The 202,179-nt window shown below is 44.8% G+C and overlaps 5 protein-coding genes across 11 annotated transcripts in view; 3 read left to right on the top strand and 2 right to left on the bottom strand.

Moving 5' to 3' along the window:
- Positions 1-3,296: 3,296 nt before the first annotated feature.
- Positions 3,297-22,128, bottom strand: UTP25 (UTP25 small subunit processome component). Of its 2 annotated transcripts, none has more exons than XM_066595592.1 (12): positions 21,971-22,128; positions 18,798-18,837; positions 18,341-18,572; positions 14,629-14,820; positions 14,201-14,289; positions 12,327-12,734; positions 10,559-10,775; positions 9,012-9,214; positions 8,623-8,805; positions 6,985-7,097; positions 5,179-5,424; positions 3,297-3,713 (listed from the first exon to the last, which is right to left on the bottom strand). In XM_066595592.1, exons 1-12 carry the CDS (start codon positions 22,108-22,110, stop codon positions 3,467-3,469), a joined length of 2,310 nt encoding a protein of 769 aa, XP_066451689.1. In that variant the 5' UTR covers positions 22,111-22,128; the 3' UTR covers positions 3,297-3,466. The 2 variants fall into 2 exon arrangements, with proteins under 2 accessions (XP_066451689.1, XP_066451688.1); XM_066595591.1 differs by having other exon boundaries at positions 3,298-3,713; positions 14,629-14,823; positions 21,971-22,127.
- Positions 22,129-22,209: 81 nt separating this feature from the next.
- On the top strand, positions 22,210-23,590 carry TBCC (tubulin folding cofactor C). The gene has a single exon (XM_066595593.1). The coding sequence runs from the start codon at positions 22,287-22,289 to the stop codon at positions 23,253-23,255; it is 969 nt and encodes a 322-aa protein (XP_066451690.1). The 5' UTR covers positions 22,210-22,286; the 3' UTR covers positions 23,256-23,590.
- A 4,829-nt stretch (positions 23,591-28,419) lies between these two features.
- On the top strand, positions 28,420-50,635 carry PRPH2 (peripherin 2). Its single transcript, XM_066594505.1, has 3 exons — positions 28,420-29,112; positions 44,066-44,312; positions 49,705-50,635. Exons 1-3 carry the CDS (start codon positions 28,532-28,534, stop codon positions 49,927-49,929), a joined length of 1,053 nt encoding a protein of 350 aa, XP_066450602.1. The 5' UTR covers positions 28,420-28,531; the 3' UTR covers positions 49,930-50,635.
- Positions 50,636-58,461: 7,826 nt separating this feature from the next.
- UBR2 (ubiquitin protein ligase E3 component n-recognin 2) lies at positions 58,462-140,947 on the bottom strand. Of its 5 annotated transcripts, none has more exons than XM_066595586.1 (47): positions 140,854-140,947; positions 135,413-135,672; positions 128,875-128,953; positions 128,319-128,429; positions 125,746-125,876; positions 122,707-122,845; positions 122,554-122,616; positions 120,829-120,949; positions 120,202-120,309; positions 120,020-120,108; positions 116,346-116,444; positions 111,225-111,388; positions 110,351-110,450; positions 109,026-109,154; positions 108,594-108,777; positions 108,396-108,457; positions 106,791-106,901; positions 104,273-104,338; positions 103,646-103,768; positions 103,471-103,534; positions 102,675-102,799; positions 97,539-97,591; positions 97,352-97,454; positions 95,681-95,729; positions 94,815-94,969; positions 92,334-92,436; positions 89,826-89,935; positions 89,622-89,702; positions 88,166-88,347; positions 86,329-86,531; positions 85,940-86,033; positions 84,581-84,742; positions 83,373-83,470; positions 83,226-83,292; positions 82,222-82,370; positions 82,092-82,147; positions 81,803-81,899; positions 80,944-81,011; positions 79,916-80,051; positions 78,653-78,743; positions 75,391-75,521; positions 72,711-72,819; positions 71,276-71,332; positions 68,932-69,009; positions 68,285-68,455; positions 65,334-65,435; positions 58,462-63,829 (listed from the first exon to the last, which is right to left on the bottom strand). In XM_066595586.1, exons 1-47 carry the CDS (start codon positions 140,932-140,934, stop codon positions 63,688-63,690), a joined length of 5,256 nt encoding a protein of 1,751 aa, XP_066451683.1. In that variant the 5' UTR covers positions 140,935-140,947; the 3' UTR covers positions 58,462-63,687. The 5 variants fall into 5 exon arrangements, with proteins under 5 accessions (XP_066451683.1, XP_066451684.1, XP_066451682.1 ...); XM_066595587.1 differs by having other exon boundaries at positions 86,329-86,528; XM_066595585.1 differs by lacking the exon at positions 116,346-116,444 and adding an exon at positions 116,177-116,275.
- A 16,367-nt stretch (positions 140,948-157,314) lies between these two features.
- TRERF1 (transcriptional regulating factor 1) overlaps positions 157,315-202,179 on the top strand; it is a 138,672-nt gene continuing 93,807 nt past the window's right edge. For both annotated transcript variants that reach the window (XM_066595584.1, XM_066595583.1), the window contains exon 1: positions 157,315-157,479. The gene's annotated coding sequence lies outside the window, so the exon portion shown is untranslated. The remainder of the gene's footprint in view (positions 157,480-202,179) is intronic.

The following is a 202,179-nucleotide window of genomic DNA, read 5'->3' as shown; positions in this document are numbered from 1 at the left end:
CCCCCTCTCCACCCCCCACCTCAAAACCGCAGATAAGCCACAGACCGGTGGGCATAGAAGATCCGACAGATGCCACAAGTGGGAGCTGGAAGCATGGTTCGCTTCGATGCTGCAGGGTGCCAGGGAAGAAGAGCTATGATGGCATGACCCCCATCAGGCAACAAAATGAAGCAGGCAGGCGGCAGAGGGGGCGGAGCCCTGGACATACATGGGACTCCTACCAGGCAAATGGCAAAACCCCCTTTGGGAGGAAGGGTGTGGCGGAGGGAATCTGCCCATGTTTGAACTGCAACCGGGGAGTAGAAACAAGGATAGTCAGAGGTGTGAGGTCCATGATGGTGGCATGGAAGCACCGCTACAGAGGGTGGGTGTGTGTGTTGGGGGGGTGCATAATTACCCATCTGCAATACTCACCTGTCTACTGAGGTTGCTGTTGGTACTCCAGCAGTGTGCGCCCCTAAGCTCACTTGCCTTTGTGGAGGAAGGGAGTGCTTCGGTAAATGAAGGGGGGGGGCGGAATGCTATGGCTGGTGGGTTGCAGTCCACTTAGAAGACAAGGAGGCATAGTCTATCAGCAATTTTATAGCACATTGTGACTAGTGATGCCCCCTTAATGGACGGATAGTTAACCATTTCGTGGAGGACCTTAAGACTCACTTTAATTTTTTACACGGTGCGAGTTAAAAAAAGACATTGTGCAGCATAGTAGCAGGCACGTGTTCAGTGTGGTTCGGAAATTGTACAAAAGATGCAATACAACACCAGACTGAAAGCTAAACCTCATGGAGGGATTCTAGAATTAGAACATTTTTAAAGATAACCAATTAAAAAAAAAATCAATTGTGAAGGTTTGAGTTTTCTTTTGGTATATCAGCATTTTTATAGCACATAGAGACTAGTGAGGACCCCCTAGTACAGATCAGTCTGCCATCTAGTGGCAAGTTGTACAATCAACAGCTGCTACACCGTGAACCAGGACTGTACACATATATTTTCAGCAAATGTAACTTCTGAAATCATACAATATTTCAATGCAATCCAAAAAGTACAAAGTATTGAATTACTACATTTTAGGCCTCCTGCAAATGGCCGGGTCGGATCCTGCTGTGAGAATTCTCGCAGCGGGATGCGAGCCAAGCCCCTGAAGTGAACCCCGCGGCTTACCTCCTTCCCAACGTCTGCTCTGCTATGTGCCGGCTGCCGCCCAGCCGGCGCGTCGGAGGTGACATTTCTGTGCGGGCCTCCGTGAGGCTCGCAAAGAAATAAGACATGCCGCAATTACTTTACAACGCGTGTTTTCACGCAGTCAAATCGTGGCTGTCTGCATAGGATTGCATTATCTAATGCAATCCTATGGCAGCGGGCACAGGTGGAAATTCTGCCGGGAATCTTGCTGCAGAATTTCCACCCGCGTGCAGGCGGCCTTATATAATAAAAATTAACCTTGGCCTAATAATTACTTACATGTTCCTCCTATTTCTATTTGCACTCAGGTGTTCCTGCGCTCAGTAATGTAGCCAACATAAAGACTGCCTTTCTCTGGTTCTTTTTTTTACCTTCCTCCAGTATTTACTATTACAATTAGCAAGTGATGGCACAGTTCATCAATTAAACCTAAACCTTCGATTTCCCTATGGACGGTAAGGTTGTATGGCATTTTCTGCTGCTACCATCACAAAATCATATCAAAATAGAGAACCAAGACCGCTGTAAAATGGAACATGCTTTTTTTAAAAACGGCAGCATTTTATAAAAACACTTCCTTGGGTCGTGTTTAGACGTGGTAGCTATTTTTTATGTATTCTACACCAGCGTTTCTCAACTCCAGTCCTCAGGGACCGCCAACAGGTCATGTTTTCAAGATGATGACGATTATCTGCTCAGTCGCATCTGACCTTCGGTCACTCTATGGATCAATGTTCTCCACACATTTCTGTCTTTCACGGCTTCTTTCAGTTCGGCGATTGACATGTTGGTGGTGGCCTTGATTGTATCTAGCCACCTTGTTCTTTGTCGTTCTGATCTTCTCTTTCCACTGACCTTGCCAAGCATCAGTACTGTTTCCAGCGAGTTAGCGCACATCACGGGGCAAAAAAAAAACAAAAAACAAGAGCCGCTGTTTGAGGATTTTGCCCTCTAGTGATATTTTCAGTGTGACGTGATCTAACACTGCCTTGTTCGCTGTCATGGCGGTCCAAGGTATCCGTAGCATTCTCCTCTAGCACCAGAGTTCAAACGCATCAATTTTCTTTCTGCCCATTTTCCTGAGCGGCCAACTTTCACAACCATACGTCGTTATGGGAAAGATGATTGCACTGACCAGTCTGGTTTTAGTTGCAATGCTAATATCCTTGCTTTTCCATTCCCTGTATTCCAATTCTACCAAGTGTAATCCGTCTCTTGATCTCAGGTCCAGATTGCCCGTTGCAATCAATTTCGGATCCAATAAAAATGAAATCTTGGACCGACTCGACTTTGTTCACTGTACCGTTGCCTACCGAGGTCATGACTTCCGTTTTCTTGGTGTTGAGGTACAGTCTCATGCGTTTGCTTTCCTTTTCCACTCTTAGATAAGGTATTCCAGGTCTCTTTCACTTTCCGCAAGCAGGTTGGTGTCATCTGCATATTGGAGGTTGACATTTCTGCCACTGATTTTGACTCCGTTTTCTGATTTGTCCAGATTGCATCGCCTCATGATCGTTTCTGCGTACAGATTAAAAAGGACTGGTGATAGAATGCAGCCTTGCCGTACGCCTTTCTCGATTCTGAACCAATCCATGTTTCCATAATCTGTTCTGTTTTCAGGATATCCTATAGTAAGAACACCTGTGGTAATGTCTGAGGCACTGCCAATAATTACATCACCTGTGCAACACTGAGGAAATCCTGAAAACATGACCTGTTGGCGGTCCCTGAGGACTGGAGATTGGAAATACTGTTCTACACCACACATCCACAGCCAATGTGTCATGGACTTTCAAATCCATAGCATGCTAGTTCTTGTGAGCAAATGTGAGATGTTACAATGCCGCAGCAGCATCACCAACTAGAAGGGGACTCTCTAATAGACTGGGAATAGAAGTGAAAACCAAAGACTTCTCCAGAAGGAAAGTATAACCATGTACGGACATGAAGATTTTGCAGCACAATCTTGCCTTTCATAATTTGATGAAAACTTTCACCCACATCACCATGCATGGCACATTTGCACTATTTGCATTGGTGTATAGAAAGACCCAAGAACAACTTTCACACAATAATATGTGAGAACTTCACATTAACTTTAAGAAACTTTTTTTTACTTCAATAATTATAAATTAAGCTATGAAAACAGCAATTTAAAGAAAAAAAAATACATAGAGTCCAGCAATATCATTTAACAGGTTACCAAATAAAACAATCCTGTACAATATAGAGCATTATTTCAGGGAGTTTTAGTCCATTTTTGTTAAGGGTGGGGGGGCATTTAGTTATTTTCGCCCGTGACAAACAGGTGCACGTTCTTCTTAGACTGCAGCATCTGAGCGGTCCTCTCTGCGCCCACTACTGCGGCCAGCCTCTGGGCGTCATACTTGGAGTACAGTACTGTGCAGGTCCAGGTGGCTTCCTCGCCCTTATTCCATGCCTTCATCATGTTACACATCTCGCTGTAGAAATGAGGATAAGTAGGGAGCTCGTAAAAGATCAGGTTCCGAATGCCCCTCAGCATGTACCTAAGAACATAAGGATTTCCAATCAGTGTTCATTTAAGCACTTTAAACTCAATTCACATGAATGTAGCAGCAGTCACGAGCATGCACTAATGCTCCAGTAATCTCTTACTGAATCAGCAATCACTGTTGAAGACTTCCAAGTACCGCGCTTGTCCATCTCCGGCAGTCCCATAGAGATTAATAGAGTAGCAGCACACATGTGTGACTGCAGCTCCATTTATACGAGGGAACTCCAGATCCGCTTTCCCATTACCTATGAACATACCAGAGGTCGGACTCCTACCGATCAGACATTTACACCCATCCTATGAACAGGATTTAAGTTGTTATGTTGGGTCAACCTCTTTGCCGTCCTAATGACGTATCAATTTTAGGCCCCGATGATTGTGATTGTAAATTAAATTTTTTTAAACTTTTTATTTTGGTCCCCCTAGTGGACTTGAAATTCATAACTTTTAATTGATGCTATAATACACGGCTATACTTCAGTACTGCAGTGTGCTATATTGGTTTACGAGGCTCCGCCATATAGGGAACTGTAGATGGCAGACCCAGAATCCATCTTGAAGCCTCCAGGTGCCACAGCAACCCATTGGAGCCCCACAATGACATCACAGGGAGTCTTGATGGGTGACAGAGGAAGTATTGACAGCAGCATGTGAGGGGTGAAACGACTGATGCCAGACGTTCTCCATTTTTAAACCTGTGCTACCTTTTATTTTTTTCTAATAATAAAAAAAAAAAACTTCATTTTTAAGCTTATTTCCCACCTTTTTTTTTGTCCCCATTGGGAACTTGAACCTACAATCATTTGATTATTCTTATAGTATAATGCAATACCACAATTGCATTATACTGCATTCTGACATGCAGTCTATCGAGACGTGCCTTGATATAAAATCATTCATGGCAGCCCTGGGGGCCTTCAGAAAGCCCCATGCTGCCATGACCACTGATCAGGGCATTAATGGATTAACAGCCCTGATCGGTCTGATCATGACTGTTGCCAGCTGTCAAAGATGACTGACAACCTCTGTGTTTGTGTTGGTCTCAGCTACTGAGCCTGCTCCAAAGACCTTCGACATGCGCTGTACATGTTTGGCGCACGTTGGGAAGAGGTTAAGAGATGGGCAAACCTCAAAATTATCATATATAGGGATTTAGTACTTAAGGCCTTGCAAAGATAGCAAAGTAGCTCTATGTTGCTTTCATCTCTCAGCCTGAGGGCTCACAGGGAGTCCCAGGTATTTCTAGAGGGAGTTTCTGCTTCAGGGAATTTACTGAATGGCGGCCTATAGGGCATCAGTGCTGCGTACGACCATAAGGTTTGTTAAAACTCATGTGGCAAAGTATGTAACTCATCTTCATATTAAACACCTGGGCTACGGCATTAATGAGGTGCACTAACGAGGACCCCGTCCCTCGGGAGAAGTTAGGCTTCACAAACAAGCTGCAATCTCTTCACCTCTTGTAGAAGTGAAACCTCTCCGTGACCAGAAGGAACTGTCTCTCCCCCTTCAGAAAGAACTGGCGCGCTCTGGAGATCCCCGCCTTGTCAGTGTATTCACAGATGTGCGTGAAGTTCAGCTCTTCCTTCTTGAAGTAATTTCGGAGCCGCACATAATCGAAGTAGGAAGGGATGTAGATCAGCGTGTGCGACATGATGGCGTCTCGATACTGCGGCAGGATCTTGCCAGTAAAAAAGTTAAATCTATAGGGAAAAAAAATGCATTAAATTGAGGTTTTTTTTAAAAAAAAAAACACTTCGTACTGGAGAACTGCATATGAAGAAACTCCCAAAGAGAGCGGAAATCATCCCATTATGGGGGTCCTCATTTGTGGACATTATACAAAAAGGATTCCGTTTGCATATATAGAGACGCCTCTCTACTGCAGGCACCTTCTAAATACTCAGCTGTTCCTACAGCAATTGGCCACTTTATTAGAGACAACCATCTAGTAGCATGTTGGACCTCCTTTGCTGCTGCACCAGCATTGTTTGACTGCGCACTGGCTGTTTGTCAGAATGATTCCGGACATCTTACTCGGACCCCTTTTAGTGACAAGTCACTTCCGTTCGCAGGATTCCCTTTCGCTGGATGTTTTTCTCAATCCCACAACCCTCTGTATACTTTCCACATTATTACACAAGAAAACCTTACATGGTTGGAAGTGTATGAACTCCTGGCCTTGACCCTGATGACCAGGCCTCATTGGAAGTCAATGAGATTGTTAGAATTCGATTCAAACTCACTACCTTCATCCATAAAACTCTCCACAGCACTGCGTCGCCCTACATTGCCTCCCTCATCTCAATCCAATACCCAGTCTGTGCCCTCCGCTAATGAAATCAGACTAAGTGCCCCTTTAACTCGAACTTCTCATTCCCACCTCCAAGACTTCTCCAGAGCAGCACCAGTCCTCTGGAACGCGCTACCCAAAACTATGCGGGCAATCCCTGACACACACAACCGCCACCATCAACCGGCCCCTGCAGTCACACCAATTCAGCTACCATACGGCTCAAGTTTGACCATCGTTTATGTGTAAAGCATCCCTCACTCTCCACTTCACCATACTGTGCACATCTCCAGCCCCTTTACCTTCTGTATCACCCCATTATTTGTAGTATGTAAGCTCGTTGGAGCAGGACCCGCACCCCTATTGTTTCCATCAATTGATTACTACATGTAACTGTGGTTTTTGTATCTTTGCTTTTTGTATCTGCCCCCCCACCACCCTGCTCTGTAAGCACTGCAGAATATGTTGGCGTTATATAAATAATAAATATTGTTAGATTCTCACATTCTAGTGTGGATTCACACTAAAACTGATCCAAGGAAAACTTAGCTCACTTTTTATGCTGCACTCCGGGGTCACAGGGCTAAATCTCCATACAGGGAAGCTCCAATCGTGAAAGGGCTAGCTTCTCTAATAAAGTGGCCAATCAGTGTGCATGTACTGCTCACTGTTCTAGATGGTAACCGCATGCAAGCAGGTAGCACAGAACTCATGTTCTTGGGATCAGGAACGATCACATTATTTGGAATCCTAGGAGCCGCAGGGAGGACAATTGAGTTGCCCGTTGATTCCCTAATACAATTTCATGATGGAGTGATTCCAAAAAAATAGTGTAGAACAGCAGAAAGGGGTGAAATCTCCATTGATCTACAGCCAGCTGACAGAATAGGTCTGCCATACTTACTGTTCATTGCATGATTCAGTTATACTGCTGGCACGTTAGTGCCTGTAATCAGCGTCTTTGCCTTACCGTGCATCAATTACAGAAAGCATGCTCTCTGCCTCCAGGCGCTGGAAGACGTGAGGAAGTTGCACCAACACCTGACTTATTGAGCCCGTTACAGGCATGTTTCTTACAGCAACCTGTATAGGGACAGATATAAAGCGAATGGTTAAACTATGGGCACGTTGTAGCCAAGCAAAGAGTGTTGAAATCCAATGTGGTTAAGGACCCTCTTCCCCCCCCATGACACCGCCTTTAACCCGTTAGCACCACGGGGCATAAGTTTACATCCTGGCAGAGTGGTACTTAACCCAACAGGACGTAAGCTTACGCCCTATGCATAGCACAGGATTAGAAGGGAACTTGCACAATCGCGCAGCAGGAGCCAGCCTCCCTCTGCAACAGCAGGGATACATGAGGACAGTGACCCCCGCTGTGAACCCCTTACATGCCGCGATCTATGTAGATTACGGCATGGAAATGGTTCACAGAGGGATGGCGCTCCCTCTGCGATGTCATCGGTCCCCTGCCATGTAATTACAGAGGGCTAACAGGTTTCCATGGCAACAGGACACCAGTTACTAGTGTCCCGGCTTGCCATTGCCTATGATCGCTATTACAAGCAATAAAGCATTGCAGTACAGAAGTCCTGCAATACCTTATCATAGCTGTTATGGTTCAGGTCCCATACAGGAACAAAGAGTGTAAAAAAACAAAAAAAATAGTGTAAACACAACGCAACATTTAAAAAAGACAAAAAAAACAGACTTTTTTTTACGGATTTTTCCATTTGTATGAAAAATAAAAAATGTAAGAAAAACCACAAATACTTGGTACCATCATGTCAGTAATGACCTGTAATCTAATTGAAGGACACCATTTATCCTGTGCAGCTAAACCCGTTTAAAAAAAAAAAATAAAAAAAATAAAAGAGAGACAAAAAGCTTATTTTATTCGTTTTACCTCCCAAAAAGTGCAATAAAAGCCATTTAAAAAGCCACATGTACCCCAAAATGGTACAAATAAAAACTACAGCTCGTGACGCAAAAAAAATGGCCTCGAGCTCCGCCTTTGAATGCAGCGATGTAAAAATAATTGAAATACTAATAATTCCCCAAAATGGTACCAATACAAATTATAGTTCACCAGGCAAAAAACAAGCTCTAATACGGCCGTGTCGATGGTGAAAAAAAGAAAAAGTTATGGCTCTTGAAAAGTGAAGATGAAAATCCCCCCAAAATTGTTGCATCCTCATGGCCAAACTAGGCCATGTCCTTACGGCATTAGACTATCAGGCTGTCCCCATATACTTCAGTCCCACTGAAATCAGCAAGCTCAGTTGCCCTTCATCTAAATGTATTTGACCAACGAGTTATATAAAAGTTATGTCACACTGTGCTTTTTGTATCCAGCGCCAATTCGGAGACCTCCGTCCATCAGTCTTTTACAATGGATACAAGAGCACTGAACAGGACGCTCTTCTGTCCAGTGTAAAAGACTAAGGAGGTCTCACACGTTCCCCCTGTGGTGCCGGAGTAGTCCTGTTTCGGTTCCTCTCCCCAAGCAATTTTTTGCACAGAGGACAGAACCAATGATCAAAACTATAGTGTGAAACCAGCGTAGTTCATGCACACTTACTGTACAGACGGTTGACCAGCCACTTACCTGTCCACTGTAATTAAAGCAATGCTTATTAAACACGGAGTTTATCTGGGGGTCCTGCAAGGCACTAAACAGCAGTGTCTGCCGATAGTACTTCGCCCAGTCGCTGAGGTTCCACATGCGAACGCGGGAGAAATCCACGCCGTGAGAGTCTGTTGGCTGGAGATTCAGATGAGACATCATGAGCTGAAAGGAGAGAAGCCAAAATTAGTTCTACAACTACAAGTATTGCAAAAGAACCATGTAAGCATTTAAATGGACCTGAATAGTCTCTACTCATTGTGCAAGATGCACATAGGTAATGGACATGTCACAATAATACCAAAAACAACAATTCTCATGTTTATTTTTGACTCAATGAGGAAGATCTGGAGACAATGATGCTCACTCACCAGCACGTGCTCCCAGTTCTGCATCAGATAGATATCTGCCTGATCAATGATGAGGACCTCTATAGAAGAAAGAAAATCAAAGTCCCTCTTCTTCTCCCCCTCACTGCCGATGATGGTGCGCAGACCAAGAGGGGAAGCGATGAGAATGTCAGAAGAATAGAAAGGTGAATACAGCCTCATGCTCTTCTGTAGAATGGACACTCCTGTTGAAGTGAAGTGCGGAGATTTAGAGAAGAGTATTTCGGCTGACAGCAGCACCCAACAGTCCACACGCTGCAGTATGTCGGGTGCCGCTGATCAGCTGTCCTAACACATAGAACGACCCCCTTCTTAGTAGGGAGTGGTAAATATCAACTACTTTGTTAGGTTGTGCCATGGGGGACGCGTTTGTAAAACTACTTTACCTGTGACAACCCTTTTAAAAGGGAGTATTCACACGTGTTTGTAAATATTTCTGGAGGTTCATAGAAATAGAAGATAAAGGTAATGATCGGGGCAGTCATGTTTTTTGGATTAGTGAAGTGGAGGATGATTAGATACCACTGCAGCTTTACAGGCTAGTGCATTGGGTGTACAGTACTGTATGTCCCAATCTAATGCACCGAGACCCTGACCGTGCATGGAGTCCATTGAGAAACGGGTGCACTGTGAAGGAGAGAAGCCGTCTGCAGTGCAGATAGCTTCTCCTTACACAGCAGCGGACACAGAAGGCTAATAAAAGCAATGCTGGGGTACAGATTATGGGGACACAGGTTTGAAAATCACTAAAATATAACAGCAGTCTGGAGCTCCCTCTTCAGCTATGCAGTTAGCTATGAACAGATTTCACAGCACCATCCTCACATAGCTGCGTAACTGAATATGGGTTTTATACAAACAAAAAAAAAAAAAAAGTACAGGGTAGGCTAAAAAAACATATTGCAAAAAATGCTTAGAATTGCTTATTCTGTGCATTTTAGAAATAATAATTTAAAGCGCAGTTACTCTTTAATAATCCCTCCCACAGCACTCAAGAGGGGTATCATCACTCCTTAAGGAGAGCGAGGGGGACTTCTAAAGCCATTAATGCTCCTCTGGGTAATATATGCAAATAAGGAAGATGGAACAATACCTCTGCAGCGCCACCTAGTGGATGGCTGCATTCCTGCAAATGAATGTCCAACCTTTTATACAGGTCTATGTAACAATGATTGGGAATTGAGAACCAAGCCAGAATCCATACACAGACAGCTGTTCCTCATCAGTGTGCAGTAGGATTATAGCTTGGCTAGCGAGAGGCCTGTGACATGGGTCACACAGCAATGCTATGTGTACAGACCTTGTATGACCGCACACAGACACCATATTCTCCTACTGAAGTAATGCTTCCAGGAGGTATTACCTGACTACAACATACAATAGAGCATGCACTCATTTCTTCCTGGCAGATTCTGTATACAGCGGTACATACAATATGGGCCAGTAGCAGTCTATGGGTATTGTTTTAAAGACCCACAATACACTGGTGTGTACTAATCCGTATACCAGTTCTCTCCTTCCAGTCTCACCTATCCTAAAATGGTCATCGATGTTTCCAGCAAATATGGCTTCATAATCCTCGGGCCTTTTTAAATTGGGAGGTCTCTCTTCTGGTTCGGATCCAAATTCATCCTTGAACCTCTTCTTGTTGCTCACATCCACCTTTTTACCCGGGACCTCCATGAGACTAATTAAAATCTGCACCACGCGCAAGGCAGATTCACGGAACGGCACGACTATAAGGACCTGAACAGATTAGAATAGTTTAGTCTGAAATGAAACAAAGGCAGCACTTTATGACATTAAGGCCAGATCCACATCTGTGATGGAACCTCCAGCCCGTTGTCGCTCTTATGGTGTTCACCATTCAGTAAACATAACATAATAACTTTCTTATACAGATTAGCATGATTACTACGATATCAAGTGTATATAATTTTTTTTTCCTTTTTACTACTTTTGCACAATAAAATCTTGTTTTTAAGGAAAAGCTATTGAATTTGCAGCGCCACACTCTAAAACCCGTAGCATTTTTATTTTCCAGCAAAAGAGCTATAGGAGTTCTTGTTTTTGTTCGGGAAGAGTTGCAGTTTTTATTGGTACCAGTTTGAGGTGTTTGTGACTTTAGGATTTCGTTTTTTGGAAGGCAAACAAAAAGAAAACCAGAAATTCTGGTCACCGCAGTAATACCTATTATGTGCCGCTTTTTTGAATATTTGGGGTGTATTGTATTCGTTTAAAAAGTGTTTTTGTGGGGAAAAATATATAGTTTTTCTTAAACTGGATTTATTTCTTTAAAATAAATGTTATTGAACTTTTTTCTTTTCTTTTTTTTTTTTTTTTAAAACGTTATTTTTTAGTTCCCTAAGGGGGCCTTCTGAAGATGCAATCGTTTGATCACTAGCATAGTACACTGCATTACTTATGTAGCGCATTCTACTAAGACTATGACAGCAGGCTATGAGACTCTTCCGGAGGTGGGGCTTAATAGGCTGGAGTCGACAGGGAATTATTTCCCCAAAATTGGGTAAATTGGCTTTAGCCTGATTGGGTTTTTTTTGCCTTCCTCTGGATCAACAAGGGGGAATGGAAACAGGCTGAACTGGATGGACATTTGTCTTTTTTCAGCCTAACATATTGTCAGGCTTCCAGCTGCCATGGGAACCATTGGTACCTTGCAATCACACTACGGGATGCCAATGGGTGACAGAAGGAGCCCCTTCTCCCTGTAATCTGCTTACATGCTACAGTTGCTATTGATTGCGTCATGTAAAAGGGTAAGACTGCCAGGATCTGAGGTTTCTCCGCTGCTGGTGGTTAGACCTGGAGCCTGGTTATCAGTAGTCAGCCAAGCCACCGCCTTAAAACGATGTATGTGCAGGTTTATAGTCTAATAGTCAGGCCAGTAAAAAGGCGTATTGGCTGTCAGTAAGGGGTTAAAGGGAGCCTGTTACCACCAAGTAGCAACATAAACTAAGTTATGGTGCCATTTGTAAGGCCCGCGTGCTGTTTGAAAATTTGACTCTTTTCGGACTGCTGCGAGCGCACGCTATGGGAGAGCATGCGCACAGTGGTCTAAAAAGGGTCAGATATTTATACCTTCTACAGCTTTACCAGTAGACAACTGCGGGGTGTGTGTCTTTAAAATAAAAAACACATCCCCGGCTCCCTGTCATCTCAACAAACAGCATTATAACTTAGTTTATGATCCTGCTTGGTGGCAACAGGTTCCCTTTAATATTGGGACAGCCTAGTGAAGGAAGGCTTTGAATATCTATCGAAATGAGAAAAAGTTACCTTGGGTCTAGTAAGTCCTTGGTCCCGGAGATGGTCATCATCATCAAGTCCCGTCTTCTGATCTCTCCTTCTAGCATTGTTGTTGAGCACTTGAGAGTTGGCCTTGAGCACATGATTGAGAGCATGAAGACAGTAGACATGTCTAATCTCTTCTCCCTGAGCGGTTGCCATCCTGGATGGATAATACAAGTCCTTGTACGAGTTCATTATGGTGAACAGTTCTCTCTGGAGCGGAGTGAAGTTGGGGTCGCTCTGACCAGTGAGAAAAGAGCCGTTTGCTTTGGGCCATGTGGAATCCAGAGGTTTGCGGAGACGCAACTTTGTCAGGTCAGTGTCTTTCTCTGGTTTGGATAATGGATGGACCTTTGTTAAGGACGAGGAAAACGCCAACTGACCCAGCATTGGCCACTAAAGAAAAAAAATAATTGTTAAATCTAATTAACGCAAATTGCTACAGCTCAAAACGTATCAGATCAGAAGCCTTAAAATCAGTCAAATAGTTTGAGATATTGGGATAATTTGAACTTTGGACATTTAGAAGAAATTTAGAATTTTCAGCTTTTTCCTTGCGTATTAAACTGAGGGATAAGTTACAGGTAATGGCTGTAATTGGTTAATCAAGCGTTGTCTTTCATTGGCTAACGCGGGGCTTGATTAACCAATCAGAGCATTAGCTTGCTGGAGGTGGGGTATTTAAGCCCTGCTACCAGGAAGAAATGCTGTCAGTGTTCAGGAGGACGCGGAAGCCTGCAGCAGCGCAGCAGCCCAGGGCAAGGGACCTGAACGCCAGCTGCTACGTGAGTATCGTTTGTGTTTGTTTTCTTTTACATCTAGTTTAGCTAGGGCTTATTTTCAGGGGGGGTGTCTGTCTGTCTACCCCCACCTGAAAATCGTGGAAGGTCTTATCAGGGAAGCACAGTAATAAAAGGTACCTATGTATGATGCAGTCATGGGGACAGCAATGTGCTAAATGGCCACGTACCACATGCTGCCTAAGGATACATGCACACTAAGCATATCTGTTGTGGGCATTAAGCAGCAGAAAACCCGCAGCAAATATGCTTTAAAGGCGTTGTCCACTTAGAATAGGCTATCAGTAGTAGGTTAGCAGGTGTCTGCCGCCAGGGACCCTCAGCGATAAGCTGTTTTCTGGGCCGATGCACTCTTGCATGGAACAGATTTCTACAGAAGCAGACAGCGCCGTTCCCACTGCAGTGGCCAGACTTCACATTCAAAACAGTTGTGGATTTGTAGCGGGAATTTTATGCAGCATGTGAAGGAGATTTTATGCCTTGTACTGTTAAAGGGGTTGTCCCGCGCCGAAACGGGTTTTTGTTTTTTTTTAAACCCCCCCCCCCCCCGTTCGGCGCGAGACAACCCCGATGCAGGGGTTAAAAAAACCACCCGCACAGCGCTTACCTGAATCCCGGCGGTCCGGCGTCTTCATACTCACCTGCTGAAGATGGCCGCCGGGATCCTCTGTCTTCATGGACCGCAGGGCTTCTGTGCGGTCCATTGCCGATTCCAGCCTCCTGAATGGCTGGAATCGGCACGTGACGGGGCGGAGCTACACGGAGCTACACGGAGCCCCATTCAGAAAAGAAGAAGACCCGGACTGCGCAAGCGCGGCTAATTTGGCCATCGGAGGGCGAAAATTAGTCGGCACCATGGAGACGAGGACGCCAGCAACGGAGCAGGTAAGTATAAAACTTTTTATAACTTCTGTATGGCTCATAATTAATGCACAATGTACATTACAAAGTGCATTATTATGGCCATGCAGAAGTGTATAACCCCACTTGCTGCCTCGGGACAACCCCTTTAATGCTGCGGAATGTCCACTGTGCGTAGACGGTCTAAGGGTTGTGCTTTACCTTCATAGAGGACGTGGTTTTAGGGTTGCTTGTAATTTGGTTAATTTCGTGTTCCTCTAGTTCTCGGTCAACATGCTGTTTAAATGGATCTAAAGGAAGAAGAAGAACATTCTCATTATACAACACTAGTAGCTAGCATGTCCCAGGACAGTGACTGCCGTCTATATACGGGGCTATTCAAAAATAAAGACGGAGAAGATATGGGGATAGAATTACAAACCAACTACAAAAGACGGATCCACAATCCGCACATCACTGAAAAGAGGAAGGGTCAAAGCTTTTTAGAACAGACCAGTAAATTCTATTTTCTGCCACATTTTCGTGAGGAGTGGTGAGCGATCAGTGCTTTTCTGTTTGCATATACAACCAAGTTCAACAAATTTTGAAAGTTTGTAAACGTCTTCCAGTAACCTACCAGTCATCCCTACCTGCAGAAACTATAACGGAGGGCGCTGCAGGCTCATTCTCAGGGACTTCAGCATCATCTTCCAAGAAATTTGTCTCTAAACTAAATTTGGATTCGTGCTTATTGTCTGTGAATTGCTCTCCGTCCTCCAGAGTCGGATCTCCGGGTTCTGTTGGCTCTTCATCATCGCCCTCTTCTTCACCCTCGCCAACGTCTTCTGAAACAATACATGCAAAGTTACCACACAATACACCAGAACCATATATTATACTCTTATCCCCATGTAACGTCTGGCAGACACCTTGAGATATGGCTACCCAGCATTTTATACTCATGAGCGCCGTCAAAAAAAAAATCATCTCCGTGGCTAAAAGTCTGACCCAAGCAGAACACAACTTCTCCTAAGAAATCTCAAGAAGTACAGAATTCATATATACCACTTATGCATATATGCACATATCTTCACCAAAATCACCAGCCCTGAAGAAGCCAAAATATCAGCGGTCCAGAGGCAATGAGCTTCTGAGCCACAGGATCACAAATAATTAGATAATTTCCCACTTCGCGTTTTACCCCTTTGGTAGAAAGAAAAATGTGTATGTTCACATGGTGAAATGAGACGCAGAATTTTCTACCTGAATTTTACTACTTCTGGCTTTCTGCTGCATTTTTTGGGGTGAATCTGCACAAGGATTTAGCCTTGCCAATAGGCAAAATCGTACGGAACTCCAATGTGGAAAAGGGCGCTTCCACTTCAAGCGAAATGTCACTTCTTGATGCGGAAATGCAATCCTCCGTGTCAGGATTCCGCATGTAGATTCTGCCCATCCGTGTGTGGATCCACGACAAAAACCACGTCAGAAAGACCTTTTTATTTTGTTGTTTAAGAAAAGGCTTCCTTCACGCGGTCTTTTTCTAATATTCTTTTGATTAGTAGAACTTTAAAAATTGCATGAGATGTTTTGATGCCCGTTTTTTTCTTTAGGGCACACACTTGTACCTGCCTGTGTATTTTATAGCAGTATACCAGTAAGTATGGCCGCCTTCTGTGATTTTTGAATGTTTCTGTCCTTTTAAGGCGATTTGTACCAGCCTACAGCAGATATTTAGATCAGCGTTTCCTGCCCTTTAAAAAATAAAAAGTAAAGAGTATGCCAAAAAATTTAAAAAAAATTTAAAAACTGCTTTTGCAAAAAACAAACATACTGTGTCACACCAGCCTATAGGTGATAATCGGGGAGAGCATACCTTCTTTCACAGGGGCAAATAGCAAGAAAAGTTTCTATGTAACCCCCCCCCCCCCAATGGGGTCACTGGAGGCTGTGAAAGGGAACGGAGGACAGTGACAGCATTTTAGTTCTCCTCCCTCCTTATGGAGACACAGTCATCGCACTAAGATGTGATCCTGATATAAGCTGAAAGTGAAGATTCTGGACTGTAAGCAATTAGAATGATTAAAGCTTAGATCTTGCTTCATCTTAAAGCCACAATATATTACATATGTACTTGGCAGTGAAAGGGTGTATCCGTAAACCCAGTGATATAGGATTCCTGCTAATCCAGCATGCAGCAGATGGTCTGCCATGTGTAGGGCGCAGAAGCGGGTGGAGTAGATTCACTCCATTTCTGAGACCTTTATCCACGAGTAACAGAAGTCCTCCGACATAAGATTCTGCAGCCGATGCAAAACTGGCAAGCCTTAGGCCGCCTGCACACGGGGCGGATCTGCATTGGGGAATCTGGAGCAGGCGTCTGCCTCCGGATTCCGCAGCACATACCGCCCATAACATGCTATTGAAAAAAAACTTTTTTTCTGAACACAAGCAGAAATCTATTGTGATTTTCCGCTCGTGGGGAAAGAATAAGAAAAAAAAAATTTAAAAAAAGGCACCATGTTCTATTTTTGAGCAGATTCCACGGGACGGCTTCCATTGAAGTCAATGGAAGCAGTCTGATCCGTGGCCCTTCTGCAATGATATTGCGGAAAGGACACGGATTCCGCATCATCACCTAGCGATGACACGGGAAAAGCAGGTGTTTCAGAAGAAAAATCTGTACTGCGCATGTCCGACGGCTCGCTGTGTGGACTATTCGCAGTACAGAAAAGGCATGTACTCACGGATGCCAGCCGGGCACAGGGTCGGATTCTACTGCGGGCTCCCGCATGCGGAATCCAACCCGGTCGTGTGCAGCCGGCATTAGTGAACAGTTCCTGAGACCAGCACCCTCATTGCCAATGACAGAGAAAGACTGATGCAAGTCTCTACAGCGCTCACCGTCACTGGTCACACCACAGCCGGACATGCAAGGGACGGCACACAAGTACGTGATGCAAAGTACTGCAGACTTTAGATCACATCTCCAAAAATCACCAATGAAATAAGCAGTGACATTTTGGGTGTGAAAACCTCTTTTACAAGCCAAAACACATAATGTAACCAGATCTGGCAGTAGCACCACCACATAAATTATCTTGAAAAAAAAAGTTTTCCAAGTCCGAAACGTCGCTGCTTATAACACTGGCAACTTGTCGAGCTCCAGTAACCGCTAATATTGTACATCACTTATTTGTTGGCTTTCCCGTCATTACTCTGCATGATCGTGTGATCAGAGTGAGGAATGGGAGATTGTGTAATGCCTCTGGAGCGCCACCTATCGGAAGGTAGCACCCCTATAAGTCTATGGTTCACCTTTTAACAGGCTGGGCAACATGACTAAGGGGATATTCACACGAGTGAATATCCCGTGAGATTTTCTGACCCCAAAAAAGTTAAAAATCTGACTGAAATTGCACAGAAACAGAGGACATTGATTGCAATGCGTATAGTCACACAGATAGATGTCTTTTTTACTCACGGACAGTTAGAGTACAAAAATAAATAAATAAAAATAAACACAGTATGTCCTATTTTCTCATGAAAATGGCCCATTGAAGTCAATGGAGATGTAAAAAAGAAAAACAAAATGATTTGCACTCATTTGATGTGATTTCGGTCCGTTTTTTTTACTCATGTTACGATAGGGGCCATTCAAAAGAGAATACAGCATTTTAGGGAATGAGGAAATATAGAGTCTGTACAATTATATGATTTTTTTTTTTTTTTTTTTTTTTAACGCACATGAAAAACGGATGCAAAATGGGTGGAAATTGCATATGAAAATTGCACAAACGCAAGGGGAAAAAAATGTTAAATTACATGAAAAATTGGATTGATTTATCAGAATTGAAAATAAAATGCTGCACTATTCACAAGGGGCCACTCACACGATCGTAATTTTAATTGACTAAATATGGATACAGTATAGACTCATAATTAAGTTAGTGTATTCAAATGTGAGGTTTTTTTATATGGAAAAATATTGCACGCAAGAAAAAAAAAAAAAAACACGTCCTATTTAAATCCATATTCGCAGGCCAAAATCATCCGTTGAAGTCTATAGGTACCCAAAAAACAAAAAAGCAGTGAATACGCATTAGCATCCATATTCACAACAGGCTTTTTTGCGCACCTTGTTTTCTGAGGGCTGCGACAAGGCTGGCATTACTGGGGCCTTCTTTTTTTTGGAGCACATGAAAAACACAATGAACATGGATGCAACACAGACTTACAAAACCACATAAGCACCAAATATGCACTAAAAGATCCATATACACGTGCACTGAAGAGGGCGAGTTTCACAGACCAAAACTGCATCCAGCCATGTGAACGAGGCCCGAGGGTACAAGATATTACCTTCCTGGACAGCCTCATCCCCTTCTTCACTGTCCTCATCTACGTCAGAGACCAACTGTTCATTCTCATCCTCCATCTGTGCCCCATCATCCTCCTCCTCATCATCATCATCTTCATCATCATCATCAGAAACATGCTTCAAGGTGGCCAGCAGCTGCTGATACATGTTGGTGTTCTCTTCTTCACTCTCAGCCTCGCTCTCCGAATGGGATTCATTCTCAGAACTATCAGGCTGAAAAATAAAATCATTGAATAATGGAATTGCTTCATGTCTGGTTAAGTAAACAGTGATCCCCAACCCTGCCGTTTTGTGCATACAGCTCCTATGCAGATGAGTCTCCATGGTTACAGACTACAAACAACCCCATGTAGTCAGATCCTGCAGTCATACTGCCTTCTGAAGCGCTCACAGAGGGTGACTATGTACTGGTACACAACAGACGTTACATCCACTCACCAGCTCCACCTGCTGCGTCCTCTCCTGCACGTTAGACACTCTGGAATACGAAACAAGGAAAACCGTTACCAGTATTGAAATGCTATATAGCAGGTTTTTTAATTTAGTTAAAATCATATTTTCAGATGAATTTTGCGTTTTTAAAACCCCGAGAGAACCTGTCAGGGTGGTTTCACATCTGCGCTCGGGGTTCCGCTTTCCTGCTCCGTACGGGGAGCAGGGAAGGGGAAACCCCCCACAGCCGAACAGCACTGCTTAAGGATGGAACTAAACAGCGCCGGGCGGACCCATGGACTATAATTGGGTCTGTCCGCTTTCCACCCAGCTGCCTGGCTTTTTCTTCCGGTATTTTGAGCCAGATCTGTGATGGAACCTCCAGGGTCCCGACGCAGATGTGAAACCGACCTCATTTGTGTCCCTATGAAATCCCATCTTTTCTCCTGGATCAGAGCTCTGCGCGGTGCAGTTCTTCTGTTATGTCTTCCATAAATGTACAAGTTGACACTCTTGTCAGGGTCAGGTCTTTACACACAAGGCCAGCATATAAAGGCAATAAAAAGTGATCACAGAAGTTAGGGCTCATTCTCACAGGCATCTAAACATTAGCAGTAGAGATGAGCGAGTATACTCGCTAAGGCACATTACTCGAGCGAGTAGTGCCTTAGCCGAGTATCTCCCCGCTCGTCCCTAAAGATTCGGGGGCCGGCGGGGCAGAGCGGGGAGGAGTGGAGGGGAGATTTCTCTCTCCCTCTCTCCACCCTGCTTCTCACCTGTCACCGGCGCTGCCCCCTGAATCTTTAGAGACAAGCGGGGAGATACTCGGCTAAGGCACTACTCGCTCGAGTAATGTGCCTTAGTGAGTATACTCGCTCATCTCTAATTAGCAGCCATACACGCTGCCGGTACATACAAGCAGCAGCATCACTGCGTCACCAAGACCCGTGGGAGCAGCAGCAGTAAGCAGTGGGGCGGATTTTCAGGATAGCGGTATATATTCACATTTCCGAATTTATTCACAGTCCGATTTTAGGACTAAAAAAAATCATTGCGAAATCGGACAGAAATGGAACAGTCCTTTCAATGTGAAGATTCACACGGGCTTTATTTATTGAGACCGTGTGAGCAAAAATATAAAACTGCATCATCCATGGGACGGTTGTACTTGTCATCCCTTTCCCCGCCCCCACAGCAACCCTCCTATTCCCTTCCCGCCTACTTTTACCCAGCTGTTAAGCTACTCTTTTGGCAGCCTGCACATGGCCGGATCGGATCCCGCTGTGAGAATTCTCGTAGCGGGATACAACCCGTGCCCTGGCATTCATCTTATACTCACCCGTCTGGCGTCTCCTCACTCTGCACTGCGATGTTCTGGCTGGCGCACAGCCACGCATGAGCAGTGCAGAGTCGGCGTGTCACCAGTGACATTTCTGTGCGGGCCTCTGCGAGGCTTATGCAGAGATAGGACATGCTGTAATTTGTTTACTGCGCGAGTTTTCACGCGGTCAAATCGCAGCTCTCTGCATAGGATTGCGTTATCTAATGCACGGGTGGAAGTCCTGCGGGAAATACAGTCACGGAATTTCCGCCCGTATACAGGAGGGCTTTGGTATATTATTTTATCCAAGTAATTCCCTCCCCCCATTTTTTCCCCTTTCCTTTGTGTCTCACTCATTTGTTTTGGAGCTTAGACCAATACAATCTACTAATGAAGATAATCCGGCACTAACATGGTTAATTATTTTCAGACCGTTTGACATGCTAGAGACAAACCAGCAGGCACATTGCAGAGAGAGAAGACACCGGGGGGAGGTGAGCCATGGGTCACATCCCACTGCAAGAATTCTCTCAGCGGGATCCGATCCAGCCGTCTGCATGTGGTCCTGGGAGACCTCATTGTTATTTGTAAACAAAAAAGGTTTTCAATAAAAACAGGATTGAACATGAAACCGCATCGTGTCCTATTTTGGTGCGATTTTCATTCAAAAATCAACTATTTAAAGGGGTTGTCCCGCGCCGAAACGGGTTTTTGTTTTTTTTTCAATAGCCCCCCCGTTCGGCGCGAGACAAACCCGATGCAGGGGTTTAAAAAAAAAAACGGGTAGTACTTACCCGAATCCCCGCGCTCCGGTGACTTCTTACTTACCTTGCGAAGATGGCCGCCGGGATCTTCACCCTCGGTGGACCGCAGGTCTTCTGTGCGGTCCATTGCCGATTCCAGCCTCCTGATTGGCTGGAATCGGCACATGTGACGGGGCGGAGCTACGAGGAGCAGCTCTCCGGCACAAGTGGCCCCATTCAGAAGGGAGAAGACCGGACTGCGCAAGCGCGTCTAATCGGGCGATTAGACGCTGAAAATTAGACGGCACCATGGCGACGGGGACGCCAGCAACGGAGCAGGTAAGTGAATAACTTCTGTATGGCTCATAATTAATGTACGATGTACATTACAAAGTGCATTAATATGGCCATACGGAAGTGTATACCCCAACTTTGCTTCGTGGGACAACCCCTTTAAGTCTATGGCTGCATTCCAAAACACAGATTGTGCTCACACGATGCAAATGCGATCTGTTTTTAAATGCATGTTACCATAACTTTTTTTTAAACGCACATAAAAGTTGGATAGAAATTGTGCATAAAATTTGTAAACATGCAGGAAATAAAATAAATAAATAAATTTAAAAAAAAAACGAATGCAATATCGGAACGATTTTTCAGGACTGATAAAAACCGCCATTGTGTACAGGACGTTACGCCGGGTTCAGCCAAATGTATTTCCGCAGCACATTATGCACAAAACAAATTGCGCGCACAACATGCAGTGAATAGAAGCCTTCACATCAGTGGGCTTGTCCAGATAAGTAGTTTTTGGGGGTGCATTTTTATTAGCGCAAAACAATACGTAGCACGCTCCATTTTCCTGCGTATTTGCGCAGAGAAAGAGCACATATTGAACTAATTACACTAAATGCCCATTTTAATGAACAGGAGCAGGAGTTTTTGAGGCACGCAAAAAGTACATTTGCTCAAAAGTACACAACGCCCATTGCGCACGATATATTTACGCCCGTGTGACACCAACCTAATAAATATTGCTTATCTTCTTCGCTTAGTTCCTCCTGTGTTACTTTAAATGACCCCTTTAAATACTCCACTCTGAGTTCCCCACTTACGGGTCATAGAAGGGGTGCTGCTCCCCGAACTCCTTCAGGTGCTTCTTCTGTTTCTTGCTCAGGTTGCTGACCTCCTCCTCTCTTCCCCGCTTCCTTCTCTTCCCCATGTTGAGTTCTATTCCACGTGGGTCACCGCACATGCGCAATAGGATGCCGCATCTCGCTCGACGACGTCATCGAAAGAGTCCGCACGCACAGTCACGTGGCGCGCGTCAAAGCCTTTGAAACCCGGAAGAGAACGCGCGCACGCCAGTCATGTGACCAGCCGTAAACTGCGGCCTTGGATTCCCATCAGTCCCTGCGAACGGTTGTCACTATGGAGACGGCAAAAGGTTCTGTAGAGCGAGCCCGGTTACCGGAGAGACTCCAACGGAGGGAGGAGCAGAGGCAGCGGGAAGTGGAGAAGAAGCGGCAAGAGAAAGACGACCAGGCCGTGCAGGAGGAGAAGAGCGGATACTTTAGCTCCAGCTTCGGCCTGGAGAGAGCCGCCATTGAGGAGGTGTTGGAGTCCGGGGTTGAGGCGGAAGCTTTAGACGAGGTGTCCGGCCGGCTTCAGCGACTGCAGAAGCTTGTGAATGACAGTATGATGTTCCTGCCGCCCTATGACCTCCGGCAGGCCCAGGACCACCTCGCCCGGCTGCAGGCTGCGCTGGAGGCCAAGCGCCAGGAGCTGCAGCCCAAGAAGAAGTTTGCATTCAAGTCACGGAAGAAGGAAGCATCAGCATCCGCCGCCACCATAGAGCCTCCTCAGGGGCCACGGGCCAAGGAGCTCCCTGCAGACCCAGGGGCCCAGTGCGGCTTACAGGGCCTGAGCGGGCAAGTGCTCTTCATGGAGGCCGACGACATCCGCCAGAAGGACGTGCAGCTGAGCCAACTGCGCGACTGTACCGTCACCCTGCCGGGCAGCCCCGCCACCCTGCACATGCGGGAGCTGCGCGGCTGTAAGGTGCTGTGCGGCCCGGTGGCGTCATCCGTGTTTGTGGATAACTGCGCCGACTGCATCTTCGCCTTCCCGTGCCAGCAGCTCCGTACCCACAGCAGTAGGGACAGCCGCTTCTACCTGCACGTCACCAGCCGCGCCATCATAGAGGACTGCCGCGGCCTCCTCTTCGCCCCCTTCACTTGGAGCTACCCCGGCATCCAACAAGACTACGAGCGGGCCGGCCTGGACCAAAACCGCAACAATTGGGAAACTGTAGACGACTTCAACTGGTTGGCGATGGACGTCAGGTCTCCGAACTGGAGTATCCTCCCCGAGGACGAGAGGATCACCCACTGGAACTGAGGCCCTGCGGACAAACCCCACTAGAAGTCAACGGAGCCTCATCGTATGCCTTGTACAGTAACCGTATCCCGCGGCCTCAGTGCGCCGCGCCGCCAGGAGTTTATTTATTGCCGCTTTACAGAAAACGGATGATGCCAAATATGATTTTGGTGCTTATATGGTTTACAGACTAGGACCCGCCGCTGTGCCACCCTCCCTGCCCAGGGGTGCCCGTATCACAACTAGGGTTGATTTCAGTGACTCGATCTCGATGTCTTCTAATGTTCGGCCGGATATATCATAGAACATAAAAATGTAACTTCTGAAAAACCTCATAAATGAGTAATTAATACTGAGTGACGTTACTTCTTTGTACGGATTTAGGGCCTGTTCGCGTTTCGTTATTGATTCTGTCAGGGCGTATGGTTAAAATCCCGAAAAAGGGACCCCTGGACCTCTCTTGGGCTTTATAGAGAATCGGAGCATAACAGGTCTATGTTTTGGCAGGTTGGCGGTCATTTGCGCCATTCTGTGCCATGAAGAAAAAATGTGGAAGACTGCGCTTTCCTTTCTGGCAAAGGAGCCGTAGCCTGCCAAAACGGAGACCGATTAGGCTGTATTTACACGGGCTACTTCCCGTGCGAGTTTTGATGGCTATGGAAAGGGGCGGGGAGAGGGTGCTAGTTTAAATCTGCCCATGTCCCGCCCCTTTTCAATAGCCATCAATGGGAGGAGGTAGGGCAGGCAGGCGCTGAGCTCTGCCCCACCCCTCTTCAATTGTACAGAACGAGTGGGGAGGAGATGAGAGGTGAGCCTGCACGCTGCTAAACTCCCTCCCACCTACGGCCGCTGCTATGGGCTCCCATAGGAGCCCATGCAGTGGCAGACATATTCCAGCCCAAAACCTAGTTCCAGGACTATCTTTTGGGCCCGATGTAAAAACGCCCACTGCAATATTGGCCGGCCGGGCGCTTTTACGTCTCAGCAATACGCCCATGTGATCTGATGCATTGGATCAAAGTGCATATCAGCCAGCCAATATGCGCTCGTGAAAAAAGCCTGAGTGTGATGGGAATGTATTTTATATTTTTTCATTTTCCTATTGAAAAAGGATGCACTTTGCGAGAAAAATCGCATTGTGTCACGCTCTCATGTAAAATCGCAATTTTACACGCACAATATTGGTTCCTCAGGCTGATATCGCCCGTGTAAATGCAGCCGGAATCTCTGGTTCAGCAGGTTTCTGTAATCCCCGCGATCGCTGCTGTCCAAGGATTCCCTTGTTGGGATTTTAAACGTACCCCTGGATGGAGCCTAAGGCCGGCTCGCACAATTGTAAGATTACTGCGTATTACACGTGCGCTGTACATGTGTGTGTGGTACGTTGCCTTACGCAGTTCTGCTGATATTTGCGTGTATAAATTACGCAATCGCAAAAAAGAACGCAGCATATTCCGTGAGAGAGCCCATTGTTCACTATGGGTGCGTAATCCACACCGCCCATAAACAATTACATGGCGTATGAGCGGCGTCTATACGCGCCGTTGCAAAGCGGCAACATGGAAAATTTAAACAAAAACAGGAAGACTTGCATGACCGCGTGCGTTTGACACGGTCATGCGCAGTACAATTTCACACGGCCGACCGTGATATTAAGCAGTGAAATGCAGCGGATATCGCGCTCGGGAATGTGGGATGTACCTGCGAATGCAAAGTGTGTCAGAACCGCTCCCCATCACTTCGGTACAGTCGCGGTCCTGCGGTGTAGTCTTCAGCTGCGTCGGAGGATCAGCAAGGGTTTTCCAATTCTTTACAAGGAACTGCAGAGGTAGTCTCGGTGCAGTGACAGCTGACCCTGGCAGGGCTGATGCACCGACACACAGTACCAAAAGGACAGAATGACAGGCAGAGTTCATGCAACATGGTTAATCGGGCAGGGTTTGGGAAGGGTGGGTACACGGGCAACAGGGAGACAAAAAGATACAGGCACACCTTCACAGAATCACTAGCAACATAGTTTCCTGCACCCTCCATTGGACGAAGGGCGCCTTAAATAACCCGTGAAGCAGCTGGATAGGCTAAAATCCGCCCGTATGCATAAGCCTAATTAATACCTTTTGTTTTACTAGAATTAGTCATAATTGTATGTAAGGTACTGAACTATTGCAGGTTATTTCCAGCAGATGGCGCCATTCAGACATCACATGGCGGCAGGCAGGGGTTTACATCACATGCAGATATGTCTCCTGGATCTTCCTTTTATAGAACATACAAAACTGTCAAAACAAAAAAAAGTCAACCACGAGAACGAAAAAAATAATTATTGCAAACTGCAATCAATGAAAGTGCTGAAAAGGAGCGCTCATACATACATATACAATATACAGGGTACACACCGGCGGTGGATCTAACCTTCTGCATTAGCCTCATCAGTGGAGATGAATTCAGTCTATGACAAGCCTCCTGTATCGATGCATTGATGCAATATCTGCTTGCTATTAGGTCATTAGTCGGCTGCAGCGGTTACTTATCTGTCTCTGCACTAATCGCACACAGAATCTACTCCAGTCCCCGGGTTTAGCCGAGGATAGATTACTGGCGTCCTCGCTGCAAGGTTTCCACGGACTTAGCATTCGCCGCTGTATGTAATGTTTGTGTCCTACTCGTTCTCATTGTCCGTTCTACGTCGTGTAGCACAAGGCCAACGGTCTGGGCCGAAAATAGCAGGAAGTGCAGAAATTCTGGCTTATTGTATGTGTTAACGAAGGCTGTTTCTTCTAGCTATAAGTGCGGCTTCACATGAACGTATTTGTGTGCGCAAAATTTGTGCGCGTGTTATACGGAGATTAAAACCCATTGATTTCAATGGATTCGTTCTCATTTCCTGTTACGCATGTGCATCTCTATTTCTGTGCACATTAGGCACACCAGGGGTCCTTATAGAAGTCTATGAGAGGTGCGCAATTCCGTGAAAGGAACACCACACTTCGTCCTTATTAGGCTAAATAGCGTTATAAATCAGGGTGTTATCGTATCGAGTGCGCAAAAAGTACAGTACAATACACCAATATATTTTTAAAAGAGCCTCATTCATGGCGCAAATACATTGCACTGGTTCATGAGCAATTGGGTTCTTCGATTTGCCTACAAATTCAGACAGCGATGTTGTGCCATGCGCAAAAGTTAATATAAAAGTATTTCCTGTCTGACATAAAAAAAAAATATCCTGCCGTGTTCCTTTGCATACCGTAGTACGCAGTAGCATTGCTCAACATAAAAAGACATACACAGCAACACCATATAGTAAGGCGAGAAAGCGAAACCTTGGACGCAGGTATGAAACCACCCTTAGGCTAGTTGACCACACCCCCGAAAAGAGTGTCTTCCAAAACCGGCGGAAAAGAATGGAAATCTGCTGAAATGGAGTCTGAAGTTTGCACCTCAGGACTTCTTTGCCTTATTAAAGGAGTTTTCCAGGACTAAAAAAACTTAGAGGCGAGCAATGGTGTAAAATAGAGAAAAAAGCCATGCTCCTATCTTAAACTGCCGCCACCACCACCACCACCATTCAGCACAGGAGTACCAATTCCCACCACTCCGATCCTGCAAGAAGCTGCAGCAGTACAGCGCTGCACATGACCACTTAGCCAATCACAGGCTTCAGCGATGATTTTGCCATGAACAGTATGTCAGCTGCGTGGTCACATGCACAATAAATGGCCGCCACAGCTTCTTCCACAATCAGAGTGGTGGGGACTTCTGTGCTGGATGGGGGGCACTGAAGGAGCTGAATAAGCTATATTTCTTTATTTTATACTATTCCTACCCCTAAAATTTTCGGCATGTAACTAAAAGACAGAACAAGTGCTGCATGCGTAGATTGCCATGGATAACTAAGGTCGGTTTCATATCTACTTTGGAACCTCCAAGTGAAGGTACCAATACAGATCCGGCTCAAAATATGCAGCGCTTTTTCTTCCGTCCAAAAGCCGGGCAGATGAGCGGAACCGAATAGACCCCATTATAGTCAGTAGGGCCTGTTCAGCGCTGTTCGGTTTTATCGTGAGACGGAGTCGTTCAGCCCCGGGGATTCCCCATTCCTCCTACCCAAGTGGAACCCCGGGTGCAGATGTGCAACCACCCTAATACAATGATGCTCACCTGGTTAGTCATGAGTACACAACATATAGGCATGACCAACAACCTTCGGACCGCTGCCGACTCCATAGACGCCTAAATTTCAGATAAAGAGATTGTGATCCAGTTCTACAGCTAGGATGGAGCAGATCCTAAAAGAAGTAGTTGAAAATTTTTTGGTAACCTTTATTGAGAGCTTTCACTACGTGTTTCAGATTCGTACCCGATTCTTCCTGAGGTGTGTCTATAGTGTGATACCTGCATGTATACCGGAGGAAGAATCTGGTACGGAAGCTCTGTGGTCAATAACTGAAAAGCCATTTTCGGTGACTTCTGTTAGGACCTACACCGGATTGTACTCCATTCGAGCTGTAGAAACTACATTTTTTTAAGTCCTGGTAAACCCCTTTAAAGTGAGTGGTTCCACGATGGGTTCCGGTTGAATAACCAAAACTGTTTTAGGATATTCAAACCCTGATAGAAACCTGATCAGAGATCTAGAATACAGTCTGAACTTTACCTCTTCTGACCCCAATCAGTCCAAACAAACTCTTGTGTCCTGAATGGCAAAACCTGGAGCCATAATGCGGTCATCCCATTTTGTTCTTTGCTCTGGCCCCCTCTTTTCTACGTATGTTACTCTACTCAATCACTTACAAAGTTTTAAACCATTAGGTATAATGTAAGTACTTTTACTCATTTTGCAAATAATATTGGCTGCCGGGCTGTAAAATGCATCACCCTATGTAGAAGGAGAAATCCAGTAACCAGTAAAACGAGGATTACATCTGCTGATTATCAGGTTGGCAGAGATCCTTACAAATGGGATGAAGGAGATTAGAGGTATTTAGGTGACGTACAGCACTTGTAGGTTTAATCATCTGAAACTTTCAAGCTTCTTCTCCTTCGGTGGGAAGTAGGCCACCAGAGATAGTTGTAGGTCCTCTCGGTTGATAACATTTCAGACTCGTGCTATTACTAGCACTTGGATCCCACATAGGAACTTTCTTCCTCCATCTTTAGAGTAGGATGGTCAGTATGAAAGGGCCAAACCCCCTGCAACCACTTATGGACTGACTGGTGTCCTCAAGGTCAACTTCTTAATCCAGTCAAACAACCATTGAAATTTCGAGCAAAGCCCCAATCTTCAGGAGATCAACATGGCGATGATGAAAATGAAGTTCAACCTTAGGAAACGAGTCAAATTGGCTCAAGGGTTATGGCTGCTGAATTGGTGCAGTGTTTTAGCCGGCATCGCCCTCTTTGCCATGGGATTGTTCCTCAAAATCGAGCTGAGGAAGAGAAGTGAGGTGATGGATAATGCTGAAAGCCATTTTGTGCCCAATTCCCTTATTCTTATGGGGGCGCTGGCCTGTACCCTCAACGCATTTGCTGGGAAAATCTGTTACGATTCTTTGGATCCGGCAAAATTTGCAAAGTGGAAGCCGATGCTGAAACCCTACCTGATCATCTGCCTGTTCTTCAACGTTTTCATGTTCTTTATTGCTGTCTTGTGCTTGGTGACCAGGGGGTCTTTGGAGAGCACATTGTCACATGGGCTAAAGAACGGGATGCGTTACTACAAGGATACAGACACCCCAGGGAGATGCTTCATGAAGAAGACCATTGATCTGCTCCAGATTGAGTTCAAGTGCTGTGGGAACAATGGGTACAGAGATTGGTTTGAGATCCAGTGGGTCAGCAACCGATACCTGGACTTCAGTTCCAAGGAGGTCAAAGAGTAAGTAGACCCAAGCCGCACAATGCATTGTCAGATTGTCTGTGCCAAATGGCTAATTCAGATCTGCTATACAGTTTTTATAGGAATATTTTTATCTATCTCCAATATATATATATATAATTGCGCTAACCTCACTTATTCTTTGAGTTGAGTCCTATATATATGCTATATCCGTCCATATTTGAGGTTGTCATTTGGTCTACCGGAGTAGTAACTTCAAGAAAATGCATTATAGTGTTAAATCCTCTTACAGAGGTTATACGTTTATTGGCTAACCCACAACAATTATATACGCACGCCCTTGAAGCTACTTAAAGCTTCATCAAACAAATATTGTGTTGACATTCATGTTCTTGGACATGGAGAATACTAAAGCTGCTTTTCATCGCGGTTCTGTTCGCACCAATAAGGGTATTCAGACCTTTCTGCAACTGTCCTATTATTCTTCATGGGGCTTGCAGAAATCCTTGTATTCATATGTGGGGAAGGGATAATAGATGTATTACTGCATCACACTTTCCTGTTGTGGATTTAGTGTCTACTTTATGTGGATCATGCTAGGGTAGGATTAAGGGAGCTGGATTATTGGTAGAACACATGAGGCCGATGTCCCTGGTCTTCAATATTTAAGGACCTCAATCGTTTTAACATCTAGGTTGAGGGACAGAAGGTCCATGAGGGTTGTGGGGTCTAACAGGCCTGAAACATCTCAGTGAAGAACGTAGAATGCTGTAGGGACCTATACAGTTGCATTACTCATGAGGAATCGTCATTATCAGTCTACATGGCTGGCTATGAGGGTGGCCTGCTGATTTACTGCAGTGTATTTATTGCTTAAACTGTAGGTTGAGGGACAGAAGGTCAATGAGGGGTTGTGGGGTCTAACAGGCCTGGACCATCTCAGTGAAGAACTTAGAATGCCGTATGGACCCCTAGTTTGCTGCAGTTGCGTTACTCATGAGGACTCGTCATTATCAATGTAGCATGGCTGCCTCTGAGGGTGATGTGCTGATTTACACTGTGTATTTACTGTCATATGACATTATTGTATGGGTACAGTATGGCAGTGGCGTTAGGTTGACGTCACAACACAGCATTTGGCAGCAACTAACAAATTTAAGCACTGGGGGAAAAAAAGCTCTAGCAGAGACCCCTTCCGTCTCCCAGCGGCCCACTCCCCATCTCACCTATAAGTCTCTATTAGGCATTGCAAGCTATTTGATGTACCAAATGCAGGTTGTGGAAATAATGATGTTCAGTTGTCACTTGATCCCCATCCTCCATCTATATGGAAGAGATAAAAAAAATAGACCAATACCCATATGTAGTGTTAGCCAGGGGTTCCTCTAGAGGAGATGATTCAGAGGTCCAGCTCCATCTATACAAAACACGTTCATGTCCACTTTTAATGCATTGTAACCTTTTGTAGTTATCATTGAATATAAAGAACAGATCATCAATAACATCTAATAGGCCATGTGTGTTCACCCCATATGAAATAGACCTTAGAGGTAAGTGATTGTCTCTTGAGTCACCTCCAGATGGGGTTTTCTTTGGGTGGACCATTGTTGGCCATTGTTGTATCCGAGCCTCGGCCTACTGGAAGAGGCTCTAGCGGTCACTCAACACTAGTTACCGTTTCATTATACTACAATATATGTCTATGACCAGCTCATGTCATTTATTGGGTATTTATATCACTAGATGGACTGATAGGTTTAAAAGTTTGTCTCTGTTGTCCGGTACTTGGAAATGCTTGAACCAAGTTTGGTGATATTATTAATGTCCTATAATATATTGCTGTGCCCCATGTGGCAGAGAGTTTAAAGGCAGCAGAAATGCTCTCGCTCATGACCTGAAGGTTGTGGGTCCAATTCCCCAGGTCAGTAAAATGAGTACCCAGCTTGCTGGGGGGTAAAAGATGACTGGGGAAGGCAATGGCAAACCACCCCGCAAAAACAGTCTTCCAAGAAAACTTGATGCTTGCATCCAGGAACTTTACTAGAGATGAGTGAGCATACTCGCTAAGGACAATTACTCGATCGAGCATTGTCCTTAGCGAGTACCTGCCCGCTCGGAAGAAAAGGTTCGGCTGCCGGTGAGGGTGAGAGGTGAGTTGCGGCAGTGAGCAGTGGGGAGCGAGGGGAGAGATCTCCCCTCCGTTCCTCCCCGCTCCCCCGCCGCTCCCCGCCCGCCACCGGCAGCCGAACCTTTTCTTTCAAGCGGGCAGGTACTCGCTAAGGGGAATGCTCGATTGAGTAATTGCCCTTAGCGAGTATGCTCGCTCATCTCTAAACTTTACCTTTACCTATATTATATATGGCTTTGGTCATATAGCATATGTTGTGTTTTGTATGGTGGGTATAAGTTACAAATACTGCAACTAAACTGCCCAAGCCGCATTATCTCTGTATTCTCCTACGTGGTTATGGTGTTGCTCGTTAGTGGATATTACGTCGTGACGCCAGGAGCCTAGAGGAGACGGCGGTGCGGAGAGGCCATGTTTCCGGGTTATATATAGCACAGATCTGGCTTATTAGCTCACTATTATCCATGTTTAAGGATTGTGGACCTGCAGGTTAATCCACCAGAAAATACACACACTCCATCTTAGCACAATCTCCACTCGCTGAGATAATGTTCGGAAGATGGATTAACCCCTGGGTGCCAGGCCAGTAGTGTATTCTGTGTTACTGCCTCTTCCACGCATCTATTAGCCAAATTATTATGTTCCTATTCTCCACCCAGAGAAATGGAGATTATCCCTAGACCCAAGTAATAATACAATGCTTTCTTAGGCATTTATCACCTGCGGTGTTGGCCTCATGGTGGCCGAGACAGTACTGGCGTCCTGACAAAGGGCAACATCTGCATGGAGTTTGTATGTTCTCCCCAGGTTTGTGTGGGTTTCCTCCAAAAATATACTAAGAAGTGAATTTAGATTGTCATCCCTCGCTGTCCCCGTTTCAACTCACAGACTGTATAGAAGTATAGTTAATAGCCTGGCAGCATTACAAACTCCATCCATCATAGGCGGACATGTTTTTTCTGCTGCAATATGTGAAAATACCCTGAGGCCCAATGCTTAGCAATGGCGCAGCATTATCTGTACTGCGCATGTGCGTTGACGTGATGGCCAGCACATTCGCAGCACACATAAAAAAGACTGCGGACGGGAACGCGAGGGTACCCGGCCGGGCACAGAGTCGGATTCCGCATGCGAACGAATGTGAACGACTGAACGATTCTCATTTCAATGAAGCAAACGATGTATCTGCTGTATAAACGGGCGGCCCGAGCGAATGATGATGTCGTTCGCTCATTTAAGCAATATATCGTTTGACGTAAATGGACTTAATTTCCACGGACAGCCCCATTATAGCCTACAGGGCTATACACATGGGTGATTATTCACATGGACGGCGTGAAACCTCATGGGAGGTCCTACTCCTATGGACGAGAAGTGGGACCCACCAATGCATGTGAATGTGCTGTGTCCGTGTATATCAGTATGCTGTCCACAGGCAAGTTGCGCCTAAGTTTCTTGGAAAGGTGTTTGCTGCCACTTGTACCTATGTGGTGGTATACAATAACAATAGGATGATGTCCACCGAACCGCTCAAACTTACCGAAGGCTATGAGCATTATTGACCATTAGGCCTCCGGCACACTTCCCATGCGTGCGAGTTGCGCCTCAGAGACTTGGGTGCGGCTTGCATTGGAGAGCGCACGCTCACCTGTCCGGTGGTCTGATTTACACGCGGGCCGCACATTCACATGTATTCGTATTTTTCACAGGGACCATTGGTCTGTGTGAAGAAACATCAGTGTCCTTGTGGCCCTATAATGGGGAGTGTGCTGTCCGTGGCCCCAAATACACCAGTGTGCCGCGGGCCCGACACGAACATTATTTGCTGCAGGTAATGTTTGCTATTTACCGGGCTGTGTCGGAAAATAGTGGTAAATTGCAATTAGTACTTCTTGAGGAACTCTGAACAGCGGGTATAATTGCTGGCAGAACACATTGGGCGCCATTTATGAAAAGTGTCCAACAGTTACGGCCGTCCTTGTTGCACATAACAACCAACCAGAGCGCAGCTTTCGTTTTATAAGCAGCTCAGGAAAAGTGAAAGCTGAGCTGTGATTGGTTGCTATGGGCAATAAGGACAGTCTTACTTGTAGACAGATTTCATAAATGAGACCTGGTGTACGTAGTGCATTCTGTACTTCAATATGGATTTTAACCCCCTTAATGCCACAGGCTGTAATCTTACGCCCTGTGGGTGGCACAGGTTCAGAAGTCATCTGTGCCTTCCACAGCGAGAGACGGCTATGACTGACAGCCGCTCTCCAGCTGCAACAGCGGGAATCGGTGTTCTCAATGTAGATCGCAGCATGCAAAGGTTTTATATAGGGAGCCTACACCCTCTGTGACGTTACCAGTCCTCTGCTATGTAATCGCGGAGGGGACTGATGGGTTGCCGTGGCCACCGGACCCCAAACAGTGGCATTCAGGCCTGCCATGGCCTGTGATCATTACTGTAAGCAATAATGCATTGCAGTACAGAAGTACTGCAATGCATTATCATGCAGATCATAGCTTTTCTGGTTCAAGTCTCCTACAAGGACATAAAAAGGGTTAAAAAAAAAAAAAGTGACTAAAAAATACAACTTTTTTTTGCAACTTCCCTCTCTTTGTAAAAAAAACAAAAACAAGAAATTGAAGAAAACCCATCATTTTCATAAAACAGAGCCAAAATGCTTATTTTGTTTATTTCATCTCCCCCAAAAAACACAATGAAAGTGATTTTAAAAAGCCGTATCTACCCAGTATGGTACCAAGAAAAACGTATAGCTCGTCCCCAAAACACGAGCTCCAACAAGGCTCCATCAAGGGAGAAATTTAACAAAAATATATAATTTTGGTATCATCAGAATTGTACCAACCGGTAGAAAAATGCTTCATGTCATTTATGGTGTGTAGTTTCTAAGGATAGTTTCACACGGGCAATAAAATCGCGTGATGTGAGAGTGAGTAAAAACGCAGAATTATGAAACCCATGATTTACTTCACATGTGAGATGTTTTCACTGATGCAACGTTGTGAGAAGAAAAAATGGCCGCATTTCATCTCCCATGCTTCCCTATGGAGCCTTCATTTTATTGCATCACAACGCACCAACTTGTAATTAGAAAGTCCTATTGACTTACGCGCTAAAAAAGCGCTAGAAAATCGCAAGTGACAGTGATCCCTAAATCCCTAAAAAAAAAAAAGATGGGATTTTGTCTCAATCGCCCGTGTGAAACTACCCTTAAAATGAAAAAAAACAAAGAACAATGGTGCGTTCACACGTTGTTGATTTGGTGCCGATTTAGGTTTCTTTCACACGTGCGTCGTTTTGACGCTGAATAGGTGCATCAAAAAAGCGCATCTAAAAGAACCTACGGTTTTCTATGGGTTCTTTCAGATGAACGATTTTTTGACGGCCCGAAAAAAATCACGTCAAAAGAAAGTCGCGTTTTTTTTATGCCGAGATTTCTCTCCGTCAAAAGAAAGGACAAGTCTTATCTTTTGCCGGCTGCTCTCTTAGACTCCTATGGGAGCCGTCCGGAAAAGGGAGGTGATGAGGGTGGAAAGGAAGGGAGCGGCATACTCACTAATAGAAACCGCAACGTGTTTGCAGCTGCTTTTCGTTCACCCTAGTTAACGCCCAGATAGCCGTGCTGTTTTAGCGCGGCTCTCTGAGTGTTAAATGACGCTCATCTAAATAAGCCCTTTTTCACAGATTTTGGTGCAGATTTACTGCAGATTTCATCCCTTCAATTTGAATTCAATTGAAAGAGTGAAATCTGTTGCAGATCTGCACCAAAATCTGCAGCAAAAAAGCGACGTGTGACCACACCCCGAAGGGATTCTGTTATCAGATTAATGCCCCTCAAACCACTGCGAACATCCTGTAGAGCACCTACATGCATGCCGAGACCTATCTTGCTATTTATACGCTCTTCATTTCCAAGGAAATAAAGTCTAATGTCCTAAAAAAGGAGCTGGTTAATGTTCTGGGGGCGTTCCCATAGCGCAAAAGCTACGGTTCTTGATGCATAGCCCCTCCCTTTTCGCTGAGCGACGGCTTTGTAATCAGAAGACATTTGTGATCATTCCAAAAGAAGAATGACGTCAGCATCTCCGCCTCGTATGTTATTGTCCCAAAACATTGTATAAAAAGTGCACCGCTTCAACTCTTATGAGCCTTCTTCAGGCATAAGCTGAAACATTGCAGTTTTGTACATTGTTTTTGGAAAATAAAGTACCGTATGGAGATGGATTCTAATACCAGGGTGCTTCGACCTGGCTGGATTGTCTTTTGCATTCCAGCGGTGAGCTTAGAGGTGACAACTGCTGCGGTTTACACATTTGGATATGGTTTGAAAGACATTAGCAATGACATCTACTTCCATACAGAAATCTTGAGCAGGCTGCGTTCTGAGCCCGACATACATGCAGTGCGCTCGCTGCTGTTGATAGCTTGGCTATGGAAGTACTGCATATACGTTGGACTACAAACAGTGCATGCGCAGGAAAGAAAGAGGAAGGAGGAAGACAGAGAAGGGACTGTGCATTTTCATGACGCCTCGGAGACTCCGTACTAAAATAATAGCTACCTCGCTACTAAATTGGCTGCAAGAGGAGGCTGAGATCAGGAACGTAAGTGCCCGACAAACGTAGAATACATACAGGCGGACTGTAAATGCTGTGCATGTAGAAGCCACATGGAGGAGATTTCGTAAAGTTTCTTCACAAAGTGTGGAAAATTTGCGCAAAAAATCTGCAGCGTTTTTTAAAAACACTGCAGATTCTAAATTCGCAGCATGACTTTATGCTGCGGCATCCAACCCTGGAATTACAAGGGTTAAATCCCACAGCAGATCCGCTTCAAAAACGGCAGCCAATTCCACAGCATTTGGCCACTGCGGTTTTTCAGTGTAATTGCTGCGGGTTTTCCATTGCGGAACGCCTGCGGCGGTTATACGAAGCCGGCCAGGAAATGTATTCCACAAGATAAGGAGTTGATTTTTCAGCAGAGCTGTGATGTATGTTCACAGCGAGGACTATAAGCATAAATTATGTATTTTTCGCATTAAGGGCGGCGTCATACGGCTGTGTTTGCGCAATTTTTTGCGCACGTAAAATCTGTGTGCGCTACACACAGAGAATAGAACCCATTGATTTTAATGGGCTTGTTCTCATAAGCATGTTTTGTCCGCGCATTTCGTGTGTGCGCAAAAAAATTGTTCTTGCTATCGTGTAGCGGGGATTGGTGGCACGCTGGACTCAGCCGTGTGTAACATGTCCATTCAGTTCAGCTTGTTTCCACCCTCCTTGTTGATCCAGAGGAAGGCAAAGAAAACAATGAGGCAGACGCCAATTTACCCCATTTGATGGAGAAAATTCCATCCCTAAACCATAATGACAGTCAGAATAATCCCTTGATCATCATTTGAAAGTTCCTGCCTGACCTAAGTCTATTACTACTTTCTAACACCGGTGGGGCACCAGTGTATTTTGACCATAGTTTTGCATTACAGTGGTATTCCGGGACTTTGTCATCCAAGCAGCATTAGCTCTATATCAGCTCAATACAGCCATGACTAATGCACCTTGTGTACCTATATTGTGCTCAATTGCCAGTTGCCCGGCACGTGACTCGGGACACCATGTCCATGCTCTTTTCGTAAGTGCTTCTCCGGTCCTATTCATGTCTTCTGACATCTGGCCTAAATTCACATTGTAGGGGCGGGTGATCGGGACCAAAAATTGCACCGAATCCTCCCAAGAATGCACAGCCACATCTACCAAACCTTCAACTGCGCATGGTCACTCGCTCCAACGCAATGTGTGTTGGTACACTACCGTTCAAAAGTTTGGAGTCACATTGAAATGTCCTTATTTTTGAAGGAAAAGCACTGTACTTTTCAATGAAGATAACTTTAAACTAGTCCTAACTTTAAACAAATGCACTCTATACATTGCTAATGTGGTAAATGACTATTCTAGCTGCAAATGCCTGGTTTTTTGTGCAATATCTACAAAGGTGAATAGAGGCCCATTTCCAGCAACTATCACTCCAGTGTTCTAATGGTACAATGTGTTTGCTCATTGGCTCAGAAGGCTAATTGATGATTAGAAAACCCTTGTGCAATCATGTTCACACATCTGAAAACAGTCTAGCTCGTTACAGAAGCTACAAAACTGACCTTCCTGTGAGCAGATTGAGTTTCTGGAGCATCACATTTGTGGGGTCAATTAAACGCTCAAAATGGCCAGAAAAAGAGAACTTTCATCTGAAACTCGACAGTCTATTCTTGTTCTTAGAAATGAAGGCTATTCCATGCGAGAAATTGCTAAGAAATTGAAGATTTCCTACAACGGTGTGTACTACTCCCTTCAGAGGACAGCACAAACAGGCTCTAACCAGAGTAGAAAAAGAAGTGGGAGGCCGCGTTGCACAACTAAGCAAGAAGATAAGCACATTAGAGTCTCTAGTTTGAGAAACAGACGCCTCACAGGTACCCAACTGGCATCTTCATTAAATAGTACCCGCAAAACACCAGTGTCAACATCTACGGTGAAGAGGCGGCTGCGGGATTTTGGGCTTCAGGGCAGAGTGGCAAAGAAAAAGCCATATCTGAGACTGGCCAATAAAAGAAAAAGATTAAGATGGGCAAAAGAACACAGACATTGGACAGAGGAAGACTGGAAAAAAGTGTTGTGGACGGATGAATCCTAGTTTGAGGTGTTTGGATCACAAAGAAGAACGTTTGTGAGACGCTGAACAAATGAAAAGATGCTGGAAGAATGCCTGACGCCATCTGTTAAGCATGGTGGAGGTAATGTGATGGTCTGGGGTTGCTTTGGTGCTGGTAAGGTGGGAGATTTGTACAGGGTAAAAGGGATTCTGAATAAGGAAGGCTATCACTCCATTTTGCAACGCCATGCCATACCCAGTGGACAGCGCTTGATTGGAACCAATTTCATCCTACAACAGGACAATGACCCTAAACACACCTCCAAATTGTGCAAGAACTATTTACAGCAGAAGCAGGCAGCTGGTATTCTATCGGTAATGGAGTGGCCAGCGCAGTCACCAGATCTGAACCCCATTGAGCTGTTGTGGGAGCAGCTTGACCGTATGGTACGCCAGAAGTGCCCATCCAACCAATCCAACTTGTGGGAGATGCTTCTAGAAGTGTGGGGTGCAATTTCTCAAGCTTACCTCAACAAATTAACAGCTAGAATGTCAAAGGTGTGCAATGCTGTAATTGCTGCAAAAGGAGGATTCTTTGACGAAAGCAAAGTTTGATGTAAAAACAATGTTATTTCAAATACAAATCATTATTTCTAACCTTGTCAATGTCTTGACTCTATTTTCTATTCATTTCACAACGCATGGTGGTGAATAAGTGTGACTTTTCATGGAAAACACAAAATTGTTTGGGTGACCCCAAACTTTTGAACGGTAGTGTATTTATAGGAGAGCCAGGATGTAAATTATGTCAGCAGAAGAGAAGAATGCAAGCTACCGCGTAGGTTGGCCGGCGTTCTCTGTACTCAACTATTACACTAGGTAGTATTAGTGGAACACTTTTTTAAAAATTTGGTCACATACTTGGAAAACATCTTTAATATTAAGTCCTGGTGACGATGTGGAAAAACAAGAGCTCCATGGTTACTAAAATGTAAGCTGTACTTTTGTAGACCCTGGCTAGACCTTCCCCATCTTTCTAAGTTCCATAACTTTGAATTAACTAACTCAACCACCTGGTTGTAATGCGCATCCAACCACTTGTTTACCAGCTTTCCTGTGCCCGGCCAAACTTATGCAGATTGGGGTTCACTATATGTGTGTAATACATACATACAAAGTTTGTATTACTAGGTATGGGTACTACCAGAGTAGTAGATGGGGGCCCACTTCTATGATTACAGGGGTTGTCCCACCAAAATGTTATCTTCTATCTACAGGATAGGGCTTAACTAAATGATCGTTGGAGGTCCTACCTCTGGTACTGGGGAATAGAGTCAAGCGCTGTATTTGGCTACCTCCAGTAGTCCTAAATATATGAGGCACAGATGCCTGACCACCGCTCCATGTATTCAAGGAGCATCAAAACTCACTTGGGACAAACCCTTACCTCAGTAGGTAAGGACAATTAATAATAGCTGTTACTCCAAGGATAAACTGGGACTTTAGGCCAGAGCAGAAATTTGGACTCTTGATTCATTGTTATATAGGCTAATGGGTCAAATGATATGTCATCAATAGATAGGGGTGTAATTTAGGAAATTATTGGTATTGGTGGGTGAAGGGTAAAGTACCAAGTCAGAAGCATAACTAGGGTACTGTAGAAGCAGAAGTTCAGTAACTTTACCTAGTATAAGACTAGGTTTTTGATATATAGTTTGATGCTTTTTTGATTGGTTGGGTAGTGGGTACTGGGCAAATGGGTATGTTTATTACACCTGTGTATAGTACCACTCCTTCCCCTGTCCTTCTGTGTGGCACATAATTCCTTCCCCAGCTCTCCTACGTGGCAGGCTACCTATACCGGGCACCTCGGTATGCCAAATGAATCATTTCTTTGCTCAGCTCAACGGCAGGCCTCTCCCTCACCAGCTCCGTTGGGTATAAGACCACTCACATCCATCAAGGTCCCAACATATCTGTGCATCCGATTGATGTCAGTGGGCACCATGTAGTGCTCAACTTTCCCTGTGGTCGATCTGCAAGGAAACTGAACTGGGTTCCCCTCCAGATTACACCTGATCACTGGCAGCCCGAGCAGCGGGACGCCCTGTGATCAGCTTACTGTATCTGTGCACCATCTGTGAATTAGATTACACAGGAAATCCTGTGCTACAAAATGATTCGAGCTTGAAAATCTTAGTGCGATTCGCCTGCCAAGTGTGAAAGCCACTTGAAGGGGTTTTCAGGGACTTCAATTTTGGTGGTCCATTCATAGGGTAGAATGGTCCATTCAATATCAGACCGACATGCTTCATAGAGGCTGTGCCTGGTACTGCAGCTCACTTTGCAGCTCACTATCAATATCAGACCGGCATGTTTCATAGAGGCTGTGCCTGGGACTGCAGCTCACTGTTTCTGAATACCATTCAAGCACTGGCGTAACTATAGGAGATGCAGGGGATGCAGTTGTACCCGAGCCCAGGAGCTTTGGGGGGCCCATAAGGCCTCTCTTCTCCATATATGGAGCCCAGTACTATGAATAAAGCATTATAGTTGGGGCCCTGTTACAGGTTTTGTATTGGGGCCCAGAAGCTTCAAGTTCCGCCTCTGCATTAAGGGGTTAAGAGAAGTTGGGTGGCCCCAAGATAAACTTTTGCACCCTGGCCCTGCACCCTGAATGGGACTAAGCAATACCGGGCACAGTAGTTACAAAATATGACACTGTGCTTAGTGGACAATGAATAGGTGGGGGCCCAACTTCCCGCACTACTAGAATCGGTTGATTGAAGGTTGCTGCAGTGCTCAGATGATTGTTGGGGTTGTAGGGAGCCAGACACCCACCAATCTCATATTGATGACCTATCCTAAATACATGGCCAGTTACATGGATCTACATGGAACAATCACTACATTAGGAACAGCTTACACCTTGTGATCAGTAACGCAGCACCATGTGACATCCGCATCAGGAATTGCTCTCGGATAATGTGCTGACCTCTTCTCTGCACAGCAGAAGGCAATATTGGGCAGTCATGGGTAAATGTAATGACTTGAATGACTTTGAGCATGGGCAGATTGTTGGTACCCGGAGATGTGGTTCCATTATTTCTGAAACAGTCACACTTGTTGGCTGTTCCCGGTATCAAAAGTGTACCAAAACTAGTAGATCCATGGACAGACAATCACACAGTGGTTGATCCTAGAGGTGAATGCCAGGTGGCATGTCTGGTATCTCAGCAATGAGGTGCCACACTAGACCACCTGATCCAACAGCACAACAGCTAGGAAGTTAGACAAATATTCACAATGACCATGCAACATACCTTCCATTGACTGGAGTTCAATAGCCGAAGACCACAAAAGATATCCCTGATGTCCCCATGTCATCGCCAAAAATGCATCACATGGGCTCAGGAAAGGCATCAATAGATCTTGGACACAAGGCAAAAGGTTGTCTGAGGTGATGAGTCCTGTTTCGTGCTGAAGCCAAATGGATGGTTGGGTCTGCATCTGGCATAAACATCATGAAGTTGTATTCCATGGGTGGACAGTTGGGGCTTAATAGGCCGGTGGTGGCAGTGTCATGGTCTGGGGAGCGTTTTCTTGGCATGGCCTATAACTGTTGGTCATCCTACTGCAATTCTTGAATGGTGAATGCTACAGAGACCTGTTAGCTGACCATCTGCATCAATATCTTCAGGAAATCTTCCCCGACCACAGTGCTATCTTTCAACAGGACAATGTCATCAAGCTTCCATCCAAGAGTGGTTGGAGAAACATGACAGTGACTGTAACCACATTGAACATGTCTAGGATATTCAGCTTTGAGATCTGCTTTCACTTATCCACAAAATGTGCACCAACTAATGGAGTTGCTGCAGCAGGCATGGGTCAAGTTGAGTAGGAGGATGTTCACCACCCTGCGGAATCTGTTCTCTGACGTCTGAAAGACGTGGGTTAGGAAAGAAAAAAAATTGATCACGCTCAAGGAGTGACCTACAACCCATAATACTGATTGTATGTATGGAATAAAGTAAACCTTTCACTTACTTCACCAGGTTGATGTGAGGGACCAGACCAAGTCTCCACAAACCCCTGTATCCACATAAACTGGTGAAGCCAAAGGGCAAATGTACACACTGGTAATGAAGATGTCTTATCAATGGAGAGTTTATTGCCAAAGGATAAATATGGGTACAGCTCTGTAACACATTTTGGAGGGAACATATCAGGAAAAGCCCCCCTCCCTCTCCACCACCCAAGCAGTTACAAAAGGTAAAAAGAGTACTGTATATGTAATACTAGCTGATATACCCGGCTTCACCCAAATTAATTTGGTACAGGTATCTATCTGTTGTTTACACGGAAATTTTATAAAGTCATGGGTCCTTCGAAAGAACCGAGTAATAAAATAGGTATACACATAGAGGAGCGTTAGATTCTCCTCAGACGGAATGTACTGATGTCCTTCTACAAAATGTGCCACACCTCCCACTCTCCTCACTTTTTACCCTTAAAGGTAATAGCCCTTTTTATTCAAATTTACCCCGAGACTTGAAGTTGCAGCCCCTTCTTAGCCTTAAAGGTATGCTTCATCCCTACAGTCCATGGCCGCTTCCTTATGTACTTTACAGCCTTTCAGTATATGCACACAGAGGTCAGTTAGATTCTTTTCAGTATATACACACAGATCAGTTAGATTTTCCTCAATATATACAAACAGAGGTCAGTTAGATTTTCCTCAGTATGTACACAAAGAGGCGAGGTAGATTCTCCTCAGTATACAAATAATTTCCCTAAGCTCTATGGCTTATGAGAAAAGAACTCTCTCATGTATTGCAGATTTCTGCAGTTTTTCACACTTTGAATTGAATATTGAAGTTGCGACTCCTTTACTTTTCCTATTCAAGAGGTAAAGGATGGTCGTGGCAAATTTCACATTTGTACAGTACACGTGTGTTATTAGTAACATTACATAGGCGGTCACTTTTCCTATTTAGGACCTAAAGAATGGTCGTGGCAAATTTCATGTTTGTACAACACCAGGAAGTTAGAGAATTAGTGGCGAGTCAGTGAGTGAGTGAGTCAGTCAGTGAGGGCTTTCGCCTTTTTATATATATATATATATATACATATATATATATAAACATTTGCCTTCATTGGAGACAGTGGTGGGTGTTGTTCGAAAAAATGCACACCAAAACACGCTCGGGCTTCAGAAATGCACGCCAAAGTACGCTCAGGCCACATCATATTCTTTAGCAGCATGTAGACTCGTCCTTTGGCTTTACCAATTTTCGTGGATACCGGTGGTTGTGGTGACTTGGTCTAGTCATACATTACCAGTATTACTGGTTGGAGGTCCCTCCCTGAGCGCGATCCTTCATTTTTTCTTTCCCAACCCATGCTAATCCCCCGAACCTTGGTATTAGGCCTGTGATTGGTGCTCTCCAGGACCAGAAGTCCTGAACAGATGGGGAGTGCTCTCTTTTCATTGAGGTTTTATAATATAAGATGATCATGGCTATAGGCTGTAGGGGCCGACCTTGGTTTTCCATGACAACCTCAATACAGCAGGTAAGTCTGTTGCGTGCTATTCATTCCTTGAGAGCGATACCCATCTCTTTTTTCCCATCTGAAAGCCGTGATTGCCAAAAAAAGTAGAGCTCAGCAGAAAAAGTTGGCGCTATACAAATAAAGATTATTATATTAATATAGAGCAGGCTGCTATTGAGTAGCTTTTCCTAATGCAGCGATTGTTTAATGTATAATGTGATATTTTAATGGCTTCCTGTCTGTGAATTGAAAGGCTCAGAAGGAAGAGGTAAGTGACCATTGGATACCAAAGACTTGACATTATCTACCAGATCACCGAGGATGTGGGTTAAGCCATAGCGTCCTCAGATTCACTAAGTCAATGAGACTTTAGGCTCAGGATGCTATGTGGTCACCTGAAAGTAGACGCGTGTCTGCTAGGCCATTAGGCACCAAGGGCTATACCATAAGGTCATCGGGTTTAGGATTACATCTCAAGGGGGTCAACAGGGAGCACGAAAGCATGGGCCAAGAGCCAGGGCTACATTGGAAATGAAGAAGATGGTTGGAGACTATGCTTTCACTGCCTGGGATAATAATGCTGGTTAGCTTTATCATATTTGAGCATTGTGTTGCATTTTTTTGCTGATTTTATATTTTTTTCTTTGTAGTCGAATTAAAAGTAACGTGGATGGCAAATTCTTGATTGATGGAGTACCATTTAGCTGCTGCAACCCCAACTCCCCCCGACCATGCATCCAGATGCAGGTGACCAACAACTCCGCTCATTACAGCTACGACCATCAAACGGAGGAGCTGAACTTATGGAACAGGGGCTGCAAGGAGGCTCTGCTTCACTACTACACCAGCATGATGAGTTCCATGGGGGCTCTGGTCTTACTCGTCTGGCTAATGGAGGTAAAACAGGAAGACATTTAGGAAATGCTTGTGTATTTGGGAACATTGGTAGGTTTTAAACATGTCATTTTGAGGATATTTGTTTCTACGGTTTCACGTGAATAAAGCTTAAAGGTGTTCTTTGTTTTGGACAATCCCTATTTGTAAGGGCAATATAATTATTCGCAAAGTGTGCCACTGATAAGACCCCTAGAGATCAACAGTAATCAGCGGAGAAAGAAACCTGGCACTAGGTGTCCAGTTTTCCTGCAGTGCCCCCACAGGAGAAATGAAGCATTACATCCATTCACATCAGTGGGTTGTCTATGCAGGACAGTGAGAGATACTCTTTATAATCTCCCTCCACTGTGACCAATAAATGAGGATCCTGAACAAAGGACCCCCCCTCTATTAATTCAGAATTATCATAGGATGTATGAAAATGGATTTTCTAACCTGGACAACCCATTTAATAATGCCATAATGAAAAGCTATGCTATTTTTTTTATACATTTTATGTTTTGAGTCTTCACCATTTTCAAGATCACTGCTTGTAGTCAATGAATAGAAAAATGCATTAACTCCTTCTCGACATCCATTGTACATGTACGGCAGATGATGGGTGACTGAGCATGGCACTCTCAGGACCTGAGCCAGTTCCATACACAGCAGATGCCAGCTATAAAATACAACCGACACCCAGTGACCTGGATTGGAGATAAATCCTATCCTGACTATTTAACTACTTAGAGGTTGCAGTTACTTTGTCCCCCTATGCCCCCTCCCCACAATGAGACTGTAATGTGCCACTTGCTTACCATGGTATCCTGGGGCCTAGTGAAGGCTGCAAGGTCTACCATGGTTTCCAATTCCTATTTAGCTTGCCGGTAAATGTTCAATATACTGAGGTATTGCAGTGTATTGTACAAGTGATCAGGCAATTGCAAGTTCAAGCCCCCTGTGAGGACTAAAGAAAAATATAAATTAAGTTTAATAAAGATTTTTTAATAGAAAAAAATGAGTGTAGAAAACTTATTTTGAAATACTTTCTTAAGGGGGTTGTTTGCCCTTTTTTCACTGATGACCTATCCTCTAGATAGCCCATTAGTAGCTGGTGTCAGTGCAGCAGGCTGGATATTTTCATTAGCTATCAGCACAGGAAGTGCCAGCGCCTGCTTCACTCCCCTTGAAATCAATGGGAGTGCTGCTCCACTTCCTGCCTCTCTGGTGGTCTGGACATCACATCCAGTCCTGACCAGAGCAGGAAGTGCTGTAGCAGAGCAGCGCTCCCATTGATTTAAATGGGAGTGAAGCCTTTGTCCACTCTTCCTCCCCAATCCGCAGATGACAACATCTGGCCTGCTGCACTGGACAGCAGGCCGAACAATCAGCTGATGGGTGGGGGTCCCATGTCCAACTATTGTTGACCTATCTAGAGGATAGGTCATCTGTAACAAAAAGGGCAGACAACCCCTTAAGGATCTCTGAGTTTATAGAGTAGGGAAGGGGTGCACAACTCCAGTCCTCAAGGCACCCAAACAGGTCATGTTTTCAGGATATCCTATAGTAAGAACACCTGTGGCAATGTCTGAGGACCGACAATAATTACATCACCTGTGCAACACTGAGGAAATCCTGAAAACATGACCTGTTGGGGGTCCCTGAGGACTGGAGTTGGGGAACCCTGGAGTAGCATCTCCCACATAGGACCCTCATCTATTAGGACTCATTAACACAACCCTGTTTTCACATGGATTTTCATTGATCCGTTCACAATAGCGTGTAAACTCTGCATGTAGAAAAAGATCGCCGCCTGCTCTGTTTCACCGCATTTGGCGATAACTATTCTTTTCTATGGGTAGCGTATACCAAGCTGTCCTTATGCAATACATTGGGTATGGGCGACAATACGTACGCAACTCCGCTATGAGACAGAGTGGGGAATTAAAAAAAAAAAAAAAAGACAAAAGTCACATGCCAGCGTGCGTGAAATATGCCGCCATGCGCGGTGGTAGCCAGGTTGCACAGGCCGATAAAACGCTGCATGACCCACACAGCGTTTCGCGCATACAGTCGTGTGAATGAGCCCTTAGTCAGAGAACTGCTACAAAGTGCTGCTCAATCAGGCGTTAGACAGACAATCCGTGTAATGCACTATTCTTCCTGTGACGCTGCGAGTGGAATGCAACAACTGCTGTGAGAATAACTCACACTTTAAAGCTCATCTTTGGGGGTCTCAGTTAGCTGGGCACCCTTTAATCGTAGCATCAGGGGACGCTTCTAACTAATAGGGGTTGTCCAGAGATCGCAACCCTTTTAATACAATACCATCCCATAGTTGAGATTTGATAAATCAAAGTGAAGTATAGTTTTGAGGGAACTGTGTGCAGATATGTCCAATATGGTGACAGGAAGTGATGATTGGGCAGGTTGGGGATCTGCAGCGGTCCTCGGTGCCAGACCCTTACCATCTTTCTGTGTAGTAGGAGATCCCCTTTAAACTGAAGCTATATCTTTGTAGGGGTGGTTTTACACATGCTCCGAGGGTTCCGCTTTCCAGGAAAGGGGAATCCCCACAGCCGAACAGCTCCGTCTCAGGACGGAACCGAACAGCGTCGAACGGACCCTATTGACCATAATGGTGTCCATTCGGTTTCCGCTCAGCTGCCCAGCTTTTGGACAGAAGAAAAAGTGCTGCATGCAGAAGTTTTTCTTCCAGTATTTTGAGCCGAATCTACGATGGACGCTCCGGCCCGAGGTTCCAACGCAGATGTGAAAACGGCTTTACTAATTTAATCTCATGACCTTCTGTCATGTTTTACTTTGTTTAGAGTTTCTTTTTTTCTCCTGAGTACATAGAAAGATCAATAACTTTCTGTCATCAGATGTTATTTTTGTTTTTCTCTAATTAATGCCCTATTGTGCGTCTGATTAGTTCATTAAAGGGATATTCCCGTCATAAACATTTCTACATATCTACAGTATATGTCAAATGCTCCCAATCGGGAGAACAGCATAATGCCCAACCACCAAATCTGGTGTACTTCCATAAGTCAATAAAGAGATGGCAACTCTTGTACTCTGCCTTCTTCATTGAAGTTTACGAAAAGAGACAAGAATTGCTGGAAATTAATTAATTAGGTAAGTAATCTCAATCATTCGTGCACCAGGACGTTTCTGACTTGGTGCTGTTTTGTGCATTAATGAGGGCCTCCAGGTAATCAGGTATCACTCTGCATCAGCTATTATTGAGCTGAGCTGTCCTGTATTTTCACACAAGGCATAAAGTTATACAAAAACCAAAGGAAGATTTAATGACAGCAACTTGTTGACAGTTTTCAGATAGTAATCAGAACTATTATTCCTTTACTGCATTATGAAAAAAATGTGAAAAGAATAAAAATGTATTGAATATATACTGCATTGCAAATGATAGATTTTATTTGCTGACTCTGCTACTAAGCATTTGTCTGATATAACAAAAATAGTTTGGTACCGTGTTCCCAGCAAGAGAAACCAAGTACTCTTGTAGATATGATACATTTTAATAGCTAACAAAAATACATGATGTTATTGTGAGCTTTTGAACCTACTTCTTTGACACTATCAAGAATGGACTGAACCTAGGAGAGGGCTTTTTGCAACAGTGGAGAATATGAGAAATCTGGAGCAGAGATAACACACTGGCCTGGTGACCCCCTAACACCAATTTAGAGACCATATAACTTTCAAATCCCTTATTAGTGGACTAATCAAATATTTACTCCTCTGCTCATCCTGTTCTGGCATTTTTTAAAGTGCAAATTACTCACACCATGGCTGTGCCTTGTCATGTGTATGTGTGTGTGTGTGTATATGTATATATATATATATATATATATATGTATATATCTTCTGATCTATTTTATTATGCCCGAGGAAGAACCCTGAGTAGGTTGGAAAGCTCGCTATAACATCATGGTTTTTTTTAGCAATTAACAGGTATCGTATCTACAAGATTATTTGGTTTTTCTCACTGAGAACAATCCCATTCTGATATAACAGTCATAGTAGAAATCACAGTTTTACTGTAACTTGTACACAATCTTAATGGTTGCTATGTGAGAACAAGTTATGATCATCCTAAGTTACATTTGACATTTTCTCTCACAGGGAAACATTGAGGTTGCAGCAATATTGTCATTGTACCGGGACGGGTGCTGGCTTTAAATTAGATGGAGCCCTGTATCAGACCCATCTCATAATAATAAATACCTGCTCCAGAACCAAGCTCATAACATGGATACAGCACCAGAACAGTGCAGTGGATAAACACTATGAGAACTAAGCGCATAACATAAATATAGCACACGAACCAACCTCAGTAGCTAGATACAATACTAGAACCAAACTGATACAGAAGCACAGCCATAGAACCAAGCACATAAGAAATAAAGAGAAGTAAGCAATTTTGTTGTGGGGGCACTGATAGGCTGACAATGATGAATCATCAAATCGGAGGAGACGGGACCTTTTGTGCAGGATATGGCTGGTAGGATTCTGACTTTTGGGACCATCACCGATCCTGAGAATGAGCAACGCTGCACACTACCATCATGTCTTCCAATCTTAAAGGGGTTGTCCAGTTGTAAACTACTAATGGACTCTCCTTAGGCTAGGCCATCAATAGTAGATTGGTGGGGATCCACTGCCTGGGAGCCCTGATCATCCGTTCACTAAGCTGGTGTGCTTGTGCACTAAGCTGATTTCTGCAGGAAGCACATAGCTCCAAAGTGACAATTTTCCGGCTTGGTAAAGACAAAGTTCCCATTCACCTCAATGAAAAATTTGCTTGTAATACCAAGTCTGACCAATACAGTGACAACAGAGCTATTTGCTTGCTGCAGAAATCAGCTTAGTGCAGGAGCTCACTGGCCGGGAAACAGCTGATTAGTGGGGAGGCTCGGATGATAGACCCCTATTGATGGCCTATCTTCAGGCTAGCACACTAATAGTTTACAACTGGACAGCCCAATTAACAGCACCGAGATAGTTATGAGATCCATTTTCAAACTCATCCCAGTTGACCCACTGACTCATAATGCGGTCCGTAATATTTCTGCTGATGTGCCTTCTTTTCAACCACAAGGTTACAATATTTTTGCAGTCAAAAACACCAGAGCTCTGACAAAACAGAAGACACTAATGTGAACACACTAGGTATTCTGTAATATGATGCCCTCCATAACCCGTACCTCCCACTCTCGTCTTCCAAGACTTTTCTTGAGCTTCACCAGTTCTCTGGAATGCGCTACCCCAGACAATTAATTCCCAATATCCACATTTTTAACCATGTCTATCCCATTCTCTAACCTCTCTTGTTTATATCCCTCTTGCGTTACTCATACCTTTTTTGGTTTAATATTTTCTCCAGGTGGCTGACATGATCGGGCTCCGTTTCTTGCACACGTGCTTGGACAGCATAGCCAACCCTGAAGATCCTGAATGTGAAAGTGAGGGCTGGCTGCTAGAAAAAAGCCTGAAAGAAACTGTCACATCTGTCTTGAGTTTGCTGAAAAGTATTTTTAAGTTGAACAAGGTGGAGAGCGCTGAAGGCGACGGTGGAGACAAGACCCCAGCAGTGGCAACCGTCAGCTGAACATCAGGACTAACCAGGACTTTCTTAACAAGTCGTCTTTTCAAATGTGAAAATTGTCACTTTGAAAAAAACAATTCCAAAAACAGATGTGCAAACCTTCAAAAAAAATCATAGATTTCCAATAACCACGAATACACCCAGGTATATACTGCTATTATTATACACGTTTGATGTGTATAGATGGAACACACACTAAATTACTATTGATTTTTACCCAAATTATTCTATAAAGGGGTTAGGACTAATAATATGAATTGGATTCTGCCACTTTAAATTGGTGCACATACCTTACACAGCGATAAGGAATTCTCATAGTGACAGGCTTTTATTCCAGGCTGAAAAGAAGGCTTGCTGTACTGTGCTACATATATACTGTACATATATACATAGAAAGAGCTCACGATGGGACCTGAGGCAAGAAGCGAGATGTTGGTAGACTCTAAACGGATAGCTGGCTGATCTAGAACTGTATTGTGTAAATTAAAGCCCCCTAATAATCCCAACGACAGTCGTTCGATGCGTTACATACAGTAGAAGTGCTCGCATATAAGCTGAAGTGACCGTACAAGTCGGTTCGGGGCTTGAAATTTATTAGCCATTTTGACCTAAACCAACTGAAATATGATTTTGCTTGTATATTTTATAATTGGTGTATATTATAGAATGACAAGCTGAACATGTGTCAATTTTGTGCAACATTGTTTCAAACTGTCACCAATGAATCTTTCTGAAATGTCAATATAAGTTTAGTCAAAGACCCGTCTGATCAGGTCGGATGTTTATGCCAATGCAGGCTTTATACAATGTTAGTGACAACAATAAAACGAGTACCGATGTAAATAGAATTGACTGCAACTCAATCTAACCTGTGCTGTGTTTGTAATCAACAAGCCCCTAGTGGTTTCTGGCTTGAACTACAAGAAGGCAATATGTCGTAATTACAGCGGTTGGTTGGTTGAATTTTCATTTATCTGGCCGACTATGCCACAGAACGCCACATGAGGTAAGTAAATATAACTTTAGGAGGGGTCACAACCAAAGTCTAAAAAAAATTGTCATGTATTAGTAAATCATAAGTGAAAGGAGCATTTTGTAATTGAGTTTTAGTGTTTCAGGTCAAACTTTGTTAAAAGGGCAATATCTGCATGGAGTTTGAATGCTTGTAGAAACCCACACTGACATCCATGCAGATGCTGTCTTTAGTCAGATATGAACCTAGGGTACTGCTAGGCAACAGTTGTAGCCACTGAGCCACGTGTATGATGAAGATGATCTTCGCCTCCTTTTGAAGAAGTAGCATGGTGGCTTTGTGGTCAGCACTGTTGAAGTTATATGCTCAAATCTGTCCAAGGACAACATCTGCATAGTGTTTGTATGAATATTTGTAGAAATCCATACAAGCATACAGGTGTTGTCTTTGGTCAGATTTGAACCTACGACGCCAGTGCTGGAAAGCAACAGTGCTAACCACTAGGGGGAAAGGAGTAGTTTTATTGCTCTTTTATACACCAGTTTTAGGGGTATTGATGAAGTTCCAGTTCAGTTCTGACTACTGTAATTCATACCGATTCTACTTTTTTGCTGAAATTAAGCAAACTGGCCGAATCAAACTTTTCAAAAGCGCACTTAACACTGCAGTTTTTTTTTTTACATTGTTCTGTTACGTTGCTGTAGTCATGAAGTTCAACAGTATTGGCTGTTGCCTTTCAAAAACTGGCATACAGTTTACATCTAAAGCAATTCTCCACAGGATAGATGAAAATGTATGTTTGCTGAGGGCCTTACTGATCATTAGAATTGAGTCAGTCCCACCCCCTCCGCATGCATCCTCACTGAATGAGTACTATGGATCACTTACAACCCTTCCTCCGATTTCCCCAGAAGTCATTATTTTATCACCTACCCTGGGAAGGTACTGATGCATCTTGTCTCCACCAGAAGTATGGGTGAAGACATAGTGATTGATTGTATCTGCCCCGTTAATGCCCCCAAGCTCCTAATTGGCTAGGGTTAGGCTAGGGTGGGGGTTTGCCGTGGCTGGAGGGCTAGGGTTAGCCATAGGGTTAGGGTTACAGGAGTAGCAGGACTGACGGAGCAGGCTTCAGGAAGTGGCCGAGAAGCACTGCTGCATTGTGGATTGGAGCTGCGCCATGTAGGGTGAGAGCACTGTTTCCAGCGGCACCAATGCCAGCTGGGGAAGGCAGCGCAGGGTTAGAACGGATAGACAGAGAGTGGGGCCGCCTTCTTGGACACAGGGATAGCATGAGATATTGCAGGGAGTACGGTGGTAAGAGCAACAGCGGTGGACACTGCAGGGAGGCCAGTGGTGACGGAAGCACCCTTGCCACCTTCTGGAGCTCAGATGGCAGCCTGGCATGCCCACATTGACCGCGATCCTAGCAACGGGGCTAGCAGTGGCCAAAGGAGTACCGCGGAGAGCTTACTTGGCAGAAGGCCGACAGCTCCCCTAACAAGCACGCCGCTTGCAGCTGAGAAAGGAGGGCATCGGGGAGTTTACATGCCAGAAGTACGACAGGGGAGAAAGGAGGGCAGCGGACAGCCGAGACAGGAGCTTAGCACAATCCCAGGCCTCCACCAATTGTTCTGGTGGAGACAAAATGCACCAGTAGCCCCTGGGGATAGGTTATAAACATTTTTCATGGAATAACCCCATTAATCATCATGTTAGATAATATGGACCACCCTTGTACTGATTTTTTTTTAGCTGTTCATTCGCTTCATAAATGCTAAATTAAGCAACTTTATAGTCTTCATTAAAAGTTTCCTACCATCTTGCTACTGTAGAGTCTGTTTAGCTTCTTCATCTAGCTAGCTTCTGACAGCATACTGCTATTGGTTGTATACAGGGCAGATCAGGGTGTGGAGAGGAGGAAAGCATCTAAATCGTCAGGAAGGGCAGATCACACTGGCTGAACTATGTCAAAGTGAAGATTGGGAGTAAAGCACGCACACACACACTGGAAGAGATCAACAGACTAGTGAAGGAGGATTACACACTCTTCAGCATCAGTGTCTGTCAGGAAAAGAGATCCGTCATGAGCTTAAGGGTTCTTTCCCACGAGCGTAGGCACTTTCACGTGTGTCTTCTGGCACCATGAAAACGCATGAACAAGCGCACAAATCTAACATTTGTGTGCCCGTTCAGACGGCACGGGCCCAGCGCATATAAGCCAAGGCCGCAATGCCATTGCCTCTTATTCTTTCCCTTGCCGACTGTTTGCAATGGGAGTGGGCAGGATGGGGGCGGACCTAAGCCCCTCCCTGCAGCCAGCAATGGGAGGGGCACAGCAGGATGGAACTTAGCTCTGCCCTCTCCCATTGCAAACAGCTAGAGGTGAGAAGAGAGAAAGGGGGAGAGAGTTTAGCAGTCACACTTCTCAACTCCCTCCCACCTCCCTTCTACGGCCGCTGTTATTGGCTCCCATAGGAGCCTATGCAGGGGCTTACGTATTCCAGGCACAAACATAGTTCCAGAACTATCTTTTCTGCCCGGTTTAAAAGCACCTGGTGCTATAATGCCTGGCTGGGCGCTTTTATGTCACGGGAATACACTTGTGTGGTCTGATACCTTGGAATCAAATGCATCAGATGGTAGCGTATATCGACCGGACTTGAAAACGGGAGCCGTTATGCGCTTGTGTGAAGAAGCCCTTAGAATGTGATAAAGCTGTGCCAATGTATGAGAGCAAGTAAAGGCAGCAGCATCCGGGACACACAGACCCGACAGCTAACATATATTCCTGAGAGAGACATGACTACAGAGGGAAAGTTTGAAACTAGGCTCAGGCTGTAAAGTGTGTATTAGCTGTAAGGTTGCGTTCACACGTAGCTAATTTGCTGCAGATTGTGGTACAATCAATTGAAAGGGTGAAATTTGTGTAGATCCATGACAAAATCCCTAGCAAATCAGCTCTACACGAACGTACCCTAAAAATGAATGAAGGAATGAGGATTGCAGCCTGAAACTTAGTGTAACTTTGTAACTAAGTAACCTTTAACCAATATAAAATTCATTTTTTCCCATGTCAAAAGCATCCATAGCCATTAAGCAAATTTTCAGCAGAGAGAAGATTACTAGATACAATATCTACTTCCTACTGTACCTGGTGTGAAGAGTGAATACTGCATGTGCATATTGGGGGACATTAATGTACATTTCAATTCACACAAGGTCTCTATGACCGCATTGTATCTGAAGTCAGAATAGGAAAAGTCATTTTTTCTGTCTACAATTCTATATCAATATTCTTTACTCATTTCTATACTGTTTGGGCTCAGTTTTTCTTATACAAACCTCCAAATCACCTATATAGGTATAGATAACATTTTGGCTGCCTGCAGCCACCACTAGAGGGAGCTTAAGAGCTTACTGTATACTCTACTATTAAGTTCAATGTATAATAGTATATATTTATTACCTGCAGTGCCAGCAGGTAGCCAGCGTGTTATCTTTTAAATCTATATCTATGCTGGGGATTTGAAGCTCAGTGTCAGAACAACTAATCTCCAGCTACATAAAGAGACAGTATCACTGTCATAAAGAGCTGTCATCACTGCCTCACAGTGGGGCAACTGGAGATTTCACTCCTCTCGCTCCCCCGACCCTCTCCATTGACTTAACATAGCGGCCATTCAGTACTGAACGGCTGCTATCTACACTAAGTGATCAGCTGATCGTCCATCGTTTATGCAGCATAAATGATGGACAATGAGCTGACCAATCATCGTTCAGTGTAAATAGCCATTCAGTACTGAACGGCTGCTGTGTTAAGTCAATGGAGATGGGTGGGGGAGCGAGAGGAGTGAAACCTCCTGCAGCCTCCCCACCCCTCCGCTGGCCGCTCCATGAGCGAGCCAGCACTTCTAGCTCCCGTGCAACAGCAGAGGAGCTAGTATGTGCAGGGACGAGTGTTGGGCATCAACATTCATCCCGTCCAAATGGAGCATAGTTCAACCCTTTTTCACGGACTAGACCATAATGGACTCTGAGATCATAAAATGTGTTTGTGAAGATGCCTTGTCATCTTGTGTGATGTCTATTTTTTCCCTCTCTCCCATTTGTTTTGTAGGCATGACAGGTAATATCTAGAGATTAGGTCCTGTTATGACAGGGCTTCTCAAATTGTAAGGCATGGTCCCACTGGTGTGGCACCTGCTAGTTGTTGAAGTGCAGGTGGAAAAGCACCTTAGGAGAAAGGACTAAGCTTCTGATCACTTCTGTCAAAGTACAGCAATCTCTTGTTTATCAACTTATTTGACTATTTCTTGGCTTATTTATAAAGTCAGGATAGGTTCAAGATACAAATAAAAGGGCGATATTGTCAATGATAGCACAGGCTTCAAATGTCAGGGCTCCTCCATCACCATGTTCACGCTAGCGAGACCCAGATAGAAGAGGGAAAGAGGAAAAAAGCCCTTCTGCATGGGGTTCTCTTTGTTAGGGCAGGAACTCCACTTTGGTTCAGCGTTACCACTTTGCATTTATACTTGGCCCTTCAGACAGTCATTTGTACTAATGAAACTAAAATTATTGAACTGATTTTTTTTCACATGCCTTAAAACCATTTTAAAGCGATTTGTTAACCTATAAACTATTGCTGGCTGATCTTCGGATAGGCCATCAATAGTAGATTTGCGGAGGTCCACTCCCAGAGCAATACTGACTGGAGCAGATTATGGCAGGAAGCAAACTGCTCCGATCCTATTGTAGTGGCTTGGCTTGGTATTACACTAAAAATTCCCATTCATTTCAATAATACCGAGTCGAGCCACTGCAATGACATCGGCGCTGTCTGCTTTCAGCAGAAATCAGCTCTGGTCAGTAGTACCGCCACACAGCTAATCTCCAGGAGGCCTAGGATGGTGGACCACCCACTGATCTAGCCTATGTGCTTTTCTAAACAATCAATGTTCCTTAAAGGAGTCCTCCAGCACTTTGGATATTCCAAAGGTGGCTACCTATTGCTTGGGATCCTCAACAACTAGCTGTTTGAAGAGGCCACAATGCTTGGGTTAGCGCTACAGTCCCTTCTCTAGTCAGTAATGTCCCATTCATTCATCACATGGCCTTACAGCAGCTTAGGCCCACTTAAGTGAATAGGATTGAGGTGCTAGACCAGACACAGCCACTCCAAAACGTACAGCGCTATACCTAGTATGCAGTACTCGCCCAAGTGCTGTGGCCTCTTCAAACCGCTGATCATCAGGTGGCCCAATTGGATACTGATTACCTAATCTGTCACGTATATACCGAAGGGGCAGTTCACATTAGGATTCTCATGTTAGCATGCCTCCACATTTCTAAAATGAATACAAACCAATGTTTTTTCCTGTGAAATGTTTTCTTACCAAGTTTTGAAGTTGAACACTTTTTCCCTTGAAGGTATTTGATAAAAACATATGTTAAAAGTACGGAAACGTACAATTATACATTTCTGTTAACTGGAAAGTTAAAAAAAAAAAAGTATACATTTCTATACGCTTTATGGGACAGAAAAGCGTAGTAGCCTATACTTTCCCATCTCATAAGTTCACAAAGTATTTTTGAACTAGACTTTTGCTGCAAAACTCGGCATGCTTTTACATCCAGGCAGATATGCAAATGATTAGAGTTGTGGCGGGATTAAATGAATGTTCTTCCACCCTTGGCCTGTAAAAAGGTCCTTGGAGGCTCCTTGTGTGTAGTGACCTCTTCTTCCGCATGTGTAGAGCTTGTTGACCACTAGACATGGGTCTACGACGCAGAGAAGAGATCTCACCCCGTTACCAGAGCCTGAGGGGGGCACATTATTGGGATGCGATAACCTGGATGGTTGTATTGACGAATAGTCGCCACCTGGCCGTTCTGACCGGACTGTTAAAAGGTGTTGGGACAAGTGGTTGCATGCATGAGGGTATGCACACAAGGTAACTGGGCTCAAGACACACCACCAGTAGATAGGATCATCTGATCCAACAAGCAGGAACGGTTTCGTTGTCCACCATCAAGAGACAGGCGGCACCATCGTCAGAGACCGCTGTCTGTCAGACCCATTTCCAGGTGTTTGGCTGATGGATATTTGGTCTCACGGCACCCATTATCTATATTGCCTTTGACACCCACTGTTGACTGTATGTGCATTGGTGTCGTGAATGACAAAACTGGATGCTACAGAGTGGAACCGAGTTGTTTTCAGCAATGAATCCAGGTTTAGTTTGGGTGCTGACGACGGCCGTGTTAGTTTCTGGAGACCTAGGGGTGAGCGCCTCAATCCTGCCTTTGCTGTGGAGCGGCACACTGACCCCTGCTGGTCTGGGGGGACATAGCATATGACAGTCAGTCACTCCGAGTAGTGGTACAAGGGACAATGACAGCTCAGCGATATGCTCGGCCGCACATACAAGGGCATCACAGGAATGTCTCCACAACATTGTCACACTTCCGCGGCCTGTCAGGTTGCCAGAATTATTGCCAATAGAACATGTTTGGGACCTACTTCGACAGCCCACAAGTTTGAACGATTTAGAGACTCAGTTACAGGAAATGTAGAGTGATGTGCCGCAGGACACCATATGGAACATGTATGCCGCTATGCCCACTTGTATCACATCTTGTATCCAAGATAGAGGCGGTACAACAGGGTCACTGCCGAAACCCCCACCAATCCTGAGAACAGGGGTCCTGTGTGCCCCTCTCATCACTGTGGGGATACTTTTCCCACCTGCAGGGACGTCAGAATGAATGGACTGCTGGATGAGCATGTGTAATTGGCCAACCATTCATTTCAATGTGGCTGATGGAAATACCCGAGCGCTTGCCACTTAGCTATCTCTGCAGTCCCATTGAAAGTGAATGGAAAGTCACCCTGCTTGCACAACCAGCGCCCCATCCTGTCTCCTCCTCACTGCAGGGAGTGCAGTAATCCAGCAGTAAGGATGACAGGAGACGCAAGATCCTTGTTCTCTGGATCAGTGAGAGTCTCAACAGCGAGACCCCCACTGATCAGCATACCATCCCCTATGGATAGGGAATTGCTTGTACTTTTAGTAGAACCCCTTTAAATACTAATGTGAATGGCCCTCGAATTCCTTGAAAACCCCTTCAACATCTTCAAAGTTATTTGAAAGTTGAAAATTCCTGCAAATTTCCAGGTAAGAGGATATTGTAACACTGGCAAAATAGAAGACATTTAGACCTAAGGAGATCTTGGGGTATATGTTGTAAAGATTATGTGTAAGTGTGTACATATGGCCACAACATACAGGTCTACTCCAGCGCACTTGGCACTGACCCTCTAACAACCACCAAAGTGTCTACTCTGCAGTAATTCGTTAAAGTGATGAGCAAGCCTTACCTGGCTCTTATTAAGACTAAGATCATAATCACCTTTACATTCCGGTCCTACCTGCCCATGATACAAGTGTCCAGGTAATCCTCAGCTTAGAGCTGACATATCTGGGCTACTTCAACCCTGAGCCTGTAGCATTCTAGTCAGCAGGAATAGAGGAGGTCAATAAGAGCACCAAGGCGGCAACAGCTAATGCATTTATTTTGGATAAGTCGCATGGTTTTCGTTTTTTATACATATGTTACATTCAAATATTACAAGAATTTCATGTATATTAAAGAATTAAAACTTTTCCAAATTGAATTCCATTCATACATATTTTTACATGAATATTTCTACATTAAACATAAATACATGCTGAGCGAGAGGAAGATGAGTATCCAAGAGTTAATAATGGGCTGAATAACAAAAAAATAGATTTATTTAAAGGGTTAACGCAAATGTGTCATCCCGGATGCAGCCATATTGTTCCAGGACTAAATTATTAGGAGTCTGTACTCGATCGCATCATTAGGAACTACAAGAAGACTAAAAGTCCAGTGGCCTGCCGTGTCACCATATAGGGGTTCTCCAATAGTCTCCCAAGCAATGGGTTGTACGATGTTGGGGGCTTCTGCAGTATATTTACACCATTGCTGGGGCAGTAAGACCCCCACATTTATCAGATGCAACCAAAACAGTAAACAGAGGATTAGTTCCACCAAGTTAAAGGGTTTTCTCATAACTTAGAATTGCTTTGCAACCACTCTATCCTTCCTGGTTGCTGGTGACCAAGACATGTGACTGCTACGGACAATCACAGGCTATAGGTCACTGCTGTGGGTAGTGATTGGCTGCAGCAGTCACATGTCTTGGTCAGCAGCAACCAGTGAGGACAGAGTGGTTGCAACGCAATTTTAAGTTGTGGGAAAACCCCTTTAGATTTAGACCCTTTCCGCAGTATAGGGGATAACTAGCTGATTGGTGGAGTCTGACCTGTAGGAGGTGGGGTGGGGTGGGGGGTGAGGGACTGCAGAGACCGCCCCACTGATCCTGAGAAGCTGCCCACATGAATATAGCGGCGGTTGAGCACAACCACAGTGTTAATACTCACCCACTACTGTCATTCATGCAGGGACTTTTGAGACTCCCTCTTTTCAAGACCAATGGGGTCCCAGCTGTCGGATCCCCACCAACCAACTAGTTATTCCCAAGATAGGGATAACTTCACTCTGTGAGACAAGCCCTTTAAGCTTACATAGAAATGTGGGGGTCTTACTGCTCCAAGCAGTGGTAGAAATACTCTGCAGGACCCCCTAGTGAAATTAATAGGTGTCCACTGGTGTATTTCGAGCTCAGTGGTCCTCAACTGATAAGAACCATGCTAGCTTATGGAACGGAGCCTTAGGGTACTTTCACACGGGCTGAGTATCGCCCAAGTGTTAGCTCAAAAGAGCAATTATGGGCAACTGTTGGCCTGTGTAAATAAGCAACCCGCCTGGACAAGTGAGCTCACCTAAAAACTGAATGACTGTCGGCCCATGTAAACAGGCAGTTTATCTATGAATGACTGCCTGTTTAGTCTGAATGCAGGCGGGTCGAAGAGATCTCTGATGCGCTTCACCTCTATTCAGCGAGCGTCACAGAACTGATAATCGTTGGGACGGTTGTCGAGTCTCATGTAAAAGTACCCCCTACTATATTAGTTCAAGTTGCCCTTATGAAGTAGTCTCTAACCTGTGGCTCAGCAGCTGTTGCAAAACTGCAACTTCCAGCATGGTCAGGAGAACCACCAGTTGGAAACCACCACCGTAGGGTTTGTCTGACAATAAGTATTCAGCCAGATCAGAAAGGGGTCCTGCAAATTGGAGTTATCCCCTATGTACAGGATAGCGGGTAACTACCTGATCAGTGGGTGTCTGACCGGCTGAGACCTCAAATTATCTCAAAGGTCCCTGAATGAATGGAGTGATGGCCAACCATGCATACTGCCTCTACATTCATTTCAATGGTACTGCTAGAGGTTGATGGGCACTTGAATGCAGCTATCACTAGCAGCCCCACTGAAGACAATGGAGCCACAGTGTGTTCTTAAGGGTCCCAGCAGTCTAACCCCCACCAATTAGGGATTTATTGTTGCCCTACCCTATGGATAGGGAATAACTAAAATTTCATAGGACAACTCCTTTAATTCTACATCTGCTTTAATCATTAAGCCAGACCAGAAGAATTTCCAGACTACAGAAATCTTGCAGTGGTGCCACAATGGAGGCATAAGACACAGCGACCCCATAATTGTTGCCGCCGACACATATATGGTTGCATCCGGTAAATGTACTATTTTTCAAACCGAACACATTTAGCCAAGGAGCGTGTCCTTCTACACGTCACACCACTACAATTCATAAATGACTACAAATCATCCAAACGTTCACAGCTATAATCACCAAGGTGGCAAATTTCCTAGCAAGAAACCAAAGGGAAGAAGAAGGAAGGGGGGGGGGGGCAGGGGGGAGTAGAAGATTACCGAGCGGATGAGAAGAAAAAGGATGGACAGATTCTAGAGGATTAGATCCCTTTATGGAAAGTGACCCCGGATTAGGATGTTATGAACACAAGTAATAAAAGTAAGACTACCTGGTAGTCAATGATATAAAGCGTGTTCTAAGGGAATCAGCTCTGCATCTGGGTGAACTCGGAATTATTTTGCATATCAGATACAGGCTGAGACGACTGAAGAAGACCCAAATATCACTAGAAGTGCCTGCAAATTGCTCTAAAAACTCGAAAATCTTTACTCCATCACTGGGCAGTACACTTCATTATGCATTAACATGTTTCTCGTCTAGGTGGCGCTATCCAATGGCTACTATAGCATTACAGATGGTGTCACCTAGAGAAGGAAGCAGCACTGGAATACATTTAACCCCTTGTAAATCGAGCAACATCTTTTGTAAAGCCGAGAGTCAAGATCTAATATAGTAGAAATGAAACAAAAACGATGGGTTTTCCCATAGATCTGCCGATGGCCACGTTTATATTTGTAGTATATAGTGGATACTTAATGGGGTTATGGTAGAGTAGAAAAACTTGGCTGCTTTATTTCAGAAACAGCGCCGCTCTTGCCTACAGGCTGCATCTGGTATTGCATGCCCATTAAAGTTAATGGCGTTGAGCTGCAATACCATAAACAGTTTATGCATGAGAATAGCCATAATTTTCTAATCTCATACAACCCCTTTACAACAGGCAAGGAAAAAAAAAATCAAAATTTCACATACAAGACAAAGATGTTAAAGTTCTCAAAAGTGCAATTGAAATGCAAGCGCAGCAGCAAAGAAGAGGCAAACAAAGTATAGGGATCAGGGATCATATCTCCAGCTGTGTTGTAGTTCTATTTCCACCTTCCCTATGGTAAAAAGTAAACTATCGGGTCATCCTAGAATGTGTCCTATACAGATATCTGCATCTCTATGGGTCAATACAGGGATGAGGAAGCATCTTATTTCCACAATGCTATACAAGGAGTGGCCACTGTATTATAGACTCCGGCCGTCTTACGATTGGAGCTTCCCAGTATGGAAATTAGACCCAGAGTGCAGCAGAAACTCAAGCAAGTTTTCCATGATCAGTTTCAGTGATCCAAGTGATTTGAGCAACTTCCAACAAGGCCTGGTCATCGTAGCTAGACTAGCCGGGGCCAGGATTTCATATACTACCAACCCTGTGGGTATCGTGCCACAGAATGGGAAACAACCTGTCGATAGAAAGGGGTCAGAGGAGGATGTCAAAAATCATTCTGACTAACAGGTGGGGCATAGTCAAACAAACTGCAGCCGAATACAATGCTGGTGCTCCAACTAACATGCATGAACACACAACTTCGCGTTCCTTAGCACAAATAAACTATAACAGCAGACAACTTTTTCCAGCACCATTACTGTTTTAGGAGAAACAGAAAGGTGAGACTAGTATAAAAAACTGGAAAATAAAAAGTGGAAAAACATCTCCTGGTCAGATGAATCCAGATTTTTGTTGCACCATGATGGGTTGGAATTTGGCACAAGCGGCATCAAATGGATGAACCCTTCCTGTCAGCTGGTCAGAACACATCAGCACCTTCCATCTACTCTTCGGCAACTACAAGAAACTTCCTGTCCGCAGGGGCCAATATTCCGGCAGCAGAATTTCAACACCTAATGGAATCTATGCCCCGATGAATTACTGCAGCTCTGAAGGCCAAAGGAAGCCTAATGTCCTACTAGATGGTGTTTGTAATAAAGTGGCCATTCAGTGTATATCTATACCTCTATAGGCGAGTACAGGGAGGGAGAAGCATTTTACATCTATATTGCTATATACCCATATGCAGACAGGGATACATTATATCTATATAGGACAAGTTATAGGACACCTAATCATTTACCTCTTCCACTCTTCCCGGCAGAAGTGTAAACTGCCCCTTAAGGCCGGATACACCACTCATTTAATAGCTTATCACCTCAATGGCTGCAAAGTATTACAAGGGCATTCCACGTTCAGCAAATGTTAGTTTTTGTATGAGTTAAGACAATTTTTCAATCTACATTCTGCATCAGTTTCTCATGGATTGCAAGATCTCTGCTTGCTGTCATTCCATAAGAACCTTTGGCTAGTTCGATAGCTTTCAATCTGCCCGGAGCATGTGATGAACCTACGGGCGTAAACAACGCTGCTCATCAATTAGTGGGAGCAAAGATCTTGAAAATTATGAGGGATTGATAAAGTATGTAGAAAACTGTATAACTTTTCACTACAGAATGAACATTCCTGACACCAGAATACCCTTTTAAAGCGACCCTCTGGTCCCGGAAACAAAATATGTCCTGGGGGAAGGGGGGGGGGTTAAGGGGGTAGGGGGGCGTTGGAGAAGGAAAAATATTGCTTGGCACTCTCCTTTGTGCTGCCGTTTCAGGACTGGAGGTTCGCTATTAATACAAAAGTTAGTACTTTTGATGGCTATTAAGCTCTTTTAAAGGGACGCTACCAGTAAAACTGGAGCGGTGGCCGTAAGTTATGTACTAAGTCTACGCAGCTGATATGATGATGTCCCTTATAGGAATTTCTCTGACAAATTTCACGCCTTCTTATAACGGAAGGGTAAAATAAGAGACTTGAGAAATTCGATGTAGATATGACGTTTATAGTGTTTTAAGAAAATGTTGCTTTATTCCATAAACTAGACAATGAAATATAAATTAAAGATCTGCACTGTTTATGCAACAACTGAAAAGTTAACAACGGAGGTTTTTTTGTTTTTTTTTTCCATCTTTTTTAGAAAATGGGGCTGCTAAAAAAAAAAAAAAAAGAATGAAAATAAAGACAAACAAAAAAAAAAAACCTAAAAAAAGGACCGACAGGAAAAACAAAAACAGAACACCATATGCCCGTATTATAAATGCTGCCATTCGATGCCAGCGAGCGTTTGATTAGCTTCCTGTGCGTGTCCTATCTCCTCCGTGATGCTGTGCTGCTGCCAAAGCTTCTGGATCTTTTTGAAACGCTCTTTGCAGAGGTGAAGAGGATTCCCGCGTCTAAGGAGAGAGAAACTTTCATGTCATTACATAGCAGGCATACTCCAGTGATCAGCAGGTAGCTGCCTGTCCGGCTGCAGACAACCCCATAGCAGCGGTTAAGGGGCTTGTACATGGAACGATCATTGGTTCAGGGTAAATGCATGGACTGGACGGCGAACGACGTATCCTTCAGTGTAATTTATGAACGACTGCCTGCTTACTGTACATGGAGGAGGGCGGGCTGGAACGACCTCCGGACTGATCCGCCTCCATTCAGTCAGCGATGCCCTCTTCCTGTATAGAAGCACAAGTACAATTGTCTCGGGGACCAGCTGCCGGGCATCGTTTGCCCAACAGCTCACCCCGTGTAAAAACATCCTTCCAGTACATTCACATGTGGGACTGCGAATTTCCACAGCAGATTTGCGTACAAAAGCTTTGTGTGTTTTACAGCATCAGCCAAGTGACTGAGATGTCAAGAAAGCTCATCCACACTGTGCGTAAATAGTTCTGTGGTATGGAGCTTAAAGAGGTTATCCAGCTGTAAACTATTGATGGTGTATCCTCAAGAAAGGTCATCAATAATGTATTAGCAAGGATCTGTTCTCTTGGCCGCTGCGCTCAGCTGATTCCTGCAGGAAGCAGACAGCTCTGTTTCCACTGCAGTGGCCAGACTTGGTATTGCAGGTATAATCACAACTGAAATTAATAGGAACTTGGCCTGCAATTTCAAGCCCAGAGTACAGTTGATCAGTGGAGATCCTGGGCGATAGACCCTTACTGATCTATTATTGAGGACCTATCCTGAGGATGCATCATCAACAGTTTACAAGTGAAATACCCCTTTTTTATGACGACTAAACTATAGGTCATCAATACTTGATTGGCGTGGTCCACCACTTGGGTTCCCAGCCAGTCAGCTGATTGGAGAGGCCACAGCGCTTATGTGAGTGCTGCTGCTCCTTCTCACTCCTTTGATTACATGTTCATTGTTAACAAGTGAATGGGGCTGAGCTGCTATACCAGGCATAGCCACTATACAATGTATGGCACTGTGCCTGGTATGGACTGAAGTTACAGTGGCACTTATCTGACCACTGCCGTCGCTTTAATCAGCTGATTGTCAGGGATCCCGAGTAGCAGACCACCGCCGATCATTACTGATGACAAATCTTAAGGACAGGTCATCAAGAGTTTAGTGCTGGAAAACCCTTTTAAATCTGCAACATGTCAATCTATGCTGAGGATTTTGACAGTAGATTTCACCTCTTCTACCGAGGAAGTGAAATCCTCATCAAATCAGCAATTAAAATCTGTGGCGGCTCCGCACGCAACACATAGATTTTGCGGATCTTCTATTGCAGAACATGTCCCGTGGGGATGTACCCTCGCAGACAGGGATAGTCACAGGCGATGTAAAAGGACAGGTACATGGTAACATTTCTCTTGCCCTGGCTACATTTGTGTTCTCTGAAATATACCGGCACTTGTACTAGTATTAGTAATGAACCTTCTCACATACCGGAGTCCTTGATCAGTCTCTCCATAGTCATCTAGATAAGGAGGAGGATAGAAACAGCCCTTGGTTTTACCAGCCAAGAAGAGGACCTGACATTCTCGTACTCTGCAAAAGCAATTGCTACAATTAACAAATGCACACAGTGACACAAGAGTAACAATGACACTTACAGATGTGAATTTGTGTAACGCTTCATCCATCTGACTTTTACTGACTTCTGAAAGCATTTTTTAGCGAACTGGTTGAGGAGGCAGGACAAGAACGGGCATCCTGAGAGGTCGGCAGTTGCCTCATCATACTCGTTCTGCTGATGGCATAGGCATATCACGTGTGACCGTGCGATCAATTGCGAAGCAATGGCTGATCCTCTGATCTCCACCATTTAACTCTTTGAATATAGTGATCCACATTCAGAAGGGAGGGCCCATACCTGGTATAAGCAGGCAGCCCAGGAATCACTGAAGGACCTCATGACTGACTCCATTCCCTGTTAGGACATATTTAGGTACGCCCCAATAATTGCCTGTGTTCGTATGAACCATTAGTACAATGGATCATGTACTGTATATAGAGGATGTTCCAAAAAATGTACACAAACTTCAATACTGGTAAAAATCTCACACAGGATAAGAAAAAAAAATTGATAAAAAGAAAAAAAAAAAAGTCTGTAAAAAAAAAAAAATATTAATTTTTATGTACAAGAATACGGCACCTAATTAAAGTATGGCTCATTTTGCAAAAAAGAAAAGCCTCATACAGCTATGTCAAACAAAAGCTGCAAGAGCTGGAATGCAAAAACATACATTAAAAAAATTGGTCTGGTCACCGAGGCCAAAACTGGCCCCCTCCTGAAGGGGTTAAAGGGATCCTATACTTACAATGCGGTATTATGCACATCCATTTTCCATCATTCGCATATATATGGTATATACAGCCTGACTGCACTAAACAATGCCAGTACTTGTATGAATGAGCACTCTGCTAGTGTTCTCAACCCCATCATCAAAAAAAAATATCCAGCCCCTAGAAGGAGTTGTTGCTATGCTGCAAAACTCGGCATACAGTTCCATCTCAGAAATATGTAAATGATTAGCGTTGTGGGGTGATTAGATGAACGGTCTTGTCACCTGAGACCCTAAAAGTTGCTCCACCCTCCGCCTATAAAAAGGTTCTCAGAGGCTCCTTTTCCACTTGTCTAGTGGTCAACAAGCTCTACACGTCTCTACGACGCAATCAAAGATTTCACCCAGTTAACAGAGTCTGAGAGGGGGGCATTATTGGGATGCTCGTATTGATGAATTGTCCCCCACCGGGCCGTTCTGACCAGACGGTTAGGTATTGGGACCAGCGGATGTGTGAGGGCACACAAAGCGACAGGGCTCAGGACGCCCTCAACAGACAACCAGTAGAGAGGATCCTCTGATAAGCACCAGCAGCTCCAACAGTTTTGTTGTCCGCCGTCCAGAGGCAGGTGGCATCATTGGTACAGGCTCCCGTGTCTGTCAGAACCATTTCCAGACCCTCGGCTGAAGGACATTTGGTCTCATGGTGGCCATTATGTGTACTGCCTTTGATATTCACTCACTGTCACCTCTGTTTGTGGTTATGTTGTGAAGAATGAAACTGGACTGTTAGAGTCCAGTTTGGGCGCTGATGACGACAACCATGTTTGTGTCTGGAGACCTCGGGGTGAGCGCTTCAATCCTGCCTTTGCTGTAGAGCAACACACTGCCCCCTGCTGGTGTGATGGTCTGGGGGGCCATCGCATACGACAGTCAGTCACCCCTAGTAGTGGCACGAGGGACAATGATATGTTCAGGACATTCTGCAGCCAAATGTGTTCCTCTCATGGCGGCTTCCAAGAGGCATTTTCCAGCATGATAATGCTCGGCCGCACACACAAGGGGGTCACAGGAACGTCTCCACAACATTGTCACACTTCCATGGCTGCCCATTCACCAGATTTATCACCAATAGAACATGTATGCGACCATCTGGGGTGCAAACTTTGACAGCCTAAGTTTGCACAATCTAGGGGCTCAGTTAACGCAAATGTGAATAGATATGTCTCAGATTAACATACAGAACCTGTATGCCTCCATGCCTACCCGTATCACATCTTGTATCCAAGCTAGAGGTGGTACAACAGGGTCCTAGAGCCTCCATGCCCGCCTGTATCACATCTTGTATCCAAGTTAGAGGTGGTACAACAGGGTACTAGAGCCTCCATGCCCACCTGTATCGCATCTTGTATCCAAGCTAGAGGTGGTACAACAGGGTACTAGAGCCTCCATGCCTGCCCATATCACATCTTGTATTCAAGCTAGAGGTGGTACAGCAGGGTCCTAGAACCTCCATGCCCGCCTGTATCGCAACTTGTATCCAAGCTAGAGGTGGTACAACAGGGTCCTAGAGCCTCCATGCCCGCCTGTATCGCATCTTGTATCCAAGCTAGAGGTGGTACAACAGGGTACTAGAGCCTCCATGCCTGCCTGTATGGCATCTTGTATCCAAGCTAGAGGCGGTACAACAGGGTACTAGAACCTCCATGCCCACCCGTATCACATCTTGTATCAAAGCTAGAGGCGGTACAACAGGGTACTAGAACCTCCATGCCCACCCGTATCACATCTTGTATCAAAGCTAGAGGCGGTACAACAGGGTACTAGAGCCTCCATGCTCGCCCGTATCACATCTTGTATCCAAGCTAGAGGTGGTACAACAGGGTCCTAGAGTCTCATTCAAGTGGTCCGTTTTCTGCAATAAATTATGCCTTTGCTCTGATACTGTAATTGCTAGAAAGTTTCATTCGATTCCGACAACTCGTGGAGAATGGATTATCTTTTTGGCAATGAGTGTATTTCGACACATACAGAGGAGGACACATCACATCTTGATCTAACTGTAGAACAACTGTTTAATCGGTCTCACTACCGGAGTTGGCTACTACCGACCTGAGAAAGATCCCCATCCCTGAGCCACAGACGTAGGTGTGTGCAGTGCAGGCTCCCACGTCATCCCCGTCCAGATCAGTCTGGCAGCAGTAACTCTGAGAGCAAAGCATGGCGCCACAAACCAGGCACAGAGTGGGGGCTCTGCTCTTATCTCCAGCCGATTTGGGACATCTAAGTTAAACACAGATGAACGTAAAATTAGAAGACTTTTCTTAAAATCACTTTAAAACAACCCTCCAGAAATAGGGCCAACATTACCCTCCGCTCTCCCTTTGTGCCAGTTCCCACTCCCTCTCTTCACTCTTCCAGGATGGCAGCTTTCTCCTGTCACCAGGGCATCGGCCTTCACACTGCTGTGGTTGGCCGGTGCTGCTCACTTGAGTAAGGCTGTCCAAGCAGAACTGGGTCTTAGACTACTAATGCATCACCGGTGTACGGTATGCATGGGGTAGTCCTAAATGTGCAGCGGTCACCTTGGAAGAATGAAGAGCAGCCCTGGAAACCAGCAGATCAGGGTGACAACAGTACAAGGGAGGATATTCCCAGATATTCCCTTCCCAATCCCTCGGGACAAGATGGCCGCTTTAAACATTGGGCCTCCAATAACCACAAACTCAAAAGGGACATTTTATTGATTTCGCACTTACGAAAAATTTGAAGCTTGATTAATCAGACTGCTGTAATCTTCTGGCAGATCTATTAGTTTGTTGGATTCTCGGGGGTAACTAGGTAAAAGAGAAAACGGATACATCATAGTATACTACGCTCACTGTGGCTTCATTTCCACTGAAAAAACCTAGTAATAGTGGAGCCATTACATCTTTCCTCATAGCGCTGCGTTGCTTCTTAGTTATCAATTTATCCAAACATTTCCAGGAGGAACAACAGAGTGTTAACATTTCCCATGTCAAAAAAAGGTTTGTTCCTATAAGGGCCATTTACACAGGACGATTACTGCGCAAAATTTGTTCAAAAGAATTCCCACACTCCACCTTGGTTTTGGGAAAAAATTCTGGCCAAGAACTGGAGGTGGGAGGGGGTATAATTTCCTGTAGTTGATCTTCTCTGCCGTTGCTTCGTTCCACCGGTTTGAGCAGCCAAGATGGCCACTGCCATTCTTTAACTACCGAATACACACTTTGGACTGCTCTGTGATTGGCCAGTACTATTTTGGACGGCCGAAAACAGAGTTCCGAAATGCTGGAACGGCACACAAGATCAACTACAGGTAATACAGCCCCTCGGGTACTGGGGAATGGTGGCACTCAGTTGTCAATTTAATCATAAATTTCCAGTTGGCATAATGGAGTAACACCGAAATGCAGAGTAGCTCCAGTATTGTTATGTTATGGGGATTTTATATTACTGCTGTTCGGCAGTTCAGTGTATAGGGTCAAAAGTGTGGAAACATTCATATAGAAGAAAAATTGTTTGGCAGACAGTGATCCAATTTTGCATACGAGCTCCAGAGGAAGGAAAAAACCTCTTTGGCCTCGTCACTAGAAGGACAGCCATTTTGAAGGAAGCCATTTTGGATTGAACTCTGATTTTTCCAATGGGGAGGTAGGTGTGATATATCAAACTGGCAGAGAATTTCACAACACGAATAATGGTGTGCTTCATTTTAACATAACTTGATTCGTTCTCATGTTATCCTAGTGTTTTTTTCTTCATTACAGGCAATGTGAATGATGGAGTTATCTGAAGTTGCTGTTTCACCCCTTCTGGAAATTCCATCTGATGGCCTGGGTCATCCTCTTGTTAGGTTGTTGCAACATCAACAATATGTAAGGATGCCATTTATGCATAGACAAAATTCCCTGTATGGAAGTACACATTCTTGAGACAGACGACAAGGGCTACATTGTGAGCTCTTGCTGAACGAAGCCAAGTCAGCAGTTGCTGATGCGTCTATCAGTAAGGGTTTTTGTTCGTCCAAATTTTGCCTCCTTGGTGACAGAACCAGTTTCTTGGAACTTAGAAAGAAGTTTGGCAACTGCACTGTGGATAATGGAAAGTCTTATTGGGTCGTGTTGATGGAAATCAGCAGTGATGATGTGTGCTTTGTTCAACTGACATAAGGTCAGTCTCAACACGTTCTGCTTGAGATAACACCATCATTCACATTGCCTGTGATGATAGGAGAACAAAAAAAGCTATGTTAAAATGAAGCATACCATTTTATTTTTGGTGAAATTCTCTGCCCGTTTGATTCATCACACACCTACCTTCCTACTGGAGATGAATCCAAGATGGCGGCATTCAAAACGACTATTCTTTCGTTCACACGGCTTAAGAGGTTTGCCCCTTTCCCCACAGCTTGTATGCAAAAAAAATGGATCACCCTCTGCCTTAGGCCTCATGTCCACGGGTGGGTTTGATTTGCGGAAACCGCTCTGGACACCCGCAAATCAAACCGCTCTGGCCACCCGCAAATCAAACCGCCAATAGGGATGCAAGGGTATCCGCAAATCAATTTAAGCATTCAAATTTGTTTTGAGGACTTTTGTCCAGAAAACAAATCGCAGCATGCTATATCTTTCTGTGGATCCCGCAGAGACGGCTTCCATTGAAGTCCAATGAAGCCATCCGATCCGTGGCACACCGGCAGCTGACGCTGCAGAAGTGCCATAGATCCTGCAAGAAAGCATAAGATTTGAAGAAAACAGAACACTGTACTGCGCATGTCAGACGGTGCACCATGAGGAGCATGTGAAGTACAGTGAACCCGGAAGTGGAGGGATCCCCCCGGATGCTGGAGATCCCGCTGCCAGGAAAATACAGATAAATCGGGCTCACCAGCCGTGGGCAGTGCCGATTCCGTGGCAGGATTCCCTGCACGGAGTCCAACCCGCCCGTGGACATGAGGCCTTACAGTTTTCATTCTATATGGGTGTTACGACATTTTTAAGAAACTCTGTACTTCTAACAGCTTGCTGGCAAAATGGATGATCTTCACAAGCTATGAGGATAATGGTGAATAGAGCTTACCTGATGGCTGTCTGCTCCACATCCAAAAACCTTTTCACCTCCTTGTGTTTACACCAACTTACACAATTTAAAAGAAAAAAAAAAGTTGAAAATGAGAAAAAACATACAAATACAATTAAACACACATTTGCATTAAAAGGATTCAATAATCAGGTTCAGGCTGCCTGAAGCATGGGTAAGCATGAAGCCGGGACAGCTATGCCCATTGCCCCTGTTAAATTCTGAAATGCTGCAGTTTTTTAGAATACCTGTTAAAGTCTGATCCAGAGCTGAGCTCCGAGTCACAGAGGTGGCCGCAGCAGCCAGTCGCTGCCCGCAGCATGCAGGGCGATGGCTCTCTCCCTGCTTTTGTTTTGGGAGAGAGCAGTCACTCTGCATGCCGCGGGCAGGGAGAGGCTGCTGTGGCCACCTCTGTGACTCGGAGCTCAGCTCTGGAATAAACGCTAATGCATATTTATTCTAAAAAACCGCAGCATTACAGAATAAAAAGTACTCGGGGACCGTGGGCAGAGCTGTCCAGGGTTCACTCTGCCTGTGCTTCGGGCAGCATGAACCGGATGATAGAATCCCTTTAAAGGGGTTATGCAGGGTAAAGTGATGGCTACCTGTAGGATACCCGATTGTGGGGGCTACTCCACAGGGGACTGATTGAAGGGGCCGATGTATTTGGATAAGTGCTGCAGCCCATCAATGTTTTTATCAGAGTACAATCCTATAAGTGATCACAATGCCTATCTTGAGGACAGGACATCAATTTTTAAAGCTTAAATATCCCAAAAGCTTGCTATTTCAGTGATGATCTGCCGAAGAACTCCCTCTACCAGTGTTGACCCTTGCTACAAGTGTGTCGGGTAGTGACTACTGTCATATACACAAATCGCCATGGGTGGAATGGTGGTCACTAGAAAGTGGATATGAAAGTGACTACAAGACGTAGAAGAAGAATTGAGACTTGTGCAGGTGAGACTAGAGAGGCGGAGGACACATGATCACACAGAACTAGTCATATAGTACACAAGTAAGGGTGGCTTTACATGGGATGACAGTTGTCCCTACTACTATCGCTCCCATGCTTTACACAGGGACAGTAGTTCAGTGAATGGAGGTGGAACGCGCCGAAGATCTCTTCCAACTGCCTACCTCCATTCACTGTGAACAGGCAGTCATTCAAAGATGGACGACGGCCTGCTTGTACTGATTGATCAGCTGAAACGAAGAGACTCCTGAGCAATTTCTCACTCCGTGCCCTGCTGGATCCTGCGTTTACACAAGACAACCATTGCTGAGAATCGCTCATTCAGCAATTTTTCAGCTGATAGTTGTCCTGTATAAAGCCATTCTAACATTTGTAACATATCTTTGCCAAACTGTCAAAAAGCATGGATTACGTTAATTACCTATTGATGAGATTATCCATATAGATTACGTTAATTACCTATTGATGAGATTATCCATCACTTGTGGATTTTGTTGAAAAATACTGATGACGTTGCTGGGTAAAGAGAGAAAACTGCAAAGATGGTCGATCTGGCTCAATCCACTGACTAAAGATAGAAAAATAAATATCATTTGGCAACAATGTCCATCTGCTTGTCATGGGACCTTCTATAGAGGACGTGAATAAAGTTACATAAAAAAAAAAAGTTAAAGGGATATTTTTAACTTTAAAAAAGAGCTCTCCTTTCAACCCCCCCCCCCCCCCCCCATCCCCGCTCCAGTGCAGACAGTCCCATGGCCATAACCTGTTGTATCAGGATGTACATATTGCCGTCATAGACTGGCAGTGATGCTATACATATATATGGCACTTGACTGTTGTGGCTGCAGAGGTCAAATGTCAGTACAAGTCACTGGGGCAGTGATGTAAACCGACTAGAACGATCACACAGGGGTGGACTTGAAATGCCCCTTTAATCCCTTCACTACTAAACCATTTTTTGCTTGCTTCATTGTTGTTTTTTACATTCCCACCTTTTCCAAAAGCCGTAACTTTTGTATTTTTATTGACCAAAAACTGCAATTCTGGCATTGTGCAATTATATTTTTAATGAAAAAAGTTTGGTACCGTGTTAGTCAGCAGAGCAAAATGTGATTGTTCCCAGTTATTTTATTTTTATATATATATATATACATATATATATATATATATATATATATATACACACATACACACACACACACACACACACACACATATGGTGGGATTATTTTGCACTTGAAAGGATATTACAACAGGATGACTAGAGAAATAAAGATTCGAAGGTTGTACGGACCCTGAATTAGTGTTAGGGGGTCACCAGGCCAGCAGTATTATCTGTGTAATAGAGGTCTCATACTTCCCATTCACACATGAATCGTCTTGAGGAATTTACATTTGTGTGTGAATGAGAAGTATGAAGACATCTGTAGCACAGATAACACTGCTGGCCTGGTGACCCCCTAACACTAAAGGCCCATTTACACATAATGATTACCGCTCAAAATGTGTTCAAACGACAGAAAATGAGCGATAATCATTACATGTAAACGTGGCCATAATGCACTTTTCGTCTGAACTTTAAATCCATCTTTGAGCTGCAGATAGATCAAGTATCTCTCAATAGACCGCATGCTGTATTCTTCACGGGAGTCAGGAGATTACATTGTATTCTGCTGACAGCCCCGAGGAGAACAATGCAGCTGTTTGCACAGCGGGGCGTGTGATAAGTCACACACTGGGCTCTGTAAACAGCTCATGGAGGCCCATTTACATGCAAATGAAGATGATAAAGTGTTAACGGACATTAGTGTCCATGAACACTATGCAAAAAGCTTGCTAAAACTTTCAGTCATTTGAAAGATTATCTTTGCGTGTAAATGGGCCTTTATTCAGGGACGATAAAACCTTTTCATCTTTACACGGGGGACTTTTTATGTATGTTTTACTTTTTCTACTGATCCTGTTGTAGTATCCTTACAAGTGCAAATGAATCACATCCATGTTATTAGATAGGTATTTATATATCTATACATCTATCTATATCAGATCTATTTCATTATGCCTGAGGAAGGGCCCCCAGAGGCTTGATAGGTATTCTGCCATGACAGCCCTGGGGCCTTTCAGAAGGCCGTTGGCTGCCGTGACACCCGCATGGATCCCTGCGATCTCACTGCGAGGGGCCGTACAGGACCACCAAACATCGTTTGGGGCATTTAAATGCCTATCAGAATTGACATTAGTGTTTAAAGGGTTAACAGCTTTGATCAGCCGCGCGGCTGATCAGGGCTGCTGCCGACAGGTGTCGGGTGTATGAAACGGCTGGCGCCCGCGGCGTTTGGTGGGAGATTGCCACATGATCTCCAGACATACATACCCCAACGCTGCAGGACATAAATGTACACCCCGCAGCAGGAAGGGGTTAAAAATGTATCATTAGTGGTTTCTCTTGCTGGGAACAATCCCAATTATTTTTTTTAATCACTTTCACCACCTAGGACAAGTAAATAATGCATTATTTTAATAGTTTTGACTTTTATGGACACAGTGATACCAATTATGTTTTTGGTTTTATTATTAGTTTGTTTTTAATGGGAAAGGGAGATTTTTTTTATTTTTCTTGAACTATTTTAAAAAACATTTATTAAAAATTATATTTACAATTTTTAGTAGTCTGCATAGTGGATTTGAACCTGCAATAGTTTGATTACTTGCACTAATGACTGCTTATTTGCGTTCCCGGGGGGAGAGGAGGGGGGGAGTAGAGAGCGCCCACACCCACCCACTGGCTCACATGCCACGGTCAGCATTGAACGCGGCATCTAAGGGGTTAAAAAGCAAGGATCAACACTAGGGCTGATCGCGGCCATTGCTGGTGGGTGTCAGCTGTTGAACACCTGCTGGGTATGAAGCAAGGCAAGCTCCTAGGCAGACTTCATAAAGCCCTCGGCGCTGGAGGACATACCTGCACAACGTCTTATGTGAAGGGGTTACTGGAAATAATAGTATACAATGCACAGCAATGTCCGGAAATTAGTGTTACACAATCTCATTACCATAATGTGGTAAATATTCTGTATTGTCAGTAATAATAAACAGCAGCACAAGGATATAACCGGTGTTACTCCTACTAACATACCTGGCAGTTCAGTTGGCGCCGGGACTCCATTTAGGTAATGGAAGAACAGAGCTGAACATCTAAGGAAGGGCAGGATGGCCGTTTTTATTGTCCTGTACAGATGCCAGCCGGAGGACCACCGCTTCAACGTGCTTTAAAACGAGAAGGATGTGAGGTTAACAAAACTCTAGACACAATATTGTTGGTCATCAGTCAACGGAGTACAAGCGTTACACCAAGCTCTTCTAACTTGTCCATTTAAAGTAGTATTCCGGGACTTTAACCATTGATGAGCCATCCTGTAATGCGGAGCTGGAAGTGTAATGGGAGGCATCGCTTCCATTGATTTAAATGGAAATAAAGCAGGCTATTACACTTCTTGTGTTTACCAGCCCATCGACTACGTGCGGCCCGCTGCACTTACAGCAGGCCGAATCATCAGCGGTGATTCCAAGCAACTACTGAAGACTTACCCTGTAGATAGGTCATCAATAATGAAGTCCCGGAATACTCCTTTACATAGATACCTACCTTATCCACAACATCATTTGGGGACATCTTACTAAGACATCTGATTACGCCGTTCCTTTGCTATTCCTCATTGAACTGTATGAGCGAGCAAACAAGTGGGTGTTCCTCTTCCTCCTTCTCAATAAAGTGTGTCCCTACATACCCCAACCACAAGATGAATAGTAACACCCAGTTGTCAATTTATTCATACAGTTCCAATAGGAATAAGAGGAGTAGCAAAAACAAAATACAGAGATCTAAGCACAGATGCCCAGAATTATTATTTTATGAAGAAAACAGATATTTAGTAAAGCAGACATAACACTAATCTTCTGCCGCCCCAGTGCTGATGATCCGGTGGTACCCATTGGTCATTTATTTTCCTGGAGCAATGACATGTTGTACATCCACGTACAGCCAAACACTTGGCTCAGAGTTATTGCTAGTATATCCAGCATGGGACCAGGAAGATAAAGACCACCAGGGACCCCACATCAGTGCTCCAACGTCAGGGGATTTAACAGGTGATTAATCTTACTTTAACTAGAGGCAGAAAATGTTTGCGAATTAAACTTCTTAAGGTTTTCTTTCCTGAGACTGAACTATTGATGACCTGTCCTCTGGTTATGTATCAATAGTTGATTGGTAGCACTTGCAATCAGCGGTTATCTGGACTCTTGTCAGCGTGTCTAGAGCCGGAAGCTAACAGCTCCATACATATCACAGTGGCCTGGGTTGGTAATGCAGGCATGGCTCCCATTGAATTCAATAACAGCTGAGCTTCATCCACTCCGTCAGCAATTCGAACAACAGCTGACTGGCGGAGGTCCCAAGCAGTGGATCTATCCTGAGGATAGGTAATAAAATAGCTCAGTCCTGGACAACCCCTTTCGGTTTTTCAATTTTTGGAGTATACAAATTGAAGGATGGACCTCAAAAGGCCAGCTTGATGGCTCTCGACACCAATGCACAATCCTGTATAATGTTCTGCCTGTGTATTGCGCGCGTACATACACTATCTATCTATATATACATATATTATTTTTATTTTTTTCAAAAGACGAGAAAAACTTGTCCTTTGCAGTTTGTCACTAAAGCTGCCTTTACACGGGACGGCTATCAACCGCATAGTTGCTCAAAAGAGTCCCTCAGTGTAAATATGCGAGTGATAAGTCGCTAGTTGTTTTGTTTCTGCTCATCACAAAAATAGTTGATGGATCAAAAGTAGTCTGGTGTAAAGTCACAGTTCGTATTTGAACGACATGTGACGAATTTGCATGGAGATCCCCTCTATGAATGACATCTCAGCAAACAACTAATGATCACCACCTTGTGTAAAAGCAAATGAATGACTGTCGATCAAACTTCCAACGACTTTTCTGAGCAACTCTCTGAATAGTTGCTCCGTGTAAAGGCACCGTAACATTCACAGCTTTAGGCTGGGTTCACACAGGGCGCAGCATGTCCATTCTTCTGTCTTTTCCGCAGCGCTTTTTGTCCATAGACCTTTATGGACGCAGCAAAATCTGCTGCAAAAAGTAAAAAGCGCTGCGGAAAAAAACGCTTGCGGAAAATCCGCAAGACAAAAATATCCTTTGAAGCAGTTTTGCCGCAGAAGCAGTTCTTCTGTGGCAAAACCGCAACGGAAAAACCGCAGCAAAGCCGCAACAAATCCGCCCTGTGTGAACCCAGCCTAAGGGTTGCAGTCTTGTTTCTCCTTTCATATTCTCACTTACTTTGTACGCTAACATTCATACACCCTACGAGGTCAAACAAAAGGTAGTATGTGGGTGGCAAAGGGGCTAAAGACCTCCATACTATCAAGAGCAGCTCCCACCATTTGTAGTCATGAATAAGCAGCCACTCTCCGCTGCAATGAAATCAGCAGCAGACGCAAGAGAGTCTCCAAAGTGGATATTCCAACTCTTTAATTGTTGGCGGCCTTAGTAAATACATTTAAAGGGGGTTTTCCAGGATAATACCATTGATGACCTATCATCAGCATAGGTCATCAATAGTTGATCGGCTGGGGTCCGCCGCTCAGGGCCACAACCAATCAGCTGATCAGGCGTCTGTTCGTGCTACTATCCACAGTGGTACAGAGTGAAAGTTGCTGCTCCGTCGCCTTTGTGTTTGCCGACACTTGTAAATGTAGGTGCAGCTCTCACTAATTTTAATGAGCTGTGCCTGCAGTTGCAGGCACTGACAGAGGGCACCCCATCAGTGTGCATCGGCACTGACAGAGGGCACCCCACCAGTGGGGACCCCAACCAATCAGCTACTGATGACCTATCATGGGGATTGGTCATCAATGTTATTTTTTTCAAGAAAACCCCTTTAAATTACATCCCAGACATGGCTATTATGGAGCAATAACACTTAATCAAACTTGCAAAGTGAAGCAACACACACAAGCAGATTTCCTTAGACTGGTCTAAGTAGACACTGCTGTAGTGTGAAGTGCGTCAAATGTATTAAGAGGCATATGCTTTCAATACATTTGGCACATCTTCAGGTCCTATGTGCGCCCACTATGAAATCTACACAAAGTATGAGCTGGCATAAATTTCAGCTGTATTTTACACCAAATTCTGGCATAAAATGAAGTAAATGGGATGGAAAGTTAGAGGCCCTGCCCCCAGATACTGAGCTATGCCCTTTAAATGGCAGGACTGGCATACCATACCAAAGAATTGTACATTTTGGTGCACAAAATAGCAAATGTGCGAAAACTGGTGTAAAGAGCTCAGTGATTCTGCCCAAAGTCTCTCACCTTCCAGTGTACTGGCAGATCGTGCTGTACAATGCTAATGCAGCTAGTTCCTCTTCTCCATCTGGACATTCCTGTTCCATCCCATTGTCATCTATGAACATATTAAAGAGGTTATCCCATGGATCATATTCACAGCAAAAGTCATGAAATGGCTATAATAGCTGTTCAAGAGTTTAACACCCAAAAAACAAAACCACATTTTAAGTATTTTTTCTTCCATGTGTCTCTGGACAGAATCAGTCTCCTTCCCCCTCTGGCAGCTGACAATATAGTCCTTTCTTCCTCCCCCTGCAGAATACGTCTTTTCAGCAGAGACTTTCTTCCCTAAAAAGTATGTTAGAAAGCTATTTCTATTTGCTGCTCTGCGGTCACTACACAAAGACCTGATTGGCAAAGTAGAGAAGCAAAGCTGAAGTATAAAACTTGGGGGACGGACACAACAGCAGGTTAGGCATCTCCTGATGCTTGTGGTGAATTGAGAATCAGACTACCATAGACTCCAGAAGGCATTATGAAAACCTTTATGTATGGTTTATAGCTCTACCCCTATAGCAAACACCAAATGTGTTTATAGCAAAGCCAAGCCCCCTGACCAAAAGGGGCATACCTTGCTACATCCAAACTCCGCCCGTACAGCATCGAGAAACTGCAAGCACCTAAAACAGATGGCTCTAAAAATCAGCAGAAATAAGAAATTCCGAGGGTTCATGAGCAGCAAATAGAAATAGCTTTCCAGCATGCTTTTTAGGGAAGAAAGTATCTGCTGAGAAGACTTAATCTGCAGGGGGAGCAAGAAAGGACTATATTGTCAGCTGCCAGAGTGGGAAGGAGACTGATTCTGTCCAGAGACACATGGAAGCAAAAAATTTCTTAAAATGTGGTTTTGGTTTTTGGGTGTTTTAAACTGCTTAATGTACCCAACCGTAAAGAATGCCCACTATCAAACACAGAGATGAGGGAACCTGGGTACTACACCATAATGGAACATTAAGAGAAAGGGAACCAGCATTTTGTCTCAACTTGACAAGGGCTATCTGCCATGTACTAGTCACTTTTTAAAGAACACCGATTTTTATACTAAAAAAAAAAACAAAAACACACACACACACACACATATTATATATATATCCGTGTAACAATTATTATATAATTCTTTAGTCCTAAACTTAGCGTCCCCGTTAAAATGTTTGATTTCCCATGGTCACTGTGCAATAAGCCATTATGCTGGATAAACCTACTGCATTTATTACGAAATCTACTTACCTGGACTGGATGTGAGCATAATCTGAATGATATGTGCCATTGTTACTAAGTGAAAAAGATGCAGGTCCCCAATACCTAAGCTGTACCCTGAAAAGTCCTGGCACTGTACTGCAGGAAAAGAGAGCACCAGGCTGACCTGCCAGGACAAATAGAGAGTCAATAAAGATAGTCAGATTTACCCAAGAAAAATACATTTATAGCTAAATAGCATAAAGCCGTTCAGAAAAAGTTAAAACCTGGCTTAAGAGGCAATAAATAGCCATGAGTGAACTTTATAAAAGTTAGGTTTGACTGGTTTGCTGAATTTAGGCAAAAAGTTTGGTTCAGTCCCAATTAGTTTTAACTGGACCTGAATGTCTCCAATACCTCGAAAACCGATGTATAACACTGTAGAAGGGGGAAGAAGCGGAAGGAGAAGTGGGGGGAGAAGCAAAGGAAAGAGGGGGAAAAAGAAAAAGATGGTTCGGATTTGCGCCGAACCGAACTTTTAGCAAAGTTCATCTCAAACCAAGGTTCTACTATTTCAGTTCACTCAACACTAGTAATAAACATCCACAGCTCTTGCCATAAAGGTCTGATAGATTTAAGTCCCACTTTGCACCAGCACCTATCTCCAGAATGAAGGTCCCTCAATCTCATCCCAGCTAATAAATAAGATGGCCATCATTTGCTGCATACAGGCTGTGATTCCATTAAAAGGTGGCTGAAACTGTGAAGTTGGCTGTGATACGCCGTTTCCATACTTCCCATTTACTTCTATTCAAAATCTGTAATCTCGCCCAGCGCTCAAAGTAATCGCAGCCCGGGTGCGAAAGTCTGTGGCCGCCCTACCAGCTGGGACTGGGGACCTCCATTCTGAAGACAGATGTGCAGGTCAGAAGTGGGACACACACCTATCAGAAATTGATGACATGTTACTTTATGCTGGTATACTGTGATTCTAATGTGAAGAGCCTAAGATTTAGATTCAGGCATAAAATTATTCCTAAATATCTACTAATAGCTTCAAAAGTACTAGAAAAACTCACCATTAAATGGAACATGTCTATGTCTAGTACGCTGGGCGCTTCTTCACTGCCCTCCTGCCGCACGATTGCTGTATGAGAACATTAAATCACATGAACAACGTGAGTAAAGTATATCAGCTGATTCTTAAGACAAAAGAGCTGTAAGAGCACGTTCACACTAAAAGCCTCAGCAAAACCCACATCTTTCGGCTATCGATTCGTGTGGATTTAGCCCTGTTGGTGGGCAAAAACCCCCTGCAGGGGGAAAACATGTTTAAATTCCCAATTTGGATTTTCCCCCTTTATCTGTATAGGAAAGTGTAGTATATTGGGCCACATCAAAAAATAAATTCTGTACAGTGTACTTTTTTTTTGCGTTGTATGCAGTGCCTGACATATGCTATACAGTGGCATACATTGGGGGATATACATGTCCATGAATACTCCTCCAAATATAGACCAAACACAATAAAGCCTAATAAATCAAGGAAGGCGGGTAGGAGTAGGTGGAGAGTGCTATGAAGTGAAAAACAGAGTGAAAAAAGTAGCAATTTTTTAAAATACTTTTATGCCAGCTAGTGCCACCTTTGGCTGCCCTGCATTGACAGCTTTATGTATAAACTGGTGTAAATTATACGAGAAAAAAAAAAAATAATCGACTGCAGCTCACGGCTCAAGTAGATTCTTGTGCACGTGCACAGATGGACCGAGAAGCCTCATGTATGAAAAGGTGTGTGCTCTTCTTCAAATATTACACGCATCATACAATGGCATGGATTATATTAAGACCGGTGTTTGAGTGCCAGTCTTAATAAATCCACCCAAATGTGATTCATGTCGTCACACTGAAAGTAAAGGTCATTAATGTATAGCTACTTACATTGCAGAAGCCGGGAGAAGTGCTTCTGCACCACTGACAGAGGACACACAGTCCAGTGTGCTGCCGCAAACCTCGTCAGGGATTTCAAGCAGTCATCCTACAAATAAGCAAGTGAAAGCCATTAGACGGTTCAATTCTCCAGTGATATCAGACTTTTCAGTCGGGCATTAATACCAAAGCAGCAGCACTCAATCAAGGTCTACTTCTAAAATCCGTTTCATATACCCTGCCAAATGTCCGCTACTAGATAATACTCTTAGCATTAAAATACATCATAAATTATCCTCACCTGTCGACATGGCAAATTTCCAAACAAGGGTCTTTCCTCGTCGGTTAATATGCGTTCTGAAGAAGTACAAAGTTATGATCAGCCATAATCTAATGAGCACGCATTGACAGACTAACTGAACAACTCTTACCAATAGTCTGTATTGTATAGGCACAGCTTTCCCAGCACATGATGGGGACACGAGGGTCTTGCTCATTGGGATGAACATTGAGGCCGACCTTGTATGTTGCTGTTCCAAATGTTGTTAGCATCTCCTTGATGCTATCAGAGTATGGGTTCCTTGAGCCAAGCAGTACACTAGTTAAAAGCTATGTCCATCTTTGCAATCAATGTATTGTTTCAATGTGTCAACAGTAAAGAGTGAATCAACTTTGCAAATAATTTTGATTAAATATTGTGTACCGTCTTGAGTCTACAGCTGCTATGTAGTCCTATGTGTTACCATGGTAACAGACTACAAACAAATTGTGTAGTCTGATCATAGTCATTCTACACTCCCCCTTCCATATATAACCTACCAAATGTACATTGAAGGGGTTATCCACTAGAAATTTACCCTTATCCACAGGATAGTGGATAAATGTCTTAACACTGGGGGATCAACTGCTGGGACCCAATGGAATTCTGATGGTGCACATGATTAATCACTAGAGATGAGCGAGCATACTCACTAAGGACAATTACTCGATCGAGCATTGTCCTTAGCGAGTACCTGCCCGCTCGGAAGAAAAGATTCGGCTGCCAGCGACGGGCGGGGAGGAACGGAGGGGAGATCTCTCTCTCCCTCTTCCCTCCCACTCCCCCCTGCTTACTGCCGCAACTCACCGCTCACCCGCGCCGGCAGCCGAATCTTTTCTTCCGAGCGGGCAGGTACTCGCTAAGGACAATGTTCAATCGAGTAATTGACCTTAGCAAGTATGCTCGCTCATCTCTAGTAATCACCATTCCATTCACTTCTATGATACTGAGGAAGATAGCAGAGGGCTTTGATCTCCTTCTGTCCCACAGAAGTGAATGGAAAGGGTGATCACTCATTAAGGGCCCAAAACTTTCTCAGCGACTAGTTAATGAATGCCTTATGAGGCTCTCCTATACTTCCAGATTAACAAAGTAAAGGATGGTTTAAATACGTACTTTGGCTGGAACGAAGGCCGGAACCCTTCAGGGACATTGGTTTCCACTGTGGAAGACTCTGACTCACCTATAATAATTAGATAATTATAAATATGACCGGTTACACGGTCACAAACATACCGAAGGCACATATACATCTCCACTTACTAGTGCTCTTCTCTTCAGCAAGTTCTTTTATTACTCTGATCTGCTGTCCAGTAACATTCACCCATTCAGCCAAATCTGGCTGCTCTGAAAAATCTAACCTGTAGAAATGAAGCACAGAAGGCAATGATGAGGCTCTTGTCCAGAGACAAACATGATAAAGTTGATTCTTGCTTAATACTCAGTATTAATACTCAACATTCTATTTCCACATATAACACAGACAAAGATTCTTGTAGCAAAGCAAAGGTATCTTGGGTGTGGAACATCTAAAAGCACAATATATGTATGTATTACAAACCAAAGAGCCACTTTACTAGACACGGATCTAGTAGTGCGTTGGACCTTCTTTGGGCTTAAGAACCGCAGCAATTCATTGAGATGTTCATACTCTGGTGTCAGAGGACCCAAGGTGTGCTAAGAAAACATTCTCCACCCCATTACTCCACCTCCACTAGAATAACCGTTGACACATGACAGGAAGGGCTCATCGATTCATGCTGCTTGCCCCAAATTCTGACCTCCCATCGGCATGGTGCAAGAGAACTCTGGATTCATCTGACCACCAGGTGAAGTTTGTTCATTGCTCAATGATCCAATTTCTGCTCTCTTTCTCTCACTGAAGCCTTACCTTTCTGTTTCTCTTACACAGCAATCGTGTTAGAACTTATTGTCAGCTGTTATAGCCCATCCATACTAAGAAATGATGAGTTGTTGTGTGCTCGGACAGGTTAATTGGAGCAAGAGTGTTGTATTTGGCTACAATTTGCGTGACTGTGCAGCGCCTGTTGATCACAAAGATTCTTGACATCCTCCTCTGACCCCTTTCAATGCAAACTTCTTTACATCCACAGGATCTCCTTTAGCTGGAGGTTGTTTTTCTTGATCACACCATTCTCAGTATACTCTCCAAGCCACTAGATTTGCATTGAAACCCTGGCCCCAGGTACTCTATAGCACTGATGACCAGGCTTTGTTGGAAGTCACTCAATGCTTGATTTTTCTATTCTAATGTGGATTCACATTGAAACTTATCCAAGGAAAACTTGCTCACTTGATTTGATGGCTGCACTTCAGTGTGTCTAATCTCCATGCAGGGGGAGCTCCAATCATGGAAGGGCCAGTGTCTCTAATAAAGTGGCCAATCATCGTGTAACATATTGACTATGCATACTCTATAATGGGAGAAGGGGACTTTGAAAATGTCTAACCTGTGATACAAGCTCCTTGGTGGAGGCAGCATGGGGATGACGGTGTTACTTAGACATTGGCAGAGTGGGCAAAGGAATTCACCATTTTCGACATCGTAGCTGGTGTGTACACGTAAACGCTGCTGTCTACGCTGCTCCTTCATCTGTACAGCATCAAAATATCTGAAAATTGTAACAGTTAATATTTTTAAACGTGGACATCGTGTATTATGTGGTCTTAAAAGACCCGCAGAGGTCACAGCAAAAACGCTTGATTTTAACACAGATTTGCAGGTAAATCTACGGTGGAAGCATTCTGCCATGTGGCTTGTCTACACATATGTGCTCAACCTATTCCCAGCTCGAATTCCAAAAGTAAGCAAATGGTAAAATGTTATAACGCCTAAACAGTGCCACCTATTGGAAGGTAGCATTCCTGCAAGTCAATATCTGACCTTGTAGCGATGACTGGGACTATGCGCCAAATTCAGGTAAAGAGAATCACATACAGTCAGGCTGTTTCTGGGTTTTTGGCCCTCAGTGTATAGTATGTTGCCGACTGCCTGGGTGAGAGGCCTATGACAAGGGTACCATTTTCAGACATTGACTTGCAGGAATGCAACCGTCCAGTAGGTGGCTCTATAGAGGCATTGTTGCATCTTCACATTTGCATAAATTTTCCAGCAGAGCATTGCATGGCCTTGTAGGACTCTGCACAACTGCTAGGTGCTCTCCCTAAGGCCTCGGGGAAAATCAGGCCGCTCCGGATTCTCCATGGAGAATCCGGAGCGGGTCCCTCCTGCCCCGCGGACATGAGCGCTGAAAATGAGAATAAATAAGAATAAACTTACCTCCCGCCCGCTCCGGATCTCCTTTTCGCTGTGGCCGAATCTTCTTTCTTCGGCTCGGCGGATGCGAAGGATGACGTCGGTGACGTGCCCTGCGCATGCGCCAGCCGGAAGAAAAAAGATCCGGCCGCGACGGAGAGAAGATGGCGCCTCGGCGAAGGGAAGAACCGGAGCGGGTGAGTAAATTCCTATTTTAGGTCTCCTGCGGATTCAGACGGCTTTCATAGGCTTCAATAGAAGCCCGCGGGAGCCATCCCCGAGGGAGACCTGCATGAAAATGGAGCATGGTCCAGATTTTTTCATGCTCCATTTTTTTTTAAAATCACTTTTATTGACCATCCGCGGGTATTTATCTACCCGCGGGTGGTCAATGCATCCCTATGGGATGCGGATCTGCGTGCAGGAGAAGAGTTAAAATCCGCTGCGGATTTTAATTCTTCTTTTGCCCGTGGACATGAGGCCTAAGGAGAAACTTTACCCTTCCCGGTCCAAAAGCAAGTGCACATCTAAAAGACTAAGATGCAATACATACCTCTGCCAGCAATGAGCGTGCATGATGTGCCCACAACTTCCCGTGTGCGTACCACAAGCCAAATCTGGATGCATGAAGAGTGGATCGTAGTTGTCTGCACAGGAGATTTGGTTGATTAGCAACACAAATAAACAGCAGTATTGTGCCTTCATCAATGGTACCATACTATGATATGCATGGAATTTAACCCCTTCATTAATATACTCTTATTGTATGCATTCTAAAGAGAAGCAGCGACCTCGCTAGTCAATTACTCTAGTACTGCAACATGCCAATCATTGAGGATAACTACCTACAACCAGTAAATCCGATCTATAGGCTGGCTCTAAAGATGCATACACTGAGATATTACACATTAATAGTTATGCACAACCGATCTGGCTTTGTACCTGGGTCTTGAATAATCTTGGCTCTGTTCTTGGAGAAGACGGTAGACCTTTGGATGAAGGCAGCTAGGACCATGGCTTTGCTGTCCACATTATAAGCCTGTTCCTCTTGGCACAAGATACAAGTGACCAACTGACTTTGTTCAACAAACCGGGTCTGGTGAGGGCCGAGGGCAACCAGCTTGGAGTCTAGCAACGCAGGACTGCTGTGCAGATTATATACAAGAAAGGTTTGGCTTACATTACATTCAGAAATCATAAAAGAGTAGCAGGTATTCACATCTTATAAAGTGATGGTATATATCACAGAGGTCACACCCCTACCGACCCTGAGAATGAAGGGGTTGCATCTTTGATTTAGCGTTGCTCCCCTTCTAAGTTTAACCTGTGCAGCAACTGACCAGGGAGCAAATGTGCAAGAACAAAAAAAAAAAAAAACATGAAGGCGATGCAGTGTTCAAAATCGGTGGGGTCCAGAGGCTGAACCGCCACCAATCATAGTGATGGCACACCCTAGCGATATGCCATTATTCTACATATAGAGACCACTTTTTTAAAGGGTTTGCACCACTATAAATTAAGCTATGGATGGATCTCCCTTGCTGTCGAGTGTGCTCTCTTTTCCTTACTTTCTCTCCCATTCTCTCTCTCCCTACCTCCATTACTCCTCCTCTAAAATTCTGTTTTTTTCACAAAGTTCAGGTCTCAGGCCACTCGTTCTGCAGTCCCAGACCTCCATTTCAGTTATAAAGAATTAAAATGGGACAGTTACATTTCATGGACGATATAGAGGAAATATATTTTCATCCCCATAATATATTATCAACATGATGTGCAATTGTTTTTCTTTGTGATATGTGATTCCCCAACAAAACCATAAAAGAGTTTGCACCAAATATTAAAAATAAATAAAATAACCTATATCCATTAGTGCAAATAAATCTATTTGCTACAAGGTATGCTTCTAGGGTTCAAATTGGTTAGTTCATATATAATTAGAGCTCGGAAATAACTTGAACCACAACAAGACTGGATGTGATCAAAAGTTATGTGTATTTAAATTGACAGGCAGCACATGCCTCAATTACAAGGATTGAAATTTATTATAATTCATTTATTACCATTGGTTCATAAAACTAAACACAAATCTGAATATGCATCATAAAGAATTTAACATCTAAATCGCCAAACAGATTTCTCGCAGCGCAGCAGAATCAAGAATGAAAAACAATAAGATGTTTTAGGAATGAATGAGAAATAGGGAGCTACGGCCCGGGCCATCCAGTCTACTTTCTCAATCTCTGAGATTGGAATGTTCTAGCCATCAAAGCCCCTTTTATTCTTTAGTTCTTTTCTGCAAATCTTGTTAAAGGAAAAGTACAAAACATTGATTGAAGGGCCATTTACACGAAACTATTATCAAAATCACTCAAAAGCCATCGTTTGAGGAATAATCGATGTGTGTAAATGCTCCCATCTTTCACACTTCAGCTGAACGATGATTTTTAGGCAAGCATAAAATCCTCTGTTTAGCCGGAGAGAAGATAATACAGACCGCATGCTGTGTTTGTTGTCCATGATGTTGTATTCTCCATGGGAGCTGCTGATTACATCATATTCAGCAGAAAGACCCAGGCAGAACAAAGGAGTTGTATGCAGAGAACAGACCACCTGCTGTTCTCTGCATACAGCTCCTGGAGGCTCATTTACATGCAATTGAAGGTGATAAGCTGCTAATGGACATTAGTGTCCATTAGCAGTTTATGCAAAACAATCATTCAAAACCTATCTTTTGAATGATTATCTTTGGGAGTAAATGGGCCTTTAGGCATTGTCTCACCTGTTATCATGTGAAGTTGAGGCAGACACGCTGAGTTCATCCATCGACTGCTGGAAAAGCTCTTTGTTTTCATCAATGAAGTGCCTCTGCATTTCAGACATCTGGGCCATAATCTTCTCTTTGCGGAGTCGGGCAATTTCAGCCTTTCGCTTCCTCTCTGCTTTGTCTTTATCACGAGTGTTCTGAAAGTCATCACAGCATATCCATCACAACATGCAAGAGCCTCCAATGTTATTTACAAGGAAAGGCCTAAAGGTGCTTTTACACGGAACAATTATAATTCGAAAAATCGCTGGATCGTTCGAATTTGAACAATAATCGACTGATTATTTCTTTGCTTGTAGTTAATTTCATGCAAGCATGAAAATCATCGTTGGTTCGTTGGCTAATCGTTCGCTTTAAAATACTGATATTCAGTCATTCTCATTCACTGGTACATTTTCGTTTTTTCCTTCCCCCTTTAAAAAAAATCATAACTTTTATTTATCCATCGATGTAGCTGTATAAAAAACTTGATTTTTGCGGCATGAGTTGTATTTTTCATTGGCACTATTTAATGTACCATATAATGTACTGAAAAAACTTTGAAAAAATTCTGAGTGGAGTGAAATGGAAAATAATGAAATTCCACTATTTTTGGGTGCATTTTGTTTCTATGGCGTACTGACTGCAGCAAAAAAGACAGGATAACTTTTTTTCTGTGGGTCAGTACGATTACTATACCATCGTACTTAAATAGTTTTTACCTTTTTTTTTTTTTGCTGTACTAGTTTTTTTTTAAAAAAATAAATTTTTAAAAAAATTTTTTGGCCGCCGTCTTCTGACAGCCATAACTTTAATTTTAACGTTGACATGGCAGTGCAAGGGCTCATTTTTAGCGGGATGTCCTGTAGTTTTGGTTGGTACCATTCTTGAGTGCATACAATTTTTAACTTTTTAGTCCCCGGGGGGGGGGGGGGGGGGTGGGGGGGGGGGGAGGTTGTCAAGAATTTGCAATGCTTTGATCGCTCCTGCAGTATGATGTAACGCCATAGCATTACATTATACTGCGATCTGACAGGCATTTTAGCAAGCCACACCACGGGCATTCTGCTTTGACAGCCCTGGGGCCTTTCAGAAGGCCCCCAGCTCCCATGACACCTGCGATCTCTTTGCGAGATGCTGTGCGGGCCCCAGAACATCGGTCGTTGGATTTAAATGCCGCTGTCAGAAATGCTGCGTGGCTTATCAGTGCTGTTGTGGGCAAGTGCCGGCGGTAAGAAACAGCCAGCAGCTGCGATGTATGGAGTGAGATCGCCCCATGATCTCCTTACATACATACCCTTGTACGCAACTGTACGCCCTGCAGTGTTAAAGGGTTAAAGCATTTATGGCCTCGATGCTACATGCTTCTGTGTGAGTGTCTTGATAGGTAGATATAAGACAGACCAATTCTGATGGTGAATAGGACTCATACCTCCTCCAGCACATTGCCCTCTACCTCCATCACTGGAGTAGCAGAAGAACTTTCTCGGATCTTCTTAATTGTTCCAAATGTCTAGAAAAAAAACAAGAAGAGGAAAACAAATCCTATATAAGCAACATTTCATTTTTGCGGTGTCATTATGGTTTGTGTGACACTAATGGCAATTACGGATGCAAAGGACTTGTGGAACGTTACCTTCAAAATCCAGCGTATCATATCCTTGTGAACTTCTAAGTGAGCTGCGTTCTGTAACGTCTCCAACAACGCCAAGATGCTGGGTGTTGTAGTTGGAGCTTCACCTGGTCCTGAGAAGAGATACAAATGGTGTTAGACAGTGACAGACGTTGCTGCCAGTGGCTTGTACTTTGTTGGTTCCTGCAAAGTGCCTTATATGTTTTTTCAACGTTCCGTTACAAAGCGAATAGCAGCACGTCTTTTCCATAGAGGTTAACGTGAGTCGGTTACACGTGTCTAGCCTGAAGAGCATCTACAGTCATTGTACCTGCCCCTGCATTAGGTTACAAAATGCACTTGGGGAGATCACAGCGACTAGTGGACCTGGAAACACCTTTTCTACAGCCCCATAAAGTTGTTGTGCCTTAGGTGGCACTGTGGAGGTATTATTCCATCTCCCTTATTTGCATATTACCCAGAAGAGCATGGATGGTCTTTTGAGTCTCCTTATGCACCTTCTAGGTGCTCTCCCTAAGGTGAACACATTAACTACTCCTCTCTGGTGTAACGTTCCAGCTACACAGATATATTGCTCTATGAATCACTCATTTGTATGCTTTCCTCTCCAAACACAGAGGAGTCCCACTTGATTGGTTAAAAAGCACCATGTGACTAAGAGGGATTCGAATGACAAAACTAGTTTTTTTTTGTACTTAGGCCGGCTGTCCATGGCCATAGCGATTTACCGTCGCAGATTCCCGCCACAGGAGAACACTTTGTCACTACGATTTTCACCGTGATTTACCCATCATTGTGATAGGTTCATCGCAGCATGTCATGATTTTTATACGCGAGTGGAAAACCGCGTCAATTTTCCACTTGTGTACATCGGGATGCGCTTTCCACAGTTATCCTATGGAAAGCGTTCATTGCATTTCCCGCGTGCGGCTTATCGCCGCAGGTACTGCAGTGAAATATCGCCCGTGGACAGGAAGTCTTATTGTAAAATCTCTTTCACGTCACGGTCATTGGGGGGAGAGCCTTGAAAAAGACCTTGTGGTCGAAACGTTGCCTGTTTTTGTACATGGAGCAATAAAGATTCCCTTCTATTTTTGATATACACCGTTGTTGCTGCCACTGCTTGCGTTTTGTATTGCTATTCTGAGAATGGGTCATCAATAGTATTTTCCTCAGAAAACCCCTTTGAGGTCCCAAGGCAGAACTGTAGATTGTTAGGGAGGGGCGGTGTGCACGACTCCCTGCATGAAAGTGCAGACTGACTATTTTGAAGCCAAGGGACGCTGGAAAAGAAAGGACGGAGCCGATACGTGACCTTTTTAAAAAAAAACAAAAACGATGTCTAAGCCCATGTCAAGATCTTCTTGGAAAAAGTCTTCAACATTGTGTAGATGAATGGTTCCGTAAAACCATGGGCCCTCAGGGTTGCGGCTTCAACCACCATGCAGTTAAATGAAGAGTGGATAAACTAGGGTAAAAGAGGGGTCCCTGTAAGAGAAGATTGGCTTTCGGTGGCCCCATCGAGACTATGAGTATGTTGACCAGATCTGCGTACCAGGCGCGTTGAGGCAAGCGCAAAGCCAAGAGAATCACTGAAATATCTTCCAGTTTGACTTTCTTGAGAAGTTGAGGGAATGAAGGAAATATGTAGGGAAGCTTGAAGCCGGTCAAAAGAATTACGACCACCATATGATAGGCAGAGGGATGTGTTTCACCAAGCGTGAGACTGGAAGGTCTATCGCTGGAAAGCGTGCCAGACGGAAAGGGTATATAATATCCAAGTGCTTCCGTTTAGCGAAACACTTGTCAAGGAGATTCCATTCCCTATTCAGGACGCCCTCAAATTTCTATAGAGGGGAACACACTTTTGGAGAACTCTTTGGAAGTCTGAAAGCGATCGACCCTGCGGACATTTCTGGGTCTGGATTTTTCAGCTGAAGAGTATCCTTCACTGCGACCATTAAGCTATTGACTAGAGAGGATAGCTTGGATGACGATTCCTCGTCCAGGTCCGAATCCGAGGGAGACTTGGACACCTCGTCTTCACAGCGCAAGTCATCTCTAGAAGAAAGCTTAGAGAGCATCCCAGGGGGAACCGGAGAGTACGACGAGGATTGTTGAGAGCGAGATGGCCTAGACTGCTTTCTGGGTCTGTCATGGGAGCGGTCATTAGTGAAGGAGTTATCTCCATCAGACAGGTGTTGGAGCGGCTGACGGGAAGGCTTGTTTAGCATGTCAATGATTGCCTTAGTAAGGTCCCGGACCGCTATGTGGCTGATGGATCCTAAAACTGATTCGCCTGGTGTTGGCAGGAGACGCTAACACTCTCTTGCTTAGTGTCCACCCCCAATGGTAGCAGCCTTAACCACAATCTTCAGCTGCATCCCCCATTGACACGGACAAAAAACATAATTTGCATTGGCAGCAGGAAGGATTACATCTTCTCTATAGAGAGATTGTTTGTATAGCATTCACAAGGTCTGAGGAAGTAATACATTTGCAGTGACCTACTTGAGATCTTCTGTGAGAAAGTGAAGGTGAGAACGTTGTCCTCGCTGATGTTCTGCAGATGCTGGTTCTCTTCTTGTAATGCCATTCCAATCAGATGAAGAACCTGAAGAATCAACAGCAGAGAATTAATCTTATGAGATTTTGTTACAATGAAAGCCTTATCCTTGAATTACCAAAACAGACCAGTTCTAGGAAATAAGATCTGTCTCTACAGCTTAAACATTAAAGGTCTATTCCACCATGGCCACTTTATTAGCAGTACAGGCAATAAGCTACGTGACATGTATAACTTACTAATTCATCTTTAAGATGTCCGCTGCAGTTTCCTCCTGCTTTATTTCAGAAGCCTCGTTCCCCGCTCCGCTAGCCTCCAGTCCCCTTTGGATGGTGTGAAAATGGCAGCTTATGGAGGGGCATGAGACCAACACATCATCATGCTGCCTCCATTCACAAACAGCGTGCACAAGTCTCAGCATCCAGCACTTGTGAATGCACAGAAGAAAGGCGCATGGTGTGTTAACGATTGCGGCGTGACAATGTGTAGGCCACATGCCACACTATTTTATGAACGGGAGCATCATTTAGAGGGGACTGTAGGCCGGCTTGGTAGTGGAGTACCTTCTCAAATAAAGCTAAATGACAGTGGAAGACAAAGATGAATCAGTAAGTCACATGAACCATATATGCCATTTAGTTAACTGCACTGTACTGATGGCATATCCCTAAGCAATGAGCATACCCGTCTCTGTTTCATACTGCACATGGTTCGGGCAGCATGAACCTGGTGAGAGGTTTGTTTTAAAGCATCACATTTACAGTTTCCAGAGTAAGTGATGCAGTTCTGGCTCATACACACAAATATCCATTTCCATTCAAATCAATCATGCAAGTAAATAATATATGTTGGAGTGAACACGGCTCTAGCATTAGACAGTGAAGACATTCTCTGTAACTACTGCTGTTCCCAAGAGCTATTAAATTAAGATTTAAGTCCCACTTACTAAAAAAGAAAAGTTGATTAGAAGCTGCTCATACCAGGGCCAGGTCACTGGCTATAATATGGTAGGTGACTAGAGATGAGTGAGTATACTCGCTAAAGGGAATTGCTCGAGCGAGCATTGTTCTTAGCTAGTACCTGCCCGCTCGAGATGAAAGGTTCGGTGCCGGTGCGGGGGAGCGGTGAGTAGCGGCAGTCAGCAGGAGGGAGCGGCGGGAAGAGAGGGAGAGAGAGAGATCTCCCCTCCGTTCCGCTGCCCCGCAGCTCCCTGCCCGCCGCCGGCACCCGAACCTTTCATCTCGAGCGGGCAGGTACTCGCTAAGGGCAATGCTCGCTAGAGCAATTCCGTTTAGCGAGTATACTCGCTCATCTCTATAGGTGACCATATTCTAAATGGACATCAAGAACTCCAAAAGGTTGATTTGGACAAAGCATATCATGTAATCAGTGTAACAGAAAGGCTGAAGGTTACTTTTAGGCCTCCTGTCCACAAGCGATTTTTCACTGCGTTTCCCGAAGCGATAATCCGGCCGCGAGAAACGCAGTGAACACTTTTCATAGACTACTATGGAAAGCGCAGCCCCGCTTTCCATGAGCAAAGAATCATAGCAATTCTCCGCTCGCGGGATTTAAATCGCAGCATGCTGCGATTAGCCACGATTCTCCGCGGTGAGCCTATCTGTCAGATAGGCTCAGTGCGGAGAGCTGTCTGCTCTCCCCTGCGGAGGCACCCATGGACAGGAGGCCTTACACGAGTCGACTCTCGTTTGAAAGAGTGCGTGACGTCATCGCTAGCTCGTTCGCTATTGTTTATCCTATTTAGACAAGCAAACACATCGTTGGCTCATTCAAATGAGCATCGCTCAGTCCTTCAGTCACCGTATAAGTGACTGAACGAGCCCTGTTTAACCTGAACGATAAGTGAACGAGCCAACGATGGCTTTTAGGCTTGCATAAAATGAACGACAAACGGAAAGTGAACGATTCTCGTTTGTCATTGGCCTGTGTTTGGACTGAACTATTATCATTCACTTTCGCTCATTTGAACGACATTTTGAATGATAATTGTTCTGTCTAAAAGCACCTTGACATGAAAAATATTTAATTCCATTTATTCACACAGGCGAAAAAAAATATATAAGAATAGGTTTGCAACTAGAAAAAAAGATAAGATTTATGCTATGGTTTAACATGAAAACTCCTGAGGCGCTCTAAAAGAAAACCCAGCTAAAAGCTGTAATTCTAATGCCACCACTAGGGGGAGCTCGCAGCGAATGGATTATTGCGTCCAAGAAAGGCTTATTTACACAGGTGTTTATTCTGTGCGATTACGGTCCAATTTTTAAATCGGACCACACTCGGACAGAAATAACACAAATAACTTCATTGGTTCTATTCACAGGAGTGTTCTTTACATCCACCTTATGTCCATCATTGACTTACATAAAACTTGTTTCTGAAAAGTTAAAACGGTATGTGCCTACCCTCTGCAGCATGGCCTCAGACCAGGAATATCCATTGGGCTCTACTGCCCACTGAAGAATTGTCCCCATGATGCACAGCATAACATCAGACTGCAGAATGTTGATCAGGCTGGCAAAGAGAGGGCAAAATGGAGGCAGAACTGGAGGTGGCAGAGCTGTGACAAAATAAGAGAACATGCGGAATTCACTTTTCACAATGCTCCATAGACGTGGATTGTTTTTAGACCATACATTATGGTCATGGAGAGCATTCTACAAAACACTGGAGATCTTTGGAGCCACTTAGACCCCTCCTGAAGCAAGAGTGATTTTTTTTTTAGTGGTCCAGCAACTTCTTGTAAATTTAACAGAAGTCACCATAGGGTTTCAAACTTCCATGTTGGTAGAGCCACATAAGTTCTAGATGTTGTGGCCAGATTATGGATAATTGAAACTGGCCTTAAAAGGGGTTGAAAACTCTTGATGACCATCCTCAGGATAGATCAACAATAGTATAGTTCCAGGACTCCGGCCAATCAGCTGATCACTGAGCCATTTTCTACAGGAAGCAGACAGCTCTGTTCTTACTGCAGAGGCAATGTATGGTATCGCAGGCCAAGTTGAGATGAATAGAAGCTTGTCTTGCAATTCCAAACTTGGCCACTGCATTAAGAACAGAGCTGTCCGCTTTCTGCAGAAACTGACTTAATGCACAAGAGCGTCGGCCTAGTGAACAGCTGATGATTGGATATCCAGGGCGATGGACCCCACCGATTTACTACTGGTGATCTGTCCTGAAGATAGACTATGAATAGTTTACAACCCCTTACAGTTAGCACACTTTTTTGCCATTACTAGGAAACAAAACCAGAAAAAGCATTGCATACCTGTATCTTCCTCATTGAGCCGCTTCAGTTTACGTTGCGCCTCTTCAGCCTGTAAAAAGTAAGAACTAATTTCAGTTAATGAAATAACATTAGAGATGAGCGAGCGTGCTCGTTAAGGCAAAATACTCGAGTATTGCCATTTTCGAGTACATGCCCGCTCGTGTCAAAAGATTCGGTGGGCCGGCGGGGGAGAGCAGGGGGGAGATCTTTCTCCCTCTTCTTCCCCCCCGCCCCTTCAGGCTCACTCCTACCCACAACTCACCGCTCACCCCCACTGGCCCCCAAATCTTTTCTCATGAGCGGGCATGTACTCGAAAATGGCAATACTCGCTCGAGTATTTTGCCTTAACGAGTATGCTCGCTCATCTCTAAATAACATCCTTGAAACTGAATTCTAAGATTCTTTCAATTTTCAGTCACAAGTAAAAGGAATAAAATGGCAAAAAAAATATGACCAGTCCACTGACAAGCCAATCCTCTCACAGCCATCTTCTACATTGCCAAATGTCCGGCGATCCAGGCTGAAGTGTTGGGCATGGCCAGCCATCTTCCTCTTAAAGCCACGAGTCATGGATATCAACATGTCCCATAAGCACATACAGCGAACGACACGCCAAGAGGGAGAAGACGGGGCCAGCGATGATTGACAATAGCCCAAGAATGCTCAGTTTATTGCTTAGGGCAAACAAAGCAAGTGAAAAATTACTCATAACTAGAGATGAGCGAGCACGCTCGGATAATGCAGTTACTCGTCCGAGCAGGCTCGGGGGGGCAGCGGGTGGGAGCGGGGTGGAGAGTGAGACATCTCCCTCTCTCCCACTCAGAGAGGACTCAAATAGTGAAAAAAAAGAAAATAAAAATGTAAAAAAAAAACCTTTTTTTATGCTTTTTCTAATATTAGCATAAAAAAAAGGTAAAAAAAAATTAAAAACCCACATATTGGGTATTGACGCGTCCATAACGACGTCTACAAAAAGGTGAACACGCTTTTTATTTTGTACGACAAAAAGCGTTAAAAAAACGCTAAAAAACAGAGGCAAAATGCTAATTTTTACCATTTTGCCTCACAAAAAAATGCAATAAATTGATCAAAAAAGGCGTACATTCCCCAAAACGGTGACAATAAAAACTACAGCTCGTCTCGCAAAAAATAAGCCCTCATAGAGCTCCGTCCATAAAAAAATTTAAAAGTTACAGGACTTTGAATGCAGCTATAGAGCAAAAAAAAAAAAGATTTCCAAAAAAAAAGGCTTTTTATTGCAAAAAAGTGTAAAAACCTAAAAAAAAATATAAGAATTTTGGTATCGTTGTAACCGTACCGACCAGAATGATTAACGCTGTAAAAAAAAGAAAAAAAAAATCTATGGCAGAATTGATGCGTTTTCTCAACCTGTTATCATAAAAAAAATAATAAAAAAGTTTTACGATATAGTCTATGTACCCAAAAGTGGCACCGATAAAAACTACAGCTCGCCACGCAAAAAACAAGCCCTTATACGGCCACGTCAACGGAAAAATAAAAAAGTTATGGCTTTTGAAAAATGGAGATGGAAAAATACCAAAAATCGCTTGGTCCTCAACGCCAAAATAGGCCGTGTACTTAAGGGGTTAAACATAGGCTTTTGGTTTAGGAACTGAACATCTAAACCAAATGTAGAAAGAGGTCTTCACCTTCGACTGTTCTGCTCTTGAGTAATGATAATAGAAGAGGTTGAAATCCCTTGTGCACTCCGGCTTTAGCTCGTATAGTCCTCTTCCAGTCAAGCCTGGCTTTCTGAAGAGAAGACAATGTCAGACATGACTTTAGATACCGAACAGATCCCCATGATGGTAAAATCAAGAAGAGAGAGCTACATACTTAAACGACGCAATAGTCTCAATCACTTGCTCCATTCCAGTTTCCTTATTTTCCTGTCGGTAAAAAAAAAAAAAAAAAACTGAGTTTTTGTTACTTACTGTAAACTCCCTTTCTTGTCACATTCATTGGTGGATACAACAGACCTGGGGTATAGCCCCTGCCACTAGGAGGCAGACACCAAGCAAAGAGTCCCCCCTACCAGCTATACCCCTCCTGCAGACACGGAGCTAAATCAGTTAGTATGCAAGCAGTAGGAGAGAACAAATAAGGACATGAAGTGGAGCAATGCAGACCAGAACCTGTAAAAAATAATTTTTGGGAAAAAAAACAGGTCAGAATGAGGAACACACTCTTATTTACTCAAAGAGTAAATAAGTGGGCGGGCGCCATGTCCCCCAATGAACGTGACGAGAAAGGGATTTTATGTTAAGTAACAAAATTCCTGTTTTCTCGTCCGTGCCATTGGGGGACAGCGCAGACCTCGGGACATTCTAGAGCAGTATCCAAAGCGTGGGACGGTGGTGGGTCAGCCTGTCCCACTGGGTGCTAATAAGTGACCGGTCGATCGGAAGCTGCCAGGTAATGCTTTCTGTAGGACATAGAGATAATGAAGGCTGGAAAGCAATAGAAGTAGCCAATCATCAAGAAAGCACTTGCAAATGTTAGTAAGGCCGCCTGCACACGGGCGGAAATCCCGCGGCGGGATTTCCGCCACTGAAAGTCTGCATAGGAGTGCATTACAATACGCACTCCTATGCAGACGGCCGTGGTTTGGCCGCGCGAAATGTCGCGCGGAAAACAAACCGCGGCATGTCCTATTTCTGTGCAGGGCTCGCAGAGCCCCACACAGAAATGTCACTCACCCGGCCGCCGGCTCCGGTCTGCGCATGCGCCGGCTGCCGGCACATGAAAGAGCCGGGGCCGCCGGGCACGGGTAAGTACGCGCTCCTCCCTGCAGGCGCTGGGGTCGGGTCCCGCTGCGAGAATCCTCGCCGCCGGATCCGACCCGCTCGTCTGCAGGCGGCCTAAGGGTGGAATCAATAAGGGAGGGTGCTGCTCTTGTTCTTTAACAGGTACACCCTACTGAAAGGGATATGGAGAAGCTAGCCGGAAGAAGGTACAGTTAGAGCCACATCCGTCAAGGACTACTGATTTGATGACCTGGGGAAGGAGACAGACTATCTCCACATGGGCTAAAGAAAAGTTGAGAAAGGCAAACAGGAAAGTACTGTGTGTTTTCCAGTTTGCTACTGGCAAAAAAAAAAAAGGCAAACTACGATTATGGGTGAACCAGCGATGAGAAAGATTTTATCTTGAACTTGTCTAGACTAGCAGGACCCATGCTTTGGACTCCACTGTTCTCGACAGTTGATGCTGGGCCTCCAGCTGCCTGCCCTTGGATGTAGGTGGTCAGGAGAGCTATAACGTGGGACTAAGATCGCCGCTGGACACAGGAGTGATGCAGGTTTTTTTTGTGCGCACACGGATGGCTAGGCAGGTCATTGGTGCAGTGTGCTATGACTGGCCTATAGTAGAGAATGAACTAAGTAGGCCTGGTGCTTGAAGGACAGAAGGGTACGGAAGAGAAGTGAGATGATGGTTCCGAGGCAGGATCCTCGTGGGAGTTGTCCCAGAACGATAGAAGAGAATGACAAGAAGAGAGGCAGTAGTCCCCTTTGAAGGTCGAACAAGGCTCAGGATGCTCCTAGTGTGTTCTTATTGTTCCATCCAGGCAAGACAAATCCCATAAGGCGAGAATGATGTATTGGGAGTAGGATGGGGTTACCTGAAGCCTGGATATCCACGATTAAAATGCTGCTTGGAGAAAAAAATTTTGTCTTTTAGGGGGTGGATCTTAAGGGGAGCAAGTATCTAAAGAGCGTGCCCCTGTTGCAGAAACAAATGACTGCCATGGTAAAATGAGTAATGATCTCCTAACGTGCGCTAAGAACAAATTATTCTGAACAGGTCCTAAAACAATACGCCTGACGCCCTCACCTTAGGTAGGAAGGCTTTGGATGAGACGGAATAAACGTACAGTGAAGGTATTATGCAGAGGCTATTTGTTACTGTTAGGCCTTAGTCAGACGGGCGTTTTTGTCGCGCATGACGGATGCGCATCCGCAAATCGCGTGACCGGGGCCCGAAAATCTGCTCCTAGCCGCGTTTCATTAGAAACGGCCGGAGCTGTCCAGCGCATTGCATTCAATGGAGCCGGCAATACAGCCGGCTCCATTGAAAGCAATGCGCTGCAGGCGAGTGTGGGATGAATTGTCGGGAAGGGCTTAAATATATAAGCCCTTCCCTGCAATTCATCCAGAAATGTGTTAAAATAAAAAAAATATATATACTCACCTTGTCCCGGCAGCCGGAGTTCAGCGCGGCCGGCCTGCAGTGGGTGTGAAGGGGGTGTGAGTCAGACCTGCCCCCTGATTGGCTCAGCGCTGAGCCAATCAGAGGCAGGTCTCACTCACACCCATTCATGAATTCAGCTGTGGCAGAGATGATTTGTCTTCTATATGTTCTCAATGGGGTCGGCGCTGCTGCCGCCGGCCCCATTGAGCGCATATAGAGAAGAGAACAGGAATCGCAGATCGCAGATAGGTGCGATCTGCGATTTCTGTTCTATAATTTATCGGACAAGCGCATAAAAAGCGCTCATGTGTCCGATACCATTGCAAAGCAATGGTTTTAAAAAATCGCCGGACGCATGCGCAAATCGGGCGAAAAAACGCCCGTCTGACTGAGGCCTTAGCGCAAAGTAGCGCCATGTGTATATTCTTGGGGTTCCATATTAAGGGTTAATACGAGCTGCTCGGAGAATCACAGGTCACACACACCGATTTGTGTAAATCGCAAATGATTCTCTTTAGTTGTCAAATAGCCAGAGAATTTATAGTCCTTTAACACAAATACCTTGAAATCAGGTGACCAAAAGTCATAACTTGTTACGCCTCATAGCAAGTGCAGTGATGTCGGTCTTTTGGTCACGAGCTGTCCGAGATCATTAATTGGTAATCTATAAATACTCCTAAGCTTGTATAGGAGATCAAAGAGATAATAAAAAGTCTATTTACTAATACATTTCTAAGACAAAAGTCCATATTTAGTAAACTGGCGACACATTACTCATTGGAAAGGAGAGATGTAGAGCATTGTCACTAACCACACTGCAAAGGTTAGAAATCGTACAGGTGAGAAGTGCGAACCAACGCTTGTAGAAGAAGTGCGAAAGGTGAATAAAGGGAAATGTACTCGTCAGAAGTACTCTAGCAATGTACCGGCTTCCTAATTACCGATGATAGTAACAGATGACTAACAGGATCACTGTGGTGACCTAATGCTGGAGCAGAACACTAAGTATGTTTGGTGCGCCGCATAGTAAGAGAGGGCGATGCTCTAGTAAGAGAGGCAGATGTACTAACTGGCGGGGCACAAAGAAGCTGCCTTTGTCACCCAGAAAGCCTCGTCCAGAGAATACCCTTCTCGAGGGGATGGTGACATACTTGCCTAATCCCGTGCATTCACCTCCTCTTCTTCTTCGGCTTCCCCAGGGCACCAGCAGGGTCACCGCTTCACTTAGTGGTGAGAGATTACTGGATGTGGGGAAGAGGGCAGGAATCTCAGGTGACCCCATGGCTGGAGGGATACAGAGAAGTTAATGCTGCTCTGGTCCATCTTCCTGGAGTATTGTTCACCTTCCCCACTTAGGGATAATTGGAAAAGTTAGGTGATTTTCACCTAGAGGGGAAATAGGGAAACTAACAAAAGAAGAGAAGAACTGCAGAGCAGGAAGGTCTGCCCCCTACTGGACACAAGGATAAACCTGATTTAGCGCAGTGCCTGAAGGAGGAATATAGCTGGTAGGAGGGACTAACTTTTTTTTTTTTGCTTAATGTCCGCCTCCTAGTGGCAGAAGCTATATCTAATGTCTGCTGTGTCTTCCAAGGATACGGACGAGAAAAGAACTTTAAATAATGCATACAAACATGGCTGACTTGTAGTAACAACCTCCAGCTACAATACGTGAGTCAGTATGCTGTAAATATGGGGCTGAATGTCAGGGATCACATCATGCATGGGGGCAGGGGAGTGTTTGCACAGGCTCAACACCAGGATTAGTCATGCTGTTCAGTTAGTCTACGGATGTATTATACAGAACTGATCCATGGGCTGTGTCATTCTACTGTGAAGAGGCAACGGTCTACCACACCGGCATAAGGAAAGGATATGAGCAGCATACGTATTTATATGTGAATTAGACAATTATATGGTTCCTTGTTTTAAATTAAATAGCAAAATAGTCCTTTAACCCCTTAACGTAGAATGACATACATGTACATTGGCAGCAGAATGTAGTTTCTGCGGGATGCTGTACATGTATATCAGTGCTACTCAGCAGTGGGAGTGTGGCGGTCATTGAGAGTAAAGTAATAATGAAGATATGTAGAGGGAAGGCAAGCAAGCAAAAAAATTATATATATATAATTATATAATAATATATATAATAAAATAATAATCCCTGCAGCCATGTAGAAAGAAGACAACCTCTCTAAAGACTAAGAGAAATAAATATATAAATATATATATATATATATATATATATATATATATATATATAAATATATATATATATATATATATATATATATATATATATAAAATTTATTTCTCTTAGTCTTTAGAGAGGTTGTCTTCTTTCTACATGGCTGCAGGGATTATTATTTTATCCATATCTTTACCTCGCACAATGCACTTTTTGACATGTTTAGAATGCCACCTCCTCTTTGACATAGTCCAATTCACAATTCTTCTTATCCGTAACGTGGCACTGATGGAGTCGCACGTGACCCGACAAGTCCATCGGCAGTCTTCATTGAATAACACTGCTCACACAATGCACTACTATGTAACGGAGGCCGTTGATGGACGTGCCTGTTCATGTATTCCTTCATGAGTGGCCATGTTACGGACTGGAGTGCTGTGCTGGTTGCAATTTGGACTGTGTTGAGAAGGGGCTGCTGCTGTGAACATGTGAAACACTGCTTTGTGCAAGGTAAAAATCTATATAAAACGATGTTTCTGCAGCCAAGTAAAAATAAGCAAAAATCATCCATTTCATTATGGTATACTCACATCCTCCGGCAGCGCTTTCACCAGTTCGCTATGAGCCATGGGTCGTATGCTCAGTTGATGGACAATTTCACGTTTTATCTCATCAGCAGCAGTCACATGCCCGACACCGGGGCAAAACCTCTCACCTGTTACAGACAACATCATTGTTTATAGAGGTTCAAAGCAAAGCAAAAGATGGGGTGCGCAGTAAACTGGGGTCCTGCATAGAGTCTGTTCTCCCTATGTTTGAAGAGGTTTTCTCCCACACCCCAAAAACCACACTGATAAGCTAATTTGTTTCTTGGAAAATGTGCCTCTTAGGCCACATGCACACAAGCGGTCGGATTCTGCAACCGGAATCTGGCCCTGGCAGTAGCAGCATCCGCACGTATCCGCTTTTCTTCAATCTGTACTGCGGATGGCCCGCATGGCTTGTTGTCAGACATGAGCAGTACAGATTTTTTTTAAAACCCGTCCTTTTCCCGTGTCATCGCCTAGGAATGACACGGAATCTGCAACCTTTCCGCAATGTCAAGGGCGAAGGGCCGCGGACTGGATGGATTCCATTGACTTCAAAGGGAGCCATCCACGCAAATATGGAGCATGCTGCGATTTTTCATCCGTGAACGAAAACCGCAATTGGTTTCCGCTCGTGTGAATGAAGAATCATTTTTCCATAGCGTGCCATGGGCGGTATTTGGTGCGGAATCCAGAGGCAGACGCCTGCTCCGGATTCCGCAATGCAAATCCGCCCCGTGTGCAGGTGGCCTAATGTGTGTGGGAAAACGCACTCAAGGATGTGTTCTCAGTATCTTACCAACTATCATAATGATCAGATGCAGCATCTCTTCAATAAGGGTGTTATTCTGCTGCACCAGATCCTGGATGGAGAGGATAGAAGAGTCATACGTCAACATTTAACATGTAAGGTCACTAAACCTTATCTAAAAGCAGTTCATCATGAAGAAACCCTACTGTTTGTGAAGTTGTACCTTGTTTGTGCTGTCTTTTCTGAACCTCTTCCCATAATCAGGAGTGCCAAATATCTGGAAAAGTTCAAACCGGCTGAGAACAATCATCAAAAAATGGTTGGGATCCATCATGGAAGCTCCAGCCTGTTAACGCAATAAATCATAATGGCATAAGTTTACATCCATTCGCAGAAAGAGCGACTATTTCTCCCTTTTACAGTAATATACCAATAAACTATAAATGTGCAAATGATGCCGGATAACTTGTTGAAATGGAATATCTATATGCAGTATGTAATGCACAAAGCAGTCCGGATCTACTGACAGCTGCTTTTTGTAGAGGCTCTTGGCTCTGAATATAGGAGGGGGGTCCCTAGCGGGTAATCCTGCTTATTACAGCCATATGCCCTAGAAGCATAGGCATACCTAAAACTAGTTTTAAACTATTTAGATAACACTTTTAAAAAGCTAGCATAATGTAACATATTGGTCTTAGGTTGTTGAGGTATAAACAGATCCGGCGTACAGAGAATACAGACGACTGTAGATGACCAGCGGTACCTGCTCCGCACCTTATCTTCTGAGCAGCCATGAAGGAAACAGGCATCTCATAATTATGATCATTACTAAAAAAAAAAGGAGTGTTACCTGTAACATTACAATGTCTTTGTCAAACATCTCTCTTCTGCATTTGACGTTGTGATAGTAGTAGATCTGTTAAAAATAAACTAAAATATGATTAACTGAAAACATGTACATTGCAAACACATTCTAGTAACCTGATCACACGGCCGCACTCCTATGCTTGAAGAACTCTTCTCCACTGGCATGGGGCGGATGCACAGTGAAGCGAGGCGTACTGTTCTCATACCTGCATACACTTCAGTCCTGGACTTCTCTCCGCTAAGTTATAATGCCCTTTTCCAGCTAATTTTGAGATGGCCGCTTGTCACAGGGACCCCTTTAGAAAGGCTAAATCCCAGCATGCTGGTGGTGTTGTGGCCCCCGAAGGTGCTGACAAGTTCCCTTTAAGGAAGTGTTTTACAAGTGGTCCGTCACTTACTGGCTTTAAATGGAACCTGTCAGTAGATTTTTGCAATGGAATCCAAGCGTAGCGCTGCAATATGGACATTGCTGTATTCCAGACTCTCCTTTTGTTTGGTCTCATAATAACAGCACACCTGAGTAAATGAAGCAGAGCAGTCCGGTCAGCGTGCCGGACAGTGCAGCCTGTTGTTGGCCTAAATCTGCCCCTCTAGGATTCTGAGACGTGCGTGACGGTGCCATTAACATACTGCAGCAAAGTCTTGTGTGTTAGGCCTCATGTCCACGGGAAAAATCAGGCCCGTATAGAAGCCTGCGGGAGCCGTCCCCGTGGGAGACCCGCACGAAAATGGGTATTTATCTACCCGCAGGTGGTCAATCCATCCCTATGGGATGCGGATCCGCATGCGGGTGATCCGTTGCGGATTTAAAATCTTATTTTGCCCGTGGACATGAGGCCTTAGTCAGCTAGCACATGCACAGATGAGCTAAACTGCCCACAAAACGGAAGGTTCATCTGCGCATACGGTCCATGTCTGAAAAAAAGCACTAGAACATAACAATGTCCACACTGCAGCGCTCCACTTGCATGGCACTACAAAATTCTGCTTTAAAAAGTAGACTTCAAAGTGCTATACATGTGAAGAATGGGGTTTACCCACTCAGTAATCACAGACACCCATGTATTATTCACTGCCCCCCCCCCATTCATCACAGCCTATCCCTGTTGTGTACTCTCCATAGTCATCTCCTCCATAGATCCCTCCCCTGTGCCCCCTCTGCAGCCCCCCATATTGTTATCCTTCACAGCCTCCCCCCATAGTGTTGTCTCCATGGATGCCTCCCAGTAGTGTCTTCCGCAGAATCCCCACCAGTGATTTCCGAAGCCCCCCTCTAGTGTCCTTTTAGCAGATTCTTCTCAGTATCCTCAGCAGCCCCCCTATAATGTTCCCCGCAGCCCCCAGTGTCTTGAAGTGCCCTCTGTGCTGAAGAGCCGGCCGGGACACATTGCAGTACAATACAGTATACAAACATTGCGCTGATTGGCCAAGTCTCAACCAATCAATGCTATGCTTACATGCAGCTTTGCTCCCTGGATCATTGCACTACACATCACTGTACTACAAAGCTTCTCATGCTGCCCAACCTCACCCGGCCTCCAGCGCAAGTTGTAAACCGCGTTCAGCTGCCACTTCCCCTCGGCCCAATATTAGCCCTGCCCACACTGGGTGGGGCTAAACTCAATTTCACAATTCAGAAGAAAATCTAAATTGTGCTAATTAAAGTGGCAAATTAATTGAACTAATTCAGTTAATAGCCCAGCCCTACATCCCTCCTAATAATTCATTCTGGATACAAGGTCTGTGTATCTGCCATCTTCACCATCTCGCATCTATCAGCAGAGCTTTATTCTTGGACTGCTTTCTCATTCTACAACCCATAAAAAATCTTATCTTCCTTGGAATGACAGACAGTGATGTGTAGGTGTATTATTTCCGCCTGCAGTCTACTATGGGTTCTCTTTACATCAATACGCTCCACATGTACAGCCTGTATGATCTTCCCTCCCTAAAGACTTGGATGCTTCCACCTCTCCAGTCTGATCTGCACTGCACATCTAACATTGATTTCTGCAAGAAGCAAACAGCTCCGTTCTTAGTGTAGTGGCCAGGCTTGATATCGCAGGTCAAGTTTTCACTTATTTCAATGAGAGCTTGGCCTGCAATAGTAAGCCTGGCTACTACAGTAAGAATGAAGCTATCTGCTTCCTCAGTACATGAGTTTGCTGGCTTTGGTGAACAGCTGATTGGTGGGAGCCCTAGGCAAAAAAAACCTTCTGATTTACTATTGATGACCTATGCTAAGGGTAGGCCATTAATAGTTTACAACTATAGAACCCCTTTAAAGGGACAATTCTAGTTTAAAGAAAAACATATTCTTACTCTTTAGAAGACCATATTAATAAGCAGAGTTTGATCCTACGATGCAGGTGTTTAATACACTTTAGACTTCTGTTACTGAGAATTGCTGTACAACACCACCTTATATCCACATTGATGAATCACACAGCACAATTTTTTGTTTCATAGTAATAAGTCAAATGCAGCCAAGAAAATCTCACCTGGTTGACTAAAGAAAATCCATTCCTTCTCCACATGCCAGCATGCACCTGAGCACAGAGCACCAAACAGCGTAGAGGGTGTTCAATCAGCATTGGTGGACTTAGCTCACTCTGCAAAATAGAGTCATGAGAACTGAATATATACCTCACATTTCACACACAAATGAGTTATGGAATACTCCTCCACAGCGCCACCTATTGGAGAGGTAGCTACCCAGCGAGTCAATAGCTGACCTTTTAACAGGCCTTGCAGCATGACCAGAAATGTAAGACAAACCATGCAGGTATAGCAGTTTATGGGTTATTGCCTCATCAATGCACAAGAGGATTTTAGTTTGGCTGGGGGATACGTCATCAATGTGAGTCACAAAAGGCCAAATAAATCCTCCTTTTCTGCTTTAAATAATTTATTACACTAAACCAATTATACTAAGGATACCAGTAAATATGCTACTTCTTTAAGGGTGTGTTCTTAAAAAGTGAAATTTGATTTAAATTTTGATGTGGAATTTGACATGGATTTTCTTGCCGCACCAAATCCACTACAGGGGAAAGCAGTCTAAAGGGTTTGTTTCAATAATCCAAACCCCTTCTATGTGCTGATGCAGAGGATAGTCTATTAAGGTCCTTTTACACACAAATCGCCTAAAATGAGCGATAATCGTTACATGTAAATGCTGGTATCGTGCACTTTTCGTTTGAACGATGGATTTTAGTCTGCAAAAAATCCATCGTTCAGCCGCTGAAAGACAGAGCAAATTCGTTCCATTTGAATGAATTTCACTCCTCTTTTGAAAGACTGCATGATAACCTTGTACTCATTGTTGAGAACAACTGAATCTGCCAGCAGATGTTTGCTCAGCTGTGTGTGTGTGTGTTTAACACACGCCCAGCTGAGCAAACAACTCCTGGAGGAAAATGAAGATAATTAAAAAGGTCATTTTACACGCAAATGCAGATGATTAAAGCCATTACTGCTTTATGCAAATACATCACTAAATTTTTCAATCTTTCAGCCGTTTGAAAGATTATTTTGGCGTGTAAAAGGACCCTTAGTCTGAGGAGAAAGCCATTAACATCATCACTGACTCAGAACATTACAGTGATTTACTCTTCTGCAACAGCTTGTTCATTGGGTCGTTCATACCATGAACCCCTGTCAATCAGCTGACTGGTCACCTGGCATAATCTGAAAAAACGAGGCAGCCTTAAATGGGTATTCTCATCTTATAAATCTAGACTATGCCATCACTTTATGATTGGTGGGCGTCTGACCTCTGGGACCCCCAAAATCCTGGGAATGACAGGTTTGCAGTTCCTTCAGTCTTTCCCTGCACCCCATCCACTTGGTTGTGCAAGGAATTGCAGCTGGCCCTTTTCACTGGAATGGAGCTGTGCTGCAGTTCTCCTGCACTGCAAGTGGATGCACTACTGAATCGGCACAGCAGCTTTTCTTTCCCAGGATAGGTGGTCAGACCCCCACTAATCGAAGTAATGGCATGTCCTAGCAATATGTCAACTCCTTTATAAGATGGAAGGACCCTTTTAATGTTATGACTTGATTGTTTCTGGAGATACTATATGACAATAGAAATTCATACTTACAAAAGGTAGAAGCTCAGGAAACTTATAGGCTACTTCGCTCTTACTGAGCAGAGCATGAAGTCCTAAAGGTTTTAAATGAAAACCAGTTGTCAATATAGAAGGAAATAAAGCCAATTTTTATTTAAAAAAAGGTTTTGAAACAAATAAACCTTATTTAAACCAGTTACTTTCGGCTTTTTAAAAGCACTTAATTCTTACCTGCAAGAAGGCGAGAAACTGGAAGGTGAATGCTAACTTTTTCTTGAGACACGCAGTATCGTATTGTCTCCACTGAATGTCCGGCTAATGTGAGAGTAATGGGCTGTTCTCCATCTGTGAAACCGCTGTGACAATGTGTAAGAACGGCGAGGCACTTCTTGTAAGCTTCAATCAGAACGTGCTCCTAAAAACCACCCAACTAATGTTAGTCACCTGTGCGGTTATTTTTCGGGCCAGCTCAGCTTAATAATGATTAAGGAATGCATACACCACAATACTGTATAATCACGCAGATCACTGAAAAAAAAATGTCTATTTGCTAGAAGTTGTATTTTTTGCCTCAGTAACTCTTTGAACAACTATGCTGCACTCTCCGATCAGTTCAAGATTTTGGCAGTTTGTTGCATTAGAAACTTTCCCCATTTCACTTACATCAGCGGAACACCAGTCCTGCATCATGGAGATGATATGTGTTAACTTCATCTGCAAGGTAAAGGCAGCCTCCCACTCTGGCTCCATCTCAATATGCTGCCCAACTTGTCGAGTTATTGGATCCATGCCCTGCAGGAACACAGACATGTGATATTGTCATTCAGTTGCCACAATATCTATACCTGCAGTCCTTATATGACAGAATGTGGTTCGAATCTAGGAGGAAATGCCAGCTGTACAGATCCCACAGACCTGCCATCATGAATGAATTGGAAGGCAAGGTCTATTCCAGTGCATTTATGATGGCAGGTCTGCCATCAGGTCCAAAACTACTACTGGTGCCCAGTATACAAGGTCCAGGACATGTGGAAGCATATTAAAAAAAAACTTGATGACGTGTGCGCAACAAAACCTGGGACGATCTGGGAGCAGAAAGTGCATTTTTTTTGTCTGATCTTGGGTCGAAATTAATTTTAGGGGCTTGTCATAGGTCTGCTTAAAAGTTAGGGGTCTGAAGCTATGTTAGCAGTCAGGTCAGGGTCTCAAGCTTAGGGGTCTGCTTAATATTAAACAGTCCAATTAATTTTAAGCGTCTCGTCTGGGGTCTTAATAAATTCTAGGAGGTTGGTTTGTGGTCTGAAGGAGTCTAGGGCTTTGGTATATTTTGGAGTGTGGGAGAAAAATCAAAGAATCCAGAAGCAGCACACTTAAATATAGTGGCAACATACAAATTTTACGCAGATGTGATAGATTGGAATACAGGACCCCAACGCTGCAAGAGCACAGCCACCACACTGCCCTTATATCATATTTTCGTACTGCAAATCAGTAAGGGTCTTTTTACATTGGACAATTGTTAGGAACGTATACATCCAATAGTCGTACCACCGACTATCGCGCCTACGCTTTTACACAGGAGTGATGATCCTTCAGTGAATGGAAGTGAAGCCTCTTCCTTCACAGTAAACAGGTAGTTGTTCATAGATGAATGACTGCCTGTTCACAGAGGCTGATCATAGTTTCATTTTCATGCCTTCCTACAGTGAGTCATTCAGTCACTAGCAGCGTTTACACTGAACCATTATTGTTCAGATTCGCATGATTAAGTGATAATCTTACCAATAATTATTCCATGTAAAAGAGCCCAAAGAAATACATATTAGAAAAAAACTCCTTTTTTTTGTTTCTAAGAGCAGCCATTTCCTCTCTCCCATTTGTTATAATTCAGTGTCTGGCTGCAGAAAGAGCCCCCATGTTTTGTCTATGATAGGAGACCAGAATCGCTAATCCCTACCCTTCAGCTAAAGTGTCATCACACAACATACCTGCATGCACTTCAACAATTCCAGGAAGGCATAGAACCCTTCAAGAAACTTTGTGCGTAAGGCAGGAGTCCATTCGGGTGGCTTGCTGATGAGTAGATATCTAGAGTATGAAAAAAATATGTGTATATATATAAGAAATCAAAAGACAATTCCACTTCAATTATTAGACAATGGGAGCAGCTGAGAAGGACCAAGGGTCAGACAGTCTGATCCAGAGCTGTAAGACCCCATTTACATTTAAAGATAATCACTCAAATCTTCCTCAAACGACAGTTTGAGTGACAGTTTTGAGCAATCATCTTTGCATACTTTATAGTAGCTAATTAGCTACTATACAGCTATGCAGGCAGAGCGGGACACAACTGTGGCCGGCCACTAATAGAACAATACAGCTGTTTTGCATAAGCAAACAGATGTATTCTTCTCAGCCATGACTGCTAGTGTCCCTGCTGTGAATGGACAGCAGGACACGAGCACAGAGAATCTTATCAGCTCAGCTGGCTGATAACAGCCTGCTCCACTGATAACGGCTGATTGATCAATTCTAGCAAGCTAGAACTCAGCAATCAACAACTTGGGAACGAAAACTGCATGATGTCAGTGCATTTAGACAAAGAGAATCTCTCAAAAGATGGCTTTGAGCGATTTTTGAGCAATTCTCGTTGTCACTAAATTGGCCTTAAGACAGCCCATCAGACGGATTGCAGACAATATTTCCACGATGGCTGCACTTGCATATGCAAAGTACGTATGAGTGTGCGTATGACCATAGCACCAATGTACTGTTGACAGCGGTTTATCGGCCGTTCTCCTGTGACAGACATCCTTTAAAAAAAACAAGAAGTACAATTACCTTCACAGCTGGGGAACTTACTTCAGATCTAAAATCAGGCTCTGGACTCTCCTAAACTTGAAGGCCTGCACTGCTGTGTATCTTTCAAACTGGAATCTGCCCTGTATATCCCGGTGCTGTAAATGATCCATGAAGGTCTTTATTATTGTAGTCATCAGATCCTCTTCGGTGATTAACATCCGAGCCTAGGCCAGGAAGAAGAAGTTCATTCTCAAGGGTGGAATTAGAAAAGATTTGTAATGGAAGGTCAGAGATCAAATAGCAGCACTATATTCTGCACCGTTGTACAGGGCTGGTCATCAGTCATCACACATCAGCGCCTATTTTATAGAAGCCAAATAACCTATCAGTAGGTTTTAGAAGTGTGGAGGGAAACAAAGGGAACGTAGGGGAAAACATACAAACTTAATAGACAGCATGTACAAGTTCACACTCAAGCCCAGGACCCCAGATTTGCAATATGTTCACGTGCTTGAACCTTTAGTGTAGATGGATTATTTTTTTCGCCTAAAGGGAATGTATCACCTATATTTTTCTCTAATACATACCATCCCGAAAGTCTTTGTAAACTATTTTCTGGCTGCTAACCGTATCCAGAGATTTGCTTTACAGCAGTCTCATGGACATGTAGTCTGAAGAGGGCTCCATTGCCTTCTATAGTGGTATTGTGGGCATGCTCAATGACCTGTACAGAGGTCAATGTGCAGGGAGGAGAAGGTGGTGGGCTGTGACCGTCTATTGTGACTGGCGAATCCTGGGTTACCTCTCATCATAATCCTGCCTGTGATGACAATGAAATGACTGCTAAGAAGTGATCTCTACAGATCAGGAAGTGCCAGGCGATTATGGGTCTTAGGAGTCAGTGTAAAAACTGCAGGATGCTTCGTAAAACAAAAAAAATACATTAACTCCTAAAGACTAAAGGGCGTACATTCACGTCCAGTAAAGTCAGGGTCTGTATGAGGGGGGGAAGTGTCGATCCCACTCCATACAATGAGGGTGTCTGCTGTGTTACAGGCGACACCCTCCTGCAACAGCTCCAATCAGCCGTGCCACTGACCGGAGCGGTTAACTGTTTAATTGTCGCAGTCGATTCTGACAGCAGCATTTAAATGTCCCCCGCGATGAGATTGTAGGGTGCCGTGCAGTTGCCATAGCAGCCAGGGGACTTCTGAAAGCCCCCAGGACTGCCATGGCAGATTGCCTATTGCCTGTGGCTTAGTTTGATAGATTGCCTGTCCGATCGCAGTATAATGTAATGCTATTGCATTACATAATGCTGGAGGAATAATCAAAGAATCAAAGAATCTCCTAGAAGGACTTAAAAAAAAAAAAAAAAAAGAACAAAAATTAGTTTAAAAAACCCTTTGTGCCATACTTATAATAAAAAATATAAATAAAAAAATATAAAAATCTAACCAAAGTAATGCATTATTTACCCTGCACAGTGAAAGCAGTCAGAGAGAAAAAACAAACCTATGCCAGGATTGTGATTTTTTTTTGGTCACTCTGTATCCAAAAAAGATGTAATATAAAAAGTGATCAAAAAGTTGTATATATTTCAAAATGGTACCAATAGAAACTACAGGATGTTGTGCAACAAATGAACCCACAACTACAGTATGTGGATGGGAAAAAAAAATATCTCTGGAAAAAAAATAAAAGTAGTACTGCAAAAAACCAAAAACTATAAATTTGGTATAGTAGTAATCGTACTGACCCATAGAATAAAGTTATCATGTCGTTTTTGTTGCAGTGTGTACGCCATAGAAAGAAGATGCACCGAAACATGGTGGAACTTCACACCCCCCCCCCCCACCCCCACCCCCATTGCACTCTACTTAGAATTTTTTTTTTTACATTATTTTTTTACATTATATGGTACATTAAATAGTACTAATGAAAAATACAACTCGTCCTGAAAAAAACAGCCGTCAGACAGCCAAGTTGATGGATAAATAAGAGTTTTGATTTTTTTAAAGAAGTGGAGGAAAAAATGAAAATGGGGAAAGAAAGGAAAAGCATTCTTAAAGGGTTAAACATAAAACTTGGTTTACACAAGAGGCAATTTTCTGGTAATACATTCCCTATAAGGAGTCTTCAGGCAGGGAAGGGAGAACTACAGGCAAGTGGAAGTTGAAAAATTCACATTGAGCAGTCAGCAAGCAAACTTTAACCAAGGGGTTGTACTAGAATCGACTTTTATCACTTATCCATAGGAAAGGTGATAAGTCTGATCTGTAAGGCTGGGTTCACACACACCGGAATCCCGGTGGAAATCTCGCGGTCTGGCCACAGCGAAAAACCGCAAGATTTCTGCCGGGAGAAGCGCTGCTTCAAAACCCACGGCACTTAGAGGAGAGCGTGGCCGCAGTGGAAGAAGACGAGGTATCTCGTCCACATGACTGGCTAATCCCGGGATTAGCGGCCACAGGCGGATTTGCCACGGTGAAATTCCAGACGGAATTTCCGCGACAAATCCGCCCCGTGTGAATCCAGACTAAGAGTCCTCTGCCTGCCTCTCCTCATCACTGCCGGCTTGCAGCACCCACCTGCAATAAGGTCAGATTGCATGGAGTGGTGATTGTACATGTGTGAACGTTGATCCATTCATTTGAATGGGGCTGATGGAAATAAACTACAAATACTTGGTTAGCTCCGGCAATCACATTGAAAATGAATGGAGCAGCGCAGTTCATGCACAAACGTTGCACTGTTTAATCTTTTCCTTACTGCTTGGAGTGCAATAAGCTTGCAGAGAGAAGGAAAGTGGGATATGGGACCCTCACCAGACTTTTTTCACCTATCGTAAAGATAGGTGGTAAAAGAAGATTTTTTGTACTTACCATAAAATCTCTTTCTAGTCACGTTCATTGAGGGACACAGCTGAAGACGGTGGGTACAGTTGCTGTTACTAGGAGGCGGGCACTAAGCAATAGTGTTAGCTCCTCCTACCAGCTACTCTCCTCCTACAGGCACCAAACTAATCAGTTTGTATACAAGCAGTAAGAGAAGCCAAGTAGGATGAAAACACCATGTGGAACACAAGCTCCAACAAGCACATCAGTCTTGGAGAGTCATAAGGCCAAAGTAGGCAGGTGCTGTGTCCCCCAAATGAATAGGACTAGAAAAACTCTACCTTAAATGGGTAAAAAAAATTCTTGTTTACTCGTCGGTGTCATTGGGGGACACAGCTGAAGACTAGAGCAGACCCCGGGGGTGGGAAAGTTAGATAAGAAACCATACGTCAGCTTTATAGTTGTCTTCAAAACACGCTGACCGAGAAAGGCACCAGCGGATGCAAATGTGTGAACTTAGTAAAACCTTACAAAAAAGTATGTAGAGAGGTCCACATGGTGACCCTGCAAATTTGAAGAGCGGAAGTGCCGTTGTGTAACGCCGCAGTAAAGCGGAAGTGACCTTTGCACTGTATGCCTCCACCACGGCTGACCTGATCCAACATGAAATGACAACTTTGGAAGCTGGCAAGGCCCCGTCTCAGACCATCCACATAGCCTGTGGACCGTGCCTTTGTCTTATGAGGGTAGGGCACATAATAGCGTGGTTGACTCCACGCTGCTAAGCCCTCCTTGGTGGGGATAACAGGGACTGTCTAGTGCTAGCCCTGTATTCCCTGTCCAGAAAGGAGAAAGGAAAACACCAGTTGAAATAGTCGAAGGAAGATGTCTGCCTCCTATGGACAGTAAACTTAAACTAATTAGCTTGGTGCTGGCAGGAGGGGTATGGTTCGTAGGAGCTAAAATTCTCTTGCTTAGTGTCAGTCAGCCCACCAATGGCAGTTGCTATACCCAGTCGTCAGCTGTGTCCTCTAATGACAAGCCAATTCTGGTGCAACCCCTTTAAGGAAAATCTTGCTAAAAGTCCATGAAGTTCTCCTGTGGTCTGAAGTGAGAGCCAGACCCTCCAGGCAGCTTCCTAAATGATCAGGCAGAGTGCTCAAAGCGTTCTGCTTGATCCTTAACATAACTGTGCTGCAGCTTTTCATAGCTGCACAGTTCTTCCTCCCATTATCCAACACGGATTTGTATTACTCAGTGCAGGGCAACAAGAAAAGAAAAATGTGATGAGCAGATTGCATTCAGCTTCAGGACTGGCTCTTCAGCATTTAATGTGCCTAGGGTACAGTCTGAATAATCAAAACCCTGTGTTGCTAATGTATACAGAAGGCCGAGCCACCCAACTTTTATCATCAACTGAGGAGGCGGGAGTGCTGGAAGGTGTCAGCTAACGCCTTGCAAGCTGTGAGGCCTGGAGCATAGGCGAGAAACTGCTGTGGTTAGGCTGGCTGGCAATTAAATGTTCTGTTGTTTGTCAGTTTCTTTATGGCTTTACTTGGAGCAGAGCACAGGCTTCACAGAAAGTCTATAGAGTCCATTCACCCCTCACTGATGACAGCAGAATGGGCACAGAACTCACATGAGCTTTTTGGCATGCTAATTTTAGTGATGGGTTCAGTAACTGGACTTCCACTGGTGAAAGCCTCTGTCTGACATGCCACTAAGATACGTCAGAAGTTTTTAAGAAGTTTAGTTACACTTTACTCCCAGTTTGCATGGGTGGCATCAAATGACATACTCAGCTCTGCTGCACTTGTCCAGTACATATTCTTGTTTCAGCCTTACAGAGGCCAAAAAGGACACTCTTTTGGCCTTTATTATGTTTGGCATACGCGCTGAAGCTTTACTTCCGCAAATGCTGAATGTGTTCACATAGCAACATATGAACAAAGCCGAACCTGGCCTAGATATCGAAGGCAGAAAATGAGTAAAATAGCAAAAATCGCAAATGAGAAAATAGACTCAGGGATAGTAGAAAATATAAAACAGAAGACAAAAGGACGTTTAAATGACATTAAAATGTGTTGGATCTACGGACAAACAGGTCGGTGGGGTAAATACTTACTAGATTATGACGTTATGTGTCTGGTTGTGTGCAGTAACTCAGATACTTACAAGTGAAGGCACTGTGAATATCTGCACCGAAAGGTCAGTGATTGAGAACTCCCTGTCGTGGTCATCTTTGACATAATCACTCTGCAATCGCTCATAGTTCTAGTGAGAGGAAGGTAAGAAAGACAAGGGGTGGCATCTATCAGTTCAAAAACAAAGGGCATTTACTCACCATGGTGGGTACAGTGAAGAGTTGCACAGACAGAGCAGCCACGGACACGGCTCGCTCGTGATCATCCTCCATAAAATCTCTCTGCAACTGCTGGTAATTCTAAACAACAAGGGGGAAATTCACCTCTAATCCACACTGGCCTTTCACGGTAATCTTAAAGAGCTTTATAGATGCAGGGGCTAATTAGTAATGGATCTCCCCCATCCACTAAATCACTGTAAATGTATGGCTAGATCTGCTGCCCCCCCTATGCCTCTTCACAGAACTTTCTGCTAAGAGCATGCATATGCTAAGAGACTTAAGCCACTTCTGTAAGTAAAATCTACTTTTAAAAAGGGCCTAAGGGCATCATAAAGTGATGGTACATCACTTAGACACGGCCTCACTTTATCATCAGCCTCCACCCTCTGGGGCCTCCCCCAATCCTGAGAATTAGGCTGGATTCACATGGATAAGCCCGACTGCAATGCATTTTGAAAGAAAAACGGCATTGCATTACGGTACACGGTTTTCAAGCACATGAAAAAAAAACGCATTAAAATTTGGTCTATAGAAAATAATGAACGACATCTAACCCCCCTCCCTCCAAAATAGGACAAGCAGCGATTTTTCTATCTCGCAGCATCACTAAGGTAGCTTTCATACAGCCGTGATAAATCACACAAGATTTGTACATTGCGAGACGCACAAATATGAACTATACACAAGAGCATTCTTTTTTGCGCATGGCGTGGGAAAAAAAAAATCAGAATGCATCGCCCATTTCTTTCAATGGGACAGAAAAACACAGACACGAGGTTTCCTGTTGAAAACAATGGGAAACACTTGCTGATTCAGTTACATTGGAGAATCGCAACTTCACCATAATGATAAAAGGCGTTTTTCTATTAAAAAAAAACAAAACAGCTCACATCCGCGGGGTAAATCATATGTGCACGAGCGCGGTATTAGAGCCCGATATCGCGCTCAGTTGTCTGTAGGAAGCCCAAGAGATTAATCATTTAAGTGAATAAACACTTTGAAATTACTTGGTTTTCGCATGCGAGGTTCTTCCATATCGCTATGGGACAGAACTCTCACATGAAAATCGCCCACGTGATCATCATCTGAAGCATACTGCCAGGGATGCAGTTAAGTTCCACAAAGGGCAGGAAACGGTTAAATATAAACTAAAGCTGTGTTTAGGCCAAACGATTTGTTCAAAAAATGGTTCAAATGAACAAAACTAAACGATAATTGTTCAGTTCAAATGCAGACAATGACTGAAGGAGGAGCGAGCATCACGCGCCTCTCCTTGGGTCGTTCCATTTTTTATGGCCGACCTGTGCGCTATTTGCGCAGTTTAAACACGGATCGCTCAGTGTTAGGCCGAATGTACACAGCCGGATCAGATTGCGACAGCGAAATCAGACCCTGTGCCCCAGGATTAACCCCCTGCGTACCTGTCTTGAAGTCTTCTTTTTGCTCTGTGGATGTGCCAGCTGGCGCGCCGCTGCACATGTGCAGTGCGGAGACTCGCCGCGGGACGGACGGCTTTCATTGACTGCAATGGAAGCTGTCCATGCGAGGCACGCACTAGAATAGGACATGCTGCGATTTTTTTTCCCCTGCGAGCTGAAAATTGTATTTGATTTCCACTCGTGGGCATTGAAAAGTCTTTTCCATAGCATGTCCTATGGGCAGCATTTGCTGCGGAATCCGGAGGCGAACACTTGCTCGGGATCCTGCAGTGCAAATACGGCCGTGGGCATTGGGCTTTTCAAGTAGGAATGTGAAATGCAAAACGTTTAGCGAATGAGAATCGGGCAGTCTAAACGAGACGATGTCAGCCGCTCGGGCAAACAAGAATTGTGAGAATCTCGTCCCGTGTAAAAGGGGCATAAGCTATTATCAGAAGTCCGACCCCGCCCCACAGCAGACTTGTGCTGCCGCCCCCTTTCTCCCGCCGAGCTTTGTTTACAAAATGCTATGATGTGTCATTATATAATTTATTTACACACGTGAATGCTGCAGCCAATTACGCACCTCAGCAGTCTTGAGTCATATGCGGCTCAGGCCAGTGACTAACTGCAGCCATCCCGCAAGTATACAGAACTGCACCATTGTAGCAAAGTAAACATAGACCAGCACGGAAGACAGGAGGGAAAGAGTTTTGGACCCGTGGTTAAAGCATACTTTATTTTTTACCATTTCCTGCATCTTGAATGACCCAGTTTAAGGGGCAGCAGTGATGGTGTAATACTCCCCTTCATAGCAGCGTCCAAGGCCACCCCACTGTGCAGGGAACTGCACTACGGCCCTACTCAAGCGAATGGGGCCGGCTGCTGTCCCCTGTACAACCAGATGGCCTGGGAGAGCCGATGTGCAAAGAAAAGACTTAGAAGTAGACAAGGACAGCGCATTAAACCAATACTGTGTCCCCTTCATTCTCAGGATCGGTGGGGCTTCCAGAGGATGGCCCCCTACCAATAATAAAGTGATAGCATATCATTTAATTCAATACAATTAGATGGGCATGACTCAATCGCCCATCCAGTTATTTTACCAGATCATCAGTCTTGTTGATCGGCGCTCACCTACCAGAACAAATTTCTCCATGTAAAAACACCCTTTGGCTGTGTTCACATGGTGGAATTTGACATGGACTAACACGCGTGTCAAATGTACGTCAGATTTTGCTTGGCTGAATCATTTTGCTTGGCTGAACATAACCTTAGTATTATCTATTGGTTATTAAGATCACAGGTGCCTGATGGACCCTACTGACTTATAACGGGGGGGTTTGTTAGGCTCAGTTGTGGTTTCTATCATTTTGACAGGAAGAATAGCGCAATACACAATGCGCTATTCTCACAGTCAAATTTACTGAGACGGCTGACGGAGACCTAGAATGTCCCGGATCCCAAATACCATAATTATACCAAATGGTCTGTGGTTGTACGAGAAAATAGACGCACAGAAATGGAGGAAAATGATAAGACGTCCATCGTGGAAAATTGTTGCACATATCTTGACATTTCTGCGCTTTGAATGAAGTGTACTCATAATGAATCATATATACCTATATATAGAGGAGAGGGAGAGGACTGTCCAACGTCTGGCCAGAGTATAAGACGACTCATCGGCCTCTTGGTTTTCTTGTAGAGAGCAACAGCATGATAAATACACTGAATAGTCACTTCATTCGGCCCCTTCAGGATTGGAGCTTCCCTGTATGGCAATAAGGCCCGTGACCCCAAAGTGTAGCATTAAATCAAGTGACAAGGTAGCTATGGATGAGTTTTAGTGTGAATCTACACTAGAATGAAAAAATGGAGCGGTCTGACTGACTGCCAATGAGGCCTGGTCATCAGTACTAGACTAGCTGGGGTCAGTATTTCATACTCTCGCGCAGGGTTATAGAGAGTATACAGAGAATGGTGTGATCAAACATATAGCGAAAGGAGATCCTCTGGAGGAAGACAACTCACAGCCAAAAGGGGTCACAGGAGGATGTCAGGAATCTGACAAACAGGCGAAGCATAGTCAAATTGCAGCTGACTAATAGATCTGAACGCACAGCCTGTCACTCCTTAGCACGGATGGGCTATAACAGCAGACGACCATGCGCTATTAGATGGGTGTCTGATAAAGTGGCCATTCATATAACTGCAGGTGGGATATTGGAAACTTACTTTTGCAAAACAGATGGCAAAAAGCTTCTTGTATTTGAGGTCCATCAGTAAACTGCTCATGAACAGCTGATGGTAGCAGTTCCTTGCACCTGAGGAGGAACACAAAATGTCCTTGCTGGTCACAAGAACACAACTAGACATAGCAAATTGCCTGCCATACATTAGTGGTAACACGCTCGTACCTTTCCACAGAATAGAATCACAGAGCATTAGTTTGTCCACTAGAGAGGAGTTTTCACCATCTGGGCCTTCTTGCAAACCGACCTGGCACAAAATTCGTCTTAAGCCATCTAGAAAAATGGAAAAGAAAAAAAAATATACATTTCTTGAGGAGAGCTGAAGAATCTAACAATTAGGGATTTGGTGTACTTATTTTGCTGCATTTTGAATACTTGCATTTTTTATGAAAACCCAATGTGTATTTACAAGAGGGTGGGATGCCGACAGTCTGTTTTGTGCCCAGAGCATGCCATAAATCTTGCATGGGGATTAGCTCCTATTGAATTGGACTAATTTGGGGCTGTTTTGTATGGAATTCGTGAAATCTGCTCTATGAGATCATGGTATAGAAGTACCCAGTTTACCTGGTCTATTGGCAAATTTGATGAGGATTTAGCACAAAATCCGTCCCTAAATCCTCATCACATTCTGAATGTGTGAATGAGCTCCAATTATTCTTTAGGCCCCACACAAACTGCGATATCTCTGCCACATGGATCTCACATACGGTGCCCAATACTGTACCTCAGATCTTTGACCGCATGCTGTATTATGGATCTAAAAAGTAGATGAAATTACTATTATTTTACCTGAGTAACCAATAATCTGACCGAGCCAGCTGAGGATTCTTAGTCCAAATGTCTGATGGGCAACAATAGCTGAATGCATGACTTGGACCTTGAGAGGTTTCGTCTGGCGACTTGTGTTTCTCTAGAAGAGGACAGGACCAGGTCAGTAACGTAAAAAAAAAGCAAGCTAGTAACAGAACATTATAGGGACACATGTAAATTAGATTCTTTTTCCGCTGTCCCGTAGTAACAAAGGACACCAACGCTGAGGATTTCACCTGCAAATTTGAGATGGTAAAATACACAGCGGATTGCAGTAGCAGGCATTTGGATGGGATTTTACAATCCATATTCCACATGGATATTGATCTGTGATGCAGATTTTTTTAAATCCACGGTATATAAATTTCTGTTGTGCACCTGGCCTTAACAATCAGATCAGATTGTATGCAGATGCAACTAGGGCAAGGCTATTGAAAATACATCTAGGTGCTTCTTAAGGCCCATTTACACGCACCGATTATCGCTGAAAATTCGCTTAAAAGCCATAGTTTGAGCGATAATCGTTGTGTGTAAATGCTCCAATCTTTCACTCTTCGGCTGAACGATGATTTTTAGGTGAGCATAAAATCCAGCATTCAGCCGGAGAGAAGATAACAGACCGCATGCTGTGTTTGCTGTCCATGGTGCTGTATTCTCCACGGGAGCTGCTGATTGCATTGTATTCAGCTTGCAAACCTGTAGCAGAACAAAAGAGCTGAATGCATAGAACAGACCACCGGTAAGGCTCATTTACAGGCAAATTAAGGCGATAAGCTGCTAATGGACATTAGTGTCCATTAGCGGTTTACGAAAACAATCGCTCTTTTGAACGATTATCAATTTTGAATCATAATTATTCCATCTAAAAGCACCATTAGGGACTATTAATAGAATTGTTTTTATCTTCAAGCAGGATACATAGGGCATACAAATGTAATTCACAAGTAGTGTATCTGACGTAGGTTCGTCTACACCAGATTTCTTCAACTATATCTGCACTCACCCTAAAGTAGACGCATAAAAACATCGTTTTCTTTAAAGGGGTTTTCCGGGACAAAAATTTTGAGGACTTATTCTCAGACTGAGTCATCAATATCAGAGTGTTGGGGTTTGCCGCTCGTGACTGCTTTGATCATCTGATTGAAGAGGCTGTGAAGCTCGCGTGAGAACCGCAGCCTCTTCTCAGGTGTGTGACATCACGTTCATCAGTCACAAGGCTTGAAAGCAGTTCAGTCTCATTCAAGTAAGTGGGATTAAGCTGCTATATCACACACAGCCTGGTAAGGACTGAAGCGGCCGTGGCACTCACCTACTGTCACTTCAAGCAGCTGATTGGTGGAGTTACCGAGCGGTGGACCCCTGCCGATCAACTATTGATTACCTAGCCTGAGGATAAGTCATCAATAGTTCAGTCCTGGAAAACCCTTTTAAATTTAAAGGGGTTTAGCTATGATTTTAAATTGCTTCACATCCACTGTCCTTTCTAGTTGCTGCTTACAGGACATGTGACTTCTGCAGCCAATTACTGGCTGCAGCAGTCACAAGTCCTGGTCATCAGCAACTAGGAAGGACAGAGTGGTCATACAGCCATTTTAAGCCATTGGGTCTTTGCTGTCCCCCAATGATACGGACGAGAAAAGACCCTTAAGTAATTTTTTTGATTGTCTCACGCTATGACTTACAGGATCATAAATATCCACTCACCACTATTACAGATTTTGCTTGATCGCAGTTTTGAAAGCTCCCAAACAGCACCGATCGCCGTCCCTGCAAGTAAGAATAAATGAGTTATTTTCTTATGACCCCAGGGTATTGCTGCCTAATGTGCGCCTCCTTGTAAGTAAAGGAATTACATACATCTCGATCCACAGTTGTTGCAAAACTAATGGCTTCTTTCTGGCTACAATTCACAGCTTTTTGTAGAGTGTAGATAACCTGCTCATAGGTGTGGACTTCATCATTGAACAGCATGCAGTAGTAATTGTCTTCTTTCTCTCTGCAACAAGTAAGCAATGTTTGGCTTAGTCCCACACAATGCGTAACATCTGTATGCAGAACTCTTCTTTGTTCCCCCCATGGATATACAGAAGTTTCTCGCAGCCATTACAAAGTTGCTCTACTAAAATAACATGGATATGTATATTCTTGGGTGGGCATGGGTGACAGCCGCTGGCTGATGGCGTAGGAGCTTAAAGGGTTTTCTGGGCAAATCCTCAGAATAGGTCATGAATAGCTGATCGCTGGGGATCCAATGCTCTGGATCCTCGGCTAACAGATTGTCGGGCCTTGCTGCTGGATGTCGTCGTCGGGGGTCGGAGATGGAAGTCTCAGGCCTCATGTCCACGGGCAAAAGAAGAATTAAAATCCGCAGCGGATTTTAACTCTTCTCCTGCCCGCGGATCCGCACCCCATAGGGATGCATTGACCACCCGCGGGGTAGATAAATACCCGGGGATGGTCAATAAAAGTGATTTTTTTTAAAATGGAGCATGAAAAAATCCGGACCATGCTCCATTGTCGTGGGGGTCTCCCGCGGGGACGGCTCCCGCAGGCTTCTATTGAAGCCTATGGAAGCCGTCCGGATCCGCGGGAGACAAAAATCGGAATTTACTCACCCGCTCCGGATCTTCCCTTCGCCGCGGCTCCATCTTTTCTCCGCCGTGGCCGGATCTTTTTTCTTCGGGCCCGCGCATGCGCGGGGCACGCAACCGACGTGCCCTGCGCATCCGCCAAGCTGAAGAAAGTAGATCCGGCCGCGACGGAGAGAAGATGAAGCCGCGGCAAAGGGAAGATCCGGAGCGGGTGAGAGGTGAGTAATAATTGTTATTTTAGCGCTCATGTCCGCGGGGCAGGAGGGACCCGCTATGGATTCTCCATGGAGAATCCGTAGCGGGCCTGATTTTCCCTGTCGACGTGAGGCGTCAGAGGCGGCTTTTTTCCTCACTGAAATCAACGGGAGTGAAGCCGCCTATGAGACCTCCGTCTCCGACCCCAAAGACTGACATTAAGCTAGATGATCAGCTGATTGCCGGGGATGCCAAATGGGGGATCCCCAGCAATCAACTATTCATGACCTATCCTGAGGATTGGCCTGGAAAACACCTATAAATTTTACCTTCAGTTCTAGGTGCGAAATGACACGGCGCAGTATTTTATCTTGCAATGTCACTGATTAGCAGAGTCCTCCTATTTTCTGAGCTCCGGCAGCACAGAGACCGATCCGGAGAACTCCAGCTACTGCGCGAAGAGCAGGAAAACCTCATTGTGCTGCTCCTATTGTATTAACCCCTTTAAGACCAGAGCATTTCAGTCCTAAAGGACCAGACACTTTTTTGCGATTCTACCCATGTGGTGGTTTTATGGCCATATCTATCTATCTATATTTTTTTTTCCTGGCCTGCCAAAATTATTTTTGCTGCACTTTTTCCCCCCCATCACATACAGGGCGATTTTTAAGTACCTTTTTTCACTGACATTTTTACCTGTTGCCCTTCTGAATAGCCATACTGCTGCAGATCTGCAGGTTCCTGGCAACCCTATGTGATCACGGTGCTTCTCTGACTACTTGATGCACACTGATCGCTGGTAGTACTATGGTAGTCTTATACACTACATGTCGCTTTGATTAGTCAATGCTGCTTACATGAGTAGTGCTGGCTAATCCTAAACCCACTTGTAGAGTCTTAGACTACCAATGCACAGTGTGCATCAGGTAGTAACAGGTGCACAGTGGCTACCTGCAAGAGGATCTCAGGAATTGGCAGGTCCACAGACGTACCGATATTGGATAGAGTGCCAAGTAATATAACCCCGACCCCACCCCACCCCCGTCTGTGGACAAAGCTGTGATCCCAGTAACAAACAGTCACTTTAAAGAGGATTGTTTTGCAGTTGGATCTGTGCAGTAGTTTGGGAGAAACTTACATTAGTAAAAATACATACATACATACACGACTGCAGGAAGTAGTCCCTGATATTCATGAGCTGCAGCGTAAGGCCCATTTAGACACAATGAGAATCGCTCAAAAATCACTCAAAGCCATCTTTTGTGAGATTCTCATCTCGTCTAAATACTGGGACATCATGCAGTTTTCGTGCACGAGTCGCTGATCGCTGAATTCTAGCTTGCTAAAATTGAGCGATCAGCTGTTATCAGCGGAGCAGGTTATCATCACCCGGCCGCGCGGATAAGATTCTCTGTGCCTGTGTCCTGCTGTGAATTCACTGACACTGGCAGTCAGCGTTGAGAAGAATACAGCTGTTTGCTTATGCAAAGTAGTTGTATTGTTCTATTAGGGGCTGCATCTGTGTCCCGCTCTGCCTGCATAGCTCTATAGTAGCTAATTAGCTACTATAAAGATGATCACTCAAAACTGTCACTCAAACTGTCTTCTGAGTTTTGAGCGATTATCTTTAAGTGTAAATGGGGTCTAATCCAACCTGCCTATTACTGTGCATAGAGAGCCAGCTATGAATCAATGGCTGAAGAAAAGTGGGGGCATGTCTAGCTGCAACTCATGAATACAGAGGACTACTTTCTGTAGTTCTCTGTGTCTGGCTGCTACTATTAAAATGCAAGTTTCTCCCAAAGTACTGCACAGATACATACAGCAGACATACGGCTAATCAGTGTGTCCGTCACTACCGTACGCTGCTCTCAGAGACAACTGCAAAAAGATGGTGACCGTTTCTCTTTGAAGCTTCCCCTGTACTATATATAACATGCTACCCGCCCACATATTGGACATTATGTTCAATGTGACCGTTACCTATTAATATGCACTCTGGCATGCAGCAGTCTTCTATGTGCTACGTTGTGTTCAACGTCCCAGTTTCCTATTGAGGAGCGCTCTGGCATGCAGCAGTCTGCTATGTACTACATCATTTAATACTTACGTATGCTCCAGTCCTTTAGGCAGCTCATTTTCTTTTTCCCATGTGAGTATATCTACTGTGTATTGAAACATGATGGCAAAAATGTTGTAAGCCCGGGCAACCATATCCTCCGACAAGTTAATAAGAGGATCCTGGTTAAAGAAAAAAAAGTGAAAGACAAAAAAAAAACACCAAAAAGTGTAAATAACATTGTTTTATATATTCCAGAACAGAGGATATGCATAGAAGATGAACAAAGCATTATGTTAAAGTGTAACTGACTTTGTCATGTCATAGTGACCGGTCAGAAATATTGATCTGCTGGATTTGAGTGCGGAGCTCCCTGCTGAAATGAATGAGCAGAGGCGCTCATCTGAATCCTCATCCATCGATACTTCTCACATGTCTGAAGGTTTTTCTTTTAAAATTTACTTTCACTTTAAAAGGGTAGTCCAGTTGTAAACCAGTGATGGTCTATCTGCAAGATAGACCATCAATAGTGGATCTGCCGCCCGGAACTCCATCTGATCAGCTGTTTACCGGGGCAGTGTGTTCATGCGCATCTGGGACCCCCGCTGATTCAGGTGTTTGACAGATTTCTGCACCAAATCGCAGCTAAGATAAGGCCCATTTTCGACCCAACGATTCTCGCTCAAAAATAGCTCATAGCCGTCTTTTGAGCGAGAAGTGTTGGGTCTAACTGCACACACATTGTGCAGTTTTCATTACCGAGTCGTTCATCGTTGTTTTTCAGCAAGCTGAAAGAGAACAATCAGCCTTATCATTGCTGTGCACTGAGTTCTCAGCAGGATACCGTTGCTACTATTGTTTCAGCTGGTATCCCGCTCGGAGAACACAGCCGGAGTATGAAAAAGAGAGCGGTCCAGCTGTGTTCTGCATACCCCGCTCGAGCACTCAGCTGTATGCCAGATGTGCGTTATGTGAACACAGCAGGAGTATGCAGAAGACAGCGGTCCAGCTGTGTTCTCCATACCCCGCTCGGAGAGCTCAGCTGTATACCAGCTGTGCGCTCCGTGAACACAGCAGCAGTATGCAGAAGACAGCGCTCCAAGAAGACAACAGCTGTATACAGAAGACAAGCAGCCCCGCTTGTCTTCTGCATACCCCACTCGGAGTGCTCAGCTATATACCAGCTGAGCGCTCCAAGAAAACAACAGCTGTATGCAGAAGATAGCGGTACCGCTTTTCTTCTGCATACAGCATAAGCCTTCATTTTCACACTTATGCAAAGTGAACGCTCAAAACTGTCACTCAAACTGCTGTTTGAGTGAATTTTGAGCGATCATCTTGCCGTGTAAAAGCACACAATGATTATCGCTCAAAAGATGTATTTTGAGCGAGAATCGTTGGGTCTAATTGGGCCTATAGTTACAATGAAGCTTGGATGGAAAAATGAATGGCCGATCAAGTAATACATAGTGGTGTTGAGTCTGCCGAAACATGATCTGGATCACGAAGGACGGTCCTGAGTGGGAATCCCCCCGCTAGGATGTTGTTTGTGTGCCCCAATCATGCATATGAAGCATTGCGCAGATGGGACAACCTTTTTATCATTATGTAACATGTAGTGCAAAATTAAAGGGCTGTTCCAAGGATACACATCTATGGCATATCCATAGCACTTGTTTAAACAGTATGTGAGAAACTAAAGTGCTTCAAGGATACCAGTTTTATGTAATTATTGTTAATTTATCTTCCAATAAGTCCAGATGCCTTTTATTTGGGAGACAGCAGAACCCAGAGCCTGCCGGTTCCTGAATTAAAAGTCTCGCCGCTACCTGAGAAATGCCACACAAGCACGCTTCTTTAAAGGTACGTTCAAGTATTGCGGAAACGCTGCAGAAAAGCCGCAGCGGAAACATTTACCATTAAAGTGAATGGAATTAAAGAAAATCTTGTTCACAAGTTGAAGAAAAAAAAAATTGCGGATTTTCTGCTGTAACTGTACTTTAATGTGCGGATCTCCTGCGGAAGCTCTGCAGCAAAACCGCAGCATTTCCGCAACATGTGAACGCACCCTTAAAGAGATTATCCGGGACTTAAAATTTAAAAGGGATTATTAAAAATACCCCCCCCCCCATTCCATGCTGCTTCCCATCCTGCGCTGCAGCCCCAGAAGAAGTGGTGCGGGTTCATGTACTATCCATTGTGCCACTTGCAGGCTTCAGTAGCCATAGAAGAAGCAGCGCAGAAGCCTGTGAATGGCTGAGTAGTCACATGCACAACATGCACCACTTCTTCTGGGTTCCGTACGGCAGGCACCGGGGCTGCAGAGCTGAAAGGGGATCGGTAGACGTAAGAGCGTATTCAAATTTTATTCATTTGAAACCCTTTTAACTTTTTTTTAAGTCTTCGGAAACCCCTTTAAGAGATATATCTTACAGGACACACCATAAATGCCTTAGAGGTGGGATATGCACCTATCAGGGGAATTGGGTTTCAGTAACCCCCACTCGTCAATTTATGAGAACCACGGTCTCCATCGCGTGGCGAGAAGAACCAGATGAACAACAAGTGCCAGACTGTGATAAGCAGTGAGGAATATGCAACAAATCAGGACAGAACCATCGTACCTCCGTCTCATTTTCAGAAATGTTAAGGCCGTGCTTCTGGCAGTAGGGACCTTCTTTCCAGGCTTCAGCATCTCCACAATCACAGAAGCCACCTCCTCCTGATGTGGTCATCTGCGACAAAGGAAACAAGGCATAGGTAAGAAGTAGAGATGAGCGAGTATACTCACTAAGGCACATTACTCGAGCGAGTAGTGCCTTAGCCGAGTATCTCACCGCTCGTCTCTAAAGATTCGGGGACCGGCGCGGGTGACAGGTGAGTTGCAGCAGTGAGCGGGGGGGAGAGAGGGAGAGAGAGATCTCCCCTCCGTTTCTCCCCGCCCTCCCCCGCCGCTCCCCGCCCCCCAAATCTTTAGAGACGAGCGGGGAGATACTCGGCTAAGGCACTACTCGCTCGAGTAATGTGCCTTAGCGAGTATACTCGCTCATCTCTAGTAAGAAGAGATCGAAGAGAGATAAAGCGTCATTCTCAGGATCAGTGGGGGTCTGATCAGTATATATCTCTAGCTTAGAGAACATTTTATACTTATAAAGGAATACTAAAGTCCCAATTACTTACCCTGTATCTGTGTTCTCTGTGAACACTTCCCAGAAAACACTCCATGCACAAGACGCAAGTTGTATCCACGGCGCAGTCTCTGCCAGAAACAAACAGTGAATATAGCGAACATTAATACAGGTCATAGGAAAACTATTCATTCACCCTAATTCACCATTACATATAGGGGTCGGAGCAGAAACCACTGCTCCAACCAGACTGGTGGCCGGCGCTTGTAACTGCAGGTAGGGCCTCATTGAAATGAATGGGAGCTGCTCCTACAGGTACAAGCGCCGGCCACCATACAGGGGTCTAGGCAACGGCTTATACTCTGACCTCTGTGTGTAACGACGGTGACAACATGCAGTCGCTCGGCCGATCGATCGGGTTCCTGAGCGACGGACCCTGGCCGATCCACTATGGGAGACTTATCCTAAGGATAGGCCATGAATAGTATTTGTGCCTGACACATAGAGGCTATTACATGAGCAGAAGTTTTCTGAAAAGTGAGCACCCCCTTAAATCACTTGTCCAAGAGTTTAAAGTGACCCTCTGGTTTTTGGGAAAATTCTGCTGGAGAGTCGAGAGATTTACAGGGCGAGTATAGAAACATTTCCTGTAGCTTGTTTCATATCTTTAGGGTGAATGCCCACGAACGGATTTCTACTGCGTTTCACGCAGCCATTAGGTTTAGAGATGAGCGAACGTACTCGGATAAGCACTACTCGTCCGAGTAATGTGCTTTATCCGAGTACCGCTGTACTCGTGCTGAAAGATTCGGGGCGCCCCGCTGCTGACAGGTGAGTAGCAGCGGGGAGCGGGGCAGAGCGGGCGGGAGAAAAGGAGAGAAAGATCTCCCCCCTGTTCCTCCCCGCTCTCCCCTGCAGCTCCTCGCTCCGCAGCGCGTGCCGAATCTTTCAGCACGAGTACAGCGGTACTCGGATAAGGCACATTACTCGGACGAGTAGTGCTTATCCGAGTACGTTCGCTCATCTCTAATTAGGTTCTATTGAACCTAATAGCTTTCTGCCTGCCAATGCTCGCATGCGGAATTCTACTGCGGGAAATAAATTGCGGCATGTTCTATTTGCCGCGGATTTATGCCACAGGAGGTCTCCATTAATATAGCATTAATGGAGACCGCGGAAATCTGCAATCACTCGCAGGCATGTCATTGTTTAATATCGCGGTACTCCCGCGGTGCACATCCATGGGCGTATCCCGCGACGCTCGTGGGCATGAGCCCTAAGGCTGGTGGCACACAGGCGAGTCGGATTCCGTATGCAGAATTCAACCCTCTGCCTGACCAGCATCCGTGCGTATCTGCCTTTCTGAAATCTTTTCTGTACTGCGGATGGTCCGCACGGCGAGCCACCGGACATGCACAATATAGGTTTTTTTGTGTTTTGTATTTTTTTTTTTTTTTTTTTTTTTAAACCTTCGTTTTTTCCACGTCCCTCGCAATGCGGCGGAAGGGCCGCCGATCGGACTGCTTCCATTGTGTTTCCTGTCCCAGGGACTGCTTGTTTTTCGGTGAAGGCGTCCCGCAGCTCACATCTCTGGTTTAAGGAGAGCAAGTTTGACTTTATATCCATTCGGAACAAGACGGATGTTTCCTAAGGGTGCAACGGTCGACCCCCCTTGGGTTGCGTCAGACCGTATGCACCGGGTAAGTCCCTTCTGTGTGTGAATGTACCCTAAGGCCCCCTGCCCATGACCGGGTGAGATTCCGACTGTGAGATCTCGCAGCAGAATCAGACCCTGTGCCCCCCGCGGTGACCCCGCGTACCTGTGCGATGTCTTCTCTGTGCTGTGGATGTACCGTCTGGCACGCCGCCGCATATGCACAGTGCAGAGAATGACACACTGTTGATGATGCAGCGATTTCAAATTTCCACTGACTGCGATGGAAGCGGCCCGTGTGAGGCTCGCACTAAAATAGGACATGCTGCGATTGACTTCAGTTCGTGGGCATGGAAAAGCGTTTTGCAAAGCATGCCTATGGGCAGTATTTGCTGCCGGATGCAGAGGCGAACGACCGCTCTGGATCCCGCAGTGCAAACACGGCCGTGTGCATTGGGCCTAAATATAGATGAATGTAACTACTAGAAGACAGGCCCCATATGTGAGTCTGTGCTGTATATAGCAGTTCGCCCATCCATACTCTTCCATCTGCTTGTGCCCCGTGTTCCCTTCATATGGATTTTGCCAAAGTTTGCAAAGTTTTTTTGTAAATAAACTTTTTGCTATATAAAAAAATCACAGAGGTGAGGAAAAAGAAAAAACACATATTCACTGAAAAGGCCAAAAATACAATACCTGAAGGTCTGCAAAGCAGACACGGTCGCCATAGGCACGATCGCCATAAGGCAGGCACAATCGCCACCGGCACAATCGCCGTAGGGCAGGCGCAATGGCCTTAAGCCCTGAAGATATGTAGTCAGCCAGACAATAATGTGTGGAGGAGCAGCGATTGTGCCGGTGGCGATTGTGCCTGCCTTATGGCGATCGTGCCTATGGCGACCGTGTCTGCTTTGCAGACCTTCAGGTATTGTATTTTTGGCTTTTTCAGTGAATATGTGTTTTGCTATATAAATGTCCCGTGTGTCCACTTGACAAAGCTCCGGCAGAATGTGACGTTTGGCCCTTTGATGGAGCACAATATGTCGGATTGCCCACCAACATATTCTAGCAGTCGTCTTGCACAACCGCCAGCAGGAATAGAAGCTGCGGGGATTTACTTGTCAAGTGCAGGTGGTCAGGAGGGAGATCTGGCAGAACATAAACCAGACCTCCGTAGAAGTTATTTCTAGACGCTGCTACTTTCTCAGGCCAGTCGGGGTCAGATAAGGTGAGACGCAAGAATAGATCTGACGGGAAGCCACATTCTTAACACCAAAATGTAAATTAGGTCATATTTACAGCCCACATTGAGTCACTTTCCTGTTTGCCAGCAATCATCCTGTTTATTTCTGCAAGACTTTACGCTAAAGACACCCGAGAGTAAGAACAAGAGAATCAAAGGGGATTTCCAACTTATACAAAGACAGAGGACAGGAAAGGGTTAAAGAAAACCCAGCAAACCAAGGGGGCAATTTATTCACATGTGGCAGATTTTGGTGCGGGTGCACACTAGATTTCACCCTTTTAATTGAAGGAGTGAACTCTGTGGATCAGAGTCAAAATCCGCACCAAGTCTGCTTTGCACCCTAAGGCTGCCTGCACACGAACGGTCGGATTCAGCATGCAGCGGAATCCGACTGTGCCCGGCGGGCGTCCGCGTGTACCCGTCATTTGTCTGCATAACCTGTACTGCGGATGGTTCGCTCAGCTCGCCGCCGGACAGACACAGCAGAGATTTCTTTTTTTAAAACTCCTGCTTTTTCCACTTTGATGGAAGGCGTCCCACCCAACAAGACTTTTAGACCCGTGGCGGCGATCTCCCGATCCTCCAACTATCCTGCCGTGTAGGTCTCAGTTCCTTTGTAAGTAACACATCATATGCAGATGAACATATAATGCACCAGTAATATTTAGGTGCTGTTCCCACTTTGCATAGAACAGATGAGAAAAAAAACAAAAACAGCTTGCAGATTCATTAACCCCTTAGTGATCACCACATTTTACAGCAGTCACTAATGGGCTTTAAACCTGCACATACATCTTTTTAAGACTGTAGCTTGGCTGATTACCGACTGCTGGGCTCCTGCCATAACTGCCAGGAATGTAGAAATACCAGATCCGGACAGTTTAACCCGTTACGTGCCATACCTAATGGCAACGGTAGCATTTAAGCTGATAGGAGTGGGAAGGGGCCTCTCCTGTCACCCATCAGCATCCTGCAATGGGGTCGCACGGTACTAATGGGTTCCCATGGCAGCCAGAGGCCTGGCAAAGGCCTCCGTGTCACTCAGCCTATTAGACATAGAGTGCACTACTTAGGTAATGCAGTGTACTATCCTAGCGATTGAACTATCACATCTTCAACTTCCCCTGGAGGAATTTATAGTGTAAAAAATTCAATTAAAAGTTTAATTATAATCAAAAAAATGCAGTTTAACCAAAAAAGTTTTCTCCAGAAAAACCTTTTTAAATGGACAGTATATCACAGCAGCACATAATAGGTACTACTGCGTTTGTAACGACCCAGGCAATGAAAACCTTTTGCTCTTTGTCTTGCTTGGTTAACACCATAAAAATACATTTTAAAAAGTAATGCAGGAATTGTTATTTTTCTTGTGCTTGCTTCCCCAAAAAATGCAATAAAAAGCAATCCAAAAGTCACATGTACCTCAAAATGAGAGCAATAAACCTACAACCCTTCCCAGAAGAAACAAGAGCCCACATTCCCTTAATTTCTGGAAAACACAAAATTGCTCTGGGTCTTAGAATGCAGCAATGCAGATTCAATTGTTTTTCTTTAAAAATGTTTTTATGTGCTAAAGCAGTAAAAATAAAAAAAAATAAAAAATCTACATATAAAGTTGGTATCGCAGTAATCATCCTGATCCAGATATTATTGGTACTAAATGGTGAATGCTGTGAAAACAAAAAACAATTGCGGAATTTTTTTCTTTTTTGGGTGGAGGGGTTCCCGCTACCCCTTAAAAAAATGTAATCATTGTGATACAACACATTACATGTACCCTAGAGTGATGCCATAAAAAATACAACTTGTCCCCCCAAAAAAACAAGCCCTCAAACAGCTATGTCAACGGGTTCTGGCTTCTGAAAACTCGCTGGGTCCTTAAGACACAAAATAGGCCGGTCTATGAAACTATATGTCTCCCCCCTATGTCCTGTCGGAAAATGCTATTAAAGGGAAACGCCATTTATGAGATATCCGTATCCCAGCCGTTGGATCCCCCTGAGCACGAGGACATGACTCAGGAGGGCACCAGATGGCGAGCTTCATGCGCTGCGGACTATATTTATCTGTCCCCTCGGCCTCAGAAAATGTCACCACTTCTATAGTAGTAGAGCAGAGCTTTGCAAATGTGGTAAGGAAGTTATTACCCTTTTACTAGATTACAAAGTATTCGAATGGCTCATTCGCACGCGCGTGTGCAATTTTTGCTTGTGCAAAACGCCCCCTTTTCACTGTGTGGTTATGTGCGTTTTTACATCTACTAATACGTGTCTCTTAAAAGTATCTGGCATTTAAATTCCCTGAGCGATGTTCGGGGAGGGGGGGGGTCCCATACGGTCCCCCGCGATGAGATCGCAGGGAGCTGTGCAGGTGTCATGGCAACCAGTAGGGTGGCTTGATAAAACTGCCTGCCCGATCGCAGTATGATGTAACGCCACAGCATTACATCATACTGAGGGAGCGATCAAGGCATCGCATGCTGTTGTCCCCTAGGGGGACTTTAAAAAGAACAAAAACAAACAAACAAAAAAAAAGATCAATAACGTTTTAGTAATTGTAAAAAAATGAAATAAAAGTTTAAATTACCCCCCTCCTCTTTGGTCATATTTATAGTAAAAGTAAAAGTCTGATCTATCAAAATACATTATTTACCCCGCACGATGAACGTCGTCAGAGAAAAAAAAAACACTAGCAATGCACTTTTTTGGTCACCCTGTCTCCAAGAAAAAATACAATAAAAAGTGATCAAAAAGTGTTATGCATTCTAAAATGGTACCAACGGAAGCTACAGGACGTCCTGCAAAAAATGAGCCTTCACACAACTATGTCAATAGAAAAATAAAAAAAGTTATTGCGTGCAGAAAATAATTTTAAAAAATTAAATATTTTTGAAAAAAAAATACAGATAGTACAGGAAAAAAAAAAAAGATATAAGTTTGGTATCGTAGTAATCATACTGACCCATATAATAAAGTTATGTCATTTTTGTTGCCGTCTATGCACCATAGAAACAAGACTCACCAAAAGAAGGCGGAATGTTGTTTTTTTTTGTTTTACTTCACTTTGAATTTTTTTAAAGTTTTTCAGTACATTATATGGTACATTAACTAGTACCATTGAAAAATACAACTTGTCCCGCAAAAAAGCTACATCGATGGATGAATAAAAGGATTACAAGTGGGGAGGAAAAAACAAAAAAAGGAAAAAAAAAATAGGGCCGCGTCCTTAAGGGGTTAAATAGAACTACCGCTGTTAGACTTTTATGCCTGCCTAAACTGAACGACAAATATCATTGTGTGATAATCTTTCAATGTACAAATGCTGCCAGCTACTGAACAACAGAGTCACAAAATCCAACAATACTCATGTAAAAATACCTTAAATTATGGTGCCCATATGACAGGGAACTAGAAGCCTGTAAGTCTTATACCTACCGTTCCCTGGCTGTCATCCCTGAAAGTTGGTGCACAGTCCGTTAGCGTGACCCTTTCCTTCAGTCAGTCCCATAGAAAACCCTAGGTCAGAGCAGTGACTGAAGAAAGGAGGTCTCTTATGAGTTGCTACAGAGGTAGAAATTCTGCCATTTGCCTAAACCAAAATGTCCTTTTTGGGTTACCTAAGAATTAGTTTTCCATTTCACGAACATGCAGTTAATCCTAATTCCAGGTTTCGACAAACATCCAAACCCACCTGCAGGAATAGGTTGGTTCGCCCACTTTGAACACTCGTCCGCAGAGCTGTGATGGTTTGTTTGCTTGCTCCAGCTTCTGAAAGCCGATGGCAGGATCCTCCCCACACAGATACCACTCCAGGGCTCCCAGAAGCGTGTGCTGCGCCAACATCTCCTCGTGATCCGTCACTGGATCCGCTTGTCTGCAGTAGATTTTGGGGACGTAGTATGCCAGGTGCTGGTAGACTTCTTTGGGAAGATCGGTTGCTTGGAGCCATTTCTATTTAAAGATGAAGAATGTACAATTACCATAAAAAGTACATAAATATAACCATACATCAAAGCAGGGCATGACGCCGTGTCATACTACATAGCCTCCGCAGCAAATCAGCTGTCAATGGAGGCGTTCAACCCGTAGTCCATACACCATTAACATTGCGTATGCGCTGCAGGTACCCGTGTCACTGCTAAGCAATAGCGCGGGAAATACAATCAATCAAAAAAAGACTGTACTGCGCATGACCACATGCGAGCCTCCGCGGTCACGCGCAATATAGTTTAGTTAGATACGCAAGGTCACTGGTCGTCTGCAGTCAGCCTTAACCTTTTCCAATCCACTATCTGACGTCTTCCTACATTCTGATTGAAGCCTGTACAGTTCTGATGTCGGTAGACGTCCGGTAGGGTATTCTTTTGTATATTACTGGCTGTTCTGTTGTCGGAGGCCTCTCCAGCATGTCACATACTGCAGTACTGCCTCTAGCCAGCAGATGGCGCCATTGTATATAGGCAGAAAGAAAAAGCCCCCTAGGAAACCCTAAATCCAAAATTGGATTGGAAAGGGTTAATAGAAGTAGCCTAAAAAGACCCTAAACCGCTCACTCTATGGAAGACCAATACATGTACATACCACAGAGAGAATATTGATGTTAAAGGAACCTTTGGGTCTGGAAACAAACTTGTCCCAGGAACAGAAGAAAGGAAGGGGGGAGGAATAGTAATATTACCAGCCAATCTGCCTTTGCTTTTCCAGGATGGCCGCACTGGTACTCTGATGTACACTGTGCGAGGCTGGGGCGTTGGTAGTCTAAAACCCTACATGCTACTCTGATTGGTCAGGACTGCTCATGTGAGCATTGCAGGCCAATCGGAAAGCAGTGTGAAGCGCTTCAGACTACAGACACTCATTGTGTACCGGGTAGTAACAGGAGAGGTGCTGCCATCCTGGAGAAAGCTGCATAGGAAGAGCGGCGGGTTTTATGTCGCCACTCCGCTCCCACAATAAATGTTGTCCCTAGGACCAGAGCGTCCCTTTAATGGCCACCATACGCTGCGTCATGTTCAGAGCCAATATTTGCTGCAAACTGTCTAAGATTTTGCTGTGAACTGGTATTGTGCAGACGGGTGATGCTGTAAATCAGCAGATGGCATTCTCAGTGGTGGCACAACCAAGAAAATGCCAGCCTAAAGTAAAAGGGGCAACAATAATCTACTATAATCCTGATGAAGTGGAGCCTTAAGATAACCCTCAGGTAAGTTCTAGGGAGGAATCCTCCTCTCTATGTGCGGATGACTTCTACCGCAGCATTCATCTATCCATGGGCTCTTGCTGGGAGTCTGTCCTCTGGGACCCCCATCAATTGCTAGAATACGGGACCCCAGTGCCTCACCCCTCCCCAGCAGACAGTTTGTATCGAGTAGGAGTTGCATGGATGGGCGGTCGAGCAACATCTAATGCATCTCTATGGGATTCACTGGCCTCAGAATATTGTATACCAACTCCATCCAAAAGATGAAAGGGTCACCATCCTGCTCCACTCTCCTCGTCTGTTCTAGTAAGTATTTGAATCTGTGAATTCGATACTGCAAAAAAATCTTTTCTTAGGACTTTGTGTAGTGCAGTTCCTCTGTTACTCCTCCTGGAAATGTATGTTAACAATAGATGTAGGCCTGACAGTCTGCAGCATTTAAAGTAAACTGTGGAGTAGCCAGCAGCATATACAACAGAAGCTGCGGACTAACCAGGCGGAAGCGTTTGTCCTAGACTGCAGGCTGATAGAGGCAGTGTTTGCATAAGACTGGCACATCGCCTTTCCCACTAGGCTGCACACTGGGCCGGCGGCGCCTTTCCCACTAGGCTGCGCACTGGGCCGGCGGCGCCTTTCCCACTAGGCTGCGCACTGGGCCGGCGGCGCCTTTCCCACTAGGCTGCGCACTGGGCCGGCGGCGCCTTTCCCACTAGGCTGCGCACTGGGCCGGCGGCGCCTTTCCCACTAGGCTGCGCACTGGGCCGGCGGCGCCTTTCCCACTAGGCTGCGCACTGGGCCGGCGGCGCCTTTCCCACTAGGCTGCGCACTGGCCCCGCGGCGCCTTTCCCACTAGGCTGCGCACTGGCCCCGCGGCGCCTTTCCCACTAGGCTGCGCACTGGCCCCGCGGCGCCTTTCCCACTAGGCTGCGCACTGGCCCCGCGGCGCCTTTCCCACTAGGCTGCGCACTGGCCCCGCGGCGCCTTTCCCACTAGGCTGCGCACTGGCCCCGCGGCGCCTTTCCCACTAGGCTGCGCACTGGCCCCGCGGCGCCTTTCCCACTAGGCTGCGCACTGGCCCCGCGGCGCCTTTCCCACTAGGCTGCGCACTGGCCCCGCGGCGCCTTTCCCACTAGGCTGCGCACTGGCCCCGCGGCGCCTTTCCCACTAGGCTGCGCACTGGCCCCGCGGCGCCTTTCCCACTAGGCTGCGCACTGGCCCCGCGGCGCCTTTCCCACTAGGCTGCGCACTGGCCCCGCGGCGCCTTTCCCACTAGGCTGCGCACTGGCCCCGCGGCGCCTTTCCCACTAGGCTGCGCACTGGCCCCGCGGCGCCTTTCCCACTAGGCTGCGCACTGGCCCCGCGGCGCCTTTCCCACTAGGCTGCGCACTGGCCCCGCGGCGCCTTTCCCACTAGGCTGCGCACTGGCCCCGCGGCGCCTGGCCCACTAGGCTGCGCACTGGCCCCGCGGCGCCTGGCCCACTAGGCTGCGCGGCAAAGTTTAGACCAGGCAGTGGACTAACCGGCCGGCGGCGGGCCATACTGTACTGATGTAACTACATGCCGATCACAGCAGACAGTTACATATAAAGTATACACACTATAACCCACGGTCAGGACTGGGCGCAGCCATAATTATACGTGCCTCCCTGACAGCTGATGTAGGGGACACACTGGATTCCATGTGCTGGAAGACATCAAAAATGGGTCTGACTACGAAAATGTATAGAAACGGCACGTTTATCTAGACCATTTACAAGGGGTTCAAAAGTGTGACTAAAATACGCAGGACCTCATGTGTGAAACCCATCTACCAGTAAGACGGTCCTTGTTGCCCATAGCAACCAATCAGAGCTCAGCTTCCATCGCATAAACTGCTCTGTAAAAATGAAAGCTGAGCGCCGATTGGTTGCTATGGGCAACAAGGAGCGTCTTACTGTTAGATGGGTTTTATAAATGGCGCCCTGAATCTTTTTTTTGTGGGTCTTTTGCTCAGAGTATTGCTGGCGATTATACACATCAGACGTAATCGTATCGCAGCCGATGCGTAGGCTGTAACGCAGGGCTCCTATGGCAAGTCACACGGTCCCAGGTCCTGAGGCGCTGGCAGGCCAGCACAGCCTCTGGGCTCTTTTACACGGAATATTGCTGGATCGCGTAAATATGAACAATATTCGCTCGGGGTAAGCTCTGCCGGAGACTGAATGATTAATGATAATTCGGACATCGTTTTGACAGGCGCAAGAAAAAAAAACTAAACACGAACAAACGATCTTGGTAAACAGGTAGTCATTCATCTGTGAACTGCCTGTTTACTGTGATTGGAGATGGTCGACCGACGCGACCTCCAGCCGCTCCGCCTCCATTCACGGAACGATTATCACTCCTGCGTCAAATCATAGAAGCGATTATCGCTGGGACGACTGACGGACGCTTCAATGCCCGACAACCCGCCTCGTCTAACGGTACCTTCATACACGACATCTGAGCTGCGCAAATTCTGCTTGGAGTATATGTAGCGTTTCTGCAGATGGCCAGTTGACGAATTTGCTCGTTTTGTTTCAGATTTTGTATACATATTTGCGTTTTTATGTACGGTTTTTCCGCTGCTGAGTTTTTTGCGTTTTTGTGATACGGTAGCGATAGTCCACACGGGCAAACCTTATTTTCAAACATCAACAAACGCGGATTTTTCTCTCAGACTCAGTGCGTTTCCGCAGCGAAAGAGGAGCCGGAAAAACGCAACATTACTCTATTTGCAGATTTTGGCGTCGATTTTAGGTTTCCCATTGATCTCTGTTGAGAAAATACCCAGCAGAACTGTGATGTTTCCATAACGTAAACAGACGCACTGCGGGTTTCAAAACCACCGCGTTAAAAAAAAAAAAAAATCTGCGACGTGTAAAGGAGATGCGCTATTTTTTCCGTTTAAATTTAAAAAAAAAAAAAGAAGCAAAAAGACGGAAAAGAAGCAAACTAAGGCCGTATTCACAGGGGCAATAAAACCACGTGATTTTCACGAAAGCGAGTGAAAATGCAGAATTATGAAGCCCACGCTTCTCAATGGTTTCCTTCACATCTGCAATGCTAAATCTCAGAAAATCCCACAGAAGTTAATGGTAAATCCCCCCGTAAAGCCAGACAGAAAAAACAAACCGCTGATGTGAATGACCCCCGATACGGTTACACGGAGACAGCAACCTGCTAAAAAAAAATTTTAAACCCACTAATATAGCAATGGCGGGTGATCATCAGCCTCCCCGTCTTGTGCGCCGCGCAGATCACGTGTTATCTACAGTCTACGAATTACGCAATCATACGACTGATGTAGCGACCGGGTTGTGGCACCTCAACTTCAGATTGGCAGCTGACATTTTTTTTGCGCCGATCTTTATGGGCTCCTTTAAAAAAAAAACAAAAAAAAAAAACTTTAAGCAAAGAGTTTTTCCATAAAATTGCGATACTGTGTCAGAAATAAAAGATGGATATTCTGCGCTGTGTGATGCTAGATGAGAGGAATGTGAACATATATAAATCTGTATATACAGCCATATAGGTTCGTACGGAGAGGATTATTAAGGACACAGAGTAATGCATGATGGGAGAGACGGATATTACAGGTCCGTCTGGATGGGATATATTTCTATAGACTGTGTACTGTGGGTATACAGAGGCAGGAGGCCTGTATACAGCACTGCTTACATAACGTCAGCCTGTCATATCAGTGCTCTGTCACCTGTGACACTCCAGCTGTTGGGAAAACTACAACTCCCAGCATTCCCTGTCATACAGTGACTGTGCGGGCATGCTGGGAGATGTAGTCTCCCAATAGCTGGAGGGTTGCACACTGCCCGCTTTTAGGCCCCACATTTAGTTAACCCTATGGCACTAGTAATACTCTGGGCACGTTGCTTGCCCTCCCCCCTGGCACATACCAGGGCAACGTCCCGGGCGGAGCAGCCCAGCAGCTCGCCGTCTGTGCCCAGCTCCTCGGACTCCTGCACCGAAGACGCCATCTTCACTAAGCAGGAGACTGCACCAGAAGCGGAAACACGTCATGCGGGAGGCGGGGCTTCGGCTACTCCTAGACCTCTGGTGCTGGAGAAGTACAAGTCCCAGCATGACGTGGTCAGCAGAGCTGGCGAGGAGTGATAGTTCAGCAGTAGCCGAGTGTATAACACTTGTAGTAGCACGTGTGCCCCACAATGGTGGTCATACATGATAGTTGCAGGAAAAGTCCTCTAATCCGGCATCAATGAGACCTGATGGTCAAATAGGCGGGGTTATAGAATATTCTGGATTATGAGACTCTAGGAAGGCACAAAAAAGAAAAATATCTGCAAGTCGCTGAAAAATTGTGGCATCACAGTTCACCCCGCGGCTCGGAATTTGGTTTTCGTTGCTCCGTTAATTACATGATTCTGTACTAGTAAAAAAAATGCGAAATTATCACATACTCCGGATTATCAAATGCTGGATAAAAGGAAATTTGCTGCTAGGGTTTATACCTTATTATGCACATAAGGACCGCTCTACTACAAGTTATCTGTCTCTGAGGCTACTGCTTTCTATAGGAGAATACATGGGGCATACAACGGGACCGCCATGGTTATAGTTGTCAGACCTACTGATGCCTCCTCAGTAGTCACAGCAGTCCTCATACACAGTCTCATCAGTAGTCACAGCGGTCCTCATACACAGCCTCCTCAGTAGTCACAGCGGTCCTCATACACAGCCTCCTCAGTAGTCACAGCGGTCCTCATACACAGCCTCCTCAGTAGTCACAGCGGTCCTCATACACAGCCTCCTCAGTAGTCACAGCGGTCCTCATACACAGCCTCCTCAGTAGTCACAGCAGTCCTCATACACAGCCTCCTCAGTAGTCACAGCGGTCCTCATACACAGCCTCCTCAGTAGTCACAGCAGTCCTCATACACAGCCTCCTCAGTAGTCACAGCAGTCCTCATACACAGCCTCCTCGGTAGTCACAGCGGTCCTCATACACAGCCTCCTCAGTAGTCACAGCAGTCCTCATACACAGCCTCCTCAGTAGTCACAGCAGTCCTCATACACAGCCTCCTCAGTAGTCACAGCGGTCCTCATACACAGCCTCCTCAGTAGTCACAGCGGTCCTCAAACACAGCCTCCTCAGTAGTCACAGCGGTCCTCAAACACAGCCTCCTCAGTAGTCACAGCGGTCCTCATACACAGCCTCCTCAGTAGTCACAGCGGTCCTCATACACAGCCTCCTCAGTAGTCACAGCAGTCCTCATACACAGCCTCCTCAGTAGTCACAGCAGCCCTCATACACACAGCCTCCTCAGTAGTCACAGTGGTCCTCATACACAGCCTCCTCAGTAGTCACAGCAGTCCTCATACACAGCCTCCTCAGTAGTCACAGCAGTCCTCATACACAGCCTCCTCAGTAGTCACAGCGGTCCTCATACACAGCCTCCTCAGTAGTCACAGCAGTCTTCATACACACAGCTTCCTCAGTAGTCACAGCAGTCCTCATACAAAGCCTCCTCAGTAGTCACAGCGGTCCTCATACACAGCCTCCTCAGTAGTCACAGCAGTCCTCATACACAGCCTCCTCAGTAGTCACAGCGGTCCTCATACACAGCCTCCTCAGTAGTCACAGCAGTCTTCATACACACAGCTTCCTCAGTAGTCACAGCAGTCCTCATACAAAGCCTCCTCAGTAGTCACAGCAGTCCTCATACACACAGCCGCCTCAGTAGTCACAGCAGTCCTTGTACACAGCCTCCTCAGTAGTCACAGCAGTCCACATTCACAGCCTCATCAGTAGTCACAGCAGTCCTCATACACAGCCTCCTCAATAGTCACAGCAGTCCTCATACACAGCCCCCTCAGTAGTCGCGGCAGTCCTCATACACAGCCTCCTCAATAGTCACAGCGGTCCTCATACACAGCCTCCTCAGTAGTCGCGGCAGTCCTCATACACAGCCTCCTCAATAGTCACAGCGGTCCTCATACACAGCCTCCTCAGTAGTCACAGCAGTCCTCATACACAGCCTCCTCAGTAGTCACAGCAGTCCTCATACACAGCCTCCTCAGTAGTCACAGCGGTCCTCAAACACAGCCTCCTCAGTAGTCACAGCGGTCCTCATACACACAGCCGCCTCAGTAGTCACAGCAGTCCTTGTACACAGCCTCCTCAGTAGTCACAGCAGTCCACATTCACAGCCTCATCAGTAGTCACAGCAGTCTTCATACACACAGCTTCCTCAGTAGTCACAGCAGTCCTCATACAAAGCCTCCTCAGTAGTCACAGCAGTCCTCATACACACAGCCGCCTCAGTAGTCACAGCAGTCCTTGTACACAGCCTCCTCAGTAGTCACAGCAGTCCACATTCACAGCCTCATCAGTAGTCACAGCAGTCCTCATACACAGCCTCCTCAATAGTCACAGCGGTCCTCATACACAGCCTCCTCAGTAGTCGCGGCAGTCCTCATACACAGCCTCCTCAGTAGTCACAGCAGTCCTCATACACAGCTTCCTCAGTAGTCACAGCGGTCCTCATACACTGCGTCCTCAGTAGTTACAGTAGTCCTCATACACAGCCTCCTCAGTAGTCGCGGCAGTCCTCATACACAGCTTCCTCAGTAACATACATAGTATCATAGGCTGAATGAAGATAATGTCCATCCAGTTCAGCCTGCTTCAACCCCTCTTCCCCTCTTGTTGATCCAGAGGAAGGCAAAAAACCCAAGAGGCAGAAGCCAATTAGCCCCTTTGGGGAAAAAATTCCTTCCCGAATCCGTAATGGTAATCAGAATAATCCCTGAATCAACCTTTGATAGTTACTACCTGACTGTAAGATCTGGATCAAGAACCCGCTGATCACCCAATGTCTATATCCTGTAACATCATAGCGCTCTTGGAAGACATCTACTCTCCTCTTAAATGCCTCTATGGATTTTGCCATCACCACGTCCTCAGGCAGACAGTTCCACAGTCTCACTGCTCTTACAGTAAAGAACCCCCTTCTATGTTGGTGATGAAACCTTCTTTCTCCCAGACGTAGCGGATGCCCTCTTGTTACCGTCGCAGTCCTGGGTATAAACAGATCCTAGGAGAGATCCTTGTATTATTTGATAATGTATTTATACATAGTTATTTGATCGTCCCTAAGGACTACTGAGGACCCCTATGTCCTCATACACAGTCTCATCAGTAGTCACAGCGGTCCTCATTCACAGCCTCCTTAGTAGTCACAGCGGTCCTCATACACAGCCTCCTCAGCAGTCACAACAGTCCCCACACACAACAGTCCTAATACACAGTCTCCTCAGCAGTCACAACAGTCCTAATACACAGTCTCCTCAGCAGTCACAACAGTCCCCACACACAACAGTCCTAATACACAGTCTCCTCAGCAGTCACAACAGTCCTAATACACAGTCTCCTCAGCAGTCACAACAGTCCCCACACACAACAGTCCTAATACACAGTCTCCTCAGCAGTCACAACAGTCCTAATACACAGTCTCCTCAGCAGTCACAACAGTCCCCACACACAGCAGTCCTAATACACAGTCTCCTCAGCAGTCACAACAGTCCCCACACACAACAGTCCTAATACACAGTCTCCTCAGCAGTCACAACAGTCCCCACACACAGCAGTCCCTACTTCCAGCTTTCCCAGTAGTCACAGCAGTCCTCATACACAGCCTCTTCAGTAGTCACAGTAGTCCACACACACAGCTTCCCTAGTAGTCATAGCAGTCACTCACACACAGCCCAAACCTATAATTCCCCCACTAGTCACATCAGTTGCCTACACACCAGAAAAATGTTGTGGTCATAAATTAGGTGATCAGAAAGTACAGAGGAGGAGAGAGTAGGGCTGCAGATTGTAGCACATTTTTCAGGGGATGATTGTCAGGCATTGGTAGCGTCCCAGTGGTGATCGCTTCTGCGCTTTTCACACAGGAGGTTCATTGCTTGGAGAACAGAGGTGGAGCGGATGGGTGATCGGTCCAGTCCGCCTGCATTCACAGTAGATAGGCAGTCGTTCATAGATGAATGACTGCCTGTTTAAACTGAACGATGCAGCAGCAGACCAACGATGATTTTATGGTCTGCATGAGCGATCCGATCAGCATTTTATCACTGATCAGTTTTTCAGCGCATGCGTTCACACTGCACAATTATCCTGCACACCGCTCCATCTAACAAGCAATCTGCACAATAATCATCCCGTGTAAAAGAGGCTTAGACCTCATGTCCACTTGAAAAATACAATCCGCGCAGAATCTGCCGTGGATTTCCGCGGCAGATTCCGCGCGGATTTGCTTTAAATGGTATTTTTTTGCATGCAGATATCCGCACACATTGCTAATAATGTGATAGCAATGTTTCCGATCCACGCGGAATCCGCGGCAGAATGGAGCATGCCACGTTTTTTTCTCCTGCGCGTGAAAAACGCAATTCTTTTAAAATGCCATCCGCGGGTGCAAAAATCAATTTAATGGATCGCGGATGGCCAATGATTCCCTATGGGCAAAATCCGCTGCGGATTCCGCAATTCCATGTAGCTAGTGGACATGAGGCCTTAAGCTGTCAGTCCAGCCTCGATGACAGATCTCGTGCGGAGACTTGGGCCTCTATCACACGAGTGTTGCGTTTTCACGCTGGCCGCATAGCAGGCAAAAATCTTGTGCACGGGAAAAAGCCGCGATCAAGTCGCGAAAAACCCTTGGGCAGCATAAATCATCAGCATGGCTTCTAAGGGTTTTAACTAGAGCCAGCTGTAATGTTTTTGCAGTGTTGGCACAGATAAACCCCCTCCCCCTCCCTTTTTTTGCAGCTCCCATAGACGTCTATTGGAGCTGTCAGCGTATGTTTTGTCGCTGACGCCTATCATTCACAGCGCAATGTTTTTTTATGTGGCTAAAGATGGCTCATCTGAATGAATACATTAGAAACTGTTGCTTCTGATGGTCACGATTTATTATCGTGCTTTAATTAGCCGTGTGAAAATGCTTGTGTGAATAAGGCCTAAGGTTTTATTCACACAAGCGTTTTTACGCCGCTGCTAAGCCGCATTTTTACAATGCTCTAAAATTGGCTTCCAATGTATTCGCTCAGGTGAGCGATTTTTTAGCCGCGCAAAAGCGTTGCACTGGAAAAAAATAGCATATACGCTATCCAAATCAGCGGCCAAATTATACACTGCCGGAAAATATAGGTCTTGCTCTATCTTTCGACCAATATACGCTGGCGGCTCCCATAGACTCCTATGTGAGCTGCAAAAAAAGGGAGGGGGAGGGAGTTTACCTGCGTCCAACGTAGGGAAAAGCTTACAGGTGTCTCTGTGTAGTCTGTATTTCATGTGAATGACGAGAAAACGCTAATTAAGCTCAGAACTTGATCACGTCTTTATTAACACTAGAGATGAGCGAGCACGCTCGGTTAAGGCAGTTACTGGAGCGAGCATCGCTCTTCTCAAGTAACTGCATACTCATCCGAGCAGTTTCAGAGGGGTGAGCGGGGGGTAGCGGGGCGGAGAGAGAGATCTCTCTCACTCTCCCCCCCCTTGAATCTGCTAGGACGAGTATGCAGTTACTCGAGAAGAGCGATGCTCGCTCCAGTAACTGCCTTAACCGAGTGTGCTCGCTCATCTCTAATTAACACGACTTAAGGGTGCGTGCGGGCGGCCATAAAAACACATACACTCTTGTGAAGGAGCCCTTAGACTGCAGTTTCTATATACAGGGATAAGTAAAAGCTGCAGAAGACAAACAGTCCAAAATTTCTAATGAAAACCCATTGTAAAAATGGCTGTCTGCTTCAAATACATGCATGTAATTGAAGAAAAATTGCCCCCCAAAAGGGTCCATAACCTTTAGGGTGGAAGCCCACTTGCGTTTTTCTTGTGCGTTTTTTTCACGCAATATTGTTGCGTTTATGTAACGCGATTGTCAATGGGACTTTCTAATGTTAAAAATGCATCACACAAAAATCGCAAAGCACAAACATGCGATGCGTTTTTAACATTAGAAAGTATCATTGACAATCGTGTTAAAAAAACGCGCAAGAAAACGCAAGTGGATGTCCATCCTTAAGGCTTCACTGAGGGGTCACAACGTAGAGCCTAATTTCATTGCTTCCCTATAGGGAAAGCCTTACACTACTTCTGTCTTTTTTCCCCTATAGAGAAACACTGAAGTTACCCCATAGAAATCCTTGTGATCCATCCAATATATGTTTGCGTACTTTATTTTTCTATACCAACCTGTATATCAGATACATAGACCTATACCGTGGGGTGTTGTACCTGTATCATCCTTCTGGTGGTGCTGCTGGTCCGGCTATTCTTGGAATGTCTCCTTATTGTGAGGCAGCATTATCATGGCTTAGATTGCAGATACAGTGTTATGGTCCAATTCCGTTTGTTCTGGCATTAGAGTTGGGGTCACACTTCCAAACCCCCAAACTAATGAGACTAATATCATGACTGGTTGACAGGGATAAGAGATAATCCAGTTTAGAAAACATCATTTTGAAAAGCTTATTTGGGATTTCTAATAATAAGGCCGGTTTGCGACATTCCTATTACTGGCACATTTCTGTGTCCTTAATACGGATGTGAGTCCTAGACTAATCGCGGGTTTTACTGACCTGAACTCAGAGCATCATAGGGACCTATGATGCTCCAAGATTGGGTCAGTAAAACCAGCGGTTAGACCAGAATACACGTCCGTATTATGGATACATAAATGTGCCATAAGAGCCTCATCTGAAACCAGCGTAAGGGAGGAGGGGTATACAAGTGGGGCGCTAATCTGTTAGTCAGGGCGAAGAGGGGTTCTTTCTCTCTGGAGGACCTGACACATCTGTGCATTACACAAACAACCAGAAAAACTGCAATACCTAATTTAACCTGTGGTGTCACTGCAGGGAAATTGAACACTTGCTATTGCACAGATGACTACTGATCGCTGCAGGTTCCATCCTGTGATCAATTCATTTCCAAGGGACTCTCCTAATAAAGAAGAATTATTATCCAAAGCGGACAACCAGATTACAATGCATTGGTGTACTTCGTAGGTATCACATATGACAAGCAAGCCAGCCTCATCCAAGATTTAACATGTATCATAGACCTTATTCACACGGACGAGTGCAACTGTGATCCGTGCGATTTTCATGCTTTTTTGTGTGTTTTTGTGTTTTTCACATGTGTCATCCGATTTTTGCATGTGTTAAAAAATACGGAAGTTCGCGACATAAATAGAACCTCTACAATTCCTGGTTCTGTGCTTTTTTATGGTCCATAGTCGCATGGAAAAAAATGCCTGTCTGCTGACATGTCTGATTTACTAAATATTCATATTCTCCATTTAATAACAATTCTGGAGCTTCTTCAGGTTCTTAGAACTCTCTCTGTGTTGTTCCTCTCTTATTCCCCTGGAAATGGAGAACTAATTTGACAACAAGGTGTTACTGTTTCCCTTGGCAGTGGGGTATGTCAGTAGTGGAAGTGTCAGACAGTGTAGGAACATATGACTTTAAAGGGATTGTCCAGCTGTAAACTATTGGTGGCCTATGTACAGTATAGGCTATCAATACCGTAGTAGATCAGTAGGGGTCCACCAACCAGGGCCACTGCTGATCAGCTATTCACCTGGCTGGTACACACACACACTGAGATGATTTCTGCCACTGTGGTGGGCAGGCTTGATATTACAGGCAAAGTTCCCATTGAAGTAATTGAAAGAGAGAGCTGCAATACCAAGCCTGACCACTGCAAAGAGAACAGAGCTGTCTGCTTCAGGGCTGTGGAGTCACTAAGGAGATCCGCAAATCAAGCCACCCATAGGGATGAATTGGCATCCGCAAAACAATTTTAAGCATGCAGATGTTTTTTTTTTCCCCCGGCGTGGGGCTTGTAGCGCGGGAAGAAATCGCAGCATGCTCTATTTTTCTGTAGATTCCATGGGATGGCTTCCGTTAAAGTTTATTTAAACTTTTTTTTTACAGCTAGGGCTTATATTTCAAATCCCCCCACCCCCGAAAATCATCGCTGCAGGAGAGGCCTCTATCCCATTGCTTTCAATGGGGCTGCAGCAGCGTCGGCTCCATTGAAAGCAATGGGATAGCATCGCGGACTGCTGTGACAGCTGTGGCAGCAGAATCCTTCATCCTTAGGGGATGAATGAATCCCCTGTCATAGCTGTCATAGCTGTGTCAGTGGAGCGCGATGTACTCCCTATGTTTTCAATGGGGCCAATGCTGCCGCCGCCGGCCCCATTGACAGCAATGGGTGATATCGCAGATTTTTCTTAGCGATGCGAGGCTGGAGTTAAGACTTAGCAAATGGGAATAAAACTATTGAAAATCATTGGTTTCATAATCATGCATTTTCACTCACTCTCGTATCGCAGGAAAGTCTATCGCAAGTGGGTACGAGCCCTAAAGGAATAGTCACATTGTGTCACCCCTTTACATTTAGGGGTCCCACCCAGGCATACGTCTGAAATCCCAAAAACGTGATTGGGATGGGCCCCCTGGATGTAAGCTATCTTGGCCTTTGTGGACAGCTCTTGAAACAGATCCCAGCATTCTTTCTGGCATTCTTCCTCACCGAACATGCGCAGTACAGATTTTTGGGGGTTAAATCTCCTGCTCTTTCCGCAGAATCGGCAGCCCATCCGCAGTGTCAACTGTGGACGGGCTGTGGATCAGACGGCTTCTATTGACTTCAATGGAAGCGGTCCATGCAGGAACCGTAGTGAAATGGAGCATGCTGCGATTTGTTTTCCGCATTCCGCATCCCCAAAACAAATCTGTATGCTCCAATTCAAATGCAGACGCTAATGCTTCTCTGTGGGCGACTTGAATTGAGGATCATCTGCACGGGTGACCTACGAGGATTCTGCAAATTAAATCCGCTCGTGGACATTGGGCCTAAGACCAATGCATGAAACCACATTGTTAGGGCTTATTCAGGCGACTGTATTTATGCAAGTAAGTAGCTGCATGGGAAAAAAAAATCGCCCCAAAAAACGTGACCATGTGAAGCATTAGTTTTCAATGGGTTCATTCATTTTTTGCCGTACAAAGTAAACACGTCGAGAAAAATAGCACATTTGCGACCGTTTTCGGTCACTGGTTTTATATACCGCGTGAAAAGATAAGTCTTGCCCTATCTTTGGACGTGATGCACAGCAAGCTCCCATAGACTTCAATAGAAAATGGAATTGAAGACAGCTCGCCCTAATTAAGCATTCTTGGTAATTCCGAGGATTTTACAGCGATTGTTGGTTAAGCCGCCGTGTGAATGAGACTTGATTGCGGCATTCATGCGATTATATGGTGTGAACGTAAAAACGCATACGGTCGTGTGAAGGAGGCCCTAGGCAAATGTGCACTTATGTGTAAAGGAAGCCAAAAAAAGGTCCAATAGAATATAATCTGCCCCCTGCTGGAGAGTTATTTAGTACTTCTGGTAGCCGTCTGAGTAATAGCTATATAATTCATATGTGACTGTGTATATAACTTGTGGTTTCTGGCTTTTATTTGTGGCTGTTCATGATTTTTCCACCTGTCAGAAAGTCCCCAACCTCCTAAGAGGAACTAAAGCCATGGGAAAAAATATTGATTGATTAAAAGGAGTATATGAAAGAGGTACTGGGAACACAAAAACCAACATACACGACAACAGTTCCAGAAACCCACCAGAAACAAAGCTATTTAGAGACCTCTCCGCTCTCCCGAGGCGTCTGTCTCACAAGGTACTTACAAGATAAGGCTGCTTTCTCACGGCTGAGAAAATCGTGCAAAGTTTGTGTGTTGCGAGGCGCACGAATCTCGCACGAATGTGAACCCCATTCTTTTGAATGGGGTCATATACATGAGCTATTTTTTCCCGGCATGTCCTTTCTTTGGGTGTTCCTTTGGAAAGCTTCAGCCAATTGTTTTCAATGGGGCCGGGAAAAACAATGCACTGCCTGCGAGGATCGCTACTTCCCTGAAGTGATGCTAGGCATTTTCGACACAAAAATGCCTCGCATCAGCGGGGAAATCGCACGTTTCCAAGCATGATATCAGGCCGACTTTCACAGCCTGATATTGCACTTGCCCGTGTGAAAGTCATCAATAGCAGATCAGCGGGGATTTGCCGCTTGGGTTCCCCATTGATCGCTGATCCTCGAGCCTGCTGTCAGCGCTGAAGGGTGAGACTTCGCCATGGGTGTAATACAAGGTTTCACTCCCATTGAAATCAATGGGAGTGATGTCTTCTAATACACTTCCAGCCCTGACCACGGATGTGGACATTCGGCCTCGCTGCACTGATCCTCTGCAATCTGCTGTTGATGACTTATCCCTGGGATAGGTCACCAGAATGTTTGAAGGTGTTGTTTAGGCCTCATGTCCACGGGGAAATTCAGGCCCGCACAGATTCTCCATGCAGAATCCCGCAGCGGGTCCCTCCCTTCCCGCAGACATGAGGCCAGAAAATGCCATATACTCACCTGTCCGGACGCTTTGGATCTGCCCTCCGTCGCAGCTGGATCTTCTTTCTTTGGCCCGGCGCATGTGCTTGGCACGCTGGCAGTGCGCATGCGCCGTGCATTTTTTTTTTTTTGAATGCTTGCTTTCCCGTGGTCCCACGGCACAGCACAAATACAGCTGCGGATGTGCTGCGGGACCGGACGGCTGCCATAGGGTTCAATGGAAGCCATGGAAGTTGTCCGTGCAGGAGACCCGCACGAAGATGGAGCATGCTGCGGGTGTTTTCCCGCAGGTGCAATTCGTGCGTCAGGGATAAATGACATCTGCAGGTATTTAATTACCTGTGGGTGTCCAATGCATGCCTATGGGCGCAGATCACGCTTGCCGGTCACCCGCACGGATTTGAAAATTCTAATTTGCCCATGGACATTGGGCCTTAGTTGTAAACCATTGATAGCCTATCCTCAGGATTAGCTGGAGTCGGAGTCAAAGCCCCATTTTGGTAGAAATGTAACCCTGACTCCATCTTATAAAAAAAAAATAAATTATATATATATAGTATAATTCATTCAATTCAGAATTTGTTGCAAATTTCCTTTCATAGGAATTTAGTAAAGTTCTGAAATGTCCTATAATAAAGTGATAGACGAGAATAGGAGTTTCTAGTATTAAAAAAGCATCACACGAAAATCGCAAGTTCATGCATTGTGATAAAACAAAGGCTCCATAGGGAAACATGGGCAATAAAAAAAGAGCAAATCGCAGAAAGATAGGACAGGCATTGATTTCTAAATCCATAAGGGGGAGATGAAATTACCTATCTAATGCCCCTAAATTTATCTGTGGACCTTATCCCGCCTTCTGTGCACGCGCCCGTAGCCAAAATGGCAGACACATACGCAAAAGCTGCGAATTGCCGAGGTAATTTAAAATCTCCCTGCTTCTGGCTACCAAATGTAGCTGAGAGTCTGGAGTTCTTATGGGCCATAAGAGCTGACATTCTACAGGAGAGAGACCCCAGCCCACAGGAGCTGACAATCTACATGAGAGAGACCCCTGTCCATAGGAGCTGACAATCTACAGGAGAGAGGTCCCTGTCCATAGGAGCTGGCAATCTACAGGAGAGAGGCCCCTGTCCATAAAAGCTGACAATCTACAGGAGAGAGAACCCAGCATATAGGATCTGACAATCTATAGCAGAGAGACCCCAGCCCATTGGAGCTGACAATCTACAGGAGAGAAGACCCTGTCCATAAGAGCTGACAATCTATAGGAGAGAGACCCTTGTTCATAGGAGCTGGCAATCTACAGGAGAGAGTTCCCTGTCCATAGGAGCTGACAATCTACAGGAGAGAGGTCTCTGTCCATAGGAGCTGACAATCTAGAGGAGAGAGGTCCCTGTCCATAAGAGCTGGCAATCTACAGGAGAGAGGTCCCTGTCCATAGGAGCTGACAATCTACAGGAGAAAGAACCCTGTCCATAAGAGCTGACACTTTACAGGAGAGAGAACCCAGCCAATAGGAGCTAACAATCTACAGGAGAGGGACCCCAGCCCATAGGAGCTGACAATCTACGGGAAAGAGACCCCAGCCCATAGGAGCTGACAATCTACAGTAGAGAGGACCCTGTCTATAAGAGCTGACAATCTACAGGAGAGAGACCCCAGCCCACAGGAGCTGACAATCTATAGGAGAGAGACCCTTGTCCATAGGAGCTGGCAATCTACAGGAGAGAGTTCCCTGTCCATAGGAGCTGACAATCTACAGGAGAGAGTTCCCTGTCCATAGGAGCTGACAATCTACAGGAGAGAGTTCCCTGTCCATAGGAGCTGACAATCTACAGGAGAGAGGTCTCTGTCCATAGGAGCTGGCAATCTACAGGAGAGAGGTCCCTGCCCATAAGAGCTGACAATCTACAGATGAGAGGTCCCTGCCCATAAGAGCTGACAATCTACAGGAGAGAGGTCCCTGTCCATAGGAGCCGACAATCTACAGGAGAAAGAACCCTGTCCATAAGAGCTGACACTTTACAGGAGAGAGAACCCAGCCCATAGGAGCTAACAATCTACAGGAGAGAGACCCCAGCCCATAGGAGCTAACAATCTACAGGAGAGGGACCCCAGCCCATAGGAGCTGACAATCTACAGGAGAGAGACCCCAGCCCATAAAAGCTAACAATCTACAGGAGAGAGACCCCAGCCCATAGGAGCTGGCAATCTACAGTAGAGAGGACCCTGTCTATAAGAGCTGACAATCTACAGGAGAGAGAACCCAGCATATAGGATCTGACAATCTATAGGAGAGAGACCCCAGCCCATGGGAGCTGACAATCTACAGGACAGAGGTCCCTGTCCATAGGAGCTGACAATCTACAGGAGAGAGGTCCCTGTCCATAAGAGCTGTCAGTCTACAGTAGAGAGGTCCCTGTCCATAGGAGCTGGCAATCTATAGGAGAGAGACCCCAGCCCATGGGAGCTGACAATCTACAGGCGAGAGGTCCCTGTCCATAAGAGCTGACAATCTACAGAAGAGAGGTCCCTGCCCATAAGAGCTGACAATCTACAGAAGAGAGGTCCCTGCCCATAAGAGCTGACAATCTACAGGAGAGAAGTGCCTGTCCATAAGAGCTGACAATCTACAGGAGAGAAGTGCCTGTCCATAAGAGCTGACAATCTACAGGAGAGAAGTGCCTGTCCATAAGGCCACACTCACACAGCTATGTCATTGCGCGCGCAATTTTCCCACGTGTCATGCAATGGCAATAGCCCCTTTATTTTTATTAGGCCACTCAAACCTGCGTTTTTTTTAACGAGCGTGTTATTCGTGAAGCTCTACCTTGGAGCGTAATACGCGCGCATACACACCAAGGTAGTTCATGGGGATTGGCGGCACACAGCAAGCATGCATGTCATTGCGTATTTGAAGTGTACTTGCTCGGCGGGCACGTCGGTACTTACATCCATCTGAGCCCAGCCTAAGAGATGACACCTAAAAAAAAAAATTAAACAAGGAAGACTGCGCATGACAGTGTGCGTGAGATGCGCTGTCATGCGCAGTCAAACATCGCTGCCACACGTGTCGATACGCCGGATCACACAGTGGTAAAGTGTTTTACCACACGCTCGTGTGAGCCTGGCCTCAGGCCTTCTTCAAAGAGCGTATGTGTATATGCGTTCACCGGTTTGCAACGTGTATTCGCATGAATGAATTATTAACAAGCACCACTCCCGATCGTAAGTGGTGTTTTTAAAGCCATTCACACGGGGGCGCTGCAGTGCGAATGTAAAAAAACACGCTAAAGAGATGGCAGGCAGCGATCGGAATAAACCCTTATAATGACAATTAATGCCTAATTAGGGCGAGATGTCATCTTTTCTCAGCGTTGTACGCAGGGTAACGCCATCACCTTCCCTTTTTCCCAGCTGCCATAGAAGTCTATGGGAGCTAGCTGCGTAATGCGGCAAAAGATAGGTCTAGCTCTATCTTTTCATGCACTGCAGATTCCATACAGGCAGCGCATATATACAGGTCCTATTTTTTTGCGCAAATATTTTGCGTGGAAAAAACACGTTTGTCTGAATGAAGCAACTGTCATCTGAATAAGTAGCATTTTTTTGTAGCGGAATTTGTGTATATTTTGGCACTTTTTATTGTTTTTATGTGCAGGTTTTCTGCTGCGGAATGTGTTGGGTTTTTGGGATACGGTAGCGGTAGTTTTTTGCTTCATACTGGCGAACTTTATTAACAAACATCAAGAAGCGCAGATTTTCAAGCGGATACAGAGTGTTTGTTGCAAGCAGAAAAGCTGCAAAAAAACGGAACATTGGTCTATGTTAGATTATGGTGCGGTTTTTATATTACCTACTGATTGCTAGTGCAAATATCCGCTGCAGATACGCGCATTTTCCACAACACAAATACACTTTCAAGTAATTTTATTATTACCCCACCACCACCAGACTGGGTACTCATTTTACCAACCTCAGAAGGATGAGTCAACATTGAGCCGGCTACCTGAACCACACGGGGATTGAACACGCAACCTTCAGGTTGTGAGCGAGAGCTTAGGACTGCATTTCTGCTGCCTTATCACTATGTTAAGATTTTTAAAACCTCATTCCCATATTTTGTACTGTAAACGACAATATCAGTAGAAAACCCCACAGCGTTCGCAGCCTGTGCACCGGCCGCCTTACAATAATTGGGTAATTTTGGTTGCCCATCGGCTCATAACCACAACTCTAGCCGCTGCCTTCTATTCAGCATACCGTTACGGCGTCCGCTTACACAAAAAGATTTGCAACAGACAAACGATGATTTTTAGGTCCACATCCAATCAGCGCTAACGTAATGATTGATCGATTGATCGATCGCTGCATGCCTTTACACCTATTAATAACGCAAATGATTCCATCTATATCGAACTGTCTAGAAGGGCACTAAAGGGTTAATGTGGGGAGTCTAGGCAGCAAAATCCCCATGATTAGTATTTTGAAGATACAGATATTTTGTAGAAAAAAGGGGATAAAAGTAGAGTGAAGCCGTTTTCACACAGCTTAGATCCTCATGCGAGATTTCTGCGTTGTGAGATACACCAATCTCGCGCGGATAAACCCTCCATTCTGTTAAATATTATATACATGGGCGATTATCTTCCGCAAAAAAAAATGGTGGCATGTCCTATCTTTGGCCTTGCCCTTGCATCACTTATTGTTTTCAATAGCGTCGGCGGCAGCATCGCACCGCGGTGAAGAACCGTCACTTCCTCAAAGTGATGCGAGGTGGTTTTGATACAAAAATGCCTCGCATCCGCAGCGCAATCACATGTTGGCAAGCGCGATATCAGGCCCGATATCGCACTCGCCCGTGTAAAATTAGCGTAAGGGCTCCTTCAGAAGAGCGTACTTGCGCCTGCACTCGCCTCAGTGCAACGTATTGGCACAGAGAACAAAGTTGATTTGCGCACATTTCCGCGCATTCTTGCGCACACAGGGCTGTTCACATGCATGCATGACACCAAACAACTTAATGAGGTCCAAATGTGTTCTTCGCAGAAACGCGGACCGTATTGTGCATTTGCGCACCTCCAATAAACTCCTAAAGGGACCTTAATTGCGTAAATATGCAGAAAGATAGAGCAGGACCTTTTTTTTTATTTGCACAAAATGTGCGCAAGACAAAAAAAAACGTAAATGAGAACGAAACCATTGACACTAGAGATGAGCGAACCTACTCGGCCACGCCCCTTTTTCGCCCGAGCGCCGCGATTTTCGAGTACTTCCGTACTTGGGCGAAAAGATTTGGGGGCGCCATGGGTTGCAGTGGGGAGTGGGGGGAGAGGGAGAGAGGGCTCCCCCCTGTTCCCCGCTGCTACTCCCCGCTCCGCTACGCCTCCCCCCGGCGCCCTCCGAATCTTTTCACCCGAGTACGAAAGTACTCGAAAATCGTGGTGCTCGATCGAGTAATTGCTCGAAACGAGTATATTCGCTCATCTCTTATTGACACCAACGGGTTGTATTCCCTGCGTATCGCGAGTATATTTTGTGCTCCGTCCGAAGGAGCTTCTAAAACATAAAAAAGGAATTTAACCCTTTCAAAACCACATTAACTTTGCAAACTTTTTTTTTTTTCCCTCCTTCACACTTGGCTTCTGCTTCCTGAGTGAAGATCACCTCCTTCTTGTACTATCAGCACATGAAAAGTAGAAGAGAAATGACAGAGAGAGAATGGGGAGAGCCAATCATGAGTCTGACATACTGACAGCAGCAAACTGCAGAGAGAGTCCCAGCAGGCCAATCCCAGGGCTGGGTACAGTAGCCAATGAAGAACAAGCCCTGCACTCCCCAATCACCGCCTGCCTTACATCCAACTTCAGGAACTGGCTTTGCTTTCGAGATTGCTTGCCAGAAAGGGAGAACTGTGCATGGCCAGAACTGGCAGTCCCCTGCCCTGCAGCTGCACACTTGCCTGTGGAATATTCTGCACATGGACACCTTGTCTTAATAGTTTCTCCTTTTCCGTCCCATGCAAATAACTCCTGCTGCAAGTTAACTTTTTAAAAGAAGAAGAAGAAACAGGTAGATACTGATTTTTTTTTTAATAACCTATTTAATAGTTCTGTCATCTAATTAGACTTTGCATACCGTCTACCTGCCTGCGTTGCAATGCATCGCACTTAACCCTTGCAGTGCAACTCCTGCTGCAGCGCAGGGAAGACTTTCTATGACAAGGGCTGCAGGTTGCGACAACGATTGACCCTTGACGACTGTCTTTTTTTTTTTGCATTCAGTGTAGGGGTTAGTCCCAGGTGTCACGTTTCTGCTGCGTGTGGGCATATTTAGGTTGGCACTCGGCCAGGGGGCTCGCACTCTATGGGAACAAGTGGGCTGAGTCCAGAGGTTGCGTCGCTGTCAAAAGTGACATATGGAAATAGGAGCCGGGGAGAGGCTCCTGCTGTAAGCTTTTAGATTCGTAGATACGTTTTCTTTTTTTTGACGAGGTGGGGGCAAAGTTTATTGGGAGGCGGCAAACTTTACGTAAATGGATAGGTAGAGATATAATCCGTGCCGGGGATATATATATATATATATCTCATTTATACGTATTTAATTTTTTTTTGTTTTAAGGGGGCATTTAAAAATCGTGCCTATATTATATGTGTATTGGCGTAGAGGTGTGCCAACACGGGCAACAATATTTTTGAAGGTTGGCTTCACATGGACATATTTGTGTGAGCGTGTTGTTATGTGCGCGCAACATGCAGAGAATAGAACCCGTTGATGTCAATGGGTTCATTCACATTCCCGAATTTTGGCGCACGCATTTCAGTCACTCTAAAAAAAAATAGATCATGTTCTGTATTTATGTGTATTGGCGCACCAAAGGTCCCTGTAGAAGTCTATGAGGGGTGCGCCAATGCACACGAAATAGGCGAGGAGATGCGTGAAATACCGCAGAACACCTCTGCAACGCTTTGGGTCACGCACGAAAAAAAGACTGCGGCAGAAAAAATACAGTGAAATACGCCAATACATGTGCACAAAAACCTCGTTCATAGCGCAAAAACCGTTGCACTAAGACACACACACTTGCACATATGCTCGTGTGAAGCCGGTCTAATAAATATATATATATATACACAAAATATATAATTTTATTTTTTTTCATATTTCAGTATAAAAAAATTATAAATAATTAAAATTGCTTTAGATTATACCAATAGTTGCATAAAGTTTTACAAATGGCGGTCGTTGACCCTCATAGTAGAGAAAAAGGGACTAGCGCTGTTGTTGACTTCTATTGGAAAGCTATATAGGGTGTTGCGCTCTACAGACTCGGGTCCGTCCAGTCCACTTCAGCCATATTGTCATGCCACATCCGTCCATATAATGAGTGTTTTCCATGCAGTTTTCATGTATTTTTAATGTTTTTACGATTTTCACGCATGAGTAGCTTTCATTTCTGCTTTTCCCCCTTTTTAAGAAAAAAATGACAGGATATTCTTTTTTTCCGTGAGGTTCCCATAGCAACATGCCTTAAAAACCGTTCACTGTTGCGTGCATACGCGTGGTTTGTATTTTTGATCGGGTGCATGTCTGCAAGACCCCATTGACTTCAATAGCAGCATCATACCGCGATTAATGCGCCATTCAAAATGCGGTAAAAAGCACCCGTGTGAGAGAGGCCTTATAGCTCTCCTGAACGCGTAATATATATATATATATATATATATACACATATACATAAATGACGTTTGGACGCGATCGAGTCCTGATCTTAAAGGGGTGGTCTCGCGAAAGCAAGTGGGTCTATACACTTCTGTATGGCCATATTAATGCACTTTGTAATATACATCGTGCATTAAATATGAGCCATACAGAAGTTATTCACTTACCTGCTCCGTTGCTAGCGTCCCCGTCGCCATGGTTCCGTCTAATTTCGGTGTCTTCTTGCCTTTTTAGACGCGCTTGCGCAGATCCGTCTTCTCCCTTCTTCTCCCTTCGGCTCCGCTCGGCAGCATCGGCATTTTGGCTCCGCCCCCTTGTACGCATCATCGCGTAGCTCCGCCCCATGACGTGTGCCGGTTCCAGCCTCCTGATTGGCTGGAATCGGCACATGACGGGGGCGGAGCTACGCGATGACGCGAAAAGGGGGCGGAGCCAAAACTCCGATGCTTCCAAGACCAGCCGAAGGGAGAAGAAGGGAGAAGACGGATCTGCGCAAGCGCGTCTAAAAAGGCAAGAAGACACCGAAGTTAGACGGAACCATGGCAACGGGGACGCTAGCAACGGAGCAGGTAAGTGAATAACTTCTGTATGGCTCATATTTAATGCACGATGTATATTACAAAGTGCATTAATATGGCCATACAGAAGTGTATAGACCCACTTGCTTTCGCGAGACCACCCCTTTAATTAGCGTATTTAAAACCATTCACACGGGGCGCTGATGCGCGAATGTTAAAAAAATACGCAGAAGCGATGGCAAGCAACGATCGACAGAAATCCTCGGAATGGAATTAAAATGCTTCATTACGGCGAGCTGTCTTCCTTTCCCACTGCTGTACGCAGGGTAACTCCCTCCCTTTTTTTCCAGCTGCCATAGAAGTCTGTGGGAGCTTCCAGCATATCTCGTTGAAAGATAGCGCAAGACCTATACGTCCGAAAATGATTGCGTATATCCTATTATTTCACGCACGTATATCTTGCGTGGAGAAAAAAAAAGTTTGTGGCATTTTAGGTGTGTTTTTTTTTTTTTTTTTAATGCGCCAAAATATCTGCGTAAATACAGCCGTGAGAATAAGCCCCTATGCCGGCTTCACACGGGTGTATTTTGCACGTGCATTTCAGTTGCGTAAAAAAAAAATAGAGCATAATGTATTTTTCTCTGTATTGTGTACCAAAGTTCCCACAGAAGTCAATAGTGCGTAAATACGCAAAGAGATGCGTGAAACACTGCGTAATTGCACTGGAAAAAAAACACATCTGGAACTTATTAGCCATTTCAATCGGCGCGTGTGTTTGCCACGTGCTCGTGTATATGCCTTGCGGGCAGAAAAAGTACGGTGAAATACGCACGCATAAAAGCCTCGTTCAGTGCACAAATACGTTGCACCTAGGCCCGCGCAATTACTTGTGTGAAGGGGTCCTTAGACTGTATTTACACGGGCGCTTTTTTCTTTTTTGCATAATTTATGTGCGATGCGAGCTCAGAAACCACAAAAGGGGAAAAAAAACATTATTTTCAATGGGTGCATTTACACGTGCGATTTCTCTGTCTCGACTAGAGTTGAGCGAATGTACTCTTCCGACCTTGATGCTCCTTCGAGTATTAGCATACTCGATAGTGCTCGCTACTCGAGCGAGCATAACGCCGTGTTCGACCACTACCCAGTTTTGACCCCTCCCCGCCGCTGACGTGTCAGATTTGACCCCCTCCCCGCTGTGATGCTGCGCAGGTCAAGGGTAGTTTGTGGCTGGCTTGACGGGGAGGGGGAGAGGGAGGGGGACGGGGAGGAAGAGGGTGAGGGAGAGGGAGAACGAGTGAAAGAGAGGGGAAAAAAAAAAAGCTCGGGACCTGGCGTCCCACATACAAAAATGCTCGAGTCTCCCATTGAAGTCAATGGGGTTCGTTACTCGAGTAGAGCTCTCGAATTTTACGAAAAACTCGACTCGAATAACGCGGACCCGAGCATTTGGGTGCTCGCTCATCTCTAGTCTCGACGCTGCCAAAGAAAAAAAAAACAATTTTTTTCCCCCCCATAGGGAATAATTGACAACTTTCACTCAATATTTTTTAAAATTTCATTTTTTTTTCTTTTTCTTCCATTTGTTCCTATGTTATTTCTTATTTTACAGGGAGGGCCACAGAAATATATTCCGGCACCACGCTCTAATGAAAGCTGTCTAGAAAATCTATCGTTGTTGCCCTAGCAACCGATCACAGCGCAGCTTTCGTTTTACCTCAGCAGTATAAGAAATGGCAACCAATCACAGCGCAGCTTTCATTTCTTACACTGCTGAGGTAACATGAAAGCTGCGCTGTGATTGGTTGCTATGGGCAACAAAGACAAATTTTCTAAGCAGCTTTCATAAGAGTGCGGTGCCGGCCTACTATTTTCCGAGGCCGCCTTGTACTTTTTGCATTCTGAATCGTTGCTCGTCTTTAAGATGCGCCATCAATTTTGGCAGCAGCGCTGGTTTCCTGGCACATTTTATAAATGCCGTTTCTATCTGTCGGGCACAACGCTTCAAGTTCAGAATTGCAAAACAACGTAATATAACGTTATCAGAAATTCTCAGTAATTTTCCATTGAAGATCCACCATCCGATGACACGATGGTGCGCTTTTTACCGCGATGACTAATCGCGGTACATAGCCCCCATTGATTTCAATGGGCCTTAGCAGATCAGCGCTGAAACGGGATTTTCGAGCACTGTCTGCTTTATTTTTGCGTGTTTCATCACCCACCGCAATAATGGAGTGCGTTAGAAAACACTGTAACATGTGTTAAAAAAAAATGCCATGCGAAATCACGGTAAAACACTTTGGTTTCAGGCGCGGCGTTTGGTGAACGCATGTGTGAGAGCAGCCTGAATATTTAGGAAATTGGTATTCTACGAGGTTGGAGTTAATGGCTGCTGTCTGACGCGTCCAGCCGGTGGCAGGATGTGGCAGGAGTTATTTATATTGTTCTCTCTCTTACCGTAATTATTCGGTCAGCGTAGATATGGCGCCACACAGAGTGCCTACTACTTCTTTTAAGGCCGAGTCGGTTTCCGTATTCAGTATCCCGCAGCGCAATCCGACCCTGTGCCCGGCGGTGACCCCTGCGTACCTGCCCGGATTCCTTATAATCTGTATTGCGGATTTGCTGGCTATTGCTATGCGATGACGCGGATTTCGCAGCCTTTCCGCAATGATGATAAGTTGTCCGCACGGAATTTGCGCTCAAATAGAACATACTGCAATTTTCCCTTCGCGAGCGGAAAATCACAATTGATTTCTGCTTGTGGACAGGGAAAAGCGATTTTCAATAGCGTGTCTACGGGCAGTATTTGCTGCAGATTCCGGAGGCGGACGCCCGCTCCGGATCCCACATTGCAAATTCGCCCGTGTGCAGGTGCCCCGAATTATTTACAGTTTTAGATTATATACATTATTATGTAGAAAAATGGCTAAAGAGCTGCAATACAGGTTGATGCAGAAAGAATGGCGCAAAAGTCAAGCTGATTCAAGCAGTATTCACACCGGCAAGGACGAGTTCAATACGATTTTCATGCACGTACAACGCTTTTTAAAAACACGTGTTTTGCGTCACGGGCGAGTAAACTCGGCCTTATATTGCGCTCGCCAACGTGTATTTTTACGTGGATGTGAGGTGTTTTCTGGGAAAGAACTCCTCCCATCTCTTCTGGGAAGTAGTGATGTTTGGCGCAGCTTTCATGCGCCTTAGAGGATCGGAAAGTGTCTCCTATTGTTTTTGATGGGAAACCGCATCGCACTTGCATTCACATCATACGGCATGTAATGTGTTTTTGGCCGCCTGCACACAGGTGGGTCGTATTCCATGTGCCAAATCCCGCAGCAGAATACGACCCTGTGCCCAGTTGGCATCCGCACGTAACTGCTTTTTCTTTCGCCGTCTGTACTGTGGATGGTCAGCACAGCGAGCTGTGGGTCATGCGCAGTCCATTTTTTTTCTTAAATTCTGGCTTTTCCCATGTCATTGCGGATGGGCCGGCTTCCATTTCTTCTCCGCGAGCGGAAAATTGCAGTTGATTTCCGCAATGCAAATCTGCCCGTGTGCAGAAAAAGAACTGTAGTGGGTAGTTACCCTTAGGCTGAATGCCCACGGACGGATTATTGCTGCGGAATTCGCGATCAGACACACCGCGCATTCCGCAGAAATGTCCATCCATAGACATGCTGTGGTAAACTATTCTCCCCTGCCCACGAGCGGAAATCAACTGCGATTTTTTTAAAATTTATTTATTCCCCCTCCCCCCCCCCCGACAGGGTAAAATCGCAGCATGTTCTATTCTGTGCAGAAAATCGCGCAGACGGTTTCTATTACAGTCAATGAAAGACATCCGTCCCGCGATACTTCTGCAGTGAGTACTGCAGAAGTCACCGCGAGAATTCGTGTCATGCGCGCCGGCTTGCTGGGCGAGACACTTGCGGCGGATCCGGAGAGGTGAGAATAAGGTCTATGGGGGCGCCGGGTCTAATTCTGCTGCGATATTTCGCAGATGGAATCCGACCTGGCCATAGGCATGAGGTCTTACTGTCCCATTGAAAACAATGGGCAATGCGTTTCAAGGAACGCAAAAAGATTGCCACGATTTCTTCCCTTAGTGAAAACATCCTTGAGGAAAAACATTACTCCTGCATATGGAGCCATTCAAAAGAATGGAGTTTATATTCACGTGAGTTTTGTGCATCTGTTAGCGCGCCAACGTCGTGCGAGATTCTGGGCCGTGTAGTTCCAATAGTAAAACTTTCATTCCATTGAAGTCTATGCCAGTTTCTTGCGTATTTCAGCAAAAGCTAGGCCAAGACCTATCTTTTCACGTGGTGTATGAAATCTGCAACCAAAAGCAGTCGCGCATTTGCTACTTTTCCTGACACATCAAAAAAATTGTTCTTCTGAATGAATACCATGAAATCCAATGCATCGTATGGTCGCGATTTGGTTTTAACGTGGCTAAATACCTGCGTAAATACGGTCATGTGAATAAGCCTGGAAACAATACACTGCAATGCAGAAGTATTGCAGTGTGTTTTCTAAATGATCACACTACCGAATGGTTAAATCCCCTAGTGAGAGTAAAAAAAATTAATTCTTTTACACAAAGTTTTGTGATTGAAGATAAGAAGAAGAAAAATAGAAGAACTACACATAATTGGTATTCCTTCGTCCGTTATGACCTGTAGTACAGAAATAACACTTTATTTACCCCACGAGATGAAAGAAAAAACAAAACTGTCAGAATTGTTGTTTTTGTTCGTCCTGGATCCCAATAGCAGAAATCTAAAGTAATCAAAAAGTTGTTTGTACCCCAATATGGTGCCAATGAAAAGTACAAGTCGTTCTGTAAAAAAATAAACCTGAAACCGAGCTCTGCTGAGAAAATCTAAAGATGTTACAGATCCTGCAGGGCGGGGGGACGAAAACAAATCAGACCGTAAAAAAGGGGTTTCAATTTCCAAAAATAGAAAAACCTAAAATAAATTTAATATTTACACATTTGTTAAAATAATAAAAATTGAATGAGGCAATCAGTGAATTAAATGTGAACTGTGTGAAAAATGAGCTACATGAACACACAACCCCATAGACTTCTATGGCTGCCAACTTGTAGTTTGTACGGAGCCCTGTAAGTTGGTTTTACTGATGCCGGTTTTGGTAAGACACCATTTTTCTCTGTGTTTTTCATGTGTTTCTTTTACTTCGGAGTCTACAATGCAATGTATTCTTGTTCATGCTGTTTTTAGAGTCGGTGACAATCTTTTCTGAACATGGCTCGCTCTGGATATCGCGGATTTTCTAGCATTTTGCTTCCATACACTTCAATAGCAGTTTTACCCCCTTAGCACCCAAGGACGTATATGTACATCCTGGGTCCACGGGGTTTGTATGTAGATAGAGCAGGAGCCAAGGCCGCACCATACACGGCCCATATAAGCTGTCTGTGACACACAGCTGCAACAGCCATAATCAGCGTTCATGCTTATCACGGCTGTTAACCCTGTAAATGGTACTGTTAATTCTGACAGCAGAATTTAAATGCCCCCATCAGTATTCGGAGTACCAAACGGCCCTCCCGCGATAAGATCGTAAGGTGGTGTTCAGATGTCACAGCAGTCCAGGACCTTCTGAAGGCTCCCAGAGCTGCCATGTATTTCTGCATTCTATTCAGTATTGCAGTGTATGGTAGGTATTTCAGCAAGTATTTGCAGTATATAATAGAAGTAATCAAACGATCGCACATACAAGAGGGGACTAAAAGAAATACAACAAAGATGAGGCCACACAGGCGTTTGGAGGGATTTAGACGCTGCCGCCAACCGTGAGAAATGGTGAAGAATAGTTGCGATTTGGACAAAATGGCGCTCGTGTGAACTAGCCCTAAGTCTAGACATTGCTTATACTTTCCTCTATTAATTTTGCTGGAAAATTGCGGCACATTAGCAGCAAAATCCACACGTATTTTGCTGTGTTATAGTAGTATTTTTTACGTGTGTAAGGCCTGTCTCATACAGCTGTATCAATCTGCCATAGGCGGTCATGTTGCAGCTCACACGAATTGCACGAAATACACGAGCAAGGAAAATCGCAGCATGTTCTATCTTGGTGTGTATTACGCGCATTTACACGCCAAGATGTCACTGTTATTTTTACGCAATCCCTTTCCTCTCTTACTAGTAAACAAAAACAATGTCCGCATACCCAATGGTGATTTTGTTGGAACCAGAACAGATCAGATAAGCATCCAATTCAATTGAAATTTGTGTCATATTCCAAAAAACCCCCCCAAAAAACCCAAAAGCGACGTTTCACCTATTGACGCAGAATCAGTGCGGAATCCATCTAGGATTTTATACATGCAGATTAGCGCCATTGATTTAGGCTGATCCTTGATTACAGTCAATGCAAATTTGACGAAGAAGTCCGTATTTAAAAGCATAGATTTCCACCATGGTTTTCATTGAAGTCTATGTGATGCAGGATTCACCTAACATACCCTCAGATCTATGCTTGCTGATGTGCCAGCGGATCCACACGAGGATTGGCACCATTCAGTGGGCCAATCTGTGTTCCGCTAATCCATGGTTTTTCCATGTGGAATCTCGGAGACTAATATGCATGTTTATTATTTTAGCAATATTTATTTATTTATTTTTTTTTTTGTAACGCGGACAAACATTTTTCACAGTTTATTTTTTAATTTTATTTTTTTACTGGACCACGTGATGGGATATGAAATGCTAAATTTACTTGCATTAGATGCGGATTGCTAGTGGATTTCATGAGCAGTTCAGTACGGAAATCTCTTTAACCCTTTCCAATCCAATTTGTATCCTGGTTTTCCTAGGGGGCTTGCTCTTTTTGTGCCGTTACACAATGGTGCTATATGCTGGCTAAAGCCAGTGCTGCATGAGGTGACACGTTGGATAGGCTCCGGCAGCAGAGAGGCTGGCAGTATACAGTAAGAGAACCCCGACGGACGTCTTCCAACATCGGAGCTGTACAGCCTTAAATCGTAATGTCTTCAGACATCAGACAGTCGATTGGAAAGGGTTAATATTACTCGGCCATGCCCCTTTTTCGCCCGAGCGCCGTGATTTTCGGGTACTTCCGTACTTCCGGGGGGGCGCCGTGGGTGAGTGGGGGGTTGCAGCAGGGAGTGGGGGGGAGAGGGAGAGAGGGCTCCCCCTGTTTCCCGCTGCTACCCCCCGCTCCGCCACACCTCCTCCCGCCCCCCGGCGCCCCCCGAATCTTTTCACCCGAGTACGGAAGTACTCGAAAATCGCGGTGCTCGATCGAGTAATTACTCAAAACGAGTACGTTCGCTCATCTCTAGTTAATATCTGAAATTAAGGGGTAGTTTACACATTTTTATTTCCGAGTTGTGTCTGAATTTTTAACTCAAGACAGAACTCGGAACCATTGGGAATAATCGGGATTTGCAGACCTAGACTGATGATCTGTGTAAGAAAATCGCAGCATATCCCATTTAGGTCAGATTCACGGACAAGAGTAGGACATGCAATGCACACAACTGCACCCGCGAATCTAAGGCGCCAATCATAATGGACCAGCTGAATACTGCCTAATATTTGGTGCTATTTGCTATTTTTTTAAATAGCTTAAAGCTGCACTGCTGTTAATATAGAGCTCCCTGTAATAGTGACGGGTACAAACAACTTTGTACAGTCCTGGCGCACCGTCAGGGGAACACAGAATATAAGGTGCTTGAGTACAGGATTTAATTTGTTAGTAGTGTACAATATTACAGTACATGCTATGTTGCCTTCAAGCTATTGTGAAAATACAACACACAGAATGCATGATCCCCTACAGGGACACAGAATACAAGTGAAAAAAACAATGAATTGTTAAAAAAATTACCCAAGTTGAAAAAAAAACTTTTTCGCATTTTTTATTCCTTTTTTTTTTTGTTTTAAAACTAAATTAAAAAACACATATCTGGAATTCCATGATCTTTTAACGACCCATTTTTTAAACACCATGGTGAACACAAACGGTTTTTGTTTTGTGCACAAATCGCCGCGCAAAAAGATTGCCGCTCATGTGTGTAAAAATCGCATGAACAATCAATGTTTCATGCGCAGAAGACCCGAGCTTCATGCGTATGAAAATCACCCATTCACTGGAGCAGCTGCGCTTTAAAAAGCGCAGCTGCTCCAGGAGGAGAGAGAAGTAGCACCGCAGGGCTTCAGGATTTCCCAATAGCGGGGAGAGAGAACGGAGCTATGGGTGATTAAACCATAGCAGGGAGAGACAGAGCGGGGCTATGGTTTAATCTCCCATAGCTCTGATCTCTCTCCCTGCTATCGGGAAGTCCTGAATAGCTCTGCTCTCTCTCCCTGCTGTGGGGGATTCATCCATAGTCCCGTTCTCTTTCCCTGTTCTGGGGATCCCCGAGGGATATGCCCATAGCACAGAGAGAGTGGACCGGGCTATAGGGCTTCTCACAGAGATTCCCCATAGCAAGTATAAAGAGGGGGAGGGGCATTGATGGAGGGTCGGATCTTTCTAGCCCCGCCCCTCCCCATGCTTTTGGGGAAGCCCTGTAACCCCACCCCCCCTCTCTCTCTACCCCCTATAGGGGAATCCTATGGGGAGAGAGGTGGAGGGAGTCCCCTGCTGCTGGAGAATTGGCCAGCAGTGGGGCTGGAGGGATACCATGCTGCTTACAGCAGGACATTTTATACCTGCTGCCCAGAAGCACATTTGTTGCGTTTGTCCTGACACACAGATATTAGTTGTCGCTGTACGATAGTGTCTTAACCCCTTAGTGACCAAGCCTATTTGTGTCTTAATGACCAAGCAAAATTTTGGAAATCTGACCTGTCACTTTAACGTTATAACTCCATAAAGGTTTTGCATATCCAAGTGATTCTGACATTGTTTTTTCGCCACATATTGTACTTCATTTAGGTGATAAAAACAGATCGATAGAATTTGTGTAAATTTATTAAAAGCGCCAAAATTGGGAACATTTTTATTAAAAATTGTCTTTTTTTTTCACATTTTCAATTGCAATATCTCAAATATGTGCAAATATACTATACAGATTTTTGATAAGATATATATGTCCATCTGTTTACTTTAAAATAAAATTTCATATTTTTGCAAATATGTCATTTTAAAAGCAGGATTTTTTTCTACAGTGCACATGAAAATGAGAATTTACACTCGAAAATGGATACTCCTGCTTTTACTGTGCTCAGAGACATACCCATTGTGGCCCTAATCTTATATCTGTATGCACCACGGGGCCCAAAATGATAGGAGCAGCCGGGGTGGTTTTCAGAAGAGAAATTTTGCATGAAGGTGATTTAGGCCCCATTGCCCACTTGTAAAGCCCTTGAGCAGCCAAAACAAACCCCCACAAATGAACCCATTTTGAAAACTAGACCCCTTAACAAATTCATCCAGGGGTGTACTGTGTATTTTGACCCCACAGTTTTTGAATGAATTAACTATTGAAATTAACAATTTCATATTTTTTGGCAATTGTGTCATTTTAAAAAAACGTTTTGTTTATTTGCAGCACGCATATGAATGAAGATGTTCACCCCACAATGTATCCTCCTATTTGTCCCATGTTCAGAAACATACCCATTGTGGCCCTAATGGACACTGGATACCTCTCCTCCTCTCATGCTTTTTTGGGGGTATTTATTGACTTCAGTGGGAGGGATGGGGTGTAAAAAGTGGCGCTTTGTGAGGCGATTTTAAATTTCCCCAGCTCCTGTACATATGTCCGGCATTTTGCCGGCGGTGCATGCACAGAAGCCGGGGAAGGTCTGTGGAGGAGTATTGCATCAGGGTTCAAATGAGGAGGCCTCTGGTAAGAAGTTTCATCTCCTCTCACCGATCATATAGGTGAGGGGAGATGAAACTTCAAATTTTTTAAAAACTTTTACGTGATCGCCATTATCCATTGGATAACAGCGATCACATGACCAGGCACCGTATACCGCAGCCCCCAATGACATCTCCAGGCTCTCGGCTACCTTTGGTAGCCAGGAGCAGGGAGATTTTAAATTTCCTGAGCAATCCTTGAATTTTGCGCATGCGTTCGCCATTATGCTGACAGGTCCGCGGATAAAGGTCCCATCGGGGGACAAATTCGGGGACCTCAGTTATGTAATTTCATCTCCCCTCATGGATACGATCCGTAAGGGAAGATGAAACTTTAACTTTTAAAACTTTTTTTTAAACACTTTATAACTTTACATGATCACCGTTATCCTATGTATAACGGTGAGCATGTGATCGGGAACCGCATACAGCGGTCTCCAGTGACATCTTCCTGTACTAGGCTATCTTTGACAGCCGGGTGCAGGGAGATTTAAAATTTTCGGGGCTCTCCAGCCTTCTGCACATGCGCGCCACATCAGGCGCGCATCAGCGGCAGGTGCAGATCGTCACAGAACATTACGGAGGACAGGGGTCAGTATCCTCCATTGGATAGCGCCAATCGCATGACCGGGGGGGGGGGGGGGGGCTTCCTGCGCGCCCCCCCCCCCCCATAAGAGCTCCAGGTTGTCTGCTACCTCTGGGAACCGACAGCATGGAGCTGTCACGTCCAGAGCCCACATGGCTTTAATCCCCAGAGGAAGCATGTTTTTACATCCCTGGGGATTAAAGCCCACTAAAGCAGGACATAAAAAGGTGATGACTAAGGGTTTAAAAAATGTTAGAACTCACGTGCTTTTTCATTGTTCCTTAAAACCTTTTATAAAGTTATACGATACATTTTATGTACCCCAAAATGGTACCAATAAAAACTGCAGTCCGCCTCATAACAAGCGAGCCCTCGTATAGCTGTGTTGATGGAAGAATAAAAAAGTTCTGGCTTTAGAAAAGTGGTAATGAAAGAAAACTAAAGACAATCGTTACACAGTTAAGTACCAAACTAGGCCACTTCCTTAAGTGGTTAAAAAATAGTTTTTCTGTCACTGCTTTATAAAATACAACATCTAAATTTTTCTTTCAACAGAGCTGTCTAAGGCCTCATGCCCACGGCCGGGTCTGATCAGACCCGGCGACCCCCAGAGACCCTATACTCACCTTTCCAGATCCGCCGCGAGTGTCTCTGCCTCACAGGCGCTGGGCTGGGATGCGGATTCCTGCGATACTTCTGCAGAGCTCACTTGCGAAGTATCGCGGGACGGATGGCTGCAATGGAAACCGTCTGTGCGATTTTTCGCCCACGGGAAAATCGTTTAACATTGTATGTATATGGACGGACATTGCTGCAGAATTTGTGGTGGGTGTCTGACTACGAATTCCGCAGCGATAATCCGCCCGTGGGCATTCGGCCTAAGGGTTTGGTTTTTATAAGGCAACTTGTAGTTTTCATTGGTACCATTTTTGGCTGTTGACAACTTTTAGATTATTGCATTTTTTTGAATTCTGGGTTAATAAAAAACAGTAAGGGCGCCCACCCACTGGCGATTTTTTTTTTTTCCTTTGCGTTTTGCGTTTTTTCTCAAGAGCAATTAGAATTGAATGTGTTCCTGTCCACTTGCGGTTTTTTTTTCAGTCCGTTGCAATTTTTAACATAGGAACTGTCAGTTGCATATGTGTCCTTATTTTTCTCTTAACCCCTTGAGTGGCACGCCCGGAAAATTTCTGGGACGAGCTTCACTGCTCATAGCGACATAGCCTGGAAGATTTCCGGGCTATGTATCACTATGGGAGCTGCAGAGCACAATGCCACAAGCTGTGACAGTGTGCTCTGCCTGCACAGACCCACACAGAGCAGTGCAAGGGCTTTGAAAAACCAGCAGAAGATATTGCCGATATGCCGGCAACCTCCTGGTTTGTTTACAGGTTGCCATAGAGACCATCGGCTTGTCAGAAGCAAGCCGATGGTCTCTGTGGCAGGGAGAGCTGGTTGTTAGCTGTCAGAGGACAGCTAGGTACCTGCTCTTACAGCAGAGATCAGAGAAAACCTCCGATCTCTGCTGTGTTAACCCTTTACATGCTGCAGTCTATGTGACTGCAGCATGTAAAGGGCTGTCACTGCAGCATGTAAAGGGCTGTCACCATCGGACCCCCGGAATGTGATCAGGGGGTCCTGATGGGTCTCTGTGGAAGTCCCCTAAAGGGACAAAAAAAAAAAAAAAAAGAAAAGTTAAAAAATTATAAAAAAAAATTATAAAAACACTTGTCTCCCTTTACTTTGTAAAAAAATCAAAAATACAATCACACATGTGGTATCCATGCTTCGTAATGACCCAGAGAAGGAAGTTAATGCATTATTTAACCCCTTAATGACATGGCCCCTTTTTTTCTTTTTTCCCCATTTCTTTTTTTCCTCCCCCCTGTTTAAAAAATCACAACTTGTCCCGCAAAAAACAAGCCCTCATATGGCCATGTCAATGGAAAAATGAAAAAGTTATGGCTCTTGAGACGCAACTGCAAAATTAGTTGAAATTCAATGATTAGACCATTTTAAAAAACCTGCCCTGGTGGGCACGACAGGGTGGTAGGAAACCCGCCACTCAAGGGGTTAATGCACCCATGAATGTCAATGGAAATTAACAGAAAAGGCACGAAAAAGCCGCGAAAAAAGCGCGGGAAACTCTGCGTTTTTCACGCACGAAAATCGCAAACGCCAGTGGGTGGGCGCCCTAATTCTGGCATTTTGAACTTTGTTCAGAGTACAGGATAATTAACATAATATTTTTCAATTTGAGCCATTATGAATGACATTGTTCTTTATGTAATCCATTGTGCTGTACAAATGGCATGTTAACTGTTATTCTTCGGGGCAGTACGATTACAATTACGGTAATACAATTTTTTTGTTTGTTTTACTACTTTTACACAATAAAAACACTTTAATTAAAAAATTATTTGCATCACTTCATTCTAAGATCCCTAACATTTTTATATTTTCACCAATAGAGCTGTGTGAGGTGTGTTTTTTTGGGGGGGATGACTTGTAGTTGTCATTAGTACCATTTTGGGAAACGTATGACTTTTTGATCTTTTTTAAACTTTTTTTTGATTGACTAAAAAAAGGAGCAATTCATGGGCAATTCTGGCATTGTTTCTTTATGCCTTTCACCGTGTAGGATAACTAACATGATATTTTTATAGTGAGGGTCATTATGAACATAGCAATACCTGCTATATGTAGTTTTTTCCATAAAAATTGGGTTTGTAGGGCAAAATGTGTATTTTTTAATTAAACTGTATTGCACTTTTGAAAAAACTTCTTTTCCCTCAAGTGAACTTATGCAATCGTTCGATCACTGGCATAATACACTGCACTACTTATGTAGGGCTGATGCGTGATAGTGGGAATCCCATCCTCAGACCCCTTGGTGGACCATGATCTAAGGCTGGTTTCCCATTTGTCTAGTCTGCTGTCTTTTTTTTCCTTTTAGTGTTGTAATAAAGCATCAGAGGGAAACTAGAAATAATTCCATAGTTTTCTGTTTCGATGACCAATGCCCGCGTGCCCTTGACAAAAAAACCATGCGTGCAGTGTCTTTCTGTTTTGCTATGGATGTCTCAGCAGAGTAGAAAATGCAGCAAAACAGCATCAGTTGTGTCTGGCTCTGGTGGGAACACTGGATGGACATAACCTATGAATGTGAACCCAACCCTAGGGGTTAAATGGCCAGGATCAGAGTTAACCCTTTCCAATCCACTGTCTGACGTCTAAAGACATTCTGATTAAAGGCTGTACAGCTCCGATGTCGGAAGATGTCCAGCAGGGTATTCTTACTGTAGATTACTGGCCGCTCTGTTGTTGGGGGGGCCTCTCCAGCATGTCCCATACCGCAGTACTGGCCAGCAGATGGCACCATTGTATAATGGCAGAAAGAGAAAGCCCTCTAGGAAACTCTGAATCCAAAATTACATTGCAAAGGGTTAATGGTGTGTCACCTTAAAAAGGCATATTGGAGCTCACTAAGAGATTAACATAGCTAAAAATGGCCTCTTCGTTAAGGGGTAGGAAATGTTGAAGGCTGTTGTAGGACTTCACAGCGACTTTTAGTTGTGTGCGCTCACTTTTGTTAGAACTCCGGCTCGGGAGTCAAGCCTGTTTCATACATGGCCGATGTGATCTGTGTTTGAGAGCGGACACCTGGCCACAGCAATAGCGATTGGAAATGGCTCTGATCGCAGCTATTAACCATTTAAATGCCTCTGTAAATTCTGACAGTGACATTTAAATGGCCTGATAGTGGCAGAGGGCTGCCTCTGTCACCCGGACAGCGCACTTGTGACAAGATCGTGGGAAGCCGTTCCTGCATCATTGGCATTATTATTTGCTTTTTAAACCCAGCCTGTGGCAGGACTTAATAGAATGCTTGTCAAAATACAGAAAACTGCAATACTGAAGTATTGCGGTATATTTTATAATCGATCAAATAACCGCCAGTTCATTTCTGCTATAGGAATTTAAAAGAAAAAGTTGAAATAAGATACATTTGTTCAATTATTACAAAAAATATTAAAAGTGTAAAAAAAACTTTTCCCATTTGAAACATTAAAAAAATCAAAGAAAAATACACATAATTAGTATTGCCACCACAGTAAAAGTGCGATCTATTAAAATAATGCATTATTTATCCCCAACGGGAAACATTGTAAGAAAAACATAATGCCACAACTGTGCTTTTTTTTGTCACCTCATCTCCAAGAAGAAAATGTTATAGAAGGTAATCAAAAAGTTGTACGTATCCCAAAATAGTACCAATAGAAACTACAGGCCGCCCCACAAAGAACAAGCCTCCACACACCATCCACAGAAAAATAGGAAAGTTATGGGGCTCAGAAGATGGCAATAGAAAGTGTGTTTTGTAATACTTTAAGAAAAAATCCTACAAACAAACGTTAAAAATGGCACAACTGCGTTCTCTTTTCATTTCACCCCACTTAGAATTTTTTTTTAAAGTTTTCAGTACGTTTTAGGCCGCCTGCAGACGGGCGGGATTTCCCACGGAATTTCTGGCCCTGGAAGCTGCCATAGGATTGTAACAAACGCAATCCTATGCAGACGGCCGAGCGAAATCTCGCGCGGCAACAAATCGCGGCATGCTCTGATTCTGGTGAAACGTCACTCACCGGCCCCGCTCTGCGCTTGCGCCAGCTGTCCAGCAGCCGCCGCACGAAAGAGCTGGGGCAGCGGGAGAGGTGAGTGCCCGCGCTGCTCTCTGCAGACGCTCGGGTCGGGTCCCGCTGTGAGAATTCTCGCAGCCGGATCCGACCCGGCCGTCTGCTGGCGGCCTTATGGTACATTAAATGGTATTATTTAAAAATACAACTCGGCCCGCAAAAAACAAGCCACCAAAGGGCTATGTCGATGAAAACATTAAAAAGTCATGATTTTTTGAAAGTGGAGAGAAGAAAAAAAATAAAAAATGGTCCGTCTGAAAGAGGAGAAAAGAGAAAAAAACAAGCCCTAAAAAAAACGTACTGCTGTACTTTATGGACCGTTACTTGTAGATAGCAGGGTAAAATTCATTTTTAACTCCTTCCCTTCATTTTGTTTTTTTGTTTGGTTTTTCATCTCCGTCTTCCAAGAGTCTGGGTCGGGCATCTATGTAAGATGTGCCGTTTTTAAATTTTCTTTTTTACTTCACTCTTGTGAGTGTAACATTGTAAAGAAGGCTTCCTTTACTGAAAGTGAGAAGTATGGCACTGCTTTCGTCACATCAGTTTGTATCCATCTGGGTCAGTTAGATTTACGAGAAAAAGTAGAGTAATTTCTACCTGTTTTAACTCTTAGATCAGCAAGAGGGACGTGAAGTGCGGTAGTGCACAATGAGGATGTGACAAATACACGTCTTCTCTGGATGAGGGACGTTTTCTGTAGGTTTCATTCAGGGCTGTGTTGGTTATTTAGTACAACGTTGAGCCGTGAGGCAGTTTTGTTTATAGGTCTCAGGTGGATTTCGACCTATCCTTATGTGCTCCATTGCGTAAAATTGCCTTTTTCTTTTGATTATGCGTTTTTCGCTTTTCTAATTTTGTGACGCAGGTTATTATTTGAAGGACAGTGATATTTTGTACTTCAGATGCCACTAATTTTGACAAAATTTCCAGTCAATCTAATCTCTGAGATTTGTCAGAATCTGCAACCTCCACCAATTGGAAAAATAGAGGATGCTTGGTGACAGCCACACTGAATCTGCAGAGGTGTTCATGGGATCCCCATTCTTGTGATGGTTTGTTCTCCAGAGGTTGGACCCCCAACCTACTAGACCTTTATGACATATCCTCTGGAGCGTGGATAACAAGAGAGCAACCATCTCTTAAAAATCACATAGACTTCAGTAGAGAAGGCTACTTCTCTATTTAACTCTTTGGAACTGTAAAAAGGCAAACCTAGATTACTACACCTATGTTGGGTGAGTGTCCCGGACATGGGGTATGTCATAAATACTTAAAACGACCCTTCCGTTTCAGGACATAATTCTTCCCCGAGGACCGGAATGGGAGGCCGTTGTTTCTATGATCCACCAGTTCTGAGTCTGATTTTGGTTATCCGAATGTGTACTAGGTAGTAAGAAAATTGTTGCGGCCATCTTGGATGACTGAAAACTGGGCCCAAAACCAGTGAATTAGAGGGGCAGCAAAGAAAAACAATTACAAATAATATACTCCATCCTACTCATGTTTTGGGACAGAATTTTGTCCCAAAACCAGAGGGTCATCTTAAGATTCGAATACTCATTTTAAAAAGTTTTTGATAACTAATCACTGGGGTTTTCTCAACTGGGGTTCAACAATGTTTGGAATTGCAATCTGGAGCCCTCCATTCTTCATCACTTCACAGCCGCAGTGAGTAGGACTTGGAAAACAGCAGTGGTCCATTGAAAGTCTCCTCCTTGTTAAACCCCTAGCTTCCGGTGGCATCAAGATACAATAATACAGCTAGAATACAGCTCTGTTTTATAGAAGCGTTGTCATTATACGGGCACCACTATACTTGCCTTTAACTTTTTGCCTTGCAATGGCCAATAAAGAAGAAATGTAGCATTATATGCCAACCATTAAAATAAATGGCTAACCATGTAACTGGACGTGTCGGGTCCACTAGAACCACTTTCTCTTCTGGCTCACAAAGGGTATCCTAAAAGGGCCCACCCTCTATGATGGCCATAATTCTTACGAAGACATATGGATGGATGTAGTTATGACAGAATTTCTTTGAACGAGTAACTCCAGCCGTATGAGATGATGACATGTTATGGATATTGCTTCACTTGTTGATCATTGGAGATCCAACTGCAGAGACTCCACCAAGAGCCCTTTGGCATTTTGCCTGTGTAACCCCTTAGCAGCAGAATGTGTTCTACTGGTGGATTTTGTGATTGTCAGCGTGACCCCATCAGAGGATAAGATCCTGAACTGTTACCACACACCAATCCATGAAATCTATAGAGTTGTGCATGTGACATTTCTGTGGAGCGGCAGAAAGGCCTTGCCTATTTTGGCATTTTTCAATTTTGCCACATTTACCTAGTTGTCTGTATTACTGTACCGAGAATGAACCCATTCCTCCTATATTATATCTCAGTCTTATAGTAAAGTAACATTGTGTTGTCTTGACCTCTTTTATGTGGACATACATGTGTTGCATTGTGGTTTTCTATGCTTTTACTTCTAGGTCTTGGTTTGGTGAAGAGTGCAAGGAAATAAGTGTGAGAAATGTTCTCAGCAAATATCATTAATGAAATTCTTAGGTCGTTAAATGTATCTGCCAGATATTTATTATGAAACGATGTGCACATTGCATGGAGTCCCAGTCTAAAATTTAAGTAGTAGAGAAATCAAACCATGAATGATTCTACAGATTTATCTTCATGAAAACGTGGAAGGTACTTTTTGAAAATACATTGTGTCAAATGACAAAGTGTGCGTGTAAGAGCATTAGAACCATTGAGGCCCCTTGAAGAGATGGGCCGCAGCCACTGTTCCCTTTAAGCTGTGGGGCTGCACCGCTTGTATACTCAGCAGCTTTGCCACCTGTTTCCCTGTGAATATGGAAGATGCATGCAGTGCGGTGTATGAGAGACCAGATGCTCTGTAAGTGCAGCAATATTCAAGGGGGAGATGCAAAGGGGAGCATTGATACTGCAGGGGCCAGAAAGGGGAGCATTGATACTGCAGGGGCCAGAAAGGGGAGCATTGATACTGCAGGGGCCAGAAAGGGGAGCATTGATACTGCAGGGGCCAGAAAGGGGAGCATTGATACTGCAGGGGCCAGAAAGGGGAGCATTGATACTGCAGGGGCCAGAAAGGGGAGCATTGATACTGCAGGGGCCAGAAAGGGGAGCATTGATACTGCAGGGGCCAGAAAGGGGAGCATTGATACTGCAGGGGCCAGAAAGGGGAGCATTGATACTGCAGGGGCCAGAAAGGGGAGCATTGATACTGCAGGGGCCAGAAAGGGGAGCATTGATACTGCAGGGGCCAGAAAGGGGAGCATTGATACTGCAGGGGCCAGAAAGGGGAGCATTGATACTGCAGGGGCCAGAAAGGTCAGCATTGATACTGCGGGGGCCAGAAAGGGGAGCATTGATACTGCGGGGGCCAGAAAGGGGAGCATTGATACTGCGGGGGCCAGAAAGGGGAGCATTGATACTGCGGGGGCCAGAAAGGGGAGCATTGTTACTGCAGGGGCCAGAAAGGGGAGCATTGTTACTGCAGGGGCCAGAAAGGGGAGCATTGTTACTGCAGGGGCCAGAAAGGGGAGCATTGATACTGCAGGGGCCAGAAAGGGGAGCATTGATACTGCAGGGGCCAGAAAGGGGAGCATTGATACTGCAGGGGCCAGAAAGGGGAGCATTGATACTGCAGGGGCCAGAAAGGGGAGCATTGATACTGCAGGGGCCAGAAAGGGGAACATTGATACTGCAGGGGCCAGAAAGGGGAGCATTGATACTGCAGGGGCCAGAAAGGGGAGCATTGATACTGCAGGGGCCAGAAAGGGGAGCATTGATACTGCAGGGGCCAGAAAGGGGAGCATGGATACTGCAGGGGCCAGAAAGGGGAGCATGGATACTGCAGGGGCCAGAAAGGGGAGCATGGATACTGCAGGGGCCAGAAAGGGGAGCATGGATACTGCAGGGGCCAGAAAGGGGAGCATGGATACTGCAGGGGTCAGAAAGGGGAGCATGGATACTGCAGGGGTCAGAAAGGGGAGCATGGATACTGCAGGGGTCAGAAAGGGGAGCATGGATACTGCAGGGGTCAGAAAGGGGGGGAATGGATACTGCAGGGGTCAGAAAGGGGAGCATGGATACTGCAGGGGTCAGAAAGGGGAGCATGGATACTGCAGGGGTCAGAAAGGGGAGCATGGATACTGCAGGGGTCAGAAAGGGGAGCATGGATACTGCAGGGGTCAGAAAGGGGAGCATGGATACTGCAGGGGTCAGAAAGGGGGGGAATGGATACTGCAGGGGTCAGAAAGGGGAGCATGGATACTGCAGGGGTCAGAAAGGGGAGCATGGATACTGCAGGGGTCAGAAAGGGGAGCATGGATACTGCAGGGGCCAGAAAGGGGAGCATGGATACTGCAGGGGCCAGAAAGGGGAGCATGGATACTGCAGGGGCCAGAAAGGGGAGCATGGATACTGCAGGGGCCAGAAAGGGGAGCATGGATACTGCAGGGGCCAAAAAGGGGGCACTATTACTGTTAATTCTGTCTTATTAAAAATGTGAAAATGAGGTGTAAGGCTGCCTGTCCACGGGCATAGCGATATCCCGTGGCAGATCTCCGCCGCGGGACCCGCCACCAGGGAGCAGGAGACAGCTGACGGTTGTCCGCACTAAGCCTATCTGACAGATAGGCTCACCGCAGAGAATCGCAGCAAATCACAGCATGCTTCGATTTGAATCCAGCGAGCGGAGAATCACTATGATTCTCCGCTCGTGGATGCCGCAGCTGGGCTTTCCATAGCAACGCTATGGAAAGCTTGAGACAGCGTGATTCACCGGCAGAATCACGCCCATGGACAGCCTTATAGGGAAAAAAAGTAATTTTAGCATTGTTTGCTTTTTGCGCATTCTGTCTTCAGGCGTTCACTGTGTGGCATAAATGACATGTTATCCTTATTTGGGAGTCAGTACAATTACGGCAAATTTATATATTTATTAAAAGATAAATAACCTTAAATAAATATAAAATTGCTTTGTGTTGCTGTATTCTGACACCCATAACTTTAGATTGGCTTTTTAGCAGATCTACCAATATTCTTATACTAGGGTTTCTGATCGCCCAACTTTACTGACATATCCCTTAAGACTCTAATCAGCAGCTGCCATGACTTGGGGTACTTTTACGCAGGATAACTTTCGCTTCTGTGCTTTCACACAGGAGCGATACTTGTTCAGTGAATGGAGGCAGAGTGCGCCGGAGATACAAATATATGACGGGTTTAAGACGGGTTTCATACGGGCTACAAAATCGCACAAATGTATCGCATGTATGTGAAGCCCATGGTTTCCAATGGGTTCATCCACACGAGATGTTTTATAGCCTGCTACATTGCGAGACTACAAAATTGCGGCATGCTCTATACAGCTGCTATTTGCTATGCTTTGTAGCCCATGTTTCCCTATGGAGCCTCCTTGTTTATCGCATCACATAGCATGAACTTGCAATGCGATTTTTAACATTAGAAAGTCCTGTTAACTTTCTCGCTATAAAATTGCGCGATTTTATTGCGTGAGAAAATTGCGGGGAGCAGCGACGTGATGTTACATTTTTCCCAAGAAAAAAAGCATCACTGAAACTACAAAATTGTGTGCATAGCAGTGATATCGCTGTCGCGAGTGTGATAGAGGCCTAAAGCTGCTGCAATCACAGACAGCAGCGGACCCAGAGGAGAAGAGAAAAGCCATTTGTAATTACTTCTGTCTTCTTTTTTCCAACCTACATGAGCGCTATGTAGTAAATAAAGGAATTAGCAGTGCTATTTCCTTCATTGGACCCAGCGATCTCATGATCGCCGGCGACCCCCGCTATGGCAGATCTGCTTGGACTTAACCGACTCCAGCCCTGCTCTGCTAGTGACTAGTCATTTCACCTGTAACTGAGGCTTTTGTGGATTGCACCAGTTCCAAAGAAAGACGGTGAAATAAAAAAGAAAGGGTGATTGTAACTGTCCCCCAGAGGTCTTATACCCACTGCCCACTCCAATTTAAACAGTCAATATAGTAGCCCTGTGATCCCAGATTATACAATTTGTCCAAAACTAATTCAGGAAACCATACCTGTACCTAATTTTAGTGTAAATGTACTAATTAAAAAAAAAAAAAAAAAGGACTGTAAAATAAAAATTGTATTTTAGATTTTTTTTTTTGTAGACCTAAACCCCTGATAAAAAAAATGGAAAGAACTTTCAGTGCAAAAAGGTATCAGAAAACGGCCCTCTATGTCACTAATAAACAAAAATATTTTGGGCAGCCCAAGAAAAAAAAAATAGGCTCATAAAACCACCACATGCCTGAAATCACTAAAAAGGATTTGGTCCATTAGGACCAAAGCACCCTGATCCCTAACCCCTTGATTGGCGGGTTTCTTACCCCCCTGTCAGACCCACCAGGGCAGGTTCTGTAAATGGTCCAATCATTTAATTTCAACTAATTTTGCAGTTGCGTTCCAAGAGCCATAACGTTTTCATTTTTCCATTGACACGGCCATATGAGGGCTTGTTTTTTGCGGGACAAGTTGTACTTTTTGATGGCATCATTTTTGGGTATATATAATGTTTTGCATAACTTTTGTAAATAAATTTTTTAGGGAGATTGGGGGAAAAAAAAGAAATTCTGCCATTTGTTTTTTGGATTTCATTTTTATGGCGTTCTGCATGCAGAATAAATAGTGTGATAACATTATTCTCTGAGTTAACACGATTCCAGCCATACCAAGTTTATACGGTTTTTGTATGTTTTTCTATTTTTGAACATTTTAAAACGTTTTTTTCTTAAGGGTTTGCTTTTGTGTCGCCACATCCCAAGAGCCGTATTCATTTTATTTTTCCATTGCCAGAGCTCTAGAAGGCCGTGTTTTTTGCGGGATGAACTCTAGTCTTCATTTATCTAATTTTTTGGAACATGTAAAATATATTCCATTTTTTCTAGAGGCAAGATTAACAAAATCTGTAATTCTGGCGTGTTTTTTATCATTATTTTACACTGCATTCTCTGAGCAGTATAAATAATGTATTAAAGTAATTCTACAGGCCAGTATGATTATGCCAATACCAAATTGTAATAGTTTTTTTTTTCTTTTTCACTACTTTTTCACACTTTAAAAAAAAAGTAATAAAAGTTTAAATCAACCCCCTTTGCCATATCTTTAATAAAAAAATCTAAATAATAAAAGAAAAATACATATTTGGTATCGCCGCATCCGTAACAGTCTGATCTATAAAAGAAGTGCATTATTTACCCAGCACGGTGAACGTAGTCCGAACCCCCCCCCCCCCCCCCGCCACAAATGTACTTTTTCAGTCACCCTGTCTCCCTGAAAAAATGCAATAAAAAGCGATCAAAAAGTTGTATGTATTCCGGATTGGTACTAACGTAAACTACATTATCTCGCAAAAAATGAGCCCTTGCTCAAGTATGTCGATGGAAAAATAAAAAAGATGCAGCAGAAAATAATTTTAAAAAATTAAATGTCTTCGAAAAAAAAATACAAGTGCTACAGCAAAAAAAAAACTATACAAGTTTGATATCGTAGTAATCGTACTGACCCATAGAATAAAGTTATCAGGTCATTTTTGTTTTAGTTTGTGCGTCATAGAAACAAAACGCACAAAAAAATGGCGGAATGTCATTTTTTTTATTTTTTCATTTTACTCCACTTAGAATTTTGTAAACGTTTTTCAGTACGTTATATGGTACTTTAAAAAGCACCATTGAAAAGTACAACTCCTCCCACAAAAAACAACCAGCCCTCATACAGCTACATCGATGGATAAATAAAGGAATTATGTTTTGTTTTTTAAATGGGGGAGGAAAAAAAAGAAATGGGGGAAAAAAAAAAAAAAAAGGGGCCGTGTTATTAAGGGGTTAAATAATGTACTAACTTCCTTCTCTGGGTCATTACGACGCAGGGATACCACCTGTGTAATTTTGTTTAAAATTTTTTACAAAGTAAAGGGAGACAAGTGTTTTTATTTTTAATTTTTTAACTTTTTTTTGGTCCCTTTAAGGGACTTCCACAGAGACCCATCAGGACAGCCTGATCATATTCCCATGGTGACAGCTCTTTACATGCTGCAGCCACAGAGACTGCAGCATTTAAAGCTTTAACATAGCAGAGATTGGAGGTTTTCTCTGATTCTCTGCTGTAAGAGCTGGTGCCTGGTTGTCCTCTGACAGCCAAGCACCAGCTCTCCCTGCCACAGAACCATCGTTTGCTTCTGACAAGCCGATGGTCTATATGGCAACCTGTAAACGAAACAGTGCAGGAGTTTGAATTCAGAAGCGGGAGATTGCCGACAGATCGGCAATATCTTCCTGCTTCTGTTTTTTAAAGTCCTGCATTGGTTCTCTGTGGGACTGTGCAGGCAGAGCACAATGCCACAGCTTGTGGCATTGTGCTCTGCAGCTCCCATAGTGATACATAGCCCGGAAATCTTTTGGGCTATATCGCTATGGGCAGTGGAGCTCGTCCTGGAAAATTTCCAGGCATGCCACTCAAGGGGTTAAAGGGGTTCTGACATGAAAAAAAAAAAATTGTACTCACCTTGCCTGGCCTGGCCCGATCGCCAGGCATGTCCCCTCCAGCCGGCATCTTCTTCTGTGCCTTTAAAGCAGAGCAGGAGCGGTCAAAAAGACCGCTTCCTGCTCTGGTCCGTCCGTCAGGCACTTCCGAGGTCAACGGACGGACCGCCACAGCAAGCATGTCACAAGCAGTGCTTGCTGTGGGCGGCCCGTCCGTCCGGCTGAACTCCGGAGTGCTGAGCATGCGCAGTGGAGACGCGGCCCGTCCTGACTCCTGTCAGAGGGCACCTCTCCACTGCGCATGCGCGCGATCCCGGAGCGGCGCGGCTGCTGGAGAAAGAAGACTGCCTGCCGGGAGGCATACTAGCACTTTCTGCTTAGGTTAAGCAGCGCTGCTGATTAGAGCCACCTGATTGGCTCTTCGGCACCACGTGACTGCACAGCGTGCACCAATCAGGTGGCTCTAGTCAGGCTGCTTAACCTAAGCAGAAAGTGCTAATATGCTGCCGGGAGATGACCCCCCGATGTCAACAACAACAGGAGACAAGGTAAGTGTTATCTTTTTATGCTTTAGCAGCCATTAACCCATGGGTTCCCTGGGTCCATTAGGCACACCAGGGAACAATGGCTGCTAAAGCATAAAAAAATTATTCATGTCAGAACCCCTTTAAGGGTTGACTATGACCAGGAGATGGCAAAAGATACAAATGCAAGTGTTCTAAAAGCCAATGATTTTAAAAAGCAAATGATATATGTGTAACAACGATAAGGCCAGACTTCTGGCTTGTTTTTTCTCCTTTGATTTTCTATGGCACCCTCTGGCATTTCACTACTATGCCTCCCTGCTGTAGATAGAAAAACGCTGCATACAACTTTTTTTTTTTATTTTTTTAATCTGGCTATGAACGCCAGACCGGTGCAAATGATGCATCAAAAAGGCATCAGTTGTGTGCAGCTACGGCATCAAAATACTAGCCAGGCGCAACCAATAAAAACGTATACAAAAAACACACACTAAAATATTTTTGATAGCCTCGGCATTAAAAGAGGCGTAGCCGTTTAGGATTATGAATTCCCATTGGTCAGTTATATATTCACAGTTATAAACTTATTGGTTCTCTTCATTCCTAAGAACATTATAAACCCAGATCTATATGTAATAAAATTCACCTTACCAGAACGAGTTACCTGATCTTGCTGATACAAAGTGCCTGATTTGTGAACCTGCTGCCTTGTCCTTCTCATGGTTGTTGCAGAGACTTTATCTCAGACAGAAAACTACACAGTATACATATTTAATGCATAAAAAAATACCTAAAAAATCCCTTAAATGTGAGAAAGTCCCAGTCTGTGTGTGCTGCTTTCACACTCCATTTGTGTCATAGTTTAATGGTGGAACTACAGCCGATAGAAAGTGAATGATCTTCAGAGGGTCGCACAGATTTTGATAATGTTTAGATGAAGAATAGATTAGGATCACATCAAGGTATGGCGCTGTGTGTTGCCCCCATTCACATTACCGAAAGGTGCAGTCATTTCTAGGAATGCGTCTGTTCATGTGGTTGGTGTGGGTCCAAGCAGTCGGCCCGCCACCGATCAGACTTTTCTGGCATGTCAGGTCAGTATGCCATAATAGTCTGTGGTGAGAAAACCCCTTTACCACAAAACTGTTTCCTATATACCGGCTAGAAGAAGCTTGGCTGATGGGATATAAGAACATATTACAGCCGTCAAGTTACTAGAGTTCTAAAAAGTGTAAAAATTTCTAATAACACAGGTTTACCTAAGCCTACAGTGCCTCATCCAGATTGACAATCCGTATTTTTGTTTCAATGTATTGGAAATTAAAAAAAATAAACTAAAATAAAAGTTTGCAAATAGTCTTAAAAGTTCCCTTATAGGCCCCCTGCACACGGGCGGAAATCCTGCAGCGAGATTTCCCGCAAAATTTCCGCCCGTGCCCACCTGCATAGGGTTGCATTGCAAAATGCAGTTCTATGCACACAGCCGCGGCATGTTCTATTTCTGTGTGGGTCTCGCAGAGGCCCGCACAGAAATGTCAGTAGTGACGGGCCGGCTCCGTTCTGAGCATACAGGCCTCTGCAAGGGCACGGGTTCGCATCCCGCTGCGAGAATTCTTGCAGCGCGATCCGACCTGGCCGTCTGCAGGCAGCCTTATTTTGTGTCTGCAGCTCCTATACAGGTCTGTATTTTTTCTATGGTAACAGGCTACAAACTGCCAATCGTGTTAAAGCATTCAGCCAATCAGGAGCTACAGGTATGATAGAGGCGTTCCTCCTGTCAAACCCCTAGCTTCCGGTGGTGACATAATACACCAGTACCATGTCAATGTCCCTACTTTTCCAGATTTTGTTCATGTTTACCATTGCGCTTTGCCCCAATGCTGTCCATTACTTTTTGCTTACCTACAGAATATATCTTCATAAGAATTCTAGGGCAAATTTAAGGGAATATAACAGCAGGAAAAGACTACACAGAGCTTGTTTGTAGTCTTTTACCAGGGAAACACAAAGGCCTTCATTGAAGCTGTAGGCATAAAATGGTAGGAGACTATGTGCTAAGTTGCTTTACTTGTTCATTTTAGATACTTTGAGACAATAAAAATAAGTTATTGCAAAAGTGGAGATGGCCTTTAAAGTAGTTGTTCAGACAAATAGAAAATTTGAAAGTGGCTCGGGAGACTGTAAGGCCTCATGTCCATGGCATAATTCTAATTTAAAATCCGCAGCCTTTTTCCCGCACGCGGATCCGCGGCCCATAGGGATGCATTGGACACCCGCAGGTAGTTAAATACCTGCGGATGTCATTTTTCCCGTCAGGCGTGGATCCGCGTTTGGGAAAAAAAATGGACATGCTCCATTTTCGTGCGGGTCTCCCGCGGGGACAGCTCCCGTAGGCTTCTCTTGAGGCCTATGGAAGCCGTCCGGATCCGCGGGAGACCCGTACCAGAATTAAAGTCACCTGCTCCGGACGATGCGGTTCTTCCCTTCTTCGCGGCCGGATCTTCTTTCTTCGGCCCGGCGAATGTGCTCGTCGCATGCACGCGGCACGCCGCCGGCGTGCCAAGCACATCCGCTGGGCCGAAGAAAGAAGATCCGGCCGCGAAGGAAGATCCGCATCGTCCAGAGCAGGTGAGTTTATTCTGATTTCTAGGCCTCATGTCCGCGGGGCAGGAGGGACCCGCTACGGATTCTACTTGAAGAATCCGCAGCGGGCCTGATTTTTCCCCGTGGACGTGAGGCCTTAGCGTGATTTTCGGCCACGTGCAGCCAGCGTAAAAATGCACACGCTTAGACCCACTCCTGGTTTTGGGTTACAAAAAGCTGAACATAAACACTGTCGTGTGAAAGCGCCCTAAGGCTAAATGGCCACGGACGGATTATCGCTGTGGAATTTGCGGCCAGACACCTGACGCAAATTCTACAGCAATGTCCATCCATAGACTTGCTGTGTTGAACGATTCTCTCCTGCCCATGAATGAAAATCAACTGTGATTTTCTGGTCGCGGGGGAGAATTGCAGCATGTTCTATTTTGGGCGGAAAATCGCACGGACGGCTTCCATTGCAGTCAATGGAAGCTGTCCTTTCCATGATACTTCCTTCCAGAAGTATTGCGGGAATCCGTATCACAGCTCAGTGCCAGCGAGTCTTGCGCTGCACTGCGCATGCGCGCCGGCTCGCCAGCCAAGACACTCGCAGTGGATCCGGACAGGCGGGTATAGGGTCTCTGTGGGGCTCCGGGTCTGATTCCGCTGCGTGTTTTCGCAGCTGGAATACGACCTGGCTGTGGGCAGGAGGCCTAAAAGTCAGTAAAAAGGCAGCTGATGTGTTTGGTCAGGTTTTCCACATTGTAGTAGCAGAGAGTGTTGACAGGGATGTCCTCTTAGAACAGAGCTGGAGTCAGGGCAGATGGAATTCTTTCACATGGTAGATCAGAACAAGCATCAAATAACCAGTGAAGGTCAGGATTAGGGAGGTCAGGAAAGCTGGGTGGTTCAGACACCGTTTGATGGGCAGATAAACCCTTAATAGCCCAGGACCTGTCAGGATTGGTTCTGGATTGTTAAGCTGGGTGGGCACGCTGCCCCTTAATAGGCAGGCGGAGAGTGCGCATGTATCCTACAGGCAGCAGTGTCAGCTGGGCTGGGACCAAGGAGGACACAGCGTGTGCCGCTACTGACAGGACCAGGTAGATGGGGGCACAGTTGCCGAAAGGAGGAGATAAGGATTGTCGGTATATACACTGAGCCAATGATCGCTAAAAGGCGATCGTTTTAGCGATAATCGTTGTCTAAATGTGCGCACATCGTGCGCTTTTCGAGTACTGCTAGCTGATCGTTAAATTCAGTCTAACCTAAAAATTGTCCTTCAGCCTTATCAGCAGTTCTCCACTGGGAGTGCTGATAGCATTGTTTCCCGGTGGAGAACATAGGATTTAAATGCAGATAACAGCCTAGGCTATTAACTGCCTTCAGTGAAGGCTTCATTTGCACACTTAATTGCTATTAGGTAGCTGTGTAGCTACTTAAAAGTTTATGCAAAATGATCGCTTAAAGGGGTTGTCTCGCGAAAGCAAGTGGGGTTAAGCACTTCTGTATGGCCATATTAATGCACTTTGTAATATACATCGTGCATTAAATATGAGCCATACAGAAGTTATTCACTTACCTGCTCCGTTGCTGGCGTCCCCGTTGCCATGGCTCCGTCTAACTTCGGTGTCTTCTTGCTTTTTTAGACGCGCTTGCGCAGATCTATCTTCTCCATTCGGCTCGTCTCGGCATCACCGGCATTTTGGCTCCGCCCCCTTGTACGCGTCATCGCGAAGCTCCGCCCCCATCACATGTGCCGATGTATATTACAAAGTGCATTAATATGGCCATACAGAAGTGCTTAACCCCACTTGCTTTCGCGAGACAACCCCTTTAAAGCTGTCACTCAGACTGTCCTTTGAGTGATCATCTGCTGGTGTAAATGGGCCTTTAGTCCTAGAAAATATATAAATAAATGTTTAATTTGGTGATTTTTTATTTTTTTTTTTTTTAATTTTTTTAGGGCTTATTCACATGGTAGTATGCAGTAAATAGGCAGCATTTTTACCATGTATATGTGTGGGTGTGTATAATATATGTGTAGTCACTGTTTTTTTTTCTTTTTTTGTTTTATAATGCCCCCATAGACGTGAATAGGCGATCTTGGTCTGTAATACAGACCAAAATAGGACCTGCTGCTATTTCTTTCACACATGTAATACACACAGGTCAGGAAACCCCAATTAATAATACAGTTTTTATGCTGTCATTTTTATGTGTGTAAAAACTATGCTCATAATACAGCCCTAAAATACACCCCATGTGATTGTGGCCTCAAAGGGAACCAATCGCCTGCCTGAAGCACCATAAACTAACTTATAGCGCTGTTCATCGAGGTGTCGGGGAGCCGGCTGAGGAATTTTTTTTATACTCCCTGGTTCCCGCGATACCTGCCGCTTAACCCTTTCAGATCCAATGTCGGACCTGTGCCGACATTATAATTTTCCTCTATAGCTCCGATGTTGGGACAGGCCCGACATGTTGTTTCTGCACTACTGCGTACTGTGGGTGGAGATAAGGGGTTGTTCTGCTGCAGTCATACGGAACGCCCCGAGCTGGCTATTGGTCCCCGACTCCCAGATCATTCAGTCATTTTCCCTGCTTTGCGCTCCGGTCCCCCCCTCTCCCCCAGTCATCTCACCTACCCGCTGCTGTCACTTTCCCTGCTTTGTGCTCCAGACCCCCTCCTATCCCCCGGTCATCTCACCTCCCCGCTGCTGTCACTTTCCCTGCTTTGCGCTCCAGACCTCCCCTGAACACTATCCCTGCTTTGCTCTCCAGACCCCCTCCTCTTCCCCGGTCATCTCATCTCCCCGCTGCTGTCACTTTCCCTGCTTTGCGCTTCGGACCTCCCCTGAACACTATCCCTGTTTTGCTCTCCAGACCCCCTCCTCTTCCCCGGTCATCTCACCTCCCGCTGCTGTCACTTTCCCTGCTTTGTGCTTCTTGACAGGAAGATAGCAGAGAGCCAATAAGTGCACGCTGCAGGAACAGTAACAGCAGCGGGGAAGTGAGATGACTGGTGGAGAGGGGGTGTCCGGAGCGCAAAACAGATAAAGCCAAGCAGGACACTGTCAGTAGTGGGGAGGTGAGATGATCAGGGAGGGTGGGGGTTTGATCTGGGATTCGGGGACCAATAGCCAGCTCGGGGCGTTCCATATGACTGCGGCAGAACAACCCCTTGTCTGCACCCACAGTTCCAGTGGGGACAAGATACACAGTACCGCCAGAGGCTACCAAGCACATTTTTGCTGGGTTCCCATGGGTCGTTTTACCTCAGAAATCTCGCAGTTTTGCCGCAGTGAAAAAACGCGAGATTTTTACAGGATTAGCGCAGCTTCAAAACCCGCGGCACTTAGCAGTGGGTTTTGGAGAGGCTTTGCCGCATGTTTTTTGGTTGTGGACTGCTCTCCCGCAGAGAGGAGCGAGGCCGCAAAGGAAAAAAAAAAATTGACATGCTGCGTCCTGGGAATCTGCGCTGCAGCGTTGGCTAATGCTGGCTTTGCCGCGTCGGATTGTCCACCCTGTGTGGACGTGATTTTTGACAAATCCTGTCAACAGGGTTGGCTAAACCCGGGATTAGTGGCCGCAGGTGCATCCGCCGCAGTAAAACTCCGCTGAGAATTCACCCTGTCTGAACCCAGCCTTAGGCCCCCTGCACACAGGTGGAAATTCTGCAGCGGGATTTCCCATAGAATTTCCACCCCTGGACGCCTGCATAGAATTGCGTTACAATACGCAATCCTATGCAGACTGTCGCGATTTGTCCGTGTAAAAATGCACCCGGAGAACAAATCACAGCATGCACTATTTCTGTCCGGGTCCCGCAGAGGCACGCACAAAAATGTCACTCCCAGCCCGCCGGCTCCGCTCTGCGCATGCGCTGGTTGGCCGGCAGATGGCACATCAAAGAGCCGGAGCCGCGGGAGAGGTGAGCACCGCACTGGTCCCTGCAGGGGCTCGGATCGGGTCCCGCTGTGAGAATTCTCGCAGCGGGATCCGACCCGGCTGTCTGCAGGCGGCCTTACTTGGTGAGCTGGAAACAGCACTGATCAGCGCTGGGTTCTTTACTTACAAAATGTCAGATGTTCTTTCTCCTAAGCTCTGCTGCCAAAATAAATAGGAGCTGGGGAAAATGCAGGTGGCAAAAAAATTGGATTGGAAAGGGTTAAGTCTATGTGCTGGCCAAAAATCTCACTCAAGTCTACGGGGGAGCGTGCGCACGGGAATCCGAAAAACGTCTGATTTTTGTCTGGCATGCGGACTCCAGCAGCAGACACCACGAGAACCAGGGGGCAGAGGACAGTATAAAAATACATCACCCGGCTCCCTGTTACTAACAGCGACATAGGTTAGTTTATAGTGTTTTAGGCAGGTTCCCTTTAAGCCAACAACTCATCATCTACTGTGAGATGTAACCAGCTGCTGTACCCTGCGATAGCGGGAAGGCAGGTAGAGGATTTGTAATTGCAGAAGTTCCAGTCTCACCTTGTCACACTATCTCACCCCCACTCACTGCTCATTTTTAGTCATTGGTGATGACTAGGATTGTCTCACTGTACTGGGACCCGGATGTGGTAATAATCACATACAATTACTGTATCTGAGCAGGTGAATGTTTTGAGGTCCAAGGTGTAAGTACTACATTGATATGTAATAATGGTGTTTCCAAACACGGCAATTCTCTGCCAAATATTAGTTACTTTAAATTTTTTAAAGAAAAAATAAATGAACCCTTTGAAATATCAGGGACCAGACTCATAACCAGACTCACTCCCTCCTCAGCCCCAAAGAACAGGCCCCTGTGACAGACCTGACTGCTGGAGAACTAGCTGCCTATTTCAAAGAAAAAATTGACAACATTCGTAAAGAAATCTCTGAAAACTGCATGGTTAGCCCCGATCCCAGTTTCATCAGCACTGCATCCAGCAACTACTCACTATCTACGTTAGAACCAACGACAGAGGAAGAAGTCTCCAGGCTCCTTTCCGCTGCTCGCCCCACCACCTGCGCTAGCGACCCTCTCCCCTCTCACCTCCTCCGGTCCCTTTCCCCAGCTCTCATTACTCACCTCACCACAATCTGCAACCTTTCCCTAACCTCTGGCACTTTCCCCTCCTCAGTTAAACACTCCATCATATCCCCTCAGCTTAAAAAACCAACCCTGGACCCAACTGATGCTGCCAACTACTGACCCGTCTCAAACCTCCCCTTCATCTCCAAATTACTGGAACGCCTGGTCTACTCCCACCTTACACGCTTTCTCTCTGGCAACTCGCTCCTCGACCCCCTCCAGTCTGGTTTCCGCTCTCTACACTCAACCGAAACTGTCCTTACAAAAGTAGCAAACTTTTTCCAAGATCTAATTGCCAAAAGTTGTTTGAATTATTAGATAAGATTTGTAGTGTGGGTTCATAGGGGATTTGCCTGGAGATATCACGGGGGGCCGCGAATAGCTGAGATCACGTAAAAGTGATGGGAGGCAATGTCCCCCGACAGGATGTTTGTCCACGAACCTTTCCTTAGCTTCTACGCATGCGCCCTTTGGCAAAATGGCTGTCACAAGCACAGAAGCTGGGGAGGGCCCAGAAAATTTAAAATCTCCTTGCTCCTGGCCACTAAAGGTAGCCAAGAGCTTGTAGCAGTTACCGAGGGCCACAGTGAGCGGTCCCTGGTCACGTGATCGCCGTTATCCAATGAATAATGGTGATCACGTAAAGGTAAAAAAAAAATGTAAAAAGTTCAAGTTTAATCTCCCCTCACTGATGTGATCGGTGAGGGGAGATGAAACTTCTTACTGGAGGCCTCTGCATTTGAACCCCAATGCGATCATCCTCCATGGACCTGACCCGGCCAAAGGTAGCCAAAAGCCTGAAGCAGTGACCGGTGGCCTCGTTGAGCCGTCCCCGGTCACGTAATAAAAAGGTAGCGATCTAACTTAGGCCGGTCTCACACGACCGGATAGGAATTACGGATTCCGCATGCGTTTGGTCTGCAGTAATACGTGGAACAATCAAATGCACTGGATTACACAATTTCGCTCACATTAGTGGGTCGGAATTACGTAGTCCACTCACAGAAAACAAAACACAGCATGTTCTATTTTATTGCGGATATCCGCATCATAGAGCCTAGTGTGCTCCATGGTCACGATCATACCCGCAGCCCATACGTAACTACATTGTGTACGGGCTGCGGATACCCGTGTCATCGCTAAGCGACGGCGCAGGAAATATAAACAAAAAAAGGTGTACTGCCTGTGTGAGTACGAAGCTATGCGTACCGTACGTACGCAAGGCCATGGTCAAGCTGTAATCCACTGCGGGCCTCCACAAGCGGATTCCACATACGGCCATGTGAGCCCGGCATTATTCAGATCACTACCTGTAATATGCCATTTACAAGAAGATCTAGGGAACGCTCACCTTCCTGCAGTTCCAGGAGCAGCTTGTTGAGCGCCTTCAAGTGGGCAATGGGGCCTAAATCACCTTAATGCAAAATGTCTGAAAGGAGCAGCCAACGGCCTTCAGAACAATTTGTGCCCCATTGTGCATACAAACCTAGTATTAGGGCCACAATGGGTATGTTTCTGAACACAGGACAAACAGGGGGATCCATTTTAGGTGCAAATCCTCATTTTCCCTTTGAAGGCAACCATAATGCTGGTGTGACCCTCAGTGAAAATGAGTTTAACTCCCCTGCCTAAGGCTAACTTCCCGCGGGCGAGCACGATTATGGGGCGGTGAGTCACAACCTCATATCACGGTCCCCACCATGTGAATTCCCCGTGGATACGAGGCCTTCTTATGTCCAAACAGCCTCGCATCACTTCGGGGAAGTAGCGATCGCGGAGTTTCTCCCATTGTTCTCAATTGGAGACATCGCATTGCATGCACCTAACACGTTATGCGTTGCTGCCGCCGGTCCCTATTAAAAACAATGGGCAATGCCATGTGAGTGCAGGCAGATGGATAAAACATGCCGCGATTCGTTTCTTCCATCTTGGTGCCATGCAGGAAAACATCGCTCATGTGTATGACCCGATTCAAAAGAATGGAAACAATGGAAGAAACTCCGCGATCCTCCGCCGCGGCTAATTGCTTCTTCCCGAAGTAATACAAGGCTATTTTAATATGGAAACGCTCCGCATCCTCCGGGAATTCACATGGTGGGTAGAGCGTTGTGGGGACAGGATTCAAGTCCCAATATTGCGCTCACCCATGTGAAGTTAGCCTAAGGGTCTTGGTATTAGTAGTTTTTTTATGCTTTTTTTTAATTTTAGGGAGAAATATTCCACAATGCAGGGTAGAAGGAAACGAATGAGACGCTATCCTGGTGGTTATGAAATCAGAAGATGGTTACTCATTAATCCTAGATAATACCATTTTTCTGACTTTTACTCAGAAGTTTTTCCTTGACCTCATATTAACTCTATTACTATTACAGATTAATGTATAACTCTACAATTGCTGTCTCGTAATTTGCCACAACTTTTACATTTCACCATCGCCGTTCCCTCTTACACCGACAAAGCCGGAAGTTGTCAGACCCCACTCGGTCAGTAACCATATATAGGAGAACCCAATAGTGTATTGGTGCTGCATATTAATGTGTGATCCTATTCCACTCCCTCGGTAGGACAGGAGCTGGGGAATTCTATTAGGGAATTGTATGATTCCTCATATGATCAGAATTGGTTCCTTTTGGAAGCAGAAGCAAGCTCAATAACTGACCAACAGGGTTGTAGGCAATTGATATCTTCCTCAGTATGCCATCCATAAAATACAGGGTGGCCCATGGAAAATTAGCCTGGGAGCACACATTTCTGTCTTTGATGTCCATAGCAACCAATCACAGCACAGCTTTCATTTCTTATACTGCTGAGGTAAAGTGAAAGCTACACTGTGGTTGCTATGGGCAACAAGGACAGACTTTCTATTAGTCAGCTTTCATAAGAGTGTGGTGGCCTACTTTTCTGTGGACACCTTGTACTAGCTGTTGTAGTAGGCCTGTATGCTCGTAGCCCTTCCGTTTGCCTCCACATCCTGCCCCGCCATCCGAGCGCTCCACTTCCTACCCCTTCCAGGCATTTTTCCACTTCACGCTCTGCCAACCAAGCACTCCATGCCAGATCCCCACTGCACATCCGTCCACATGTGGCCTATCGCTCCACTCCTCACTTATATTGTTGTTTTTCACGTGATGACCGTTATCCAATGGATAACGGCGAACACATAAAAGTTGTTTTTTTTTTATGTAAGTTTCATCTCCCGTCACGGATCTGATCTGTGAGGGGAGATGAAACTACTCACTTAGGTCTTCCATGATGTCCCCCAATGATCAAGTCCTGCATGGACCTTTCCCTAGCTTCTGTGCGTGCGCCGGCCGGCAAATTAGCTGACGCACGTGCAGAAAAGGTAGAGATCCACTTATGCCGGTCTCGCACAACTGGATAGGAATTGCGGATTCCACATGCGTTTTGATCCGCGTACTAATCAATCAAATGCATTGAATTACACAATTCTGCTCACGTTAGCAGGTCGAAATTGCGTAATACACTGTTTGTACAGTATGTTTGCACATATTTGACATTGCAGTTGAAAATGTGAAAAATACCAATCTTTTTTTTTTTATTTTTTTCCAAAAATGTTCTCATTTTTTTTCAAAAATTTTCACTATTTTGACGCTTTCTAATAAATATACACAAATTCTATTGGTCTATTTTACCACCTAAATGAAGTACAATATGTGGTGAAAAAACAATGTCAGAATCACTTGGATATGCAAAATCTTTTTCTATGTTAAAGTGACACGTCAGATTTCCAAAATTTGGCCAGGTCATTCAGGCACAAACGGGCTTGGTCACTAAGCGGTTAAGTTCACTAAAATAGATTAAGTAGCGATGGACTTCTCGCTCAGTCTAAATAGGCAGAAACTCCTCTTTGAATGACTGCCTGTTCAAAGTGAATAGAGGGGGGCGACCGAAAGGGATCTCCGAACGCTCCACTTCCATTCACTGAACAAGTATCGCAATTCTCACTCACTTGCCCTGTTGGGTTCCGTGCTAGCAAGAGCTGACAGTTGCCCATAATCACTCTTGAGCAACTACTCAGTTGACTGTTGGACCATGTAAGAGTATCCTAAAGCCCCATTTACATGGGACGACTGTCGGGCAAACGATGCCTGACACTCGTCCCCGCATGTACTCGTTCCCATGCTGTTGCACAGCAGGCCGCAACAAAACGGGAGCAAGTACATCCAGGGACGTTTGCCCGACATTAATCACGTGTAAATTGGGCTTTACTGTCCGATTCCTTATCTTTTCTGATAGCCTCCATCAGCAGAAAATAAGGAGGCCCCCATTCACATTCATCAGCAGGGTCAGCCTGTTTATACCCTGTTTCCCCAGAAATAAGACCGTGTCTTCTATTAATTTTTGCTCAAAAGATTTAACTTTTTTAAATGTATAGCTGCTTGGACACTATTTAAATTGACTTTTTTTTATTAACTGTAAGCAGGGCTGAATTTTGGAGTAGGGCTTATATTTCAATCATCCTCAAGAATCCTGGAAAATCATGCTAGGGCTTATTTTCAGGGTAGGTCTTATTTTAAGGAAACCATGTTATCTAATATGTAAGGCACTTATTCCCACTCAATAATAATACCCAGAAGGCAGTTACCAAATCATATAATTGAAAGAACTGTAAACTGCAGGCTGATTTTAATAAATACGAACTCATTATAGCCGTTGGTCCATGTGATACAAATCACTGCATGTCCTATTCTCGTCGGTATCATGATGGATGTCTGATTTGAGTTCTACCCAACTCGCATGCTGCCATCTGAATTCATCCTGCTGCACATGCGCCACCTTAGGGCTTATTCACATGAGCGTATTGCCACTGTGCATTACGCGTATATTCCTGTGCATAGCACACAGTGAAGTCTATGGACTTTCATTCTTCCATTCACACCTGCACGTGGATTACGATTTAACACTGCGTATGATACGCATGAAAAATTAATTGCAGCATGCTCTATGTCTCCACATATCATACGCAGCCTATGAGGCTCTGACAATACGCAGCACCACTCTACATAGAGCAGGGAATTTGAAAGAAAAAAAAGTCACACTGTGCATGTTCTTGACACCAGAATCCCGGGCATGTGCAGCGCCAATCGCAGCCCGTATGCGATCTCTGCTGAGAGAGTGAATGGTCTGCGATGTGTACAACACAGCATTGTACTCATACGCCCGTGCGAATACGTCCTTATAGGGACATATTATGTAAAGCCAAAAAAAGACCTATGTCCATCCAGTTCAGCCTATTACACAATAGTGTAACAAGGCCGATCCATGGAGGCCCCTCCTCGCATCTTACAGGACTTTAAAGGAGTTTTTGCACTAAAGACATTTATTCCCTATCTACAGAATGGGATAGAAATGTCGGATTGCTGGGACCTTCAGTGATCCTAAGAATTGTGCCCCCCTAATGCTCCAGGTAAATGGAGAGGTGCCATACATGCATGATCACATGCGTCATTCCATTCTATGGGCCAGAGGACACACATGGAACTGAATGGAGTGTAGTTGTTGCACTTTCACTTCATTTATGGGATTCGCTGTTCTCCGGATTGCTGGGGATACCAGCAGTTGGACCCTTAGCGATAAGACATTTATCCTCTATCCTGTGAATATGGAATACATGTCTTTAAAACAAAAATGCTTTTAACCTCTTCCCACCCCAAGAGGTAAATGTATGTCCTGGCTGGGAAGCAGTTCCTGTGATTGTAAGTACATTTATGTCCTATGAATGGCGTGGGACCAGAAGCTGAGCCTGGGCGATCTGCAGCGGGAGTGATCTGCGGCATCCCAGAAGCCATTGCATCAGTCAGTCGTGATACTCTACAAGGTGTATGGCAGGGACTGGACTGCAGGCTCCATGTGTGTCCAGTGACAAGGGGGGCGACACTGATCACCTCCGATGGGGAAAAACATGTTTGGTGTTGTGCAACAAAACTTTTTGAGTTCGGAAGATCATATGTAATAAGCCTGTATGTATATATAAATATACATTAATCTAAAGCAGAAAACATACGTATAAATACGGAATATATATATAGCCACTTCATCTATAGCTGTTTCCTGCTGCTAATTATTTTAGAGGTGCTTCTGCTTCCTCCATGACAAAGTTACAGTGACGGTGACGGCGCCGATCTCTTCATTCAGGGTTTGCTTTAAGTAGAAATGCAAGAGATATTTCCATCTTGTAAACCACAGGAAGAGACTTTGAAGCTCTTTGGTTCTTGTCTGGTTTCTACCGCAGTATCTTCAGCTTTGCCATATAAAGTGTGGTTTCTCAACACTTATATGTCATGTACATGATTTATCACAGCCAACATTAAAGGGATTTTCCAGGACTACACTATTGATGACCTATGCTCAGGATAGGTCATCCGTAATTGATCGGCGGGATCAGCTGATTGGAATCCCTGCCGATCACCTGATTGAAGAAGCCACAGCTCTTGGATGAGTACCGCTGCCTTTTTCCTAGCGGCAGACCCCGATGATCAGCTATTGGGGACCTAGCCTAAGGACAGGTCAGCAATAATTTAATGCTAGAAAATGCCTTTAAAGAACTCTGATCACCTGTGTACTGTAGTACATACTTTCTTGCCTTAAAAAAGGAAAATTCTGGGACTTTTCTTAAAACTCTGTACTTGACAATTCCTCTGTTATTGTTCCTGGAAATGTAGGATTAGAGTAACTAGTAGCCCACCAAAATTGGTGACCAAATCACCAGAGCCACCAGGATACCCATAAATCAACTACTCCTATACAATGAGAAGTGGTCACCTACAATTCACAGCTAGGGGTACTAAGGAAAACTGCTAAGAAACCCCATCATACCCTAGACAAGGATGACCGCCTGAGAACCATATTCCCGGATCCTCCCCTTCTGTGTTACAGGCAACCTCCAAATTCGAGGAACTTTATAATCAGGAGTGCATTACCCTCTGACACACAAAAAGGAACTTATCCCTGTAATGTAAGGAGCTGTAAGACCTGCTCACATGTACGGACTGCGGACAGGATATGGATCCCCAACACACAGCAGGACTATAAGATCCCGGGGACATTCACATGTTCCCCGTCTGATGTTGTGTACCTGATCATGTGCAGTAAATGTCCTGTTGGGGGTCTTTATGTTGGAGAAACAGGGCAAAAACTAAAAGCGAGGATGAGGTCTCATCGCCACAGAATTAAACTTCTCTAGTCACGGACACAACATAGAACACATAAAAAGTCACCATGTTAAAAGGCAATTTCAAATCTCTACAAGAATTTGGGAGTACAAGTTTATAACCATCTATAACTATCTTTGATAATGATTCTATCAAGAATGGACTGAACCTGAGGGCTTTTTACATCAGTGGAGAATATGAGATATCTGGAGCAGAGATAACACGCAGGCCTGGTGACCCCATAACATTGGGTATGCAGGCGGCCTTAAGGCTCATTTACACTGGACGAGTGTCGGGCAAACGATGCCCGACACTCGTCCCTGCGTTCCTCGCTCCCACGTGCTAACTTCCTGCATGGGAGCTAGCACACGGAGCGGCCAGGAGGAGGGCAGGGCAGTGCAGCAGATTTCTCTCCTCCCCCGCCCCTCTCCATTGAGATACACAGCGGCCGTTCGCTATTAAATGGCGGCTGTTTAAACTGCACGATGAGTGTTATCGCTGATCGTTTATGCAGTTGTGTGGGATTGAACCCGCAACCTACAGGTCGGGAGAGCTTAAGACTTAACACACTGCACCACAAGAAACATATACACACCACTTCGGATCTATTTAATTATGCCTGAGGAAGAACCCTGAGAGGTTCGAAAGCTTGCTATAACATCATGTATTTTTGTTAGCTATTAAAAGCTATTACATCTATAAGATGACTTGGTTTCTCTTACTGATCCCATTTTAGATTAACTTAGTGTTGCCATTCCCCTTGTTAGTTTGGTGTGCCCCTATATGTCCTCTAACAAGAGGAATAGTAAAGTCCAATTGTGAGTTTAGTTGAGCAGTTCCAGGAGGAATAACAGAGGAATGTGCAATGCAAAGATTATCAGCTTGAATAAAAGTATATACTACGTTAGACAGGCAAAGATCGGTCTTTAAAGGGAATTTTGTGATTTTTACGATGTTTCATACAATACACAGTATGGACATTCAGATTGGATGATAACTTCTAGTTGTCAGTTTATTTCTGCATTTCCAGGAGGAATAACAGAGGGACAGCAAAACACAAAGTTCTAAGAAATGTTGCTCTAGAATTATTATTTCATGGGGAATGCAAAAAAGACATGGGGAGTGACAACAGGTCCTCTTTAAAATAGTTTCCTCTTTTGCCAGTTCTATTGAGCTGTTTAATAGTTGTATTTGTAACGCTGCTCACTATGTCACTGGGAGGAGGGGGGTGGTGGTGATATCAGCTTGCTTTGCCTGCGTTGTTACTGCGCAAAATATGCAGTAAAAACGCAAGCAAACGCAAAAATGCTGTAAAACATCTGTATGACCTTCATATGTGCTCCATTTTTCATGGATTATTTCCAGTAAGACATTGGGCCCCCTTTCTTTTTTTTGTGCACAAGAAAAAAACTAATGACATAAGGAAGTAAAAATCGGATACAAGCAACGCAATCCGGATGCATATGAGCATAAAATTTGTCCATTTGTATGGATTTAAAATCAGGCATGCTTGCCTTAGTAAAGGGGAAAAGGTGGGATTTTGACATTTTTTATTTTTTACTATTTTAGTTATTTTTGTATTCTTTTCTTTTTTAACTTTTTATTTTCGTCCCACTAAGGGACTTGAATATCACCATATTTTATCATTCTTATAACACACTACTGTACTCCAGTATAGCAGTGCATTAGAAAGCCTATGAGCTGAGCCTCTTAGGCCACCATAGCTGGCAGACCCGGAGGCTATATTCAAGCCTCCGGGTACCACAGCAACCCATTGGGACCCCTTCATCACATCAGGGAAGTGTGGATTCTTCGGTCCCTGCTGTTAGAGCAAGTGGCAGGCTGTCATCTGACAGCCGGCACCCGCTCTCCCTGGCACAGAAGACCCGTGCCAGGCATCAAAAGACGGCGCATCAGAATTAAACCCCTTACTGGCCACCATCAAAAGCCGTATGGGCAGTGGTTAGGAGGTTAAGATGAGAGAAGGATAGTTTTATATGGGTTAAGATAACACTGCTATTACGATGAAGGTAACATTTCACCCCTTCTATATTTTGGCCTTTTTAGACAGAAGAGTAATACTGAAAGCAGTTGTTTGTGCTCGGCGCCGCACGCATGCATGGGCTCGTCTTTGCATATTCACCAATAGCTGTTATGTAATGGAAATGAATGTATGAATTTCCAGTTCTATGGTTTTTTTCAATGTACGCTTTTATTTTACTGATGTATCTTCTTAAATTTACGCATTTTACCATTTTTTTTTTTAGCTCTGAACATTATACATATAACTAAGGCCTCCCTCACACATGCGTTGTGATAAGCGCTGCAATTTAAATCGCGGCTCTTTGCTGCGTTTTACTTTAGTTTTCGGCCGCAGCAATGAAGAGCGCTAAACTCTAAAGAATAGAACAGACAGCGCTCGAAAATTGTGGCGCTGAAATACACTGCAATTGAGTGGCTGTCTGAGCGGTCCCATTGAAAACAATGGAAGCGTTATACCGCGCTAATTGCGTTTAAAAAAAGTTTGTGTGAGGGAGGCCTAAATGTTATCTAAAATGTTAATTTGTTTCTAATTATAATTAATAATTATTAGTGTTTTTACGTTTACAGTTGCATTGTATTTAGAGATGAGCGAGCTTTTCGTAAAATTCGAGAGCTCTACTCGAGTAACGAACCCCATTGACTACAATGGGAGACTTGAGCATTTTTGTATGTGGGACGCCGGGTGCCAAGCTTTTTTTTTTTTCCTTTTTTTTTCCCTTGGTTCGTGTTCTCTGTCTGGCTCTGTCTGGCTCTGTCTGGCTCTGTCTGGCTCTGTCTGGCTCTGTCTGGCTCTGTCTGGCTCTGTCTGGCTCTGTCTCGCTCTGTCTCGCTCTGTCTCTCCCTCCTACCAGACAAAAATTTGCCAATGACACGCATTGCGTCGCGGCAGGGAGTGGCCAAAACAGGGTCGTCACAGCGGGGAGGAGCCAAAAGCTGGGGCGGGGTCGAACACGATTTGATGCTCGTTTGAGTAACGAGCACCATTGAGTACTCTAATACTCGAACAAGCATCAAGCTCGGCAGAGTATGTTCGCTCAACTCTAATTGTATTATTTTGTGACACCTGGGCTCTTCTTCTTTCTATCATTGGTTTTTTTTTAAATGTATTTTATATTTCATTTTGATTCTTCTTTTAGGACCAAAACTGGACTTGATGTTTAAGGAATAATAATAGTATAAAAAACACGGAATGTGGTTGCTATGGAAATATCGTATTAGCTTTAAAACAGGAAATTAAAAACAGGAATTGAAAAGAAAATTCAATTCTCTTTCCAAATTGCAATCTTGTTACTGTTTTATGTTACATGAGTGGTTATTGCAGAGTATATTTATGTAATTATACAACTCGTTCTGATTACTTATCTTTTATCTATCTCCCTGTGAATCTCACATTTATCTAATTACTT

Source organism: Eleutherodactylus coqui, chromosome 3 (assembly GCF_035609145.1).
Source record: "Eleutherodactylus coqui strain aEleCoq1 chromosome 3, aEleCoq1.hap1, whole genome shotgun sequence".
In the NCBI taxonomy this organism is placed as follows: domain Eukaryota; kingdom Metazoa; phylum Chordata; class Amphibia; order Anura; family Eleutherodactylidae; genus Eleutherodactylus; species Eleutherodactylus coqui.
Note: the sequence above shows the minus strand (reverse complement) of the source record. Positions and strands in the feature narration are given on the sequence as shown.

Excerpts from the sequence above, each read along its gene's own strand:
- PRPH2 (XM_066594505.1), top strand. The coding sequence starts at position 28,532 with ATGGCGATGATGAAAATGAAGTTCAACCTTAGGAAACGAGTCAAATTG. Across the intron at positions 29,113-44,065 it reads AGTTCCAAGGAGGTCAAAGA|TCGAATTAAAAGTAACGTGG; the intron begins GTAAGTAGACCC and ends TTTTCTTTGTAG. Across the intron at positions 44,313-49,704 it reads TACTCGTCTGGCTAATGGAG|GTGGCTGACATGATCGGGCT; the intron begins GTAAAACAGGAA and ends TATTTTCTCCAG.
- UBR2 (XM_066595586.1), bottom strand. The coding sequence starts at position 140,934 with ATGGCGTCTTCGGTGCAGGAGTCCGAGGAGCTGGGCACAGACGGCGAG. Across the intron at positions 97,455-97,538 it reads GAGACTATTGCGTCGTTTAA|AAAGCCAGGCTTGACTGGAA; the intron begins GTATGTAGCTCT and ends TCTTCTCTTCAG. Across the intron at positions 84,743-85,939 it reads CACGCTCATTGCTGGCAGAG|ATATTTTGATGCTGTACAGA; the intron begins GTATGTATTGCA and ends TACAATTTTCAG.
- UTP25 (XM_066595591.1), bottom strand. The coding sequence starts at position 22,110 with ATGTGCGGTGACCCACGTGGAATAGAACTCAACATGGGGAAGAGAAGG. Across the intron at positions 5,425-6,984 it reads CTTTCTGTAATTGATGCACG|ATTTAACTTTTTTACTGGCA; the intron begins GTAAGGCAAAGA and ends TTTTCCCTATAG. Across the intron at positions 3,714-5,178 it reads AGGTTTCACTTCTACAAGAG|GTACATGCTGAGGGGCATTC; the intron begins GTGAAGAGATTG and ends TTATGTTCTTAG.
- TBCC (XM_066595593.1), top strand. The coding sequence starts at position 22,287 with ATGGAGACGGCAAAAGGTTCTGTAGAGCGAGCCCGGTTACCGGAGAGA.